Raw genomic sequence first — 254746 nt, 5'->3', positions numbered from 1 at the left:
CCTTCAAATATACATTTAGGGAAGGACATGATTGTTCAGGATCATTTAAAAGGTCTGCTGGACTCAGACTGGTAATACTGTCCTTTGCAAAGAACAGAGATATCAGCATTCTTTTAAACTAGAGCAAGTAAAGGTTAGCTTCAAAATGTACAGGATTTTGCATAAGCTGAGAGCAGTTCAGTGGAGTACAGACACTAATGCCACTGCTCCAGTCTCTGCAGCCAGAGAAACAATAGGGCTAGAAACTGGCAGTGTGTGATCGAGGGAAATCTCATACACAGTGATCAAAGTCACAGGGAGAATTAAATGAAGCTGCCTGCACACCTGCTCAAAACTCATTTGACACCAAATCTTAAATAGCTCTCCAGCCATCAGTACAATACTTTAGAGACAGTAAGCTTCCCATCACACCTATCCAAGAACTCACACACAACCAGCCTCCCCTCATCTCTAAACAGTTCCCTTATTTATGCCAAATTTAGCTGAACACTATTTATCCTTAGGCATGTCCTTAAATTATATAATAAAAAAAAGGAGAGAAAAAAGATGTGTGATCTACACATTTTTACAGGATTAACATAATCATTGAAAAGCTTTAGGTCCTTCCCTTACCAGTGATTTCTCCAAATCTCTCAGCTTATTAGTGGACATATGCTACCTAATGGCCCCAGTTGGGATTGCAGCTGGAACCACAGAGTTTCTGCTGCATACCGACAGCTGGAGTTTGGATTTTGGTTTTCTAATCAGTAATTTCCCACCATCCATAGCCCCACAACCTCTTACTTTCTTGCTCATGAATATTGGCAGGATTTGAGCCTGTCTGGGAAGCTGGAGGAAAGAAGAATTTGCTCATCTAAGGAAAAGTCTCCTGTGGCACATGTGGGCAGGGAAACTTCAGGCTGTGGTAGTGAGCAGTGCAGCAGCGCTGGGTGAGCAGGACTGGCCTGAGGTCAGCCAAGTGTGACTTGCAAAAGCCTTAGGGTAGCCTCAGTTACCTCAGGGTAACTTCACCCGACACACTACAGTCACTGTATCCTGCTTTGGAGTGAAATATTCTTGCCTCCCTAAGTATCTTAATATTAAAATCTAAAGACCTAAAAAAGCCAGAAAGCTTTGAATTTACAAGGGAAAGAAAATCCTTATTAAGTTGACACCAGCAGAGATTCTGCTTGCACAGGGCAAAAATTGGACTCTCTACTTCTGTATTCCCTTGAGTGGCTGCCAGACCTTCTCACAACTGGTACTAAACAAAACAACAGAGCAAAATGAAAGTTTGGGAAAATTATAAAGTAACATCAGGGTCTCTTCATTCCAACAAGTGAGAAAGAATTCTAATTAAAGTAATTTTTTCTTCTTGCTATTAATACAAAATGTGAGCAGGGCTCTTGAGAGGTCATGTCCCAGCCAGCCCTTACAGGAGGATATGATTAAGGCACAAACAGAAAACAGCAGCCTCAGTCACCACATCACTAAGGTGATGTGGATGAATCATCTCCCATTTCTGCTGCACATTCTCCCAGGTAAACACAGACAATGGCACTCACCTTTGTAAGGGAAGTTTATGATCAGCAATATGGAGGCATTAAACTGAAAATAATGAACCATTTCTCTGCACAGAGAACAGGATTAGAAACAAAGAAATTCTCCTAGATGCTCAATATTTTCAATTAAGAAATATCAATGCTTTTCCCGTTGGAAGGTGCATAAAGGTTGACGTGGGGAAACACAAAATTAAGCCTCAGTGACATGTGCCCTTCCCTTTTCCAAAGATACATAATCCAAAATCTCCAAAAAGGGGATTTGAAAATTTTCAAGACTTCTAATACACAACATCTCCCTGTTTTTGTGAGACTCCTAGTGTGTATACAAATATCACTGTTCGGGGTCTAAAATTAAAAGCAATTTAATTCAGAAGTAAAACTGGAAGATTTCTTGTTTCAAATGTTTCTCTGTATGAAGAAACAACTTCCTCCCTCATAACTCCATTTCCAGCACTTTTGCTTCTGTCTATAACTGTGTAAAGACATTTTAAAGCTTTAATTAATTTTGCAATTCCATATAGCTTTCCTTAATTGCTCATATCAAACATCTATTTCATGTTTTTAAAAGATTTATAAAACAATTCTGTGCTGTCAGGAAGACAAAGTTCAGATTATTAATTGCACGTAAACTCCCTGTGCTAATGTATTTCCTGTCATTTACTTCTGGCAGGAAACTAATTTAAAAAGGCATAACATTCATACAGTAGTTCAGTGTTTGCCTTCATGGTACATTTTCTTGCTGTTCCCTCAGCCAAGCTACAGAATTCATCAAGTTCCCCAGCTTGGAGGGGTTTCTCACCCCCAGATGCCACCCTGAGTGCTCCCTGTCACGGCTCAATGGTAAGAGCAGCAGCACAGAAGACAACTGAGGCTGTCTGTCAGCTTGACTGATGTTCTTTGCATCTTCCCCAAACACAAATCCGCATGGCCAAACTAACAAGCTTGCAGTGTACTGCCTTGTACTTCCATTAATAGCTGTGTGATTAATTGATTACAACCCATTATATTAGAACAAACGCAGCTAGGAATTCTGCTCAAAGAAAATGAATCAGGATTGGGCTGCAGGCCAAGTTTAGCAAGGATTTTCAGCAGTTCATAAATTCTTAAGGTGAATGAAATGGAAGAAAAAAACTAAAACAGTTTCAAGGAAGTCTGAGATACAGGGATTCAACAGCAGGACTCAGTACTATGAGCCTAAATAAATACATACCTTTGGCAGTCCATGGAAAACAAGGCAGCCTAATTCTGCAGTCCTTGTTCAGCACTTGCAGCCATTGTGCCAGAGGCAGTGACCAATTTCCCATCACCTCTTCATATAGGGTACAAACGCTCACAGGAGTTCTTGTTACACGAGATTCCAGAACTTTATTTATGGCTCATGGGGCTTGATAGCCCTGTTCCCTTTCCCAGAAGTATTTCTTTCAGACCAGACCCTCTGAAAGACCAGCTTTGAACTGGGATAGGGGAAGCCACAAACATAACTACTGATAAGACATTTAAACACTAAATCCTTTTGCTCTAAGTCTCATGTGGAGATGTGTGGTTAGGTGGAGAAACTCCACAAATTCTCAAAGAGGGATTAAAAGGTAGCATGTTGCACTGAAGATTTTCACACAGATTCACTACCTTCCATTGACAATTTCAGTCTACATTTTTTGGGAACTGAAAATCTATGTTCAAGTATTTTGTACCGAATATAAATGGGAATATTTATGCATGTTCATTCTAGGTGAAAGCATACAAATTACGTACAGGACTCTTGCCAGAAATCTGAGTCAGAGAAGTAATATGATGTCTTTTAAATAAAGTACATATGCTTCATAAGCCTTTCATCTTTGTGGATTGTCACAAGTGTCTTTCTGTCTACAACACTGAAATGGGGAATTCTTGGGCCTTCTAAAATGTAAGCAGGAAGAAGTAGCCTATTGCTTTTCCCCTACAACTTCACAGGACTGCAGTACCTGGCTAAAGTCCAGACCAAAGATGCATTTCTCAAGGTCAGTTTTTAAGCCCTCCCAGCTTTCAAGGTAGGATGAGGCAGAGTTCAGCTATTCCAGTCAATACTGATGGTATTATGTGGACACCAGTACCAACATTTTTTCACAGTGAATAGTACCTTTGATTCTGAAATGCCAGACAAGGTGTGTACACAGTACAGACATAGCCAGCACAGGTCCTGACAAGTTTTATATTTGTTCTTCTGTTTTCTGAGTTGCAGTATATCCTTGATATGTTGCAACATACCAAGAAAGTCCATGTCAGTTTCTTGTAAATTTTGAAGCACCCACATCTTTACCATACAAAATACATGACGAGGCCAATCCTGCCCAATTTGCTTTCTAAAGTCATAATGTGTGAATCCCTGGCTATGATGTTACATGCATGAGTAAAGAGAGACTAGAAGTAGGCTACCAGGCCTGCTCAGCCCTCACCAAAGCTGACAGAAGCACTTTAATCTACAAAAAAGGAAGCCTGAAATAAATTTTTCCTCTATGTTTGACCTACAGACCTGTATATATATAGGAGACCATATCTTGCACCAGTGGAGCATTTTGTACATACTGCAAGAAGAAATGTAACAAACCTGTCTCTCTGACTGGTGCATGTGTAAAAAATCTCCATCAGATTGTACTCAGGCTTTCTTCCAATACAGGACTCTAGGAATTAGCAATTCCTGCCTACTGGAGCTACTTATTTACTCCTAAATACTTGGGTTCATTTTTGGGGGGAAGTATTCTGAAAGCCTTAATGGCCAGTTTCATAGCAAGAGTCAGCCTTGGGAATAAGCAAAAAAAAGGAAGACAAAATATAAATTCAAGGCACCTCTATATTTAGTACCACCAGATACAAAGAAAATCAGGAGAATTATTTTTTGACAAATTAGATGGTGTGGTCAGACTAATTCCTAGTAACTGAGACGTTGGCCACCACTGATCGAAAAGCATGCCCCTAATTTAGTTGTTAAATTTATTGTATCTTAAATGTATCTTTCAGTGATTACTGGCATTATGCTATAAAGGTTCTACACAAAGGAGAGTTCAAGTCATATTAAACTTCGAATTTTAGCATAGTGTCTTAACACTGGAAGATATAATGACTCCTGAGGAAAACTAAACCCTCACAAAGTAACCCATATCCCCAGTGGGTTCTGCTGGGGTACCTTCATAGTGCTTTGTATTTAATAGCACTGGTACTTGTTGGGGTCAGCACAAACGATCAAATGCCTGTGCTTGAAAGGGAACATCATTATGACTTTGTGGTGTTGTCAAGTCAAAAAGCCAGACAGAGAGACTGCTGACAGCAGAAACTTGTCACAGAAAGCAAGCAACAAAGATCATCATTTTCTGACAAAAGTAGCTACATATGTTGTACTTCCTATGTTTATTTTGTGGCATGACTGATTGAGACCATAATAAAAAGCATTGTCATGGAATATTAAAATGATAATTGATCTTTAAAGTGGCTCTATGTATTCACAGTACAAGTATTAAGGATGAGCAAAAACCATTTGTCAAACTATCAGACTGAATTTTGATGAAGTGCTTGGTAGAAAGCATTCTTTTAGGAGGAGATTGGGAAGCCCAGCTATAACATATGAAACCCCACATTCTGCAGATAGACTCGAGTTACCTATAGTACACTGAGATTTTGTATTGCTAGTTATTTTGAACCACTATAGAGCAAATTAACTAATTCTCTGTGTATTATTGCAGCTAGACTCCTAGAATATAGCTTAGGTCACTCCTGCACAAATCTTCAAGGATGGTGTTCAGATCCAAGTGGCCATTATTCAGTGCTGATAATCAAACTAATTAATTTCTATTTAATCTCATTTAATCTAATGATTTACAATTAATTCCCAGATTAAACTCTAAATGTGTTATTGATATCAAAACCAAAACAGTTTTAATGTTACCTTTTCCCCTGGGCCAGATTTAAAAGTGAAACTTCATGTAAGTTTCTTCTGCTGAGAACAATACATCAAAATGCAATAATGAAGATGTCTTTTGTGGCCAAACTTAGAGCTGAATTGTATAGCTACCCGCATGAAAAGAAAAAAATCAAGCTACAACTACCATATATATATATTTAATCTAGATCACTCTTATCATTTACTCTGCCAATGTTTTGTTCCAGAATACACCTATACATTTTCATTGGTTACATACTGTAAGCCCCATGCTAAGCATATGCATCAACTCCAATTATTTGCATTGTTTTGTCAAAATGTCTTTAGGTTTCACATTTGGGCATTTCCCACTTTGCTTCTCTTCCAAAAACATCACAACCATCTTTTGGAAGCTTCTGTTGGACATGTTGTTCTGTTGACTTGCTGGTCATTGCCTGAACAGCTCGTTTGCAATTTTCTCAAGTTCATTTTAGCAGAGCACCTACAGTTATTAAAATCCGTATTTTTCAATCTTCATATGCCTGCTTTAGTCTACTGCTCCAGCATCTGTATTGTAACAAGAAACTCTCCTTAAAGTGTTCCTTGAAGATATAGGATATCCTCACAACTAGAATATATGGGCTTAACTCTATCCTTTCCTACAACTTCCATAACGTTCAGTAATTTGGTACCTGCACTGGTGACACTGTGGCAGCACAGGAATTCCTGTACTGTGTATGAGATCCAGAGATGCCAGCTCCAATCCCAGCAGCAACAGAACTGTACTAACACACTGCTGTTTGTGAGCTAATTATGCTTGCATTTCAGAAGATTAATTAGTTTGGGCAGAGCTCTATGCTAAGTTCAGTATCTTTGCACAGTCGCACACTCCATGGATATTTTTTTCCATTCTCCACCTTCCCACACATTTGTCTCAATTAGACACTACATACTGATAGGTTTACCTGTGGTCAAAATTTCCATATGGTAAAGAATTTTGTTCCAAGATACACTACTACTCTAGAAAGAAACAGAAGTAACAAAAATTATAAAAATCCCACTGTTTGCAAGAGGTCCAAATCATAATTTCTGTTCAGAATCAGTAAGAGTTAATGTTCAAGTTTGACCTGCCTAAGAAAGCATTAAAAACCAGCAGTTATGGCAGAAATTATATAAAACTAGTATGTAGTTTTCTAAAAGTATTAATTTACTGGCACTAATGATGTTGTGTATTATCCCATCTGCCACAGAAAGTAGAGATAAGCTGTGATGAAGACTCACTCAGGTTTGTTACAGAATATAAATGTGATGACTACTCTACCTGAAATTATTCAAAATCTCAGCATTGGTTAGAATGAAGTAAAATGTCAGTGAATACAGAAAAAAGAAACACATACATTGAGCAGCCATGGAAGTATTTATCCCCTGCCTGCACACATCCTTAGGTATCCATTCTGAATGCACTTATCTTGCCAAATCAGTTATTAAATGTAAGGTAATGCATATTCTATATATTTTTCTGCGTTTGAAATCTGATTTCATAAATGTCTACAACTTTCACACAGGATTTTTTTGGCCTAGTTTACTTTTTCTCCTTTCAACCAGTAAAGCTTGTTCTAAGAAAACAGGGAATTCAACCGAAGAAAGAAGAGACCCAAAGCCAAAATCAGTTACTTTCATATTTGTTGCAAAAGTGATTGAGTCAGCAACCAAAACCAAAAACTATCAGTCAACTTCTGCTTGAAAGTTACCAACCAAATGACACACAGAGACTTGAATTTTGGGACAACCTGCAGTAAAGTTCTCTTCAGTGTAACACAAGTGCAAACAAGCACTGTTCTACCAGCTCCCCTTCTCAGGGGTACAACAGGGAATCTCAAAATAGGTGAGGTTGAGAAAACAGTAACAAGTTTCTTTACTTAAATTACTTTTGGGCTGAAATTAAACAGAAATAGGGACAACTGAGAATACGGATTTTCATGTTTTTTAGATAGAGTCAACTGCAATTTCTCTCACACACAGCTTAAGCTGTTGACATATAACAAAAAGTAATTTTGACTGCTGCCAAATGTTGCCTTCACATAGATGTACTACTCAGATTTCACTAAATCTCCATCATAATTTAAAATGCTGCTCTGTAACATTTTATTGCACTCAAATATGAATAGTGCAGTATAGCAATTTTTAAAAATTATCTTGAATACTCTACAAATTAAGTCAAATGAACAACATTAATTTTAATTTAAACACATTTGATAGCAGTTCACATTAGAGAGGACTGCAGAAGATCATCACATGGTTAAATGGTTCAGTCTTTTTACTTCTAAACTGTAGGGTTCTTATTCTTCTTATTATTATCTTATTAATTTTATATAATGCATCATGAATGATTCATGGGCATTTCTACTTCATCAGTAGCTATTATTATTGTTCTTGCTAATATTTACATTTAATAGACAGAACGCATTTAGGATTTTCTTGGTAGTTATCCCAAGAAGGTTGCAATTGATGAACCAATGTAAAATATTTGTTTCCATGTAACTTCTGCACTCAAAAAAATGAAAGAATATTTTTGGAAGTGAAATTCAAAATAAAAGTCATCACTTTTTAATTAAACAGCCATAACATCTAAATTAATATAGTTTTATCCATCCCACTAAAGTAATTTCAATTGCTGAATGTTTCATCACTACGTGCTTGTAATGACAACGTCAAAATGTGTTAAGGAAATGTCATTGCAAACAAAGTTGCTGCTCAGAATTAGTTAGCTAAGCATCATACCAGTGTTCCCTCAGAGCTAAAGTGGACTTCTGGTAATGTTGCATCACCTGCAAGGAGAAGAATTTCCTTCTTGATGGACAGAGTTTCCTTCTACAAGTCCAACCCTTTCCTTCCACATGTCCAATTAACTAAATATATTGAAACTAAAAGAAAAGAATGAAAGGAAGATTCCCCTCTACTATACTTTTTAAATCTTTTTACAGCCTTAAAAATCTGCTACTTATGAAACGCTAAAGGGTGCAGTGTTTAGGAATTTTCTTTTTAATTTACAAATAATATTACCTTTGATAAAGCCATTCTTAGATTCAAAACATTTTTTCCTTCCTGCACTGAAAGGAGATTCTCTTGCAAAGCAAAATGCCTACCACTAATTGAATCCAATTAGAACATGACAATAAACTGTTGCATAAGAAGTAGGGATGCAGAATTTCATTACAACCTATAATCTGAACAATTGTATTCTCATCTATACAACTACTTAAACGTAGGAAGACAGTGCATATTTGGTTAGCAAAATGCAGTGCTTAATTTAACATAAAGGCTGACTTACAGTTGAAAGAATTTTTATAATTACTAATCAAACTGAATTAGACTCTTTTCTGGAAAGCAATTAAAGGAAAAAAATACAAGACAAGGTTAAAAACAAGTCAGAATGTATGTCCCTACTTTGTGTCCATCCACCTACATGCAGCTTAAAATCTCAGCAAACTGGGAACTTGCCTAAAGTTTTCAGAGTGACTAAATGTGCAAGACAGCAGAAGCCAAGCGTGCCTCAGCACAGCTGAGCTCCACTGGTGCTGGGAACAGAACCACATGGTTTATGTTTCACATTTGGTTTTGGTTATTCAAATAACATGCATTACACCTGCATCAGTTCACAATAAGTTTATTTCATGTGAAGAAAAGCTTTGCCATTAATGAAAAATTTCAGTAGAAAACAGTACCTCCTGCTTTCAATCTAGATTACTCAAAAGTAGAAGCTTGTATTAGTGAAAACTTCAGTAGAAACAAATCTGTAGGAAACGTTCTTGGCACATGAAGTAAAAGCTTTAAACACATTAAGTTTGAATAGAGTATTGACCGTGCAACCATGCTGGCAGAAAAGCCAGTTTTTAATGGCTGGTATTTGTCCCTCAAGACAATAACATGGAAGACACATAAACCTGCTTACATAACGTTAATTGTATATAAATATGTTGTTGCCATAATTGACAGTCTCTATTCAGGCCAACCATTTAGTTTAGCAGTTCTAAATAAGTAATAGGCACTTTGCCTTTCTGATTTCCCCTTTCACCCATCAGCCAGTCTGAATCCATGCCAGGGATACTGTACACTGTTATCACCTACAAAAAGAGAAACACATTATTATAAACTTTGTTTGCAAGGAAGAGAGTTCACATCTATCTTCATGTGATTTCCAGTGTCTTGGAATCGAGATTAACCTGGTTAAACAGAGCATTTAATATGAGCATCCATGGAACATAGTCTAATGCTCATAAAAATTATTTCACTGGCCCATGGAAAAGAAGAGACAGTGTCATATTTTAAAGCACTTTGTTGAAATTTTATTCATTACTGTTTATTTTCTATTATGCTCTATCTTTAAATTTTGTGTATCCACCCTCAGCCTAAACAGGTAACCTAAAAGAAACTTCTGTGGAGTGCATGATAGAAAGACAGATGGTGGTGTGCTATATCTTCACAGAAAATCTGAGCCCACAGCTTCTATCTAAGTCACTCTAGATAAGAAAAAAGTCAAATAAAAATACTGAAGTAATGAATATTTTAAAACCCAAAAATTCTTATCTTTTTTTTTTATTTTCTTCTTCAGTATTAAGCTACATTTGCTTTACCAGGTGGAACTCTGTTCCAGCACTGTGCTTCATCATCTATCTCCATCTGCTTTGTATAGAATCTCTGACTTATGACTGCATCTGAACTGGAACAGGGATAAACACAGCACAACCTTCACCATCAAAGCAAGAAGTAGTTGTGTTTCCATATTCTTCCCAAATTCAACGTTTTGGATGACTAATCATATTGACAATAGTGCTAAAGGTGTGGTGAAAAGTAGGCAGCAGAACTGCATCTTGACTGCCTAGCAAATGTTCTTGCAAACTGAGATGGTGTCACAGATGTTGAGACTATTAGGATATGTAGGTACAGGACAATGCTCCAAGGGTATTATTGAAATTTAATTTTAAAAAATAAACTACACAGACTAAAATAAACTACACAGACTTTTTGAACTGGCTACTCACAAGCATTCCCATTTTACTTTCAAGTGATTCAGGAAATTCTTACCTCATCTGCAAGTAGAGATAATTCACTGCTGTTTGCAGCATCATAATCATAGAGAACTCTTGCTTTTCTGCTGCCACTTGATGACTTCAGTTCACTGAGGCCTGAAGTAACCATTGAATTGCTTACTGAAGGCAATGAAGCAGAGGCTGAGGCCAAGACTGAGGGAGAAGAAACACTCTGCACAGGAGTTGTGGAAGACTGATTGTTGTTAGAGAGGAAAGTAGATGGAAAGCTGTGAGAGAAAAAATAAAAAAAAGATTTCTCAGTTAATCTATTTTACATAGGGCATTATACATGCTCCCATGCCTAAATTAGCTTTCTTATTTTTATCAGCAGTAAATACCAGTAGACAGCAGTATGACAACAGCACTGAGAGTTGTATAGCATAAATAAAGATATTTGTTCCTGATAAGCAGCATAAATCAAATCAATATAATTTAAAATAAATACTGCCACCTTAAAAACGCTGGATATTTGTCTCTTGAAGGCAAAACTAAGAAAGCACTGTTGGTCAAACTTAATTCAGACTGTACTTTGATAAACATTTCTTTTGACAGCTCTGCCAGGAAAAGTAGCCTCCACCTCCTCCTGCTCATTCCTCAATTATGTGGTTACACAAAAGATTGTGCTGACGAACCAGATCAGGGAAATATAATACAACTTAAAACCACAGGCTCGCTCTGAAAGCAAGAAAAACCACACAACTACTCTTGTAATCTAAATCAGTTCATTGATTCAGCTAACTTCATGCTGTAAAACAAAAAATATTTTTTGCACTAAAAATGAACTTCTATCAACTTAAGCTCCTCATTTCTAGGTCAGGCTGCTACATGCTCTGTGCCAGCTGCAGTGCTTGCCAGACCCTGCCATGAAGTCAATTAAACTCATTAACCTGACTGAAAAAGAGGGGAAAAAAGTGTATAATCTCCTACTTAGTTAATGAGCTCAGTCACAAAAAACTGTTATGAGTGACAGAGCAGATACAAGGGAAAGCACAAAATAACATGACTGAAAAATAGAAGGAGCAAAAAGGGGAGCAAAGCAGCTTTTGGGGCAGTGGAGTAGGAAGAATGGAGCAGCAATGATGAGCTCTGAGAATGCCTCATGTCACTCTGCCCTACATTCTGGGATGCAGCTCCATGGCAGACCAAACTCATATTTAGCAGCTGATGTAACAATTTCTTGTGTCTTTGCTCCCTTACTTGGTTCTATCACCCATCTCGATTTTACCTTAAGAGTAGGTCAAGAGAGGTTTTAAAAAGTGGCAGAGCTGAGCAGTAAAAAAGGGCCAGCAACTAGGAGTCAGACTGAGTCATAATGACCTGGAACTTAGTTGCATTTCCTTCTATTCTTTTGACCACTAAATTCCTACATGAACTTCCCTCAGTCCTTCCATAGATGCTTTTTCATTAACATCTGGGATAAAGGCACATTGCCTCCCCCTCCTTTTTGCCTGCTCTTTTGATATAAGGAAGATCTATCTATACCACACATATGAACCCACCAGAAAACAGCTTCATATCATCCCTTCCCACCTCGCTGCCCAGTCAGATTCTTTCTGAAGGTGCAGTTCAGTGGCAACTCTACTCATGTAAATCCAGACCAGTATATTCCCATAACCATATCTGCAGCATTACTGGTGTTCATATGATCACAAGAGGAACAGTTTTAGTGAGCTGATGCAGGTAAAAACTAAACCCATCAATGCAGCAACTAACTTTTGGTTCATGTGGCAATAATGCAGCTCATATCTGTAACAGCTGCAGCAGTCCTGCACACAAGGTTCCAGGTTCACACTATAATTAACCTGGTAAATGCACAGTGCCACCGACCAGGGTGGACCCATTCCTATATCCCTTTTTTGCACAAATGTTCATTCTCTATCATTTGAGTCAGATCTAGCAATCTGCTGCTTTTGATTCAACAATCTGAACTAACCAAAAATCAGGAAGATTACTAACTTTCCATAAGAATAGCTTTTTAAACATGTTCACCTTGCAGTCACAATTGTATCTGACTGAAAGGAAAGAGCAGCAGTGTAACATGAAGGACACCACTAGCCCCTTGACAGTCAGACAAAATTGCATGGAAAAATTGGGAAGACTTTCAGGAAATTGTTCTGAATTTAGGTAGCAGCTTACTACTACTGTGCAAAGGAGGAAATCCCACTTCCCCCTCTGGTTTACCTTGACCCCACTTCATCATAAAGAGCTGGTTCAACTCACCAACAAGAGACTGCAACTCCACCAAATTTTTTTTTCCATTTGCTAGATTAGTTTTTCAAACAAGTTCATCATGCTCCCTGAACAAATCAAACAAGCAGAACAAAGGGAGCCAAAACCAGACCCCACGTTTCTGTAGGTATAACTCAGCTGTACCTCATCATGTATTTATTACTTGATTAGCTGGCATTCAACCAGAGTGATTTAATTTTAAATGACAATCAGCTGTTTCTCAATATTGCTAAATGACCGTTTAATATACTGCTAAACCTGTTCTCAGTTAACACAGTCATTACCTGTAAGCCATTCTGCTCAGTTCAAAGGGTCACTGGTTTGTATAGTCAGTGGAACAGAAAGCCAAAACTTTATAATCACTCTGTCAATCAGTGGGGCATTAAGTCTCACTCCTTTTGCAAAGCCATATGTAAGGCATTTTACTGTAAGCCTTCAGCTATACAGAGGTTGTCTGTTTCAGGGTTTTTTATTTTGAATGCTTGAGTAACAGGAATTGCACGGCTTGTAGAGTAAGATACTAGTAATAGGTAACCTGAAAAAAAATTTATGCCACAGCTTACATTTGTCTATCAGGGAAGCTGAGAAACTTCAGAGCAAAAGCAGTTATCAGGAAGAAAAAAAGCAGCCAGAGCACCAGAATATTTGAAACAGATTTGTTTAGTTCATTCTGAGGAACTGAAAATAAGAAAAAAGGGAGATTTGATTCAAAGAATCAATCCAGCCTCACAGGAGGGCAAGGCAGTACAGAGATAAGCAGCTGGTGCTGCCTTGAAGAGAAACATCCATAAAAACATGTCTATTTATATAAAGAGAATTGAGTACAAGTTTTTCCCCACCTTCCTTACAGCTGCCTCTGGAGTGTACATCAGGAAGATCAGTGCTCAGCTTTGGAACCAGGAAGGGGTTTATCCCCTAGGTTCTGACCCAGGTAAAACATAATATGCATCTCCTCTGAGAACCAGGTTTCCATTTCAAGTAACAAACTGAACTCACTTAGAGGCTGAATGCCTCTGGTGCATCAACAACCTCAGAAGGAAACTCAGTCCTTCACAGTTCTTGGCTTTTATATGAGAATATGGCACAATGTCACTCTTAGAAGTGTGAAAAGTTGTGTAACTCAGCACTATGTGTTAACCAACACAGCACTGGCTGTGTTTGTTTTTGACAAACAAAATCTAGCTGAGCTGCCCAAGTTGTTTATTTGGTCTGTTCATGCCTGCATAACCTCAGGAGCACAGAACAAACCCAACCCATCTGCTTGTTTAATGCAAGGGCTACACACCACATCCCTATAAATGGAGACACTTCCTAAGCAAGGAGCACAACCTGAGACCCTGTCCCAGTGCTCCCTCTTATACTTCAGTGGGATTTCCTTGCACAAGGAAGGAAAAACACACCCAAGATTTAATACCATAACTATTTTAATCCACGTAGGCAGAGAAACTTCATTTCACTCTTAGAGACATTTAGAATTTTACAAAGCTTCCATGCTTTTTTGGTCTTCTACCAGTCATAGTAATTTTATTAAAAAACTAATCAGATCGCAGCCACATAAAGATACATCCTCCTGTCTTCCTAAAGGCACTATTTTTTCAAATAGACTTTTTAAAATACCTGGTAGCAGTTTACACAAATTTTAAACAAAATCAGCAGTTCTTGAACAAGCTATACATTCTAAAACATTTTAAAGAGGAGTATGTTCTTCCTTAGCATAAGGGTATTATGTTTAAGGCTGTTTGATAAATATGCTAGGATAAGAGTACACATTTTTAAAATATCCTCTCAAAATAGTTATGTAAATATATTTCATTTAATTGCTTATTTAAAAGTTGCTTTTCCTTAATACTGTAAATGTTTGATTTCAAGCTTTCAATACCACAACTTGTATTTATGTGCTACCACATTTTATAGTTGAATATCTGGAATGTATACGAGATTGGGATGTAACTTTAAAGATGTAGCTTTTTTTTAAAATTGAAGTTTCAAATACTTTAAACTACAATTTAGTAGTTTAAAGTCTTTTTCAAGACTAAAAAAAGGTCTTTAAACTATACATTTAAACAAACTGAGGAAATCAAATGCCACAGGAAGTTGCAAGTCAGGAAAAGGATAAGACTCAAGAACACTTGTTTTTACTTCCTTGTCAGAGAAAACATAAACAGAGAGCCCTCAGAGACAGTTACCTAGAACAGACACTACAGTAAACTAAGTACAGACAATTCTCCAGTGCGTGCACTCATGTAAATTACACGACCTGTGTAACTCTAAGAAAGGGTAATTTGTGAAGAATTAAAATTGAGAAACTTAATGAAGTGTAAGAATGTAAATCTCTCTACATTCCCACCAATCACCCAAAAAGAATTAAGAGCACAAACTAATATCAGTTTCTTCTCTTGCTTTAAAAATGCTACCCATGAAACAGTAAAACAAGACAAACTTGTTCATTCTACTGTTTGTGCTCTGGATAATAGATAGGATGAAGTAGATTCTCCCCTATACAGTATCTATGCTGGCAACTCAGTTAAGAGTTGAGAACAGGGTTCCATCAGAAAAATCAGATATGATCTGTAGCAAATTAAGAGGCAACAGGAATGTATAGGAAGTATAAAAACTTTTCCCACATTGCACAGTGGTTTAGTAGCATGAAGCATAAGACAAGTGAATAATTACAAATAAATCTCTAGAAATTCCTTTCTGCCACATTAAATGAGGTTACCAAGAGCTCACCTTCCTCAATTACACAATATATAAAATCTCAGTAGATCAACTCTCAAAAAGCATTAGTGCTGTGTGTAGGCTTAGGGAAGTAGGTTTAATAATTACATATTAATTACCTGAGAATAGACACATTTTCTTTCAGTCTGGCATGCCTGTGTGTTCACCATTGTTATATCTGTGTAAGTTTTCCTACTATTCATAAGCATTTATCAAAAACCTGAGCTTTTTCCTGACATTTATACAGTATTACCTTCCAAGTTGTTTCTGGAGATCCAACATATATTGGTAGCATTGTGCATAATAGGTCATCTGAGCTTCAACAAAGTCATTCAGACAGCGGAGATGATGTGCCTGTAACACAGCAAAGAATTCCAGTGTTTAGTCTAAAAGGGCACCATGCTGCATTACAAAGAGTAGGCACCTCCTCAGGTGCCAATGCCAATACTGGCACTTAAGGATAAACACCAGATAGGCATAGTGCCTGGATTTACCAAGTAAACAGGATAAAACATCACAAAAATTAACATACTTGAATAAACGTTTTTCTGGTTTCAACACTCAATTGATCTGATAAATAGCAAGCTGGGTATAAAGAATGAAAATGAAAGCTCTTGCATTCTAAAGGTTAATGGGAAATTAAATATTAAATAAGAATTTTAAAATTGAATATTAAATTAGAATTAAAAATTAGAATTAAAAAAAAAAACAAAAAACCACCCACAAACCCAAAACAAACAAACAAAAAAACCCAACCCTTGAGGTTTGATACTTTAATGCACTGAAGTGAAATCTCATAGACCAGAATTCCCAAGCAGTTCACTGCAGCTATTTTTAGAAGGTGCCCAGGTATTGGCTTCCCCCCTCAACACTTTTTGGGTACTCACATGTGTGCTGCTGATTCCTTCCAGCAGCAGCCTGGTAATCTCTGCTTGACGGTCAAATTCACTCTGAGTAATTCGCACTTCCTGCTCAGACTAGAAAAAAGATGCACATCAGGTACTGGTGCAGTGCTCTGTGCTACACCTGCCCACTGCTGCAGTCCCACTTGATGCAGAACTGCTCATGCACGTGCATGAATCACAAGCTAGGTGTTTGAAATGGGCTTTGTCTTTGCAAGTCTTTACTAGGCAAAAACAGTGATTGCATTCTGGGTTCAGAAATGTCGAGGTCCTGTGTACACAGCAAGCAGCTTTATTATCAGACACTTACTACATATGCAAAAGAAAGGCATTTCTTTGCCAGCAGTATCACCCCACCTCTCCCAGTAACAAACCAAGTGTTCACTGGCACAACCACGTCGGCACCAGAGGTTTGGTCAACGTACCAGTGGCAGCCAAGAATTATGTAATTTTTTCTATACATTAACTTCACAGGTTATTTCTATGATGAAACAATTCAGGGTAAATCTCATGTTATTTTTGCCAGGTAACTGCACAGCAATCAGCTGTACATAAATCTCTGATGTGATGTTTTACCAGAATGTCTTATAATTTAATGTCTTATACTGGCCACCAAACTACTATAACTATTTCTGGAGCTTGTAATCAAGGAGTCTTTGAAAATAACTAAGTCTGAACTATGCAAAATGTTCTAACACTTTGTGTTACAGTTTGAGTAAAACCTATTAAAATGATATAATACAAGTTTCATATTTCAATAATTCAAATTTATTCCCTGTTACATATAGTTCTCGACAATTTTTAAGTAAGTTATCAGTGTCACGCTAGTTTTAAATTACTTCAATCTAGCACAGACAAAATTACTTTAGCATACTTTTTTGTGGGGGGAAAGAAAAAAGGACACTAAACACACATATACAGAATATGTGCTCTAAGATTCATTGTTCCAAGACAGAATGTCCCCAGCCTGGAAACTCGATTAACTCGCCTCAATGCTTATATTCATTTAGTGCCTTGTTTCTAAAAACAAACCTAAGGGCAAAAATCTACATTAAGTCCAAGATGCAGCAAGAACTATTCTCAACAAAGAAGGAAATATATTTTCAGGAAAATTAATGAGGTGATACCAGTAAAGCACTGGTTTCAAAAGCATTCTGTTCTTGCATTCAGCTAATGTTAATCAGTATGAAAAGTCATATGGAGTCTCAGAAAACAGCACAGAAGAATGATTTTCTAAGAAATATTTTTCCATCTGAAGTCACTGCAGCTGCAAGGGCTTACACAGTAATTAAACAGTGAAGAAGTACCTAGAGAGAACTGTGTGCTTCTTACTCAAAACTGAGATAGCAAGTTTGTATCAAGTTTCAAACTAATTAGGTCTTCAAAGCTCGTTGAGGAAAGAATCTTTGCTTGGAATTTTCTGATTAAATTTGAATTAGTATCAGTGAAATCCATCTGTCAGTCTTTGAGAGAAATGTAAGAACAAACAGATGGAAAAAGCTAATCAGATAGCCAAGAGGGGAAGAAAAGCAACACCTTAATTTTCTTTTAAAAAAACCATCAAAGTAATAAGTAAATCATTTATCTGGAGAGAAATATTTTTGTCTCTTGCTTCTCTGAAGTCAGCAGTTGCTAATGTGCTTCCGTCTCCCTGTCAGGTAAGTAAATACAAGAGAATAGGAACTTACAAGAAAGGGACATATCCATCAGAATGATTATATTTGTTGCAACAACATTCTAGCAAATAATCTACTTTCTGTAAGAAAAGTAGGTAATGTGGTAACACATTAACTTAGCCAGTACAGAGTGACTTAAAATATATTTACAAAAGCCCAATGCAGTGGTTTTATAGAGATTATAGAGACAGAGATTTTATAGAGATAGAGATGATGTCTTTAATCAGTTTTGCCCATTCCTGTTTTCAGTACTGCTAGATGAACAGTAGCAGGACAGCATATCTATTCTACATCTTGTGGTAAAAGTGAAAACCAGGTGACTTTTAATCTGGGAAGTTTATGGCCTGATCACCTTTGTTTCTGAACAGAGTGAAGAGCTTAGAAATGCAAGACTAGACTTCCCAGCTGCTGCTGTATTGTGTTTTTAGGACCATTAAAAGACCTCACTAGGTATGTCTCATGAAGATCCCTCAAAATGGCACTTGCTCTGCAGCTACAGAATATGATCCCCAGGTCTTGAATCTGAGTATTCATATGTAAATAATCTCCCCAGATTTCACAGGAGTACAGGACCTCTTAGACGTACTGTGCAATCCTGTAGTGAAGGGACAACACCTATGAAAACATATGAAATAAAATCACCCTCTTAATGTTGTTTTACTAGACATGCTTTCAGTAAAACACTGGTAGTGGATACATAGCTGCACCTGGTATTTAATATTCCTTCTGAAATGCAGAGTTAGAGGAAGATAAACTGAGGAAAGTTTGTCATTGCCACCATGCACATCCTTCATTCTAACTCAAAAAAAAAAACCTTTAATTGAGCCACAGGTGACTGGATCGTCTGAAACCTTTGCTGGGAAGCTTATATTTAATTTGAATACATTTATGAATCTCCTCCTCCAACTCTCATACACAGAGGACAGATTGCCTTTAGAAACATGGATGGATTACCGGGCCACTGGCTGTACATAATGTTTCATTTCTTCTCAATAGTCTCTGCTATTTATATACTAAATAAAAAAAGGGTATTATAATAAATTATTTAATTCAACAGAGCTAAAGTTTTTTGTCTTTTTTATGCTATAATTAAGCACTCTGTAGTATTTCTTCTTTCCAAGACACAATCTGTTGAATTTCTCTATCCTTAAAATTGCTTGTCCTTGTCTCTGAAAAGCAAATAGCTTTAAGATTAGTTTTCATCACAGCAGTATTCTTTCCCTGACATTTTTTCCCCAGTACAGGACCAGCAGACAGGTTTCCTACTTGCAAATGTTACTTTACTTAATTAATTAAATAATTCTCAAACTTTGGGATCAAAGTTGACCTCACCTTCCTTTCACAGTTAACCCTCCTTTTACTTTAAATGCCTCCTTCCCTCTGAACTCACACTCATCCTCACCTGTGTGCACCATAACTCAAAGAAAGCTGGAAGAGCAACTCCCACAACTCCCAAGATTTCACTTGAAGCTGCATATTCCATCTTCTCCCTACACCTCCCACAGCTGCCTAGCTAGTTCCCATTAAAAACCACAGTCCAAAGACCCTACTCTCCTTCTATTGACATACTTTCAATTACTCCTCCTCTGCAGAAATCCACTAAGAAATCCCTCCTTCCCTGTTAGCACACCCCCTCAGAGCCAGTGAGCCTAAGAACAGCCCTTCTCAAGGCACCACAGCAGCTACTGCCTAATATTCCATTAGCTCCTCTGAGTTTGTCCCTGGGCAAGGGATGGCATGACAGACAAGGCTGCAACACCCATCCCAAGGCTAATACTAAGCTTACAAACTAGCTTCCAGGGCAGGTGCAGTTTTCAGATGTGCCTATCCCCTAACTTAAGCTGCTGAAGATCTAGTGACACTGGAGAGAAAGGTGAAGTATTCCATATTCTGGGTAAAACTTGAAAAATCAGTTTTCAGGAGAGTTTAGATTACTAGATGCAAATATTTCTGAAAATTTTCAAATAAACAAGTTCTTAACAGGATAGCATAGCAGTAAATTTTGAGAGAAGTCCTGCAGTTGTCTATTGTATCCATGAGAATCATATAGTAGTGGTACTAAGTGACAGCCAGAAATAGTTTACTATAAAACAAGCCCAAGGCATTGTTTCACCACTGAAACCTGAAAGACCCTGGAGGGGCCCAGTGCACTCTGATGTAAGGCATCAGGCTGCATCAGACTGAAATCAACAACATGTAATATCCTTTATTACAGTAGACCAGCACAAGTTATGATTTCAGAATTCTGAAATTTTAAAGTTGTTTACTTACTTTTGTCACTTCCTCAGCCCATATCTAGTCAGCATTAAAAGTGGGGGAGGAAAAAATAAAAACACACAAACTTAGACATTGGTGGTACTCTATTACAGTAATCACACTTCGGCTTTTAAGTACTTTCCTGTCCTCAGAACTTCACAGGGATTTGAGGAGTGCTACAAGTCAGCTGCCCAGAGCCCTTCATATACAATGAATCTATTATGAAAATGGATAGCATTACATCTATGAAACAAGTTAGATACTGAAGAGAGTGTGACTTGTAGAACTCATATATTACAAGAATCTACTTAAAACAAGCTATTACAACTCAAGATATAACTACTTTAAAAATGGCACGAATCAGACAAACTAAATTACCTTAGGAGGAATTTAAGTCACCTTAATGTGTTATGATAATGGAAAACTATGGAAAGCTATTCTCATTTTTACACTGAGACACATGAATGCTTTCTCTTGCTAATTTCATTACCAGTTTTCTATTTCACAAGCACTTTGACTGAAACCTAAATTTAATTAAAAATGCTACAGAGGTATCTCAAATTGAGTATTAGAGTAGTAGCAAGCAGCACAGCAAAATTATAGAACTGCAAGGGAATTAGTCTAAAAGTTAATTACTTCAGCTTGCTCTTTCAATTCCCTCTTGCAATGTGGCTCTTCTTTAACCTTCATCTCCTGACATTTTAAGATGATGACACAATCAGGAGTAGGAAGAAATGTGTAAAAAGGTTGCAGGAGCAAACTGTAATAAACAAGTTTATTTGCTCCTTTTTAAATCTGATTACAGCTGAACAATCTGAAACACTAAATTGAGATGAGACCCAATATGCTGTGCAGATCCAAACCCCAACCAGAACAGGCTGGGCAGAACAGTCTATGCTGCACATAACAAATCAATCCCTTCCACTATCACAACTACGGTGCTAAAACCAGCTGCACTGGGGAGTCCTTGCAACAAGTTTAGGATACATTCTAACTCTATGTTCAGCCATTAACTTCTATGACATTTTTCAGTTGCAGTTCTTTGTAACACATTGCTTGAAAGGTATAATTTCTACATAGTTCTGGCTACTTCACATAATTCATGTACTCATACTAAAAAGATAGGAAAAGTCAATCATTCCTCCAACAGCTGAAAATAATTTCAGAAGTGAAAAATTAACTCCTTTGTATTCTAAGTTTACATTCATAGAATCACAGATATTAGAATACAATACTGTGTATTTCAAATTATCAGAAATAATCTGATAAAAATAACATTCAATGCTGTACTGACATAAGTGTATTTAGTGCATTACACCAATCCATTTTAGAATGGAAACATCTGAAACAAGATCAAAATGAGCTGGATAGCAAGAGGAAACATTTGACAGGAAAATGAATGAACACAGGAGGCCAACAAACCTTTAGCCATTTTACATGCAGCAAGTTGAGCATGTAAGAGACATTTACCATAATGTTATTCTCTTCAGGCTGAGAGGTGTTTAGTTGCTTAAGTGTATAGATAAAAAAACAAAAGCAAGTTACAACACTGTGAATATAGCAGGTAAATAGATTATCAGCACAAAGCACTGCAAGTTTAAGCTAAGTAAGACTGTGAATACAGATAAATAAAACAGTTTCGATTTTGATTTTAAACACTGAACTAAGCTGTTCCAGTTGTACAGTAAGCACAGAATAAGTAATTTTCAAGTTATTTTCCCAGTTACAAAAATATGTAATAACATGCAGATAAATTTAGTGCTTTAACCTATCACAGAAAATAGTAAAGCATAAAAATTTGCATCGTAGCTCAGTATACTTCACTAACCTATCAGTCCAGCCCTGTTTGTTAGATTTCTTCCTTTATAAATAAGGGACCCAGTAGAATGTGACCCATTTGCATCACACCTACATCCAGGTTAGTTTTCACTTCTATATTGCAAAGGATAAAGAAGAGCAGCAATTTTGATATTTCTGCTGGCAATCTGATACTTCTTAAACAAGCACATTGATGTCTAAATGCAATTAAAATTAAAGTATAGGCAAAATAGCGAAGAGGTTTAGAGTTTCATGCTCTTCCAGCACTAAATTATGTGCATAAAATTGCATAATTGCTAGATGAATACTCAGGATCAAGTAGTTGCAGCAGCAATTGGCACCAAGCTCTGAAAGATTGCCTTGGTGATGGAATTAAAACTTCAGTGTAACAATGCATACATATATATAAATATATATAAAATTTTAATACCAGGCTCAAGGGGAACAACTCCTTATGGTCTTTTCATTGCTTTAGAAACTAAGGTACATACATACCTGCTACCACATCAGAAATGAAGCTAATAATAAAATCTTTTTTTTTAACTTAACTCTGAACAAAGCCAAGCAAAGGAATAGTTTACTATCCAATGCTGCTCCATCAATTGCTTCTAAACTGCACTACTTGCTGATCAAAACCCTTCCCTGCTCTCCATTTTCAGTCTTACAAATGAAGAAAGCCTGACAAATAGAGAAGTGACTCTTTTTGCATAGAATTTACATAAGAGCAAATGCATGCCTAAACTTAAAAATACAGATGGTTTAAATACAGAGGGACAGTGTGTATGACATGGACTGACACACAAGAGCAGATCTGTCAAGTAGAGATTATGTTTTTAGATGGACCATGATCCCAAATATGCAACACACTTCAAAGTTCAAGATGATGTCTCTCAGATCTTTCAGGTAAAACACCCATTTAGAAAAACCAGCAAAATCTGACAGTCCTTCTTCTGCCCCTCCATCATGTACACCGTCCCTGTGCATTTAAATTGTCTGGATTTCTTAATTTGCATGACCCTTACTGCATTAACCCTTATAGCAGAAATCACTTCACTGTCCATCATTAACTGCTGAGCCTTTAGGAATGCAGTCAGAAGATAGCTATGAAAATACTGTAAATATACACTGATGAAACTACACACAGTCAACAGTTCATTTCTTCCCTTAGAGCATTTTAAGAGTTTAAAAAGCAGTAACTTTTTTTTCAATTTAATCTCCTCGAATAAGCATTTTTTGAGGGAATCAGAATGGTTAAGTCATGTGAGTTGAAGAGTCTCACCTCTGGTGGTGTAAAGCAGTACATAAACAGAAGCCACAAATATTTTTGACATAAGGAAATTAAGTATAGATAGGTTCATCAGTTGAAAGCAATTATACACACACGTCAACATCTGCAGAGATTCAAGTATTTGTATTTACACCCATATTGGCATGTTGTATCAATTAATTTTTGACAGTATAGACTTATCTACTATAAAACAAGAAGAGAATAACTAAGTCCAACTTGATGGAATATTTAAAAGTAGAAGACTAACACCTTGATCAGTAACTCACTTCTGTTTCCTTGTGTTCCACTAAGGCATTTCTTACAAAAGTACCTGGAAAAACAACCAGGGTAAGAAGCTAGGACTGGAAACATAACCAAGCAGTCAAGTTGATAAATATGTATCAATAAGTCTGAAAGTTATGGACCAACTAAAAAAACCCCTCTACTTACTGCAGCTCGAGCTTCTGCAACTTTTGCCTTCTTCAGTCTGGTTTTTGCAGCATCCAAATCCAGTCTTTTATTTTGTAACAGTTTACGTTCTTTCTGAAAGTGAGTTAGGTTAGTTTGTGAGAACAGGTACACACAATCACAAGCAAAAGACTGTCTACTTGGAAATGCTTTTAATGAAGTATCACGTAAAAAAAAGTTCTTCAGTTGAGGAGAGAGGCAGAATTAGATACTCATCATTCTCACACAGTTTATACTCAATATGCACACTTCTCATGGAACAATAGTTACCAAACAAGCGTTTTCATCATTATTTTGTTTTTATCTTGGCAAAAAACAGAAAATATTCCAAAGGCACAAATTTCACTTGAATTTTTCTATGTTACCTTGCGGGAAGTAATAATGCACCATTATCTACTACTAAAGACTGACAGTAACAATTGGTGTGAAATTCTGAAAAATGTAAAATTCCACTTACAGTAATAGTTTTATAGTCTCCTTCAATAAAGTTTCTTAGGGGAGTGAGAAAGTTTATAGCAGAAGTTTGAATTAGCTCTCTGTCTGCTGCCCCAATTCGCTTTTGTGTTTCTCCACATTTAATGAGTGCATTTCCTGCAAGGGAAAAATATATTAATCATATTTTTCATGCAGGAGGTTAACAAAGCAGGTTGCTACAGTCAGGAAAGTTTAGGCCAGCAGTATGAAAAATAATCCAATGCCATGAAAAGGGCCTTCAAAAGAAAGAAAAATAATGTGCAAGAAACTAAACACCCCCCCCCCCGAAAAAACACTCCAAATCGAAAACCACCAAAAAACTCAACATAAAAACAAATAAAAGCCCCACACCAAAATAACCAACCACACAAACAACAATCCAAACTATTTTTATTATGAAAAATCACAGGTCAAGGTAAGATTTCAATGAGACCACATTGTAGAAATGGCACTAATTATGGCAACTCCATAGTGAACAGTTATTTCAGAACTGGATATCACACCTATTTTAATCCAACAACTTCCTCTCCTATACAACATTCTTAAGACAGGAGTAATTGGTAGCAAGGAAAAAGCTTATTAAGATATTGGCAAAGAATGTGCTTTTCCTTGCCCCCATCTACTCAAACTTCTAAATATGCATTTATACATTAACTGAGCAATACTTTGAAATCTAGTTGCAAGTAATGAAACTGAAGTTAGTGTATCAAAAGGAATTTTAATAGCCTGACACTGCTTAGTTAGAAAGGACACTAAGTGTTCAGAGAACCAAGACCTGATGACACCACGTGAAATCCTAACTGTGTATCTATGTGCAAATATTTTTTCTTAATTGCCTGAATTCAAAAAATTCTGCAACTCAAGGGACAGTGTGCCTATAAGTACAACTCTGTTGAATGCTAGAAAGCAAGACTTGAGGCTGATGATCAGAAGGAAGGCCACAGATACATAAAATCATGTGGGTGTAAACAAAGGAACAAAGCTTGCTATTATTGATTATGGCATAAGAATTTTTTGAAACATTTACTTTCATTTAATGGGATTTTCCTTTTTTGAAAAGGAACATCATTATTTACAGACACAAGGAACTCATTCTTCACAGAACAAGTTTTCCCCTCCCCACAGTAATTTTGAAGAAAGACTTGAAGAGAGTGAACTATCAGACTTTGTATACCATAATATGTACAGACACCTGCATTTTTCAGTTGTTTAAATTAAATTAACAGCTGAATTTGTATCAGCAACTTTAAGAGTTGTAGAGAACAACAGAATTAGACTTTTAAATTAACAGCAGTGTAAAAATATTAGAGGCAATATCCCCAACCATCCTGTTATAGGTATATGCTTACTAGAGAAGGAATAACATTTAGACTGTGTTCCACACTACCACCCTTATCAAAACATTATATATAAAGAAAAGTAGGAATACTGTACAGTTAGAGAAGTTTCTTACTACAGAAGTCAATTTCAGGTAACATTTTCACTCCAAAAAACTAATAAAATCAATAAATACTACCAAATGTGCAGATGTGTTCCTTTAACAGGGGCATTAAATTCCAAAAGTAGTTGCTCTGGTAAGGTAATTATCCATCCATGAAGATGGATACCATTTTCAACCACAAGTTCATTTCTAGATTTAGACAGAAACCTCCTCATTGATCTCCTAATGCTCAGCTATACAGTTATACAGCAAGTCAATTCATACTGATATAAATGTCATTAAACTGTTTTATCTAGAGGAAGACAAGAAATGTATTTTTATATTGTTAAAAAAGCCTATATCTATGGGTTTTTTTACTTCTTACCATAGGCTGTTCCTGGGCCAAATTCATTCCCAGCATCAATCATGTACTGGCCTAGTAACTCTGGGTTATTCATGCGACTTGGTGCTTTGCGGTCCAGCTTCTCATAGACAAATTCTTCTATTCTGGCATCTAAAAATGTTTATTCGAAATAATTACTGTCATTCAAAGCACAGGTTAGAGAAACAAACAAAAAAGAAAAAGGAACACATAAAAGGAATTTCAAAATCCAGCCATTAAATTCAACATTAAGTGAACAATGTTAAGCTGGAGATCCTGTTCTTGAAAACTGACCATGGTCCATGTTTGCCGGGCCATGTTCAAGTGTTTCCTAGAGCCATCTGGGAAAGTGAAAATTTATACTTTTCTTCTCCATTAGCATAGTTATACAGCTTTTCAGAATTTTGATCAGAAGTCTTCGCAATAAGAGCAATAACAGAACCCTTCTCCTTAATAACCAGTCTTTTGTTATGATGAAAATTTTTCACTACAATTAGTAGTAGAAACTAAGTTTGACAACTACTTTAAGTTCCCTATTAAGATATTCTGAAATTTTTATTGCCCCACAAATTATATCCTCTTTCCCGTGCCCCATGCTCCCTTGAAATACTCTGAAAGAAACCATTAAAAGTAATTAGAAAGTGTTTCATTTCATGTTTCCCTATTTTCTTAGTCTGAGCAATAAAATTATCAGAAAAACTTGTCAAGACTATGTGAGCATTACTACCCATCTATCATAATAACAAGACACAGGGAGCTTTTAGGTGGAAAGGCCTCACATACCTAAAAAGGGACTCTGTAATTGAAAAAGCAAACTCCCCAGATACAATACCCAATTTCTCTGACTGATTGCTTTCATTTCCCACCTAGCTGGCTTTATTTATACAGTCAGTATGAACTCATTTCAGTCTACAATAGTAGACACAACTACAAAGAAGCTTTCCAGTGAACAAACCTGCCATTTTAATTCTTCTTGTTAATTAGACAACTTTCAACAGCAGTGGATTAAATAACTACTCTCTCGTGAAGGTCACAAAAATTAATTTAAGACAGACAATGATGAGTACTAGTGCATTCCCAGGCAACAAGAGCGAACCAAAAATAATCAAAGGTGATTTGTTTTCTTTACTCAAGCCATAATATTTATTTATTACTAAATCACAAAAGAATGGAAAGTAATCTGAAATTATTGGACTATTACATGGATGTGATGTGTAGGTACAATTATGAATGAAATTGAAAGTGATTTTTCCTCCCCCAGACAGGGTCACTCCATTAACAACTACCAAAAGCAGCTCTCTGCAGCATGTGATCCTTTTCCCAAGTAGGCCAGCTAACAGCTGAAGTTACATTCACAAAGATCACTGCTCAATGCTGAGTATTTTTAGCCATCAGAAAATGGACTGGTGAGCAGAACTGAGACACTACCATATATCACCCTTCTACTGAAACTTCTTTATACACTTCCACTAGCCTTCAGTCAGCTTCGAATATTGCTGCCTCAATATCCAAAGCTTACAAGTTTCTGAAAAAGTCCACGAGATACTACAAATACTAAATTGAATGAAAAAGACAGCTATTTCCTCTGGCCTTGACAAAAGCAGAAATTTGAGATAGAATATTCTGCAAGTTCTACTGCATCCTTCCCACGTGATTAGTTGGTTTATTTTTTAAATGCTGTTTTTACGGAACTAAAAGATGCAACACACTTCCAAAGTAATATTTCAAACATCTCTGTAATAAATAATTTATCCACTTGGCATTAGAGAAGTGTTAGCAGTATATGATTTACCTTTAATAATAAATCCCAGCTCAGTATGTCACTACAAGGAAAATATTTGTGTTTTCAGTGCAGAGGTAGTAGCAGTTTTATAAAATTATCATTTGAGCAAACCTAAAGGAGGTTTGGATTTTTTCAATGAAGTTGACCCACTTCACAGGTCCTGATTTAACATCTAGATCTATACACTAAATAAATTCTTATAGCTCCAAACCTTAGTACAACTGTAGGATGAGTCTGAAACTGATCTCCTCAACATTACTACTTGTAACAGCAATTTCAGAAACAAAAAAAATTAACACACCATAAAACTTCATTTCTTCTGCCCATTTTTTTTCTATTACTGTTACAGTAAGAGACTCAATAGTGATGAAATCATATTTGACACTTTTTTGTATTGCTTAAGTAGGGTGCTAATCCTTTAGTAATAGAATTGTTGAAGACAGGTGTTCTAGTTAATCTTGCCTCCTTCAAGCTGATTTATATTGTGCAGAGAGTTTAAATAATGAAATAGTAATGAAGTTTCTTGAGCCACTGTATTTACCCCATGAAAAATTTCATAATTCTTACAGCTATCCAAGATATCTGGAATTAGAATGGGAAATTCAATTAGACAGTAAACAATTCAAAAAAACAATCAACCTGAGACTCAGCAGAGTTTGGAACCAATACAACAGTTTAAAAAGCTGTGTATAAAGTTTTCCCCATTTGAAAGGTTCAGGAAGCACCAGCAATTGGCAGTGTCTCCAATTCTTACCAGCTCTTCAAAATGTGCTTTCCTTAACTGCAGCTTTCAAATTTTAAAACTGCTGTATTTAGTCATTACTTATGCAATAGCTATTGCAGTAAATATTTACATTGGCATATCTATTAATTCAAAGTTGGAAACAAAAACCTGAAGGGCTCCTTACTTGGATTTGGCTGCAATAATACTTCTGTTTGCTTCATTATTTTTTCTGTCCACAATTTAGTGCATTCTGCTTTGCTGAGAAGGTTCTCCAGATGAGCATCCAGTTCAGTCTTCTCTGCCTGACCAAGCTTTTCTTCTGTGAACTGCAAGTTAGTCAGGTTAAAAACATTCAGTTCATAGAAATAATTTTCCAGGACAAATTTAAAACAATCACTTACATTACTTTGAAGATGATGTTTTAGAAGATATAACCATTCCCAAGTCATCAGTAAAAATCTAAGGATAAATTTGAAAGCTACTCATTTCACCAACACATCCATACTATCAGGTAAAAAAAAAGGACAAGAGGATGTTAATCAGACAAGGATGCAAAAGACAATTTACAACATTATGAAGAAATCCTCTGCTAAACTTGGTACTGAGAATTCTCACATGAAGCATTTTGTCCAATTTTGCACAGTGTGCTTTAAAATATTAACCAAAATGAAAGTCCAGAGGTAATAACGAAAATTAAAAGATTGAGGTAATCTTGCATATTTTGTAATCGTTTGTCAATTATCCTCATGTAAAACCTGAAGACAGAACAGATTGCTATTGCAGCTACCTTGAATATATTGAAAAAAATATCCTGTCCTGTCCAGAGGAAACAGGACAAAAATAGGGAGTTTAAACTTCAGTAAGGAGATTTAAATTATAATTAGACATTAAAGCTTCTAACGACAAGGATTAAAAGCTAAAACTTTCTTGGGAAGTTGTAAAATATATATCTTTGGGGGTGGCGAATGTTTTGCTTTTTAGAATAAGACAAACCAGTGTTCGATGAACTCTTTAGATATCCTGTTCTGCCTCACAGAGACAGTAAGACGACCTTTGCTGTTCTCATCCAAGCTGTCATTTCAGTGACCATGAATTACAATACAACTTCATTTAGCTAAATAAATCCATCAGATAATTCATTCCACTTGATACAAAATTCATGCCAAGTCTTACTAATGCACAAGCAGTTCGTTTTTCAATCCCAGACAGGGAGAAGCTCCGCATTTCACATCAGGGAACCAAGCAAAGCCGGAAGTGAGGGCTTTGCCTGCCTCTCTTCAGAGCAGTAGTTCCTCCCAACAACAATGATCTCATCCCTTGACAGCCCGCTGCTCAAAGTCAGGCATTCTCGGGAGAATCTGGCTTACAATTAAGTTGCTAACAAATTTACCAATTAGGAAGTTAATGGGACTGGAAGCATTCTGACTGTCCAATTTCATTCTTAACAAGTTCTTTGGCGGCCGGTAAGAAACAAAATACAATAGAAGTAAATTGCATTGTCCAAGTTTGTTTTAATTTCCGTCACATGTAAATTAACCAACTTTGATAGTATGCACATCTTGATAAATGCTTCTGGCATTTGCAGTTCTACATAAAAGCAAACTGCAGTCATGAGAAAGTTCAGCTGCCATATAGAGAAGAAGGTAATTTATTCATGGGTGTACTACTACTGCTGTTTAAAAGGCTTTTAAAACTATGCCCAGTGGTCTCAAAAACCTTACAGACTCGTTACAATACAGTAAAGATAGGTTTGGAATAATTTTTTTACTAATTACAGATGAGAGTATTTGTATATAAAATTATTTCCTATTAATACATCCATAAATCCGCTCAGCAGGGTGAAGATTGCTTAGTGAAGACCACGATGTTAGATTTTATATACACAGTTAAATGAAATCACAAGGTCCCATCACAAGATTTTACAATGAAGGATGAAACTGTACCTCCTTTTTTTTTTTCCTTGTCCAACAAGAAAACAAAAAGTGGAGGCTGAAAAGGAAGAGTTGGTCTGGGAAGCAGACAGATGTGGAAGAAGCCAGGAGTAGTGGGGGAAGCATTGAAATACCTCCATCGCAAAGAGAAGCCACAATGACTGCTTTAAGTTCATTTAAATTTGAACAATATTTTTTGACGAGATTGCATTTTCAGAGATCTGCTGTGCTGCTGATCATTGGTTCTGCTTGAATATTGAGATTTAAGGCAACACATCAGACTGGATCAGACCAGATAACAATGCTTACCACATTCCAAACTTGACTGTGACCAAGTGAGAACTCGTAAGAAAACCGAAGTGGATTACTATATACTGCTTGGATGCCCATATCCATTCAGGAAATCTGTTCAAGTTTGATTGATTATATAAGGAAAGGAGACAAGCGCTAAAGAACAAAAGACAGCTATATGCCCTTACTGCGAAGAAAGGGGAAAACCGAATAGGAAACAACGGGCTATCAAACAAGCTTTAAAATGATACTAGGGTAAAACAAACCAAACAGCCTAAGCACACACATACAGGACTTTCATGTGTCACATCAAAGCTCGACTTTTACCGATCAGCAGCGATATGAATACGTTTCTACCAGCCAGTAAAACTCAGATGCTTATTTCAGGCGAGACACACCTTTGTCCTTTGCATGCACAAAGTCCGGCCGTGTCTCCCGGCAGCTGATGCCTGCGCACCTCGTGCCCCCAGTGCCGCCGCCTTCTCCCCTCTTTGCCCGTCTGACCTCGGGCTGTCTCACCCCCGCCAGCCCCCCGAGGCTGCTGTTTGCAGCCTGCCTGGCGAGCCGCCGAGCCTGCCGAGCCCGCGGCCGAAGGGGCCGGCTGAAGGAGACTTCCCGCAGCACCCATCGCCGCCCGGCCCGGTCCGGCCCATGCTCCGGCCTCGCTCCCGCCGGCACAGCCGGCCCTGGCGCTCCCTCCGAGCGGGGAGCCCGCGGCGGGCCCGGCCCCTCCCGGCCCCCGGGGCGGAGCCGAACACCCCGGCCAGCGCTCCGCGCCGGGCCCAGCGGCGGCGGCGGCCCAGCGGAGCCACCCGCGGCCTCCGCCCCGCCTGGGGCGTCTCCGCCGGGGGCCGCCCCGGCAGCTCCGTCCCGGCGAGGCCCCGGCGGGGCCGGGCGGTCCGTACCTGCACGGCGCGGCTCAGGAAGGTGCCCGCGTCAGCCGCCAGCTTCTTCACATTGAAATCCATGATGTTCATCTTGGGCGGGGGCGCTGACTCAGCCCGGGCACCCGCGGCGGCGGCGGCCGCTCCGGCCCGTCCCAGTGGGAGCCGCCGGGGGCGGTGCCGGGCCCGGCCCGGCCGCAGCGGATTGGCGGGGCCGTGGCGTCAGCCCAGGGCCCGGATCGGCCGGGTGAGCAGCACCGGCGGCCGCCCCGCCCCAGCCCTGCTCTGCTCTGCTCTGGCCCCGCTCCACCCCGGCCCCGCTCCGCCGTGGCCGCCTTCCTCCGCAGGCCCGCTCTGCCCCTCTCCTGCCCCGGCACGCCCAGCGCTGGCGTGAGGGAGCGGTGTGAGGGTACGGCGGGTGGGGTGGCAGAGTTGGCCGTGGTGCCCCGGCAGAATTTTCATCCCGGGCAGCCGAGGGCATTATCGGCAGCTTCAAGGCTGTGGTTGCTTTGGGGCAGGGTCAGCCCGCCCGCCAGCCCTGGCGAAGGAGACTCTGGGAGCCGGTGCGGCCTTTGCCGTACAGAGTCGCTGGCTGGGTGGGGGCTGAACCCCGGGCACGCCTGTCCGAGCCCCTGGCGTGGAAATCCCGGCGCTCCCAGGGACCGCGGTCCGGCCTGTCCCTTCCGACCCGGCTCTGGAGGACAAGTCCCGCCCCCGCTCCCTTTTCATGTGCCCTGAGTTTTGTAAGTCAAACCTTGTCTTCACAAAACATAATTTTCAGATAAACCTCAAAATGTAAACTGGGGATGAATTTTTAAAAGTTGTTCAGAAAAAAAAAAGCCTTTATTAAGAGATGTTTGGATAAACATCTACTGAGATGCAGCTAGGCATTAGCACCAAAACATCCCAAGAGAATTTTTGAAAACCTTGAGTACAGTAGCAAAACTCAATAGCAGTAATCAAGCAAATTAGGAGAAAATAGTCTCTCCTTTTAGTAATTTCTATTATTTTAACATCTCTCATCATGATTTCTGAATATTCAAGAAGAAAGGACCTATGACATGTCCAGGAATTAGAAACATTTACATTGTGGCAACATGGGCAACAACTTATCATAACCAGCAAATTATCCTGGTTGTTAGGTTAAGTAGTTTATTTCATAATCTAAATAATAAGTAATGTGTGGCTGAATTTGATAAAGTCAGAGGAAGTCCTATGGCATTATGACAAGAGGTGAATTCCAGAGAAGGGAAACAACTAACAATCGAAGCAATCTTGCTTACATGCTGGTCAGATTCCAGGAATTAAAACCAAAACAAAACCCAGGCTGTGTAAAGTTCCTATTGTACCTTTTATAAGAATCGGGCCTGAAAGCTATTGTGTGTATGTGTTTCCTTTTCTTGAATCAATTCACCTTTTCCAGCTTATATTGTCTTGTTTATGCATGGGTATAAGTGTTTGCATATAAAAGGTATATGGCAAGCTTGTTTCCATTTCCTAAAATTGGTGTTACTGGTATATAGAAGTCCCACTAGTCTCTCTTCCGAGGCCAGTACTATATATGGCCTCATGAAGGCTGATTACAGTCATGTAAGTGATGATTACATTAACTATGATATCAATTTAGCATATGTGAAAAGACATCAACATCAAAACTTTTACATTTGGATCTACAGATGCAATTATTTCACTTCATAACTTCCATTGGCACTGACTTCCAGCGGTTCATGTTGACGGATTTCCACAAAAAGAGATACCCAACAACTGAAAGCAGTGGTGCCTGAGCTTGTAGCAGAAGCACCACCTCAGCTGTGATATACCCCAGTAAAGCCCTGGCTGTGTAGTGTTTTCAGGCTGGAATGAACAGCCAGCAAGTAGGTCTAACTCTTCCCAAATCTGCTAGTTCTTCCCTGAAGCTTGCAGCCTACTGCTGCCCCTGACATGTGAGCCTTGCCTGCCAGAGAGGAAACTGCTGCTTTCTGTTACATTGTCTGACACCCTTGGTATTGCTTTTCCGTCAGAACATGGCTGGATGTAAGATGAACAAGACTCCCATCCTTTAAGCCCCTGTAGGTGAGAGTGATGCTGTATGCTTTGGAAAACCTACTTTTAGTTGCTGCTTTCCTGAGGAGCCCCAAACAAAGTGGTACTACTTCATTCTTAGGAGAATGCCTTAAGTAGCCAGTATTTCCACCACTAGCAGATGGGCTGCTTGGCATGTGTGGGGCACTGGATCTGCTGTTTCAGTTCTCACTTTTAACATCCTTCCCCTTTTTACAAGTGTTAAGCACTCAGAATGTGAGTGAGAGGGAGAAAATAACTCTTCAGCTAGTGATTACTTAATTTATTCAAGAGGAGGATCTGTTATACTGCGTGATTATATATTTAATATAAAACTCTAGTTCAGATGATTTTTCCCATTTTGTATTTAATGTATAAATAAATTCATTTTATGGATCACAACCTGGAATTCCATGCTTTCTAAATTCCACAGTATTCTATTACTCTTAAAACACTACTGAGCTTTTCCCTTTCTTGACATTCTCTTTCTTTGCGTGCTGTCGGCCTATTAGATACTGTTCAGGACAAACTCTGGAAATTTTTTTGGCATCCTAGAAAGTGTTAACAGCCTAATTTTGGAGGTTGCTGTTGCCATTTAAAAAAATTACCACATTCAGGTTGTCTGCTCTGCCCTTATTGGAAACTTTAATATCTGATTCTAGTAGAAAGTCAGGTCCCTCTCTATAACTACCCTTCACAGCCAAAAGCATTGTCAGGCATTTGGGTTTGGGATAAACTGATATATCTGGCTCAGGTAAGGAAAGCCATACCTCAGCACACAGGCTTAGTTACAAGCCAGATGCTGACACAGGGAATGCTGAAGGTGAATTCAAAGCATGCACAGTGTGTAGAGATACATACCAATGCATTCTGAGAAAATTATTTGCAAGGGCTGAGGAGCTGTGCTGGAGGAATAGTATCAAACAGTAGCTCTGAAGTGTGGGGTAGACAGCAGGGAAGGTCACTTGTAAGATGAGATTTGAAGAATTGTGTCAGGCTGAAAAAGAAATTAAAGCCTGCCATGTGCCCATTCTCTGAGAATTTAGAAGGGTGAGTGACCACTGTACCAGAAGGTATGGTGAACAACATAACTTTGCCTACTGTCTAATCTTCAACTTTTCTTGTTACATAACCCAAAAGAAGAAATAACCTTTCATAGCATTTTACTGCTGGATATAAATGGACTCTGAAACATCCCTTCCTGTGAGTAGAAATAGAATTCATGCAGAAAATTCATGCCAAACCAACCAGCCAACTAACCAACCAACCAACCAACCAACCAAAATTATGTTAATATAAAGGTTTATAGTATAATTAAAATAAAATATTTTTATGTAAAGAGTAATAGCTTATAACTAAAATGATTCTCAGTTGACTCCCAGTACTGCTTTCTGACAATATGGGAAGTAGTGTTTACACCAAAGGCTTTAGAGTCAAAGATTTGAAAAATACAATCCCAGAAATGTCTTTATAAGTCAGTTTATATCCTGTGAAAACACCATAAATGAAACAAACACACTGGTAGCACCTCTAATCCCAATAATGTAGTGTCCAGGTTGGAATTCATACCTGTTTAATTCTGTAATACACTGAGGGTCACATCTTTTGTCACTGTGTGTACATACACCATTTCTCTTCCCACTCATGATTATGTAACTGACGCATATATTTGCATAATATACTTTTTATTAATACTTAACATATTTATGTAATCATTTAATGCAGTTTAACAATGGGAAATTAAGTGTTCTGGCAAAGTCACAACTGGCACCAGTCACAACCCTGCAGAACTCCAGCTAAGATCTTGAAGAATAGTAGCAATCCTGGAACCAGATTTTCCAGATAAATGTGTGTAAATTTGATTTACCATTTATTGATGTATTGAAAAGACATATAAAAATGAGCAGAATATTTAATAATAATGAAAACTTGTTTTACTAAAATAGGTAAGGGCATTTATTTGTGTGTGAGTCTGTAGATTCTTTGCCAACATTAACAACTGTAAGCTTAGCTTGATAATAACCAGACAAAGATTATAAAATCAGTAGTGCCAGCTGCCTGGCCTGTGTACAATCAGGCCTTCATGAAAAATGTGGGGACTGGATTTGACAGAACCAGAAAGCAGCTGTTCTCAACAGCACACTTCCGCCCAGAAACTACAGTGCTGTGAGGGAGAATTAATGCTCCTTTTCACATTAGTGCGCCCTTCCAGTGGTCCTTGTGGCAGCTGTTGCTGTGCTTCCCCTAAACACTTGAACTGGAGTTGTACTAGGACTGCACGCAGCAACTGCCAAACATTCAGTAGTCAAAAGTCTTGATATTTCAGGGAACTGGACTAGGTATATCATATGTTGTTTCCATGGTCTTTGTCCTTTCCTGGAGCAGGAAGAATAATCATTTAGTCCCACACCCCAGCTGTCTTATCTTAGAAGTTGGCTGTCTTATACTTAGAGGAAGTGACCCCTGTGGAAATAGAAATAAACTTTTTGGGCTTCTTCCTTTTACTATGCAATGATAGTTTAATAACTGAAGGTATTTTTGCAGCTTTATCACTTCCCTAATAGTGACTGTGAAAAGGTAGTTTCATCATATGGTACTCCACAGTTTCTCCACATGTGGCATAGGAATAATTAAGCTTACCTTTTTCATGGAACATCATAAAGTCTATATAGGAAGCTGGAAGCTGAAATTATTTTAAGAGCATTGGGGAGACCATATTGAGAGCACAGCTTTTATGGTTTTGACATCAACTATCACATCTTTTCTTGCTAGCTTGAGCTGGCATGTAGCAGTTGTGTCAGCAACTGGGACTGCAGCCCATGTAGCTTTTGAAAATACATACATATGTACATGTAAACATAATAATGGAAATCAAAAGCCTTGCCCTGTCATTTTACACCTGCTTGTCAGAAAGCATGACAGAGCAAAATTTTTCTGTCTTTTGCAGAGGTGTTTGGGGAAGTGTTCAGTCCTGCATTACTTGAACTGACTTCTTCAGAGCTTTTGCTAAGGACAGAGCTCAGTGAACATGAGCTCCTAAAAACAAATCTTCCTCGTGCTACTACAGTAAGAGTCAGCCTTAATTAATAAATTCAACTTCTAACTATTAATATTTTATTGTACTTTTAAATATGCATTTATATCAGGGTCATAGCTTCTCAAAAAGAGATGCTGTGACAGATTTTTTGAACATTTGGAACACCTGGAAATGTAGTTGGAGCCCACTAGATGTCAGTGCCTCCATACATGAGACTACTGCAGCTCTGCTTGCTAGGCAGGTAGGACTGGGTGTCCTAGAGAATTGGTGAGCTGTCCTGGATCACAGGGATTGTCTATATAATGTCAGTTTTTTACATAACTCTAGGAAATAATTACAGGAACAATGCTGTAACAACCTGCTTATTCCAATTGTGTGATGTTGTTCCCATCGAAGAATTTGTATGCTGCAGAACTGTGTTATGGAATAAGAAGACTTATCAGGAGCAAATAAAAGGAGATATTTCTGATTGACAGGGCATTCACTGACCTAAAAGCAATTAGAGGGAACTGGTACCAGCAAATAATGCTTCATCTCTGACTCTTTTCTACAAAGGAGTCTTTCTCCTCTAAAATGCGCTAGCTATTCTGGCTTTGATATGAACTACAATTACAACATTGATTATTGCTTGGGAAAATGAAATTTTAGATATGAAAACACAGTACTCTGTCTCTGCCGTGTGTCCACTTCTGTGTAAGGCAGCAAGTGTCTAAGGATTGCTGGAGAAATTAAATCTGGTCAGTACTGCACCAAGCAGTGCATACAAGGATGGGGAAGGAACAGTGTATTAACAAGGTCACAGCAAATCTGCAGCTTTCGCAATAGCAGGCTATTGCCAAAATTAACCAATGAACAAAGAAACACACTGGAGTCATGAATATCTGACATGGAAGTGAAAGGCTCAATTATACCTTTAGAGCAGATGAAGTCATGAACTGTGACAAACACTTAGCAGTGCTCCTGTGGTATCTAAAGAAGCTTCTCTCAAGCACATCTCTTTTAATAAGGCCTGTAATTATGTCATTGTGGAACTGTGTGTTCTATTTCCTTTAATTATTTTCCACTCTGTGGATTGTGCCACTGTCATTAAAATGTGGTTTTGAGGACTGAAACTTGTAATCCATTCTTTGTTTAGGAGGTACAGAGTGCAATGCTAATTATCATGCTAATTAGCCCTCACTGCTGGACAGTGCTTGCGTTATTTTATAAACTTTGACCAGATTTTTAGAAAATTGCAAAACCTTATTTCTTTATTTTTAAAATAAGCCAATTTTATAGCAAGTTCTGAGCAGCTAAAATCAATAATTTTGTCTGAGGTGACTATGGGGTACCAAAGCCACAGCTCATAACTGTGGTACTGAAGCAAAAGTCTGACAGAAATGCTGAATTCTCAGTTTGAGGCTATGGGTCCTATAGAGAACAAAGCCTTAGGCCTTTTGAACATGCAAAGACAAAAACTCTTTTGGAATTCAGGTACAATCAGACACTCGCTCCAGAATGGATAATGAAGTGATTTCATGTCTACTTGAATTTAAAAGGCTGAAATTTAGCATTTCATTTTTTATTACCAGGCACACATGGCTAGGTAATATTTTCCAGAGTATATAAAGTGAGTAAATGCTCTCTGAAATTCCATTGCCAACAATAGAAGAAAATACACAATGGCATGTTTACAAAGGATGCCAAAGGACTTGTTTGATTTTTATTTTGATTATTTCTGTCAAGGTTTTTTTTAATGTAAGCTACTGACATTGCTATTACTCAGGATATTAAAAAGTAATATTTCTATCAGTATGATTTTTTTAAACAAAATGTGCAAGTTATAATTATGTATGAGTATATGTCTATACGCATATCTTCATATGCACCTGTACAAATGATTGTTTGTATCACATGATCACTCAGTTTTGCACAATTTATGATCTGAAAGTGATCTTTCCATACATCTGTTGCAGTGTCTCAGATATTCTGTGAATTGCCACCTCATCTGAATGTGGTTATTTAAAAATATGCGGCTTTTCTAAAGTGTTTAACAATGTATTGCCAAAACAGCGCCACATACGCATAGGTTACATGAATACCTAGTGTTTAACCTCAGGAAAAAAAAAAAATTAATGGTAACATCCAGAAAGAAATCATCTGGAGTATCTAAAGCTCCCCAGAGGTCTCCAGGTTTCTTGTCCGTCTGGGTCTGGCAGTATGGGCATGTCACAGGCGAGTGAGGGGCACGGCCGCTTCTCGAGGCATCCCAACCGCACGCCCCTCGTCTCACGGGGAAGGGGCGGTGCCGCCTCGCCGAGCCCGCGGGGGTCTCCGGCCCCAGGAGGGGGCACTGGGGACGCGGAGAGCGTCGGGCAAGGCCGGCCCTGCGAGGGCACCACGGCCTCCCCCCGCCGCCAGAGGGGCCGGCACGGCAGCGGCAGCGACAAAGGCAGCGACAGCGGCAACGGCAACCGCAGCGGCACCGGCAGCGACAGTGACAGCGACAGCGGCAACGGCAGCGACAACGGCAACAGCAACAGCGCGTTGCTCCGGCAACGGCTCCCGGCGGCGAGAAGCGGCGGATGCAGGTGGGGAGCAGCGGGAGAAGTGCTGAGGGGACAGTGCCCCACTGGAGCGGTTCTGGGGGAACAGTGCCCCATTGGAGCGGTGCTGGGGGGACAGTGCCCCACAGGAAAGGTGCTGGGGGGACAGTGCCCCACTGGAGCGGTGCTGGGGGGACAGTGCCCAACAGGAAAGGTGCTGAGGTGACAGTGCCCCACTGGAGCGGTGCTGAGGTGACAGTGCCCCACTGGAGCGGTGCTGAGGGAAGGAGCCCTCCCCAGGGGCGGGAGCCGCCGGCAGCGGGCGCAGGGGCCTTTGGTGAGGTGAGAGCCCGAGTGTCGGCCCGGGGCGAGCGCTGGCCTCGAGTGACCTGTGACCCTGAGCCTCCCCATCTGTGCTGGGGAGCGTGGAAGTGGGAAATAGCAGTTGTGAGCTTTACTTTGTGCTTCGAGTGTATTCAGTTTTCTGCTGTGGAAGGCTTTGCTTCCTGCGCACTGTATTTGTGAATTCAGTGCTAAGCAATTGCAAGTTATGAGTTCTTGTGGAAGATTTCTGGCACATTAGCTGTGTTACATCTCTGCTGTGACTGGCGTTTACTTAGTCCAGTCCAGTAGTTCCATTGTAGTGGGAACAACCTGGCATGTCAGTAATGTTTCAGTTACTGATTCATGGAACACCAATATATGTTAACATATACTGTCTTGTTATACAGCATTAAATCAAAATGTCATCATCATCACAATCATCCTTGTCTTTACCTGTACATGACTGTACTGCTCCTTCATTGGACTTTGATCTTCAGAAAAAGTTTATTCTTCTTCACACTGCTGAGGCAAGTTCATTCTGTTCCTGTTAGGCTTGATTTTTAAATTGTATTTATTTTGTTAACAAGATTAAAAATATACTTCCTAGTTATAGATGTGAAATAGGTGATATTTCAAGAAGTGGCTAAGTGAAAGTGCTGGACATATCAACATGAAACTATGGCTCAATTCTTATTCTTATTTGATCTTTTCTGCTTACATCGATTGGCTATGATAAATGAAGCATGATGTTTAATCTTCCAAGGTGCTGTTTTCACTAAAAGTAAATAAATTCAAGAACTTGGTTTTGGTTGTATATCCAGGAAAAACCTACAGATAATTGCACTGTGTTACACAAGTTGAGGTCTGCCAGGAAATCTAATCCTGCAATAAAAACAAGACACCCATATATAAAATAAAAAACATTAGATGTTTGACTGTACTTACTTGCCTTAAGACAACAATTGGAAACAGAGCAGTCTGCATTCTGATTCTATGAGTGATTATTTAAGATGGGAACTTCCAAATTTGTTATTCATTTTCTCAATTGTATGAAGGCAATATGGATATAAGAACTGAAACTCTTAGTCTGACAAATCCTTCTGATGGCGATGTACCTGGCACAGGCTGAGCACAGGGGAGATGGGTCCTGGTGGGTGGAGAAGGCAACACAATCCACTTCTGAAAAAATAATGAGTAGTCACTGGAGCATTGAGTGGTGCAAACAGATAACTTTGTGCTTGGTGAAGGCATCAATCATGCTGGAGCACCAGGGCAGAGGCAGGAGAGAGGTGTTTGGAGAAGGGCTGAGGGTGATAACAGATGGCTGGTGCCTGATAAGGAAGTGGGGAGAATGAGATGCATTTAGGTGGTAGGTGTGATATGGCTCTGGACTTGCCATGGCATGGGCAACATCATTTCCTTGAGTAGCCAGGTGAGAAGCTTTTCCAAACTGGGAAAAGAGGAAAACCATTGCTGCCTCCAAACTGGAAGAAGTCTGCTGTGAAAAACAGCAGCATTGGATTCCGGGCAGGTCTTGGCCTTCACCTTCACTGGAGGTAGTCTGCCTTTCCCTTGGGGATTAAGTGTGTTCTATGAGCAAACTGTTTGAGGATACATCCTGTGATATCACAGGCTTTGATCCTAAATTGAATCTTTAGGCTTTTAACCACCAACTAAGTAGCTTGTGAGTATGTGAGCTTTTCTAGTCACATGTACCAGGTTTGAAAATGTAGCGAAATATATGTAACCAATTAAAACCCATTGAAAAATACGTTATAATCAGAAGAAATTTTTAATGTTTCCTATGTTGCAGTTAAACAGTAAAATCATTGACACTTGGATGCAGGAGTTAAGTGAAACTGAAATTCAGAATACTGTAAGTAAATTAAAATTTGATTCTCTTTGTTCTATGCTGAATATCTGAAATTGACTGCCTTAAAGAGTCATACAATTTCCAATAAGAGTGGCAAAGTGGGAGTATTTGTGATTTACCATCACAAAATGGAATCTTAGTTTACATTTGAAATTTTCTTTTTTTTTTTTACATGAAGAATCTCAGGGAAAAAATACTTGAAAAGGACAAACAGATTAAAGAACTTTCGTCCATCCTTCAGTGTGAAAAAGTAAGTGACCAGTTCCACTAGAATGAGTATTTTCTTCTAACATACTAGATTCTTAATTAAAAAATTAAGAAATTTTGGGTAAAGCAATTGTTTCAAAGACCTGTGAATAAAGTAAAATCCTGAAAGGTGTTTCCTACAGAATTATCTTAAAACCATCAAAACTGTAATCAAAACAACTAAGGATACAGTTATCCTTAACAGTAATATCCTAAGGTGGCTTTTAAGTTTTCATTTACTGATTTCCAATATTCTGGGGAAAAAGTACTTACAAGGAAGAATATGGAGTAAGCTAAACAGACACTGTTCACAGCTGATTTTCATGACTCTTTTTAGGAAAGGTAGTACAGACAGCAGAGCTAATATCATCAAAGACTGGCAAGTCTGGCAAGAGCTCATTCACTCTTTGCATCAAAAGAAGGGGCTCAGTGCAAAAGCTAGTACTGGAAGGGAAGAATTGTTCTGTATAAGAGGACACTGTAAAAGTTTGAAATTTATTTTACTGGTGCTTTGGCAATCTGTGTTATAGACTGAATACCTCCAGTGCACTTTGTGTGTGTGTGATGCATTGGGGTTCAGCATTAGTGAGGGACTGTGTAGGCTCAGTTAAACCTTTAAGGGCACAGCAGTGTACTTTGATATTTGTAACTCCTTGCATGTTTTTAAGAGCCATAGTTCTTTAAGGTTTTTTTTTTGTTTAACCAGATGAACATGTCACTTGGATGCTGGGTAAACTTAACCAGCTGGTCATAATAGAGGAGCCTGTGAGGGCTCTTATCATGTCCTTGCCTTGAAGTGAAGGAGCACATTTTCATGGAAACGTCTTTTTGTTTGAGAATAGAAATGCTGAACAGAAAGCCTATAAAAATTCTGAAGACTCCAATGCCAGCAGACTTCAATGTTGATGGGATCTATGTGGCATACCATGCCCTGATAAGAGACTACCTAATGTTGAACAATTTAGGGTGCCTAGCATCTGAAAGCATAAATAATTTTCTATGCTATTGCCTTGTTCCGTCTTACATTAATTTCAATAAACGGCATTTTCATCAATACTTGACTGAATCTGCCTTTCTTGCGGGTATCTATAATGAACACTTCCACTGGTACATTCTTTTAGTCTCTTTCCATCTATACTGATGATTCTTTTCTACCTAATTACTTCTTACTTAGAATGAGCCAAAGGAATCAAGCTGAAAGAAATTTCATAGAATCATCTGACCTGAGTTCTGGTGATATAAGTTTCCTTACATATACCCCCAAATTACAGTTTGAATTAAATATATCAATAGTTCTAGTAGGAGATGTTGGTCTTTGGAATTTAATGGAGGTCAGTTCAGGTCTAAATAGTCAGAGCACATCTGATCAGTATGGCTTAGTGTTAGTCATCCTGCTAGCTGGATACCTTTGCTTAGCCTGGATGTCTGAGTCCATGCTTCCAGGCCTTATTCCTGCTACTTAAACTCTGATTAAATATGATGCAATAATTACACGTAAATTGTTTCAAGTTGGTGATTTCTGTTTAACATTAATACATTTTATAGAAAGTTACTGCTTGTGAATATACTTGTAGAGCATGTTTTATATTTTCCATGTTTGAGGACATTCAAATGTAAGTTAGAAACTACGGCATAGTAGAAAAAATACAGAGAGCATCATACAGCATAGTCCAATAAATTTGTGTTTGCTTCTTTTTTAGATCAACGTACAGAAAGGAGATAACCTGTCAAGATCAGTACAGGAAGTACAAGTTCACCTGCAGTGTCAAATTAAAAGAAAAGAAGCAGAAAATGATGAATTAAAAGTGAAAATACAGGTCAAAATATTTTTGTGTTTCAGTTTATTGGGGGAAAAAAAAGGCAAAGCCTTGCTGTGGCCTGTTTTGAAAACAAATTACTGCTAAAAGAAAAATCCAAACCAGTTAAAATTTTAAGTATTTATGTTTTGCAAGATCTACCTGACTACACTATTTTAATTGCAAGGTTGTTTAGGTTTTTTTTCTTCTTTTCTCACCTTATGCACACTTCTGGTGTAGCATAGTAGAACTTCAAAGTTCTGGTGAAGTAAAATGAAACATGCATAGAAGTGTTTGCACTCACTTAACTGCACTGCCTAGAAGACAGTCTCCATATGGTCAAGAGATAGGCAAGTGCCTATGGTGAGTTTCTGTTCTAAGACAACAGTGACAGCCACACCCTGTTTCTTCTTATTGTCTGTGAAGAATCGATAAGTCTCAATACCGACTGAGAGTGAAACACTTAAGACTAATGCCTAATCTCACTTTGTTTAAGGTAGGTTAAATTATTTCCATTTTCTGTTCTAAAAAGCACAAGTTATATTTGGGCATTTGAGTCAGTTACTGGCTGTAAAAAAGGCAAGGGGGAGGTCATGTGTGAAAGGCTGGAGCTGTATATGGCCTCAGAACACAGTATATGAAACTTGTCAAGAACATAGGCATGAATGAGAAAACATTGGCTAAAAACAATGTATTTCTAATTTCCAAACTTTTTTACTAGCATACGTCCCCTGCTAATTGAACCATTTGATTGTTACCCAACCTATATAAAGGCAATTTCAAATCACATGTCTATGTCTGCATAAATGTCTCAGGTTTTCGTCTGAATAAAAGTTGCTTTCTTGTTCTACCTGCTACAATTATAGAATTCCAACAACATTTTCATTAGATAAAATTACTTGATATACAGCTATATTGTCATTCGATCTCTATTTAAAAGTTTTGATCGCTGTCAGAAATTGCTGAAATAATTTGCTAGCTTAAATCCTGGAGATGATTTTGTTAATAACTAGACAAAAGCTTGCAAAAGTTTAGCATTACCCCTATGAAATTAGTTCTCAATTTGAATTTACCTCAGCCACTAATGCTCGAAGCACTTATTCGTAGTGTGATTCTGACCTCGTGTGGTTACAATCGGGAATAGCAGCTATTTACTTTGACCCCACTGTTAAGTCCATATATAGACTGAGATTTTCTGTTTGCTGTGTTTATTGAAGGTGTTTATCCACCCCCTCAAGTCACATCTTTGTTTATTAGGTAAGCATTTATATAGGAAAACTGCTTTTACATATTTAGGTGGTTTTTTTATAATTTCCTTTTTTTTGAAGTAGTACTTCTCCCTTTTGGTGAATCCCAGTACCCGAGGCCATCTTCACTTGGAAAACCACATACATTTTGCTTTGATTGTGTAAAAGTTTTGGGGCCATTAGCAGGACCTGTACTGAGAGATATCCCCTCATGCATAACATACGTATTTTATAGCAAGTGGCAATGAGTATCTTGAATAAGTCTGGCACATTCACATATTCAGTAAGTAACTAGTAGTATATAATGTAGTGTCAGACCTAGGCTAAAAGGAAGGAAACAAATGCATTAATCATTCCTACAAATATAATATTTATCACTGTACTAAGAAAGTTGACACTGCTGGCTTACCTACATTGCTAGAGTTTGGTGGAAGAATAGTAAAGAGACACGAACAGGATTTACACTTGTCTTTATGAAACTAATTGTCTATTGGTAGCTTGGTCATTTTTGATAAGTGTATCTGAGATTCTCCTTGAATCAAAGTCTGGTATTGCTCTTAATCAAATCATCATGTAGTGTTTTGAAGTTAGCTTCTTGCATGGAATGGGATCAGTCTTCATCAGAGTGATGTAAACACTTAGTCAGAAATAATAACAGCAATGGAAAAGATAATATAATGGCAGTTGGAGAGCCCAGTTCCCATCTTGGCTGCTTTGTACATGTTTTGTAGTATTATTAAATGCATTAAAATGCATTTCTGCTTCATTTTTTATAAAAAAAAACTTTCTTCACTAAACAAATCTGTGCTGTTAATAAAGTAGGGCCATTTTATGCACAGGAAAAATTCAGAGATCTTGCAAAAAAATAGTATATAGTCATCTAATCACAGACCATATCATAATACCTATACTAAAGAAGAGACCCCAGCCTTTCCTAGACTTCAGAATAGATTCCTGATTTAAAAAAACACAAATCCAAGATATTAACTTTCATAATAAAATTTCATATACAGTCATACAGCCTATCTCCAGACCTAATTGTGTGTGTGTCACTAGATTCAGAGCACATACCCTAATACATCGGTGCACATCACTGATCATTAAGGTGATATTCTTTACAGAAATAGTCTGATGAAACCATTTTATTTTCCTTCTCATAAATGGGTTTAACACCCATACCATGCTTTCTATGTGAAATTCTGCATTCATTTGCAAGAGCACACAGACATGGTTAGGTTGCTATCTATTCCACTACTCCTACCTGCTCCTGCACCTTCTCAGCCTCTTCTTTTCATCTTTGTCGCTGTTGCAGCTTTGTCGCTTTTCAACTTTCTCGTTGTATTTTTCTTGTCTGCTGTTGTACTTAGCTAGTTCCTTGTATCAACCACAAAATTCGAGATACCAAGATTATATGGAAACAAATTATAAATGTAACAGCTCTTCCTGATTATTTTATAGCATGAAATTATCTGTAAGGTCTAGAATTTGACGAGTTGATTTTAATTATGCTGCAGAGTCTAGAAAATAAACTAGCAGAGTGGAAACGTCAAATTGGTGAATACAAGCGCCAGAAGTTAGCCTTAAAGGAAGCAAATGAGCAAAAGAAGATTGCCCTGGAAAAAGCAATAAGGTCGCAGAAGCAAAGAGCCCAACATTTGGAAGAAGTCATGAAAGATGTAACCTCTAAAATAAGAGAACGTGTGAGTGATTATGCCGTGAGCAGTGTTCTGTTGTATTGTTTGAAACTGAACAACTGAAAGACTTTCACCTGTGGAAAATAGAAAAATTTTGATTTGTTTGATTACGCTGTGCTTGTATGTTGCTCAATTGTTAAGGAAAAGGTTGCTATAGGTGTCATGAAAGCTGTTACTATTAACTGCCTTTTTTTTTTGTTTAAGTTTAGTGATTGTCTTAAGTTATGAAATTGTACGTTTTAAGCTGTAGGAAGTAAGGGGAGTGTCATCAGCTTTTGGTTAAACCTCTCCTGGTCTTCCTGTTAGTCCTCCATGGATAAGCACTGACTAACTCAGAAATAGTGTACTGAGAATCCATGACTGACGTTTGAAGTGTTAGTTTTCTCTATTTATTATTATGTGATGTTTCATGTGGTTACTTAGCTTTCTGTTGCTAAGCTACTCGCTCTGAACGTTTTCAATATCCGAGCATAAAACTTCTTCCTTAATCCAAGTCGTTCCTTGGAATCTTGCTTTGACTATCAATGGTTTGTAATTGTTCAAAAAGGCCGGGTGCATCAGAACTGTGCTTATTGCCCTATTCAGATTTCCTAATAAGAATATGTTTTCATACTCTTAGATGTGCTGTAATCATTTTGGATATGTCAATATTAAAGATATATTTTTCCTCGTGTACCAGGAGATGATTAATAACGGTTTTGGTGTTTTTGGATCTTTGTGAGAAGACAGTAGTGGATCTTTAACTAAAATTAGCAGTACAGAAGGACAGCAACTACCTCCTGAACTTCTGATGTTTTGTAGTCACTTTTATTTTCTTCCTCGTTGAAAACCTGGTGTACTTTCAAGATAGCATGTATTGATTAATTATCTATACTCATTTAAGGGATTTTACCTAATGTTTCATTTCTTACCTAGCTAGTGTTTTTCATTCTTAAAATATTTTGATACAGTTTTATTTGTTTATTAATGGATGCAATTTATATGGAGTTATGATACATTGAAGACTTTTTTTTTGGTAAGAAAGGATTGTCATCCTAAATTTTGAAATGTTGTATTCTACAGTTGATATACAGCACTAGTGTTTAACTATGTCTCTGCCTTGAAAGTAAGTCTGTGCTTAGACTTTAATTTTTTAAAAATGTGGGTAATTTTGTTGATTTTATTTTGAGGTGAGAGAGAATACATATTGATTTGTACAAGGGAGAACCAGTAAAACTACTTTGCATTAAATAGCTCTTGTGTTTAGAAAAATTTGTAGAATTAAATTGCATTCTTCAGTGGCATTCTTTTGTTACATAATTTATAATTTCTGCAATCTCTAGGAAGTCAAACTGTGTGAGATGCTGTCAGCCTCTGATGTCTGGAAAAAACAGCACGATAGAATAGTTGAAGAAAAGACAATGTTACAAGTTCAAGTAGAAGATCTTGAGAAGTAAGTTAGACTGTTGATCTTTTTTGTTTATTAATTTCTGTAGTCATAGAGTGTTGATATTTAGTAGTGCAATACTCAGCGTTGACAATGTAAATGAGTTCATTAATATTTTAAAATTCTAAGCAGAGTTTGGAAGTTGGAAGTCCTCTCTTTTGCATTTCACTTCTTTAAAAGCTTTATTCCCCTTGCCAGTATGAAACGTTCTTTATCCTGCATACTTCTGATCAGCCTGAACTTGCTGGCAGCATCCACATAAGCACTTATTTAATAACTGATTCAGCAGCTTGAGTGTTAACCCTTGTGTTTACAGAATAGAAGAAGGTTCTCTGTCTTCTGGGCCCTACTTCGGAGTAGTAAGGACCAAATTATTTCAATTCCACTAGTCTCACCTCAGTAGAGGATAGAGAAAGGTTCATCTCAGATGCCTTTTTAACAGTTCAGTCATGTAAGGAAAAGCAGAACAAAACTATCCAACCTTGTTCAAACTACAAAATCAAATCTTAATGTACATGAAGGATACATTATTTTTTGGAGCAGACAATGACAAATATCCTTTTACCATTTCTGTTGGTAGAAATATGGGCTATAATTTAAGCCAGCAAAAGAAACTGTTAGATGCCTTTATTCTAGGTCTGAGGCAACATTTATTTGATTCATGCTCAAGTGTTTAACAGCTCACATTAAACTGGCTTGAATATTTTGATTTTGTGCCAGAAAATCTGGCATTTCCGAAAACACTTGCAGCAGATTGTAAAAATTAACCAGAGTGCAGGTAGATGACATCAGTCCAGAAATCTATCTAGCCCACTGTTGGTCCAGTGTATATAAGAAGGCATCTAAGAAAGATCAAATACTCATTCTGCTTCCAGCTCGTTTTTGCTGTTTTCATTTCAGCTGAAAATACAAGTCTTTGCTTGAAATGTGCCATTCCAACAAGGCTTGTTCTACTAAGCAGTGTGTGGCTGACTAAACAGCAAAACAAATTTTGTGAACTTTATAAACTAAAAAAAAGCGAAAAAGGCAGCATAGCATAATGTGTTGCTTTTAGTATTGGAAAGTAACTTTCCTAAAGTAGTTAAAGAGTGTTCTAAGTAGGACATTATGTGATATGCCTTATAAATTCAATATAATTGCATTTTGTACAGTGTACATCTGCACAGTTCTTTTGGAAGTATGATTTGGTGTTTTATAATTGAGCTAAGACCCCTTCCTTGGAGTAGAAACTCTCCTCTTACAGAGAGTTTACTGCAAAATATGAGTATATAATCCTTTCTTTGGTTGTGTAAATGCTTTCCCCCTTTTATATATATACACATACATATATATATACAATGAAGGAGAATGTGTTAAGGTTCAATTTATCTTTCATAGTGAGAGTTTTGGAAGCATTATGTATTATAGAGAACTTCTTGCCTGTCTAACAAGGCAGACCAAAGGCCTGATGGAAGACATGGAAAGAAGAGAGGAATGGAGAAGAAATTCACAAGAGGAAATTCTTGGGAAGCTAAATTCTGTTAACTCTGAAAATGAAAAGATTCATCTTGAAAACAAAAAATTAAAGGTGAGATTATAAATCATTATTGAATGGCTCTACATTTCTCATACATTAATGAAGTAACCACGTTAATTGTCTTTGGACCTTCTGTCTAGAGACCCCAGACCTGAAGAATAAAGTTTGCCATCCATTTATAATAGTAAGAACAAATGAGATATTGAAAATTTTCCAGTGGAAATTTTTGGCAAAGCTATGAACAGGGTTGTCTGATGATATATCTGCTTAATCAGAATGCTGTTTATTTTACTGTCAATAATTGCACAATTGCTTAAGTAGAAATTGTTCTTCTATGTTTATTAAACTTTCTTTCAAATTAAAGAAATGAGCTTACCTCAGTTATTAATTTCAATTTTGAAAGAGTTTACAGGTTTTGTATTGTATTTCTTGTCCAATATAAGTGTTCTCATAGCTGACAAATGAACTATAGACTATCATTTTTGTTTGACAGGAAAAATATTTACATCACTCTTCCTAGTGCCAGCAAGTCACTTGCTGGTAATATTATATCATAGAATATGTTATCTTGGTAACAGTCTTAAAATTTTTATATTTTCTCTTTTTGGTCAAGGCTTCCCTTGCTACATTGGAGAAAAGTAAAGTGTCTGTTGAATATGAGTTGCTACATCTGCAAGAAAAAGCAAAGCTGCAGGAAAACCTTGTAGAACAGCATAAAAATGAGGTGACTTACCATCTTTGAAATCTTCAAGTATGTTTTTTTAAGTTTGTAAGCTGTTTTGAGGAAAAGATAAAGGTTTTGTTTGTAATAAACCTGTTTTGCTGTCATGGGGATTGTAATAATTTTGTAATTTTGAGTATGAAAGAAGAAAGTGCTATTACAGACTATATCAAAGAATAGTCTCCACACTGTTACAAGTACTTACTGTCTGAACTGAATTGTGTGAAACTCACTTGAAGCTCATTGAAGCCAACAACTGCAAGCTTGCTTTGACAAGATTTGCTTCCTAAAAAGTGGGCTAGTGACCCAGTAAACTAGGTATTTTAAAAGTTTGAGTCTGGTATCTTCAGTGGATATACTGATGATATTTTGCTTTTACTTGGCCATATTTTATCTTCATATTCCTAAGAGCTTATTAGTATTCAAGTAAGTTCAAGAAATTAAAGTTCATTCAAGAAATATATATTAGGGCTAGGGTTAGGTTTAAGGTTATGAATACAGGGTTATATGAGTTCTTTTATTTCAGTAGGTAAATCCACATAGAAATACCAGTGAAACAAATAAACCAAACTTAAAATGGGCTTTTTATCAATTTATTTTTTGTATTTGCTTTATTCACATAGAAATTTTAGAACATTGATTCAAATATGTGTCTATTTCTGCTATAATATAAACACCATTTCACTGACATTCTTCACTTACTTATTTTTGAAACCATTGACAAGAGAAAAGAAAGACATGATACAAAATCTAGAGTAGAGCCAGAGAGCATTGTCTTTGGAATACTCATCACAACTAAAGTTGCTGCCAGCTCTAAGATGGTAGATGTGGCTCCAGGTAGCAGCCAGCCTTAAGCAGTGAGTGGAGTGAAATTCCCTAGCTCAGGGCTGTAGTGTCAGTGATTGTCGTTATGTGGGAAGAGAGGTGTGAGTCACGCTGGCTCCTTCTACAGCACAAGTGTAGCTCATTCTCCATTGTTGATAACACACTGCTGATATGACCATGCTCTTTACCTGGTAACCCTTTTGTACTTGCTGTGACAAGTAGGATAATGAAAATAAATAACTTCAAATAATGACAAACTTTGAGATGCTATTTAGAAGTCAAAGGTTTTCCTTTATGCTTCATACTAATGATTCTATCTTTTCTATATTTAAATGAAGGATCTTGGAAATGTATGTGAAAAATGTATGTTGTCCTAGGTACGAAAAAGACAAATTGCAGTAGAAGAATTGAAATCCAGATATGAAAAAGTCTTAAATGAAAACAAAAAATTAACAGAAAACAAACGCTTAGAAGCAGATAAGGTAAGACTTGCAGTAATGAAGAATGTTTCCAAAAAATTCTGTAGGATACAGATCTTTCTTACATTTTTGTGATTTTATTAGAAGTCAGAACGTACTGTCTCTTGGTTTTAAATTTCTGGGAGTTTTACTGACTGCTATCTAAAGCTGGTGTTTTTTGGATACTACACAATTGCAAACAATTGAGCAATGATTCCTAGTTCAATGACTAAGTAGTATGGCTAGTATTTTAGACTACCAGAATTCTTTTATCACTTTTGAAAATGTGATTTTATTGTTGATGATTTTGAAACTATCTTTTTGACAGAACAGTTGTGAAAGTTGTGTATGGAAGCAAACCTACCGTAAGTGCTTTTTTAAACAGTTAAAATTGAGACTCCATATAGAGACGAGTTATAAATTTTTCAGCAGATGGAGCTGAACACTGGAACACAGCACATTCTTAAGCATCAGAAAAGAACTTGTATCTTTGTCAGCATTTTATAAAATAGGTGATATGTAACTTGTATAGAATTTTAGCTTTATTACCTACATGAAAATCCATTAAGTATTATAACAATTAATTTATGGTTTTACACTTACATTTTTCTCCTGTGATGCTACTGTGCAGGTGAGGGACCAAATGGAGGCTGAGTTAAAGGAGTTAGAACATGTTTGTGGCTTGCTGAAAGCAGCTGAGGAAAACCAGCAAAAGCTTCTGTTCTGGGAAAGGATCTGTGTACAGAAATGCAAAACCCTTAGGGAGCTGGAGTTTCAGGTGGTTAGAACATGCTGATTTCTAAAGATAAATGAGAAAATTATGTGGAAAATTATCTGGGACATTTTTTACTATTGGCATGTGTGACAGTGGTGAGGGTTCCTTTGTTATTTTCTTCATAAATCAAAAACTTCTGTGGAAATAGTACAATGCAAATAAAACCGTTGCCAACTGTATTTATGTGAATTCATAATGTGGCAAGACTTGTAACTTTTAGAGTGAGTATATTCTTGATCTTTTTGAATATTTATGTCCTGAAATGTGTTGCAGAATTCTTCCCTGGAAATAAATGCAAGTCCAGATATTGTTTGTATCTAGTAGAATAATTTAATTCTACATTAGTTTTGCTTTTAACGGCTAATTCATAAACCATAAAATATTTAATCAGATAAATTATATTCTTGATGATGTATAACATATTAATTATTGCAATGTTTTAGTTGATTAAGTATTTTAAAAATATGCTTTAATAGGATAATTGCAATTTTTAGCTCTATTTAACACTAATGCTTGTATTTTCTCTAAAGTCTGAAAATGGATTTTCCTCCACTCTTTTCTTCTCTGATGTCAATTTTAATAGCAGGGTAGGTTTGGGCTTTTTGTCATTGTTTTTGCCTTTTTATTTTTAATGTGCTTTTAAGTTAGAACAGCACAAATGACAAAGGTTTTTAAGTTAGTTGGGTGGGAAAGGGGCTTAATCATCCTGCTGTGTCAGGAGGAAAACTACAGCTGAAGCACAGTGAGTCTCTGTGGTCCTATAACTTTATATAAAACTTTATATTAATTGCTCTTGATTTTTGATTCCTCCAGGAATGTTCATAAACTCTTAAATCTTAAAGTACTTAAGCAATAATTAATTTTGAGGTGCAAAATTTATATATATAAAATGATGTATGTAATTTTAATCTAACTATGTGTTTTCCTGAAAAAGTGCAGAAGACCCTCTTAAGTATAGCAAGATAATTGGGAATATAATCACTAGTCTGGTGGAACAGTAGTTAAATTTCAGCATTAAGTCTTGGTGATAGATGTCCTTTACCCTTGCCTCTACGACCAGAATTTAGGAAAATTAATTTTTGAACAATTGCTCCCTCTGCAGAAAACCTCTCCTGGGTTCAGCTGGACTAATTTCTGCTACTGCTAGTCTGCTACATGAGCAGCCTGTAATTCTGACAAACACAATCAGGCAGATCAGCTCAAGTTGCTGGATGGGACTGCTTGAGGTAGTCCAAGGAGTGGTGGTGGTCACCCCTTTGAATGATGGCACCCCCAGGCCATTGATGTGCCTGTTCATTGCTAACATGCTGTTGATGGGTGGTAGAAGGAGCAGTAATCTCCTTGCTACTGAGATTTGAAGGAAAACGTGTGACAGTTTAGCACTCTGGATGCTGGGCAGAAGACTGTCTTCTTGCTTCCTTCAGCTTCTGCTGCTGATATATCTCTTTTCATGAACTTGATTGTCTTTTTTGATATTCTCTTCTTTCTGAAATTCTTTGCCAGTGCTGCACTGTTTTTATGATAACAGTACGTATATGCAGTGTTATTTTTGTGCTTCCTGTGACTGTGGTGTAAGGGAGCCTTTTTTGCTGGTCAGGTAGACCTGACCAATTCCTAATACAAGGCTGCTTGAGCAGCACATGGAGTTTTTAAAGACTTTTTTACATAGCAGGTTTTCAGCCTTAAAGTGTTCACACAGAATTTTAGTCTCCAACTTTGGCTGTATTTTACTAATTTAAGATAATTATACAGGATACAATAATACAAGATAATGTTTACTTGATTATAATACAGCATTTGTCTGAAAAAGCATAGCATTTGTCTGAAATTACAGTTAAATTTTTTGATGGATTTTAATAGACAGGCTTACTTTACTTCAGTAAGATCCTGTGTAAAGTCTCTTCAACTAGAGAACGAGTTGTCATTTTCACAGGATAACCACAGTGTAACTTCTATGGGCAATCTTTGCTTAGAAGAAGAGATCTGTAACATTCAGAAGAAATATGAAGATCTTCAAAGGTAACTTGAAAAATCTGATTGAAATTAGTTGCTACACTTTTCTGCTACAGTGAATTATAATGCACTAATCTATTTTGCATAAAGGCAATTAAGAGAGATGGAATATCAGAATGAAGAACTTGCTTATCAGCTCAGAAAAGAAGATGAGAGTCTTCAGAGCAGTAAATTGCAGCTTGAAGAGAGAGTGGCAGAATATAATGCATTAACCACACAACTTGAATGTGCTTTGGAAGAAGGGAGAAAAATGGTATTCTCACAATCTTGTTTGCTACTCTCTATTTAAAAATAGCATTAAAAATGAGCTTGAGAAAAAATTATGTGACAAGACTATTTTGCACGTAGGGAGAAATATGAAAAAGTTACTGTGAATTTCTGCATGTTTTAAATATGGATGGAACAATTCAATTTCTTTGTCAAGTTTGGATCCTATGGAAATAAATAACAAGTTTCAATTAATCAACATTTTATTTTCTTTTTTTTGATAGACAAATCAAAATTCTTTAACCACCTTATATTAAATCCCACACATACAGCAAAAAGTTTCTGTACAAAAGCTTAGTCTTACCTTTTATTTTCTTTGTTATAAAAGCCCACAAGGATATTGGTGTGGAAATCCTCCTCTTTTTAGAGGAAGAGTTTGCATTCTTTCTATATTAAGCTGACTTTTGTCATTTTTAGAAATTATGGAAACAGTAAATCAAATTCAAGAGGAAATGTAGGAATTTAGATTGTCGTGAATTATATTAGTTTAATCAGAAAAAATGTATGAAGTTGTAATTTCAGATTAATAATGTAGAAATAACCATATGATTTTTCTCAATACTGCCTGAGGATACTTCTTTGGTTTTGAAAAAAGTAAAATTTTGACTTAACTTGAAAATAAGCTAAAAAGTGTTCCACTTATTAATTTTTTTTTTCCAAATTGAAACAGCTTTCAAATTTAGCCAGAATATTTTACAGGTCCGTTTAAGTCCTGGGCATGGGAAATAAGTATTAGATGAAAGAATAGGAAATAGAGGTATTAATGTTAAGAGATAAGAAAATAAATTGATTTGGGCTTTAAGAGTAAATATATATATATTATATCTATAATTTATACATATATGTTATATATGTATATATATAACATATATATCCTTTCTCTCTCATTACTTTCATAGGTAGCTGAAGAACAGGAAAAAATGTCATACAAAGAACAAGCCTTTCAGACCAAACTGCTACTTCTTGAAGCTGAAGTGAGAAAGAGGGAAGAAGAAAAAAAACAACTCCTCTGCTTATTTCACCATGTGAGTAAATAATGCTGTTAGTGGTTTAAGAAATCACTTACCATGTCACCATTTAAAAAAACAAGTTCCTTTTACTGAATACACACTATTAATACAGTTGATACACACTTTTCAGAACAGTAAATTAATTTAACTTGATAATATACTTTGTACATTGACATTTCCCATCAACCTAACAGATGTCCAGGCTAACCAAATCACTTGAATAGTATTGAGTTTACAGCTCTTAGTCAATACAGTGTTCACAGCAAGACAAAAAAAAATGAAGTTTTAATCTCCCTCAGATCAATTGTGTTCACGAAGCATATCTACATTTAATTAGATGCAGATCAATCTCATAATGATGTAGTAATATTTTTTTTCCTGAGTTAATGACAGTAATCTGAATTTACAATTTTTATAAATTATTGTAGGCTTTTTTGATTTTAAGTCTATCCAAACACATTCAGTTAGGTCCTTTCTGAACATAAATGAAAGCTTCAATATTTTGAGGCCTTTTTTAGCACCTTTGCTTTTGTGCAGCCTCTGAAAACTTTTAGAGGTAAATAAAGCTATAAAAATTAGGTACTTTGTGTCTTAGATTATTATTTAGATTGATTTATATTTTGCTTCTAATTTTCTATGCATTTCTCTTTTTTCATTAGAATGAAAAGCATCATGAAGTACATTTGAAAGAGCTGGAGAACAGCCTACAGAAGTCAGAGAACATGAACCAGAGCATCCAGAATTATGTACGGTTTTTGAAAGATGCATATATAACAATGTTTGGCTGAATTCTTTAATCTATTTTATAGCAAAGAAACTTGTTAAGATTGGGTTCCCAGTCTTGTTGGAGGCAAAGCCAACTTAGACTATTTTGACAGATTAAATTCTCTGATGCTAATTCTTCCCTAGGAAAACATCTGTTGTGGGCAGGAGAAGCAGGTGAGCCATTACTGTATATCCTACTGGCTGGTCACACGTGGGGAATGGAGCTGATATTCCTGCTATAAACCACTGTGTTATCCATGGCACAGCAAAGGCCGAGTGCATGACAGCAGCAGCAGGTGTGTATGTGTGGGGTATGCACACAAAATTGGTCTCTCAATGTCCTGGGCTGTAAAATCTTACCTGAGTCCTATTAGCCCATGGTAAATGCAGGTGATCACAGATTATCTTTCAATTCAGTGATATCTAATCTATTAAAACAGGCAAAAATTGGGATCATTAGGTTCTTTCCCCTTATTCCCCCTGAAGTTTAGCACCAATATAGCCCACACTGCTGCACTACATGGCAGAGTTGCCATCACAAGGCTCCATTTTCCTCTACATCTCATTATGCTCAGAAATATACTATAGTAATATTTTATAAATATAAGTAGGAAAATATTTTAGATACAGGCATAGTTTAAGCTCTGAATGTGCTGATATACCATGGTGACACATCTCCAGTGAGATATTTAAGTATTTGTCTGAGTTCAGGAGCTGCTGTTCAGTAAGATTGAATTGTGCCTCAGGTAAAACACATGTAAATATTCAGCTGATACAGGGCTAATATAAGAAACAATTCTGGATTTAGTTTCAGTTCTAAATTCTAATTAGTTTTGTAGATATATGCTATGACATGTTTTTTAAAAATAGTACATTCCGTTAAATTTATGTGTTTTACAATGTGTACTTAAATAATATATATTTTGACCAAAATCATAAGTTTGTTTAGGCATAGACAATAGCCATTCTATTTCATTGTTATTTATTAGTAATGTGTTGAATATGGACCTTTTTTTTTGCAAATGCTTATCCATCTTAACAAAACTGATGTGTGCTAATGATCTGCTTCTGTGCTCTTTTTAAAAATAAAATTGTCATTTATTCTGTATGACATGTTAGTAGCAAATATTTATTTTAAATCTGGGGGCTTTGCATTACACACACACACACACACACACACACACAAATATTTGGATCAATTTAGTTATGATTGTGCTACTTATAAAATATCAAAACCTTTTTGAAAGTCATCATGTATGAAAGAAAGAGTTCAGAAATAAATTGTTCAATCCAGTGCATGAGTGGTTTTCCAAAGCTCATATTAAAAAACTCTACTCTTTTCATTAGGACATGATGTACAAAGATGTACAGTAACTTGATTACAGCCTATTTTTTTACTATTCAGGAAATTAGATTTGGGGGTTTTTTGTGGGTTTTTGGGTTTTTTTTTTCCTTTTTAGTTTATTTTTGGGGTTTTTTTATGGTTCTCCATTACCTTTTTGTTTGGGTTTTTTTGTTAGTTAGTTAGTTAGTTAGTTAGTTAGTTAGTTAGTTAGTTAGTTAGGTTGGTTGGTTGGTTGGTTGGTTGGTTGGTTGGTTGGTTGGTTGGTTGGTTGGTTGGTTGGTTTTTTTGCATGGTAGAAATGAGGCTGATCATCACAAGGATAATTTGTTTTTATTCAGTTCCTTTTTGATCTGGTGTTATCATGTCTTCTGCATTTAAAAAATTAATTTGGGACTAGTTATTGTGGATTATTTCTTTATAATAAAGAAAATAATAAAACTTTGTCTAACTACTGAAGGATCTAGCATTTACTTGAGATTGCTGCCTGTATTTTTAGTAACTGTGTAATGTATAGCTAAATTAGTTCTTGCCTTGTTCATTTTGCAGTATAGAAATCTGTGTGTTGTGCCACAAAATTCTTGGATACAACTGTACTTGATTTGACTGCATTTTGGGATTCTACTACTTTTCTTTAAAGCAGTTTATTTTTATCATCTGCATCACGTAGCAAAGTGACACAGTTTTATAGTAAGAAATAGACTAATTATGCCTGCTTTTGGGGGTATTGTCATCTCTAGATAATTTTAGAAGCCTTTGGTAAGGATGGTGTTGCCAGCATCTTACCTCTCAGCCTTTTTGCCAATGTGATTTTGTCATTTCCAAAAAAAAAGAGCTAAATATACTGTGGCAGTTTTCAAGTACAGTCAGATGAAGTATCTTACTGCTCTAAATATGGACAGAAAAAGTATGAGACCCAAAGTTCCTGGTCCATACTGTGCTTGCTTTTGTGATTATATTTTTAGTCAGATACTGCTCTTTCACAGGGTCCTTAGCAAGCAGGAATGATTCTCTTCTGCTGTGCAGAAAGTCTTTGGCCAGGAAAGCAGTAAAACCCAGAGATTCTGTATAAAAGTTTGACCATGCTTTCAGTGATGAGCTCTTCCAGTAGAAAGAGATTTCTTGCTGGTTAAGAACAAAGCAGAGAAAGAAAAAAATATTAAATCCCTGTATTCCATATCCCAGTTTATTTAGATTTCCTAGTAAGAGCCTATTTTTACTGTAGGCTTACTAAGGTACACAGTCAAATGTACGTTGCATGTGTTGTACAATTTTTTGATTTTGAAAGGATTTTGTAGCAGTTTTTCACAGAAGCTGGCTCAGTATGATCCAAAGTATGTGAGAGAACCCATGTCTGAACTGATGCCAAATGTTCTTGTAAATCAATGCTACCTGCAGTGTTACGATTTCCCCCCATATCTATATATTGCTTTGTTTTCTACTCATGTTAATGAATTAATTTTTTTTCTCCTGTGGAGTTTTCCAGGCATGACTTAAGTGTGATTGCTATGGATCTGCTTTTAAATCAGTTTGTTCAGGCATTGATAGCTGGCTGAAGAGACACTCTGCCAGAAGGATAAGCACGATTAAAATGATGCTTCAGTTCTTGACTGGTCTGCACACAGAGAAGAGAGCCAGGAGTTAACGAGCTGTTAGGGTGGGGTGTGTTCAAACCCCCTCATCAGCAATGTGCTCCTGCTGGCCAGGCAGCCATCAGCTGGGCAGGACGAGTCGGGATCTGGGAAACAAATCCCTCTGCTGCTGGTAGCTTTCAAAACCACATTTAAAGATGACACCACGTTCAATCTACAGGTTGACCCTTTGTCAGTGTGGAATACACTGCTGCACACATTTCATAGTGGGACAGGATTTCAGAGTTATCATCAATGAAGTGATTTGAGGTTGTGACAGATTCACTTCCTAGCCAGTACATTTCCATATTTAATTATAATTTCATGGTTTTAATTAGGCTAAATTGTAAGCATGTAGAGTCCTGAAACTGGCAGATCTTAAAGAGCTGACCTGGATTCCTTACTCCCTACTGCAATCTTATATGCTTTAGATTTGTTAATGTGTGTGAATGCAGAATTTAAACCAAAGAGCATAAGTCTTAGGACTACCTGGGACCCTAGCCCTTTAATCCTGTGGGCCAAGTAGTTAATTAGTGGATTAAATTTGATAAAAGGTAATTTTCTGTTTTCTGTCTATGTCACAAAAGCTGCTATAAATTCTCCTGTTAGATGAAGTCTTTCCAGTAAGACCAGAGATACTTAATTATTTTGTACCAGACAAATCTCTCCCTAAGGGATATCTTTATAGAAAATACACAGCAATCACTGAGCTCCAAATGGATGAGTCCTCAGTGGAATGTGATGGGTTACCAGCCCAGCAATTCTTTTGAGAAATTCTTTTATCTATATAATAGCGAATGAATTCAACATTTGGGTATCTGGGAAAGTCTGGGGAGGGACTGCAGCTCAAAATGTCTTCTGCTAGAAACGTGTGCTGTATTCTGACTCAGAAACAGTCAGATTAGACTTTTTATGACAAAATCACTTTGTTGGTGATCTTCCTACAGGAGAAGAAACCTGGTTTTCTCCACTGATGAGCTGATTAGCAGTGTAACATCTGTTCGTAGCCCTTTCTGCTCTGGAGGGCTTGGAGCTGGCCAGCACAAACAGGGATCAAAGCAGAGCCCCATAGCAAAGGGTTGTGCAGCATGTAAAGTAGACACAATGATTTCACACAGATTTTTTTTTTTTTTTTGCTCTTCAGTGAAAGTTTCCTGTGGATCACTTTAAGGCTGACATAGCTCAAGAACGTATCTTGAGGCCAGAAAATTAAGAACATTGTGTTGATGTCCACCAACTGGGAATTTAAGCAGTCAAAACCATGAAATTATTGCAACCATGCAGTTCATGCAATTGGGTTCAGAATATTTTCCTGTCTTCTTCTGGCTGAACAGCAGTCATACAGCAGCTGTAACTAAGTAGTAAAGTTTCCAAAAGTTGAAGGTGGCATGTTTTATATTGCCATCCATATCTATCTGCACCCTTCACTCAGGATTTCTGGTGTAATGCTGTTGGCTTTCAACCTTTGAATAAGGCTGTTACAGCTACTAAGAGTCCGAAGGCAAATCGTCCTAGTGATAAGTATATCATTCCCCCTCAGACAAATCTAGTGCCTTAAAAAGCTGGGTTTATTTGGAACATTAATATAGTTTCCAGGAAGCAACTGACTTTTTTCTTTGAGTGTTTGACAAACCAGATCAAATACCTGATTAACATATTGTAATGCTTTCTTGGCATATCAATCTACTTAATTTTAGAGCAATAGGGAAAAGATCCTTTTATGTGTAGAGACTGCTGCAATCCTGCCTCCCTCTTGCAGCAGGCTAAACGTAGCATTTTGTTGGCTGTAAAACTGTACCTTCCAATTCACTGACAACATAAAAATTTCATGTGCCATTCTGCCTTTCAGTAGTGCTACTAAAAATTGAAACCAGGTCTTACTGGTTAAGTTTTGCATGCTTTTCATCCAGTTCAATCTTTCAAGCAGATCTTTGATAACATCTAATTTCTAGAGCAGCTGTTAAACATCCAACAACCATCTCCCAATCTCCCATCAACGTTTCAGGCATGTGGAGCCCTTGTTCATTATCATCGTGACCACATTCCTATTCTTAGCAAAGTTTCTCCTTTGCAGAGCAGCAGCCTACTCTGCTGTGGCAACAGTCCACTTACTAATTTACAACTCCACCCACTAAATGCCACTGTGAATTATAAACTACTGAAGTAAACCATGTATTTTTAACAGCCTCAATTTTACCATCATGGCTGTTCATAAAAGTCAAAGACGTTTTTGAAGTGCAAAAATGCTAAGTTGGCATTTCAGGTTGTTCTCAGGACGTTTGCTGTTCCTCCACAGTAAGATTTCCCTTCTTCTCTCTCCTTGAGAAAATCAGCATATTAATATGCTGCAAAACACAAACTGGTTTGTATCAACATTTCACTCTCTTTCTAGAGGAAAAAATCTGGAGAAATCTAAAGAAAGAGCCAAAATTAGGATCTTTCAAGTATTTGTGCAAATCCTTCATGATAGTGGAAAAAATATCCAGTTTTTTCCATTTCAAATAATTTCCTTCTTCTATTAAGTCTGGTTTTATTAAGACTGTGGTTCAGGATAAATTTCACATGGATATTTATGAACAGACAAGAATTGAGTTCAAGTTCTCTGAGTGTTCAAATATTGTTCTGACATTTACTGTCTCAGTTCCAATCCTTAGTAACTCAATGTGGTTCCAGTCAAGCATCAACATATTATGAAGCATATGTGATGCAGAACTAGACATTTATATGTTTCTTTGCATACTTGTATTTTATGGGAGATTTCCCCAAAGAGGAGCATTCAGAGGTGGCAGCTTTGTGGATTTCTCTTTCAGTGTGCATATATAATAATGGAGGGGAAATCTTGTCTTCTAGTGACATGCTTCTAATAGACCCATCATCCCAAGATCTAAACCAAAAAGAAGCTCAACAGAATGAAATAAATCCCTGAAACAGAAACAAAAATTCATGCCATCGTGTAGTGCAAGATATTTGAATTCTCCTGGGTACTGTTTGTTGATAGCATTCCTGGCATGGTTCAACTCATGAACTTAGTGTGTTTAAGCACTACTCCCATCTGTTAAGGACACTGGGGACAGTGGTACCAACTCCAGTTCCTAATTTTTATAAAATTATGCTTGCTAGGTTTTAGCTCTTTTGGCTTCGGTTTACCCAAGTTAATGTTTGGGAAAAGGGCAAATTTTATAAAACAAGCCTCCTTTCTTTTTAGCAGCCTAATAATTTCTCAGTTCTTAGCGTTATATCTGGCTTTAAATGGTGAATATCAAATCTTTATTTTTTCTTTGTCTTGCCACTGTATTTAATGAACTACAATTTTGTGTTAAAATAGGAACCTTTTGACAAACTCACATTACTTGGTCTAATTACTCTCCACAGTTGTTAAAGGACACATTGATGATGTGGTCGTGCTTTCTTAGAACATAATGGAAACTCTTGAAGTGGCTTCATTCCTTCAAAATTTTTCCAGGCAGAAAAAATCAGTTTTAAATAATTTTCTAAAACGTGTTTTGGAAGCCAGATCAGAGTTACATTAGAGTCACCTTTGCACACATTAGAGTCTAATACCTGAATATTCTATTCCAAGTGAAGACTAACATAGCCCCAAGATTTTTTGCTCAATTCTGTTTTGTTTTTGCTTTATATCTCACTATTGCCATCAGATGTGGAAGTTTCAGAAACTCTGGATAATGTACTTCACAGGCATTAGATGATTTTATAGTGAAGAGTTTGTTTCAAACAACCATTTCATTTTTCTCAAAAATGGCACATTTCAGTGACTGCTGCAATTTGGCCAATCAAGTATCAGAAACAAGGCAGTCATGCCAAAAATTCCTCAAGGTGAACTCATTCATTATTCTCTGGTGATAATTTTCCTCTTTGCCTCAACACAAGTAGCCCAGATCTTACATATAGACTACATCAGCAGCTGTCCCTGCACAATGTGTTCTTTATCAATCTCCTTACTTATTCAGGATCATCCTAAATTTTGAGGGTTTTCCTTTTTTTGTTTTTTCAAAACCTTATGTTTTAAAATCTTATTAGTCCCACAGAATCATTTACTTAAATATGGGAAAGGTGTACTTTAGTGTAACTATTACTTCTGGGATAAATATTGATTTATAGTAGTGAACTTCATACTTTATTTTGCATGTCAGACTTCACTTCCCCAAAGTATGAAGAGCTGCATCTAAGAACTGTACACTAAACATGGATAAATTATTTAGAGTTGTGTCCAGGGTTGCCAGGTTTGATTCCAGCTTTTGATGATTTGACATCTACTTTGATCTAGGATGATATAAATTGAGTACTTCCAACCAGAGATCAAAAAGAAGACTCACATACACTTGCAAAGTCGTGTGAAAGAACATGTGGATTACAGAAGTCCTTCTGAGGTGAATGTCCAACCAGGATGCTTTGAATGGATGGCTAGATGTGGATAGTTTTAGGTGCAATGTCTGACTGTGCTGTCAATTTGCTTCAAGACTAAGATTATTTCTTTTATGATAAATGAGGCTTCTGGTGGGGCATGTGAGATGTGATCAGACTTCCTGCATCATCCTACCATTTTTTGTATTTGATTAGCCATGCAGAAGCTTAAGTTCTTGAATCTAAAAATCTGGAATTAATTATCCTTGCTTAACATTTATCACACTGGAACAGATTAATCATCCTTTGAACTAGATTGTTTCCATACCAGTACATTACTCAAGATTAACTTGGCCTTATCAAAATGTTATTAAATTAAAAATCATAGGCCAATAATAGAGGTTTCTGGGTCACTACCCGTCCCAGGCATTTCCTTCAAAGCAATCAAATGCTATCAGTAAACTGCTGTGTTTATTCTGCCTCTGCAATGGCTTTTGATGGTGCTGCTCATGGAAGGTGCTCCCAGCCAGTGACACTGGAGAGTTTCCAGTGCTTAGAGATGGAAGCACACATGGTGGTGATTCCCAGCCCCACACTTGTAGAAGGAGTGTGCTGCATCAGAAATGTGCAGACATGTAATGAATCCCAGGCATGGACAGAAACTTCTAAAAAAAAGGGGGTTGTGAGCAAAGTGAGAGTGTGGATGTTTGTGGTTGCAGCCATTGTGCCCTCATGTCAAAATACACTCCTTTTGTCTGGCATGCCCACTATTCCTGGCTAAATGAAATCATACTCTCATACAGAAATATCTTAGAACGTTTGGTTTCATTCCTCAACCTACCCTCCCATCCTTCTTTAAAAACAATGTTTTGCACTATTCCATGAGAAAAGAAACTCAATGGGAACTTCAGTATCTTTGCTTGGAAGTTCTATGCCATTTCTTCCACACATCCTCAGACATTATCATTAGTTAAGCAGAAACAAAGACAAAAATAAGTTTTAATTCACACAATGTGTTATATTAAATGAGACAACTCCTACTCCTAGTCTCTATCTAAAACGTTTTTTGATATTATAATAGTTGCCTTTAAAGTCAGTGGACAAGGGTTTATTAAAACTCTATAGGGATTTTGCTAGTGACATCAATATGGCCAGGACTTTACCACATACTTTTCTACTCACTGTATGCAAAATAAAAATACTGTTTTCTGTACTGGAGACTTAATTTTATTCAGAACTGTAGAAACTTGTGTATCTGTTCAACCCAAACATATCCAGGGGTGTCACACCTTTTAACTCAGTGACCCTGTTCAGGGATCCTCAGCTTGCCCACTTCAAAATGTCTGTATTAAGTGCTCACAGAGCCCATGGGACAAAAAATATCCATGCATTAAGCCACTTAAATCTGTCCAGCATGAAAAATTTTACTCTGCATAATTCAATGTCTGAATTTGGCAATTCCAGTGACATATTGCACCACAAATTGTGTTTTTTAAATATGTCCTTAATAATGAGAAATTCATAGGGTAAGGCACCTGGTAACCATCTGACAATGTCAAGGCATTTGATATTAATTTTAGAGCTCTTACTGTTCCACTATGTAAAATTTAGTATTATAATCTTCATATTTAATTTGCATATGTATTGGCAAATATAAAATTTATATTTGGACTGCACACCTGTTTGAGGGTGACAATTGACTATGGCTGTATTTTTAAAATTACAACCAGGCTGGCTGTTCATATGAAAGCCACTCAGAAGAACATATTGCTGACAGCTGTTTTATTCTCTAGGTACTAAAACATTAAAAGAGGTTATATTTGGATTCCTTTAAACAAATAATCAGGGGGGTTGTAGTTCTTAACATAATCTTAAACTCTGTGAAACCAAATGATGAATTGGGGTTGACTCATTGGAGCATCTGCTCAAGAAAAAGGATGTTGAATAGCTTTTCAATTATATTGAACTCATTAGCTGAAACCCTTCTTACTGAGTATATTGATCTTATAAAGGAGAGGAGGTAATGATTTGAGCTGCTAAAAGTAGATGAAAATTGTACTCGTGATGAATATAAAAGTTTACATAAGGCACAAGAAAATCCCAGACACGTAGCCAATACCCTGGAAGAAATGACTCCCTTGTTATTCTACTTTATTGTTCTTAAATACTCACTGTACATCAGACTTTGCTCATTTGCCTCTATTTGCTTTGATACTATCTATGTTTCATGCATCAGACAAAAAACCCTTGTAAAGCTGTGCTTGCACTTAACAGACACTAATTTTAGCAAAATTACATCTAATGCAGCTTTCAGTGTTAGCAGCTCAAGCACATCCATCTCCTCTGTCTTTCCTACCAGGGCACCAAATTGAATAAAAGGGACGACAGTGTTGCAAAAAGACCAGAAAACTGTGTCCAGGAAAAGTGCTGAACTCATTTCCCTTATGAACTCTGTTTCACCCTTGAGAAACTGTCCTGCCCCACCAAAGACATGCTCTGTGCCCCAGGCACAGCCAGCCATGGTAAGCAAAAAACCCAAGCCTTTCTTCCTGCCTTGAGGATCAAAAAAAGCTGGAAGCATTTGAGCAACCCTTTGCTTTTCCTTGGCACAGGATATTTCGTCCTTGCATCATCAGTGGTGGTTGGGAAGTTTTTCTCAAGGAAGCACAGTTTACTTGAATCTGAAAAGCTTCTTTGCCATCCTCACAATTTCAAATAGACTTTCAGGGCTGGAGGGCTTGGAAACCAGAGAAAACCAGACAAAGTGGAAATATCTCTGTTCTCTTTTTCAGTACAAAGAGTTCATCGCAGTCAGTAAGGCCAAGAATCAGCCCTCAAAAATAAATACTAAGCACCTGGCTAAACTTAGAACCTTGGTTTCTTCCTTCCCACTCCCAAGAAAGCCCAAATTTTGAGGAATTTTTCATTTTCTAATCATAGGCTTGTGTTAGGTGTTCAGTGGACATGCAATGCACATACACAAGATTCTGTTTATACCTTGGAAAATATTGGTATCACTTTTCTTAAGAAAAGAAATTGTCATTCACTACAAGCTTGGAAAAGGTTTCTATGGCCTCTTCAGCTGCGTGCTTGCATCAGTAGGTCTCTTCAAAATTCACCTCTAGTCATCCAAAATCCGAAATACAACAGACTAAGAATGAAACTAAGTACCTATAGCTGCTTGTTTGTTAGTGTCATGCCCAAATGCTTTGTTAGCCATGATTTGCTCATTAAAGCTACTATCCATTCTAGACAGCCCTACAGTCTGCCTCATCCACAGATGTTTCTCTTACAGAAATACTTGCACAACCAGAATTATTTTAAGGGTGTTGATAGCCTGTATTCTCAGCAGGGATAATGAAAGCAACCAAGTTTACCATGGAAGTACAACAGCAAAATACCTTCAAGGGGAAGTGTTTGATTCAATCTCAGGAAAGCATTTATTATGTCTTTGACTTGCATACTTCTCATTTTTCTGCACAATAAGGTTTCACATCATCATGATATGGTGGTTTAGGGAGGAATATTCTTGGAGGTATTGTTTTAGTGCTAGCACTGGAAACAGGAGAGGGAATGAAAAAGCACACTATTATTTCTGTCTTTTATCTGATTTAACCCTCAAAGAGGGTTGTTTCTGTTCAGATTTCTAAACCACAGTTACTCTCCTATGGGTATCACAATTAAACTCTCTAGGCTGCTGTATCACAGCATCCAAATTATTGTTCCATATTATTAACTTGAGATGATAATGATAGCAAAATGGCCGTGACAAGACTTGCCTGTGAAAAGTTTGGAAGCTGTAACAAGGTCTCAAGATGAATGGAAAAACCCTGGTTATTTTCCATTCTGCATTACACTATATGTCAATACCTTTCCTACAGTAAGTAAAAGCTCATTCAGACTATATGTGATTTGTGTCGTATTCATTTATACCAGATGTTAATTTTAGAAAATTGTATGCTTAACATCAATGAGATTTCCTTTAACCATCACATGGAGTTATATATATATAATATACATACATATATATATATACATATATATATATGTTCAAAGCTCATTCACATTTTTTCCCTACATAAAATAAAGAAGATTGATGTGAAACAAATCCTCCCCAAAAAGTCCAGAGAATACAACTACATGAAAGAATTGCTGGAGAAGTAGGGTCTCCATTTAGGTATAATATTCAAAGCAGCACTCACATATGTGTTACATTTTTAAGAGCTTTTGCAAATTTCCTGCTACAAAGTGGCAGGCATTTTCAGCAGCACCCAGCTTTTAAAGATGTAAATGAGCAATGAAGAATATATTTTTACAAATGAAATATAGTCCTTTCTAATTCCTTGTTCTTTACTCATTTCTCTCAGGTCTCAGAGTTTGAGCAGTGTGGCAGCAGGACCCAGCCATGGACAGTTTCTGCACTCGAAGCAAGGGGCCCCAAGGGACCCCATCCCACCAGGTTCTGTTCCTTGCTTTGCTCTGAGTCCCCAGCTCCTCTCTGCAGGCAGGTTCTGCAGCCTGTCTGACTGGAAATACAGTCAATACCGGGTTTGGTGCTACTCCCCAGTAAGTAGAGGTACATCTTTGGTCTTTGAGCAATCAGCTGGGCACAGCTGTGTATTAAATGAAACCTTCATCTTTTCAAATTTCCCCAACATCTCGTTTATTTTGTTTCTAGCATTGCATAGTAAAATGCTGAATTTTGTTTTCCACTAGTAGTAATGGTGCTCCAAGGAAAGTCTAAACATTTTTGTGGCTGTGTATGATTACCATACTTGCTGTTTTTATTCACTCTTGCACTCTTATGGGATTATCATAACCACTAACTATATCTGACTGAATAATTGATATTTAATCCAATAAAGACAGTCAATGTCTGTGTCATGTTAGCTTTGAACTTCCATCAGTTTATGAAACATAATGAAGCATTTGTGATCTCATTCTGGTGGGGAAAATCTCCAGAGCAAAAGAAACCCTTTTGTGTTTCTTTCATTTTACTATTCACAGTGTTAATTCTATAGGCCGTGACCCACCAAAAGAAGATGCTTAATTAACAGTTAATAAGATGCTTTGATTTCAGTGAAATCATTAAACAACTTACTTCAAAGATGCCAGATGCATTATGTTTACAGACAAATTAGCACCCTTGATCTATTTTTAGTGAAGTTCCTCAAAAAATAAATGGACACTTTCAAGAGTGTGTAAAAGTATAGGCTAAAAGTAAAAGGAATAACAGTTATTAAGTTTGCTGCTGAACTGTGCTTTGAACCAAACACTCCATTTCACCAGAGAGTAAAGGTGCTCTTTCTTGCCTACTGATTATGGTCAGTGATATCTGAAATAAAGCAAAGCCATTCCAAACACTCTCCCATTTCATTCTGGTGAAGAAAGATGTGGATGAAACAGGTTCTGTACAAAAACATGATACAAAAATAGAAATGGCAGCTTCAGAAAAAGTGCAAGCAGAAATATCTAATGGAACATTGTAAATCTGGCCCCTGCAAGGGCCACTTCTTTACTTGCTGGATGACAAAGAATCATCAAGTAGAATGTAAAGACAATAGAACCTGTGTAGAAACTTTGGCCACTAAGTGGCATCAATCCAATGATCAACACTCCTCATGGGGGTAGTCTGAAAATCTTGTTAGAAAAATGGCAAAATATTTCCATGTTTGTTTGTTCTGAATTGTATGCCTAATTTACCCACTGACTTTTCAAATCTAATTGCTGCCCTGTTATTTCCCCCAGTGAACCAAAAGCTCAGCTTCTGTATTCACCTATGATTTTGAAAATATCCTACAGGATTATTATTAAAAATTCTGCTGGTGTAAAAACCCTCGGTTCCCCATTATTTTTCCTGCATGGATACCTCTTGATAATGCATTAATAATAGAAAGGATCAGCACAAGTATACCTCTGTCAGTAAAGGAAAAGCCTTTCTTCAGACACAAAAAGGATTTTTAAGTATTTGCTCTATTGTGGGAGTGAAATCTTATTCAGAAATGGAAGAAAATCAGTTCCTTGGTTAATCTGACATTATTTAATTTCAGATCTTTTTTTCCCTGTGCCTTTGTGGCTCACTCTCTGATTTGCCACTGTATGCCAAAGCATCAGCACTCAGTCCCTTCAAGAAGGCTCAGAAGAATGTAAAAGTCCTTCCATGGTGACTGACAGTTTCAGCCTTTCACTTCAGAGCAATCTTGGCCAGTTATGCTCATTCATGCACTACTTTTTTTGCTGCTGCAATTTCAGGAGGATTCATAAGATAAAGAATGCTGCTTTTTACTGAAAGACTCACTCCAGAGTGTCCCAGGCTATCTGCTGGAAACAGCCTCCAAAGGATGTTTTATCCCAGGATGAATACAGACTGTCATGAAAAAAACAATTATGTTCCATATTCCATGCGTGCTCCATTCTACCAGATCAGGTTTTGGTGGTTCAGGCTCATCAGTTGCAACTTTTCTCTAGTGCCAGAGTCCAGATCAAAATCTCAAGGGACGTGTTACTTGGTTACAGATTGCCCTGCAAGGATGATGCTACTGTAATGAAGTGGGAAGATGTGCAAGTTCCGTGTGCTCCACATCTAATAAAAATGTTTTGCAGGGAAAGCTCTAAGGAGAGAACATATGGCACAAATCGTACCATAAGCACTAAACAAATCTTAAACTGTAAACATCCTCTTGAGTTAGAGCTATTTAGCGAATTTCTGCTGTACTTAGGATAAGCCAATGGTAAATGTTATTTTACTAAGAGTTTGTCTTGCTTAGAAATTTTATTCAAGAAAAGTGACTCGGTTGCTGTGAGGGATTCCTTGGCAGTGGCACTTCTTGCACATCCTCACGTGCAGGAGGAGCAGCCTCAGTCCTGAAAGGCTGCAAGCAAATGGGTGGTTGTGTGACAGCTGAAGATACCTCAGCTCCAGCTGTGCTGGAAATAGTCAGCAGGAGCTCGTCTTCAAGAGGGAGCTGTATCTGTGAGTCAAATATGACTTTCTGTGGATGTGGATTATGTCCTCCTGTACAGAAGGACCTTTCTCAAATCTTTTAAGCTTTTGCCAATTAATTGCAAATCTTATTCCTAACATATGTGGAGCTCCCAGCTGGACTCAGTCAAATAAAGGTACTCTAAGAGTGTTTCTGGAGTACTTTTGTTTGATTAAGTCTATCCAATGGTAAGCAGAACTATTACCTGCACTGGGCATTATATCTAAATATATTCAATTTTCAGCAAAATTACTGTTAAAATTTACTATGCTTAGGGAACATTTTTCTGTGGAATCTTTGCTGGCCATTTGGTATTAGTAGCATCTCTATAATAAACAGCAGAAATGAGCTCCTGTTGATGTTCTTACTGGTTTGAAAAACTTAATTTTAAGTCTGAAGTACTTTTTTCCTTTTTTTAGCCATTATCTATTGTGAAAAAAATCTAGTGCTTGGAAATATATCTGTATGTAATGTTCTGGAAATAAAAGACACATGTTCCCTTGACAAAAAAATCTTTACAGCAGAAGGAATTCCTTAAGCATTTTGTACCCTGTAAAGAAAGAGAAAAATCTATGAAGTAGAGAAAAATAAGAGTTTTTAAAAAATTATCAAAATCTATTCATACTATTCATTAGTAATTACTGAGAGCAGAATGGTATATGAAATTACCGTGTGAGTCTTGTCAAGGCAAGACTGTGATGTCCTTTTCACTTGGATTAAATGGTTCATATGACTTCCATCTTCTGTATTCGACTTTTCAAATTTACTGGTACGTTAATTCTAGTAGGCTGAATCCCAAAGGGCACAGCCAGCAGTGAAATACGCCTTTGGGTATCATATTTAGTCAGGATGCTCTCAGATCCTCGGTGGTGAAATGTGGAAGGGGGGTCAGCCCTTGACCACGTCCAGCGGCTCCCCCAGGGCCCCATGAGTGGAACCACCAGCTGGTACCACCGTGCAAAAGCATCCTCAGCAGCAGCTGCAGATGTAAAGCCAGGCTCTGACACAGCTTTTCGCTGTCTGACAGGAGTTCATCCCCTCTCACGCACATCTGGTGTGGATTTATGTGCTCTAGAATGTGGAGAAATAAAAGCCGAACATATGGACTTAACCCATTTCACCTAAAGAGGTGAAAAGTGGGTGTTTGGATATTATCAGGTCTGTAGCTGGAAGTCACAAATAGCCGTGTAAAGCTCCGAGGCAGCCGGCTGGGAAGGCAGCCCCCAAGGGCAGCCAGCAGACACGGCAGACGCCAGACCCCGGGGTGGGCGGCACAGGGAGGAGGGTTTGCACAGTTATGGTTCACAGCATGTCTGGTGAAGTTGGGAACATCCCAGCATGGAATAATCTCGTGTTCTTTCAGCTCACAAGTGCAAAAAGATCCAGGAAAAAAAACTTGGGAAAAGCTTCTTATGCACAATGTGTGTTCCAGGCTATTCTGGGCACACACAGTGGCCTGTCAGTTCAGAAATATTCTCAGTAAATTATTAATTGAGTAACAATGTCACCTCTAGTGAGACAAACCTGAGTTATCAACCAATTGTCCTATTTTGGCCTCAGTTTAGCTAAGCAAACCCAGGACATGCTGCAAGACCTTGTTTTGCTGTCACTTAGCACAGTAAAGTGAACTATATTTAAGAGAGGCATTTTTTATTTTTGCAGGTCACAGAAAATCAAGTGTCATATATCATTTTGGAAGATACAGAGATGGTGCCCACTACTGGGTTTAGTTCTGAACATGCTTTGGAAGGTGCCATTTACAATGACCCACGTTCACCATTGGTACAGGGTCTCTCTGTGGTGAGGACAGGCACTGAGCTCATCTGCTTACACCAGTGTATTTATCAATCTCTCTAAATAGCTGGTTTACTATCAATGGTTGACTCTACTTTAAAAGATGCTTACAGGCAAATGGTTTTAGCACATAAATCACTCTAGTATAAAGGTGGATGTGCTTTACTCAGAGGTGGAGCTTGTGCCTTCTTTTCTTGCTTACTCATATTAACAGGAATGTGTATGCAAATTTTCTATCCCCCAGCATTTACAATAAATTGCTCTCAGGCACTTGAATTCCTTCCAGCTTCATTTAGAAGTTCAAAAGAAATGTAGATATATCTATTTTTCCCCCTTCAAAAAAAACTAGCTGGGGAAAGGGAAGCTGCTTGGGTAAAAGCTTTAACTCCATATTAACAATTTTTTGAGGGTGATGTGGTTTTGATGACACCTGTGCTCCCTCACCCTTTTGTATGTGGGTTGCTGTTCAATAAGCCAGAAAAACATAAATAATATAGATATAAAAAACATAAAACACAGACCAATGATTAAATACATGATGGCCTTCCATATGAGGCTCCAGCTGAGATGTATTTTCTCCAAATACAATGACTATCCCCAAACAATCACCTGGTGTCCCTATATATCCTCCAGGCCCAAGCAGCCCTCCTTTCTGTTGGGGGAGGCTAATGAGATGTTTTCTTGCAGAACTGCTGCTCTTTGGATGGGTGAGTGCTGGTTCTGGGGAGCTATTTTGGGTGTGTCTCTAAGGAAGGATGTGTAAGTAAGGCTGTTATAATGAGTTGTGGCAGGAGTGTCCTGCTTAGTATGGACAATGTATTGGAACAAAGTTGATTTGTTGTAGAATGAGGTTGGGGTTGTTTCTGTCTCTTTGGGGAGAAATGGATGTACTTCATCCTGCAGTTTTTAGTGGTTGGTTGAATGCAGTTGCTATTGCACAATGAATGGGGGCTTTGAACTTTAGTTGGTTCCTCTCTTTTCTTTCTATGATACTTATTTATAGATATGATAATATTGTTCTATGATACTTATATATGGATAGCTCAAAGCCTATTTCCATCAAACATTGCAAACTACATGTTTGAGAGCTGCATAGTACAGGCTTTTATGTAAAAGGGGAAGCTTTCCCAACTCTGATGCTCTCACTGGCCTTGTCAGCCAGCCTATACCTGCGTAAAGGAAGAAAATGTTAAATATCCAGAATTTCTACTTTGTCACTGAGTCAGCTTTGCCTGGTCTCTAAGTATCAAAAGGGCTGCACACATGATTTCTTTGTAGCTTCATTTAGGAACTGCTATGCAATGGAGTTTCACTAAAAAGCAGTGATGCAGGAGGGTGTTTGGAGCTGGCAGATGTGTGGGTGCTGAGCAGGGGTGCTGGGGGTCACTGCCCCACTGCTGCCCCTATAACTGCACACTGAGGAGCTGGACACTGCTCAGTAGCAACCCTGGGGGAACTGCAACCTTACAAATTCCTGTTCTGCCATGAAACACCAGGTAATTTGATGGTAATTTGTGTTGCAGTGAAAGTTTTTAGGCCAGTGATTTCTCTTTTCCCCCTCAAACTCCAGAATGAACTCAGGGAAGCCTTGTACACTTAAGCCTAGAACCCATCTGGGATGTCCTCACTGTAAGCTGCTGGGAAGCTGTGAATATGACATTTTAGCCATACAGAAGTTCCTGGTCACACTGTCTAAATTCAGGTGTTTCCTCCTGTCCCCCAATTCTTGCCAAGGGCATTTGGCTGAAAACATGCTCCAGGCAAAAAGTATGGTGATGCTCAGAGGGAAAGAATGTGTCACTTGTGTAATGGGGGCATTGCAGGTGCAAGGTTCCTTCATGATCTAGGGGCAGACACGTCCCCTCCTTCCTTCTATAATTGGTTTCCTCCTTGATTAGTGCTCTGTCTTACCACTTCTGCTTTGACGGCCCAATTTAGAGCAGGGCTACAAATTTGCATCCCAACAGCCAGCTCAATGTCCTTAATTATATGTGTCTTTTTATGTCTAAGGAAAATTTCAGGTTTGAAAATGGATGGAGAGAGAAAAGGTTTCTATCTTTATAGCACTGTGCATTCTTTCCTGTGTAGTATTTCCTGTAAAGACATCTGGGGCTGATTCTTGTTTATGGTAAAGCTGCTTTATATGAATGCAAAAGGGAATTCAAAGCCTGAGTGATGGTGTTTTCTACTAAAGCAATGCTGGAGGACTGGCAGAAATGGAAACCGTTCAGAGTACCAATGTCTGACTGAAATGTCCCTGTTCTGAGATACAGTCACTGGAGCCATGTCCATCCTCCCCAGCTGGGAGGCTTCTCATGAAAGTCCTGTTTATAATAGTGAAGGACATATACAGTTAATCCTGGTTTTGAGAAGCATAAAAGGAGAGAGCCTCCTCCAAAGCATAAACCAGTAGAAATTAATAACTTTAAAGTGTTTATTCATTGTCAATTACGATGTTTGCTATTACAAGCTTCCTATTGTATTTGGCCCTTTGAACAGTCTTTTACCATCAATGGTCACCAGCAACACACTGTTAATTTCCAGAATATTTGTAATATTTGCACATTCTGATAAGCTTCCTACAAAAAAGAGTTCAACCTTGTCTAGAATTAAGAGGAAACATGACAAAGCTTATACAGCTTTCCCCTTGTTTTTAGTGAATCAACCACAGTCTTTTCCATTTCCTCTTGTAAAACAAGGCTGGAAAAGTCATCAAGGAGATGCATTCATTCATTTCAAAAAGGTTGTTGAATCAGGATGGAAAATGAGATGGAAAATGAATTAATGCTGGTTTTTACTATGCAACATCTCGGGAGATGGCTCCTTTGCTTGGTCACCAGTTCAGTTCTGTCCCAATCCCAAGCCAGACATCAGTATTTAATATGCATTGTAGATATCAACTGTTTTTGTTGCATCGTTTAATACCCTTCTCTTATGGACTTAATATTCTAGAAAATTATGAAAAGTACCTGCTGGTAAATGAAAGTGCCAGATGTAAAGAATTTTTCTTTATTTATAAATGTTCTGTGAATAACAGCAATACTTCCATTATTCTTGTTGCGGTCAGTTGTTGGCTGAAGAAGTGTTACTGAGTAAGTCTGTCACATGTCTTGTTATTAGAGCAGCTGAAAAAAGCCAAAACCAAAATGAAGATGACTTTCAGGGAATTTAGCAGGTCTGGTTCTATTCTTCTCATTAGCGTAAATCCAGGATAGCATCATGAAAATTGGCACAGTTAGTGGAAAATGAATTTAAGTGAGGACAGAATTGATTGATTGTACATGAGAAATATAAGCAGCTGACCTGAGTAGTGACTGCATTTTCAATTACATTTGCCTCTGACTCTGCTGTCCAAAGGGAGCATTGTCCACTGAACCAGCCCTGCACACCTGTCTGCAGTGTCTGAGGTGTCTCTGTCCTCAGGACTGATTCTGCTGTAGAGCCTGTGTGCCATCTCCATTGCAGTGAGGTTTGAAACGAGCAGTAAAAATAGGCTCCAACACAGCTTCTTGGTGCCTGTGTTGGTCAGATCAAATGAAGAATGTGCTGGGGAAGATAAAGCAGTCTGCATTTCTTTTTCCCTGAGAAAGCACAGCATGTGGTTCTGGGTGAGAAACTCTCCTTCTGCATTAAGAGATTGATGTTCTAACATGCCCTAAATACATACAAGACTGCAACTTCCATGTCGAGCATGTATCTTCCTCCAGATTCAAAAGGGTTGAAGTCATTTGTATAAAGCTGTGGAGTCTGTAAACTAGACTTTCAAAGGTTTGAGGCAGGCATACTCTTAAACTTTCTTCACTTGTATGACAGGTCTATAAAAGGGTCAGAAAAATTATTCTAGTAGAGAGTAACATCCAATAATAGATTTAACTGTTCTCTAAAGCAGTCACATTTAACCATAATATCTATAAAATCTTGCCTTAGTACCTGAAAAGTCAGAAGGAAAAGTATCTTTGCAGTAAATATGCATACTTAGATGATCTGTGAGATGTTCCCAAAGAAGCTTTTTAAGTAGCATCTTTGTGCTATTTTCCCACCGTGGTTTCTTAGGGGGGCTTTTTCATATTCCTGTCATGGGCACACAAATATCTTGCCAAAATTTTGTGACTCTTCTTGTCCTGAAATGTGTTCTACTTTAGATGATGCTGTGTGTTGGTGTGGATGTTGATATTGGCATCTTTTGCTTCAGTCATGATGGCACAAAGGAAAGCAGTTGTCTGCTTGGTTTTATTGAGGTTGAATCCAAGATACAAGTGGAAAACACTGAACTCTCACTCTCCTCATGGGTCTTTGCTGTTTATTGTAAATATTTTACTTGAGACTGGTAGAGTTGAGATGTGTCCTTGTGAGATGCCTCTACGGAAAACAAGTTAAAATTTGTCTCTTTGAGGAGAATATCATAGACTGCAACATTTTCCTTATGTATTTGTATATTTAAAAACAGTAGGCTGCTTTTTGCAAGCAGAAATTCTATTGACAAGAGGATGTACTTGCTCAGCTTGATTAAATGTCAAGTAAAACAGGATGAGGAATTTCAGGCTTGGTGTTTACAAGGAACTGGAGCAACAGCTTACAGCATTTTTCTGTCAGTTAAGGATGCTGACATGCTGCATGCAATATGAAACAAAAGACTCGTGAATATATCATTTTTAGGCAAAAATGAAGGTTTCTTAACCACTCTTCTTGAAGACAAGACATGGAAAGTATGAGCTATGCTTCTGAATGTCATTCCAGAGCACGGCTTCACTTGCTCTACTGAGAGACTAATTCCCTGCAATGTACTTATTTGTAAGTACTTATTTTACTCCTTTACATACGAAACAGTATCCAACTTGTCTGGTGGAAAATTTCTAAATTATTTGCTATTCCTCTCACTGTGAATTCTTACTGTAGTACATTTAGGAATTCAAGGTAAATTAAAACTGAAAATTTGACAGAGGGAAGCAGACCAAAATAAAGCCCTGGTGTGAGATGCCATTACCTGCTGTTGGGAAAGCAATTCAAGACTTTCATACAGTTGGTGATAACATTTCATGAGGTAAATTACACTGTCAGAAAACAATATATAAGTAATTTAACAAATGTCAGAACATCTTGGAAAAAATTATAAAACCCACAACACATAAGTACAAGGGCAGGATAAAGCTATTTTATCATCTGTCATGAGAACCAGCAAATGGAGAGAGCTGTTTCTAACACTTTGAAAGCATTTTGTGCAGCTATAATCCAGCTGGCTGAACTGCTCTAAGTATGCACACTGGGGGAAGGGTGAGGTTTTTTTCCCCCCAATATGATGGGTGAAGAAAAAGTTGTAAAAACTATGTCCTAGTTCCCTTTGAGTTAGCTGTGGCATGCTTCAACCTCTGAATGACATTGTTGGGTTGCATGTTATGTTCAATAAATTTTAATATAATTATATTACCAAAAATTCTTTAAACTTTCTATTTTAAATTCCTATATGCAGTGCTATAACCTAGTGTTTGTTGATGAAACCTTATGACAGATGGGTATGCAAGAGTGGGAGAGGGGAAAAAATCACTATGGAAAATGTCCATGCTTATATACATCCAAGAGATAAAATATTGGTTTGGTTTGCCAAGGAAACCTTTGCTGATTATGCTGAAATTATTTGTGAGAGGTTATCAAGGCACTTCAATAATGCTATTGGCTGAGGACCACTTAAGTGACAAACAAAGCCACGTACAAGGCTCGGCTTTGTTCCTTGCTGTTGGGAGTGCAGCATTGTTTGGCTCCCTCATTACCCCCGTGTTCTTCCCCTTGCAGGGAACACAGGGCAGCTCAGCTGTCAATGAAAGCAGAACGTCAAACAAGGTGCCAAACACTCTGCAGCTTCACAGAGCACAAATGGAGAGGAAAAGAGCAGGAAAATGGACAAGGCACATGCACAAGTGTGCAGAGGAATGGGGTTTCCTGGGGTTCTTGGGACATGGCCCAAAGGCACAGTTAAATGGAAAAACGAAATACCTACCTGTTCCTGGTTTTGTTTTAAAATTGAGCAGGAATATCATCAAAGTATGCTGCTGTTTGCCAAACTTTTCATGCAGATGATAGCAAGCCTGTGCTGTGGACTCTAGTGTGGTGTTAGAAATGTCAATCCAAATAACTGACAACTAAAAAGGTCACTAACACAACAGGTATTGTTTGGGAGGATAATCTCTTCAGATTTTACATACTTACAGGCCAAAAATATTGCCCAATGTAATTTGAAGTGCCACCACTCATTGAGCTTTTTGAATTATACAATACTTGGAATTATACAGCAGATGAAAAGGAGCACTCTTGTGTTAAGCAACTTCATGCCACTATGATAGGGATTGTAAAGCTGCAAAGGGCCAGACTGCTATGATATATTTATCTGATCTTCTTGCTGGGGAGAATGGTTCCTGGAGGAGAGGAAGGCACTGAATGAGATAAAACAAACCTTGCATCCCATTGAGAGCACGGTGTTACTGACAGTGCCTGACTGAAGTGAGAATTCAGGGCAGAGACTGACAGCACAGCCAGCAGCTATCTCCAGCTGCCAGACTTGCTTCAAGCTCTCAATGTGCCTCTGCAAAAAGTGCATTTCTGAGAGTAAGAAGGGATCTCAATGGCCCAGGAAGCCATTCAGTTTGAGGTGATCACCATACGTTATAGCAGCCAAGGGCATCTGTTATGTTTTGTATGCATTTAAATCTCTGTTTAGAGGTTGCCAAGTGCTGCAGAAGGCTGGAGGATAACAGGATGATGCGTCCCTGAACTGGGTCCACTTCCTTCTTCACCCAGCTCCTCAGCCTGTGGCTAGAAAGTGTTACAGGCTCCTCTATCCTGCATTGAGACCCTTAGTAAAACAAAATGGTTTAAATTATTCCATTGAGGGTTGGTTCTGTATTCTGCTATTCTGGGAAACAAAAGGCTTAGTTAATATTTTAGGCTGTAGATGCTAAATCAAGGAGGTATGTGTATGGAGTGTGTTAAGTTCAGGGTTGCAGCTGTTTAATGGCCTGCAGTCACATATCACACCATGGGTACATGAAATTGTCTCTCAAACTGAAGACTGAATTCCTAAAGGTTCCCTTGTTACACATTACTTCTCCAAACAAGAGACAGCAATATAATGTGGTATTACCAAAGCAGATGCTTCATTCTGATACTACTGCTACTTAAAACATGCCAAGGACATCAGCTACAGCTCATCCAAAAGTTCCTTGTCTGAAATAAACATCGATCTGATGGAGTCCTCCATTACTTTTTAAAACATAACAGCAGGGGGCAAGGAGGGACAGGGTTTTTCACTAACAACTAGCTGCTTACACAATAGAAGTGAGGTATACTTTCAGTGCTTACTGTTCTTCTTTTTCTAAATAATTCTCCCCAGAAGCTGTGATTGAAATGGCAAAATTCTGAAGAATTCTAAGGCTTTTAAAGCTCTTATTTCAGAATACTTCAGTTTTCAGTAAACAGTCTGGAAAATGCATCCTGCATTGCACATTGTGCATAAGATTGCAGAAATGTATTTTTAGGGTCATGAGCTAAATTAACATCTGGCTCAATGGCTATTTCAGATGTATTACATGCACTTGGTCTGAATGTAACTCATTGCTTACTTTTTCCCCCCAGGTTATGCAGTGGCATTTATCCTATGTGCTTACAGCATGCAACCTATCCCTAACATAAATGTTGGATTTTCAATCATCTGGCATACTTGTAAGTTCTGTGCATTTTTTATTACTTTGCTTACAGCTAATTATTCTGGATAAAACACAGTCTATTTATATGCTTTGTAAACACTCCCTCTTCCAAATGCCTTGTGGTATCATTTTCTTCAGGGTCTTTATGGAAGACTCAAATGAGGGAAGCAGCTGAACTGGAAAGGCATAGGAAAGAATGGAAAATAAATCTCCTAACATCAACAAGGAAGCAACTGTCAGTCCTAGTAATTATTTCCCTGATAACTATTCTGTTAAATTTTTTACAGGTCTGGAGTATTATGTTACCTGCTGCTATGCAAAATGATGACTAGATCTTTTTTCTTGTCAGACTTCTAAGTGAAATAATGCTTCCAGAGATGGTGACCCTCATCATGTCCTTGGGCAATTTATCCCAATGCCTAGCCACTAACCACTCTCAGTGAAAAATTTTATTCTAATACCCAACCCGAGTTGCACCCCAGTGCAACTTCAGGCCATTTCCCCTTATCCTTTCACTTGGGACATAGGTTCCCCCAAGCCTCCTCTCCAGCTTAAACACCCCATCTTCCTTAGCTGCTCCTCATCATATCTGTGCTTCAGGCCCTTCCCCAGCCCCACTGCTCCTCTCTGAAAGACTCCAGCCCCTCGATATCTGTCGTGAAGTGAGGGACCCAAAACTGGACACTTTGGTGCCACTTGGATTCTTCCTGATGATGGTCTGACACAGGGATCAGGCTTCTAGTGCTCCTGCTGGCACCAGCATTTCCTCAAAAGTTTCATGAGGATAATAAAATGGTGTTCTTTTTGCATGTCTTCATTTCTTTGGATTAACACATCATCTCCAGTTCTATGTGTAGGACAAGAGTATGTTTGCCTGGCACTAGCTACTATGTGTAATTTCTTCCAGCAATCCATATGAAGCCCAAAAGTAAGTCTTACTCCTGAACTTGTTAAACTAAAGGTATTCAAAACCTTTTCCATCCTCAAGACGATGTCTTCTTTAAGAGGAGATAAAGAGCTGGTACTGACTGTCAGAGCCACTTGTGAAATGCTCTCCCTCCATGTCACAACATAAAACCCCTGGGTGAATTTGACAGTTACTGCCACTTTGCTAAAGTAACTTGGACCTCGTATAGATGATATTTGTGAAAATGAAAGTCATGTTCATATAAGAAGTGTCACTGAATATCCAGAGGGATTTGAGATTTTTATTGATTTATTGTTATTTTTGCTAAAAAGATTTAATGCCTTTTGATTGCCATTCTTTGTTCAGGAGTCTGCTTTAACAAAGAGTTGTTTAGGTTCATGAACACTCCAAAAGAACCGACCCAAATTTAACAGTAAATTACAAAAACCCCAAAACCCAGAACAAAAACAAACAAGCAAAAGCACTTGTAAAAATATTATTGATTAGAAAACTATTTCGTTAAGCCTGGGGTCACTGCAAGAATGGTGTAAATATTGTAAAAACGTTTAGTGGTAGTTTCCCAACTTAATGTGTCTTTAAACTATAGAAATAATTTCTGAGATGCAAAAATATTAACTTTGCTGAGAATTATTAATTTTTTTTCTAACAGGTAAATAAGAATGCTGTTACATTTGCATACATAACATTCAATCATTGCAAGTGTGCTATGAAAAGAGAATATTTATCTTTGGAAAAGGGCAGTCAGCTTACATGTGTTGGCTGACCACTTTAAAGCTGAACATCTGATAACCATAAATGCCGGTTTTCATATGCACATTCTATTGCCATAAGTACTCAAGATAAAAAGGCAATCTCCAAAAATATACAACAGAAAAATAATAAAGTGCATAATTTTTTTCCTCTTATTCTTTTTTAGAGATGTCTACATTTCAGTATGCATGAATGGCTGGATAGTTCAGAAAGCTTTAAGCAGCCTCAGTATTTTCTGAGGAGATGCAGAGAGTATACTGTGCCTGTGCTTGAGAATGGAGGCTGAGGTAAGGTTTCAAAGAAAACTGAAGTCTGGTGGTGCAGCAGATGGTTGTGCCAGCCTGGTGTCTCTTGCCTGGCCATTACAACCCACGCAGGTCAGGAGCCTTCCAAAGAGCAGCAGCTCAGCTGCATCCAGGGGAGATGCTGCAGGTATCCCCCCTACATTTCCTGGAGGTCTAAGGTGGAACACACATCTGGAGCACCAGAAGAAGGTTGGAGGCATGTGAAAAGTGATCCAAGACCCTGTAAGGACTCCAGTGTGCAATGTGAGGTTGCAAACAAAAATTAATGCCGGTTCTTCGACAAGTTCTGAACTTCTCAGCTTTGAAGAAGTTAATTCATTAAACTGTTGCATGTGTGTTTGGGTCAACATGGTGCAGTTACTCATCTGTTGTTCAGCTTTTGACTATGTCTAAGCCAACACTGGATAACTAAACAACCATGAGGTTTTTATGGCTCTCTGTAATAAGAATAATCCAGGCACATCTGGCTTAATTAAACTTTTTGATTCCCAGCAGAGAAAATAAGTCTCATCTCTCAGATGCATTCATATCTTTTTCTAATTTTTCATTTTTAAGTGAGTGTTTATAGGAGGATTTTATTCAGTTTCTTACGTGATGTGAGTGGGGAGGAGCAGGGGGAAGAGTTACCTGAAATAAATCTGTGCCTGGTGAAAGACTTAGTCCTGTACTTTCCTGCAACAGTAATTCTTCCTCACATACCAATTTTAAAAGACTGAGGAACACAATCAGAATTTCATCTCTAAAAATAAAGTGATGAAACAGCCTATTAAAAATACTATGCTATATTGGTGGTACAGCTGTAAGGGATTTATGAAAATTAATTATAATACTATTGTAAAAATATCAGCATTGAAGTTAGTGCCAGTGTATTTTGGTCTTGGACCCCACATCTTCATCTGTCTGGTATTTTCAGAAAAAGCAATTAACTTAAAATCTTTCTCTATAGAATTTTTTTCCTGCCCTTATACATGCCTGACTAAAATTCTTGATTTCAAAGTTAAATGTTCGTCATACAAAAATATCATGTTGTTATTGACATTTTGTATTTCTGGCTTTTTAAAATCCAGAGATTCCAAGAAACCAGACAACAATAAGTCACATTTTTTTCCTTTATTGGGAGTTTAAGTGTACTGAAGAAGTCTGATGATGATTTACGCATGTGAGAGACAACAGAAATGGCAAGTACTACAATTTCTGTTTTCATTGATAATGTTAATACCTGCCTGGAAACAGCCAGGAAACTCCTGTTTTTGTTGAATGTAATCAATAATTGTTGTCAGCTTTAAAATTACTCCATTGTTCCACATGATTTAGGTAGGCTGTATGTTAAAACTCAGGATATTTAAAAACCACTAGAGAGAATTGGTGGGAAGCTGGAGGAAACTTTCTGACACATCAGAGCAATCATTTATTGTTAATGGTTGAGGCAACTGGTGAAAGTGGTCAAATTATTTGTCTTGCAATTAATTTTCTTACTTCCAGAAGATAGAGTTCAAACTGTTCATGGTATGATGATATTCCTCTGTTTCAAAGTCTGATCAGGGGAAATGGACTTGTACCTGTCTCAAACAATCATATTTTGTATCATTTTGAAGGTCATGAACAGAAGTTTCACGGAATTTTTTGCTTTTATAATTGGTGAGAAAATTCTGATGAGATTTCTAATGTGGGAACAAGCCTTCTTATTCCAAGGCAGAAATTTAACATGGGGCTAGCCACCAAGCATCTCACCTCTCATCAGGTGAGAAGGCAGAGGTCCAAGGCTTCTGCAAACACCCCTTGCAGTTCCTGAAGCAAATACAGCAGAAGCAAGCTAACATATTGTACTTTTAATTACTGCAGAAGGAACACATACTGTTGGCTGCAGGGCAGCAGTGTGAGAACCCTTGCAGCCACAGGTCTGGAAGCAGAGATGATCAGGAAAGACTTTTCTAGGACTGATGAACTGCAGAATGAAGCATCTCCCACAGTTGCTGACAGAAGGAAGGGAATGTCAAAAAGCACTGGCCTAATGCAGGGCTCTCTGTGGCTTGGGAATGAAATAATTCTCAGATGACTGTGCTGGTTCTTCCAGATGTGTGAGCAATTTTTAGTGCTGATGAGATTTTGCTATCCAGCTAAGAGCATATGAGCGTAGCTGGTTTCAAATGGGCTCTGTTTTTATTTTGCAGAGAATGGTTTTCAGGAAATACCTGAAGATTGTAGCCTGCAGAAAGATGTCCTGTCGAGGTCTCAAAGGGCTTTTGACCCATCCTTCCAGTGTGAAATGATGCTACAGAGCACTACCAAAGAGCTGAAGTGTCCTTGGGTGCTATAAGCTTGTGGGTTTTTTTACCTTGGCCAACTACAGAATTTAGTCTTTTACAAAAGTAGTCTTTTATTTCCTTTTAGTGATGGATACAGCAAGAATTATACCATGACTAGGAAAACCAAGACCCTTTGGGGAAGGCTCCTGCTATGGACAGGAGGCTTTGGGGAGACATGCTGAGGAAGCCCTGATGCAGGGAACCCTGCCAAGGTTTCTGAACATCGATGGCAGGAGGTTGCAGCCACCATACTGGGGGGAAATGCTCCTTTAACACACCCACTGAGGCCTGTCTTGTTCTGTGTGTCTCTCAGCACAACCCAGTAGTGATGGAAGGAATCAGAGTCAGTTGTGTTTATGGACTTTGCCTACAAGGGATTTTTCAGTTCAATGAGTATCCCAGAAAACACCTCATGTCTCATGCATCTTCACGCCTCTAGGAGTGGGTGTCTCCACTTCCTGCCTGGATGGCAAAACACTCCATCGATGATGGGATAAAGATTAACCAAAAATGACAGTCACGGAGTTTTCTCTAACTCCTCTTGGTTTTAGTTTCACTGGTTGTTCTTGGGCTCCAGAGACCCTCTAACATGGAAATTTACTGTGCTTCTCTCTTGGCAGTTTGGTCTATTTGGTAATTAGAGTCTTCTCATTTGGTGAGCTGTTCCCATGGTCCCCTAGTTACACTCATGCTTGCTCTTGTACTTTGTGTTCCCTTATTACTTTCCTAATAACTGCTTCTGAGGCTCCTCTCTAATGGTTCTTGTGTGTTTGGCTAGGCTTCTCTGCATTCTTGGTGTGGCATACTATGTGCCATCACTGAAACAAGACGTCACAGCTTTTCAGGGGCTGTGTGTGTGGTTATTCCTCTAGCAGGCTTTGCTTCAGTTGCCTGTTTGAGCTCCCTCCATGTGAGTTTTTATTCTGCTTTGTGGTGGGTTTCTGCTATAGCAGTGACTTTCCAAAATGGATAATACCTGGCCTTGTAAACAATTGCAAGTATCTTGGCTTCAGTGAGACACCTTTCAGTTGGAGCTGCTGGAGTCTTGTGGTCTGGAGTCTCTACCCTGTCCTGTGGTTCGCTAAGGCTCTCTTCTGTTTCTTGCTCCTGGCCGAATATGTTTCCTTGTTTGCTTTAACTAAGTATCTTAAGGAATCTCACTAGTCTATATAATTATTTCTGGGTTGGCATTTTTTGTCAGTTCCTGACTCTATTATGCCATTTTTCTTGTTCTGTGAGCCAGGATCTCTGGTCCCCTGTACCCACAGCATCTCTCCCTTCCTCTCTCAGCTCCTTCCCATCGCAGGTTTTTGTGTCTGCAAGGCAGGAAAATCCTCTCCACTCTGAATGCTTCAGAATGTAAATTGATGCTAATTTTCTCTTTAGTTTCCTGGTTGGAAATTAGAAGGGATAAGATTAATTCAAATAGTCATCAACTGTGCTCTTTAAAGGCATTTCCAGATTTTTGGCATATTCAAAACTCTCTGAAGGTAACAGACATAACTAGAGAGAGAAGACAAATGCTGGTCATAATACTTTCTTCCATTTTCTACAAATAGGCAAGTCGAATGGTTTCAGATCTGGAGTCCTCCTTTCTTCAACTTTAGCCAATTGTTGTCAAAAACATGCTGTAATCCTTTCCATTTCTTGTACTTCTTAATCACATTTGATAACTTAGTAACTTTCTTTAACCAGAGCAATATGTTAAACTTTTTTTTGGCTGCTACAGAGAATTCTAAACAATTTTGCTGAACTAGGTTCCAGCAGTTCTGGTACGTAGCCTAACACCATATATTGTGGTGTGCAGAGAAAATCAGCTCTCCAAAAGGAACTCAATAGCAGCATGGACCTTTTGCCAAAAATTCCTAATTTTGGGACAGTACCAGGAAACTTGTGTGGGTCCCATTTTGCTCCTACTCAATTCAAAGGTAAAGCTCCCAGTTGCAGAGGGATAAAGTTCAGGCTCCAACACTCAGTCCTCGCATTCCCATTTCACACATTTTCCTTCAAATTCTTTTTTTCCCTTTATTTTTAGGGTCTGGCAAAACCCTTGTACTCTCCAGTACATTTTCTGGAAGGCAAATCACAGATAGGAACCATTTTCCTCATCTCTTACACTGTTAAAGAGCAGCTCCTGCTTTGTGCACCAAAGCACGGCTGGAACTCAGCAGCTCTAATCTGGAGTGACAGATGAGCAAGTCAGATCCTGAAAGGAGGAAAAAGCTGCTGGAAAAGGAGCAAACAAACAGAAGGAAATCTTGTAATCGTATCAGAAAGGCGAGGAGTGATATCTCGGAAGAATTAATTTTGTACTTCACTAATGCCCGAGTTTACTCTGCAAGATGATAAATTGGGGATAGGCTATGGACAAGCAGGAGATAGCAGATGTAGAAAGATGGGATCTTTGGACATTTACCACAGGAAATGAAACTTCCAGCATCACTGTGTTGCAATAAGTGCTAATAGGTTTGGAGCTTGACCACGTCTTAGGTGTGTGTAAGTATACAGACTGCTACATACAGCTCTGGAAATAAACACGTGTAATCTGATAGTTTTAAACATAGTCAGTTTTCTTATTAGACTGTAAGAACACTTGGAAGAAGCAAGTATAATAATAGCACTAACACTGATTTTTGCCATGAAGCTCAGAAGAGAAGCAGCTCTGCAGGGTCCTACTATGGAAGGAAAGCAACTGAGGTTGCTTCTCAAAAAACAGCAAAAGCTTCCAGGTAGAGGGGCACAGGGAAGGGGAGAAGGAGCATGCCTGGCACATTACTGACCCATTTGTGGATACATGGCTCAGAGATGCATGAGCTGTGTGCAGTGAGGCAATGGAAGGACACAGGTAGCCCTTCCCCTGGCCTGTGTCTCCCATGGCCACAGAACCTGTCCAAACAGCCTAAAGGCTGTGTTCAACCCAGCAGGGGCTGCAACATCGAAACAAGGAGCAAGTGCCAACAAGAAGTCAAGAGACCTTCTTTGTGAAATTAATTGGGTAGTTTTGAATATAGAAAACTGAACAACCAATGCTAGTTTTTAAACTTTATACTGTCCTAAGTAACCACATAATCAGGGTCAGCAAGCTTTATTTACACCCTGTGTGTGCAGCTGGCAAGAATCTCAAGTTGTGCCTTCTGCAAGTACAAATGCTACTAGAAGGGAGATCTGTGCACAAAACGTCCCCAGCCCATCTCAGGATGGATTTATCCAGGGTCACTTTCAGGGAAGAATTCTCTCCATACTATCCCTAATGCTGATGCTAAAAAGTTAAGGAAACAACTACTTGCCTACTTCATATAAGACACATTATTTAAGAGATTGATAGATTTCAGGGAAGGGCACCAAACCCAATCAGTAGTGCTTGTGTGGTAGCTCATTGTAATGCTGATAAACAAAACCTAATAAAATGTAACACTTCCATTGTTGGAAGCCATTAAAGTGTGATTTAAAACAGAAAAGCTGACAAATGTTTTATTGCACAAGTGCCCAATATCTGCCTGGGCAGGTACCACGTTCCCTTCAGTGAAAATGCACATTTTCACATTTTGCTGTCATTATGGCTAACATAAGATACATAGACAAGAAAGTAAAATGCCATCAGCTTTTACCATTGGCTTTTAAAAAGTGAAGTAAACAGAAAATCCCATCGTAGGTAGTCTATGAGAGTATACAAGTTCTGAATTATTTAAGATATTGAAAATTAATTTTAATTTGAAATCAAACACTATGCTGCATTGCCTGAAAATAACTTTTCTCCCTCTAAGTTTTGGTTCTTATCCTCAGTAAAATTCAGCATCATAGGTTTGCTCTTGGTTCCCTCAAAATTTCTCCCCCCATCTTTTTGACAGTTGACAGCTACCTGGATCACCCAGAGAAGTCCTTTTTGGTAAAGGGGGGCACCCTCAGTGACAACAATATACCATTTTTGTCTTTTGCACCCTTTCTTTTGGTTTTAGCACTTCCATTATTTTCTGCTGTTTGGGACTATCTTTGGTTTTATTTCATGACATCTTGCTTCAACTTATCTACAACTAGAAGGCAATTGCCTCATATCATGATGGTATTTGCATGATGTGAAATCTTCATTCTTGTAGCTCCCAGAAAGAGATAAATACCATAACCCTAACTCACATCAAATTTCTTCTGAACTCCATGGATGTTTTGCCGAAGCAAGGCTGCAGGACTCGACCACGTGTTTGCTGTACAGTACGTACTGCAAGGTCTGGTATTGTTTAACTCTACCATGTTTGTCTTTAGTGATGGTTTGCAGAAAAATTTCTTTTGGGATAAAGTTACAAAAAGGCTTTGTTGTGGGGACAAGGTAAGAACACTGGAAATTAAAGCTAAAAAATACCTTTGTCTCTCTAGGGAGACAGTGAAGGGTGTCATATTTCTTTGGCATTGTAATGCTACTAACTTACATCTGCTCCTCAAACATTTTTCAGAGGGAGGATTTCTAGACCCAACTGCAACTATCCTAGAGATACAAAACGTCCAGCGCACTCAGCTTTTTGTGCTTAGACCAACTTTCGCCGCCCGTCCTCAGATTTTAATTTAACTTGCAGCTTCCTGCCGAGCCTCCGCAGCTGCAGCCCAGCGGCAGCCGCAGGCTGTGCCGCACCGGGGGCATCACCTGTGCGGGCGCTGCCGCCGCACCTGGGCCCGGGCGGGGCCGGGCCGGGCGCTGCGCTCCGGCAGCGGAGCTCCAGGCTCGGCCCGGCTGTCCCGGTCCGGGCTGGCTCCGGGTGCGGGTCGGAACCCGGGAGCGGCGCGGGGCAGCGCGCACCACGCGGGGCCGCGGCCCGGCCCGCCCCGGGGGCCGCGTGTGCTGATGTAATCGCCGGGCAGCCGGCGCTGAAATCCAACACCGCGGCGGGCGGGAGCTCCGCGGTGCCGGGGCAGGCGGTGCAGCGCCGCTGCGCTGCGCTCCGCTCCGCGGGCAGCCCGGGGCGCCCCCGCCGCCCGGCCCCCGGGCCCCCCCGGCGCGCCGCCCCCGCGGGCCGTGCGCGGGCCGGGCCGCCCTCGGGCTTGCGCGGAGCTCGGCGGAGACCTCGGCGCCGGCGGGCTTTCATGGACAGGAGCTGACCCTGCGGCGGCGCGGCGCTCGGCTTTCCCTCGGATCTCCGCTGCCCGGGCCAATGCATACAAATGCATTTGGGAGCCGAGAGGACAAGGCGAGCACGCATCTCTCCCGCGGCACAAACGTAAGCGGCAGCCGGCGGGACGGGACGGGGCGCACCGCGCCGCCAGCCCTCCGCGGGGCCGGCAGGGATGGGGATGGGGCTCGGCTCCCACCGCGGGCAGTGGTCCCCAGTGTCTCCAGCCCTGCCTTCCCAGCGGCAGCCAGAACCCGCGGGGTCCCCGGTGCCCCCGGCGGACCGCACGGAGACCGCCTGTATCGCTGGCTGTTCCCGTCTCTCTCGTGCTCATCCCGCTGTCGTTCTGGATGTGCCCTGTCCCGTCCAGCACCCTGGTGTCGTCTCGCCCGAGCCCACACCAGTCAGCCTGGCTCTGGTCCCCGGGAGCCGGGACAGCCTGACCCGAGAGCCAGTGCTCCCCGATCCCAGGGGGATCCCAGTTCCGCAGTGCCCGCAGTAACCTGGCGGCTCCTTTGGTACCTAGCTAGCAAAACGCGGCAAACAAGCAAACACCAAACCTGTAGAATTTACGCTAAAGAACTACGGCTACTCTCTTAATACCGGAGACAGCCAGATGAGCTGCTCTGTATTCACATGTTTTTGTAATTGGCTGAGGTATTTCTGATGTATCCTCACCTGTGAGGCAAAGGTAAAGCTCTGCTCTCTACAGTTTACCTAAAAGCAGCCTCGGTAAAATGACTGTGAATTTGTGATGGTTTGTAACTATGTTAGAGAGGTTACTTGCATGTGTCTCTCTTTATAAACAGCTGGTTTTGTTCTGGCTGTGTCTTAAGTTTACTGAGCGTTGTGAGCGGGACAGAAGAATTTGTTAAGTGTTGTAGTGAGGATTATGCTGCTAAAGTGTGCTTGGTCTATAATCTGGGTGTACTCGAATGCTTGTGAGCAGTTAAGGGGCTGCCTGAAGGTGGCCTTCCCAGGAGATCTCTTTTTAATGGCTCTGTCTTTGGGACTTCTTCAGGAATTGTCTGAGTGCAATTTCAAAGAATGGTTTTGTTTGAAATTTGTAAAGGGGTATTGCTGATGGAGAAACATAAATTGCTTTACAGGAAAGAAGTGTACAGTAGCAGAGATGCAGTTTACTCAGGCTCAAAATCTGAGATAGCTTCAGAATATGTATCTATATGCTCCTGTAATGTTTGCCCAATTTACTTCTATAGAGAGTGAGCAACCTGGTCACTTGCCTGGATTAAGAAACCAGAATTCCTCACAAAAGGATCAAGTTTCCTTAGTGTATGTCAAACGAGTAAATCTCTTGCAACTTCAACCACCTTTTTGTTAAAATACAATTAGGTCAGGCCACTATAGGGTTGTCTCTGCAGGTTAAATAAATAAAACAGCTGCATGACTTCTAAGTGTCTCACTCCAATTCTTGACAGAATATTTAAAATATGAACAGCCTTGTGTCACCCTTGTTTTTTGCAAGCACCAAGTTGTGGTATGTTTGAAGAATGGTCAATAAAATATACAGAGACAAACCCTGTGAAAGAAGAGTACTTCACATGAGTAGGAATTCAAGCTGTATACTTTTGCCTTCTTACAGAAAAAAAAAGATGTATGCTATCTGGAGAACTAGTGTAAGCAATCCGAGATTTATTCATAAAACTGTTCTAAAATCACACATTTTCAATTTTTTTTTTTTTTTTTTTTAGAAATACTAATAGACTTGACTGTTCTTCTGGGTGCAGTAGTTTCTCATCTTAAGCCAGATGCTGTCCAAAGAATGGGCCACCAGGCAGGGAGTTTCCTTTCTCTGAACCTCAACCCTGTTGTAGAACCCTTCTTGGGCCATTTCTCCTCTACCTCTCACCTCATCTCATATTTCTCCTGTTTCCCATTCATTCAAATAGTGAAATTTGCAAAGGATTCAGGAGCTTCCCCCCTTGCTGGCTAATTGCATGGTGCCATCTGTGACCAAAGGGCATGTGAGTGTCACACCAGAGAGGTTTTGCAGGCTGTTGTGTCCCCTCAAACTGTGTTGCTAGTAGGTCTTTTAAAATTTGGGAAGCAACACTGGACCTGCTAGCTAATTTCATTATAGCAGCATAGAAAGTAATATTTCTTTTTATATCTTGAAAGATAAGATTTATAACATATTGAGGTCTTTGAGAGTTCCAGGGCATCTCTGTTCACAAGGTACTGTGATTTTTCTCAAGCTTGATGGACCCAAACTGTGCCATTCTCCTCAGCAGTCCCCAGACAGATCCAGTGAAGGAAGGCATGCAGGGCAGGTGCTGGTGTTTAAAGCATCATCCCTGAGGAGTGCAGGACTGAATACACCTGTGGCAGTCATACTGCAAACAGGTTTACATGTCTTTGCCAGCAGCCAGCTAGTGGTATTTCTTCATTTAAACTTGAGATTTAGGAAACTAATGTTCCATGGGTGGAATGAAGAGGATACTGCTGTGCACTGACCAAACCTGAGCTCTGTATGCTGCTGAGTAGTCTTTAGAAGGTGAAATTTTTCACTGTAGCTTGCCACAACTTGCTTTGAAGCTTATCAGTTTTCTCATTCATCTATCTCCCCTAATGCAAAAGAACATCATGGATAGTTGTTGTCCACTCTGTAGCAAGAAGCAAATGGCCACAAGATCTCAAAAATTATCAGAAAGATAAATTCAGGTTTTAGTGGTAGAATATCTTAATCACATCTGGTAGTGCCTTCATCCAAAATGATTCAATAGTGGCCCTCAGCATATGCTTGCATGTAAAATAGAACAGATGAAAAGGTAGGAGAAGGGGAGGAAGTTTAAGAGATAACCCTTGGCTCTGCCCTAAAGGCTAGGCATTGGAACAGCTTCAAATGTGATGTTAAATGGGGAAAAAATAGCCAGCATTTGGGTCAGCTGAAGTCTTCCATGCCACAATTCTGCATTTTTCTGTTGGAGTCCCAACATCTCCAAGAGCTGTGGACTCAGCTGAGACAAGGAGCCAAGCTCCATTCAGCTATGGCAGATGATGGGTCAAGCCACATACAGGTTGTGCAGCAGGGACTCTGATGTAATTCTTAGTGGCTGTGCTGGTGTGAGAGTGAAGACTGAGAACTGACTGTTCTGCAAATGTACAGAGTAATGATCTCAGCAAAGAGGGAGGGTTTGCATGGATTAGGTTGCACATGGTTTCATTCACAAAAAATTTTGTGAAAAAATATAGAAGGAAGTCTCACTTTTCTCAGGCATTAGAGGACCCCCAGCACTATGGTTGTCTCTGATCCCTGTTTTTTCTCTTAGTTGATAACTCATCTGTTCTTGACATTAGCTGCAGAGCACTGTGTAAGCCAGACATTTGTCTTTACTCCTCACTAAATGTTTCTGTATATCCAGTTACATCTGTGTAATTTACAGCCCTGGGAACATTTTGGATTTTCTTGCTTTCCTACAATGTTTGCTGGGAAGTGACAGAGGCAGGTACCTGACACACACAGCTTTGTACCTGGCTGGTGTAATAGAAGAGGCTGTTGTAATTATTAGCGGAGTCATATTTGAATTTTGGGCTCTGGGATTCTTTGGGCATCCTTATTTTGTAGCTAGCTAAAATGTTTTATGTGATTTTTAATGGCAAAGTCGTTTTGCACCTTGGAAATAATAAGGGTCAGATAAAGGGTTGTCCTGAGTTTTAGCTCATACTGTGCAATGCATGGACTTTCTTTCTGGCACAGCTGTCTCCTGTCACTGAGCTCTTCATTTGATCAAAAGGTGATGCATTGTGTGATGCATTGTGTGATGCAGAAACTTTGAACTTGAATGCTGGTCTTTAGAGCTCTGAAAAAATTGAAGTGAGTGTCCTGTAGTGGACGAGCTGTTTGGACAGCAGTCGGTGTTAGGGCTTTTTTAGGAGTGGCAGAACTGCTCCAGTAGAAACTTCGTGGCTGTAGCAGGAGAAAGCTTGAAGGGAGGAATAGCTAGGGACTGTAGTGGTGGTTAATTAAAGAACATGCCCCTACAAGCATGTTGGGATGTGTAAGGTGTAGTTTCCACCCTTCCCTCCCTCTGTGATCAGAGCTGAAGCACTGATGCATGTTTTTGAATCTCCTGTATGTTCTGTGCATTTTCTTCTCAAAGACATGATGTATCCACCATTTTACAGTGGCAACGACTATCATGCCTTGTTGTTCCTTAAATTATTTATTTGTTCTGTTTGCCAAAATTTAAGCTCTCACAATATACAAATCCACTTGATGAAACCAGGTTATTGCTCTGTGGTTTTCAGACACTTGGATGTTTCTGAAATCTTTGAATTCCAAACCCTTTAAAGAATTAGTAAGACTTTTCACTAAATACTGCTGTATGTATGTATGCATATATACTTTTATATATTTTTTTTTGTTTAAACCATATGTTCCTGTATAAAGTGGTAGTGTTTTCTTCCTACCTTTTTTTTTAATGTGAAAATCTGATTAATCTTAATTAGCTGTCAAAATTAGGTGACATGAGGTTATATGTGTTTAGTTTCAACTATGTTACTTTCAAATACACTTGATTGCACATACTCTAGGGCTCTCTGACCTGGTCCAGGAAACGTTTTTTAGTCACTCTAGCATTCTAGACTACGAAGAATCACTGAGATTACATACATTAAGCAAGAGGCTTGAGCTGGGTCTTGAGTGTGATTTGAGTAGTTAGTATCAGAACTATATTTCTGATATTTTTGAAATATTTCTTCTTGGAACTGAGTAGATAGAGATTACTCTAATTGTTACATGCATCTGTGCCTGGTTGTCCAATATTAACAGAAAATGTATTTCTCATTTATTAAAAGATTCAGTCACTGATAAGAGAGTGATTAGATGCTAATCTGGCTATTATGATAATTAAGAAACAGCAGACAATCTGTTCTTAATCACAGTAAAAATGTTGTCTGTACAACATTCTACACTTCTAAAGTGAGTTTTGAGCACATAATCTAGATCAATCTTATATATGTTTGTTGGAACATCTGAAACATCAGTGTGCTATCAACATTATTTTCATACTAAATCCAAAACACAACACTCCACCAGCTACTGAGAAGAAAATTGTCTCCCTGGCTGAAACCAGGGCAGTGAGCCTGTGATAGCTATCAGTGTCACACTTTGCTACCTGAGCATGGAGTTTTAAGTTGAAATGTGATGGGATTTTATTTTACTTTACAAAGAGCATGACTTGCTTGTAGCATGATAAAATTTTATAATACAAGAACAAAAGTTTGGCATTTTCACTTATGGGAGGATGATGTAATCTAGTGAGAAGACTGATAGGAGGTCCTAAAGTATCTAATGATGTCTACAGGAATTAACTTGTCATTTATTTTACGGTTTCTTTACGGTAACATTTTTTTCTTTCCGGGAAGAAATTTACTACATAGCAGCATTCATATTTGAAAGCTACTGCAAGAAAATATAAAGCAGATGCATTCATTTTATTAATAAAAACAGTGTAAAATATATGTGGGCATACACAACCTCGATCTTTGTGTAAGCGCCTTCTCAGTGTCAGTGGAAAGTTGTACAATGTGATGGCTTTGATTCAGGATTTGCTGAAGTCAGTGGTGTCCTGCCATTTGGATCTTGAAGCAGGTTTCTAATTCCTTGGAGTTCTGAAACTGTAGATGTTTTCTCACATGTTTTTTCCCTTTCTTTCCCTTTCAGGAAAGCTCTCCTTTTTATTGCAACATGTATAGCTGTGGGTGTTGCACAAGTACCCAAACAAGGTGAGAATGCTTTGTTTATAACAGGACATTTGTAATATGTTAGTAGATGAAAATAGTAAATGGCTGTTGTTATTTGTGACCTTAGGTTTAGTTCATTAATTCATATGACTTAAAGAAAATACCAATTACAGCATAATAAGAACTAAAGTTTAAAGCACCAGTTTGGAAGAGATGACCTTTCGAAAATTACTCAGATTTTCTGTCTATGAAATTGCTTACATATTTAAGCAAGCTCTTCATAAAAAAGAAGCCTTGTACAGTGAAAAGGCTTTGATTGTGTCTTCACTGCAAGTGGGTGTCCTTGGGGGTGGCAAGCTATGGCTGAGTTACCTTTGCACTTAAGCCAGGCAAACCACTGCGCATAATAAAGGCTGGCACAAAATGTGAAATTTGGTATTCATTTGGCTTTGCATTCAGATGCAGATGTTGTGAGGGAATAGGCCTGTCTTGTTTTTAGTTTCTTTTTTAATCTGCCAGCTGTTATAACAGCACCAGATGTGCAGCTTGCTCTGGAGATTGCTTTGGGAATGATAGTGTCCCATGGTGGAAGCTAATGTGCCATTTAGTCACTTCTTGTTTGCCATGAGAGTGGCAGCATCAGTTCTCCACCATGGTCCTTTGCTGTGCAGGTGAAGCATGAGGTAGGTCATCCTTGGCTGCTGAGTGTGTAACTGCAAATACTCATCTGAATACAAACAGATGGGTTGCGTGGTTAAGACAAGGCTCATTCCTGATAATGTTTTGCTAGAGCCCTTTGGGATATCTCAGCAGCCTCCCACCATTATTCTCACCAATGCTTTTTTCCTGCTTGTCATTCCCAGAGATTGGCAAAGCTTGGTTTTTCCTTCAGTCGTGGATTTTTTGTTTTGTTTCCCCCCTGTTGCCTTTGTAGTTTTGCCCTCCAGTGTTGCCCATGGCTTGCCTGGTAAGATTGGTTGTTGATTTTTCACATCCCGCTCAATGGGGGCCATATGCTTTTGTGATGATGGGATTTTCCTGGATTTTTATAATAGCTGAGCCAAGTTCTCACTGGAGGAGGGGCAGCACTGTTAGATGTGTGTGGCCTGCCCTGCTCCAGGCCTGCAGGGGTGGAAAGGGAAGAGGCATTTTTAGGGAGGCAGTTTGCAGTTTCCCGGTGTAGCGGGAGCGGGTGATGGATGCCACAGACAGCTGTGTGGTTACAATTTGAGTGTCTTCATCCCTCCAGCCCACCCTCCTCCTCTGCAAAGAAATAAACCTTTTCTCTCACTCCTCATGCCCCTCAGCCTGAGAATTGCTTTTCTACTGAGCCTTCAGGTGAGGACTGTGAAGGCTGCAGGACTGTGGGCCAGCAACACAGGAATGGGTGGAGGCTGAGTCTTACCTGCCTCTTGGCTGAGAATGCCTCTCTGCACAGAGCTTTGCAGAAATGGGCTAAAGCCTCCAGTCTAACATGCTTATATAGAATTAATTTTTATTTTGTTACCAGCAGATTAAGGAGTTTATTTTTTTACCATTATTGTTTTGTTGTTATTGTTATTATTGTTATTCAATAGCATTTCTAGATAGCCATATGAGAAGCCTTACTGAATGGAAACTCCTCTCCATCCTTGATGCACAAGTGCCATACATGACTTTATTTTCTTTAAATGCTTGCTTGAGATCAAAATGATGCATTTAACCTGGATGCAACTTTCTTCCCATGAGCGAATTTGATTCTTCTTGCACTTTATTTGCACAATGTGTAAACAAAGCTGGAAAAAGCAGTTCAGAGAAGGAAACCTCCTCAGGAAAAAAGAAAAAGAGCATTTCAGATATATCCTTCAGTTTTAGTACATAGGCTGCAGAGCTGCATTATTGCATTTGTGGTGCTCAGTGTTTGTCCAGGAACAGGATTGTGTGCCCATTAGGAACATGTTAGCACTCTGGTTTTTAAACTTTCTTGGCAGTTGCATTTTGGAAAAAAAGAATATTCTGCCAAACACAAAGATGCTAGCTAATTAACATGACTTCTCTCCTGAGCTGAGGAGAGAGCCTCTGGATGCTTTACCTGAGAAGATACATGTTGTTCAATTTGGTATGCTGCTATAAATCATGTTCAGTGAAGTGTATGTAAAGATACAGTCTCATTCCTCAGGAGCAGTACTTTGAGGACTCAAGGACATGCAGAATTAATGTGTCTTGCTGACTTTCCTATGCCAGTCATCTGATCTGGCATGTGGGAGAGCATTTGTTGCAGCCAGGTATCTCAATATATCAGGTGCAGATGCATCATCACCTAGAAAATGGACAATCTGATGAGTAACTACTCTTGGTTCTGGTGGAGCTGATGGATGAATGGCCCTTGTCTTTTCCCTTACCCACACTGGAAAAGGGAAAGGGAGAAATGTGTGCACTCAGATTGCTGAAACAGGGAGAGCATCTCAGAGATCCTGCCTTCAGAGCAGTTGTGAGTGTGGAGCAACGTGGGAAATAAGCAAGAGGGACTGAATGGAATATGTGTGTGAAACAGTCCAAGAATCAAATCCCTTCATCCCTCCCCAATTCCTTTGTAGGGTTATTTTTGTGCCACACAAGGGTCAGAAGGCTTTTTGCCAAAGCTGGTGTTAGGTTTTGCCTTCCCTCATGATGCAGTAAGGTTGTGAATTTTTAAAGATCTCCTAGAAGTGGAAAGAAAGCACTTGGCACCAAAAATCCAAAACAACCTTTCCTTCAAGAAGTTGAGCTGTTACAATTTGGGGAACTAATGGGTTGAATAAGCAGTAAGTGAAGACAGATGTTTTGCAGACATGGGTAAACAAAGAAAACTGACAACTGATAGGTAAAGCAAATAGTGGTTGTCATGCTGGGAGGAAGAATGAGAGCGTTGCCTGCTCCCAAAATCCTATGTGCTGCCAAGAGCTTCTGAAAGCCTTAAAATAAAATAAAAATGCATGTTGGACCAGAAGTGAAATGACTGGCCAAAAAAGTTTGGAACAGCCTTTGGCTTGACAGTGGGTTAACAGGCAGCAAGTCAGCAAGGAATAATTCCTTTATATTTACTTGTTTGATGTCATTTTTCACACAATATTTATTTTGTGTTTAGCTCTCTCAAGACCTGTCATTGCTTGCAGAAGTGTATTGCGGGATAGAAAAAGAATAGTCTTATTTTTCATCATGCTCACTGATGATTTTTTTAAAAATAACTTTTAAAGTTTTCAAATCAGAACTGCCAGAAGTTTGGCAATTTTGCTTGCAGCTTGCCATTCTGTAGTGATAGACTTGAATGTAATTTTTAAGCTGACTATTTTAAACCAGTTTAAGCTTTTTATTTTGTACTTGAATTTATACTTTGGATAGATCACATGCATTACTATTTTAAATAAAAATATGTAATTAAAAATTTTTAAAAATACAATTACTTGCCCAGTATTTCAGGTTAGGATGTGATATTTAGACACAACCTTAGGTTGGACTAGCAGCTGTTCTCCTTGTGCAGTCAGCTGGCCCAGGCAGTGCAGAAAAGCAGTGGAGCAGTGTATTGTGCCTTGGGGACTGTTTGCATGTGTGAGACTGCATTGCCCAGAGCTCAGCACTGTGTTTCTTCCCAGCTCCCCTTCCCAAGGGCAGTGCAAGCACAGCCTTCTCCTCCAGAGCTGCAGGCAGGACAGGGTCCTGGGAAAGTGTGGTGGTTCATTAGCAGATGCACTGTGCTTTAGAGCTCCACTATAACCTGACCTCTGTTATCAGCCTGACAGATAAAAATACAGCCATAGTGAATTAATTGCTCTGAGGCAAAACATCTTGAGAAATTGGCATACACAGGACTTTGTGCAGAAATATTCTCTCTCCATACCTCTGTCTGCACTGGCTGCTCGCCAGGATAATCTTGGCCCGTCCATGAATCTCCAACATGACTAGAAACACTACAAGGTGTGTAATTAATTTCCAAGATGTACAGTGTGTTCAGGTTGGTGCTTTTGGTTCCAATTTATAAATCACTCTCAAGGAAATCTCAGGCGCTTCTCATAATTTACCACTGAAACCAAGCCAACATCTGTCTATTCTTAAAGTTTGCTATGAATGCATTCAGTAAACAGACAAAGGGAAACTGGGAAAGGAGACCTTTTTTCCACTTAAAGCATAAACATTCATTTGTTTCAGCAGCTCTTTTAATATAGCAGCAGATCCTTAACTTTTCTTCTTTACTCTAAATTTTTGTTGTGCCATATAATAGTTTTATTTACTTAGTATAAGCATGTGCATTGCAAAAGTAGCCCCAGCCAAATGCTGCAGAAAGTGCCTGTGTCTGCCCAGCGAGGCTTATTTGATCAGTGCAATTATTAGATATTACAAATAGTTTTTAATATAGGTTTTCACTGAAGTTGTTCCAGTGAGGTGGAAACAGATGATATTGTATGCTGTGCAGTGCTGTTTATGAGAACTAGTCTTCTGTTTCTCCTTGTGAAAAAAAATCTGAAAATTTAGGTTAGGGGGACCTTGAACTCATCTGGTCCCAACTCCTGCTGAGGTCAGGGTCAATGTTGAAGGTTGTACAGGTTGCTGGATCCTGTGCTGCTGGTCTTTGAAAATCTCCAAGGATAGAGACTACCTAATGTCTCTGTCCCCCAACATTTAACCACTTTTGCAGTGAGAATTCTTTTTCTTTGCATGGAGCTGAAATTTCTTGTGCTGCAGCTTGTGCCTGTTCCTCCTCAGCTTTTCTCTGTTTCCCCTATGGCCTCAATTCAGATAATGCACAATTTTATTTAGATTCCACCAAACCTTCCTGTCTCCAGGCCAAGCAAATGTTGTTCCTTCAGCCTTTTCCCATGTTATATGTTTTAGTTCCTAATCTTCTCATTCTGTATTTCCATGATTGCATTTTGATTCAACATCTGCAGTATTCTGCACCTTTCACAAACAGGCAGACAGTTTTAGCAATCAATCAATGCCATAAATGTTACCTTAGTTTGAGATCCTACAGAAAGGCTCCTGGGGATGTGTGGTTTAGTTCCTGCTAAGGCCTTTGTAGTGTTTCAGCTGCATCATAAGGGATGTAACAGTGTGTTTATATTTGCCTGAAGGAAGTTGTCTGTGCCCTCCAACTTGCCCAAATCTGATTTAGGCAATAAGAAATAATTGGGTCACCTTCAACTCTTGATTTACTCAAAGACATCTTTGATTTCTTATCCCAGTACAGATATTATTTCAGTTTATCAGGATGATAGATAATTGTTTTTCTACCCATTAGGTGAAGATATTTAGCCAGGTAAAAGATGGAGACCCTGTATGGCCAGACTATGGAAAAGCTTAAAGGACACAGCTCACACTGACTGAGGAACTAGAGAATAAACCACTGCCCATTCTTCCCTGCAGAAAGATCTATCCAGATTTCTACATATCAAAGCCGAATCTATGGAATATCAATGAGTAGCACAGCTGGCTGCTCTGTCTCCTTAGTTCTCCTGCTGTGGAGTGCACTCTTAATTCAATGTCATGGTAGCTGCAGCCTTGTGCACTTCGAGGGGAGAGGTGAGCCAGAAGACAGGAGCACTGCACCTTGGGTCCTGACAATTCTCCTCTTTCCTTGCTCCTCACCACTTCCACTGCTCCAGAGTTCACCTTATCCATGGCCCTAACAAGTAAACTACATGGAGGGGAAGGAGATGTTACTGTGCTATAAATAGCTTGTCCCTTCTTATAAACAAAGCAACCCTTCCCTCACATGCTTTGATTTGAAATTTTCAGATAAAGAGGAACAGCATGGATTTATTGAAGAATTCTCTGCTCAAAGAGTAGACAGGATTAGTTAAATAAATAAGGAGCTAATGAAAGTGTATTCATTGATCACTGGAAAGTTTGAAGAGAGCAAATGAGGATTTTTCACTGTCATAAATGAATTAAACTACAATGGGCAGTTTGTGGGCCTTTCTGTGTGTTTAGTTCGGTTGTATTTTTTAAGATGGAAATTTTTCTCTGGCTTTAATTATTTGTTTGATTTATGTGAAAGATCAATGCCTTCCACTAGGGATTTGATGGCCTTACTGTGTGAAGTGTATATGCTCTGAGAGGTACAGATTCGTTAAAATGTTGTGTGTACATTTGTTTATATGGATCTGAATATATGAACTTGTAAATTAAATCAACAGTGTGCCTTTATTTCTTTTTACAGCAATAGATGTTCTTCATCAACTAGGCCTTGTGAAAGATGTCCAAGAGCCATCAGAGGCAGCAGTGCCCTCAACTTCCTCTCTGTTCCCTCGGGGTGTTCGTCTGACTGCGTCAGGAGTGGTGCTGAGTAATGATGCACACATTGAGTGCCCCGTCTCTCAAGTCATACCATCGAACCTAGGGCATCAGTTCACCTTATTGGTTGGGTTGTACTCTTACAGAGCCAGTAATGCTTTTCTGTTCAGTGTTAGGAGCAGAGGCAGACTGCAGTTTGGTGTCCAGCTGCTCCCGAGAAAGGTAGCGGTGTACACTGGAGGGAAGCAGCCCGTGTACTTTGATTATTGTGTTCATAATGAACAATGGCATTCATTTGCCATTGGCACTGGGGACAAGACTGTCTCGATGTTTGCTGAGTGTGGAAACAAGTACTACAGCAGTGAAGTGCTTTCTGAAGTGGAGACATTTGGTTCAGAGGGTGTATTTACCCTGGGAAGGATGAACTCTCACTCTGTCAGCTTTGAAGGAGTTATCTGTCAGCTCGATATCATTCCCTCTGCAGAAGCCTCTGCAAACTATTGTAAATATGTGAAACAGCAGTGTCGCCAGGCTGAGACCTATCGATCTCTGCGAGGGGCTCCACTTGGGTCAGATGGGCTGGATGTGTTTTCAAAGATGATCATTGATGAGGAAAACCAGGAAGATATATCAGCTTATAGATGGAAAGAATTGTCAAACGTGCCTATTGCCAACGGTGCTCAGATTCAGTTTCTACCAGACCGCTTTGAGTTAAGAAATGCCTCTGCATGGGAGTTTGCAGAGACCAAACCTCTGTTGCTGGAAGCTTGGCCTCAAACAGAACTCCAGGAGAACATCCATCTGGCTCTTCAGCAGCAGGAGATGAGCAGAAAAAGAAACATCACTAAAACTCCTGCAGGATCATATCCAAGTAGTTCAGCTAATACCACAGAAGATGCAGGCAGACATAGTGAGCCTTCTCTGATCCCCCCTGTAAAACAGAGTAAAACTAAGAGCAAGGGAATGGAAAAAGCAAAACAGCATTTAGATGAGCCAAGCAAAAAGCAGCAAATCCTCACCACAACCCTGTACAGTTTGCCTGCTGAGCTCCCTCTGGATAATCAACCACGTCTAGGGCAGGAAGGTGCACTTGATGCTGATGAGACTTATCATACAGAAAACAGTTATGAAAATGGTATTGATAATTATGCTTATGACTATGAAGATCTTGGCAAAATGTTTGAAAGGGGAAGTGTCAGAGGTCCAAAGGGGGAAACTGGACCTCCTGTAAGTTATCTTTATTACTCTTTTTACTATATTGTAGCAGCATACATTTAACAGAGCTTTGAAATAAACCTCTTCAAGCATGCCAAAGCTGTGACTGCAGTTTCTCCCAGCTGTATTGTACAAATGTTTATGTGCCTTAAATATGTCTCTTTCTCATGTAATTTTAGTGTAAGTGTCATATACTTTTATTTACTGGAAGAATATAAAGATATCCAAGATATTCATTCTGGTGAAGTGGTAGGCAACCCAGACTTCTTTAAAATTTGGAATGCAGCTGGGTGTTTGTAACCACTAATTACAGAGACTGCTCACTTAATAAAATTGCAGGCTAATTTAATGCTGTTCACAAATACAGTTTTCTTAGCTGAGCAATGCTGTCAAAATTTATAGCTGTAGAAACAGACCAGCTGCAGAATCTAGTCTGCAATCATTCATAATCTAAGGTTATGTGGTCAAGTAAACCTGCATGGAAAATAGTTTTTAGAACAGTCTTACAAGATTTTGAGGTATGTTTTAAATTCACAGGGTAATTGATTTTTGATACAATTGCAAATACACAATAGTATTTTTAATAGAAGCTTGTTTATCCTTTCTTATTGTGTGCACAAGGCTCATAAACTTTCTAAAACATAAAAATGTGCCCACATATATGAAGCTACAGACCAGAAAGAACATCAGTTCCTGCTTGGCCTGGGAAATATGATAGATCATGCTTTGTGCTTGTGTGAGATTTTGGTTAAAATTTTTAAACCATAGCATGAAGTAAATAATTTCACTTGCATTTTTTGTCTGTTTGTTTTTGGTTTTGTAAGTGTTCATCTGTGTGGTCATTACTGGAAGGCAATTTGATATGTGTTAAGCAGCTCCTAATATATATTTAAATATGCCCGTAAATTTATTGTGTCTATTCTTTTAGCACTGAAATATTTTTTTCTTTAACTAGTTAACAACTAAGAACCTATTCAAAATTTTAGCTTTTACTCTAAACAGGATCCAGGCACAAAGTAATTGCTATACAATTGAAAAATGTGTTAATGAGTAATTCACACTACTCCAAAAGTGCTCTTGCTTAATCTTTTTTGATTGTGAAGTCAGTCTTTTTTCTGTCTTTGTCCCTTATGATAGCTTTTATGGTGACATATCACTAAGCATATGTAGCTGTCATCAGCATGAGCTTAATTTCCATTTTTGGACCTTAGGATGTTTAGTAACTACTAATGGAAGGTTTTAATTTTAGCCTGTAGCTTGTTTGTTGTAATTTCAGTCAGTCACAGCCAAGAAAGTAAATCCATTCTTTTTTACATGTCACAGAAATGGCTGCTGATAAAGCTGATTGTTTGCATTAGTAAGAAACTCCAAGCAAATGCTCCAGGTTGTTTTTCTAGACACAGGCACTATGCATACAGTGGCAAAGATGACAGCTAATTTGAAGGGTTCAGAGGTGTCTGTGTTACCATCGTCAATGCCTGTCCTATAGACTGGGGATGCAGAAAGAAGTTTGTCTTGCTTAGGAATGCAGAATTCCCTGCTGTAGTCTGTAGGGAATATGGTGCATTTGTGCTGAGGTGTTTTGCTGGGTCAGGATTTAGATAACACGCCCAAGGTCTTAAAGATGTGTGGCAGAGGTGAGAAGTTAATCTGGACCTTTGTGGGCTTCAGGTTGGTCGAAGGGGCCAGCAGCCCCTGCTGGAACAGAGGCAAAGCTAAAACACTGCTCTGCCAGAGGGGCTGGCCCCAAAGGGACAGGAGGTCTCTGCATGAAACTAAGAATTGTGCTCTATGGGGATTGTGTGGCTCAGTATCTGCTACTGCTGTTGGCCTCAGACTTGAAGAGATGATCTTGGTTTGCTTTCTCAGTTTAGTCCTCCCATGTAGAGAAGATAAGAATTAATGCAGCCTTTATATGTGTGGCTCTAACACTTCAGTACATAAGCACTCACGGAGTCTTTGCAAGGTAGAGCCTAAAAAAGCAGCACTGAAGAACTTGAAAACTTCCCTTGCAGCAAAAAGTCCTGATGAGGCATGAAACCCCTTCTTTTTACTTCTTTTACTATGTTGTGGTTGGTTTGAATCTTCTTTCAAGGTTTGAACAGAGAAGTTAATGTTCGTTCTATTGGAATTGACAGGCAAGAACTAGCTTTTGTGGTTCTTAACTACTCGGCTTCTTTTAGCTTTTAATCATCTACCAGAACTGATTCTTGCCTTGTATAATTAGGCCTCTTATATTCCATGATCCCACAGCTGTGGAATTCACCCACCACTGCAAAGCAGGACTCCAGAATTCAGGCTTTCATTTATGGATAGGGTATAAAAAGGGAACAACTATTTCTTCAAAACTATTAAAAGCCTGATTAAAATTCTAGCAGTTGCAATGAGTAAAACCCCCCTAGAAAAATACGAAGTGAGTTTAAACTGAAATAGTAAGATTTCCTGAAACTCTTCTTTCAAGGGAATGCTACTCTGTTCATCTGATAGCCACTCCTTTTTGGGGTGCAGAAGGTGTTGGCAATCTGTAAAGAATACAAAAATAAGTGTGGTGTGTATTTTTAACTGTTTAACTTTCAAGCTGATCTTTTTCATTGCACAATCCTGAAGTAGTTTGCAATAACATGGTGCATAGTCCCACACTGGTAAAAGGAGAGGCTGATGTGAGCTGAAGAGCTGATTTATGTTACTTGCTGGTGGGTAATTGCATCTTCAGGCTTATCTCACAGGATGTGGCATTCCAAGAGAAACGAACTAGGAATTAGTTTCCTTTATTGGAAAAGCTTTCTGGGTTTTCAAGACACTTTGCCAGAAGGAGGAATTGTAGAAGACCAAATGGTGATGTTCCTTCTAGCTGGTAAAGAGAAGCAGTCTGGAATTGTTGTCAGGAGGAATGGGAAATGGCAAGCCCAGCAATAAGCAGAATTGAGTCCTGGATGAGATATGCTACTGCAATCACTGAGAGAGCAGTTCAGAGATCCCAAATGTATATTAAATGAACAGCAGTAGCTTCCCTTTCACACTTATTTCACTTATTTTTCTCTTAGCTAACCTTTCACAGTTCTGCTCTTTGCACTTTGCTTATTTCTCAGTTGAACAAAATTGCTTGTTGAGGCTCCCCCTAATCACAGGGGATATAATTGTCACTTAATCCCTTTCATGCATTTCCCTGCCCAGGCTGAGAAATCTCAGTATCTGATGATTCAGATAAAAAGTTTAGATTCCTGCAGGTTTATTTTTAGTAGCAAAAAGTATTGTTATTGTTAAAAATTCAAACATTAAATTTAATTCCCCTACAACTGCTGCAGTTTCCCAGTCTTCTGCACAACAATATTGAAAACCTTCAATCCATAACCCAAAGCCATATATATTTCTCTGATGTTGATGACATGGCTTTGACTGTTGTAGGAATTCTTGGCAAAGGGAGAATTCCACTACTGTAAAGAAAGGAGGGTAACCCTACAGAGGTGACTGCCTGCTCTAGGGCATTTGGAAGGAGAAGTGTGCAGCTTTTCTTGTTTCCAGTGAAATGCAAATGAAACAAGAATTAAAACAATAGGTGGACATTCAAATTTGGTAGGATCCTTGTTGCACAATAGTTAAATCAGTATCTGTATGAAGTGCTTAAAGAAGGTAAACAAAGCACTCCAGGGGCAAATAATAATTCTGAGTGACAGGATCGGAATTCCAGGTAATCTAAAACTGATGGGATTAAATGTAGTGCAGAAATTAAAAGTGCAAATAGATTATGGGGGAGTGACTGCTTTGACAGTCATCAGGATGATAGATTGGTATCATACTGCAGTAGAGGATAAATACATCTTTCTGTTGTGATGTTTGATGCATTAGGAGGAATGGTGAGCATCAGAGACAGGCTGCTTTTTCTACTGGTTTGGATATGATGAAGTTGCAGTTTGGGGGAGTGTCCTCAACTTTAGATGTGGAGCATTAAAAAGGATGTAGACAGATGGAAAGTATTGCAGATGATTGCAGTAATACAGATATAGTTATAGAAAATATGATTCTGAGCAAAGTTTAAAACAGAAGTGTTTTTAGTAATGAAAGTTAGGAAGGAATATAGTTATAGTTTTGCAAAGGGCTAGTCAATATAGATACTTTTTTGCTTCTTCACATAAAGTGTGGCAAGACAGAATAAAATTTTAGGTGGGATATAAGGAAAACATAGCTTATCAGAGTGATACCTGAACAATAGAACAAATTTTATTAGCAGTGTTAGAAGTGAAATTTCCTCATGGAGAGGTTTTAGAATGGGTTTGGAATCTGATAGTTCTGTTTATTTCACTGCTGCACTGCAGGTATTTTGGTGATGTGCAGAAAGTTTCATGGGTTCTTTGTTTTGCTGAAAGACTGCCTGCCTTCATATTTGATCAATCAGATGTTAAACTGGTATGTTTCTTTACTTACTCTTTTAAAAAAGAATAGTTTGAGCTGAGCTAAGTTTGAGTGGCTGAGATATAGGCAAGATCTTTTAAAGAGAAACTTCATAGCTGCTTCACAAGAGAAAGTTCAGTGGTTAGGATTTAGATATTAAATGGCATGAGAATCAACATGTGCCTGTACAGAAGTTTTAACTACTTAATGCAGAATTTATTGCTGTGCATCTGAAATCTTAGAGACTTGCTATATGTAAATGAAATTACTTCTGGGTAATAGGTCAAGTTTAAAACACATGTAACACAAGTAACACAGGGCTTCAGTGCCTAGGAAAACAGTGGAAGTTATTTTATGTCTAGGAAAGTTCCTTACATTTATTCCAGTAACCATTGGAAGGGCTGTGAAAATTTCTGGAAAAGTAGCATCTACTTTTATTATCTCAGGATTAAGCAATGATTATTTGGAATTTTATCTTCTTCGCTCAATACCTAAATGAAATTTTTACAATTCCTAAAGACAGTAAGTTGTAGTACCTTTCTTAGGGTACAAATTATCTGTTTTGAGCAAACTGGTTTTGTTAAACGATTTTAAGTTAGCATCTCTAATATTTATACAAAGTAACTTTTTTTGTTCTGTTTTGTTTGATAATGGTGGTTAAAGTGTCAAATGCTAAAAATCACATTAACATATCTAATTGCTTCAGGTTTGTTTAATTACTGTTTCCAGTAGTTGGAAGAAAAGCTATTCAAACAAATGACTTATTCCTTGGTTTAAGAGAGATTGGCTCACTCTCAGATGTTGATTTCTGTGGTTTACATGGATGCCTGAGAGGCTTAAGTAGCTTCCTAGCCAGTATAAAAATAGTCATACTGATTTGAAGTTGCAGTTGCTTTCCCAGATTGTAGAAATGCATAGGACAGGATAACGTGTAACTTGGGACAGCATGTCCAGGAGGATTTAAGTGTGCTCCACTGGAGTCCGCTCTCAGCAGAGGCGTTGCCCGAGTTGCAGGGAGAAGTCTCTGGTGGAGGCTAAAGGGTAACATCCTCTGGTTAAGGAGAGTCCTTTAATATTTTAATCAAACACCTGGATGGCTGGGGCTAGCTACTAATTATTGTGAACCAGAGACTCCATCTGCAACAGTTGACTATGTTTTAAAATGCTCTGGGAAAGAGTTATTAATTTCTGTCTGCCTAGTATATATTGTGCTACTTCTTGTAGGGGTTTCTGAGGGCTTGGTTGTGATTAGATTTTCCTTTTTTTATGGTTTACTTTTAGTATGAAAAGAGATAGTTACATTTGAATTACAGTAATCAAAGTAAGGGTGGGTTGGATTTGGGTGTTCATTCGTTTGTTTTCTGTTGCAAAGGAAGCAGATAGTGTTCAAAAAATTTAGAAGTCACATAGAGAAAAATGTTCTCACTGCCCTCATTCAATAAATCAGCAACAAAGATCAGGAATCTTAATGCTCTGTAAGATTTCTATTAGGAAAATGGTGAGCTATTAATGTATGTAATCAAATGGTTTAGCTATTAATGTATTTTTAAGGAAATGTCTGAAACAGGGATAGAGAAGAGCACAAATCACAAAAGAATGCACACTAGTTGCAACTATTTCACTTAACAAAAAATGTTTTCTTTTATAGTCCCAGGATAATTATCTAATCAAAAGGCATCTCCTAACTTACATTTTGAGAGGAGATATTAAAAACACATTGCTGCAGCAGGGCAGAGTAGGACCTCTCTGTGCCCTTTCAAGTGCATTTTTGAACCTGGACAGGAATGCCAGGTCAAGAGTTTTCCATGTGTCTCTTTGTTACATTTCTTGTGCTATTAAACATGGGGTCCTTCAACTTGAGAAAAATGAGGGTGTTAGCATTTATGTAAGCATAGTGAATAGAGAACATCCTATGCTAAAAGTGTGACATGTTATGGTTTGATCTAAAGACCAGAACTCTTACACAGATTTGTGTCTTCTAAATTGCACAGAGAGGGAAGTGCAGCTATGGGTTTCAGCGTGACTTAATGTAGCATGTATGGACATGCAGATATTCCCAACTGCATTTTAACTTCTACGTTTATTATGATTGATTTGAGAGAAAATAATTCATATTTTTAGTCATCAGAACAACAGTTTTCCCAGAACTGTGCATAAGTGACCTGTATTTTGGTCAAATTAATGTAATTAGTTTGATGATGTCTAAATTCCATAGACAGCACTGTCTTCTCTGCAGTGACATTACCTTTCTAATAAAAAAAAAAGTATCACATAAAACTGGAGGTTTTTAAAAATCCAGCTTTTGTCTTAATGAAATGTTGCTTGCTAATAAAACCTTCAGGGGTGTTTGTCTTTCTTTCCTTTCTCATTTCCCTTTTTTATCTCTTTCCTGTTTGCAAAACCTTCCTGTTGGTAATTTCAGCCACCATAATGGCCTTTCTGGTTTTCCTGGTTTTCTTTCAGCCAGGTTTCAGCCCTGTTGTTTGGTGGTGGGCAGTGTGGTACTCGGTGTTTTGCCTGGTGTCTCAGCTGAGAGGATGTCATACATACAGAGCAGAGGAGTGTGAGGAAGCCTGGGCTGAGCCCCAGAGCAGGTTGGACTCCTGCTCTCATGCACACACCTCTTGCATGAGGTCTGACTTCGCTGATGCCCATTTGCCTTGCAGAAGGTACATGGCTCCTGTCACAGCTGGGGCTTGCTGTGCAGGCATGGATGGGGCTGAACTCACCCTTGAGAACAGCCCATCCCTCTGTAGGACTCGAATTTGATGGGTGAAATAGAATATAAAGTAGAGCAGATTTTAGTTTAGAGCACTCATTTATATTTGAGTACAGTGAGGTAGATCCTGGGGTTTTGAATCTGAACAGCAGTCATTATACAGAAAAGGAAAGGTTTCATTGTTCAAAACAACTAGATATGCAGGGGCTGTTACACTATCTAATATGGTGACTAATAGTCTAATTCATTTGCAAAAGATACATTTGATGGTATACTAGCATCTTTAAAAGTTTGCATTATCTTTAAAGAGTGATATTCATTATATAGAAGGGCAAATGCGCTACCAGTTATTCTTAGCAGAAGCTTTTAATAGGAAACTGAACAGTAATTTGTCCATTTTTATTTTCTCTATTTTATATTTGTAATTTCTGTGAGGTGGTATCATTTTTTCACAGCTACTCCAACCTTTCTAAAGCGTTTGGCATGCCAGCAAGCTTATTGAAAAGGCTTAATTATTCTGTGCCCTTTGTTTAGAAATACATTGCATTTCTTTCTTCATTGGATCTTTTCTTCCTCTAGTACCAATGCATTTGAGTAAAAGTTACTATCTGGACTGTTAGCTCCAATTTCTCTGATACAGGATACTTTCTAAACAGAAATCTGATTGGAAGTCAGATCAAAAACATGCTTTCTTGTAGTTTTGGAATTGGTTTTCAAATTGAGGGAGTCAGCACGAGCACAGGGTTGTCAGTTAGCAAAACTGGTTTCATCTAGAGTTGTGATAGTGTCCTTGTGTCAGGTTTCAGCCTCAACTGCTTTGGTTTTCTGTCACCAGGGTCCTCCAGGTCCTCCAGGTTTACCTGGTCCTTCAGGGAAGAGAGGTCCTCGGGTGAGTAAAACAACTCTGCACTTCTGCACCTCTGGGCAGGTCACCAGTAATCAGACTGGAGTTTGCATGGTTTTGTTTTTCTCAGCTTTATTCATATGCTTAGTGATTATGAAAGTGCATGATTCTTAACATTTGGCAGGAAGGTTAAAGCAAGACAAACAAACACTTTCTCCTGCTGTGAGCTCCCAGCATAGTTAATTCCATTTATGGGTGCACACACTGAGCTTTATTATATTTGTACCTGGCTTTTGCTGCTCCCAGTATTAGCTTCTGGTTTTTCCATGCTGCTCCCATCTGCTGCAATCTAAGGTCACATTCATTTGTTTTTGGAGTGAGGGGCAGGGAGCAATGCAGGGCACAGCTTCTGAGGAGCAGGTGCAGGATACAAAATTAACCAGTGCACGACAGAGTGGGGGGAAAAAGTAATCCCAAAAATCTCTTTTAGTCTCTTAAGCTTCAGCAACTTGATCACAGGTTGATATCAGAGCGATTTGCTACAGAAATGAGCTACAGTAGGAATGATTTATTCTGTGTGAGTGGGTGCATCCCAGCAGGAGCAGGGACAGCAGCCTTGCCCTGTGCCTGGGGACAGAGCTGGGCTTTGTCACAGTGGCTGTGCCACTGCACAGATGAGTGATGAGGCAAAAGAGGGTGAATCTGAGTTTGTGCAATTGTACAAAAATCATTTGCTTGAGCAGTCCCTGAGGTGATGGTTGATCAGGGTGGGTTTTAGGGGAAGGGCAGCTGGAGGGGCTGGTGGAGCTTTTGTTGTGTGGCTGATTTCAGGCCATGGGAGCTGGGGGTGTCAATGGTTGTGGCTGGAGTGCCCTCATCAAGGCAGATGGAAAGTGGGAGATCAGGGAGTAGTTTATATTGGGGCTCAGCAGATGTGTGGGAGGAGTTTTGATTCGGCCTTTGAGGAACTTTTAAACCAGATGCTGCCCAATAGCCTATTGAAAGCCAGCACAGCACAGGATATTCTAAACTTGGCCTCATGGGTAGGAAGTGCACTGGTCAAAGAGGCCAAGAACTGATGCTCTAGAGCATTTTGGAGGCAAGGGAGTAGAAGAGACACACTTAAAAGTACAAAATGAAAAGCATTCCTTCAAATTCATCTCTTCATGACTTCTCAGATCTTTCTGTGTAAGAGCTGACAATTCTCACAACTCTACTTTTTTTATGTTGCACACAGCTTGTGGTAAGGATATGTCTCGCATCAGGGGCAGGATCTCACATAACCAAGTAGATCCTCACAATTGGGAAATTTTCTTTATTTTAGAGGAGGTGTTTATATGTTTAAGACCTTGCCTATTGGTGAGACTGCCCTTGCCCAGCTGCAGTTTGTTTGGGATTTTTTTTCTGAAGGTCTTTTTACAGGTATAGAGTACTTAAAAGCACACTCACTCTGTGTGAGTTCTCTGGATTAATTGTGTAGGATATGATTTCCAATGTGAAGGGACATCTTACAGCAAGGTGCCTGGAAAAGTATGAAAATGGCTGAGATCAATATTTACCAGTAGTTCTGAGTTTAAAATATATTTATATGGGCCAAGCAAGTCTATAAAACTATTTGATTTAAAAAAAGTTTTGAAATGTCAGTGTTCTTTACTTTGTACAATACTGATAAACTCAGGCAGGTGCAGCTAGTGATGATGTATGTTATGACACGAGTTTTGTGAGCCAAAAAGCCTGTGGAAACTTTGTTGATTCAAAGTTCATTTCCTCATCTAGCAGCTTGCCCTGTGACTTCTGTTTTCCTTCACACAAGCTGCCATTTGTGATCCTGAAATGTGACTCAAGGTGTCAAAGGGAAACAGCAGAGTGCGGAGCTGCCTTGCCTGGACCTTCATCAGAGTGTGTGTCCAAACCTGATCCTGACAGAGACCCACGTGTTTGGGACACTTGGGGCATGTGTCATTAATGGGTAGAGATTTCCATTGAAAGTTGATTTTGATCCCTAAAATTCTATGGTAAAGCAGCCCACGTCTGACTGTGTTTTCTAATTGTCTTGGCTTGTTCCAAGTTTCTTGATAATGAAGTTTCAGAATTAGTGATACCTAAAACTGCTCTGCTGCCTCATTCCATGAGAATACTTTTGCACTTGTGTATTCCAGTACTGTGCCCCAGGACAGTGACACTGCAGGCAGCAAAAGCAGGAGCCACTGCAGCACTGCAGCTATGTTGGCACTTTCTTTCTGTTTGTTTCCTTTCTCCTAAATCCCCGAGAGTGCCTCCAAAGTTGCCAGTGTGCAAATTAATCTCTCAAACAGCACATGGGATTAGCATTTCTGTGGAGTTATGTCAACATTGTCATTAGTGAGAGGCAGCACTTAAGGGATGCAGCTTCCAGTGTTACTGCAAGGTGAAATTGGTAAATGCAGCCTCGTGTGGCAGAAAGACAAACACTGAGTTTAGCTGTTGTTAGACCACTAGACATACAAGAAGGTTCAAAAATATTCTTTTTATACTTGATATTTGGATTTTGGAACAGTTTTGGAAGAATTTTGGCCTTAGTGAATTCAACAGAAGCTTCGTTGCCAGTTTATCAGGGATAGATTTTCGCCAGTTTGGTCACTCAGTACTTGGAAGATGAACAGCTGCTGACAGCCATTGCAACAAATATTGTCCCTAATGTGCAATTTTTCAAGGAGTGAAGATTGCTGAATGTGTTGCAGGAACAGACACTTATACTGGATAGTCTTGATAGCTTATTCTATTCCTGGAATAAGTTAAGTTGAATTATTTTAGTAACAATTCCATTTTCTATACTAGCTGTGGGAGAATCAGGAGAATCTGTGATTTTTTTTTTTTTTTAAAGAAGGTAGGATACATTGCTTTGAGACACCTTTTAAGTCACTAAGAACTCATCCACTTCCTTCCCTTTGCAGTGTATAGCTTTGTACCTCAGAATGTGATTTCACTGATTCTATTCCATACCTTCAAGTGTTGTAGCTGGAGAGCAACACTGCAGTGACTATGCCAAAAACCTTTAAGAATTACCTGGGAAGACAATAGAAACAGATTTGTAAAAGAAGGGGGTGCTCACCTTTACTTTTAAGTTTCAGGAAGACATGTATGTTTTATTTTTTGTGAATCCTTTGAAAATCCTAACCTGTGATTCTAAAAGCAGGAAAGATGCAGTAAAATTATTCTCTGCTAACCATTCGCATTTGTTCAGTGGTGTATTGAATAATCCCCTTTGTTGTTCTCCTTCATTTGTTTGGGTTTTTTTAATAGGGTGTTCCAGGACCACATGGTAACCCAGGTTTGCCAGGATTGCCAGGTCCCAAGGTGAGTTTACTTATCCATGGTGCCATGTAAATACAGGAACTTTTAAATGAATTTTTGGAAGCCCAAAAACTTCTATTATAGGATAGAAGTAATGCCTTCTTTTGTTTACAGGTGGAGACTGCTACCATAAATATATTTTAATTAAACGTAACAAATCAAATTGAACTTCATATCAAAACAAAATAGCAGATTGCTCAGTAGTATGAAAATCACCTGTGTGTGCAAAATGACGACTTGGAAATGGTTCTATTTGCAAGTAATCTGTACTTCCCAAAAGAGTTCCTATAAATCAGCTCAGCTTGATGCTGTAAACTACTGCTTTGCTTAAAAAAATTAAAAAGGAAAAATGTAGACTGGCAGTCCCTATCAATTGCTATTTTATTGTCTGTGTCTAACATTTGATATCGAAATGTTCTAATGTCTCAGACATTATTTGTTAATATGGTAGAATAATTTTCTGAAGTTTTATGGAAGTGATATTTAACGTCAAAGAAAAAATACAGGACTGAAAGCCCAAATAACACCTTCAATCTTGTGTAACATAGGCCCTTTAAATAGATTTGACAGATTTGTGCAGTTGCAGAATGCCTTCAACTCATATTTAGTTTGAACAATTTGATAGATCTGTTAGGAAAAAGGCAGCACCATGATTTGTTTAGTGTGATTCCTAATTGCAGGAATCTGACTTGTCATGACAGGTGCTAAAATCTGCTTGAGGACATAAAAAGAAATCTAATAAAGCTTTCAGTGCCAAGTGCTGTAAAACCAAATGATTCTGGGGTTTTTTGTGTGTTTTTTTTAAAATCTAGTTTTATGGGGACAGTTAAAGATTCATTATATTTTTATGCTGGCTATAATAGGATACATTGCTAGGAAAATAATTAATTGTAACCAATTGCTCCTAGACTTTGTTTCATAATTTATTTTCTCCCTCCACTGGATGATAATTTTGATCAGTTCTGTAGCTTTGTCCATGAGTTTAAGAATAGAAGGAATTGTACATATGTGTATGTACCTATATATATTTTATTTAAATATAAATAAATATATATTACTTGGTGCTTAGTGATATCTTTAATTTCTGTTTGATTATAAGTTATCCTTTCAATACAAGTGTATTCTGAAGTGGTTTTCTCTAAATAAAAATAAACCAGGTGCTCCTGAAGTTTTGGCTATGAGGATCCAGTTGACCACACTGGAACAAACACACTCTTATTTGACATTAAAACACGACAGATGACTTGCAAGAACTTTCTAGCAGTAAATGAAGGCAGAATTTTATTTTGTCTTTAAGATGCATGAATTTTTCCCTCCTATGCTGAAGGATCCTTTGTGCAGTTGATTCTGAAACATGGCACAGCATCAATATCCTTGAGCAGTGCCCAGCCCTGAGTGAGGACCAGCAGTTCCAACCAATATCCAATCCCTCAGCATCCAATTCCTGATAAACACCTGGGGGAGTTTTCAAAGTCATGTAAGGGTATCCATGAGGTTTGGCTTTATTCTTGGCTCTTTGAAAAATAGATTAGTTAAGAAAATGTGAATTTGTGGATTCTGGCACCGTGGGAAGGCTGAGCCTGAGGAAACCTGTACAGGGTTATGGTTGATGCAGTAATCCAGCCTGATAATCCTGCACATTGTTGGAGGAACAGGTGCTGTCCTGAGTGATGGAGACATGGCTGGAGCATCTGCTCCAATCCTGCTTGGATTACCAATAAATCTGCTTTTCAAAATTTTGTGACTTTACAAAATTTGGACAATGTTAATCTCATTTCATTGTGAACCTGCACTATTTTATTTTCGTCCTAGCTCTTTACTGAAAAAGTTATGAGAAAAATATCTATAATAGGAAGCACATTTACATTTTTTTCTCCTCTTGCTGTAACAGTTGAGAATACTTGTTTTAACATTTTTTATTAGAGATTCTCTCCCAATGGTATTACTGAGCTTAATTTCTCTCCAACAGGGCCCTAAAGGAGACCCAGGAGTCTCTCCAGGACGGGCAAAATGTGGAGAAAAGGTATTATTTTCTTAATTATAGAAAAATGTTTTGTCTGTCCCGTTCTTCTGTGAAGTCTTGTTTAATATTCAGACAAATTATAACAGTAAAATGCTTAGTATTTACTTTAACACTGGTATATTTTAGCAGTTAATTGTGTTAGACTGACCACTGTAGACACAGGTGACAAAATGAACATAAGGAAAATGAAAAAATATATTAAAAGTTGAAACTTAAATTATGTATTTAATTTAATTTATAAAAATAAAATGTAAGGACTTTCAGAGCAATGAAATTTGATTAGATTCACACTGATAAAGTAAAGATTCCAGTTTTCCTTAGTACCTTGCATTATTCCAGAAAGTTGTGTAAAACAGAATTTGGTGATGACAAGTGCACACATTACTGTGCATTGTTTTGTATTTAACTGCATTTAAAATGGACTCTTGATGCTAAAATTTGTCCTTTCTCTTCAGAGGCTTTTCCTGCTACTGCCTCCTAAACCACTTTAGCCAAACTAGTTGTTGCCTTCTCTGCCCAAAGTATTTGAGTATAAATATTCAAATATTCCATTCTTCATAGAAATTGTAGGTTTGAAAGCTTGTGATTGTTTCAATTTTAGATTGACACGAAAGTTTCATACACAGAAATTTGATAAGACTTAAAATGTTTTTGGATGTTTACATTCTAATGTGTTAGCCTATGCTCTATGTTTAAGAGTATCTTGCATTTATGCTGTTTTATTATGAGAATTTACTAGTAGATCAGTTGTGGAATATTTGTGCCAAGTAGGAGGCACTATTAGAGTCAAGGACTGCTCTCTGTTATGAAAAAACATTAGCAAATAACTATGGTTTACTAGCTGCTGATGTGTACATAACTTATTTTTTAGTGCATGCATGCTGTAAAACCCTAAAATTCACAAATATGTGTTGTCAAGGTTTAAGTGCTGCTGAGAAAAAATTCAGAAGTATTTGTTGATGCACTGATGAGAAATTGAAGTGCAGCTTCTATAGAAATAGCGTTATTTTAATCTAGCCAGCTTTTTGGCAATCAGATCATCGTGTGGTGAGCTGTACATGGCTGCTTGCCATGTTCTTTGGCATGAGCCCAAGCAGCCACAGAACAGTCTAAAGCCCACCTGTATGTATGACTATCCCTAAATACATGTAGACTGCACCTATAATCCAGAACTGTGGGAATGATATGCGTTTTTATAGTTCTCATTATTTTGCCTTCTTAATGTTTCCCGTCAAATCAAATTTGCTCGTTCTAATTAATGGACTTAAATTAACTTGGATGGTAACTCCCTTCCAGGATGCATTCCTTGACTTACTGGGTTTGAATTCAGGCACTAACCATGAAAGAGTGATTCACTCTTCACTGTCAGTCCTGAGCAAGAAGAAAAAGAACAGAAAAAAAACCTTCCCTCCTTCTCCATCTGCAACAACCATAAAAATTAGCATCTTTTTGCCGTGTCCCCAGCATCTGAGATGCTCTGATCCTTATTCCCATATACCATCATGTGGTTGTGAGGTTTATAGGACCTAAAGAGAACAGCAGTGTTCTCCCATAGCCTCTTTGTCCATGTGCACCTCTCACATTGTTTTTCACACAGATTCGATTTATTCTGTATTTTGCACAGTGCACACCATATGGTGACCTGGGTTTTGGTTGAGGATTGTTGGCATAACAATAAAACAAACAATACACAGTAGTATTTTTATATATTTATTAATTTGAGGTGGAAGCACTTGTTTCTGAGGAAAGAGTTGCCTCAAGAACTGTATGTCTTCTTCAGTCCTGTTTGTGTTGGCTGAAAGTCAGTGTTGTGAGGTTGTGAACTAATTCTGTTCCAGCCATGATTTGGCCATGTTGCAGGAGCAGACTTTGCACCCAGTGGTTGCAGTTAAGGAGGTGTTGCCTTTTCAATTTTCTTCCTCTAAAAAAGCCATGAAAATCAAACAACGTTAGCTAGTTCTCCATAGCAATGTCCAGGAGTGCAGAGAAGATATTGACTGCTACATGTTTATAAATCTGGGTCGTGTCCCGGTGAAATCCATATTGATTTTGGATGGTTTTCCTGTTTAGGGTGATCCAGGCCCCATGGGGTTTCCAGGCCCACCTGGGATCAAAGGCCAGAAGGTAAGATTCTGTTTCCATTTCCCTGTAAATCTTCCTGGCCCGAATCACTGCCCACCAGGTGATGTCTGATGGTCAGGAGGTGACAGAAGAACTTTAGGCTTGCTGTTGGTATTGTGCCCACTGTGCTAAACCTCCCCTTACAACTACAGTAAGTGAGATCATCATGGCAGGGTGTAAATCACAGCTGTTTAGGTTGGTGTTCTCCACAATGCACAGTGTGCCCCTGTTCAGAGAGAAGTGCTACGAGGGAAGGTAGGCTTTAATATGAGAAATTTCAGGTGCCATTTACTGCATTTAAGAAATATATCCAAATTATCACATTCCTATGTATACAGGAAAGCATAAGGCAGACATAGTTTTGGAAGAGAACATCAAGAGTGATGATCAATGTAGTTGTGCAGTAAACCAGCTACAAGAAAGGAACTGCAGAAGATCAAATACATCCTTCTTGCTTTGTACTCCAGCACTGCTGAGAAATTATTATATATTTATATTTATTAAAATGAAATATTAAAAAATTAGTTATATAATTACATTAAAGAATATATTGCTAGTTACTATAAAATTATCACATCTAATTATTGTATATAATAGAATTATATTATGATATAATGGGGTTTTTTTATACAATATATAGAATAAATAGCATACTTCCAATATTCTTTCTCATCCAGGTAAGAAGATTAAAAAAGTCTTACATATGAGTTAATGGTGTGTGTCCTTTTTTTTTTTTTTTTTTTTTAATCAAACTTTCCTTACATTAGTCTGGAGACCCCATGGAGCAGAAGGGCCCTTTCCCTCTCCCCTGAATGGCCCCTGACTGTGCAGAGGGAAGTGCCTGCCCCTGCAAGCCAGAGCTGCTGGGCTGGGCTGGGCTGGGCTGTCAGCCAAAGGACAGCCCTCCTGGGCAGGAGCTTGCCTGGGGCCATCACTGCAGTGCTGTGGGCTTACAGGTGCTCTGCAGTGGCACTGGAGTTTTACAAAGATTGGCTACAATTTTTGCTCTAGTTTATTCCCTATCTAAGATGTGTGTGGCAGTAAATCATTATAATCTGGGTCTATAAAATCCTGATAAAATTTGCTTACTGAAGTAGAGCACAGTAAGAAATGTGGAAGGAAAACTTTGTTTCAACCTTAATTTTGTCTTTACTTTGTCATCATGTAAGGGTAAGGCTGATAAGCAAATTTCAAAAGCAGCATACCTATGGTAGTATCAGCATTATGCTATTAAGTGTCAGCTTTATGCTACTAAGTATCTCCCAGTGCTGCTTCTATAGAATCCAATTTTTGTTGAGCAGAAGGAAACTCCTGTCCTGTGAGAGAAAATTGGTATTTCCACGCTTTGGGATATTTGGGCTGAGTTGCTAGGTGAAATCTTAGTTGTGGAATAAAGATCAGCTAACAAGAGAGAAGGGAACTATAAAGGAAAAATAAAACAAAGCCATTCTCTGATGACACATTTTTCCAAACTGCAGGCAGTGTGGTGACACTGTGGAGCTAAGTAAGCATTGTGAGGGCTGTGGCAACACGTGGGAGTCCCTTTATTTGCTACACTCACTTCTCTCTGTAGCTGATGGTTGTAGAATGCCACATTAGTCATGACACTTTACCTACTGGTTTTTACAGGTTACAGGAACTTCTTGGCACTCTAGTGGAGTTGCCAATGTTGTGCTAGATTTTGATTACAAATACCTAGAAGTTCTGGTAAAGCACAGTGGGTAGCAGTAAAATGGAAAGGCTCAGCCTAAATAGTCCCTGCTGTCATATACAGAGTGCTGTACACAGACTTCACTCAGTCTGGGTCCCACTGTGCTGCACATGGTAGAACTCAGACACTGAAACTTGCTACATTTTACTTGGCAGTAAATATTTTTTTTCTGTCACGCAGACTAAATTTTTCTTGTAACTTGCTGTGTTTTTGAAACGTGCTTGAAGTTTACAATTGGGAACTTCAAACCATTCTGTTCCACATTGAGCTTTTAAGTCAGAGAATTAATCTTTGTTAGAATTGGGAAGGTAATTAATTTTTCAAACTGCTGCATGTGATTTTGTATTCTTATTCTTAATTTTCATCTTAGCTCAGAGTAACCTGCATCTTAATTATATGAGTATGCTCAACAATACAAGCTCAGGCTAATAAAAAAGAATTTTAAGAGGATTAGCTAAATCACAGGGAAAGGAACCTGTGTGTGAAAACTGTCTCTTTGGAATGGTACTCATTTTAGCATGGTTTAGTTCCATTCCCAACTAGCACTGAGTGAGGTAGAATGAATTAAGGCCATGTTAACTCTGAATAAAAATGTAGACATACTATTCTAAAATATGAGTTCAGAGCAGTTTTCCTCTGACACAAGTAAAATGCTGTTATATAGAAATACACACAGCAGAAATCAGTCCTTCACCTCACTTTTTGTGTGCTTTCCTTTGAGTCTGTTCATACAGGTGTTCACCAGCTAAAATGACCCACTTTGAAAAAATTGTGGTAAACTTCTCTTTGAGCACTTTTGTGTATAGCTTTCTTTTTTTTCTAGTACAAAATTAAGAAACTACTGAGGGGTCTCTTCTAGCTACTTCAGCTGATTATATAAGTATAGAGATAAAATTCTGTAATGGATAGAATTAATGAGATAAAGGATTGGCTGAGACTGTAAAAAATTGTAGTTTCCTGAGGCATACTTCAGAAGCTAAAGAGGAGTTACTGGTTTATGCCAAAATTGTCATCAAGGAAAATAATTTTATCTTTTAGTTTGTATGTGATAATAAAATTAATTTCATGCAGCAGTGTTGTGATCACACAGAAGCTTATCCCAAACTTTGGAATACCTGATCTGCTGAAATCAGTTGCAGAATTTCTTTTTGTTACAGTGAATCTCTACTGACTGATGAGTATCATCAAGCTGCAAGGCAGACAGATGTTTAACATCAGCCAAGACACTCCTGCTGCTCAGTCAATGTCTTTGAGTCCAAGTTTATGATAGATTTCTATCCAGAATAATGATTGCTCTGCTCTTTTTTCTTTCAAGCTGTAGCTTTTGGACTTGTGTATTCCCAGTATCTCTTGCAAGGGATGTGGAGACCAGACACTTGGCTTGTGCATCAGTCATGCAACAGTCAAGCCTCCCTTCAAGGCCAGCTTGTCTGGATATGTTTAGTCCAGTGTAAAGATGTTCAGGAAGGTGGTTCCTCTTTCAAGTGTACTGATGGAGAAGGCAGACTCCAGCTCTGTTTTAATTCTTTTTCTCAAAGAGTTAAAATATGTTTGAAATGGTCGATGCACAGGGAGCAAAGTTCAAGAGTTTCATCTCTTCCTGTGGTTCCAGCACCACAGAGATTTCTGGAATGAGGCTATTCTTGCTACTAATAGTATAAGAGCCAAAACTTGTGCTGTATTAATTTTAAAGAAAGATGTTTTGTGTCCTGGAAGGTCTGTCTTTCTGAGTGTGTCCTAGAACAGTCTGGGATGACCCTTTACACTGAACTGCCTTGTTCAGAAAGGGCATTGTGACAAGGATTTGGAACAGAGAAATGCACAGTGCAGAATCCACGACAGCATCCCATGTATTAATTTGTTTAAAAGAGTACAAGTCTGAAACTGCCTTTAAGCATACTGATGTCTTTAAATTGTCTAAGCTGCCAAATTTTCTTACCTCTTTTCTCTAGCTCAGTTTTCATATGAGCTGCTGAATGTAAACCATACTAATTCTGCTGGCAGACAAGTCTGGGGTTTTTTTTCCCCTTTGATTAAGAGAGAATAGACTAGAAAAAGAAGGTCCCTTTTGTTTATATTTATCACAGATCTCTTTCTCTACCTGCAGGGTCTTAAGGGTTACCCAGGACTGCAAGGGCCACGGGGTGAGCAGGTAAGGGATGCAAGCACAGTGCACTGTACTCTGCAGATGAACAATTAGGATAGGAGAATGGATAATCCATTACAAGTGTTCAATATAAGCAACTGTATAAACTGCTTAAGGAAATATTGGACAGATTTTGAGCAAGATTTCAGATTGTGTGGAGATCAGTGTGGTAAAAAAGTCTAAATAAAATGGAAAAGACCAACTTGTTTTTCAACTACCAGACCAACTGGGAGGTTGTTGATGTAAAATTCTTACAAGAGGCACATTTCAAACCTCTACTGATTTAATGCATTTTACATCTCCTAGCATATAGGAAATGAAGTAGTTGTTCAGCACTTTTTTAAACTTCCATGCCAGTTCAGGAAGAAATCTGTATGTAATTTCAAAAGACATCCGATTGCTAATGTCTCTTGTTAGCATTTGTGAGGCTCCTAATGGCAGAGTAGATGGAAAGAGTCTCCTTTTGGATCACACTGGAAAGGAGATGGTGATGATAACTGATGGTAAACACCTGAAAGGGGATGAAAACTCAAGGACATCATTCATGAATTCCCTGAGTTTTATGCCCAAACCTTAACTGAATGAATGGTGGTTTTTATTATAATCTCACAGGAAGTTTTCTGTGATGATGTAGTCTACCAGTGAGATAACTAGTGGGGAAAAAAAATGTTGATTCTTAACATCAGAAGAAGAAGGTGAAGAGAATTGTATACAATCATGATTTATCCAGTGCTATATTGACCTGATTCTGGAAGAAACAAAAATTGGCTTTGTAAAGGGACACAAGGATTCTTTAATTAAAAGTTTAACATGTTTATTTAAAATACATCTAAAACCAGTGCAGTTACTTCATTTTAGGGACTAGCCCTCCTGAATTATTTTTGAATTATGGAAATAAGGCATGCACGGTTGTATTTCACAAAATCTTAGACACTTTCTAAAGGATATGTGACTGAAATTGGCAGAGTTACTTATGTACGATGAGTCAATTTTTGGGTGTTCTATGTAGCTTTCTTAAAAAGTAAATTTTCCACGTGCTTAAGCTGTGTCAAACGAGTAGATGTTAAAAGAGAAATGATAAAACAAACTCCAAAGCATGACATTAAACATGTTTATTTTCCTTTTCTCACTTCCTTTTCCACTTAGGGAATTCCAGGAATGGCTGGCAGTATTGGGGCAGTTGGTTACCCTGGCAGGCAGGTGCAGTAACTATACAAATGTCTTTGTGTTTTATTTTTTATTTTTCTCATTTATTCTTTCCAAAAATACCATATCTAACTCTTTTGAAACTACTAATTGTAAAAATGTATTTGTTTCAATCCTGTCGTTTTTCCTTGAAACAAACCTCTTTCTCTGGTAGTGGCCTGGAGGGAATGTTGGGTCTCATGGCTTTTAAATTTTGATGTGTTAGATGCAGTAATGCTGTTCCTTTCTGAAATATATAAATGGCATTACCAAAGCACTGAATGTCTGAATACTTCACTTCATAAACCTCATACTGAATACTTCATAAATCTCATGTGGTTCTGTGTGGTTCATCTTCTTTGCATTTCAAGTCCAGAAGCAGTAGGAAACTGCCTGTTCTTCCTGATTTTTTCACCAATATGTTTATTTCACTGCCGAAACTATTTCTTCAGTCCTTTAAGAGAGGGGAACATTAAAAGTTTGGTGTTTTTTCCCATTGGGGTGTTTTAAGAGAACCAATAAAGCCAGAAAGCAGCTTTCTTTAAACACAAGTACTTATATAAATATTGATTTACATATAAAGTAACAGATACCTCAGTGCAATAATAGAAATAAGATATAAATATTCAGCATTTTCCTCATGTAAAGGTATATGATCCAAATTGGCAACAATTGACTTTGTGGTTTTGTGCCTGCTTAAAGGGTGAATTTGACCAATACTTCAAGGTTTTGTTGGATTAAGTTTGTAATGGCTATATATTTTAAAGTTCCATTACAATATTTGATAGAGTAATGGATGATAACATTTTTTGTGTTGAATCACGTGAAATGTTTGGACCACATATGCAATTCTGGCATTAGCTTGAACATAATTGAAATGTGTCCAAATATAAAAGCTTATAAAAAAAATCCCGTGAAATTATGTCACTGTAATGCCTGGAAAAAAATTTTCTCCCAGAAGAAATAATTTTAATGTAATGGAAGTTTCAGTCATGATCTGTGTTTCAGCCCTGTGTTAGTGGGAGACCTTTCTGAGTATTGTCCCAGGGGACTATTTGATGACACCTTCTTCAATCTTAAAAATTTCAAGAATGTGTTGCCAGTTTACAATTAACAAGTGCTGTTGCAGTTATTTTACATAGAGCATATCTGGTTGTTTAAAATTAATTACAACTCCTGTCTTTTTCTAACAGGGCCTAGCTGGGCCAGAAGGTAACCCAGGTCCTAAAGGAATAAGAGTAAGTAAGCATCTTAAGCATTTTGATATGCATGTCTAATTTTACTCATACAGTAGGTGAGAAAGGGGGTGAGGAATTTAATTCAGCTGTGCTGGTTGTATACCTGCAGAACCACTCTGCTTTTATAAAACCTACAAATGAGAAAACACAGAGTTTCTGTCCAAATATGTGCAAGAGTTTATTTTTTTCTCATGGAGAGCAGCATGGAGCAGTTTTCCATTGCTGGCCTTCCTCTTACTTGCATGCAGGGGAGAGAAGAAAGCAATGCTGGGGGTGTGAGAGCTGAGAGGGTGTCTCAGACCTGAAGCATTATTTCCATAATGGAGATTGTCAAGAAGGGAGGCATTTCTGACATTTGCAATCTGTGACAGTTATAGAAGTAAATAAAGGGAAACAGTCTTGTCACATAAAAACCACAAAAGGGATCTTGAGATTTTAGAATTATTCAGTCATAGTTATTATATGTATCCTAGACTGAAGGTTCTTAATGCTCCACACATTCAAGTTTTGGTTTTGGTTATTCTTGGAAGCAAAATAGATTGATTTTTATTCCTGGCTGGTCTGGGGGTTTGTGTGTGTGTTTTATAGTGTTCTTTCTCTGTTTCTTGGTGGTTTGGGTTTTTTTGAGGGTTTGTTGGTTTTTGTTTTGGTTTGATTTTTTTGGATGGGTACTATGTAATTTTGTTTTCTTTAAATAGACACACAAAGCATGCTTACACATGCTTGTGCAGGAATAAATATTTCTTCAGACTGCCTCACCATCAAGGAGTAGGCACAGGTTTCCAGAAACTTGTATGTTGCTGGTTGGATCTAGGATTTGAAGGAGGCTTTTCCTGGGTGTTTTCAGGCCCTCAGCTCACATACAGGTTGCTCAGCCGTGTATTTTCTTCTCAAGTATCTATTAATATAATCTTATTGTGTTGGAAAAGTTGCTTTTGTCTTGTTTTTTTAGTGTAGTTACTAGAAGTCTTTACCTGCAGCAGCTTCTTAAACACATCTGGGGGTTTTGGAATTTTTTTTTTTAATGTCAGTTTTGATTACAGTGATGGGAAAAATTAGTTTGGCAGGATCAAGTGCCAACAGATATTGCACCCTCAGGGATTGTTTCTTTTATGTTTCTTCAGTTTATTTTTGTTCAGATTCTCATCTGCATTTTGACTTGTTCTCCCTTCAATAAACAAGACATAAGTGATCCCAGTCCCTTTCCTGAAAGTTACTGCTTCTCTGTTTACACAAAGCTAGAAATGGCCAATGTGTGAGTAATTTTAGGGAAAAACACCTTAAGGCCAAATCTCGTGTATGAATTCTAAAAGTAACTTCCAGTAAAAATGATGACACAGCCCTCTTGACACATACTCCTGTACCATGGAGGTGTATAGCAGCATGATATGAAGTATCTTTAGAGCTTCAGGTTTAAAATATTTCTGTAATCAAACTGTGCTCTGCTTCTCAGCTGTTCTAAGTACCTGGAGAAAGTGAATGTGCCTTTGTTTTCCTTACTCTCATTAGGTCTGGATGACAAGGTAGGCACCATCCTCCATAATTAAAAAAAAAAAGATCGACCCCCAGGAAATTAAATCATTGCAACTGGAGATACATGAAAGCAAGGAATTCTATTCTAGTAACTAATTTAATATTTTTGTTCCAATCAGTTTGAATCTGGTAGTGCAGAATCCATTCCTCCATACAACTCAGGAATGGTGGGAGAGAAATATGTTGTGACTGAACTATAAGAAAAACATTCTGCTTATATTAAGATAAACTTTTTTTTGTAAGAACTCTTACATATAGCAGTGATCACACAATATTATTGAAGATGAGAACTTCTTTTCTGGTGGAATTCATGAGTAAGGTTAACTTCAGAAAAAAAGTTTCTGATTTCATCTATTCTAATAAATATGTCTGATGCAACCTTGTCTTACTAGAACACTTTCTTAATGCTTCTTTATTAACTGATTCTGTACCCTTATAAAAGGAAATTGTTTTTGCTGTTGGTTGGAGAGTAAATCCTAGTCACATTTAAATTTCTAGAGCATCACCAGTAGTTTCAAATGAGCCTGAATTTAATTCCTGTGTCATGAACCCATAGCTGGCCAATACTCAGGAATAAGCAGCTTTGAAATTAAGCACTGTTCTTACATTTTTAGGGTTTCATTGGACCTCCAGGTGTGGCAGGACAACCAGGACCTGAAGGAGAAAGGGTAGGCCTAATGGAACATTAATGAAATGTTGATGTTTGTGTGGTAATGCGGTATATGTTAAAGTGGGGGGACATGTACAAGGTTTAATCGTTCATTTATATATTTTTTGGTTAAAAGCAAAAATGATTTGAAGAAAATAAGATGAATAGGTCATACCCAATTAGTCTAATCAATGAAATGCCTTGGTGCTAAAGTCAAATGGGGAGCAGCTGTAAGGATTTAGGGTCATTTTTTTTCTTCAGCAAAGTGGGAATGAATATTTTTCATTCAAGCAATTTTTTTTTACAATAATTAATATTTGTCTCTTGTTGGATGGTCTTTGCAGTAGAATCAGCCATGAAACTGTTAATCTCTATCACTTTGCTTGAGTTTTTCTTACTTCACTTGAGCAAAAAGGCTGTAAGGACCTGAACTGTGATGGACAGGGAAAAGGATGAGGCTCTTTTTCACAGTTGTTCTGATATTGTCACACTAAAGACAAGCCAAGTTTGTCTTTTTGCTATAGGAGACTGGCTCTATGATACTTTACTCAAATACTTTTTAATTTATTTTTTTCAATGGTGTTTCTCACACTGTTTTTTCAATCAATTCAATTTTAATTACTTGAATTTAAGTATTGAAGAAAAGAAAATCTACTCATGATGGGTTATTTCTTTCTCAGGGTATCCCAGGCCTCCGTGGAAAAAGAGGTCCTAAAGGGAGACAGGTAAAGATTCTAATACCTGTTACAATTCCTGCTGCCAATGTAAATCCACCTGGAATTAACTCAGTAGCTTTAATCAGCTGAAAAATGTTAGTTTTGCTTTTGTCCACAGATTACTTTCTATTGCTTTGAATTAGTAGTTTTCAGAACTGCAGATTCTGTGCAGGTTGCAAGTATTTGATGTTTTGAAGTGTGGAAGACTTATCACCATGAACTTTGTGGCAGGTTACTGATACCAGCTTTGAGGAGAGCAGGGTTAGAAGGTGGCAGAAATACACAAATGTGTTCAGTATAACTGGTGTTAGCACAAGGTGCAGATATCATGCAAGCTTCATAAGTCTGGTGTTGGTTTGGATGAGAATCAGCTTCTTCCAGTGTCTGATATTTCTGGACTGTAGTAAATTAAAGCTGTTCTCTACTTCACATATCTTTCTACAGCTGAGAATAAACTCAAATCTGCCAAGTATACATTATCAAGGTTTACATATTTCCTGTGGTGTGTCTTCAATGCCAAATGTTTTGTTTTCTGTTGCAGCCATATTATTTTAGGTCTTTGAAGCTATCCAGGAGTTTCCAGTTTTAACTTTCTTGTGGTTTGAGATTGGAAAACACCATAGGGTTCTCCAGCTGTGCAGACAGTTGTGCTCAGCAGTTCAGATGATTTTCATCTACCATGTTGAACAAATTTGTCCAGCAGTAGTATGATTATCATCATTTAGCCCTTGATGTATTCTGTGAAAGATGTAGGGGATTCTGTTTAGTTGTGTTTTGTTTTCCGTGTGATCTAACACCTGCCAAAAAAAGTCACTAGCCTACAAGAATTGCTTTGATATAAAGAAAGGCAAGGCAAAATTATATTAAGTCTACAGACTGCTCTTTGTGAAACTGCCATGAGACCATATTGTAGTTTGCATGTAATTTGGGTGAAATGCCACCTTTTGCATCTGATTTTGGGCAAGAGGGGCTCTGTGCCATCACTCCCTCGCAGAAGCTGGCAGTGTCTTGTGCCAGTGAGTCACATGCAGCATTTGAAAAGGAGGAGAACCTGGATGGGAATCCAAGGCTCGTGTTCAGTGTGAAATAGGAAGTGGAGGTGACAGCAGAGTGCACTGGAACAGTTTTGCCTTCTTCTGTCAGTCTCTGTGTCAAGTTTCACTGGCTTCTGCCTGCCAGTGTATGGTTTGTGTGCTATTTGTCCCAGTCCAGAGCAGTCTGTTGGTGCTGTGTGTGCTGTGGCAAGCACTTATATTCCACTTAGAGTAAGAACAGAGCTTCTGTCAGTGCCAGACTATGTTCTGTAAGGACTTTTATTAATAAATCTGTTCAGAGAGGATTCACATAGGTGATAGAGCACCAAAAGCACCTCTGCAGGATGTCTGTGATTACTTTCATTCAGTACTGATTTCTTTGTAACTCGTTATTTCCTCCATGCCAAGGTTCATTCCAATTCTTTCCTATGATCTATAAAGTACTTATTTGACTAAAGGCTACTGATGTGGAGACTGGCCAGGAGAGCAATCACATGGGAACCTGGCTTGAAGTACTTTGCTGGATCACAGGCTTAGAGAACAGAAATTATTTTAACCCCCAAAACAATGATAGCTGTGATGACAAATGTTTTTGGCATAGTGCCCTGGAGTTAACAATGCTTTGGGACAGGGCACTGTCACCAAAACAAATTTGGCATGGGAATTCTACAGTGCCTGAAGCCAGGGTCTGCACCCTTTGTTCTAGGGTTCAACTTTATTTTTTTGGACAAAACCATCCCTAATAGTACTTGAGAAAATAAAAACCCTGTCTGATTGGCAGAGATGTTTTTGAAAGAAATCAGATCTCAAGTATAATCTCATTTTTGGAAAGTAATTTTAAAGTATAGAAGTGGATCGTACAAGGGATTGTAAACATTTATAATTGACAAAATGCTGCTACTTAGTAGGTTTATTGTACAGTTGTTCATCTTTGTAACATTTCTGGCACATTTGAAATGGAACAAAATATTCAATTGCCTGAATCTATAGAGTGGGATTTTATTTTTTTAATTTTATATTTGGTTTGCATATAATATAATTTTAAGAAAATATTTCATGGTAGAAGTATATGTGTTTAGTCACTTTCTGTTGTACCATCATAATATGAAACTTGGCTAGTTCTGCAGTATTTTTTATGCATTTTCTGTCCTGTTAGCATGATGCATTTTGCTTTTATTTGGGGGAAGATTTTGACATAGTTAAAACCAGTTGTCAACGTGTCAGAAAAGACCTTGTAAATTTTACCAAGTATTCAGTAATCAAGTCCATTGTAACTATAAAAACAGTTCAGGTTCTGTTTTATATTAAAGTTATGAATAATCATCCTTTGTGGGCTTAATAATAATGCTGAATGATAATATTGATTTAATAAAACAGTTGTTGCACAGTAGTATTATTATATTGCTTCCAGTTTTATACTTCTGTGACTGTTCATTTTGCTTTCATTTTTCTACTTACTAAGATTTTTCCAGTGTCAGTTCAGAGACACATGCTGTTGAGAATGTGATTATAGTGACTGTGGGTGATCTGTCACTTCTGTAACTCTTGCTATGCTGGGGTTGTGCTGTATCATTTGTGATTCTGTTTGGTTGGTAAAACTGTCCCATTGCATCCTTCATTTCCCCTTTGAGGCATCATTTGTGAGTTTCATTAAAATATATGTGTGTGTTATGACAATTCTGCCTCTTTCAACATCTGCCAAAGGTGGGCAGTACAACCAAAATGTGCTGTTTAGGAAAGGGTCTTAAATTAATCTTTGGCTTCATTCTCTGAGTTGATAGCTTTTAACAACATAGTCACTCTCAAATATCCATTTTGCATATGTAAAATTTTACACTACATTTTCAGAGCTGGGAAAAAAAATGACCAGTGGTGTACAGCCTGGAGAATCTATTAAATCTATTTTATTAACCATTGCCTAAGAACCTCTACTTTTTAAATGATAAGGTGGCAAAAATATGAAGACCTGTATTGTCAGATCTTATGGCTACACATTCTTATTTGTGAGTTCTGTAATCAAGTGCTGAACAAAAAAATTCATTGTTGTGAGAGGAATTCCCGTGTTTAACTTTTCTGAGTTAACAGGAGAAAGCAGAAAAAATCTCCGCCTAAAATCAACCCAAAAGATGCTCCAGAAGGCTGTCTCAGCTTACTTCACATTATCATGCATGATGATGAGAATTAATACCTATTCAGTTGTTTCAAAGTATTTTGTCAGTGTGCATGCATATATATATATATGTATGCATAAAATGTGGCCTTAATTTTTATAAAAGCTTGGCTTGTTACTAAAGCCAAATATGGATTAAGCAGTGTTTAAACTGCTTTGATTTACGATTTTTCCATCTCCTTGATGCAGTTTTCCATTGTCTTCCTGACTGCTGTTCAGATACTCTTGGATGATGATGAATATCCCCCATTCCATTAAGGAAAACGCTGCTGTAGCCAGTCCTGGGCTGGGCAGCTCTGTGGATGCCCTCCTAAGTAGCTTAAAAAGGCCAAATGAATTTTACCTTTGACCTGCAGCAGGTTTGAACATGGTCTCACAGAGGTGAAGGGTTAATGCCTCAGAGTCCTGTTCCTCATACTCCTGGAGTGGTAAAAAGATACTGAAACACTGAAAAGACAAGGGCATTTCACATAAAAATTACTGTAAGGATGCAGTTTGCTTCTTTTTCCCATGGAGATGGATTAGTAATGCTCAGGTTCTTTGTGGCTGATCTCTTGAGGTCAGTGCATCTCTCTGTTATCTCAGTACTCTAATAATACTGTGACATTTTTCAATTCCAAGAAAAGTCTCTTTGGTTTGAGTGCCATATCTTGGATTTTTCCAGGTAGAATCCCTTTCCAGCTTTGTATTTTGCACATTTTCTGGTAAATTCTTATATAGACCTTACCCTGTGGTAAAAAAATTGTTTTGACTTCTCAGTAGACCTGCACTACTTCCCTTCTCTTAATTTCATACAGTAAATACATAACAATCATGAAAATATTTCATGGTACTGCTTCTAGCTAATAGCATGAGTTTCTGGTTAGTTACATGTGGGTCTTTCAGTAAAATAGTGAGATTTTGCCTAGCAATACTAAACTGATAAAAATTAATTTGAAAACTCCTCACACCACCCTTTGACCACCACTCCCCCTTTCCCCCTAAAAAACCCAAACAAAAAAATCAGATCACTTTTCCCCAGCAACTTATGTGCTTCTGCAGTGGGCAACATCTGAAAGAAGTAAAGCAATTTTCAAAACCCTAACAGGAAGGAAGGAAGATCAGAGCCAGTAAAGTGGGAGAATTCCGTTTCATTTTGGTTCTGAAGCAAGAAATGGAAATTCTGTTTTAAGCTTCAATGCTTGACTTGGCAAATCAGATTTCTTTCCTGTCCTGATAATCTAGTCTCTGAAGTCAAAACTCTCATAAAATAAATGAGACTTTACTATGCCTTGAGTTATTGTTTCAGTTTCTAGATGCAGACTAAGGCAAGTGTTCACATCATTTAAAAAGATGAAAAATTTGATTTCTAATGAATATGAGATCTCATACTGAGATGAGAGCCATTAATATTTGGGGATGAGTTAAGTAAAGGAGGACAGATGTTTTAGTGAATGGTGAAGCTAATAGAAAAAAAATTGAGTTAAAAATAAATAGAAAACAGGCTTCAAGACAACAATTCAAGTAATACTTGTTTAATATTGCTCTTAAAGTAATTCAGCTGTTGGCTTTTTCCATATGTTTTCATTGTGTATAGTTGTATCATTTTGGGTTTATGACTTCAGGAGACAAACAAATATCACTATTCTATTCATTTGAACTGTGCAGCTGAAACTTTCTGCTTTTCCCATTCCTCCATCACGCTCCCCGAATCTATTTATGATATCTTAATTCCCCAAACCTATAGGGATTTGGTGTTCAGACCTCCTTTCATGTCTTGAATAATGAAGAACAGGTATTTTCTATTCTGCTTTAGGGTTTTCCAGGTGACTTTGGAAATAGAGGCCCCCCTGGTCCAGATGGAAGTCCTGTAAGTATTGAATTGTATGTTAATTAACATGATAAAATTTGTAAAACTCAATATTAACTCCCCTTCAAAATTAAAGAGACTGTTGCCTCAAAAGAAATGTATTGAAGTCGACAGGAAAATTTTGGACTCTCAACTTTCCTATGGAAGCTACTAGGAAACCACTATAATAAGTATAAAAAAGAGGAAGAAAATATTCAGAAAGCTGCTGGAAGAACACATTTTCCACTGCTGCATGTGCTGACTGCCTGGAGAATCAGATCTCTCACTGTCCTCATTGCATTACTGATGAATGTTCTGTCTTCAAAACTTGCATTAGATATGACTTTGTGTTGTTTATTTAAACCATTATTCTAAGATCCCCTTAACAAAATAGGATTCTGCCTGAATGTAAAACCCCAGCTTTTTGTGTGCTTGTGCATTTGATAGCTGATTTCATCCTTTGAACTGGTACTGAACAGGATGATGGCAGCATGTCATTTGGAGCATTGTAATCAGTGTGATAACAGCTTTGTCCTTGGCAGTGTGAGCCCTTGCAGTGCTGTGCTCAGCCTGTGGCACAGGCACTTCCCAGGCTGCCCTCAAAGGAGCTTTGCTGTCTTGCTCTATTTGTAGGGAAACTCTGGCTGCAGGCTCCAAACTCAGGTTTCCTTTGGTGTCAGAAACCAGTGAAAGGCTTTGGGCAAGAGAAGAGAGCAGCAATAAGTGCTGGGTAAAAGAGCAGCTGATTTAAATCATCTTGCATTGTTGGATGTTCTTTTGGAAACCACTATGAGTTTGTGTCTAAAGATTTTTCTGATATGGAACAGAGTCATCAACTAGACAGAGTTTCTCTATTTTTTGAAAGTCTGCATTGACACCCATCTTAGAAACTTGTTTTAGAAAGCTTACATGAATTTTGCTGGTGGGTTGTCAATGTTTGGTATCAACATTTTGGAGCACAGGAAAAAAATTATTATGCATTTCTGGTCCCTAAGGCACAGCTTCCCTTGTTGGAATGTCAGGTGATATCAGTATGGTTTTCATCTTGAAAACCCACTGAGGGGTTGAGTGTCACCAACTGCTTTGCAAATTATATTAAAAGGTGAGTTCTGCCTTCCCCTCCTCGTACTCCCAAGTCTCTCTCCATTCCTGATAAAGCAGACATTGTCTTTCCACCAGATCTGCAGAACAGTACTTTAATAGAAACAAGCTCAGAAAGCCTGGATCTGAAATTACAGACTTGCACGTTACAAAGAAGCCTGTTCTACTGCAAGCATTTGCAAACAACTTCCATCTAATCTGCCAAGACAGCTGCTGATCTTACTGCCTCCTTTGACAGCAGCAGCCCCTCTCCTCCCCAAAGCTCTCCCTGCAGGGCTTGTTCAGGCAAGGGGCCAGTGCTGCAGCTGCAGGGGCTGCAGAGCTCATGGCACACTTAGAGGGCTCATGGCACACTTAGAGGGCTCATGGCACACTTAGAGGGCTCATGGCACACTTACAGAGCTAGTGGCACACTTAGAGAGCTCGTGGCACACTTAGAGGGCTCATGGCACACTTACAGAGCTCTCTGGGAGCTGGCACTGCAGACCTGGGGCTGCCTGGGATGCCTGTGGCAGTAGGAACTTGAAGGGAAGACTTTTCTTCCCGTGTGCTGACTTGACACTAATGACATTTGTCTCCACGCCTGATTTCTTCTGCTTAACTGACTAATGGCATCCTTCATTTCCACAACACCCTCTCAATTCTCTGAGGATGTCATTCCTCCTTGGAGGATGTTGCTGGAGCATTCACCTTCCCCTGTGGGTAGTTCAGAGCAGGTTGCAGAAGGTGTGTAGGCACCTGAGGAGGGAGGAGAGCACAAAGGTGTCCCCTGTGCCACGTCCAGCAGCCAAGCCGTTGGACACTCTCAGAATGGGCAGAGATTTGCTTGTATAAAACTTCCCCTTCCCTGTGGGTGCCAAGAGGCTGCAGTGGAGCCTCTGTGTGTGTTATCCACTGAGCCCAGGTCGCAGGTGCTGGGACAGCTTGCATGAGCCATGGTGACCTGCAGGGCTGCAATACCTGTTTCACGTGGGGCAAAGAGACTTAGCAGCTGTTTTCAGCAGTGTATTAACCTCTTCTGAGTTAAACTGTGCCAGAGGCAGTCGTGGAGTACCACTGAATTCTTAACTTCTGTATGGAGTGCAAATACCATAGTTTGTATCAAGAAATAATTTTTCATAAGGAGAGTATAGCCTTTAACTTGCAGAGGTCTTTCTACGAACTGAGATGGTGTTCTTACTTATTTTTCGAAGTAATCATAATAAATTTGTTTCTCACCCTCAAAAAAATGTTTTTTCTTCCTTCCACTTTAAGTATCATGGTAAAAAAAAATCTCATATTGCTACATTAACAGCAGAAACGTTCCCATGATGCAAATATTTGGTGATCTAATTCCACAATCCAGGGATTTCTCTGTACAGTGATAAGCTGTCACTCTTTGGAAACTCTGTAAAAATCAAAACTGGCTTGCTATGTAGATAATTTTTATCTTATCATTGGGATATTTTTTTAATTGTAAAATTCAGGTAATCTAAGATAAACTTTCTTTAAAGGGAATTGTTGGTGGTGTTGGTCCTCCTGGATTTCCAGGACTAAGAGTGAGTATACTTTTATTACGTACTTTAATATGGCTGCATTAGATCATTTGTCTTATGTGTTTGTGAAATAATAAACACAATTATGAAAATTCAAGGATTTAAACAGCTTTTGTTTTAGATAGCCATGATTTTAAATAATATCACTCTACAGCTGCTATCATGTTGGCAGCATGGAGCATTTCTATACTTGGGGTAGATTTGTATGCTTGTTTCTGATCCAGTGTGTTTGGGTTTTTTTCTTTGAAATGACCAAGTTTGCTAGTTTATAGCACTAAGGCCAGTGTGTAAGGTGCAATGGTCTCGAACATTGTAATGACAACAGTCCTCATTGGCTCCTGAATATGGCTACCAAATTCAAAACAGAATTAATTTCTAAGAAAAAATACTTTATCATGTTTACAATATCATAATAATTTTTAAATATATATAGAATAAGGCTGTGATGCTCACTGTGGAGTTGCACATTATCTGTATCTATCAGTTGTGCCAGAGAAGCTCTGTGGGTCCTGCAGAAGGTGGGAAAGACTTTCATTCTGAGTAGTCTTGCTTGCTTATTTTTTAAATTCATGTATTTACTCATAGAGGATCTCTGATTCTTGATCTTGTCTCAGTCATGTCTGGCTACACAGCCACATTCTTAACAAGGGAGGAATAGCAAGTGTTTACACTTGAAAGCCATGATTGTCTCCAGTGTTTGCTTTGTGGGTTTTTTTGATATCTACAGATCTGAAACATTCTTGATAAGTTTGTACTTTACACTGATGGTCATCTTACTTTTCCTTTGAAGCACAACAGTTGAGTTCAATTGTTACTCTTTCTAATTATATGTTCATAACAAAAAAAGTTAGTGTATGTCATCTCTTGCTGCCTGATTAGGATTGTTATGGCATTGCTATAGTGAAAACAAAAGCTGGGTCAAGAAACCTCTGTAGCTTCCAGCCTTCCTCATGCAAACATGATTTTCTGAGTTCTTGTCAGTTGGCACAGTCAGGCCAATTGATGCACTCAGGAGCCTGGAGCTTGCACTCTTGAGAATTTGCTTGGAATTGTGGTTTGCTTTTTTCTTTTACGTGACTGTTTTTGGAATTTAATCTCAAAGACTTTGATAAATTATACAAACGTACCTGAGGTTTTTAAAAAAGACTATTGTGTGTCACTTCCAAAAATATACTGTTACTGATTATTTTGACTAAAACTTAGCAGTTTAGCCCTACCTAGAGTTCATGAGCATAAACGTTTGTAGGATCAGAGCTGCATTTGTCTTCTTGCTGAGTTGCAGTCACTTACAGAGAGATTTTCAATAGTTTTCTTGAAACAGAGAAATAATTTTCAACAACCAGTCTAAAACTTTTGCCACTTATACATAGTTGGAATATAAACATAATGAGAGCTGTTTCTTGGGAAAAAAAAACAAACTTGGTGGCATGTTTAGATTTTGAACAGTAGGAAATTAACAATTGTTTAGTGTGAGCTCCATTTGAGTGTCCTTCTCTTGTTTATTTGTGGGACTCTCACATGGTTCCAGCAACATCACATTGGTTAGTCTGGCTTCCTCTTTCTCAGTCAGAGAATGGGAAGAGCTGTGCTTTGTTCTAGAGTTTCTTTACAAGGGACCACTACACCCTTCAGTCTGTAGCAGAATTTCCCCAAGGCCCTGGGGGAGTTCCAGGTGGCCCCAGCGTCCCCAGGCTGGTGCAGCTCTGCTCCTCTTTCTCCAAATGGCTCTGTGCTCCCTGGGCTCTGCTTCCTCTTGTCCAGGCAGATGCTAATGCTCATCCAAATCTGAGTAAAGAGCTACAGTCCTCAATGTTTGCTTTAAAATACTTAGTCAGCCATAACACATTATACTACTACAAGATGCAATATTCAACATGGGATTAAATATCTTTTTCTGGCAGAAACCAAGAGCATTAATTCAAGTAGCTTGTCCAGCCCAGCTGTGTGCAGTGTCAAGAGTTAGTTATATTTTTGTCTTTGTTCATGAGACCAATGGCAAAACGAGCAGCATCAGCAAGCTGAGGCCAGTGATTCCTTCCATCCATGAGTTTTTTCAATCTACAAAGCTGTTGCCCAGTTCAGAGTTCTGACTGAGTGAACAGTCAGTCTTTCAAGAGTTAGCAAGGCCATGAGTTTTAATAAGATGAAGAGTTTCAGAAAATTTATTGCTAAATACCCAAACTAGTTTTTATTTTTAATTTTAATTTTTTTCCTTTTAAAAACCCCACTTAATACTAGGGAATCATTTGTTTTCCTTTTCTGGTATTTTGTCTTTTTGCCTGGAAAGGGCAATTAGGTTTTAGTTTCACTTGTCACATAGACATGTTGGAAAAGGTGCTTTTTGTAGCTGCAGGTTTAATTGATCAGCAAGTTTTATCCAAAGTGATAAGTGTATGTTAACCTATAGCAAGGCTGTTGTAGGTGAAGAATGATTTAAAAGCCTGACAGATTGACTAATGCAATACTTTTTCAGTTTTATTCTTGTGTAGTTCCAGTTCTTTGTGGTTAATTAAGTAATTCAGTGTATCTGAAGGCTGTGACAGGTGTTTAATGAACCTGAATGTTGTAAAGCTGTTTTAGAATTTCTTCCCATTGCTGTTGTAAGCTAAATTTCCCAGCTCAGTATCCCTCTGTGATTTTCCAATCAATGCTATTGTTACCATAAATGTGCATTTAAACATTCAGTATCATGAATACATAAATGCCTTGCTCAACTAGAATATGTAGTGCAACTCAGAGACAGCAACATAAACAATTTACTTGATCAGCTAGCATGACAGACTGTATCATTGGAGCAGTCATGGAAAGCTAAAGCAATGTAGAGTGGCAATTTTGTTGGGAGCTCTACCAAGCTCCATTAAGACACCAATGATTGGTCCTGCTTTTCCTTCACTGAGCCATAAGTCTGATGGTGGCCACAGAGGAATGTGGTTGCTAGCATTGCAGAAAGAGAGTAATGAATGTGTGCTCAAGTGGAAATGCACAGATGTCCATGTCTTCTTTTCCATATTGCTCTCAGCAAGTGGCAAAATATTTCTTTATTCATATGTGTTGTTAAATTCTTTCATAGCCATAGAGATAACATAGATAACATTGCCTTTTGGGGTTTTTTCCCCCCAAGATTGAAGTCAATAGACTTCTCCCTTTGTAATACAGTTTTAACTATTCTACGTCAGGTCTTACATTTAGCTTATGCTTTTTCATTAATATTATTTCATTATATTATTACTGTGCCAGTCTTTAAAGATTCTAAAATTTTGTGATTCACTTTTTTATTTCCCCTGTCATAAAACTGCCTAAATAAACCCCAGGAAGAAGAGTTGTAGTAAGGACTCTGAAGGTACATTAGAAAAGGTTAGCTTGCCCTCGGAACATAGGTTTGATTCTGCACACTTGGTATTTGGAGTCACATCTCTTTTTCTTTTTTTTTTTCTTTATTTTAACTCGTAGAAGTCACTGATAGCTGAGAAATTGAGTAAAAGGACCATTTAAACGGCCCCTTTTAAGGCTCTACTTATCACAGAATAATTTCTTCAAGCCAAATTTGATGCCTACAGGGAAGTGCTGTTACATAACCCTAAGGACAGCAGCAATGGCCACTGAACGTGCAGTACAAAAGAAATCTGCCTTAATTTGCATTGCCTAATGCACTGTGATGTCTTGAATTTTTAATCTGGTGGAAAAGAGACAGGTTTTGTTTCTCATGTTTCTGCTGATGATGTTGGGAACTGCAAACATGGGGGACTTATGATACCCACATCTTTTTTTTTTTTCCCCTGAGAGATAAACTTAAAAAATATTTTGGTTTCTCTCTGTGGTGCAGAAAAATGACACATTCTGTTAGGAGTCTTTAAGTTACTCCATTTCACCAAATGCAGTCACCTTTCTTGCTGTTTGACAGGGAGACATTGGGCCAGCAGGACCAAGTGGACCATCAGGAATTCCAGGGCCCACGGTATGGAATTGAATCATCCCACAGCCAGGTGCCTACACTGCTTTCCAAATTATAGCCAAGCACTGGATTTATGTTTTCTTTATTTTTACAGGGTTTCCCGGGGAGTATGGGACAGTCTGGAATGAAAGGTGATAAGGTGATTTAAATATTTTCATTATCTTGGAGATTTATAGTTCTTTCAGGCACCCTTCATTAAAACTTGAGCATAATGTACTTAGCAAAGCCTTCCCTTTTTCCTTTTGATTTTTTTGTCTTCTGACTTTTATTTTTTAAAATTATGTCAGACTCATGATCTGAGTCTGACAAAAGTTTAGACGAACTTTTTTCTGAACAGAACACTAACTACTGAACATAATAATATTCAGGTCTGTGTCCATAATTTTTCCTGGAAGAGGTATTTCAATGCAAAGATCTGTGTTAACTTTAAACAGTGAATATTGAATTCATGTTTCTCATTCTCTATTTCTGAAAAATACCTCATTTTAAGCCACATACATATGTCTGTATAAAATTATATGTTGTTTAGGGTGAAAATGGCCTTGCAGGAGAGCCAGGAGATCAAGGGTACCCAGGAGACAAGGTAAGTTATAATTGCATTGTTTCACAAAATTATCCAATTTCAGCAACTTAATCTTAAGTGTCTAAAATGCAGCAGGTTGCATAAAAGTAGAATGAAGTAGTAAAACTTTCTGGATATCACTGAATTAATGTATTTTTAAGAAAATCTGTGCTAATGGAAAGTGTGAACAAAGACAAGTAAAGGGCACAGGCAGAATTTTGGAGCTGTGTATCTAGAGATGCATCAAACAAGGATTACAGTGTGATCTCAGCCTTTCTAAGGAGCTGTTGTAAAAGATATTTCTCCCCCTGACCCTTGAGGTTCATCTGCAGCTCACCTGGACCTGCTGTAGTTAGCAGCAGCCCTCGGTCTGGCATGCTTATTCACATCAGCAGACTGAGATAAATAAGGATCTTCTTTCCTGTTTGGCTAGTACATCAGAAGTCACTGAAATAGCACATCCTGTGAGAACTCTTTTGATGAAAGTTGAATGTTAGGAGATAGTTTTCAACCTGCAGAATTCTTTTGAAGCCTGTTTCAGGTGTCAAAATATAGAAATTTATTGCTTCCAACATATAACACAACAGTTCATTTTCATGTGTATTTAATAGCTTTCTTTTTTCAGGGTTCTCTTGGTTTACCAGGACCCCCAGGGATCAGAGGAAAACCAGGACCTCCAGTAAGTTTACACATCAAATGTTGCTCTCAGTATATCACTGTATGTTGTTGATACTTGATATTTTATACTACTGTTGATATTTGACACTTCTGTGTGATTGTTATGTTTACAGTGCATGTAATCCCTTAGAAGTGACCTAATTCAAAATGCACAAAGAATAAGGTCTAAGAAATAAGGCTTTTATTTCTAGTGACTGCTGTTAATGAGCAAGTCAAATCCTAAAATTTATTACAACGATCAGTATATGTGTCAAATTTTAATAGAGTGTTTAGGATATTAGATATTCTGTGGCAATCACTGTGTGGACATGTAGGTAATATTTGAAACAAATCCACTGAGAGCTTTGGGAACTTCCAGATGACCAGTTGGACTAGCTGGATTTAGAGGGAATGTGTGAGATCTCATTATTAATGGCCAGTCATTTCTCCCAGGGATGGGAGTAGTCATGAATTCCTGTTTTTATTGATTTTAGCAGTTTCAAAGGCATCTGTGCACTGCTGCCACTTCTGCTGGGTTTTTAAATATTGAGGCAGAAAAGGCATACTGCATAGGGTTACCTGGCTTTTCCTCACCTTTTCTTAGTGCTAATATCTGTCTCTTTTCAAAATATAATTAAAAGCTGCCAATACTCACTCCAGTGTCAATTTTCTTATGTGCAATCAAGCCAATAACTGGTAAACCTACATAGACCTCATGAATATCATGGGCTCTTAAATTCAATAACAGACACTTTCCTTGCCCCATAGAATTTCTAGTATAAGCAGTAATCCTGCAATAAACTTAGGCAAATTTGCTTAAGCTTAGATGGGAAAAATCATATTTTTTACTTTTAAAGGCACAAGAATTTTCATTTTAAGATAAGCATGTGAATCAGCCTATTCCTGAGAGAGTTGTGGATTTTAAGCACAAGATGAATGTGACCAACCTGGTGACTTATGTTAAATTAAGCTATGAGACCTCAGTCCTGCAAGTAATCGAAATTTAACTTTGTAGAATAGATTTCCAATGAAGTAATTCATGTTAAAAGTTAGAGAAATGTTTCCCAGGTCAGACCTTAACTTTGCTCAAGTGACATCTAGTTATGGTGGCAGAAAGCTTGTGAAAATGTGGAAGAACAGATATAACTTAGAGAAATATTTTGGCCCATTTTTACATGGGTTGAAATTTGTATATAATGGAGTTATCATTACATGTGGATAGGACCTAATTTTGTTATTAACCACAAAACTGCCATTTCTTTGTCTATGATTAGCTACTTGAAATATATAAGTAAGTGTATAAACCAATGTCTCTAACAGTTACTTTCTGGTCATTTAAATAACATGTAGTTTTTATTGTGAAAACAGGTATACAGGTATAACAGGTATATTTAAAGGAGTTTTTATATGGTTCCTCCCAAATCTCCCATTTTCCTCTGTCCTAAACTAATCAGAATTTTTTTGTGTGTGTGACTTGAAGAGATATGAAGAACTGGTTTTAATAGTGTCCAAAGTGAGGCAGGTATAAAATTTCCTATTTAGTGAAAAAGTAATCTCAACATTTCTTTTTGTTTATAAACGTTTTTAAAATCTTCATAACCATCTGTTGTTAAAATTAAATTATCATCAGAAATCTTAACTGTGGATTTTTTTTCAAGGGGAAAATTGGAGAACCTGGACCCCATGGACCATTGGGTCCTCAGGGACCTGAGGTAAGAAATTGCTTGCTAGCTGTAAATTGAATGTCAGTTCTAAATTATGAAAATAAGAGGTAAGTGGGTTTGCTTCATAAAAGACTGTTTTCTTAGTTGAATTAGGAAAATCTTTTTGTTCTGTATATTTGATGAATTCTTTCTCCTTCATGAGCTACAAAAGATTCCAGCTCATAATTTTTTCCTGCAAAATATTTATGTACAGGATCTTTGAATACAAAGTAGTTCTTTATTTGCTTATGTGATTACGATTTTTTGTCTCTTAAATCCTGTTGTTATGGGATACACCTGGAATGAGACTCGAGTGATTTCTCAGGAACACTTCCATTTGCAAATGCTGAAACATGTTTATAAATGTGAACTTCCATTTGCCAGGCCTGGTTGCATATTTACCACTTACAAGAAACACAAAGAATGAACACCAATTACCTGGGAAGCATTGCCAAGCAGTTGAATCTAGAAGTGAAGTTTCCTAGGAACTCCTTAGTGCTATGCAATTCTATACAGAAACTGTCAGTCTCCAAATTGTCCCATTTTAGTGCTTTTTTTGCATTTATACCACAGGCTTTAAGGAAAAATCCTGTGGTCTGTATCAGAAAGACATGTTTATACACAGACACGTGCATTTTCTGGAGAGATGAAAGCAGAAATTTTGGATTGTTCTTTCTAACCAGCCTCCTGCAATGAATGTATTTTGGGTTTTGTTTGGTTTGTGGTGGAGTTTGTTTGTTTGGGAGTTTTCCTTTTTTTAAAAAAAATGAGTGGAAGACATACTAGCAATGATCATTTTTCTGCCTTTACATGAGCATATCTCCTCAAACCAAGGCTCTGTGTTCCTACCCTTCTTATTAGGCAAAAGCCCTTGCTGAGAGAAAACTCATTGGAGAATAGCACTGTAGCAACACGAGGTGGTCTTGTCAGAATAATAAACCCCTCTGGTTTAGTCAAAAGGTGCAGAAGACACAAAGCCTGTGCATGTTGCCACAGCTGCCACCTTCTGTGGCTCAGGATTTCAGATTTTTGAGCCTCTTCACTGTTAACAAGAGTCCCTTGCATGGTCTCTTTGCCCAGCTTCCAGCAAGGCAGACCTGAGGCAGGTTAATCCCAAATTGTTGTCTCCAGGCCTGTATCCTGCTGCCTGTGCTCTTCATTGCTCCTTATTCCAGCACAGACCTGCTCCTCTTTTGTGTCTGGAAAAAAGATCATTGTTCTGGGCTGGTTACCCTCAGGGCAGGTATGGATGGGAATCTTTCTGTCTGAAAAACTCACCATTTCCCCTTGCTCAGGAGTGCAGAATTACTTCATCATTAGAAGGCAAATAAAGTGCATGATGCTAGATGATTAAAACTTGAGTGACCAGATACTTTTTTTTGAGTAATTGTCTGCAAAATGGCAGGTTTAAAACTGCAAAGCAATGTTTCTCTTAACTTCAATCATGCAAGACAGGTCCAAATAAAGTAAAATAGGTTTTTTCACCTTTTAACTTCATAAAAATATGGTCACCATATGGCAAAATAGAAACAGAAGGGATGTAGGATAGCTACTTACTGGGATTTTGGACAAATTGAAGATACTATAAGTTCTATAATAAAAGGAATTTAAAATAAGTAGCGTAAAACTGAAGAGTGTATGTTGCCCTCTTGTTACATTGTCTTATCAAAATAAGCTAGTTGTTCCCAGAAGTTATTTAGACACAACTGAATATATGAAGTATGAGCAAATAATGTAGATTTTTCCATAAGAAAAGCCTACTGTCATATGTCTGATCATGTCTCTTCCAAAACCAGACAGCTAGCAGGTCAGACAGGGCTGCTTCCCTTGTTCCTGTTTCATTACCTGAATGGTCAGACTTCCTGTGACCCCATGTAGAAAACATGCATTATATTGTATACTAAATGTTTCCTTGATTTTTCTGGAAATAGAAGGATATGATGAATTAGTGTCTTACAAGGGGAGTACTTTGAATTTGGTGTAGATGTGACAATCCATACTATATGCCTTCTATGAGAGATTTTATTTTAAAAAACCCCAAACCCAAACCTATATTGGATTTGTTGGACTTTGCTGTGAGCAGGAGGAACAAGGCTGTGTCTGCCCAGGCAGGACCTCTCAGACTCTACTTCCAGCTACTTCTCTCTTCTTTCTTTCAACATTTAAGAGAGTGGGATTTATAAATGTGCCCTGTACCCATTTGTTTTGGGTACATGTGAAATAAGAAACTGGGGATCCTTTGATCTTTCCAGTTACACATTTGAGTGTTTCATTTCCAGTGTAAAGAATGAGGACTTCTATCCCTGATTTTCTTCCCTTGTAAACTGCTGTAACTCGGGCACTACAGCAGCTGGAGTCTGTAATATCTCTGCACACAGCCGTGGGAGCAGGGCAGGCAGACTCGGATCATCCTCACGGGGTTTTGTGGTTTAAATGCAGATCACCAGGGAATTGCTTCCTAAATCTTTCCTCTGCAGCTGTGCAGCCAAGGTGCCCCAGGTCAGAGTTGAGATAAGCCATCCCCCTATGGGCAGGGTCCATTTGAGACCTGCAGTGCTGATGGCAGGAGCAGGCAGAGGCAGCGACAGAGCTCTCACTCTGCACAAGGGTTGGCTGCCAAGTGATTTTTTCAGTGCAGGAGTCCAGCAGAGTCGAGCCAAATTCTCTTCTGGGTATGTTCCTGCAGAGCCAGGGTCTGTCGTGTGCCTGAATGCCTGCTGCTCGCTGGATGTACTCAGTGAACACTTTATGGAGTGTATTCTTCATCACCTCACACATTGGGCTGCTTTATCATGCATCTGAAAATGAACCACCTAAATATGAAATTTCTGTAGAGCTTTGTTTTATTAGTATTACATCTGGAAAGTGCTGATCTGACTGTTTTAACCCACAGTGTCTCTGTTTACTGTGTACAATGAGGTATGCAGTGCTTGTTGTTTATGTGAATGAAATTAGGCAAGCCTTTAACAGGCTTCCACATGTATTCAGAATATTTTATAGTTAAATTTTGCTCTAGGAATTGCATTTAATTATTCCCCCAAAATGAAGGTGATAGTTCCCTTCAGATGTGTCTTCAGAGTGTTATAAATAGGTTTCATCAGAAGCAGAGAGAATTAGTCATTATCTTCAATGGAACATTTGTCATGTGTGCAGTATTTTGATCTGAAGTCATTAGCTTATTCCTTCAGGAAGGTACTTGCATGGGACTTAGCTGCTGTGCTTCATGCTCAAGGCATGAGACTTTACAAAAGAAAAAAAAGCATTCAAATAACAGTAAAGAGTCAAAAAGGCACACATTTTGTAAGTGAATCAGTGGCTGCTTTGAGGTGTTCATTTAACAAAATCTTTATTTTTGGTGCATGTTTCACATGCATTATCACATGATTTTTTGAGTTTTTGCAAACAATGCCAAGTGTGCAGTGATAATAGAGCTGTCTGTTTCAATATTGCATCAAATAACTTACATGCAAATGATTTGTAGGAAATATAGAAATAAAGATGATTTAAAGGCTGAATTAATTGCGTGTTCTGGCATATATCTGAGGAACTGCTGTTGTTGCAGATTTGCTTATACTCTCTACTTGCCTTTGCACAGAATCTTCATCCTGTCCTTTCCCAAACTTCTATGTCTGCATAATACATCCTTTCAGAAGAATAATAAACACTTATTGGAGAATTGTAGCTTTTTGCAGAAACCTTCCTTTTGTGATTTGATTATAATAATTAGTAATGAATCTCTAATAAGTTATCTTGTTGAAGTTCAGTAGCTACATCCAGTCAGTCTTGCTTCTGAAAATTTATTCTAAATTCTCATTGAAATGAATTGCAACCTGTGGTTGAATGAACTCCTATTGGAGCAGGGAAACCTGGAACTGAAGGAACTGCTGCAGTCCCTGGGTGGATTTTCCCTCCATGTGCCCTTCCACCAGTGCTTGTCCTGATCCCTTGGGCAGCCAAGGGCATGAAAATGGGTGGCCAGTGAAGCTGGCAAATGTCATGTGAAAACAGTTCAAAGTAGGATTCTGCAAATGTGAGAGAATTCCCATGGAAATGGAGTGTAATGTCTCAATATTTCTGATATTCTGCTTCCATATTAGCACTCACACAGAAAAACAAAAAAAGCAAAACCTTTGGCAGGATGCTCATCTCTGGGGTGCTGAGATATGCCCTAATATATACACCCTAACAATGGGTCATCTCTGCAATTTTTAAAACATTAAACATTATATAGATGAGAGCAATAAGTTAATTTTATATTTAAGTGTTCACTACAAAAAGCAACACTTCCACAGCAAGGTTAAAGCACATTTCTGTTAAGATAGTTGGCACTTCAGGTTTTGCTGATGCCACATTTCTTTTGACTGATGCCATATTTCTTTTCATTAAATGAAGTGGATTCTAAAGTGCTTTGCTGGCAAAAGATCACATCTGTAGCAAGATTTTGAAAATAATTTGTATCCTACCAGCTGCTGGGCTTCTGGCTGATGGAAATTAAGATTCTGCATTTCCTTAGAAGAAGTCTTAATACTGTGGGCTGTTTTGTTTTGAATAGTCTCTGCTGAAATCTACATTGCAGCTGGAAACTATATATTAATCTCCTGGCCTTTCACTTATGGAAGAATGCATTTTTAATCTGGAGTAACTTCCCAGGGAGCTGGCTGCTGAATAACTCATGGAAATTTAGGTATTGCTAGAGATATACTCCACTTCACTACAAGGAATCTGAATGGAAGCACCATTGCTGAGGTGTTTCAAGAGCTCCTTCCTTCAAGAGTCCATTCTTTTTCTGGAATTGTTTAAAGTGGCTGTTTGTGTCCTGGATTATTGCACTTATTTCATGGATTATTAATGTGAGAACATCTTAGAAGCAGTGTTCTAATGCTGCCGTAGCATCTGCCTTTTCTCCATTAATTCATCTTCTTAATTCATCTTCACAGAAAAAATAAAAAATTTTGAGGATTTAAAATTTTTAAATGCATTCTTTAGTGTTGATGTTCTCAGGCCAGTAATGCTCTTGTATCCTAAGACTTTGCCTGACATGAAAAGATTTCAAACTACCATATTTATTCTATCTGCAATGGTATTTCTCCACATCTACATCTCATGGTTCTTACTGAATTCCCTCTAAAAATAACTAACTAAATAAATAAATAAATAAAGTAGATCTATTCCTTTATAATCTTTCTAAATTAACATTTTTCTAGGCAGGTTGTTTTCTGGAATGTTCATTGCCAAGAGGAAGTTATCTGTGTCAGCATTTAGCACTTGTTCACACATTAGAAACAAAGATTTACAGATATATTAAACAACTCACCCCTTGGTAACTACTTAAGGTCTATAAATAAGTAAATTTAAAATTAAGAAAGGACAAGCTAAAAAATTCCAAGTAATTGACCTAACTCTTCAGTGTATTTCAGTAGGTATTGGTGGCCAGGATTACAAAAAAAAAACCAAACTCCTCTTTTGAGCTGCATAGAAATCAAGGGTGGTGCAAGTGAGTGGTTTAGGTGTGAGTCCCAGGGCCTTGGTCACATGTGAATAATATTCTCTGTGCCACCTAGAGGCATGTTGGAATTGTTACACAGCTCTGCTTGCAGTTGCTGCTTTATGGCAAAAGAAAGGGAAACAAACCACTGTGCTGCATGATGAAATGTTGAGTGCTGGAGTTGTTGCCCATCTTCTGAAGACTCAGACCATTTTTACTCTTTAGTGGCTTTCTTTTCGACTCATTAGCATCCGAGTGCTAAACCTGATTAATAAAAATTTCTTCTGTGTATGTGCTTTTTGTTTCCATTATTGGAACAAGTATGCACACATTTTAATCTGTAATGATTTTCTCTTAATGAAGAAGGAAACTTGTTTTTCCTGGTGTTAGACCGTGGGTTTGCTTTGATGTAGTAATAAATATTTTGCTCAGAGGAAGTGGCAGTTTTGCTGTTTTCAGGTGGTCAAACTTTAATGAAATGTGAAAGTTTATTAAAAAATCAAAATCAAATGCTATCTTGGCAGGGGACTGAATGAGCAGTGTGGTAACTAAAGGGTCAATTACCACCGTTTTATTTTATCCTAAAAATGTAAAGATCGTGTATCATCTCCAGATATTTATGAAATTTAACTCACTACTGTATTGCATAAAGGTTAGCTGCACCGTTTTTTTTCCCCTTAAAATATATTCATTTCTTCTAAAGCCATGTAGCTGTAGCTGAATTCCTGGGACACAGAGGCCTCCCCATGGTGTCCCAACTCAGTGCCCACTGGCCAGGTGGTTTGCAGTGATAATTTTAGTTGGTTCCTTTTCTGTGCAGATTTACTTTTTCTTTACTAACAGCTTCACCTATACTAGAGTCTGTTTCACAAACCTGCTGTGAATAATGCTGCATGCTGGTGTGACCTTCGGGTAGTGCCAGCCTGACCTGCATTATCACCTGCTGATTTGGAGGCAAAAAATTCTTATCCTTTTTCTTAATCTTGCAGTGATCCCGTCCTTAATGTGTGGCCACAGATTAAAGGGACTTCAGTTGCTCTCTAAACTTTATTTAAAAAATAGTTGAATTCCTAAGTGCAGGACCTGGTGCAGGCTGCTTTGTGGTGATTTTTTTGCCTTCAAACCAGTCCAATGGTCTAATTTCAAACATTGCTTAGTGGATAAAAAGTCTTATCCTAAGAGAAATTAAATCCATGCTGACATCTGCTAAATTGGGTTTAACAAAAACTGCCTAAAATCTGTCATTTATCCAAGTCCTTTCAAGGAAACATAATGGATTTTGACATTTTTTGGGATGGTAGAACAAATTTATTTCTTGTCTCTGTGATTCAGGTTTATTAAATGAATGAACAGAATCAAAACAAGTACATTGAAAACATTCCTACTCTGCAAATTATTTGTATGTATGATTTCTTTAGGGTTTTCCTGGAGATATTGGTGTACCTGGATTAAATGGCCCTCAAGGTCCTAAGGTAAGATTATATGAAAACCTATTAAAAATAACAGTAAATAGTGTTAATCTCTGAGGAAAAGGCTCTGAGAGATGAACACTGGCATTATGAGAAGATAATCTGTCAGAATGCAGGTACTTTGCCTCAGGTATTTATATGAGGAAGTTATTTGAATGTTTAATTCTGTCCACACAATTGTGAAAGTAATTACTGTGTTAGGTGGAAGCAGGTAATGGCAAAAAGTTTGAGAAAATGCTCTGTAGCTAGAAATATCATATGTTTCACCTGTGTTTAAATAGAATGCATGCCAAATGTATGCAGATCTTTGTATTACTCAGGTTCCACGTGTACTAAAAATTGGTTTTAACAATTTTTAAAAGAAATGGGAGTTGAAGATATGGAAAATGTGCAAAGTTCATGTGCCAGATAAAATAATAGATATAACAATAAAGTTTAAAATTTATCTCCAAAACTGCCAGAATAATTTAGCTTTTGCTCTTTAGTAGACTAAGATTTTAGACCCAAATTAGGCAATAATTCACATGGGTAGAGTTTTCAATGAAGTTTTGAATAAAAGCAGATATAGGAAATTTTTGTTGAATTGGAAATGGTAGAGACCAATACAAAAAGTGCAGGTGACTGAGAAATTAACCCAGAGGAAAATGATCGAATAATATCTAAAGATTGACTACTTGTTGAAAGGCAAATACCAGTGAAGTTCCTCACTCATCAGCCTTGGGACTATTCTGACATTGTGTTTTCTGTGGTAAATAGGCACAAGTGTGGCAGAATGAAATCTGTATATGAAACAACTTGAGCATCTTGAGATTATCTTAAAAATGTACTTTTTGCTAATTCATTCCATTTCAGTTACTTCAGACTGATTCATGCAAGGACTAAACCAATAAATCCTATTATAAACTTATTATAAACAAAGACATTGCCAGATCTCTCTGAAATAAAAGCACAATAATGCAGTTAGAAACTGAGTGAAATTGTAGAACACATGAGGCAAGATGTCTCATTAATGCCCCTGCTCAAAGTGTGAGAAGCCTTTATCTCTGTAGTATAGTACATTACTGGGCATTTTTGTCCCAGAAGGATTCCAACAAGTGAGCCTAGAGGCAGAGGTATTACTTGAATGGCTTTCTTTTGAGAGATAGTTTGTTTATTAGACCAAAATGAAGGACTTTTTTGACCTTTAAGTGAACCAGAGGGCAGAAACTGATGAGGCAAAAGAGCTGTGCAAAACCAACAATATCATTTACCTAAGATGCATTCATACAGGTTGTCTATGAATAAACAGAAATGGAAATCACATTTTCTATCAACAGAGTTGTGAAATTCTGTAGCAGGTTACTCAAGAAAACATAGGATGGGGAGCAGTAAATAGTTTAAAGATATGGTCTTATTTGTACCCAGAAGATTGTAACAATACCTCCATGCCAAAGGTGATCATTCTTAAGAACCTCTCAAATAATGCAGCTGCTGAAGCCAGAGCCAATATTTTCTGAATCTCTTATCATTCAACCATGTCAAGAGCCTTTTACTAAAATAGACATGAATCGACTAGGAAGGCTGATGGGGCAAATTGTGGAGAACTTAAAATGTGTTTCTAGAGGGTGTCCACCTTCAATTCTGATTGATTGCTAACTTGTTTATATGCACATATGCATAACGTGAGCAGCCTTGTATGAATGAGTTTGTCCAACCATTGCAGTGCAGTTGCTCTTGTATTTCTGAGTTACCAAGGTGTTGACAAAAAAAAAAACCCTGTGGTGATGAAAGACTCTGTCTAGGGTCTAAGGAAAATACCAGAAGAGAAATACAGCAATTCTTGAACTGCAGTTCAGTTTTAATTGTCCAAGGTTATACATGAATGACATAACAGATCTAATCCCTGCTGCTCAGTTTCTTCAGTGAGATCCTGTTATTACACATTAGATCTGAGGAGTTTTTGTTAGAATTCTGTTGATGTGTAATACACACGTTACTGATTTGTTGCCTTTTCACAGATTCCAGAGAAATAAATTAGTAAGAGGTGGACTACAAAGTTTGAGACTCCAAGTTCCTTTGTTACAGAAATTACACAACTGAGCCAGATTTGGTGCTCTCCAGCACATTTGGTATTAGAGACAAAAGGCTTAGACAGCCTGCCCTAGTCAGGGAGAACTGATGGCTTACATTTGAAAAGAGGGATTACCAAACTGGAAAAACTCTTATACTGCTCCCAGTACTGAGGGAGAAGGTCTGCATAACCTTGGAAATGTTTGGCTTTTGGAATTCCCAGCTGCCTTGAGTTGATTTGAGTTGAGTTGGAACTTTCCTCCAGCTTTTATTTTTAGAAAACTTTTCTCACTAAGCTGCTATTTTCCTCATGTTTTTGTTTATGCTTCCTCAGAAGCAATACCCATTTTAAAAGCCAAGAAAGCGGGGTAAACTTTAATTTTTAGCAGTTGGTGTGGGATAAATCTAACTCCTTGGAAGTTTAAGCTCTGTTGAGTGTGATCAGCTGTCTCTAAATGCCAGTAGAAGTTCTGGATTGGAAATTTTCTCCCAAATTAATGAAATAATCAGCAAATCTGATCTCTCTAAGTCAATGTTCAAAGGATTTATTATGTAATTTGGTCTACAGAACATTACTCAACTTGGAAACAATATTTTAGAAGGTGTTTGATCTCTATCCACCACTTATTAAAAAAACCAACAAAACATAGATATTTTTAAAAAGGGAATAAGAATGTTTTTAAGAAGTTCTGAAATAACTTTATTCCCTACATTATCCTTTGCAGGTATTTATGTTCTCTAACCAAGAAAAGTGAGAGGAAAAGATGGTCAGGATATGCTGATTACTACTGTAGTTTTTCCAGCAGTGTGTGCTGTACCATGGGAGAAGCTAAGAGCTTCCTTCACCTGTTAACTTATGTTTGTTTGTATAACACTTTTTAATAAAATGATTATTAGGGTTTCACCTCTTCTGGAAGGCATGGTCAACTAGGAAGGTATATATGTGAAATAGAGGACACCCCATTTGCTGACTCCTGTTTTATCCCAGACACTTTGGCACATGTGTAATGACTCCCTTCATTTTCTGTTTTTGCCTGAAACCCCAAGGAGGAGATAGAAATGTCATTTAGTATTAATATCCCATTTACAGTCTGGAACTCTTTTCTGGATTCAGTGAAGTGCAGTGGAAGGGTGTGTACAGTAGCAGTGCTGCTGCCATTTCCACTGTGCAGTTACATTGCCCTGAAATCCTTATCTCCTCATGGGCTTTGCTGTCAGAATAAAACAACAACGAGAAAATGTCATTGCTAACCATGGAAGAATATTGTTTATATAGAAAAAGCCCTCCTGTCCCTTCTGTGGAGTTTGTCAACCAGCACCACCCCAGTCCTTCCCAGATGGGCTCTTCAGTGAAACTCTCTCCCTTGAGATGGCTGCTCCATTTTTCTCTTCCATTTTACTTTGTCTGCTGAGTAAATTGTTACTGGACCAATGCCTGCACCAATGTCTAGACTTCAGCTTCATTAGTACACAGTTAATAAGGCTTACACTTTCCTACCATTGCTTTCTTCAGAGGATAATCATATCTCTCCTAAAGGGCCGTTTCTTTGTTCTTGTTGCTTTATCTGATATTATTAAGCTTAAGTTTCCCAGAACATTAATATGTTTGCACTTTTTTTTTTTGTATTATGCCAGGTCAAGTGCTTTTCCCAATTATCCCATTGTAATTGGGATGCCCAAGGCTTTTGATACACTGCTAGCTGCAAAGAGTTTTTAACAAAGTTTTGAAAATGTTGGTGTGAGCAGTCATGAAAACTCCGAGCTGGCAGAGCCTAAGGTGCTTTATCTCTGGATAGCTGATTATAATCCTGATAGAAAAGGGCTGAAAATCACAAGTAGTTTTGGACAAGCTAGTGGTCTAAATTCACTTTGTAGTTTCTCTCCCTTGCAATGTTGTCAACACATGTTATTCTAAAGACTACCCTAATGCAAGATCTGCACATTGATGATGCTTTAATCTTTATATTGTAGTGGGCTTTGCCTCTTCAAAAAGAGAAAAATTGTTCTAAAATGTTCAAATATTTTCTTATTTGCTTCTCACAACATAAAAAGAATAATGCTTCAGCTAGGTCTATGTAGAAGTTTTTATGTTGCTTGGTTTTCTGCATCTTTGCCTGGCTTTCTATGGGAAATAATATGAACGGTGGTAAGAGATCAGGTCTGCTACCTCAGTTTTGGGTTTTAGTCCAGGTTTGTAAGAGGAGAGAAATTAGAGCAGCATGATTGTCAGTTGATGCAAGTTCTCTCTGTGTTTGTTTGGATGTTTAGGGAGCTCTGGGTGACCGAGGGCTTCCAGGGCCACAGGGTCCCAAAGGAGTTGAGGTAAGATGAAAAAGTTACAAAATTAAGAGATTGTGTTTCAAAGTTGTGAGGGGTTAAGAGGATTAGACAATAATGGTTAGGTGTGTATGGTGTTGTCATGCAAAATTTGAAGTTTCTTTTGCATCTTGGCAAGTGTTTTAAAGAGTTTTTAGCAGCCTTATGGGGCTGTGCATCCATTATGTGGTTTATTTAAATTTGAGATAATATATGTCCAGAGCTGGATGTGGTTATTTTAGTTAACTGAGGAGATGGGAGGGAAGGGGTTTAGCAGTATGAAAATGGAAAATATACACCAATTTAATTACAGTGTCCTAGATACTCTTATGTAAACTCTCAGACCCCTATTAACTGAAAGGGGAGAAAGGCAGTTCTTCATCTTATAGATTGACTCATCAAGTATTCTTAATTCATCATCATAAAAATAAAAGCTTACATGTTGTGTACTAAAATAATTAACTTATAATAATTAAATTAATTATTAAATAAATTAATAATTAAAATTATTTAGTTGGTGATTCTGAAGATAGACCTCTAGACTTCTAAGTAGCTAAATGATGGGCTTCTATGACAGATACTGAGTGAGTAAAAGCTAACAGGGTAAAATGGTCTCTTCCCAGGTGTTTCTGTCAGACTCAACATGTGAAACTTAGGATGATATAATAAATACAAACAGTTATCTGCAGAATTTCTTTTTTAAAGCTAGACTTGTCATCAAGATGATTGAAGTTCTGATTTTCTTTAGGGAGAAGTAGGACCAGCTGGACCTATTGGAGGAGTTGGCCCAAGAGTAAGTATAAGTGATTTTGGTAGGGCAGGCTGTTTTTCAGTAGGAATACTGCTTTGAAATGTAAATTTACTGTGAGAAGTGACTGTGATCAAATGGCATCTCCTGAATGAATGTGTGTTTTTGCTCAGAACATGCTCAAAGTAGAGCTGGGAGGGGAAATGATTTTCAATACAAAGGGTTTGAAAGGAAAGCACTGCTGTAGTGCACAAAATATAATGATCCCCTGAGATACAGGAAACTGCCATGCACTCCCTAGAGACTAAACCAGCTGATATATCAAAATATATCAATTGGGGAAGAACCCAGCTCACAGGGAGAAATATAAAAGATGTATGCTTTCAGAAATCTACTAGAAACTTGGCAGATAATTACTAAAAATAATAAAGCTGGAATGTCACAATGCTGTTTATGCAGACATGTTTTAAAAGATAGAAGTTTAAAACTATTGTCCAATTTTTTTGTTAGTTATAAAAATACACAATTGTCTGAGAGTATTTCAGTGAACTTGAAGCTTATTTTTAGAAACTTTCTGTACTAAAATGGATACTAGGGATTACAGGAATGTCTCTAAGTTTATTGAATGCAATTTGATCTTCTGCCTTTACATGATTTGATTATGTGTGGTAATCACTGACTTGGCTTTCGTTCTGGATGACTTCCCATTTCTTGCATGAGTTTGAGAGTCTTTTCCACTGTTTTCTGCTTTTAGAGTGGATATATGCCTATGTCATTTTTCCTATTCAGTAGCTAGTCAAAGATGGGAATTTGCTTTCTGTTAAAAATTATATTAAAGTACTTATTTGCTTCATAGATTAGGTGTTAAGACAAACAAACGCATACCAAAGCAAAAAAAAAGGCAAAAAAATAGGCAAAAAAGCAAACACAAAACCCTCCCACAAAAGTCTCTTTGTTTTTCAGCTGAGGAAAACATGCAAAAAATTTAACAGAATTTCAAAACACTCTGTAACTTAGTTCAATATTGAGTTTAATCTGAGTTTCTGCTGAGAGCTTCATGGAAATTTTTATTTTGGCTGCATCATCCTTTGAGTCTCCTCCTTGGGCAGGGCTTCATGGCTGGACAGCAACTCCCATGTTGTGCTGTGGCAATTGGAACAGAAGATGCTGTAGTGAGTGACTCATGGGCAATGAGACACCTTCACATCCTCCACATCACCAGGCACGCACAGGCCACCATCAGCTGGTGTCAAAGTGACCCAAGAGGAAAAATTTCTGTATAACCTAGCAAACTGAAATATTTTCCATCTATTTTGGGTCAATTTGACCTAAATTATTTAGATTTTTATTTCTCTCAGTGGGAAATGTGCACACCATTGGCATGTCTCTGGTTTCTCTCTCACAGCGAGTTGTTGAGAGCAGAGTTTATGCATCTGAAGTGAGCCCCAGGGTTGCTGTGTCCAGACATTTTTAGCAGCTTGCTGGCTAACATCCCCTCCTGAAATGAGAGATAGGGGAAAAGGGAATTTTGCTTGATGGGAAGCTCTGCCTGCTTTTCCTCCTTGTCCAGGGGCCCACAGGCTCTCGCCTGGGTTCCATGGCTCCTCTTGGCTCCAGCTGCTGTGCAGCTCCAGGCCAGCTGCTCTGCACTCTACTCTCACCTCTGCTCCAATCTCTGCTGCCATCCCTGCTGCCATCCCTGCTCCCATCCCTGCTCATCCCTGGTGCTTCACTCCACATGTAACCCACACTGTGTGATTGTGTCAGCGAGAGTCACAACCCTGACTTAAATCTCACATGGTAACAGGACTGAGTCAATGAGCTGCTGAACACATCTCTCTTTTTAATTATGCTTCCTTAACTGCAGTTTGATGTTCATTTGATTTACATACCTTTGCTTCCATTTTCCACAAAAGGAGTTTTTGAAAGTGAATGTTCAATTTGAAAGTAAGCACTATCACAAGTGTGTGGTCACTCACTAATTAAACAGCCATGGGGCAGAGGAGGTCCTGAGAGGGACCTGGGGGAGTGTTCTGGCCACGCATGGCCCGGGGCACCCTCAGCTGTCAGCTCTGTCTTTAGCTGACACAGGTTTAACCTGTGTTCTGCAGCCTCCAGGAATGGGATTTCTTCATTCTCCCCATCAATCTGCTTCAGTTGTTTGCCTGGTTTACAGACCTCTTTTCTAATGTCTAAATGTTCTATCTGAAAGTCTTGACTGTTTTTTTTTCTTTTTACAACTTTGCTTCCTGCCCCACAGACTTTATTTGTGGACATGGTTAAATAGATTTGTCCTCTTTTCAGCCACAGTTACCTTCATTTTCTGGGGATTGTCTGAAGTAAGTACAGTATATTTTTAGGTGATACATTGTAAACCTTTCATTATTCTTATGAAACAATAATGAAAGGTTTCTAGTGCTTCTGGAATCCTCATCTCTTTTACAATTTCAGGTCAAAATATCCAATCCCTAGTTCAGGTTTAGGCATGTGCCAAGCTGGCAGCCATAAAATTTCACCTCATTTTTCTCCCTCCTCCCTCCCCTGCCCTTGTTTCTAACGTTTGCTTTTAAAAACATGAAAGAGACCAAAAACCCCTGGGACCCACCTGACCAGTGCTGCCATTAAAATAGATCATCTTCTGCTGGAACACAGTGACTATGAACCTGCACAGGGGCTCTCAGTCCCAGCTGAAAAAAGAATTTCCATGTGTCTAGAGCAACTGGAGACAAAACTGAGGATGTTCCTGTGTTTACTTAGGATATATCTCAGTTCCAAAGACCTCAGTCTGTTTCAGTTTTGGAAGAGGTGTTTGAGCTGAATTTGATCACATCATTTGATGTTTCATTCATTCCTTTCCAAACCTTCCCACCCATTCTATTCCAAAGTCAAATACTTACATTCTCTTAAATTAATCCTTCTACATAAAAAAAGCTAATTTTTTTTGGTGCTTGCTTATTTGTCCTGTGAAAATACAGAAGTTGCCATACTAAAGATGTGACTGTGTTTATTCAGTTTCCTCCCACTTAACCCTCTCTTTCAAAGGCTATCCAAATATTAACACTGGAGCTGTCAGTGTAGCTCAGCTCAGTCAATGCAAGCATTGGCACATTTTTTTTCCTGTATCTTCATTGCTGGAGAAGAAAATGCCTTTAAAAGAGTAGAGGTAGTTTAAACCAGAAAATAAAAATGAACTGTTACAAGTTGATTCCTTTCTGAGCTACACATATTAAACAGAAGCTGGAATTTAAGTAGTCGTAAGATGAGCAGTTTCTCCTGATTATAGTGGAAACTCCTGTTTATAGTGGAAAATGTTCTCAAATCTGCCCCAGACCCTCAGTGCAGTATTTTCTGGAAGTGCCTTCCTGTGGGCTGAAGGCGTGTGAGAAGCTTATGGAGGGACTGAAATAGAGTGATAGTGAGAGATATTTATATTAATGTATAAACACACCTGTACCTACCAGTTGAGAGGTGAAAGGAAGCACAGTTGGTTGCTGTTTCCTGAAGGAGAAGGGTAGAACTTTCAGTTAATATTTTAGGAAACAGACATTTCCTTTGGGATTACCCTGCCCTGGAAGAGTAATTTTCTCAGGGGTTTGCAAGCTGAAAAACAGCCATCCCTAGTTTAACCTTCTGTCAGTGGCTTTTCCTCCATGTGTAAATGTATTGTATTTCTGTTTCAAGCCAAATCCATGTGTTTCAGATTGCTTTACCAGTTAAATCCACTTGTTCCACTTTCTGATCACCTTCCATCTGTTCTCTGTCCTTTGCAGCTCGTACATAGCTGGGGAATGACAGCCAAGAAACCTTTACAAGCTGTAACTCCAGTTCAGTTCTCATAGACTTAAAATTATCAAGGTAGTTAATAGGGGCCACTAGTTTTCTTTTGATGAACTTCACTTAAAACATTTTTATGTTACAGTCTTGCTGTACAGAAAGACCTTAAGTTTCTTTACAACAAAGTAGTTAAACAGCATGTAGTGACCTGCAGAAACCCATCACTTGTTCTTTATTAAGCCTTGTGGAAAGATGTGACTTGCTTGATCTGGTTCTCTCAGAACTTCTCTTCGTGGTCTTTTCTCCCTGCATTCCTGGCTGTACCATATCTTAGTCCATTGGCAAAAACAAAAATATGTTCCTAAAGTGATTTTATTTGTTGGAACTTGTTGGGCAAAATGAAATGGCTCAGGCAGGAAAGAGAATGAGTGATAGAAAGGGATTAATATGAGAAGTCTGCTAAGACAATGCAATTTTAAGCCATATAGAGAATTTCTCAGATGCCCAGAAATTAACACACACATACTCTGAAACACGGGAACAGAGCAGCTGAAGCAAAAGAACCAATGAAAAAAATCTCTTTTCAAGTAACATTTTATTATCTGTTGCTTTAGTTGCTCTTTTCTCAAGACAGCTTATGTGGAATGGAAAACTCTTAATATGGACTCTGGCAATTCCAATTATTCAGTTTGCTGGAACAGCCATGGATAATTTCTTTTTAGCACAAATCTGCATGGTTTTGATACTGAATCATTAAAATGTTGAATTAATTTTCTTTCTCCAATTGTCAGCCTCCAGCAATCTCATCAGCAACTTGCTCAAGAGCCAGGTCCAGTCCCCTGGACATTTATTTGCTTTATAGGGCCTTTTCCTTAGAGCAGATGGGGAAAGTTTGATTAGGCAGAGCTGTGCTGTCCACATAGCAAATGGTCAGGCCATGTTTTATGTTGTAGAGGACGTAAAGTGGAGACATAATTAAGTTATAAACATCTAATTGAAAATTAAGGGGGAAAGCTGGTTTGTGTGCCTTTGTGAGTCTGTGTGAGTGACAGCAGAGGGAGGGATGCATGTTGGAAAATGCTTCAAAGATCCTCTCACTTTGTGGCCCCCTGCTCTGATTGATGCTGCTGGATTTCTTCTGGCTAACAGTGTTATTACCACAGTATCATAGCAACAAGATCTGCCAGCAGCAGAATGCTAGTGGAGAGAAATGGGGCTCAAAATCATCAATTTTCTGAATAAAGAGGAGACAGTGTTTGAGTTGATTTTGCCTGGTTGAGGAAGGTCGGTTATGACACCAGTCCCTGAAGTCTAAGCATCAGATTTTATTAGTGTTGTGTCCCTGTTCTGCTGGAATTAACCAGGAGAGAAGGCTGCCTTGCCTGTTTTTTCAAAGTGAAATTGAAGTGTATTTTAGTCTTGGATTGTCACAGTTTTACCTCAGTGTTAATTGCTGTAAGACTTAATACAAATTCTGTTTACTGTTCCAGTATTTGATGAAATATTCAACAGTGTATGTTCAGATAAAGATTTCTAAATACACTTCCTTAAAATTTTTGTATTGAATATTGCCAAACTGTACATTTTTAGTGCATGTATTTTGATAAATAGGTAAACTGGGATGAAATTATCTTTATGAAATAAAATATTTACAGTATTTTATTCTAATCCTTATTTTAGGGAAAGCCAGGGCAGAAAGGTTATGTAGGTGATTCTGGACCAGAAGGTTTAAAGGTAAGTGATGGTTTTATGTATGATAGATACAAATAGAATGTATTTGGAACAGTTATACACAGCTATTTACAGTGACATAGCAGTGAAAGGATATGAGCACACATGCTTCCAAAGAATATAAACTTGTATCAAATTGATAATTCTGCCTTCCTGCAAGATCCCGTTTTGAAAGAGGAGAAAATTGTGCAGCTCTAGGAGACAGAGATGTGTGAGCAAAGACTACACCTGCTAAAATGAAATCAAACAGCCTGGGAATGTGACCAGGGAGCAACAAGGGACTCAGGGCAGTTCCTGCACTGACAGGATTTTGGAAGTGTGAGTGGGGATGAGATGAAGTGCTGCAGCTCAAAAGAGGAGCTTGTGGCAGCAGGATTTCCCAGTGCTGATCTGCAATCTGCATCAACAGTACACAAATCACTGTTCATCACCTGTTAGATAACTGAGATTATAGTCACAGCCAGATAGTCAATAGTGCTTCTACACCCAGCTTCCACCTGTGAAATACACAACAAAATGTTCCAGTTTTGTAACCGTGTTATTTTGGAGAACAGGATTAATTCATACTTAATGATGGTTTCAAGATTTTGGGGGAAGAGGAGAAGTTTGTTAAAATGTCAATTTAAATGTCAATTTTCCTAATACTTAACAACAAAATTACAGTTATCAATAAAGTGCACAGGCAACATTTACCTTTGAGCAGTAGTGAAATAGTGAAGGTAATTTGCTGAAAGAAAGATTTAAATAAAAATAGGATAATTAATTTATAGTATTTGCTGACTTAATGTGTTTTGTGAGGTGGTTTTTTTGTAGGCAAATCCTGAATACATTAGGACATCATTTTATCAGATCAAAGTTAGCCACTGACAAAATTTGTTTTGGTTACTTAATTTTAGTTTTTAAGGTTTTAATTGGCAGATGTAATTTAGAAAATAAAGAGGTTCCTAGGAAAACAGAGGACTTTAATATACACATATGAAAGAAATTACTTTTCTAGTGAACTACATCATCTGTTTTCTACATTTAACAGGGAGAACAAGGAGACCAAGGAAACCTTGGAAAAACTGGTGAAGCAGTAAGCTTGAATTCTCTTTCTGGTTTAATTTTTAGTTCTGTTGTATTTGAGAGCAAATGAATAATTTGTTGCAGACATTGTCTGATGAAGTTCGCCTGTATTCTAAGCTGTAGTGTGTCAGTTATACCTTTGTAGTCTTTAAGATTCGTACTATTTAAAGAAATTTAAAGTGTTTTCCAAAATTAATTCTTCTTTTCTCCCAATACGTTGTGTGAATGTTGCAGGTGTTCTGGGGCTTTTCCAAGGCACGTCTGTGTAAGTGAACAAGGGATCCTTTTCCAGTTAAATCATTTGAGAGGCTCCATTTAGCCTGAGATGTATTTTGCAGGCTTGTTCTGTCTGTGCTCCATAAAATCTCAGAGCTCAAGGTGATCTTGTGGTGACACATAGTGCATCCATTTCTGCCTAGGCAGGATCTGTAATCTTTACATAATTTCTGACAAATATTTGTCGAACCAGTTATTAAAATCTTCAAGACCAGGGCTTCTCTATTTTGAAAAATGTTCTTCCAGTTGTGTAATCTGATTCCTTTCTGCTGGAAACAGCATTTTACATATGGTGGTTGTTATTCTGTGCCTCCTTCATTCTTTCTTTTCAGACTTAACAGTCCCAATTCAATTAGCTTGTCATGTTTTTGAGATAATTTAAGTCACATTCTAACTCCCCTGTAATCTGTTTCCAATTCATCCAAACATCTTTGACTCCAGCCTAAAACTGCTAAGAATACTGAGAGAAAGGAAACATTGCCTCTTACAATCTTGTATCTTGCATAGATGTGCTCACTTTTACAGCAGTGTGTTGTTACTCAGTTTGAGATCCACAGTCTCCTAGCCTTCATTTTTTAAAGGTCTTATCTCTCTCAGTTCTTCCACTGTAGGTACTTTTTTAGTTGATAATGGTCACTGAAACATACCACTTTGGAATTCCCTCTACCTGATTTCATCCCCTGCCCTTTTGTCTGGGATTTAGGAGCAAATGTGAGCTTGTTGGTCCATGCTTGAGTTACCCAAGTGTTATGTAGAACACAATTAGATTAATTTTATTTCTAGAGTTAACAGATGCTGAGGAGAGATACCACACACTGGTTTGGGCTTGGTGCTGTACTGCTCACACAAACTCTGCTCACCTTAGCTGATATTCAGAGTTAGCTCCCCATTGTCTGCAAAATACCAGGCAGATGTACCTGAGGCAGCTCATCAAATGGTTGGTTACTGCAGAAATCTCACAAACTGCTTGTTGGTCACATCCAGCTCCACTGTGCACTCTGGAGATTGTGCTCTGGGGAAGGGGACTGAGCAGCTGGACTCTGTCAGTTAAAAGTGTCTGCTGGCACAGGAACCAATAGTGCATGCAATGCTATAAGGTCCTCTTGAAAGCCATCCAGCACATCCCAAAGTGTAGCTTTTTCAGTCTGTCACATGTTAGGGAAAACTGATAGCATTTACTATGTTGTACAGTGCCACATGCACCAAAACCCTCAACAAAAGACAAAGATAGGTTCAATCTTAAGTCATTACATCAATAATAGTACATGAAACAGTCACAAAGCTAGTTGCTTAACCTCAACTTTCTGGATTTGACATATAATTTTTTTTTGCTCCTCAGTGAACTTGAATTCAGTGGACAAATTTTCCACAACTCAGGTATTTCGTATGAACATAATGTCTTTCACCAGTAAAAGAGCTCAATTCTATGTAGTAATTACTAGCTCAAATACATAATCATTGATGGTTCATTGCAGTGATGTTGAGTAAAAGAATCACACCAGCTGCCTAACTGCAGTCAGGGTCAAACTGCAAGAATTAAATAATATTTTCTATGCCAAACCAAGGGGATGTTGCAGCCCTGTTACAGTGTTATAAAGAAAGATAATTATGGCCCATCATTAATTATCATTTCCCACATGCAGTTTTTGGAGAATTTATATGTGATACAGGAAGGTACATGATACCTGAAAACCAAAATAGTTTCTAAGTTATTGATAAATATTCCTTATTTTTACCTGTGGATTGTAGAATATCAACTGATTTATGTGCATGTATCTAATCAAATTAGCTTCATAGGCCCTTGATCTGTTGTTACCTTTGCATTATCTGGCAGCAGAGGACTAGTGCCTATTTCATGATCTTTAGGGGGATAATTTTTTGTTGTCATTGAGGCCAGTGGTGAAACACCAAGAGCAGACACAAGCAACTCTTAGACCTTCCAAAACCCCTTTCCTTCACCTTATTCCTCACTGCAATCTGTAACAGTTAAACTTTTCCAAAGAGAATTGAGAAGTTTCTCGTGTGCATAAAATGCTTTTCCAGACATGAGTCCTGATGCAAAATATTCATTTCTGTATGCTTTGGATGCAGATTTTGCTCCCAGCTTCTCAACAGCTTCTGCTTGTAACAAGTAATCTCTCTTTCCCTTGGCGTGCACATCGAGTATGGACTTCTTAATTCTCAGATAAATCCACTCCCTGCTATTCAGTATTGGCTCTGGTGGCATGAGGACATCTCTGGAATCAAATATGCCACACACAAAACAAACAAACAAAAACAGAGAAAAGTTTGAAAAACAAAGTACAAGAGCAAAGTACATGTGCTACCAACCGCTGGGACAGATTTTGAGACGGAGTCAAAAAAAGCCATGGAGTAAAGCATCTGTCCTTAGTGATGCCTTGTGGAGTTTGTGTGCTACCAGGTGCTTGGTGGCACTTCATAAATACAAAGAGGAACTGTACAAATAGCAGTAAAAAATGTGCAACTCCTGTACAGGTTATTAATAGTAAAGGCAAAGGGAAAAAGAAGTTGCTAAAAAGTTGACAATAAGCCCAATGTCTAAAAAATTCTGTGTATTTCTGTGTATTTGGTTTCTTCCTTCTGCACCACAACCTCACCAGCTTCCCTTTTTGGCTTGTCTATGGTTTTGTGTTCATTCATTATCTCTATGGACAGACTTTTTCAAATTACAGGATATAACATCTTTTTAAGTCCATGGTTAAAGTATACTATAATACTGTTTTTTAGCAATGGGGAGTCCATCACAGCATTCCAGTTTTCCAAATGATAACCAGTGCATTTCCTGAATAAGGTGTCCAAAGGAGCAGTTTTGCAATAATAAGTCCTGAATAATAAATGCTGAATTTATAAATAGAAAATTATGCCATGAGCACATGTGCCTGTCTGCTATTGATACCAAACTGTTGTACCAATATTTTTCTTCTGTTTCTTTCAATTTTCTTGCTTCCCCTTGTATCGTTCATCTCCTGACATTCACTATAATGTCTGCCACTGCTGTTTGAGGTGCCAAAATAGTTATTCCTTTTCTGTAGCAGCTTTCTCAGGTCCTGCTTAGAAAAGTACAGATGGCAACCCTGCACAAGCAGGGAAATTTCAACAGCAGGAGATTGGACTATAATGCTTGTTTTTTCAGCCTAGTAAGGTGGAATATATGCTGAAATAGAGCTCTGTCAATAGGCTAGAAGCCACAGTATCCAACATTTCTTAGGTCACATGAAGCTGCTGATTCTTCAAAACACATTTCTGCCAAAATATTTCTGGATGCTTGTCTACTGTGGAAACAGAGTAGACTAAATTTATAAAATGTTTGCTGTGCTTGTAAGCTTAAATGACACACATTTAAGAGTAGATCAGGAATGTGCTTGAAGCCAGACTTCAGACACTATTCCTTAACCAAGTCCTACAACAAAAGCTGTTTTTCTGGCTACAGCATATGTTGTGTTTGTGTAGAGGGGAAGGGAGGCAGATGCAGGCTCTGCTTGGTGCAGCAGAGCCCTGAGCTGTGGTAGAATCCAGCAGCTGCTCCTTGCTGCAGGATATTTGGTTAAACTGCAGGACCATCAGGTCCAGGTGAAGAGGGAGTGGTTAAGATAGTGAGAAGCAAGTGAAGAGCAGACAGAGCAAATGTACACTGCTGATGAGACAAAACCTTTTGGAAGCTGTGCCAAAGGAAACAACCCCTTCAGCTACCGAGAAAATTCCCCTTACATTTTGGGGAAGGAAAATCTGACTTTGCTGACATGTGGAACTGGATTTTTTTATGCTTGGATAAGATGCTGTTCAGTGATGGAGAGAAAATATTTGAAACTGACTTCAAGCATCTCATACAAATGATCTGTTTGTTAAAATGTCAGGGATGATTTAAGAAAATGATTTATTAAATTATTCAGAAGTCATCTGAACTTCAAACAGTTGTTTTCAAGAATTGTTTTAGTATTTGATAATGCTATTGTTTATCCAGGCTGTGCCACTCTGAATGACTAAGTGCAAATTAATTCTTATTTTTCCTTGCCACCTCTGTTAAAGAAATTCAGCCTGTACAGTTCTGAATTAGAAATCCTTGACGTTTTTACACACATTGAGACAGAGCACAAGGGTAGAACTGTCAACTCTAGTATGTGCAACTGGTGTCAAAAGGCAGAGTTCATGAACACAAATCCTGGAAAAATAATCTTCAGAAATTACATGTCAGCAAATTTCTCTGGTTCCACATAGTTTTTGAAAAAACAGAAGGAAACCAAGCTGAAATAAGAAGTGTTTTGCCATGAAAAAATAACCTCAAAATGCAGCAAAGGAAAGCCAGTGATGTTCAGGCTGTCGATGGCAACTCCAGAGCAGACTGCAAATGGTCAGTGTGCAGGAGCCTGTGAATGGCAATAAAATACTGCAGGCAGGCCATGTGCCTTGTAGCTGAGCTGCTTTTGGGAAGAATTATCATAAAGCAATTACCACATCTTTCAGAGAGGTAAAAATTAACTGGATTAGGCACCATGGATGCATAATTCAGGGAGAATGGAAACTTCAATTCTTTCTGCTTGAAGAAAAGATTAAGTGAACTTTAACTGATGTGTTCAGGATGCTCAACAGAAGGAGTTGTTTGAATTATCCTGAAAAGTCTTGGCTTTAGGGATGCACAAAAGAGAATTCTAAACCATAGGCCAAAAGATAAGTCAATTGAGGAAAACCTTTTTTTTTTCAAAGTCTGGTGAATGCATGGGACATTGCCAAGGGCTTCCAAAGAAGGAACTGCTTCAGCTGCTTTCAAAAAGCATTTGGATAGAGATTATTTTAAGTTCTGTGGAGGACTTAACAGTGAATGGAAATAAAGATACTTGGTCTTATGTTGTGCTTCTTGTTTTTACCCAGTGTGACCTGACATACTGTAATTCCTGCTGAGAGGAGTGGAGGAGGAGGTTACAGTATCTAGAGGTTAGCTTTATCAAGTTCATGTTCATTTTTCTTGAAGGATTTTTTGGTAATGGTTCTCTTTTATTATTTGGTTTCAGCTAGAGGAATAGTACCTGCACATGGTATCTGCAGTTGAGTTTCCAGGGTTTTGTCAGTGAGAACATCCTGCCCCACTTTGTCAGGCAGCTTCCCTTAAATGCAAGGATTAATTAATTAATTAATAAGTAATTAATAATTAAATACCCTACTATACACTGCTGTTACTGGAAGTAAAATTTAACCTATTTACTTCCTCTTTAAATCTGTTATACATTAAGTGATTGATGCCAGTACCTTTTGCCTTTCAAATATATTCAAGTAGTAGAATTTTTGAGTCCTTCAAAGAATTGAGTGAATATCAGCTGCAAGGTACAAATATGGTGCATCTGCTCTTATTCACTTCCTCCATTGGCCCTAGCAAATCAGATTTTCACTCAGATTATCACCTCTTGTTGATTACCAAGTAACTTTCTCAGCAGACAGAAAATTAATAGAAAAATGTTATTGTGACAAGATAGTATTTTAAATTTATTATGTCATCTCATTAAATGAATGTTGAATAAAAATATTTGAGAATGCTGAACCATAAATTAAATAGCACTGGATTGGAAAATTGTCAATTATGTCAGAAAAACACATTTAAGTACAACCTGGCAGGTAACTGCTGCCATGGGAATGTTTGGAACCAGCTGTATATTAATTTCTCACTACCAGGTTTTTCAATGGATTACTCCATGCTTGGGTTTGCATTAAGTGTACAGTGTGTTTTCAATTATCCAACTACAGTCCAGTTTCTAACATGGAGCATATGTCCTGGCAAGACGTTTTTGTCTTTCTCAGGCCTGTGTTAGTTTTGAGATCTGGTATCTGATTCATTTTCCACAAAATGCTCCTGTCAAGAAGGTTTCTAAAATGCTGTTATTATGCTGTTATTGTCACTGGAGACTTTTACACAAGTCTTTGTAAATGAAAGTTGATGACTATTTTTTTAATAAGTTGCTGATTTCTTTTTAAAATCACTTCAGGATTTTTCCTTCACTTTTTCTGTTTTGTAATACATTCAATTTTATATTTGGAATCCACCACTGCTTCCCAGAGGATTGAAGGGATGCTGGAAGACACTGATTCAACAGATCTGCTTTGGACTATATTCATTTTCTTACATAAGATGGAGAGAGTTGAAACCTCAATCCAGTCCTAGTAGCTGGTCTTTATAACAAGCCAGTCCAAATCTGGGATTTTAAGAGCCACACGAGCTTACAGAAAGTCTGTAGGGAATGATGTAGGGAAAGCATCACCTTATGGCTAATATGTTGACAGAACAAGATGTTCTACTTTCTTTTCACTGAATGCTATTAATTGTTTGAAAATTCAAAATTATATTCCTAAGTAAGTTTTTTGGCTCTCCTGCCTGTGTGCATACCAGCCCTAGAATTTTCTCAGTCTCAGATACTTGACCTCTGTTTTGAATAGAGAGGTGGAAGAGCATCTGGATAACCTCTCATGAATTTCTTTCCCTTCAAAGCTTCTGAAGTCCCTGTTGCTTTTGGCATTTCACTGGCTTCACTTCTAGTCATCTTGACTATTGTTTTACTTTCCATAGATATCCAATTCCAGGTATGCCAAGGTTCTTTTTCCAACTTTTGTATCAACCTTTGTAGTGTTTTTGCTGTAAATTCTCTTAACTACTTTTGAGGAATAGCCAATCTATAAGAAACTTTCTATTTAATAGCCAGCTTTTGTCCTTGCTCTGGAGGGTGCCATTGGCTTGCCCTAATGTGCTAGGGAATACAACAGCACATTCTCAGTCACTGCTTCCAGTCATTCCTGCTCGTTCAGCCAGAGCAGAGTTGGGAAGACAATACTTCTGAATTGAAAAGAGAACTTGATCAGAGGCTGTACATTAAATGGTTCACTGCTGGGCCAAGGCACAGCTCCCCATCTTTCTGATCAGCATCTCCACTCCTGTAAACAGTGTGGCACTGGGTGGGAGATCAGGAGTGTCTCTGTGGAAAGAGAACAGGTCTGAGTTTCGCCTTGGCTCTAATTATGTCTTCTGTTCTTTCTAGAATCAGGGAATCAAAGTGATTAGTCTTTAGCATTTTGAAACTGTACCTCCACACCTCTTACCTTGATAAGCAAGAGTACAGGGTAATTCTTTGTCTCAAAGATTTCTGCCCGAGGTCTGCTGTTGGCTCTGGCTGGGAGCTCTTGCTCTCAGAGTTCAGCACAAAAGTCCCTCCTTGCTGCCAGTGACGTCTGGGCCATTGCCCCAGTGCCAATATCACCAGGACCCATCTTTGACTGCTGCCAGGGCAAGAGACATCTCAGTTCTGACATATAATACACAGGTTCCCACACATAATATATCAGTCCAGTGGCCACAGAGATGCCTGCTTATCTCTGAGGTTCCTTCTATGAAGTAAATTGTGCCAGTATTGTCAGCCTTAAAGGTAGCTGCATCACTGGCTCCTTGCCATGTGTTTAAACTGTGGGATTGCCAGCATAGCTAGCAGTCCAAGAGAACAAGTAATCATAAAATCTCTACTTACTTTGCACCTGTTCTGTTGAAGTACTTGAGGCTGAACTGTATTCAAATTATACAGATAAAAGCTGCATTTTTCTTTTTGAATGTAATGTCTTTTTTCCTTTAAATTGCACTTCAATGCCAGTGTAGTGCTACTAATGCTAGTTCCTTCCTACACATATAAAGATGGCAATGCCAATGTATGAATTGACTTAACTTTCTTTTTATTTTTTTTTGTTTTGTTTTGTTTCCTTTTTAAAGTGTTACAGACATTGTACAGTCATGTATTATATTATTATATGACTACTGGGAGTTTCCACATTTCTGCCATGTTCCAAGAGCAGTCATGCAATGTACTCTGGGCACTTAGTGCTTTTTCTTCAAGCTTAATGTGTCATGTTTTTCTCAGTTAGAACCTTGTGCTATAATTTCCTTTTCTTTTAGGTTTCATAATAAAGTGGGTATTGTAAACACTGGAAATAAGGTTTTTAAAAGTACTTCCTCTCATGTTTCCCATCCCATATGGTCGTACTTGTTCTATCCAGTGCAAATTTGTGAGAGAGCCTCAGGAGAGAATTATTTCATTTTTGAATGTTTGAAAGGCTCTGATCCTCTGACTTCAAAGGCATTAGGGGCTTCTACTTTTGAAGGGAAAATTCTGACAATGCCTGATCCAATATCATTTCTGTTTTGACTGCATTTTACTTTGTTCCACTGAATTTATTCCCTTTGAAATTTGTGGTTAGACTGTAGCACTAGTAGAGCAATTATCACCTTTATTTGTATGTTTGTAAAGCTTTCAGCAGTGCGAGGTTGAGCTCAGTGGCAGATCTAAGTTGCTGGGTGGTATTGTGGTGACATGACTGCAATTTCCCCTCTGGCAGCACTGTTTGCAGTTGGTGTGCTGGGATGCTGGGTCCTTCTGCCTGGACTGGGGGCCAAGTTAACTCCTGCACCCCTCACTTTCCCAGGGCTGCACTGAGACAGATTTGGGGTTCTTTCTCTGTGGTGGAGAAATGGGCCCTGCTCTGTTTGTGGAGAGCTGCTGACCGTGAGTTAGTATAGACATCATGCAAGTAAAAGTCTGATTTCTTTTTATACAGGGATCAGCTGGCTTGCCTGGAGAAGCTGGGCCATCTGGAAGCCTTGGTGAAAAGGTACAATAATGTTTCTGACTACTCAGCAGCTTTGAAAACCATTGGGGTGATAAAATACTGGTGAAGATCATTTACTCCCCCTACTATCAGAGCTAATGTTCCTGTAGCTATTTAAGAGCATGGGGATGTAATAACTGGTAATCCAAATGTTCTTATTTGAGGTATGTATCTGATATCCCTGAATTTACTTCACAGTTCATTTAGAGTTGACAGATCTGATACCTTTCTTATATCACTTAAATCTACTGCTATTGTTTCAGAGAAACTGGCATAAATTATACTTGTTTTATACAGTACTCACCGTTTTTTCACTACTACTACATAAGAAGACAAAAGTAGAAAGGTAAAACTTGGCTGTATACATTAACTGAATAAAAGACAAGACTGAGTTTTGTCTAGTGTGCAGTAGCAGTTGTGTTTGTGAAAGCAAATTCTGGCAGACTCAAGGTGACTAGAAAAGTATAAATAGCTTAACTGTATTTTACATGGTTTTATTTAGGTAAAGTATTTTAAAACTGAAAAACAGGAAACTATTACTGGACTGCATTTCAGCTTCAATTATGAGAAAAACATAATTGTTTGTCAGAATGATGCAGCACCATTTGTATTTCTTTCTTATAGGGCTGAATTGTTTAACCTAGACTGGTATCTGCTATTTAGACATTTTATTGAGAAAGTCTTAATCTATTATTAGGAATTCCTTTAAAATCTGATTTTAATTTATTTAATCTGTGAAAAGAAATACATCAGTGGAAAGCCCTGCTTTAGATTTAGACAAATCTCATATGGTTTTAGTCATAATATCATCTTAGAATTTCATGCCAAAGGATTCTTGTTCTCTATAATTACACTTGTCCCAACAAAGATTACCTTGTGATACTTCTGCTAGTTTAGCTAGGAGGTGAAAGGCAGTAAAAGACTAATGAAATTTATCATCAGCAAATGGAAGGAAGGAAGGAAGCTTCTTCATGGTGCAATAATTGTCACTACTGTGCTGTTTCTGTAGAATTTATTGTCTTCCTCTCTTATGGATTCAGTATTGCAAGGTAAACACGCCGTGTAGATTTACATTATAAGCGTGTTTCCAGCATAATTACAGTATGCAATATAAAATATAGTTGTTATTACTATGTCATGTGCATTATTTGTAATAAAAATGTAATCTTCTGAGGATAATCTCCAGCTAAGTCTGATATTTGGGCTGGATGTGACATGAATGAAAGGTGAAAAGTTGTGGAAGACCAGAAAGCAACCCTTCCTGCTTCCCCTACTCAAGTTGCTTCAGCAGCTGTTGAAGGGCTGGCCTTCCTTTTAGATCTGTGCTTTCCTAGCACATACTGAAGAAAAGAGGAAGAGAGAAACAAGATTTTCTTTTTTCTTTATTTGCTGTCCTGAATTTTATGGATTAAGGAACATACTATAAATATGATGCACCCAACTGAGAGAAAACAGATCTCCTAGCAGCAGTTCTCAGAGGCTGATGTAGTCAAACCTCTTGTTCAGTCTTCTAGGAAAAGACAGAGAAACTCAGTTTTATCATTTTTTTCAAAAAATGGATAGGCTTGTGGGAGTAAGGAATGCAGAAATTAAAAAAAAAAAAATTTAAAAGGGTCTCTGCCGTTTCTGAAGGGCAGTCTCTCAACCAATACTGTGATGCATTGCCAGGTATGTTCAGTGGACATGGAAAAAGGGGAAAAATATTCAATGTTCTTTTCTTTTTCTTCTTCATTTTTTTGTTGTTGAAGGGAGAGCGAGGCAGTCCAGGACCTGTAGGTCCTCCCGGAGAAAAAGGTGTCATGGTAAGTTACAAGTAATGTGGAATCCACGATTACGTTACTTATAAAGGCACTGTAGTCTCCAAAACAGTAATAAATTCTCGTCCTTCTGGCTGTGCAGACCTTATGGGAGAGTAGTGTTTATAATGCATAACTCCTACAAAGCTTAATTTTATAGCTTTGTCCCCTCTGTAGCAGTGATATTGCAAAGTGATCTGCTGAATGAAACAGCAGAGCAACTGCATTTTTGAGAAATGGCTCTAAGCAGCCTTAATAAATTAAAAGGAGGGAAAGTAAAATAACCCTTTCCTGTGTAAACTGAGGTAACCCAGATTATTCCAGTAGACAGACTAGTAACTAGCATCACTTCTAGCTCCACTGTCCAGCACTTCCCAAACAGCTCCTGGTGCCACTCTTGTGGGAGGGCTGGCTTCTGACAACTCCGCTTGTCCTAAAGCAGGACACACACTTCATGCAGCCCAGAGGTTCTGGAAGTGTGTTGGGGTGCAGAGGTGACAGACCATACACATGAGCCCATGGCCATGTTCTTGTTGAAGTTCTCTAGAAAACCTGCTCAAGGCTTGGTTGTGTGTTTGTTTGTGAGCACTGTGAAAGCTCCAGAGCGTACAGAGAGCACTTAAAGGTTTAACTGCAAGGAGTTCACAGGGGGTTAATGTGTAAGGTAGTAGGTACTGCACCCTGCTGCACCCTCCTGCACCCTGCTGCAGCCTGCTGCCTCTGGCACTGGCGTGGTTGGCAGGGCTGAAATCTCCATGGCATTACACAGAAACTGCAGATGTGGGCCCGGGCATGGTGCAGTGGGTGGTGCTCTGCCAGGGACAAGGTAATTATGTATTTGCAGTAATTACTCTTTAGGCATCCATCAGCAAGGAAGAGATCAAGTATCCTGAGGCTGCAGACCAGCTAAATGATCCGTGCAGAGCCAATGGCTTTTGAAGCTTTCTGTCCTTCATTAAATCCCTCTAATCTAGATTTACCTTCAACAGCTGCTTTTGATCCAGGAAAAAATTCTTATTAGGGAGATTAATAAACAAGGATTTGTTAATATAGTATCCAGCCTTATCAGCTACTTTTCTTGAACTGTTATTAATGCTTAATGCCATGGGTAAATCCACTGAAGTCATAGCAGAGAGAACCTTTCCCAGTAGAAGGCCATTGCAGTCCTCAGACAAGAATTGGTCTTGGCATTTGGTCTTGGCCAGGTCTGCCCACACCAGGATGTGTCCACTTTCTGCTCCCACTGTCACAGCCTTCTTGACATGAGTTTGAAATTCATTTAGAGCTCAGCATCTTTTGTTTCAGTACATCTCTACCAGCTGCTGCCTGTGTGTGGGAAAGCTTCCTAGGCTGCTTTAATGGTTACTAGGCTATATCCAATTAAGCATTTAATTTTTAAATAAAAATTAAACATTTTGTTTAACTTACCTCCAGTTCTTCAGGTAGTTAACTGGATTTATTACTGTTGCTATAATAACAATTTAGATAAAGCTGTTCTGTATTTTCTATGTTTATTTTAATTCTAGGGCTATCCAGGACCTCCAGGAGGCCCTGGACCTGTGGGGCCACAAGGATTACCTGTAGGTATAGGGGGGTGCTTTGGTTCGACATAAAATGAACTATTTTACAATTGTCTTTTTGCTTTGCTGAAGCTAAGAATGGTTTCTAGTTTGAACTGCAATCTATAAAACTGTCATTAAAATGTACCCATCCAGACAGAATCTGTTCACTTGCTCTTTGCCTGGATTATCTGTGAGAGACAGGAAAAGTAATTATATGATCTACTCATCCATTTAAAAGTCTCTCCATTGAGACAAGTAGGGAAATAGAATTTTTCAAGGGTGGTTAATAATTGCATAATATTTTAAAAATTCATTGGTGCCGAATATAGTTTAAATATATCCATTATGTGTTTAGTTTCATTGTTAATAAAAATAAATTCTATTCTAATCTGCTGTATATAATTGTTATAAGTTTTCTACCATGTGTTGTCAATACAGATAAAAACTGAACCTTTTATCAGAAAAATATTAGTGCTTTTTAAAGTAATCCTGCTGAAATACAAGTATCTTTTAAAAATTTTGGGGTAATAGACAGAAGTAATCTATCCAACAGTCACATCAGTATTTTGTAAGAACAATGTTACATAAAGTCTATTAATTAGATTTCTCTACATAAATTGTACAAACACGATTAATTGAATTGGAACTGTGAGTTAAAGTGATTGATTTGCGTTTCTTGCATTGGTTGTTGCTCAAGGTGCATAAGCTTTGTAATTTTCAGGAATCTGTATTTACAAGACAATGAATAATAAGTTTGTTTGACATGTAGGGACCTTCAGGGGCACGGGGACCATCAGGGCCACAGGGACCTAAGGGAAGAAGAGTAAGTACAATTGCTCCTTCATGTTACTTAGAGCAGAGAGTAATGTGTTGCAAATATGAATCTGAAATACAACCATTTACAGCTGCTCCCTTTGTCCTCTGGACCCAACTCATTTGTACTAAATTAGATCAATTATATTTGTATTCCCATGTAGGAAACAATATGAATCTTCATTTCTCCTCACAGTGAAATGGGTTTTGTCATTGTTTTCAGCTGAGAGCAAAACTAGAAGCAAGATGACCACTTGACTGTTTTCTGTACACATAAACATGCAAAAGTTGTCACTGTAGCTACTGCTGGACTATTTCAATGTTTTAAGGACTGTTTTCTTTGCCTGCATTTAGTTCTTTGGACCTACAATCAAAATCTGTCAAACACAGTTTTGAGGGAGGAAGAAGTGTAATCAGAAGATACTATGTGCTGCAGTCTTGAACCTTCACTTGTTATTTCCATTTCACTTTTATGAGGGAAATGGAAATCATTTTTTTACTATATATAAAGCACTCATCCAAAGCCCACATTAGTGAAGTGTCTCTCACCTTACCCACCAGTTTGACAGGATATCCAGGATTCCTAAGAGACAGTGGCTGGACCAGTGTTTCTTCACAGCTCCATTTATTCCTGATAAATATGTCTCTATGATTTTAGCAGCACATCATGGAATACAGTGCTTGTAACTAAAGATCACTCAAAAATAAAATATATCCCAAATATCCCAAGCTCTGTGAAAGTCCCATTTTGGACTTTCAAAAATTCCATTTTGGAATTGCAGTTTATGCCTCTGCCTCTATCCAGCATGATTGCCAATGTCTCAGAAAGAGAGTCTCAGAACAAACCCAGGTGCTCAGGCGCTGAGAACAAACTCCCATTGAAGCCACTGAGAATTTTGTCTGCTCTCAAGATCAAAATATCAGCCCAAAAGTGGAATGTCACATAAGGAAAATATCTGAAGTGCCCTGGAACCTGGGGTTTGTCATCAGTGAATTCAGAAAGAGAAGTGTCAGAGCCCTGAGCTTTGTGTGCAAGGGTTCAGAAAATGCATTCCATAGTCAGATACAGAAGTTAAATGGAAGCATATGGACATTTCCCTTCCTTGTGTATGGAAACAAGAATGTATCCTGTCTTCACAGCTGCAATCTGTGGGAAGTCTTAGAAGCACTGACCCTCTGCTTGTGCACTGTCACAGAATAGAATTCCTTCACTTCATAAATTCTGGACCTTTCAGCAATAGTTTTGCATCCCAGATTACCCAGCAGCTTACTTCTGTCTGAGAGTATGCAGCTGTGCAGTGTCCAGCACACCCAGCAGTTCTGGCCAGCTTAGGCAGGCTGTCTAGAAGTCTATGGAATATCTCACTCCTGGGGGATTTCAGGGAATATGCCACTGAACACAGCACTAGCACAGAGCTTCCTCAGCTCATGCTTGAGACTTGATGCCCTTGGCTAGAATCATTGGAAGGTTTATTACACTTTATTTTTTAGTGTTGATCTCGTGAAAACACAGAGGGAGAGCACCGTTCTGTGGATACTTCAATGGTAGAATGGCACTGAGGGTGAGAGTATCAATATGTAGGAGAAAGAATTTCTTTCCAGGACCAGAGGGAAGAAATGCATTAGTCTGGAAGCCTGGCAGTGTAAGCAGCCATGAAGTCATTGTTGCATGATCATTGATTGTCTTTGTTTGCTAATTAAATTACAATGTCAGAGACTGCTTTCAGTTCATACCATAATCTTGGACTAATACAACTGGAGCTCCTAGTTTGAGAGGAAGAGATTCTGTATCATTAGATTCATTTCAGAAGTGAGAACTAAGCAAAATTCCCATCAGGTGCTAAAATTCTTAGCATTTAATATTCTTCAGATTGGCATTTGGTGTTGTAAAGCTCAGAAGTAGTTTTTCTACTTTTACTTTGCTGGAATGCCGATCATGAAATTTTGACTTGAAAATGCAGATAAATGACAGAGTGGACTGCTGTAAATTTGGGGTCAGGCAGCAGCAAGTTATGTCTCTAACAGCCAGCAGGGTTGTCCTGGTTTAGTGGTGTCTGTACTGGCATGAAGAACCCCAGCTGCCTGAGGACATCTGTGCTTTGTTTTAATGAGTGATATCTTTTGTATTTCTCACAGCAGGGAGTATGGAACTTAGCAAATTGTGTACACCTGTGAAACAAGCATCCAGTGTGCTTGGTGGTGCATCAATAGCTGAATGTGTTTCTCTCTCTTAATTGTTCAAAGGAAGTGAGACTAAATTGATGTAGTTTTCTAATATCCTTCCATGTCAGCCAGCAAAAGAGAGAAGTAGCTATATATTGTGTTTGTGTTATTTTCACTCTTCTGGTATTTGGGAGACAGGGTGAGGAAGAATAAAAATAGTTAATTTGTGCTTTTTACCTTCTTAGATGAATTTTTCTCAGATAATCATCCTAGAGTTTTCAATGTAAAATGTTCCATTTTAGAAACAGAGCTGAACCCATGCCAAAGAAAAAAGTAGTAGCAATTGTTTGGCAGCCTCACTCCCCAGCTTTGTTGCAATCTAATTTAAATAACAGCAGGCAAATCAAGTATATCTCTCATTCTGTACTAGCTATAGTAAGAAATTGTACAATCCAATTCATCTGTGCCAATAAGGAGTCACACCATATTATTTATAGGAATGTTATTATGTGCTTTTGTCAGGATATTAAATTGCCTTTCCCTTGGATTCCTGCCCTTTGTTCTGTGGCTGGCTAAAGGAAGGCATGGCCCAGAGGATCCTGTTGCTTTCTCTTACTCTGTTTTCAATTCAAAGTTATACAGTAGAGGATTGGTGTTTTAAATGGAAGATTTTTTGGCTTAACTATTAGTGATCAGATCAGCTGTCATGGGCTGCCAAGGTGAACTCTATTGAAATGGAGATCTGTGTGAATGCCAGAAAGGTTTTGGTGTGTTGTGTGCATTACACAGACTAAGGATCTTGTACAGTCTCCTGTTTCTCAAACTGCAAGCTATGATCCTCTTTATGATTAAAGTTATGTCAGAAGTGTTGAAAGAATTTATCTGGTAATTTTTAATGATGGAAGATAAAACCTAGAAAGACATTTCCTTATTGCACAAATCTGTAAAAGGAAAACATGTCCTTTTCCTTCCTTGAATATTTCATCTTGAGATTCTATCCTCTGGTCAGCCCTTTGGAGAATGCAAAAAGAGAAATGACAGATCACATATTTTAAAAGTCTGAGAAAATCTTAAACTATCCTGCAGTTCCTTAACTTTACACTCTCAATTTCACCTTTCCTTGTGTTGCCATAGGTGGTTTCTCCATGGGTTTTCCTTGAGCTTCTGTCCCTTCTACCCCCACAGCTGAATGGTCTGTCCTCACTCCATCTCAGTTTCCTCTTGTCCCTTCTCCTCCTCTTCTTTGAGACTTTTCAGATCAGGGGACAATAAACTTGCTAAATCTGCCTCAAATTTTCATCACAGCCGATTTTGTGTGTGTTACAGATAGCAGTTACAGAAAAAATGAAGAGCAGTAACCTGAAAGTCATTTGATCAAGATGTTTAGCTTTCTTTTGAATTGTGCTATATAGTAATGCAATACCCAATTACATAATTTTAACATAATTCCCAATATAAATGTTTTTATAAAAGCCTCCTTCACCTTTGAAAACACCACTAGAGTTTTGTTTCTAATCTGTGAGCACATTGAAGCCACAGATTTTTTTCCATAGACTTCAGTATTGTTTGGTTTGGGACCTTTCGCATTGAGGGCCATGTGGCAGCTCAGTGTCATCTTCTGTAGCCTCTTTTCCTCTCTAGCCCAGAAAAGTGCCTGTAATTGCTCAGTCCTGGCTTACACCAAAACATAAACGGTGGCCAGACTAGCCCAAGGATTGTCTCACAAAACTGCAGAGTCCCAAACTGCAGAGTATCTTACACAGCTCTCCCTGCCTGCCCTTTCTCCTTTTCCTATGGTTTTGGTGTTCCTTTGTGCTGGCCAGGAGTAGCAGTGCTGAAATGATGGCAGATGAGTTCTCTTGGGATATTTCTGGCTTTGCCAAGGGTTGTAGTTATGTATCAGCTCACAGGAAACGCCAGTTCCTGAGAGGTTTTCATTTCAGGAGAAAAGCCTAAGTGATTCTGGATGCACACTGTTCCTGAGTTACCAGTCAGCCATTTTCACTTGTGCTCCAGAGAAAAGTGAATGGGTGCTCATCACATGTTCCAAGAGAGGTTTTGATATGGATCAGTAAGTCCAAGTCAGAGAGAACAAATTCCGGTGTGTTTTTTCTCAAAATATTCAAGAGAGATATGGAAGTCACAGATATTTTTTCAGGGAAAGTAAACTAAATTAACCCAGATGTGCTTTCAACAAAGTCATTTTACAAGCCCCTATTATCATCATTTAGAACAGTCTTACAACTGGAAATCAGTCATGGTTTGATGTCCTTCACTGTAAACCATGACCCAAGATGCAACAATTCAAAAATTCACTGTAGAAATGGAGATTATTTTCCTCTGGGCACTGCCATAGTAGTGTAACCCCCTCTGATGCCAGCCCAGCCCAAATGCCACCAGGAAAGTTGTTATGTCTCATCCTCCCGATACACCCTGCTGTAAAGAGCCAGCCTTGATACTTATCTAGATCTTTTTTTGAAGTGGTCATTAGTTTGAAGTTGTTATTAACTGGTTTTAATTTAATGTTCCATACCTAAACAGTCATGGTTTTTAAAATTATGGAAATAACCTCCTAAATCAGCATGGATAAAATATTCTTTTCTGTTTTGCTCATGACCTATTTAAGGATTTTTCATTTGCTTGTAAGCTAATGGATTTAGATTTCCACTCTTAAATAATAGAACTCTGAATGTTTTGGTAATAGGTATTTGCTATATTATGTTACAATAATATAACAGGTTATCTTTTTTCATCTATTGCTTACAAAATCTAATTTACTAAAACATTTTAGTCTAACAATAGAGCACAGTAGTTCACAATTATAAATAGCTTCTAATCTTGCCTCAAACTTGTTTACTAGTGGAAGAACTTTATCTGCTTTTTTAAGAGTCTTACAAGATTCAATTTTGCATATACATCTTATAATGTGCTCAAAAGCAAGCACTTTATATATACAGTGGCCATCTAAATGCCACTAAGTACATGTCTGTTGCATGAGTACAAGGTGGATGAAAAAAAGAGAAAATATCAGCCTGCCATCTGGGCCCAACAGAGACACTGAATGCTTTGTTTACATACTTTTCAAAAAAATCTTTCTTCTTAAATTCATAATTCAACAAACCAGAAATTTATTTTATTCTTTGAAGCTTTGTTTCACCCTTGAAACACAATGAAAATTGGTTTTCATGTTAACAAAATGTTTCCCCTCTCCTAAAGCTTATGTAACATCTCCTTAATGGCAACCAAAAATAATGCATAATTAGTATTCCAAATCACTTGTTCAATATGCAGGGGCCAAGAGGTCTCGATGGTCCTCCAGGAGAACTGGGAACAGAAGGTATTAAGGTGAGTGTTTGCATTGCTCAGTATTATATAAAACACTGAGGTAGACTATAGCAGATAAAAGAAAACAAACAAAAAACCCCCAGCCTATCATGGCAAAAGCCACAGAGCTCCCTTTAATCAAAGAGATTTATAAATTTCTGCCTTTGCAGGTACTTTGAGCACATCTAAGCCTGAATCTGCACTTTCTGCAGTTAGCCAGCATTTAAACTCATAGTAACTGTATGCAGCTTATCAAGCAAATGCATGTAGAATTTTCACATTGTTTGTTATTTATCAGGGAGAAAGAGGTGATCCAGGAAAGAAAGGAGTTCCTGGGCTCATTGTAAGTATTGGAGCCAGTCTTTGTAATAAGATTTAACACAATAACTCTGATTTCTGAGCTGTGTTTGGCAATTACTTGGAGCCAGCATTATCTTTTGATATTTCTCTTTAACCAGGGTAAAGCTGGCAACCCAGGAGAAAGAGGAGATCAGGGTGCACTTGTGAGTATGAAATTCACTAGTACTTCTACCAAAAAAAATCCAGAAAATCTCATACTTTGTTTGACGCTTGGGTGTGAGGAAGCTTATTTATTTCAGAGCAGCTGGAAAACTCTGACAGTTTGCATTTATTAGTACAAAGAACCAGGGACAGAAGTGCAGCTTTAAGGATGAAAGTCTTAGTGACAAAGAATAATAATTCTTTGATAGATTTTGGGGTAGGTGTGTGTTATCAATGTAGGGATAAATGTAGAAATGTGTTAAATGAATATCATGTATACTTCTTTTAGTTATGCTTCTTTTAGTGCTTTTTTGAATGGAAATCTAATGTGTTGTATTTGAGGCTTTTTTTACAAAGCAAGTGATCCTTCAGTCCAAATTGTACTGGATTTTCAACAAAGAGGGAAGCAGAAAAACAAAAACAAAGCAGTAATGGTGGTGAATTTGTTCTGCAGTTGAAACTCAAAATGTTGATTGTCACCATACTTCTCTTGCCTTTTCTGCTCAGATTTAGGAGCTTTTTGTGTCTCCCCTTTGACACAAGGGGTTTTCATTTCCTCTTCATTCACTAGAACTTTTAGATGTATTTATATACACAGAAATTAATGAAACAAAACCTCATTAGGCTGAAATGATGTGGAACAGCACATTTATTGCAAAGTGCAGGATACTACTGCAGCTACGGTTTCTAGAAGACATACAAGCAGCACATGGTTCTAAAGAGAGTTACAGGGAGCTGGTAAATGGTGGTTCAGCTGGTTCATGTGTGTGTAAAACAAACTAAGGGAGGATTTCTTCACGACTCCCTTATCTGCTGCAGAAGTCATGATATGTCAATGCATGTCAACCAGAAACAAAGGCTGCACATATTTCTTGGGTGTTTCTGTGTTAGTTACTGTGTGAGCAAAATCAAGAGAGGAAGTGGTGTTCTCAGAATATGAAAGAGCTTCTTTCCAATGGTTTTTGAATTTTTTTTTTAATCTTCCAGGGTTTGCTTGGGCCTCCAGGAACCACAGGAGACAGGGGACCAATGGGAGAGCCAGTAAGTTGATCCTTAAGCCTGCTTCAAAGATTTTCCATGTATTATACAAGCTCCCTGACAACTCAAGCTCCATTTTACTAAGATTCAGTATTGCCAGCTGTGGTTAGGTAGGAACTGTGGGGTGGTTGTTCCAAAACTGCAGAGCTGGAGTCTGTCTCCCTTGCCTGGTGTAACTTGTTCATGGGGAGACCTGTTAATCCTGTTAGGAAGCTCTGTAGTAAGGGGTGCACAACATAGGAGAGCATAACAGAACATGGACCACAATATCATGGGGCTTTACACCCCGTTGAGGTAGATATCTGTGTTATGTATTATGTAAATGTATGTGCCAATATTTCAGTGGTGGTTTTTAAGCAAATATTAGGATTGTTTTTCAGGAACACAGGGACCACATCTATTTGGCAAGTTAAATTTTCAAGAAGAGACTGTTGTGATTAACCTCAGACATTCCTCTGTGGGATGGATTCTTGTTACTATGTCAAAGCCACAGTCACTTTCATGTGGCTAATATTGTTACAGAAGATCACACAGAATCTGCAGCAAATATATGCAATGTACTGCAAGATATATCTGTGACAGGAATAGTATTGCAGCACCATCTTTAGGGGTAAATCAGATTATATAAATAAAGTGAAAATGCATGCAGCCTTAGTGGGATGTGGGAGAAGGCTCCCATTTTCTGATGCAGAAGTCTAATAGAGTTGTCAAAAATTGTATGTTTACATTGCTTCTGGAAAGTAATTTTGCACAGCAAATTGCACATAGTTAATTTAAATCTCAAAAATGAAGTGTTGATAAAACTTATATTGTTTTTAGTATTATTAGGGTTTAGTATTTTTTTACAATATTATTTCTACTAATCCATTAACTGACATGCTTACGGAAAGTAATTGCACATTTTATGGGCTAGAAAAACACCAACAAATTTTCTTTAGAATAGAATTGCATAATTAACTTAAGCTGGCAACCTGTAGGAATGGCAAAATATTTCACAGAAAATGTGTTTTTCCAATAGTTACCACTGTATTCCTGTTGCTTAATCTCTTTCATTTATTGTATATTATCTTCATGTTGCAATATCTGAGAGCTTACAATAAAAGGTTTAAATGTCAAATTCCTGCCTTTTTCTGGCCAAGTCTGAATTTTCATATCAATAGCATGCCTGTCTGCCTTACCTAATCTAAGTGGTCTATGCTTGAGCAGCCCACATTTCTGTTGTGCTCATCATCATAGAAACTACATATTCACTGTCAGAGGAAAAGCTTATCCTGGGAACAGTGTATCTTTTCTATCAAGTGCTTGAAAGAGTGAAATGGCTTCAGAAAATGGTCTGAGGAGCTAGAAAGAAGTGATAAAATGACAGAAGATGTTGTGCAATAAAATGCCTGGCTCTTTATTTAGCTGCCTATCCAAGCAGCTTGATTTCATCCTCTGTCAGCTGGCCACTATGTGAAAGCCAGCTGCTGAGGTTTTCTGGCCCTGACACTAGTTCTACACAGAGCAGAAAACCCTAATTGTTGGGGGGGGAGCAAAGAAATATAAGCAATTAGAACTATTTGTATTAACGGGATTGATCTAAATTACACTCAAACTTTTTCTGCTTGTCAGACATTTCAGTAAAATCGTTTGCAAGTTCCGTGATGTTAATGGTTAAAAGGAGTCCCCATACTGCTATAAATTTTTGGCTTCTGAAAGTCTTGGGAGAAAGATACGTCACTGATCCAGCAGCCTTATCTCCATGGAAATATGAAGAAAGAGTTGACTTGTGAAGCAAACTGAAGCTTTGTGACACTTGCCTAGTGGAATTTCATGGAGCTGCTGCAAATGAAAATCCATGCTTAGCTTAGGACAAAATGAATTCTCAAAGGGAAATAACTGCAGTTTTAGTTGTTCATATTTAAATGAAGATAAAAGGTCAAAAATATGCATCTGCCAGAGTTCTGTCAGTAATATGCAATTTACATTGTTGTTAGAAGGGAAGAAAATATTCATGTTGTCATTGCCAGGTCATCAGGAGGAGCAAAACCATATGCATAGTCTGTAAGAGGAAGTGAAACAAAATAGAGTAAATATTTGTTTAAAAAGCTTCTGTCATAAATAGAAGCAACATCTTTCTTTTACATGAGAATCATAGATCAAGAAAATGTTTTGAATTTAGAATGTGTTTAGACACAGATGAAATACCAAAGGGGTAAATAGATATGAACTTCCTTGAAGTTCCAAGGTTGGTTATAACCTACATTCATAGTGGCTATAGAATTAGCTGTAAGCTGTTCCAGGCAATTCCTGCTCTGGGAGCCCCCATCTCACATGTGCCACTTTGGGAAATGATCCCTGGGTGTTGCTTATTTAAGGCTTATAATGTATAATCATATATAAAGCCATGTAAGGTTTATAATAAAATGCTTATGGTATAGTTATTAATGTTATTAAGAAGGCTCCAGCCTCTAGCCTGTTATGCCTCAGTGACTGTTCTGTACAAATGCTGCTAAATCCATGGTGAAGTCGTTGTTTTCAGTTAATTCCATACCAGACTGTAGGCTTTTCCACAAAACAAACCAGACAGTCTAACAAATCTTAATTAAACAAAGTCTCAACTAGTCAAGAGAAGAGCTTAGTTCAGATAATAATTTATTTTTGATCTAAAAGAAAATACATCTGTGCTATTATTTGAGATCTGTTATTTCAGTGTGTCAAGGTTGGTGCTGTGTGCCATCATGAGACTTGGATACACTGTTGGATTCAGGAGGAAAGACAATGAAATACATTTCTTTATTCCAGTTGGAAGAGTTGTGAAGAGACAAATTAAACACTCTACAATGTAATTTAATGTTAATTGAATGATGCATCCAAAATTTTGTTTAATGCCAGGGTCCAAGAGGACAACCAGGAGATGCTGGCCCTATTGGAGAAACGGGTTTTGAGGTGAGATTTTAATCACTCATATAGTAATTACAAATACTCAAACAGCTGAGTAAGCCTGGACAATATGTTTGTAAAAATTATTCTTATTGCCTGCAGCTGATTTAAATATAATGGGCTACAGAAAGACTCTTACTTAAAACTGTTACCAAAAATGTCTGAAATAATTAGCTTGTTCTGTTGTAAGCACTGTCTCTGAGCATACAGTCATAACATTTCTCATAGAAGGTGAATGTTTAATTAAGCAAACAACTTTTTTTTTTATTTTGGAAAAACTGTTCTTGCAGTTAGGCAGTAAAACACCATTAATCATATGTTCTTTCAAATTGTACATAAAAGAAAGCAGCTGTAGACAGCCTTCTTCCTAACTTCTGCTTCTGTTTTTTGCTTTCTTTTTAATATTTCATTGAGAGAAATGTGACAGAATGTATTAGCCACATTTGTAATGAAGTACCTGAGGGATGAGCTCACTTAGAACAGTAGGGATTTGGCTTATTCAAAGAAACGCTCTTCCTCAGCCTCCCAAAATCCAGACTTCTCACTATTAAGAAAAGGCTCATATGTAAAGTTTACAGAAAGCATTCTGATACCATCAGCTCATTAAGGGCTGAGGCCTCCAGAAAGGGCTGAGTTCTCCAAAGGCTGTACCTTCTTGGCTCCAAGCCTAAACAGTTGTCAGTCAGATTTACAGAGGATAGATGCTGTCTCAGCAGTAATTTATGGTGAAAGGTGCAGGCTTAGTGGTACTGCTGAGTCTTCAATATGTTCCTGACCCACAGTGCATTTCCTGAACTCCTTCTATACCCCCCTTTCTTTTCTGTTTGGCTCTAGGAAGAACAAAGAACTATGTTGTCTTGATTTGATTTTCAGACCTTCGTCTTTCCCAGTGTCTCATGCCATTCTTCTGCTTCAGTTCGGGGTGTATTATTTAATTGTTGCAAAATTATTACTAGTGGTCATGTAACAGTAGCTCTTGTACCATGCAGGGACCTCCTGGCCCTGAAGGAGAACCTGGTCTGCAGGGGGAACCAGGCACAAAGGTAAATGTTGAGATTATTCTCTGTTAAGATGCTTATATTTTCAAATTTTCATAAAAGCAAATCAGAGAGACCTGATTCTTTAGCCAAGTAGACAGTGATACAGGAAAGGGACCATTAAAAAATACTGTTATTGTCATGACTCCATCAGCTGTAAACCCTGTCATTGTTATGAATATTGTCCTTTAAAATCCAGTGATTTTCCTTGTGATATCCCAGGGAGACGTTGGACCTGCTGGGAAGGCTGGAGAACCAGGTGACCAAGGTTTAAGGGTAAGCTGTCAATGCAAATCTTCTTCCACAACAGAAAAGTGTTTTATGAATGAAGTTCAGGTTAAGAAATCTTGATATATCAGAAGAGTCCAGTAAGAAGCTATTTTCTGATAGCTTCTTTTTTAAAGAAAAAGCAAAACAGTGTAATATTGTAGCAAGTTTAAAAGAGTATTGACTGGGGAAAGGCAGCTTGAGAGCTGCTCAGCAGAAAGGGACTTGGAGATGCTGGTGAACAGCATCTGAACATGTGCCCAGGTGGCCAGAAGGCCAATGGCCCCCTGGCCTGTGTCAGAAATAGTGTGGCCAGCAGGACCAGGGCCGTGAATTTTTCCCTGTACTTGGCACTGCTAAAGCTGCACCTTGAGCTTGAGTTCTGGGTCTCATTTCAAAAGAGACCTAAAGGTGCTGGAGCATGTCCAGAGAAGGGCAACAGAGCTGCTGAAGCACAGATTTTGTGAGAAGCAGCTGAGAGAGCAGGGGTTGTTTAACGTGAAGAAAAGGAGGCTCATTGCTCTCCACACCTACCTGAAAGGAGGCTGTAGTGAGGTGGGGGTCAGCCTCTACTGCCAGCTAACAAATGAGAGAATGAATGGCCTTAAGTCGTACCAGGAGAGGTTCAGATTGGATATTAGAAGTAAAATTTTCACTAAAAGAGTAATTAGGCATTGGAATAAGTTCCCATAGGAGGTGGTGGAGTCCCTGTCTCTTGAAGTGTTTGAGAGGCATCTGGGTGTGGCACTTGGGAATATGATTGTGGTGGTGCTGGGCTGACTGTTGGACTAGATGGTCTTGAAGCTTTCTTTCAACCTTGATGATTTTGTGTGATTCTGTGATTATGTTGTTGAAATGTTTCTGATGGTAAATGGCCCTACAGCAAGTCTGTAAACATACCAATATAGTAGTTATTGACATAAACATGGAAGTTTCAGGGCAGATTAGGTATATTTTTGAGGTTACTGTAATTACATGTTATATACTCTGAAACCAAACAAAATCTCAGTGCCACTGTCTAAATCTCCAGGGTTATATGGACATACTATTGCCTCATTTTTCTAATGCTGATCATCTTTTATATTTTCTTGCATTGGATATTCATAGGCTGTGACACTGAAGATAAATAAACTGTAACAGCAACATAAAAGTTGCCCAAAAGATAATAAACATGTATAAAACTGAGCATGAGTCAAGAGCTTTAGGCAATAACTTTGTTTTCAACTGTTTCTTTCTATAAGGGTGAACCAGGGCCTCCAGGAGAAGATGGTGTTCAAGGAAAAGATGGCCCAAAGGTACATTAAGTTTTTGTAGCAGATGTGAAGTACTCTTAGCCTAAGGACCCAAATTCTTTAACCTAGGTCAGCATCTGATCAACTGAGCCCTGTTGAGTGCACTTAATCTTAACATAGACATCCTGTAAAGTACAGGCTTTTCTGTACCTTTTATGTACATATCTACCTTGCAAGGGCTGCAAAGCTGAATGCCTTGACAAAGAAAAGCAGGCTTTACCTGAGTACAGCTTTGGTCTGTGGTGAATAAAGTGCTGGGGAAAGCAAGCCCAAGGCTGCTCTGCTCCCTGGATTGGATCAGTACTGTGCCAGGGACTGTGGCAGGTGCCAGGACAGGGGATGTCATAGAGAACAACCTCAGATACTTGGTGATGGATGAGGCAAAATGTGACTGTAGGAGTGTATGAATGAGATAGAAAGGGCTTTACCCTAACTTAGAGCCTGATCTGAATTTGCCTGGGAAGATTCACATCAGTTTCAGCATGCTTTTTTTCAAACTCAGAGACACAGAATTTCCTTTTCTTATGACAAGTAATTCTGTGGCAGCAGCTTGACTGAAGGATTTTTGGGGTTTCTTTTATTGTGTTTTAGGGAGACCCTGGAGACCAGGGACTTGTTGGAGAAGGTGGTGAAAAAGGAGAGATGGGATTACCAGGAGATTCTGGGCCCCCTGGTGAGCCTGGTATAATGGGAATTCCTGTAAGTGTTTTACAGTTAAAATGGACTTCTTGTTCGTTTGCTTTTAGTAAACAAAGCTGATTTTTTCTTCTTCCTTTATTTTTGATTTTTCTGGTTTTCTATGTAATTAGAGATGACCATATTTAAATAAGCTTGCAGTGTGGTTCAGGATTGGTAGAGAGAGGAGACAAATGCTTTTCCTACCTTCAGTATGTGACCCCTTGGCAAATAGTGATTCCTCACCACCTGTCATCCAGACACACGTGCCACAACACCTGGAGCCTGTCACTTCAGATCTCTCCTCTCCAAACAAAATGGCAGCAAGCATACACAGATCAAATAGTGGGCAAGCATTAGAATTCACATGCAACATTGTTAGATCAGTTTGCCTATTTGTTCTGGCATCACTCCTAGCAACTAAAATCCATCCACAAAATTGTAAGCAACTTCTTCCTGAGAACTAATTTTGGAGCACAGTTTCCAAAGCAAGTATTGTAGCTTTAAATCAGACCAACTTTCCTTACCAAAAATCATCATGTTCTCATTTGCAGTCCTCTGGCTGCCTTCTGTGTAGCTCTTATGTGATGGTGGGGTCTGACAAAACATTAGCTGCAAAGCCAGCTGTTCACGGCTGTGAGCACTGTCCACTCTGTCCTCTAAGCATCAGTGTTATATTCTGGATTCTTTGCAGTGAACTACTTTCCTAGGGAAAGAAAAAAGTGTTCTTTTGGTTGTTGGCACCCTTAGTGCTCTGCAGAACAAGGTTTGTTTCTTTGACTATTTTGACTTGGTAGTTTTGCAGAACACTGAAAGTTTCATACATTGAAATTATTGTAAAACAGCTCGACCCTGGCATGTCTATGTAATTATGCTTGTGTACAATAAACAACATCAGCAGTGCTTCTGTGCCTCAGTGAGACAGGCAGGTCTGGCAATTCGATTTTTGGGAGGATGTGGTTAGGGAGGGATTTTTCACGTTTTTGTTCTTCATGCTCCAAAGGCAGCTCTACAGCTGCCTTCTTCTCCACTCGTCCTCCCTGGCATCTAGGAGTGTACACACCACGGTTTTGGTCTGGCCTCCTTCTAGGGATGCAGACAGATCATAATATCCTAGTCTAAACATGGAAATAATTTTCCTATAGCCCATTGTCTGAGTGTTTCTTTGGAGGTGAGAGTAATATTAGATTTTCCTTAAATAGTAGCTTACGAAGCAACAAATAAGCTTCACAAATCTATAAAGTAATATTTTCTGTGTGTACAAGCTTTATTGGGGTTTTTTCTCCCCTGTTTGCAGTGCATTTCCATTACTTTGATAAATAATCCCTAATACTTGCCCACTTGTTTATGCCATAACTTGAGGCAGCCCTACTAACTTGCTTACAGACACAGTTAATGATATTTTTCTTCCCACCTCTCTGCTTTACAAAAGCCTACTTAGTTATGCAGTTTGGAGTACAGGTTTAACATGTTCCAGGCCCTTCTCAATCATTTCTTTTTCTCTCCCTAATAAATCTATAGGGTCCTGAAGGAACACCAGGAAATCCAGGCCAGAGGGGCCGTTCAGGAAAGAAGGTAGTATTTTTCATCTTCCCCACTTCCCTTCCTTTTATCTGAAACTCAAATTTACATTACAAAATTCCACTGAACCAAAACTATCCCTGTTTTGTGTCATGCTTCAAGCCAATTTTTTTTCTTGTTAGCCATAGCAATTAGAATTGTCAACATTCTGCAATCAATAACATTCAAGGTCTTAGGAAATTTAAATTTGTTTCAGGATGTGCTTTTGCAACTCAGAAGAGTTTCTGCTTTAAGCTTTGGCTAAAAGAAAACAAAAACATAATGGGAAGGCTTTAGCAGACTTTTTTATATTGCAGAGTTCTGGGCTCAGACATTCTAATAACTACAGTAAATAACATACAGTAAATATAATACCTAATAAATAATACTGTTACACATTTTGATTAAGCATAAACTGCATTTTGAAACTAAATGTCGATCTCTTATGATCTCTTATTATTTTTAATACAATAACACCAACAGGGGGAAAAGGGGCAGCTTGGCCCTCCTGGGGAAACTGGACCTGCTGGTGATTCTGGCCAGCCTGGAAAAACTGGTCCCAAAGGTGCAAGAGGAACTCGAGGTCCCGTGGTTAGTACAAAGCATGATTACTTCAGAGCTCAGAGGTCTTTCAGCATCAGAACGAGACCTGTTCACCTCACAAAACAGAAACCTGGGGCATGGATCTGGAAGGAACCATCTCAAGCTTTTGGTCATCTGACAATTAGGGGAACGGGATGGCAGAGCACACCATGGAATACTCATGTCCCACACTCCACACATAACCTCACTGCTGTGGGTGTTTATAAACCTTTCCAGTTCCAAGAACAAAAATCAAGGGATTTGCTATCACATTCAATAAGCCTTAGCCATGGATGAAACAAAGCATTTCAGATGAAGACTGCTACTCCAATCAAATAGGAATCTGATCCAAAGTTAACTGAATTAAGTCTATTCTATTGACTATTAGCTCCTTTCATAGTAAGCTCCCCAAGCTTGCTCCATACTGTGTGACAGATGCACAGACACATCCAGGCTCCACTCTAGAGAGGCAACGTGCCTGTCTCAGTCCAGTCTCGTGGCGACTGAATGCAGCAGTGTGATCCTGAGCACATGAAGTACAAAAGCAAAGTTTACTATATAATGGCCAACACTTTCAAGGAAGGAGTCAACTTTCTGAGGTGATCCATCCCCTGCTTCTCTTGGCATACTAGCACTTATAAAGAGAGTTCTTCCACATCTCTCAAAGCTCAGATCTTTTTATTTAATTATGCACAAAGATTCTAAGGTTAGGACTGAAAACACTGACCATTTTTTCCACAGAAGAATGAAAAGCCCAGTATTCTTTAATAAATGAAGTAACACCTACAAGATAGTTGCCTGTGGTGTCAAATGTCAATATTTCAAGATTTTTCCAAGTGCTTACTTTATAAAGTAGACATTGTTGTAGCACTTTGCAAAGAAGCTCCTTTCTTTCTCACTGATTACTGCATTTAACAGGGACACCTAGGAGGAATGGGACCCGAAGGAGAGCCAGGAATTCCAGGTTATGGGGTACGTTTTTTACTAAATTCAGGTACACATACATCCCAAAGTAAGTCTGTGGTACTCTAATTTCAAATATCTTAGGAATCTGTATCTAGAGTACACAAATATTTTCAGGAAAGCCAGATACTCACTGATGTTTATATGACGTGCTTGCCTACTCAGAAATGTTAGCCTTAAGCAAGGATGCCTGGTTTTTGTGAGTTCACTCACGGGGAGGTTTGACCACAAACTTTAAACTGTTGTTTATCCAATGTTTCTCACCCCTTCTGAACAAAGTTCCTCTGAAACTACCACAGCTATTCATTATAAAGAGAGCTCAGCAAACACCACCATCTCTGCTTGCTGTCTGGCCATGTAGTTTCCATTTCAGTAACAGAAACTGATTGAATGAGGTTATTCGAAGGACATAAAGATATTGTGGCTTTCACTGAAAAATAGCTGGGAAAATCATCATAGATGGATTGAGTCATCCTCTTACAGAGCAGTTTCTTTTCCAAACACAAAGACCCATCACTGACCCTAACTTTCAAGGAAGAACCAGCCCAGCTCCCATCACCTGCATAGTCCCATCAGAATATGTAATTTCCCAGTGTGCATAGAGCTTTTCCTGCACACAGCCCATTTTCTGCCATTGATTTTGTTGTCATAACATGATTTAGAATAATTTGCAAACAGGAGAAGAAATGTAGCAAGTAGCTGAAAGAAATTTTGGTATTAATTATTTTTTAAATTATTTGTTTTAAAATAATTTGTATTTGGTTTGTTTCTTTAGGGTCACCAGGGTCCTCCAGGGCCCTCAGGGCCCCCAGGCCCCAAAGGAGAAAAGGTATGAACATGGGTTTTACTGATCTGTTCTGTGAAATTATAAAGGGAGGAAATGTTACTGCACACCCACTGTTTTCCATAGCAAGCAGCTAAAGCCACCATTTGCAGTATTTGTTAGTATTGTCAAAGACTATGAAAAGAAATTCAAAGTGAGGAAATGGGACATTTGGAGATGGAGTCCCAAATCAGACTGTTAAAATGTTTGAGGTTTTAAAAGACAAGGTACCCATTGTACAGAACAGTCTATTGTATCAGACAGCATCACTGCCCTTAGCAAGCACTGCTGACAAAAATAATCAGTGCAGAACCAGCTAAATATTTACTTAACTCTGAGCCTGTGAGTACACCCACAGATTTGCCTGGAAGCCCAACTAGGATGGACAAATGTCTGTGGTTAATATAAAATGTTAGGGACAGGATGTGGCCTCAGTGCTGCTATTTTAGTGTGAAATTTACTGTTGTTCTCTCAAGTTTCAAATCCTGAAAACAGATTTGTATGCTCACTGTGTCCCCACGAAGGCAACACCATGGATTCATCTCCCAGAGATTGGATGGGAGCTGCCCTTGACACAGAGCTACAACAAGAGCGAGTTTGGCAATAAATACTGTGAATAGAATTCAGTGCTTGATGTTATAAATAGGTTTTGAAATGATTTAAGAAACAGTAACTGAAAACTAATTTGTTGAGAGCTAGGTGTCTAGATTGCCTGGTCACTTCTGAAAAACCACTTTGATGCACTGTAGAAGTCCTTAATCATATTTAAAATGTGATTCTCTTTGCATTACTGTTGCTAGGTATCATCTGGAATAGATAATCTTTTGTCTATTAACTTGGATGGCAGTTATTTCATATTTAAATTTTAATAGACTTCAGACTTAATGTTGGAGTCTTCTGTACTCTTGTTTTTCTTTATATTAAGTGTATTTCTCAAAATAGTGGAAGAAATTTTCTTTTTTTCCCTTGTCAAATATCCTGTTTATCCTTTTTTTCATTAAATAAAGACATAATTACATGGATATTGTTCAATTAATTTTTTTCCTTATAGCTGCCTTAGAGAATAAAGTGAATATTTAGCTTTTTTTAGGCCTTAATATCTTTGGGACATTTAGGTGAATGTTAAAATGGAGTTACCATATCCATTACATTAAACCATAAGCATCATATTCACTTCTAGCATCCATAGAATGTCTTCTCTGCTTTTTATTAGCATTTGAACTTATGTGCATGGTAAATGAGGTTGAACTTCCAAGCTAACTTTTTTTAATACTTATCTTTGATTTAGGGTTACCCAGGCGAAGACAATACAGTCCCTGGACTACCTGGGCCCATAGGTGAACCAGTAGGTCTTTCTTTCTCAAAAAAATTATATTAGTGCATCTCAAGACAAGAGCCAATGCATTTATTTCTGAAGCTTTATATCATTGTCTCAGAAATCAATACAAAAACATAGAATGATGGTCCCTTAATGAGTAATCTCTCTCTGAAAATGCTGTTATGTGCTCTTTCCTGCTTAAACATCTGTGCCCTCTATTTAATTACACTAATGCCATTAGTCTGTGTTTAAATCAGCACATTCTAGAAAATTTTAAAACTCTGTTTACCCTGAGTTATACTTAATTGCTTTACTAATCAAAAATGTTTTGTTTCATTATCACTGGAAACTAATTGGGCTGATTTAGAGAACTGCATTTTGTAACCATTTTTGTCCTGAATTCATATGTGGAGTGTATCTCTGCAGCATTTATGAACCTGTCAAAATTATTAGGACAAACTTCAAAATTAAAGCAGATTTTGAGTACAGCAAGTCATTTCAGAAAAGAATCCAGATTTTAATGGGATGTGTTACAGAAGCCATAAGAGAGCTTTCCTTGCTTGACTTGAAACGAGAGTAACTTCATTTATCCATTCAGATTTTAAATTCCTACATATATATATATATATATATATATATATATATATATATGTATTTATATAAGTATATATTTTATATATAAGTATAAATCTGAAGAAGTTCCACTGAGGTCAATCCTCCCTTCTGTTTCATTAAGCCCCATGTAATATTTATCTTTTAGCTTCTAATCTGCAGTTACAAAAAAATTTAGCCTGTGGCCACTGTCTGACTGCAATGCATTCTGTTTAGAAAAAAATCATGTTTATTCCTTTGGCCAAGCTAACCTTTATGTTTATATTCCTGAGTTCCCTCCCAGTGGTTAGTCTGTTTTGAGAGAAATCCCAGCTTTGTGTTCATATTTCACTGCAGCATTATATTCAGCTCAGCTGTTACATTTTGCTCTTTGGTTTGCTCTCTAGGGTCGAAGTGGTGAACGTGGAGATAGAGGAGAGCCTGGTGATGAGGGCTACAAGGTAATGAATACCTTTGGGGTTTTAGCCTTTGTATTTGAACATGGCATGCTATGCAGACGTGAGGAGTAATGCAGCAGAGGTGTCGTCTGCCCTCACAGGTGTGCAGAGATGCTCGTGCTGGTCCCTCCCTGCACTGATGCACTCTTGGAGCACTTTGGAGCATCTTTGCTATGGGGACATGGGAGCTGCAACTCCTCAGCTGGAGAAGGCTCCAGGGACCCTAGTGTGTGTAAATACCTGATGGGAGGAAATTAAGATAAAGTAGACAGGCTTGTCTCAGTAGTCTCCAGTGACAGGACAAAAGGCAAAGGGCAAAAACTGAAACACATGAAATTGCTTTTGAAATTACTTTTTTTACTGTGAGGATGACTGAACACCAGAACAGGTTGCCCATAGAGGTTATGGAGTCTCTATCTGTGGAAATGCTGAGAACTTGACTAGACATGATCCTGGACAGTCATATCTAGCTGGCCTTGCTTGAGAAAGAGGGTTCCATAAATGATCTCAAAATGTCACTTCTAACCTAAACAGTTCTGTGTTTCTGTAATATTGTATTACTTAACGTTTTTCTCTGAAATTTAAGCAATACTTACTGTAAATCAAATCCTAGAAATTATTCATTAATTTCACTCAGTCTTTCAGTACATAAAAAGTGGATGGTAGCTCATGCTTATCACTGATGCAGTTCACTGAAATACAAGAGAGACAGTCCTTGACATGGAATATTCAAGTTGCACAGTAATACAGACAGACATAGTAATAAATTAATGTACCAAATCTATGCTTACAGAAGTGCAGAAATGTTTTAAACAATATGTAATTCCCACTTGCAGCTTGGAGTAGAGAATGTAAAGAATAAAAGCTCTGTCGAGTTTGATCTTGGAGATCTGACCATACTTCATCTAGGTCATGTCAATGAGTCTGGGTCCACCCAGCACCTCCCAGGATGGGCTTTACAAGGAAGTCTGTAGCTCACTGGGCATGGCAGCCTGACTTACCTTTATTGCAATAATTTAATTTTTTCTCCTTCCCAGGGTCATATAGGTCTTCCAGGCCTTAGAGGACCTGTTGGACAACAAGGGCCTCCAGTAAGTGTTTCAAACAAGTGAGATTTCTCAATCGAATGTTGAAAACATATTTTCATTTGCATTCAAATGATTCTTTTCATTTATTTAATGTATGTTCTTTTCAAAGGGAGAGCCAGGTGAATTGGGAGAGCAAGGACCAAAAGGAGAAAGAGGTTCAGAAGTAAGTAGAAAAGAGTAAATCAAAACTGCATTTCAGTGGAATTTGTAGAGTTTTGTTGTTCACTGGCTGTGCTTGGAAAAGTGTTCCATAAGGCTAAAACTGAGTGTGTGGGTTTCCTTTTCATACCTGCAGGGACAAAAAAAGAAAAATATAAAATGGAAAATTGCGTAATGATCATGGTTAGTAAATATGTGTTATTTGATAGGTAAGTAGTTTTAGTTTGGAGTGATATCAAGCATTATGAGAGGCTGTTCTGGAATTTGAGTGATATTTAATTATCCCCTAAAGTGGAGTTTCTTGTGGCAAAGTAGCTCTGGAGGCCAACTGGGATTTTTCTTCTCTGTTCTGTAAATGAAGCCTCCTGGTACTGCACTGCACTGAATTTTCAGAGACTGAGAATAAGGAATTTGCTACAGAATACTAGAGCAATAATGACAGAGCAAGTCATGACAAAGTTCAAAGACCAAATCTTTCTCTTTGGAAATATTAGTTCATCTCAATAATGTGTTGAAAATTGCCAGAAGTGTTTGTGTTCTCCCATGGACTGAATGTCATTGGCTTTTGAGATTTCAAAAGATTTAGGCTAAAAGATTTCTTAAAATACCAATTACCATTGCAATTGAAATGAGGTATTTTGTCTGAGAAGTTCCATAAAGCAGCTCTTTTAGAGTTTCAAAATTTTGTAGGTAATTCCAAGAATCTGTAGTAGACTCCAACTGGGGAGTAACAGAAAGGAAATGTGATGTGGAGACATTGTGAGCATGTACTCTGGCTGTGAACTCAGATATCTGGCTTTTGACAAACTACTCACATCCCAGGACCCAGGAATCAGCAATCTCTAGAAGAAATGTTTTCTTTGTCTTGCAAATGCCTCTCAGATTAATATTGCCATTTACAAATGTGGAACCAATATCTGGCATGGAGTTACCTGTGAGAGTTTCAAGATTTCCACGAAAGTGTTAGCAGTGAAAACATTAATATAGTCTTAACTCCTGTGGCATTGCTGGTGCTGTTATAACAAGTCTTGCAAAGCTAATCCCATAAACTGCAATGCTGAATCATCTGGGTTTACTTTATGTGCATCCAGAAATCTTAATGAAAGCAATATAAAGTTATTAACATTAAGTTATTTGAATATACATAACCCAGTTCTGATTGGTGGACTTCTTTAAGCCATCCTTAACAAAAAAGGCATTAAATTAAGCAATAGAACAATATTTTGCTGGTTCTGTCATATTTGCATAATGATAAAACATTTACACTTATAATAACCTACACTTTTTCACTTTATTGCATGTTGTGTCATATTGCAGCATGGTAGTTATAGCATAACTTCTGCTTTAAGAAGTGTGTTTGAAATAATTAGTCTGGAAAATCTTGGAAATTTTTTCGACTTGTTCTATGCTAATGAGCATTTTTCTTGTCCCTGTTCTTCAGTGGTTGCATCTTTTAGAGTTAGGATAAAATGGATGCTATAAATCTTTATAATCTGTGCAGACTATCCTTTAACAAAGTTCTCTGAGAAGCTTTTGACCCATTCTGAGCTTTTCTTCCTTGGTGCATGACCTCCTGTGTCATAAGCCACTTACAAGAATGTTACCTGTCCAGTTTCTCTCAGTTTTCTAAGACTACCAATTTCTAGATCAGTTAAGATGGAAAAAAATCTGGTTCTAAGCAGATTTTATCTTTTGTGTAGCTCTTAGGTAAAAATGACTTTCCATGACTTCCCTTTTAAAAAGTACAGGAAATACTTTAAAAGTTTACTTCCTCACAGGGGGGTGGCTGATACAAGGGAAATTGCCAGATTCATGATGAAAAACATTTTATGCTTATTGTTGGAAAAGTTTTAAAAACTGGTTCACAACAGGGAAAAACATACATAATTCTGCCAAAAATGTATTTGCTTTTACTTGAAAAACTTTCTGCTGTCTCCTGAAATGTGAATAATCTGGTCCCAAGCCAGGCAATGTGAACATGGATACTAGAGGGGAACAATCCTCAGCTCTTCTTAGGGAATTGAATTTAAGACTTTTGTCAGTTGACAAATATTTGTAACTTCTAGGGGCCCACAGGGAAGAAAGGAGCAACAGGTCAAGCAGGCAAGGCTGGAATTCCTGTAAGTAACAAAATTCTAGACCCTATTTTCAGATTATAAAACAAAGAAAATACTAACTAATAAAACCAAAATTGAATCATGTCAGGGTTACCAGAATGCCTTGTGTTCACTCTAAAGAACCTTCTTATTATCCAGAAAGTGTGAAGGAACCCCTGTCATTTGTGAATATTAATAATTTTTGAAATTTTGTTAAATTATACCAATATTATATTCAGTCACTTGACATATGGAAGTGACATGCAACTAACACTAAGGTCCTTAGCACTTGTGAAGTTATTTAATTAGCTCATTTGTGGAGTCCATTTGGAAGTTCACATTATATTGCACAGAACTGTACTTGTGTTCACTTCTGACCCCATCAGTTCTTTGATCCAGTGCAGCCCACAGAAGCTTGGACCCATATGTCCATGATGGATACATGTGGTAAATGCCTTGAGGTTTGTTTGTTTCTCTTGCTTGCCCTGAGCTGAAAGTTTTAATGTTTTTTCTTGAGTTACTGTAGAGGAGCTGACTTGCACACCCTTCTCCCTGAGGGAGAAAACAGAGCAGGAAGCAGTAGGTGTTCTGTAAACATAATGAAGAACAAAATGCATCAAGGTTATTTTGGTCCCTTAATAAATAATGCCACTCAAGCACATATTGTAAATAACTTTTATTACCTCACATCAAAACATTGTCAGTAACTGGAGAAATGCAGCTGTTGCACAGAGCTTGTACCTGCTGGGCAGAGTGCAAGAGGAGCCTTTTGAAGACAAGCAACTGTGTGTCCTTTGTAAATACTCTGCATTTTCTTTTGGAGGACTGCAGGGATCATTCAGCAGACAAAGGGAAAGAAGGAAAGCAAGACATACAGAGAAATGAGAAGGCAGTAAAACTAGAACTTGAGGAAGTTTCAAAGCACATCCCAAATGAAGATACTTAAGCAACCAGAAGTTAGAAATAAGATTAGGATGGCACACTTCTTATATTCTATGTGGCTGGTGTTACAATACTTTTTCAGACAAAATGTGTTGTAGTTAGAACATTTTACATTTCTGAGAAATGGCATTTATAGAGAGATTAATGCAGAACTCCAAGCTTTTTAAGACAGTGTATGTCAGTCTAAAGGGAAATAATTGTAAGGAAAAAATCAGTGTTCTTCTGTTGGATGTGCCATGAGGTCTTTTTTGTGTAAGTATAGCAACAGTTACCACAAACTTATATTAAATTATAAATTTGTATTTTTGAACAGCATAAATTTGTGGAAGTCCAGTACTGAGCATTTAGTAAAATAAAGGCTGAAAAGGTATATGGTTAGGTTTTTTCCAAGAATAAATAGATGACTTTATCAGGTTTCCTCACTTCAGTTTAAGAATTGACACGCTCAGGCATCTTCCAGGCCTGGCACACAAAGGGGTCAGTCCCATGATTTCAGATGAAGCTGCTCAGATCCCGTGGCAGGGCAAGTCTAAGGTTTAACCAAACCAATAGAGCTCTAAACCAGACATCCTAACTCAGAGCTCCCTCTGCCACCATTCATATCCCTCGGTCTGCTGCTTTGCAGGGTTTGGGAAATGCTGTGACTGAAATCGTGTTATGGGAGAGTGAAGATGAAGAGAGCCAACAGTGCTATATTTGATTTGAATTTTTTTTCAAGGGGAAACCAGGGCCACCAGGGCAGAAAGGAGCAGTTGGGTACCCTGGACCAGAAGGCATTCCTGGGAATCCTGGCAAGACTGGGCTGTCAGGGGAGCCTGGCCCTAAGGTAAGTCGCTTTCCACATTCCCTCAATGTCATTTTGCATTACAGATTTTCCAGGGTTAAGGTACTTAAAAAGAAGAGACCATCCTCAGTTCTCCAAGTATCTTGAAAATTTTACCATTTTTTTTGTTTTCTTTCTCTTTTGCTCCTGATAATCCAAAGCCAAGATATAAAGTTAGCATAAGGAAGTGTGCTCTGAGAAGAGCTATTTCATTGGTATATGGTATACTGGTATATGACAGAAGTAGCTACAGCTAAAGTTGTTTCTTAGAGAGGCTGCACAATTCTGTTCCTGAAAATGAGCCTGAGACTATTTCCTCTTAGGGTCTGAGATAATCCTAAATTTTCTTTATTGACTTAGTGTTTGTAACCTGTGTCTGTCTACCTAAATAATTACAAAGCTTTGTCCAAAACCAGTGAAATAGAGTATTAGGTATGTGAGGTATCTAAGAGCATTCTTGGAAATGGGTTTTTTGTCTGACTGTTCTTTGCTGTGGGCCAAAGGTGGTGACCTGCTGCCTCTGGGAGCAGTGACACAGCTCTTAGATTAGTCCCTCCAGAGAGGGGGAGAATGATGGGAATGATTCCTGTTCCTTGAGTAGTTCTCATCATTGAAAGTCTGATCACTTTGATTTCCAGTATGAATTTCTCAGTTGTTCTACTCAGATGAGCCAGTAATTGTAATGAAAGGTTGCCAAGTTAGATTTGGCATTAGGAATTAGCCAAGATGCTGCATGAGGCACTGTTGTTTCAGGTATAAATTTCCAATCTGGTTGAACAAAGAGAAAATTAAACAAGTTACCCGTAGGGGGCAGGTGCACCCTACTCAAGCCTCTCCAGTCTCAGGTCATGAACCTCTGCCAAATTCTTAAAATTCTTTGGAGCTGGATTTAGGACAATCACCCCAAAGAATTTTTACATTTTTGCTTTTCCACTGAAGATGTCATACAATTATAGTAAAGACAACTCCATTACCCGATTACAGTTTGTAGTAAAGGGAGGCTTATAACTGATCTTTGCCACAATGAATAAAAAGAGCAGAACTTTTGCTATGTAAGTTTATCAGTCCATCAATCTATAAGCCACAGCACCCTATTCAAAAGCCCAGAAAAATCACATTTAATATAAAAATCATGTTTTATACAACCATTTTATTTCTATGAGTGCTTAACTGAATGTCATAGGAAATAAGGAAGATTTATATAGTCATATATTTCTATTAATTACATCACAGAAATATTAATTTGTATGGTAGCAGATTTCCATTTTGTATTTTTTAACATGTCAAAAGTAGCTTAACTCCATGTACTCCCTAACATGCTTTTTCATTTAAAATAGTTGCTTTTTTTTATAGGCTGATGTTTTCATGCATTTTCAGAACAAATGCTCTGATCTTTTTTCATCTAGTAATGTTATTGTGTGTAAATCTTTACAGAGTGTACACAGCCATACTAGTATTACTAGTATGCCTGATCCTTATAAATAAACATGTTGAATTTTGAATATTTCTTTGGGAAGGTAGTCTCATTCTATTCCACGTGGAGTTACTTCTTCTTGAAAAATGAATACTGTGTTACTTTTGGAATATTAGAAGAAATCCATATGATACTGCTGATCATTGTCTTTCTATATATTTTTATGTACTGTCATTGTGTGTCCATACCTACAGAAAGCTTTAAATGGTTTTGACTGATTTTATGTTACTTGCCTGTTTCAGCATACACTGAAAAGCATGCTTGGCTGTTCTGCTTGTAAACCATTCTTTTCAATTTGTTAAGGGCAATAAAGGAAACTCAGGCTTACCAGGTCTAGCAGGTTATCCTGGAGCTCGAGGTCCCAAGGGATTGCCAGGCATGCCAGGGCCCATGGGAGCACCTGGACTAAAGGTAGGGACACACATGGGATCTGGTTATTTGAGTACAGTTTTACTGATATTGCTTATTCCTCACACTGCATTTAGTGGCTGTGGAACCACCACACTGCTGTTAATCATGGGAGTAACAAACAGCAAGTCTTATTTGAAGGGTAAGATTACAAGTTGTGTTTACCACATTTCTATAAACTGTAATGGGGAAATAGAGATCTCATCCATCTGAATGCTATTCCCAACTCCAGAAGCCATCAAAACACTTTGTACTTATTTACTCCATCTTTAGGGTCAGATGTTTCCTGACTTTTATTTCTAAACTTCTGTACCTACTAGAACAGTTGGGATGATTTAAATATCTAAGCAATCTAGTAGCAGAGCATTACCATAACTTCAAGCCTAGTCCCAGGTTTGGGGGCTAATAAGTGTATCTGGGATGTCCATTTATCACGGGACTTAAATTGTTTTTTTCAGCCTTTTCAGTAAAAAAGAAATCTGTGCGTGCTCCATTTTTCAGGCAGATCCAGGTACCTGATATTGGCATATCCTCATATTAATTAGACTCATTTCAGTTTTAAAACAAGCAAACAATGAAACATTATAAATAATTTTCTTCACTTAAAATTGAATTTTTTATCTAAAATCATGATTTTTATCTAATCTCATTTTCATATTGAGATTTTATTGGTAAGCCATTCTTTAAAACCTTAAATTACTTGGAAACTGGAAATACTGTCTTTGTTATCATTTCATGAATATATTTTAGTATAAACTGTATTCATTATTTGCAGTGTTTTATTGCCAATGCCTCCAGTCTGAATTTTACTTCTTTGCCTAAACAATGATCTGTAGGAGGTAGTTCCTGCTTAGAAGTGCCTGCAATCTGAGAAAGGCAAGGAATAGATGAGTTGAGGGGAAACTGTTACCACATATAATACAGAACAAGTATTAATAATGCACATACTGACTCAAACCAGATAACACAAAGGTAAAACCTGGGGAAGAGCATAAGCACAAAGCATGATACCTGCATTTTCAGTCTTTATTGCACCTCAGTAACCTCCTGAGCTAGACATGTCTTCTGTGTATTTGATAGTCCTCGGAGGATTTCTCATGCAGGAACTTGTCTAGTTTCCATTTGAGTCAATGTAGACTTTTAGTCTGACAGCAGAGAGTTCAGCAAGTACACTGTGTCTTCCTCAGAGGATTATTTTTTAAATTTACTTTTAGCCTGTGTATGCTGTATTTAATTTTGTGAATTTTATGGCTTACAGTGGGAGATAGCATAATAGAATTGATCCAACATGTATGGTTTTATGTTTTCAATTCAAGGAGTAGTCAAGTCACATTTACATTTCAGTATATGTTTGATTATTTTCCTGAGGGAAATAAAATGAATAGAATAAGACTATTTCTTAAGGAAAAAGCATGTTCCACACTTCTGACAGGAAACCTGTGTTTACATCTCTACCTTCCATAATGTAATAAAAGATATATTTTCTTCTTATTGACAGGGTGAGAAAGGGCTTCTAGGTCATCCAGGAAAGCGAGGCAAAAGAGGCCTTCCAGGATCACAGGGTGACCAAGGAGCAGCAGGAGACACTGGACTGAAAGGACAGATTGTATGTAATCACAGTGGTTGATGCAAAACAAGTAGTCCAAGAGTTAGCAACGTGAACTAATGGTAAGGATGCCTGCTCCTCTTACAGGGAGAAGATGGAGATCAAGGTTTAATGGGGTTTCAAGGATTCCCAGGTCCAAAAGTATGTGCTCGTTCTTTTCTCTTGGATCATAAGCTATTTACAGAGTGAGAACATTATGAAAGCAAAGAATTAATCAGCTTTAACACTAATTTGTTCAAAATATCTCTGAACTGTTGGAACATGGTAGGCAGAACTGTGTGCTCCCTGTCTAAGGACAAACATTCTGGGTCAGTGCACTTGGTATTTTCACTGTTACTGCTCTTAGAAATGATCTTACTTTCACTGATTGCAAGAGTTTGAAACAAGCTGATAGCTCCTGTCCATGTTTGATTAAATTGTTCCTTTGCATTTTCAGGGTCCTGCAGGGGACATTGGCTTAGTTGGAATTCTGGGCCCCAAGGGTCCAACAGGCCAAGCTGTAAGTGTTTTATTACATGAAAGGGATTGTTAGGATGGTTTGCAAATGGCATCTGTTTTTAACTTAGAGGATAAACTTTTTTCTTAACAAGGCCACAAGCCTCTACCCAAATCTTTATGTCTGAGTCTAGATGCAACTCTGCTCTGGTTACACCATGCAGACAGACACACAAACAGAGATGGGCCCTTAATCTTGAAAGAAAAAAGCAAGCTCTGCTGACTAAGTGTGGATCTCCTAGTGTAATATTATGATTTTGTATTTCTTTGTCTATTGGAGTTGAACATTCTTGATGGCAATTCTGCTGATTGTGTAACTGTGTTCTTACAGCAAAAGACAACAGGGGTCAAACTCTGCCTGCAGTAAGACACAGTGGTGCTCAGGCATTATTGATTAATAGGTAGCCTTTTTTTAATGAACATTTTGTTTTTATCTAAAATGTTCCTAACCTTCATTAGCTCATTCTTCATGACATTCTGCTTTGCTACTCACCAAAAAATGTGGAAATATCGTTAGCATATTTTGCATCCAGTGTGGCATCAAGTGTGAAAGGTTGAAGCATGGGGGCCTTACTACAACATCTTCTCTCACTGCTGCCTTTGCCATCACAGAAATGAATTTGTTCAGTTAACCAGATGCAGCAGCTTTAGGGGACTGTTCTAAGAGCTACTCTATTTTTCTAAACATTCCTATATGAGATAAACACTGGACACAAGCAGTTTGCTCCAAGTGAAATGGAACTGAAAAGTGACATTTTAGCAGCACTTACTGGCAGCCTTACAAGAGTACTTGTGGGCAGTAATATAGCTCAAGTTGTAGCTCAGTAAATATGTGGTCTTTTGTAATCATAGTACTTAAGTTTCCACTGATTTTAGTGCATCAGTTTTCACATTAAAGAGTGTATGGTGACTTTCCAAGCGCAATTATTACAAATTAATAAAATACTTACCTTATTGATTCTGTTTTAAGGTGAACTCAATATTTAGAGAGTATCACCATGATCTTTTGGATATTTGACAGGTCTGTGTGCTGAGCAACTTTAAACCAGGACATGTCATGAGGATTTTCTTCATTTTGGAAACATGGTGAACTAATAAAGTCTTTGCTTGTTTACAGGGATATATTGGCCCTGTTGGTCAAGAAGGCATAGCAGGCCCAACTGGCAGGCCTGTAAGTTTCCCTTCACTTTTGCATAATGTATTTATTTCACTACCCTTTTGTTTAATCCTCTTGTTTTTCAACTAGCACCCTTCTTATTTTTCTGTTTGCAAATAGCAACGAACAGGACCTTCCTTGTTATACCATGCTGGTAAGTTAATGTATGTGACTCCAGCATCTGTAGTACAAACAAGAAAAAAATTACAGAAACCAGTGACAAAAAAGTCATTGCAATGGCCTTCTGCCTAAGTACAGCATGCAGAGGGCACATGACAGGGGCAGTGGGCAAGTCAAGGTATAAAATAGCACACAGTAATTACCACTTGGATATTCTTTCTCAGCCTTTGGTCTGAGATATATCTAGAGAGTATCCACACTCACTTTCAATATAGTTTATTTCTTGTGGGCTGAACTGTCCAGAGTGCCCTTCTAGACACTCTGGGAGTGTCCATGAGCCCTTGTAAGGCTGCTCCAGGTTCTGATGAGGTCCCTGTTACAACTCAAGCATCATTGTGGCCTCTGACAACTTTCAATGCATCCCAGGTTCCCTGCACTGGGGGAGCTCTGCCCTCATCCCTGTTTCCATTTCTGTCACACTCATGGTACCAGAGCCAGATTTGCTTTGCAAGAGAACCCTGTGGCTCCAGACCACCCAACCATGTAAGTCAGGTTTAGAAGCTCTTTTACCATGAAGGTTCCTCTGCCTGATCAAGAAGACTTGGAGTAAATGAAAATGTCTAAAAGTCAAAATAATCATAAAAATAGTAAATATACAATAAAAGTAATAAATGCAAATACTTACAAGTGAAATTGTTTACAAGTGAAGGGGAATGTCCCTTCTGTAATTCTTTCCACTTGCTGGAAAAATCAGTACTTTGTCTTGCTCCATTCTTTCCAATTGCACTGAGGAGAAAAACTTTACAGTTGTGTGCATTTGTATGAAGGTTTTTAATAGATTTCATATTGAATGTAAAAGTTTGCCATTATCATCAAGAAAGCATTTTAGTTGAAGATTACTTCTACGTGTTATGAAACACAGCCATCAAGATGCAAAATTCTTCCAGAGAAGAATTTTAAGATGGTTTCTCATCCTTGGGAACACAATTTAAGTACAAAACCTGACAAAAGTAGGGACAGAAAAATAGTGTCTAATCTCATTATGAGAGTAGAACTAATAACAAAATAAAAACATATATGTGGTGAATGGATTTCAGTGATGGACATTATTGAGTTTTGTTCTTCAAAGATGGTGAAGCACTGATGTGTTGAATGTGGATGAAATTGTGGAGAACACAGCTGATCGATGGATGACACAGTTAAAATTACTGAGATGAAACATACTTGCAAGCTGAAGAACACAGCTTTCCACACATAGGAATTACAAGACGTTTTCAACTAATTTCATTTTCTAGTAGTACAGGAAAATTAAACCCCCAGATCTGTAAATACTTCCACAGATGAGACTGGACTTTTCATGTGAGCAGTATAATTCTCTTGGGTATTAATCTGCTTATTTCAGTCCTAGGCAGCTAGAAAGCATATTGGATTAACACCTGCTCTTTCTTCCAGGGACCAAGAGGTGAAAAGGGCACGAGGGGTGAAATGGTAAGATGAAACAACTTTTGTGCTTTCATTCTTTTGGCTGTGTAAAATCTATTCCTGTGTTACTCTGAATGTGCTCATGCATGCTCTGAATGCCAAGCAGTTGGGTTGTGCTCCTGGAGAGCACTGCCCAAGAAGGCTGCTAGCCTGTGTTAGGAGTCTGACCTCCTTGTTCAAGTTGATTTATGCAGATATGCGCAGTGGGTGTGAGCTGCTGGGCTGGATGGACCCTGTCACACAGCACTCACATCCTCCAGATCTGTCCATGTTCAGAACTAAAGGGAAAACCTTGTGTCACATTTGTTGTCAAAGATCTAGTGCCCCACAGCGTGCAGATGTTCATAGATTTGTATCTTCTTGTCTGGAAAGGAATAGGCTCAGGAGAAGCCCAGACCTGCGGGTGGGTGTCCATGCAATGTATTCCATCTGTAGGAGCCACGGGCAGCACTGATGGGTTATGAATTTGCTGTAGGAGCCACGGGCAGCACTGATGGGTTATGAATTTGCTGTAGGAGCCACGGGCAGCACTGATGGGTTATGAATTTGCTGTAGGAACCGTGGGCAGCACTGATGGGTTATGAATTTTCTGACTTTCATTTTTCAGCAAGAGTCGTACATTTGTGAATGTTTGATTTAATATTAAATTTATGCTAGAGCCAGTAAAGTCTCTAATTATGGCTATGTGAAAAGTCATTAAGTTATCGTACCTACAACAAATATAAACACAAAGTTGATAACTATGATATTACCTTCTTTGACAGATGTATTATTAGTTCCTTTTCCAGTAACTAGCAGATGTTATTTTGTTCCTTTTTCTCTTACCCTGCCTTTCACCCCATCTCACTTAAAATTATTTAGTTTCACTTACTGTATTTTGCTTTTACCAATCACCTCCAAAAAAACCTCAAACTGCCTTATAAAAGTTTTGAAAAATAAATCTGAAATATTCAAAACATTTTGAAGAGCTAAAGCTTGGAATGAATCTTCTTGTCTGTGTCTTGGAGAACTCTCCTCTTTGATTCCAATGCTCTTGAGGCAATTGCTATCTCAGAATAAGAGGAAAACTAGTTTCTCGATTTGCTGTTATCCATCTTAGCTGTCTTTTTCTACTGCTTGTTCATAAGAATTGTTATGACAGCATAGAGCTAAAAATGCTGACACTTTAAAAAGAAATCCAAAAATAATGCTTTAAAAAGCATCCAAAATTATGAACAAGAAACATCTGTTTCCATTATTGGTGCCGTGTTTAAGAAGTTATTTCCTAAAGAAGTTCTTGAATTCATCAAGATGAGCTAATCTAGTAAGACTGTCTTCAGAAGAAGAATGTTTAATTTTAAATCATATACAGTGGCATTACTTTCCTCAAGAAAGGGATTTATTTCCAACTGCTTTCACATACAAAGGAGACCAATTTTTTTTCATCCAACTGTGTATTCTGAGCTTTAATTTATATCTTTAAAATTTATATTGGCATTCTTCCTAGAATCACATAGATTTTAACCTTTTTGTAGTCTATTTAGTTATGTTTTTTAGTCAGTCAGGGTTACAGAGTTCATTACTAGAAAGAAATGTCCTTTTATCCCCAGAGAAACATGGAATCTAAAATCTTCTTATTGAGGCCAGTGGTGATGCACACATTCTTTGTTAAAAATATTCTCTTCAAGAATTTAAAAATTCTTAGAAAACATGAATGTCCTTGGGATTGCTCGTGCTTTCAAAGTTAATCATATGTACTGTTGTATGTAAAATCAGGGCCTCTAGCATTAGTAAAAGATTGGGAATTTAGGCTTTGAACTTCTGTTCAATCAAATGCAGTGATTAAAGAATTAAAGAACACATGAAATTAACTGGTTTAGTCTCTGCTTTTGTTTTTATCAACTGGAATTACACTTTTCTCACTTAAATTCCAAAGCGACCAAAGGTTAAATTAAGTAGATTTGTAAAAGTAATCCGGTACATTCCAGTAAAACATATAGTAATTAACTTAGTTCATGAAAAGTGTAATTTAGCCTTATTTTCTGCTCTGCAACAGAAAGAAAGAACATTGGTAAAATCCCTACTCTGTGCAGTACCATTATATTTTAAAGATTTGTAAAGATAATTGCTATAGCTCTCTGAAGTTTTAATGCATTTAAGAAATGTGATATTCCACAAAGTTGTTCATAAATAGTATTCAGTATTTACCTCTTTTTTTTCCCATGGGTTTCACTGGCAAGGAGACAGTGGATCAAGACAAATGACATACCTGTTTTGCAAAATATCTTAAACTCAGTGGAACAATGCAGGTTTTTATTTTTAAAACATTCAGTTCTCTCTCAGAAACCACTATAAATTTGAACTGCTCTTGTCCCAAGACTTCTTGAGTCTTAAAATGGTGACACATGCCAGGAGCATGGAACATTAACTGAAGCGTTCAGTCATCTAAAAAATGTACTGGAATGTCTAAATCTCAGCATTCAGAACAAGGACATCTATTCATCCGAGCACAGTGGTTACTTAGGGACAAACTGTTGAAGACTTTGTACCTTTTCTTGATTTGGTATTTGCATAATCAAGTCCTGAACCAAGATAAACAAATATATCCTTACAATGTCAATTTTGTTTCTCATTATTGTTTTCCACGCTTTCTCTTTCATTTTATACTAAACACACTTGGCCAAGCATGATCAGACAGGCCAGTAACGCTTTCATATGAGACTGAAGGTATCCTGGAGCAGTCTAACAGCACCTGAGCACCTGAGCTGATTAATTAAATGTGGAGTCAGCCTTCCCAGCTGGCATACAACACTACAGCTCTGTGAAACCCAATAGATTTGCAACAGCTGAGGAACTATTCCAAAATAGTGAATGTAATCTGTGTAAATTCAGATCAGTTTTGTAATAGTGAATAACAACAATGTTTTATGCATATTTAATAGTAATAGGATTTTAAAAAATATTCGAGCTGGGCAATAATCAAACTCAGAAAAGTAGAGAAAGCTAGGTACTTGACACAGAACCCACAGGGATATATCCATATTAGTACTACATATGCTAAAATTACTACTTCTTTTATTTCCATTTTCCAACATTAATGATTAGCATCTTTTATAAAAATGTTAATCATTAAATATCTACCTAAAAGATGGCTTCCAGTCCCTTCTATAGGTATAAGTGGATGAAAAATAGAGTCAGGATGTATCAGTGGAAAAGCTCACAATTCTTACAATCCATGGACCTTTTCTTATTAAGGTCTTCTTGGTTAAGTGTCAGAAAATCATCTATCTAAACATCCAGAAATTGCTTCAGTTTTGAATTTCCTCTGTTCTCCAAAGAACACGTACAAGACATGGATCCTGCCTCAAAGCCATTTACAGTCCATCAACATAGCCTTGCACAGAGCTGGTGCTTGGAATTATATGATGGCCCCACTTTTCACATCCTTCATAATCCAGCACCTGATCCCCTGTGGCGTGGCCGGGGCAGGTGATGTGCAGACACACCTCAGTTGTGCAGCTGCCATTGTAACCCCTTGAGATGCATTCCCTGGCACTACCACATGCTCTGCCTTAGGACCTAAGAACTGATCAATTTGCAGCCTCAGTGACTTAGGTACATTGCTCCTGTCTGGTTTGAGATCCTTTTTTAAAAATACACATGAATGAATATTATATTGAATCTGGTCTTTCTTTAACCATTTCCAGCTGCCCTTGCTATTGGCAGCTTGAGCACAGCCCGAGTTCAGCAGTTGTAGCATGAAGTGACACTCACACAGATCTTGCTTGCTATGAAATCTCACAGCAGAAACACTTGTTATTACTATATCAAGTGATTTACAGCTTAATTCCTATTTGACTAGATCAGTTTCACAACATTTGTCAGTGTGACCACGTCACATCAGATTATTTCTCTTTTGGCAGAGATTTTGTACTGGCATGACCAGACTGACGTATGAGGGATTTTTCTGGAACAGCTTATTGTGCTCAAGTAATTGGTACAAGCAGCACTGACAAAAGAATGTTCTGCTTAAAGTGACTTAGCTGTGTTGAAAGGGTTTTAGTAATTTAAGGTGCAGATCTAGCCCATGCCTTTCATTCCTTCTTTTTTTCTCTCCTTAAGGGCATTGCCACCTATTCTTCTCCTTGTCACCATTTGTGCCATTGTTTGTTACAATAGCTCCTAGAAGCTTTGAGCAGATAGAGCTTGAAGATAAGAATCTAACAGAGACGCAAGTGTCACTGCATATTAATAAATGTCCACAGCCATTCCGGCTTAATGTGAATAGTTCATTACAGAAATAATAATTCAGATGGGTTTATTGTGTTGGAAAGGTCCATGTTCAATCCTAAGGCAGACAAAATCAGATTTACGTGCATTGTAGGCACTGTACACTAGGGAAAAGCAATTCCTTCTCCTCCTCTCCTCTGCAATCATCCTACACACTAAAATGATGCCACTTACAATAAGAAAATAAGGATATAACTTCTTGAATAAAAAGGAAGTCGGCAATATCACTGTAAAACAATGAACATAACATGTTCTGGCTGAAAAATGACAGTGCTGATAAATTAAACTGATAAAAGCCTGGCACATACTCATTTATTAAAGTGGATCAGTTCGTTTCTTGCAGTTAGTCATAACATTATTTGCAATGTGTTTGTGATTATTTACCCCTTCTAGTACTTATCTTGCCAGAATACATATAACACTGACACACTGTATAGCACATTATATATTAATACTTTCTCTGACTTTTAATGTTTCCTTCATATCAGAAGTAATTGGAGAAACAAGGAACCAAACAACATTATACACATTGGGACATTTTTATGGTTTAATAAATACATAAATGTAAACCCAGGGATTTTAATGTAGAACTGTTGTATTCTGTCTCCATTTCCTCTAGGGGCCTCAGGGAAGGCCGGGCCAGCCTGGACCACCTGTAAGTACATAAAAACCTGTGCTTGTATTTTTTCCATTTTGATTGCACTGTATAAAGATCTGAAGCTCCTAATATCTGTTTTTTCCCATTTTCCAGGGACCACCTGGACCGCCAGGACCAAGGGTAAATTCTGTAACAACCCTAACCTACAATATAGTGCTTTATTGAAAGTGAAAATAACAATATTCTCTTCAAATGTACTTCTTGTTCCACTGCTCAAATAATTTACCACCTGCACTTTTGTATATTCTTGTTCATTTTTTGATATACCTGCTTTTTAGAAACAAGTGGATCTCAATGCTGCTGTTCAGGCTTTGTTTGAGTCCAATGCTGCCTTGCAGATGGAGGTATATATTTAAATGTATTTACATTATCATTCAGGGAATGCAATTATTATTTTATTTTCTGAGGACATAACAGGGTTTCTTTTCAAAGACTTAGTTTAAATTAATAATGGACAGTGAGTAATTATAGAGTTTAATGAAACATGCTAGGATTTATAAGATATAGTTGAAATTAAGAGAAGCATCGAGACTTCTACCTTTTGTCATGATTGGTAGTAATGGAAATTTACTGACTATCACATATGGTGGACTGTATCTGTTCAGACACAGATAACAATAGTGGCATTTAGGATTTGATCCCAAAAAAATTGACATATGTGTGTCTGGCTGCATTGGTTGCAAGAAAATCCCATACATGGGTGAAGTCAAATAAATTTGCCTATATATTTTTAGGCTAAGCCTAAGAGTAGCTTTCACTATTTAAAACTGGAAACCTCTAAGTTTACTTTAAAAGTGCACCAATTTTTCCTTTTATTCCTTGTATCCGTATTTTTATGTCAATATATCATAATGACAAATTTGCATGACCTAAACCTGCCTTAACATCACTGCTCTTGACAGTTTTAATAAAATGTCCTAATTTGTTTATCGGGATTTGTTACCCTTGGGTTGTTTTACATGGCTGATTGCATTCACATAAACACTTTGATTCTGTCTGGTGTTCAATGGCCATTTGACATTTGACTCTTACTGCCTATACTGTTGTGACACTTCTTTGTGCTAACACGTTTGCTAATGGCCCTTGGCAGAAATACCAGAATACTGAAGTCACTTTACTAGATCACAGTACAGAGATATTCAAAACACTCCACTACCTTAGCAATTTACTGCACAGCATCAAGAACCCTCTTGGCACACGGGACAACCCAGCACGCATCTGCAGGGATTTGCTGAATTGTGAGCGTAAAGTGTCAGATGGTAAGTGCCACTTCCACACAAATACCTTCAAGAAGTGTTGCTTCCAAATGTTGCTTTCTACATTAAAATTCTGATTGGATAGATTTAATGGTTTCATTCTTTTTTATTGTATTCTCTTGCAGCGTGCCTGTCACAAATATATTTATTTCATCTTTAGGATAAAATGTCTGAATTTTAAAGGTGGAAGTATGCAGCTATCTAATATTATATAAATATTAGACAGATTATATCTGTCAGTGAACAGCTGTATCCTGAAAATTGGAAACTGAATGCAATTTTGTGATTTGAAGTTTTCCAAGTATTTATAGCTAATCTTGCAATGAATTTTGTGTGGATCAGATTCTAGATTCCTAATGAGAAAGTTGCATACCATACATTACCACTGTCAGATACACTGAGAGTCATTGTATCTCAGAAGTTCCTGAATCAATATTTCAAATAAAAAACCCTCCTATTTAAAGCTGTAATGTCAGTGTAATTATAGTCAGAAGTGGTTTATTATAGTAATTTTTCTCAGTGTCTCTTATAGGTGAAAACATTTTCCCCTTCCTTTTCTTTCATTTCCTTGTGAAGGTGTGGTGATACGTAATATTTGCCAAGAAGTATGAATATTTTAGCAAATTGCTTAGTAGTAATTATATTTTGGTTTTATTTTCTGTCTGGAAATATATACTAATAGGAAAATACTGGATTGACCCAAATATTGGATGTCCTTCTGATGCCATTGAAGTTTTTTGTAACTTCACTGCAGGTGGTCAGACATGTTTAACACCACTGTCTGTGACAAAGGTATGCATTGCTTCTAGAGACATTGTGTCTGTGCTTGAACTCTAAACAAATGCATGATTATTTATTTAACTCATTAAACAGAGTTATATTTCAGGGGGGCATTATTGTGCATCTTTGTGGAAGGACATGTTATATATTCTGGTACAGAAGTTACAGATTTTCTGGAGACAATATATGTTAGTAATTCTCACTGTGTTCATTTTCTCACCTATGCTGATAGAATTATTTTGTTTTGCTTTATACTTTCTCATACAAGGCATAAAAATAAGTCTGAAATACTTCTAAGCTACATTGGTATCTCATCATTCAGGGCACCTAAGTGTAGAGATGCTGAGGTTGTTACAATAGAAAGGATGAAAATTATTACTGCTTTCCAACACTTAGGCACTTTTAAATGCCATTAGGGAGGGACTAGCTTTCTGTACATCATTAGTTCATGTGCCTCTTTACATGTAGTTCTTGAACTCTTGGGAGTAGAACTTTGGGAAATTCTGTATATACACTGTAGTCATTGAAGAGCTTCAGAAATACTGCTGAAGTTCACATATGCATTCCTACATTTGGAAGGTCCCTGAATATGAAATAGTCTTAGAGAAATTCTTCTTGAATAATGAGTTATTATATTTTCTGTCTAAAATCAAAATATACTCATGAACTTTTGCATTTGTAATGGACTATCAGTATTGCCAGAACCTGTGGTCTAAGAAGACTAAACAGCAGAGTGATGTGGCTTCAGTTGAAACATTGCTGCTGATTATACCTTTGTTTGAAACACAAAAGTATTTGTTTAGTTTCCATATTTAAAAATACTGTTTTCTGACCAGCTGTGCTTCAGCAATGTTATAAGCATCAGCAAATGTTTATATTTAAGCTTTGAAAATGTCCTATGAGAGCTTCTGTTTATAGTAATGACTGTAATAGAACCTAACATCCCTGCTGAGGAATGCAAATCATGCTCTTTGGCATTAACCCCAATGTAGATAAACATGTATACATGCTCCTGTGCCTGGACACCACACTTCCATGTCCATGGCACTTTGTGTCGCTGGGGCAATTCAGCACAGTCCAGCTGTAAGTCTAACAATGCTCTTCTCTTGGAATTTAGCTGGAGTTCGGTGTTGGAAAAGTGCAGATGAACTTCCTTCATTTACTGAGCTCAGAAGCAACCCACAGCATCACAGTCCATTGTCTAAACACCCCGATGTGGGGATTAAGTAAAGCAGGTGGCCGGAAGACATCAGTTACCTTCAAAGGATGGAATGGTCAAATATTTAAAGCAAATACGCTACTTGAACCTAAAGTGCTCCTGGATGAATGCATGGTAAATACCTTTTAGGTCCACATTATTAAAGCCATGATAGAGGTACTGTTTAGACATTACTAACCTTCTGCATATAAATAATAATCATTTAGATTCACATCAGTTAAAGCTTGCTTCTTTACATAGCTCTGCATATGCCAGCCTTTAGATACTGAATTCACCATCTCTTCAAGGGTAGAAGCAATTGCAGTGATACAGGGGTGTCTGTACTTGCTATTTGCATTGTGTCTCGTGTTTTGACACTGTACAAAGACACTTCAGAAATAGGAGGTCCTCCAGGAAAATTTAGAAAGTTACCCTCAAAATGAAAATTCAGGCGTCAGAAATGGCATTTGCTAAATTACACAGTTTCTTTAGGAACTGCTGAGAGAAGAAATGGTGCTGTGCACTACTTCTCTTTCACTCTGTAAGCACTATTTTCATTTGTGTTTTGAAGCTCATCATTTATATGACTCATATGCTTCTCCTGTGCGTTTCAGATTGAAGATGGCAGCTGGCGTAAGACACAGTTCTTTTTTCACACTCAGGACACGAATCAGCTTCCAGTTGTTCAAGTTAATGCACTTCCTCACCTCAAACCAGGACAGCAGCACTTCATAGAAAGTGGCTCTGTATGCTTCCTTTAAGACTTCTGTCCTAGGTTTCTTGTTACATCAACATGGAGTAGCTGCACAGATTGAATACAAAAGTAATGATCCATTGCAGGCAAAATTACTAGGAAACTGAAGAATAATTTCATGTGGTGTTGGTTAAAGAACCTCAGGAAGAAAAAGACTTCCTCCTAAGGAGAAATGGCATTGAAAAATAAAAGAAAGAAAGAAAGAAAGAAAAGACTATAGCAATTTTCATAAAGTATTTAAAAATAAATTTCTTGGTGCTTTCTTGCATAATTTTCTGGAATGGAGTATCTGAACATGGAGTTTTTCAGGACATCAAGTGTTCTCTTTAACAGCACTGCACAAAAACCATCCTGAGGAAAGCTGGAGACATATGATACTAAGGAGCAAAACCTGCTAATGCTCCTAAATGTGCAATAGCTTTTATATGAAAAGTCATGAATCATGTCACAATACAGTACAATACGTCTTCTTTTCTTAAACATTGTTTTATTCCAGTCCTTCATGGACACACGCATCTGAACAGATGGCACACTACCTCTTTTGTGTTTCCTGTCCATGTTGCCTTGGTGCTCTTCATAACACAGGGTGCTTGTGGCCTTAGCAGAGATTATTTGAGTTTCTTTTTATCTTTCAGACTGTATGTGCTGGTTACATCAGGATATGTTTCTGTTGTAAAAGTACTTATTTTAAACCGTTGGTCACATACTTCACATAATGAAAACATTATTTATGTGGATTTCTTGTTTAAAATATTTTTGTGTACTATTTTGGAAATGGTGTATAAGACAGCATATTGTATATGATGCATATAGTCAGAACAGTTTGCGTTACAGCCATTGTAAAAATCATTGTAAGAAGAGCTACCTAAAGTAGTTTTGATCTTTAAATTCTGTATTTCAGTTAACATTGCTAATGCCAAAGCCATCTTAAGATGATATATTCTGTATATATTTTGTAACTTCTGAAGAAATCTACCAAGCGTGTCTTCTGAATGGCTACTGTTAAATTATAATCAGCATTTCATCCTCTTAGAAATGTCTTTGTTTTGAAAAATTTATTAAATCATTTTTGGGTTTTAAAATAAAGCCTAAAATGTTCATTGAAGTTTTTTTAGTAAAAAAGAACAGTTTTACCACTAGGAAAAGCATTCTTTATATTGATGTGCCTCTATCTATTATCAATTCAAAGTGTGCTCAGGAGTACACAGCAAGGTGATACTGGACTGTACTTAGGGAAGCCCAGGAGTGTTCAAACAACATGTCTGTCTTCATCTGCAGGAAAACAACCACCAAAGTATAATAAAATAAGCTTCCAAGCTATCTCTTTGTCTTTTACTATTCTGTTTCATATTGTAGAGGTCATTCTTAGAAATTATGAAAATCCTCTAGAAGGGCACTTTTCTTAGGTGGCAGTGCTTCTCTTGCCAAGGGGAAATGCATATGCTCTGTGCCATGGAATACTGCCAGAGGGACAACGTTTGCTTTTACAAAGTAATGTATATGAACATCTCATCTTACATTTTGTATCAAAGCATCATTTTTGACCATTTTGAGAAAAATCTGATAAAACGAAAAGCAAAGCAAGATTACGGAAGGATGAGAAAATGTCTCACTTTATGATTATGATTTGACATTTGGTCTTAGTTTGGCTTTGGAGGTGATGCTTTGGCAAATGCTTGGGGGTATTTTGTAAGATTATAATTTTTTAGAAAACGTCTGCTTCATGTATATTTTTATTCATCTCATTGCCCTATTTTGGGGAGTTCTTCATCTCAGAAACTACCTATTTTAAAAGCATGGAGTTTATAAAGCTGCTCGGATGTGAGTATGTGCATTTCCGTAGTTGAGGCAAAACCGCACATCCCACGCAGAGAGCGGGGACGGCGGCGGCAGCGGGACACGGACAGGTAAGGAGCGGTGTCCGGCGTCACCTGGCTGGGAGTGCCGCGCCGGGGGGCGGAAGGGTCCGATTGGCAGCGGCTTGGGGGACACCTTCTCTGTGCTCCGGAAAGCCTCCCTGGCTGGGACATCGGCCCCGGAGCCCCGCCAGTCCCGGAGCCCCGCTGGTCCCGGAGCCCCGCCAGTCCCGGAGCCCCGCTGGTCCCGCAGCCCCGCTGGTCCCGCCGCTCCCGGCCCGCCGGGTCCGGGGGGCCTCGTGTGGCTGCGCTGGGGCTCGCGGCCGGCAGGCGGCGCCGCCGCGCAGCACAGGCCGCGCATGCCCCGTGAGGCCCCGCGGCGCGGCCATGGCGGAGCTGGACGGGCCCGGCAGCGCCGGACGGGCGGCGGGCGGCGGGAAGATGTCCCTGCACAGGTACGGCACGGCGGCGGCAGCGGCCGCACGGTGTTCGGGAGCGCCTTCCTCGGGGCTGGCGAGTGGCCCTGTGCCCTGCTGGGGCTGCTCCCGTACGGATGAGGCCCGAGCGAGCGAGGGGCCGCGCGGGGGGCGGCTCGCTGGAGCGGTGATGGGCAGGGGGCACCGCGGACATCCTGCAGAGCAGGGAACGGGAATCCCTGTTCAGAGCAGTCCCCGCTGCTGGCTTGCAGTGTTTGAAACCCTTTTTTCCGGTTCTTAGGAAGATTTTTGTGCTGCTCATTCACAGAGCTCGTCATTGCTGGGCTTGTCCTTCAGGCCCTCGCTACCAGCAAGCAGCGAGCACGTGGTGGGGAGAGGAAGAGAGACGGGTTAGGCTGACATTTATCCCCTAGTAGTTGAAAATGGTGCGTTTGTGCTATTCTCGAAAACTACTGATGTGAGGGAAATTGTTGTTGTTTCTCTTTTCTGTTTGTCAGATTTAAAATAAGTGATTATTTCAGTTGACATATCAATGGGGGAGATTATTTCAGTTGACAATCAAGAATGGGAGAAACATCTGTTTTAATAGCCTAGGTAAAAATATATGGTCATATTTATAGAGGAATTTAATTTTTCACTGATACTTATTAGTTATATTGATAAGCCTTACACATTGTGCCTGAACGGTTCCCTGCCTTTGGAGTTTGCACTACTGACAGCCAGAAGTGGTTTGGCTTGTGACCATGTTGTCATGCTCTTTTTGTTCCAGTGAAAAAATGGGATGCATTGTTCAGGGTTTAGTGTGAATCCTTGAAATTTATTTTCCGTCTGCCTAAAACTGGGAGTGTTATAAGCCAGCATGGTATATTGCACATTGCAGGTGATGATAAAGGAGAAAAGCACTGATACAACCAGGCCACAAAGCATTAACTGATTAAGGCTATGTTTCTAGCTCTGCAGTTAGCATGTGGGTTTTTTTCTTTCAAGCATCTACAGTGTTTTAATGTGTGTATGTTTGGAGATACTTCCCATAGCTTGTGTTGTTTTGTCTGCCACCTTTCCTAATCCAGAGTGTTTGTATTTTTTCTTTCTCCTTTGAAGGTGCACTTACAATAGCTTTTCCTGAAAATACTCAGGAGTGGCCTAGTGCCTGGTTTTTGAGCAGGCACTCTCATAGGCCAGTTAGGTGCAAAAATGCTGCCTTACTGAGAAGTGTTTTTTACTTCTTTCAGGTGTGAAACCTGTAGCAAAGAAGAAGCTAAGTACAGATGTCCACGATGCATGAAATATTCGTGCAGGTATCTGTTATCTGAACTAAATAGTCTCGGTTATTTTCCCCATTCATGTGCTGAACATGTTAATTTTTTTTTTTTGTCGTTTCAGCCTGTTGTGTGTAAAGAAACATAAGCTTGCCCTGAGCTGTAATGGAGTCAGGGATAAAACAGCATTTGTCTCTGTAAATGAATTTACTGACTTGAACCTTCTGAGTGGTAAGAACATACCCTGTGTGTTCTAAAACTCCCTGTTTTTACTAGGCTGGCCCTACATTTTTCTTTGTTCTATTTAACCTGCAGATTATCGTTTCCTGGAAGACGTAGGAAGGACAGCTGACGCTGCTGCTCGACACTGTATTGTGCATAGTCCAGCAACTAAAAGACTGGTAAGATTTTGATTTTCCTTTTGCTCTGTTGGAGTTAGGGTTGGCTACCTTTGAATTCCAGCTGAGGCAGTGCCAACCCAGATTCCAGATCTGGTACCTCTTTTATGAAGGTATGAATGACCCTGAATTCTAGACCCAGAAATCAGAAGGAGTCTCTAGGTTTATGCAGCAATAGTATTGATGGCTACATTCAGTTGATTGGAAGAAAAGATCACTAACAATTCTTAAAATTTATGCATGACCATTCTTGCTGTTGGATAATAGATGTGTGTTAAGAAAGTCTGAATGTTTCCTTGTACCTCCACAACTTTAAATTTTTTAAGTACACACTTCTCAGGTGGATTTATTAATCACCTAAAAATTGTTATGTGGTTCCCTATATACCGAATGAAGACAGCTAGAGCTCTTCAAAGGCTAAATTTAAGCGAGAGTGATATAAAAGCCAGCCTCCTAAGGGAGAAGGACTTTTTGCTGAAGCTCTTTCAGCAGCCAAACACACTCCCCAAACTAAAAACAATGAATGAACAAACAAAACCCGAAAAAGCCCAACCAACTCTACTCCAAAATATTTTGACTTATTGATAAATCACAAGAAGGCATCAGGGCCATTTTGTTTTCTGGTCTTGTGAAGATATCTTGAAATATAGCCCTAAACTCAGGACTCACACTGATGACAGAATAAATTCAGAAGACTCCAGCTTCCTCTCTGGCTGGAGTCATATTCCATGTGTGTATTTAGCACCATGATGTGCTGAAACTGTGTGCTGAAGATGGTGAGATGCTGCATGGGTGGCAGTTTTAGGGGTGTGGTACTGGGATGTTAATGGGATGATGCTCTTTGCTACCTTCAAATCAGAATTTGGCAGTGGCTGGATGGTGCTTGTGTATCCATTCTCCCAATAGGGTTGTAGCCCAAAAAGCAACCTCGTACACCCACAATGATCACATTGTGACTTTCATGGTATGTTAAAGAGCTTCTGCTATGAGGAGGACATTGGCATGTTCTTTTTTAATGGTAGAAAACTTAAAAAAATGTTTCAGAGAGTTTCTAGGCTCACTTCATTTTTTTCATTCAGGATGTTTTTTTAAAAATTCAGAGTATTTCACTAAATATGGCCTTTTCTATAGTATTCTCATAATTTCTATCAGCTTTTCATTGTTCAATTTTCAGGACGTTTATATAGTCAGATTTTTTTTTATGTTTTTATTTTTTGCTAGTTATACTGCTTGAGAAACAAAGCTCGAGGGTGTAATATTGAGCTAAAAACACTGCCTGTTGGATTTACAAAAAGAAGAGAAAATTCTACCACCTTCAATTCCATGTGAGTCTTCAGTTGGTTACAGTCAGCAATATCTAATTTTCACTGAGCATGAGAATTTGCGTTCATACCAATATGCTTGCTTCAAAATCTGTTAGATGAACCTTTTTTTGGAAAAGCTGTTTAATATTTCATGCATTATGTTTTCATTTTCTTTGGGTTCTTTGACCTCAGTTTAACAGCTTACATAATTCATGCTTTATTTTGAAAAATGCTAACACTGAGTAAAACGGTAGGAGGAATCAGTGCTGTTGTGGTCTTTTAAGTAACACTTAGGTTTTTTGCTGGAAAAAGAAAATGTTTCTTTGGAGGTTTTATGATAGAGGATTGATGTAGAAAGCTTGCACAAATCCCTGTCTCTGAAAAGGCTGGCTTCAAATCTGAAGAGATCCTTCAGTACTTGAGTTGCATTCTGTGATGAGAGTTGCTATGCTAGAAAATGGGAATGTTTGATGCAGCACAGATTAGAGACAAGTGCAGACAGATACAAATTCAGGAAGAAGGCTAAGGAAAATTTAAATATATCTTCCTTTATCCAGTCTGTGTTTTTTCTCTGATATCCAGAGATTGTATTTTAAAGTATTTTCACAGTAAAAATGAAAGAACATACGAAGTATTTCATTGTGACAGGAATCAGGTCTGCAGTTCAACTCAGTGATATGCTGGGGTCAAATATAAATGCCTTCTGAGCTTCTCACAGCAGTGACATCCCTGATGGCTCACATCCCCCAGATGGCCCCTTTCCTTGTTTTGTTCATGGTCTCAGTTTGGTAGCAATTTCTGTTTTCAGGATGCATTTTCCCTGTGCTCCAGGAGCTGTGCACTCCACGGTGTCAGTCTCTGGCTGGCCACCAGAGGTCTGTCTCTGACAGAGTAATAACACACCTGGAAACTGCTCAACACACCCACCCGGATCGTTTAGGCTGGTTTTTTTAGGGAAAAACGTGGGGGGGGGGGATTTGGTTTTGCACGTTGAGTAGATTTTAGCAGAACTTTGGGCATCAAATAGGTGTAGAAGTGTAACCTTTTAAAGTTACATATTTTACCAGTTCTGTTAGAGAAAACCCAGACTGAACCAATGGAAAGAAAGGAAAACTGAGGCATTTTCTCCTCCCTCTGCCCTCAGTTTTATGGGTCTCCTCTTAGAACAGACCAGGTCTCCTCCAGACCTTGCCGAGGTTGTCTCCCTCTGTACTGACTTCCCTGTCTTTGGCTGCATGCTCTACTTATACAGATTCCTTCTACTAGTCTCATGCTGCAAAAGGTATCTCAGATTCAGAGCTGAGTTTTACTTTAGTGGGGAATTTCCTCAGTGATACAGATAAAACAACATAAACACACTTTAAAAGTACGGGGAAAGGAGCAGCCCTCAAGAGCAAGTGCAGGAAGCCCAGGAATGCTGGGATCAGTAGCTAAGAGGACAGGAGGGGCACAGACACAGGGAGGTTTGACACCTTTAGGAAGATCTTAGGCATGGTACAGTGTTGTACTGACAAGACGTTTGCCTTCCTGTACTGTTTTCTTTTTCCTCCTGAAAGCCTTTTTGGATACACACTGAAGTGTAGCTTGCATTGGGGACAAATTAAATTTTGAGCAGATTATGCTTTCATGTGTTTTTTGTAATTCTTGTTGTTTTAACAGAAGAAGTAAAAACTAAGAGAATGGGGCAAGGAAGGTGACTTCTTGGCAAATAGGCATGGAAATATTTCACAGGTTTTCTGGTAGACTGCCCTACTGATAGGTGTCATTCATAAAATCCTGGGGACCTTCTGCTGTTGCTGTGAAATGGTATCTTCTCTGGGACTTTTACATCCCACCAGAAAGGACTTGATAATATTCTCTGTCTTGAAGAACATAGAAAATCACTGTCCTTTTCGTGCAAATACTGTCCAAGTGTATGGAACATGCTCAGTGATTATTGCACACAGGATGTATTTCCTCTCTATTGCTGCTACTGTTATTCACACAGCAATGGGCTGTTTTAACTCAGTGATGCAGATGAAAAATTAATGTCTGGTTTTTGGAGTGTTGGGTTTTTTTCTGAATGTTTGGCTTAATTTTTTAATTGGCATGTTCTGCCTACTCTCTTCAAATGGGTTCTAAGGATCAGGTTTGGTCAAACCAGTGATTATCAGGCATTTAGCACCTGTGTCTTGGGACTTCATGACACCCATAACATTTTGTTGGATATCACATTGAAATGAGGTAAAGCTGTGCAAATAATTGTATATCCATTATGTGAGCTTAGCACCTGACAGTGCTCAGGGTCTGGTGTGTCACTCCCCCGTAGATGTGAGCCCCTTCTCATGTGGTCTGTAAATCGAGATTTGTAGACAGATTGCTCCAGAGGGTGGAGGCTGGAAGCTGTTCAACATCTGTGCGTGGAAAACTGAGAACAGGCTTCTCCCATGTTCTTTTGACACTCTCCCTTGTGAGCCAAGCTCTTGGGCAGTACAAGGCAGGAATGAGAGTAGGCCAAAACTAGGAAGTACAAGATGTATTCTTGTGTCATCTCCTGCCTGTGCCAGCGCTGGAGCACAGATCAGTGTTGTTTTGATGTGTTAACCACACTCTCCATTTCCTGGATTCCATGGGTTTGTTTGCTAAACCCAATGTTGTGAAAGCATATGTGTCAATGCTGGGCAGCACATGGATTAGACTTATGTGTAATATTGAATACCTAGGTTATGGAGGGTCATTTGAAAGTAGTGTTTGAGTCCAGAGTGTGAACTCATGGTGCATCTGACTTCTTATTAAATTATTTTTAAAGTGCTGCTTCACCCTACATTTCCTGTGGTGCCCTTATTTTCAGTCCAGCAAGAGTTTCCCACTGGATACATTCAGCCATAGAGTTGATGGGGTGAATTGCTGGGATAGGAGGCCTCTGGGAAAGGAGTGAAGGATGAGGCCAGGCTGAAACCAAGGGTGGGAGCAGCAACTGGGAATCTCCAGCCAGCTGACTGAATGAGAAGAGGGGAATGAGCTTGCAAGTCCGTGGCTCCTGTTCCCTGGCAGGAGATGCTGTAGTGAGACACTGGAATGGGGCAGTGCAGTTCCCTGAGCTCTGCAGCTTGTGCTGCCCTGCTCCAGCCCTCCCTGCTGCTTGCACTGTCACAGACATCTCCAGTCAGCTTCCTCCACACTCCATGCACAGCATACCTCACAGACAAAATCCTTTTTACCTCTCCTCCCCACCAAGAGGGGCCAGAGGACTACAAACCTCCCTTGCAGCAGGCATGCTTGCAGCCTGGGAGCATTTGGTCAGAGGGATATATATGGGAGAAGGAGGAAGTTTTTGCATTACCTCTCCTCTTCGATGTAATTATGAGAAAAAAATACAATGTGGAGATGTGGGATTAGCATAATTTAGGAGATCATTAGTGTTACAGTTTGAGGTACGCCTGGAAGTTCTAAAATGTCAGCTCTAATCCTCAGCTAGGTAGAGATAATTAACATTATTGTTTGAAGTGTTGATTTTGAGAATATAGCAAGGAATTTTCTGAGCTGGGTTTATTATTACACTGCTGGAGCTGTTAAACTTGAATTTAGTTGTTACTTAGTACATAGGTTTGCTTGATTTCTTGGACCCATGTAGAAGAAAGTTAAGCTGCTAAAGGAAGTTGAGGAAGGCAACATTATCCAAGACTATAGAAGCTGAATGCCCAGTTTCAATTAAACTTCATTTCATTCTGAGAGAGTAGTGGGTATTGTCAGATGAAAGGATAACTGGTCTATCATTAAACTTCATGTCCTTTTAATCACTCTTATGAATTCAAAATGAAAGAGATGGGAAATACTACAGTATTTGCACTTTGATGTAAGATATCCTATACACTAGTATCTTAAGAGTACTAGTTGCTAAATTGAAACAAAATTGTGAATGAATCACTATCTTTGACAGGCTGGCAATGAAATACTTCTGTAGAGCCAGAACTGCAGCTGATGTCTTAAGATGTGATTAATTTAGAATTTTTGTTAATAAATATTTTAGTTTGCATACATATATACATACACATTTACAAACACCTTCTAAACATGTTTAAAACTGTTTTATTCTAGACAAAACTGAGAGGAAATGCTCAGAAGAAGCATATAGGTAATAAGGTTAGGTAATAAAGTTAAGCTTTATGAGATATTTCATATATTTTTTAACAAATGTGTAAACATTAGACACTTCTAGAAATCTGCCAAGGCACTTAACAGGTATGTCCAAGTCCAGAGTCCTTTGTAGGTCAGTCCTCCTTTAATTCCCAGCAGCTGTACTGTCTACAATCACAGATTTTGGGCATTTTCTTAGGTACTGCTGTAACTGTAAAGGTGAAAATTTTTGCAGTTGTTCTGAGAGGCAGCTGGAGGAGACAGCCAATTTGTATATAGTGCTGTTGTCTTTGTAATATCAGAAGAAAACTGTTTCCATTGTTGCTGTGAAAAATTTTTAAATCATCTACATGTAGTTCTGGGAGAACTACAGTTGATGACAAAATAAGTTTTTTTAAGTTTTAGGAGAAATGAAAGGTAGATAGTTACTTTTTGTAGAACTGTAGTTCTGAAACAGCCTTTGCAATTCTGAATGTATTTTGCATCTACATCTCATGAAGGGAGAGAGGTGCTTGGCTTCCCTTTTCCTTCTCATCCATTTCCAAACTTCTGAAGCAGCCAGAATAGGAGATGAAATCAAGCAGTACAGGGATGGGCTGTGATGCTGCTTTTACTGACATCACTGATGTGTTTATGCTTCACCCAGATCTCTGCTGTTTGGTAGTTTTATAGTCAGTGCCTTGGTATCCAAAAAACCAGGGCAGTGTTGGAGGGGTGTTCCATGACAGCAGAGTGGCATGGAATGATTATGGAGTGAGCTGTTACTCAAATGCAGATGACTTATTCAATTAGGCATTTTCATTTAGAAAATGAACATACTACATGTCCCTTGTTTTTGAAGAAAATATGAAGTCAGTGAGATCTGGAGCCAGGATATCTAACTTTGATCAGAACTTGTTGTGAAGCAGCTTTGATAGCATCTACAGTCGACATTAAGTTCTCTAGGCACACATCAATGATGGTGAGGGATGCTTCAGTTCTGTAACAGGCACCCAGCTGGTTGTTTTTCAAGACTTCATTGTACAGTGAAGAGTATGAGGTTATTCCTGTTCCAGGCTTCTTTTTTTTCCTTGCCTACTTCTATCCTGTTCTTAAACTGTCTTGCCACTTTCTGCTTGCCATTTACTTCCAGGCAAGAGTACTTTGAAGAGAGACAGTCATTCATTGCCAGTGACGGTATTAGTTTGCTGAGAAAAAAATCAATATTTCTGTTTTTTCAAAGTGGAACTTTTTGATGAGAAATGAGCTTTTTAACTTCAGCTTCCCTGATTCACGGCACTTTCTGTGCACTATTCCATAGTCTAGATTGTGCCTGGAAGGGGGAGGGAGGGAGGGCGGAAGTCTGAGAAGAATCCTCTTAAGCTGATTTTACAGCTGCACTGATGAACTGAGTCTGCCTCAGTGAGCCCACAGGGAATCAGCCTTGCATGTGAAATGAGGATGTGCTGTGTGACAGCCGTTTGTACAGACATGTGATGAGTGTTCCTAGCAACAGGTAGCACATAGCTGTGAGTTCTTTTTGGAGCATTTATTTTTCAAGTGCCTGTGTTAGAGACAGTCCTTTGGGCTATGTGTTTCTATGAGCTGTGTCATGGTTTGTCTCTCTCATGCTTTGGCTGTCTTGATTTAAAGATCAAAGTGTCACTGAAAGGGTTGGTCACTTAGAATAGATAAACGTGGGCTTTTTGAAGAAAGTGTGGAAGATGGTGAGTTAAAAGAAAACATGCTAGTAAGGCTCATGTTAGTTAATAACATAGAACAAAACCCTCATCTGAACAGGCCTTATAAACATTTTAATAAATGTGCCATCATAAACAATTCCTTCAGCTAATGGTGGTGACCCTATTTCTGAGTCTAAAGCTTACTAACTTTCACTAGTCTCCCTGGAAAAGTGTTTTGAACTAACACCACTCCATGTTAATGGCAGATATTAACATGTCTGAGAGGAGTCACAAGCTTGTTAATCGCAAGGGAACTGAACTGGTTACATAACCCTATTGATATTTCAATTTGCTCTGTGTGTAGCATTGGTGCTTCCTTCAGCTGTCAAGATAAGAATTGCAAAACCTTGTTTTACTTACCTTCCAAAAAACTCCCAGAATTCCACTCAGTGGTTTTGAGTTATTTCAAAACATTTCGCAGTTTGGTAATTTCAGACTGTCATGCCAATAAGCAAAATAGCATAAAATTCACAGGCCCAAATACTATGCCAGCTTCTGGTTATGTATACACTATATGATTAATAATGTTTTCTGTGTTACACTCTAGCTCTGGTCATACAATCTTCTTACCTCTTCCAAATCTATGTTCTCTAATTCCACCTTCTCATTCAAGGCATTCTCATTCTCCACTTTAACAAACAGGAGCAGAGGGAAGGGAGGAATCACAAGGCATGCTGCACAACTCTGCTGAGGCACATGTTGCTTTGGGGACTCTGAGCTTCATTAATTTGTTTTATTCTAAATATTATTTTCTTGGAGCTGGGGGTTCCTGCTTGCTCTTTTTTTCGTAAATACTAACCAGTCTGATTTTACTTATACTCCAGAAAGTATAGTTCAGCTGTAAAGCTCACTTTTCTCCTAGGAACAACTAGGTAAGGCAACTACTTATTTGATAAGCTCACTTTATAAAAAATGCTTGCATTTAAAAATTGATATCACAGTTAATTGATCTTAGCAGCTATGTTTACTATTTTGCTGGTGGCTGCACATACACTCCTCTCTGCAGCGAGCTAGAACCTGCTGGATAATGTTTCATTTGCTTGATAAACAAATTAAACAACGTGTTGGAACAACACTGTGTTTGCTTTTTATTGTAGACCAGAATCTCTCCATAACTGAGGATGATTATCTTGGATGCAATGATTCATTTGTCTTAAATAATGGTTTTGAAAGTAATTTTTAAAAAAAGACACCATTAGATGTCCCTGTGCTTCACAGATGTTTAAGCTCTGATTTCTAAATCTTTGTTGTTTGTCATGAGTGTGGATTTCTGAACCAAAGCAAAAAGTCAGGAACCTACCTTTTAGATTGTGCTTTCTCTTAGGGAATTCTTTTAGAAAAGTTTCTGCAGATATTCTGCAAATGAGCAAAAAGGGAAGTAGAGACTGCCTGATCTAGCAGAGTGTTCTCTAGAATACTGCTCTTGAGCTATGCTTCAGTAGCTTCTGTTCTCAGGTATGCTAGCTGAAAAGGGAAGGTGGGTCTTAAAAATAACAACTAACATACAGAAGAAAGGAATGTGACATGGCTGTGTCTCTACCAGAAGTTTTATGATCTTTCTGTAAAATGTTTGTTCTTTCTAACTTCTCTTATCCATGTTATGCCAGAAGGCAACTTCCTTCCCTGGCCATGACACGTTTTCTATTGAGGCCATCATTGCTGGAAAAAGTTGAGTCCCCTGTGTTCTGTAGGACCCGGCCTCAGCTAGGACTGGCTATTATTGTTGCAGAGGTTTGTTAATCTGTCCTGGGTGATGTGCCAAAAAGCAATTTCCTTTTCTGAAATTAAAGGGCAGCTGGAATATACTCACTTTTAAAGTGTGAAATACTTGTTGATCAGTTAATTGGTGATACCTTATTATGTTTGTAAGGAACTGTTTTGCATCCCATGAGGACTTGAAATTTAGCAGGATGTGGAAGCATTACATCCTTCAAAGGACATAGCTTCTCTGCATGACCCTTTTACTCTTTGAAGCCATTCAAAATCTTAACCATGTGTTTTCTTCTGCACCCATGCTGTGGGTTACCAAGCTTTATGATAGAAAAAAAGTAGTAGTTGTTACCAACTAAGAATATGCATTTCTTTTTGTTTTCAGGGAGAACAAGTTCTACTGGCATTTGAAGCTCATATTTCCTCACTGTAATGCTGAATACACTTTAAAAGGGTACAGATCTTTAAAAAATATTTTTATAAAGTTTAAATTAAAAGTTGAACTGCAAAATATTTTGATCAGTTCTTACCAAGTTCTATTACACAAGGTAAATTTTCAGGTATTACGTTTAGTCTTAGCTAAAAGGGCATTTCAATCTAAAAAATATTGAAAGTTGTGTAGTCCTTTTCTCTCTAAAGCTAGCAGACTTTCCAAATCAGGCATAATGTTTGTTAGTCCTTTTCTCTTTGTAAATAGAGGGCTTACATATTCATAATAGTAGTACCCCTACACCTAACATACTCTCCTCTCATGGAGCAGATGTTCAGGGGCAGCACAATTTGCCACCTGTCCTCACCTGCACTCTGGAGCTGACCTTCATACAGAGTGAAATGGTTGCATTGTTTGCTTTGTAGTAAAGTCCACAAACACATTTTGAAAAACCAAAAAAATAAGCTTTTATTGACAAATGTTTCTCCTCTTTTCCTAGCCTGAAGGGAGATGAGAAGTGTGTCCTTGTCTGTTTCTAGGGCTGCAGAAACAGCATGTTTATTTTGCAGGGTTAGAAACTAGAGATAGATATCTGTTTACTCCTCATGCGTGCCTGTGAAATCCCCGTGCTGAAGTTGAGATAAAGCTGCCCATATCTGTGCAGTATTGATACACATTTATGATCCTCCCATAAACTACTCAGCTGTGCCACTGTAGCATGCTAATATACTGCTTCCTCCAGGTGACTCACAATAGATATTTGTGTACATGATGAGTGATGTCTCACATGCTTAATTTTTATCTTTGCTGAAAGGGTGCCTGATGATAAAACACTTGTTGATATCCTCAAGCCATACATTGATCCAGTGGAGTCAGATCCTGTCGTTTGTCAAAGGTGTGTGTTGAATAACTTTCCTGCCTAGTTGACCTAATGCACTAATAAAAGAGAATGGTTCTGAATACCTAAATTATCTAAATTAGCTGCACTGTCAGCTTGCAGAGCTGAGTTCCCAGTCAGCAGTACATCTTTAATTCCTCTGGTGAAAACCATCCTAACATTCACCAACCAACTAACCCTGGGCTACAACCACCAAACTTAAACCAGCAAAAGTTAAGAAACTGATTCGTGGCATAAAGACCAAATAAAGCAACTGAAATTCTGAAAAATGTAACCATAAGTAACCTCAGTGGAGGTGGCAGTAAACCTTCAGAATAATTAAAAAACAGGCTAATAATTACAACCCTAATTTATAGAAAACACCTATTATGTGACAAATTATTATTTTAATGAAAAAAATACATTATTTTGGCTTTGACATGCTTAAGATATCCATTTCGGCATGATTAAGATAGCCATTTCCTGTGGAAAAAAGTCATTGTACATAATTTCTGCATTTATGCTGCTTTTTTTTCAGATTAAAAATCTATACAGCATCTCCTCAATCAGATGTACGAATTTTAATGAAAATAGAAAACAGGAACCGAAACTCTGTCAGGTAAGGTGGTTCTTCAGTTTATGTGCTTAGTAATTAAAAATTACAAGAAGAATTAACACGTTTCTTAGTCCTTAATGTTACAGTTAGAGATTACACAATCTAATGGATTAAACTTCAGTGAGTAATTAGAAATGGTTATAAAAATGATTTGGCAAAAATGCCAATTCTTTGTCTTTTAATGTGTCAGCATTGACATTTCAGTGCAATTATTGAGTGAGTGTGCCCATACCTAAGCTATCCATGCCAATGTAACAGAACACAGGTTTCTGTTAAAATGCTAAGTAACTATTGACCCACAGAATTGCATACATCCATTTCTTTCTGGAAGTTCCTCTGTGGACATGTTAACCTCCCAGAGGGAGTTGAAGTGATAGTCAAGGAGAGTTATCTTTTTAAATCAGTGCAGCAAAAATTATGTGTTTATCACAATCCAGTCACTGCATTTAAAATTACCCATTTTTCTCAAAGCTCGTCACTCTTCATGTTACCATTTTTCTGGGTGTGGGCTTTTACGTCTTCAGAATTGAGACTTGTGCAGAATTGTTTTCTTTGTTTTCAGAACAGACAATAATCTTGGACTTCAAAATTAAACTTTAAAGAAATATTTTTTGCTAGTATAAATACCATTCTGAACACTCCACCCTGTTGTCATTGTTACTGAAAAGGATATGTATCAGCTTAGTATCATAATTTATGGTGGTTCACCAGTGAATCGAAGTTAGGCATCTGGAAGTACATTCTTGTCTTCGAATGTAACAAATGTAAATAATATGCTTCCCTAAAATATGATACATTATTTCTAAGGGGGGAAATAAGGGTATATTGTAAGAATTTTAGCTGTAACTTAGCTTCCAGTTTATGCTGGGGGTTTTTTTCCCAGTAATATTAAAAAATGTGTATTGTACTTTTCAATTCAAATTCAAGTGCAAACTCTTAATGATTTTGATTTATTTTTTCCTCTTTGCAATCAATATTTGAAATATGATTGTAACATTTGCCATCAGAATGCCAGCTAGAAATCTGTTGTGTTTAAGTGAATCTGAAAATACAGAGCCCTGGTTCTTACATACAGGGAGAAAACATGAAAGGCCTTGGACTGCCTAGTACCCCGTGTGTGAGTGTTATAAATGTGGGAATAGTGAGTTCTCATTTGTGGACATTGAAATTGTAAGGGACCAGCTGTTTCAGCTGAATATTCAGAAGTTTTTGGAGCCTGATGAGTTTCATCCCAGAGTATTGAAAGAGGTATTGGATGCTCTGTCAAGACTCCTCTTGATCATGTATTAAAGGCCTTGGGGTCTGAGGAGGTCCCTGCTGACTGGAGGTCATATTTTAACCTAGCAGGCAGCTAAACACATCTCAGGCACTCACACAACACCCCACATCCCCAGGGGAATGGGGAGGAGATTCAGAAAGAAAAAATTGAAATTCTTGTGTTGACATAAAGATAGTTTAATAGGACAAAAAAGGAAAGGATGAGAATAAACAAATAAAGGATGAGAATAAAAGAATACAGAAAACAAGTGATGTCCAGTGAAGTCTCTTGCCATCCACTGATCAGTGTCCAGTCAGTTCCCAAGCAGCAGCCCCCAGCCAGCTTTGCCTTTAATTTAATTTAATTTGCCTTTAATATTGACCGTGTGTGATCTGGTGTGGAATATCCCTTTGGCCAGTTGGGATCAGCTGTCCTTGCTGTGTCTTCTCCCACCTTCTTGTGCCTTCCAGCCTACCTGCTGGTGGGGTGGTGTGAGGAGCTGAAAAGACCTTGTCAGTATAAGCAGTGGTCCTTCACATTTCCTTTTTAAAGAAAGAAGGGAAGTTTGTTTTTTAACAGCTGTGTAGAAGGTTTTGGAAAGAAACCAGTTTAATATAGAAGTTGACTATCTCTTATGCTCGTCAGGGTTTTTTTGTTACTTAACCGTTTGCCTCTTCTGAAGTATCAATAGCATTTCCTTATGTCCCAGCTTTGAGCAGGAATTCTTTTTCATTAAATTAAATTAACCTAAATATTCTCAAGTCTGAGACTCATCTGCATTCCCAGAATCAGCCTATGTGGGTTGATAATGAGGTTGGAGTAATTGCTATTTATTCCATTTAGTGAATGTAAAATTTAAAGTACAGGAAAACCAGTAGAAAGTTAAAATAAAAGTGTATCTTGACTTGAGAACTGCAGTTCCTCACTTGGAAATTATATGGATCTCTTCATATAAGTTGGTGGCTTAGGCCCAGCTGGGGCAGTGCAGACAGGTCAAGGAAACAGAATACTGAAAAAAAATCTTCCTCTGAAAGGAAAGAACAAAGTTTGAAATGATGGGACTGCTATGTCAGCATAAAGTCAGTTCTGTCAACATAAGCTGTGTCTGTGCCAGCAGGCGCTCTCAGCACAGATGTTGTGACAAAGGCTCTGGGAGGGAATTCACATTTTTACAGTAGTTGCATTACAGTTAAGTAAGAGAGAAGTTGTTTTGGTTTCTTCTCCTTTTGGTTCTTCGCCCCTGAGTTAATTGGAGAGTATTGGTTTGTACTGCATGAATCAATACCTGGAATTGCAGTGGAAGTACTTGTGATTGAAACATGACCAGCTTGCTGCTTAGTGGTCTTCTCTCTGGATCAAAAACTGACTGGGGACAAGAGCTCTCTCACCTTTCTTTATCTATATTTCTATAACAGTGGGAAGTGTTAACTGCTGATTTGTGTAACCTTGACTCCCACTGTCAGCTCAGTGTAATTTCTCATCCTGTGCCTCCTCATTCTGCATGATTTTAGTATGTATGTTCCTGTCTGGCAAAATGCTCTTCCATCACTTTGTGGGCAGACTGAAGGAGTATGATTGGTGTAGGCTACTCATACTTGTAAGTCTGCATGAATGTTTTGTTATCTACAACTTCTGTGCCCACCAGAAAAATTTCTTCTCCACAAGCACTAGATTATAGAAAAGTTGTAAACATATGTTGTTATGTCAGATGTTGCTTTTAGGCTTAGCAGAACCTTTAGGAAAAACATTACTTTTCATGGTTACAATTTTGTATTATTGAGAAAGTGCAGTGGTGTTTCAGAGTATCTAAGCAGGATTATAAAATGTTAGTCTTCTGGTTTTAAGATAAGTAGAAGGATTTTAGTATTTCCTGCAATTGTTTACGAAACAGGAGTTTGCGGTTTAGTTTTGGCTATTTTCTGTGTTTCACAGCAAATCATCATTTTAGTTTGAAGGTCCTTTGTAGAATGCTTAAAATTTTTGGGTGTCTTTTTTTCTTTCTCTAGAAATACAAATTAGCCATTAAGTACTGATTTCTGCTTTCTCACAGGAATTCTGTAGAACTTCAGAAAGCCACTGGTGTGCAAATACCATGGGTAGCTACCAAAGACAGTCCTTGCTTTCTTCTTGCTATGTGTCTTTTACCATCAGTGATGACAGTTCTTAGAGAACTTTATGATAAGTTCTTATTTCTATCTTCTCTAAAACCAGCTTGTAAGATTTATTTTCAGTATGAATTGGTAGCACACCCCAGTTAATTGGAATAACCTAAAGCATAATGTCTCCTCATGTCTTCTCAGCTCTACCTGTCATCTCATGCTCTATAACTCTTAGTTACACTTGGTTTATCTTCTCATTTGCTACACTTTATGAGGAATCTTGCAAAGGAGGCTGCCAAGAAACAAGCGTTACATAACCCTTCTTCATTTAAAACCTTTTGGTTTTAAAGGAAGTTTGGAAGAAATCTGCATTTGAATGGGTCAAAATAGTTTTCCTTTTGGTACTGCTTGCTTTGATCACCTGTTATGCAATATTTAGTTAGTGTTGGTGTCCATTCTTTCCTTGGCTTTAACTGTTCCAAGAAGGGTTTAACTTCTGCCTCTTGGATCATTTTTATAGTCTACATATTTTCATAAAGTAGTATTTTCTTTCTTCAGAAAAAATTAATGTCCTGACTATCTTCAGACCTTTATTTGAGATGCCTTCAAAGTGACTTCATATGGTAAGAGCATTGCTTTTTCCAGTAAGGAAGGGAAAGGTGCAACAGCCAAATTACCCAGTGTGGTTTGAGAAATACACCTTTTCATTTTCCTGAGAATAGCCTTATCAGGTTTTGTGTAACAAACTAAACTGAAACAGCAACCAGCCCTTCCCAAAATCAAAGAGATCCTTGGTCTTTTTTATTAGTAAGTTAATAGTCAGAGTTAGGTTGTTTTGTAACTGCAGATACTTAATGAGAAATTAATTTACTCAGCCTTATCATATAAGATGATCCTATTTCTATAGGAGAAATAACTGCAACTTAAACTTATTTTTGGAGTAGATACTCTCAGAGACAAATAAATCTAAAGGAGGTTAAACCATACAAATTAAATAGATCTTTTACTGGGTTCAGTAACATCTTGCATGAATCTAGTTTAGATAATTGACACTTTAATTGCACGCATTGGATTTAATAGAATTAAAAAATAATCCTTTCTTAAACATCTGTGTTAGGTCTTTAGTATAGGAATGTTCTTTTTTGGTGTATTCAGAGTAGCATGTGAGTGTTGTTTCAGAATAAATTGTTGCAGAAAACTTTGTGGGGATTTGAAGGTCAGAGTAGGCACAGGCAGAATATTTAGGTGCCTGGAAAATACTGTCTGATTGGCTTTAAGAGCTTTGCAAAGGCCACTGCTTTCAGTCGAGCAAATCCATGAAGGAGCTGGAGTACAGAACTGCACCAGACTGTATCCTGTCACTTTCCTGTTGTAAAACTGCCACATCATACAGAGATGGATACAGAATCAGTTGTAGAATTGTTTTCTGTATCAGTAGTACTGGTGCAGCTCCTGCTGCAATTATTCAGAAAGCAGAAAATACCAAAAGGATTTTTGTGCCAGTTCCAACATCAAGGGACTTCTTAACTGTCTGTGGTGGCCCTGGCTGGGGCACATGAGAATAATGGCATGTTTGTCACTTCATTCTTGTGGACCACAGGGAAGAAAATCTGCTAAACAAGTATCAGAGGTTCTCCTCTACTAAATGCCATTATTTTATGGTGGTGAACACTTATTTTGCTTTAACTGATTGAATTCGGTTGCTTTCCAGAAGGCTGGAGGATGTTAGTAATTTTGGATCACTTCCCTGTCTCAAGATCAGCTGGCAGAAATGAGAGTTATTTCCTTGGATGACTTAGCTCTGTGCTCAAAGAGAATTTTCTTTAGTAGTCTATTGTTTTTAAATAACTGTGGGTTAGATCACATCAGTAGGTTGCAGTAGTCACAGTAATAGATTCAGGAAGGTGAAGCTTTTTGTTTTAGTATGCGCAAATAAGCCAACAGACTTTTGGAAAATTGTCCTGGAATTCAAAAAGTAGTAGAAATATAATGGAACCATATTTTTTTAATGTAGCATTTAGAGTATTTGTTTCCTTATCTGTAAAAATGTCTATCAGCTACTTGTTTTGTCAGTTACTTTAAGATTGTTTTTTAAACGTATTGAAATACGTTGAAGGTAGTCTCAAGTATTGATCTGTTAATGTTTTCCTTCGTTTTTCATGCTCTCTTCCTTGAGCACTTCCTTCTGCCTTATCATTTGTGAATAACTTCATTTAAAGCCAAGAAAACTTACAGTCTTTGCTTTCTGCTTTTCACACATAACTCAGTTTCTTTAAAAAGTCGCTGCTGTTAATGTGGTGCATGGATCAGTTCTTTTTATCATCATATTTTGACCTTTTTTCAAAAAATCTACTTCCTCTTGCAAAACGAGTGTGCTAGAATTAACACTTTTCAAGCATTATTTCCTCCTTTGCATTTTCTGCAAATGTTGAAAAGTGTTGTACTTTATTGATGATTCTCTAGCCTTACTTAGAAAGCAATTTCTTTTCACATTTGTATAGTAGACAATATGCATGAGACAGGAATTAAGGATACAAATCCTTGGCTAAACTGCTGGCCTTGGCATGAGTTGGAACAGACCCCAAGCTGGCTTTAACCTATGCCAGAAGATTGACAGTAGAATTCATTACTCCTCTGTAGCTTGCAGCAGCTGGCACAAAAGCAGCTCTGCCAGCTTTACAAAAGCAGGGAGCCAGCTTACAATAGTCATTCTTCACTGCACAACTGTAGTCAGGCACTGGTGACTTCGTGCTGTTCAAGGGGAAATAGAATTTAGTCTGTAGTCTGTGTCTTAAACACAGCACTCCTGTGCATTAATACTTGCTGTTTTTCCCCCGAGTGTTGGATTTTGGTTTGTGGGTTTTTTTAATTAATACTTCTTGCTTTTCTTACTGAATACTTCCTTACATTTTCCTACAGGTCGTTTCAGGCTTCCTAGTTTGTTACTGCAGCCGTTTCAGTGTCATTTTTCACATGCTCTTTATCTGAACATCAGTCTCTCTGCTGACAAAAGCAATGCAGAGGAGCTGATGCCAGGTTACACAGCTTTTACTGTAAAAAACAGTCACTTTCCTTCCTAGCTACATACATTCTTCATTGAAATCTCCTGTTGCACAACAGAGATGGAAAGCAAAAACCTACTCATTGCTGAGTATAGTAAGTGTGTATGGTCAGAATCTGTAGCATGCATAGCTAAATGTTTGTGATGTCTGACTACAATTACTTGACCTTTCAAAAGATTTTTGGGATGATTTCAAAAAAACCCAGAGTTTGTCCATCTTACTGTCTTGTGCAATCATTTTTTTCTTGAAAGGGATTCCTTTATGAACCAGTAGACGCCTGGTTTTTTTAAAGTAACAATCCAGTGTTTTGTAATCCATGCTGAATTCTTTTGGATGAACTGTTTTATAATTAATGGTATTGCATTAGGGTTTCTAGAGTATCCCAGCCAGAGAGTTGCTGACTGAGACATTTATTGCACTAAGATTTATTTGAAATCATAACCTCCACTCCAAAATTCTGCTGTCTATAGTGCAGCAAGTTAAATCCAGACAACTTGCAGAGGAGGAATATGTAAGTAAAGAGATGGAGGATGAGAGAGCAATTGAAGTGTTACAGTTGGCTTCAGCCAGTAGTTTGACCTGTCCAGTCATGTAGTGGTGTTCTATAAGCACCACAGGCAGATCTGAAGACCCTCAGACACTTCATGCTTTCAGAGTAGGTAGGCAGCCCCCAAATGCTAAACCAGAAAAACTGTACACAGTATCCTCTTTTCTCATCGTGTCTGGGTTTAAAGCATGGGAACAGCCTACCCAGCACATGCACAGGCAAATTTTCTTTCCTCTCTTAGAATGTCCAGCTAGAAAAGACTGTTCAAGAGCAAATCTTGCAGTTTGCTTCAGCCTGCCATTTCAACTGGAGAACAGTGGGGAACTCCTCTATGTGTGTGTTCCTATGTAACATATGTATGGTATGGAAAAAGTCTTCATGGAAGTTGGTCTGCTGTGTAGCACACACATATAAGGTAGCTTGAAGGCAGGAAAACAAGCTATGAAATTCCAGAAAATACTGTAGTTGGAGAAACCCTGTTGAATAATCTGTAGCCCCTTGGCTGAGGGAAGGAGCTGGTGAAAATGAACTGTAGAGCCAAAGTGATGTTCAAACAGTTCAAACTATTTGTCCTAATCCAGTATAGAATAAGAGTTGTGAGATCTCTTGAGGGGCTTAATTGAACTCTATGGGTTGCTATTAAAATATTTTTTTCTGAAGGAAAAAGTGGATTTGCTGCTGGTTTCTTGGAAGAAAAAAAACAATGATATGGTGACTTAAAGTTAGTATAGTTCTTTGATTTCAGGGAACAGAAGCATTTAAAGGCTGAAAAGGCTTCTAGAAGCAAAGATACAAACTCTGCCCTGGACAGTTGAAGTGATATGCTGACCTTGGAATCTGCAGCACTGTGAAGACATGGCAGCATAGCAGTCAGTGTTCTTAAAGAGACAGAGGAGAGGACAACTTCATGTTCTTGTCAGGAAGGAGAAAACCTGTTATTTCCTCCTGATCCTGCCAAAAGGGAATCCCTCTCTTTTTTTCTCTGTTTTGAGGGAAGTGAGCTTGGAGCTGATTGTTTCAATGTTGCCAAGTAGAGAATTGACCTTCCTGCTTGTTTCCCAAGAGAATAATTTGTTTTCTTTACTTGGTAGCTTTTCCTTTTCATTGTAAAGCATTGGTAGCCTGTTACACTAATGGAATGTTTATGGTATTGTGATTCTCATGAAAATAAATATAAAATTTGTGAATTTGTTTCCACCATTCAATCCAGAACATTAAAGGTATTTAGGCTCTCTCCATTTGAGCTAAATTGGGAAGTTGCTACTTGCCATTCAGAGATTCAAAATTAGAGAAGGATCAATTCTTCCTGAAGTGGTGGTTCATTAGATTAATCCAAGCATAATAAAGTATTGCAAATTTATAGTGACTGATTTCTCATCAGTTTTATATTTGTTTATTTTAGCAGTATACTGTTTGCTTACATTAATTGCCAAATGAGATTTGATGTATTAGTTTTCTGAACTTGATGTATTAAGTGTTTTTTATTGCATCCTTTGATACTCCTTGGTACAACTTGTACCTCTAAAATTATTTATGGTTAGGTTTAATGGGGCTGTGTATCAGTATGCTGTCATTAAAGTAGATTTATGACATTGGCTTTTTCCCTGTGACTGTGCCAGTATTATATTAGTGGTACAAGTTTCATATTTTGACTTCTCTGCATTTTTTGAGAACCATGCACAGCTTTTACTGGTTCTAAATATGCCACTGATACCTTTTCAGTTTTTGAATCTTAAGGCATTCATCTGCAATAGCCAGCTCTCTGTCTTATTAATCAGAACTTTTCCCTTGTGAAATTTCATATTCATGTTAAGTCTTCTGGCTAGCGTTAACTCAGGCTGTTTTGTTTCTTTATCCAAATCATATAGTGGCCTTATATGATTGTGGCTTACATTTTTTCATATGTCAGCACTATAATATTTAAGAAGTTGTAAACATTGAGCTTTTGAGCAGTTTGTGAAGCTGCCTGGCTTCACAAAGTAAGTAAATTCCCATGTGTGTAAAGAACTATTGCTGTGATGAACGTGAATTATAACATCTTTACTAGCAGCTGGATTTTTGTTCTTTTTTTTCATTATGTCTTATGAGATGGGGAAAGTATTTGCATTCTTGAAATTCAGTATCACTTTTATTTCTGTATTCTTTGCACCAAATTCTGCCAAATGCAAGAAACTGACATTTGCTGGTTTCACATTTTCCTTTTGTTTTGTTGTACTTTGTTTTATAACTAAAAGATGCAGAATGTTCTGTACTTCAGTTAATCTTTATCATTATTGTGATCCTGAATCCTTTTACCACATCACTCTTAAAGCTCAGTCCACTAAATTGTTGAAGCAGTTGCCTTATCTGCTTTTTGGGTTTTGCCATCAATTGGTATGTTTTTCCATTACTGCCATGAAACGACTTCTACTGTGCTTTTTTCCTTTGTGCAATTGCCTCATTCTCAAGAGGCTTAAACAAGGACAGCCTTTGTGCTTCTATGGTGACATACTTGTACTCTTACTTTGCTTCTCTCTCCTTTCCATTAACTGTTTTGCATATTTTCTAGGGTAGAAGTGAACAAACAATGAGGTTTTTTGGACTACTGTTGTATCAAATAATTTAGGTGACAGTTGTTGTTCCTACTATCATCACCTGGATATTACTTTCTTTTTCTTCCAGGATGTTTTAACTACCTGAAATATGTTTGTTGTAAGGAGAGTGGGGGGGGTTGTGAGTTGAGTTTTTCTTTCCCCCATTTTACACTTGACTTTTCAACAGTTCTAAGATTTCTCTAGTGGCAGAACCTCTTACAGCACATGAAGGAGAGGAGACCTTGGATTATTCCAGCCTGTGTTAATTGGTCATAGTTTGAGGATGGACTATGGCTGAAATAAGACAGGGAAAAGGAGCAGCTTCGTAGTTTTCTCATTAATTGGCTGTGCCTTTTTGTGCTCTGTGAATGTAGGTGTAGTTAGGAGACGGTGATGATGTCCAATATGCTTTCCTGCTGTGCTGGTAACTTTTCTTCCTGTACTTTTTTTAGTTGGTTCCTAGCAGGCTTGTGATCCAAATGGTTGATAAGGGAAGGTTTCTTGTCCTAATTTTATTTTTTGTTTTCCCAGAAAAAACACATTTTTTATAAAAGTGTTACATAAGATGGGGATTGGACTTGAAAAGAGTTTGGCCAGGCATCTGGTCTGTACTGTTATTGATTAAGTTATGCAGGTATCAGTAGTATGGAGGAGAGGTTAGTTAACATCTGTTGAAGCAAATTGTGGAGGTCCTACACCAGGAGAAGAAACGTAACCAAGAGTGGAAGGAGGAGCTAGCAGGTTTTAAGTACTTCTGTAAACTGTAGTATATTTTTTTCATATTAAAATATCAACTTGAACTAGGTTCCCATTCTCTTTCCTTAAAAGATTGTTCAGGCAGAGTATTCCTTCCTATTGTTTTGCTGTTGAGAAGTTAGTTATAAAGGAAGTGTTATGGCAAGTTGAGGGGGTTTGTTTATTTGTTTGTTTCTAAGATCTCTGCTGTTTTGCTTATTGAGTTTTCTAATTTTGTCATTCAATTTTTGGACTAATCAAATTCACTGGTTTAGGTTTTTTAGAATGTCAGAATTCTAGTGACAAAATTAAATACTGTACATTATTTCAATACATTGTATTTGCTTTCTGCCATGCAATTTTCCTTTCATACCTAATTCAAAAGAGCATTTCTCTACTTCCATGTTCACCAAATCATAACCACAAGAAGAGGTTATTCACCACTTAGGAATGAAAGTCCATCTGTTAGTTATTATCTTTGCTGTACTGCAGCACTTCAGAATGAGTGCTTGGGAGAGACTTTAAATGCTCTACCCAGTCTTTGCCCCCTTCTAGGCATATGCAGATACTTAGGAAATGCTACCCTCTTTGGTCTGGTGAAAAAAAATCCTTTTTTCTTCCCATATATTAGCATAAGCTTGGTTATGGATTTTCAGGACTAGGCCCAAAACAGATAGCGTGATTTATTGTATCTGAGTTATGCCAAGTAAATACCTCGATGTTTCCACTCAGTTCTAGGAAGAAAAGTCATCTTTGTGTAAAATATGTGCAAGCAGCTTAGTTGATCACTCTCACAGGGAAATCATGAATGTCGTTACACAAATCCACATTTTGGTAATATTTACAATTATTTAGATGGCTAAAACTTGTTTGTTCCCTTTTCAGTGTCTAGAAGACCAAACTAAAGAACTAACATGGCTACAATTTATCTTGAATTCCAGATTGCAGATTTTTTTATTATTATTATTAAATAATAGAGCGTTCCTGTAGATGACATTCAGGAAAACCTGATCAGCAGGGAATTTCCTGCTGTCTGAATTCATGGAGACAAGTTTCGCCACTGCGATGATAGCCACAGGCTCCATTTGAGGGGAACTTGTTGTGGTGCAGTGACCTAATGTGGCATTCCTGCCTGTGGGAGACAGATTAGGAGTCTGAATTGTTGAATTCCTGGAAGGTGGTGGAATAACTATAGATAGTGGAGCTAGCCTTAGCAGAAACTCACAGATGCTATCTGAAGTGCAGAGCCACATTAATTTCAGTATTTTGTGAAAGGTAGCAACTGTTCATAGAGCAAATATAACAGTTTATATGGGAACTGATGTGGAACTGTTGAATCTTGCTAAATTTTCTCAATTGTCACAATTTTTGTAGGCTTTTAAACTGCCTGCTAGCAGGCAAATTCTACTTAATTTTGGTTCTTCAAAAAGCAGTTATTGTTATTTCATTCCAGCTAAAATCAAAAGCGGTTGTCTGCTAAGATCATCTCTTTGTGGTCCTTATAAATGGAGTCATTTCTTATTAAGAAAAAAATCCAGTCGTATTTATTGCTTTGCAACATGGGCATAAAGCTTTGCTTGGGGCAAGAAAATAATCAGGAAAGTGTATTATTAGATGGTGGGTGTTGTTCAGGGAGGCTGAGGGAACATAAGGAAGAGAAAGAGAAAATATGTGGAAAGTAAATACCAGGAAGGAAAGAAAATGGAGAGGGAACATACAAAAAGAAGTCCTGCTGAATACAGGGATCAGGAAGCCATAGTGCAGACAATTTTCATTAATGGAACAGTGGGAGAAGGGAGAAAGCAGAGGGAGGGTTTAAAAGAAAGATGTAAATATGGATGTTAAGGCAATGGTTTTGTTGGCATGGTTAGATAGTTTGGAGCCAGGCTTATCTCAAATCCATCCTGGCATGAAGGAGCCCATTTAGGATGACAGCCTCAGTTAAGTTGGTTCCTGCAGGTGGTCCTGGAGCATGAAGGAGTCCAAGTGAAAGGTAGACTTACAGTGGTTGTTCTTCATTTCACTGGGTTGTCAGTTGAAGTGCACAGTGGAGGATGGGTTTGAAGACGGTTACAGCTCCTTATGGGTTCTTCTCATGCAGGCTATGCAATCCCAATGATACAAAACTAGTGGGTAAAAGTGGTGATAAAAGTGTATCTGGTAATAGCTGACTGTGATATTCTCCCTGTTCTGTGTCCTGCTTGCAGCTGCACTTGCATGGAAGGGCCTACCATGTAGTGTTACTCTGCATCCTCAGCTCATCCTGGTGAATAATCACTACAGGAAATTACAAGACTTGTAAAAAAAATGCCATTTCATTCCATTTTTCTCCAAACAGGTCTAGCCTTTTCATAAGTAAAAATTAGAAGTGTATGTATGTGTAGACTTCTGGTTGAACCCTACAGGGCAGTCTTCTTTTGCCCATAGGTCTCTATGGTTCATAGGTCTCTATTGTTCACTCTCTGACCCTCTCATGTATGACTTTTTTCTAGTTGTGGGATGAAATTAGAAAGATTTTTATCATGACCTGGTCTTTCTGAGATAACCTGAACAATCAGTCTTGCTCAGGAGCTGTTCTTCAGTAGACTTGGGAATTGATGTGACAAATAATAGTTTTCTTTTGAGATCTTTTAAGCATGCAGTCAAGGAAGAGCCTGACAGGTGGATTAGCAGAAAACCTCAACTTGCACTTGTGTATGAAGTAGAAGATGTGGTAGACTGAGGTCTTTTGGATAACATACACAGTAACAGACAAGTTTAAATAAGAGAAGCATTAAGCGCCTTTGTTGTGCTCTTCCTGAAATTTACAGCCCACATTATGGACTAAAAATGTAGATATTTTTCCTGTCACTGTCAACCAATAAAATTTACTTTCACAAAAAAAGATAAAGCTCTGACTCAGTGATCTAACACTTCAGTAATTTACTGTCATAAAATAGTTTCAAGTACAAATGTTTTATCTTATGCCAAGCTGGACGCTAAAGATGTTTTGTCTAAAATATGAGATAATGGAAAGTGTATTGTGGCATGTGAATTACTTTAGCCTCTTGGTGGTAAATGTTTGCTTAACTAGAAAGGAATGTGTTGAGATCCTTGCCAAAGGAAAGGTATTGCCATACTTTGCATTTAGAGTACTGTAAATAGAGGAGTAAATATGTTTCTGTTCACGTGTGTTAATCCACAACTTATGAATGCATTCATTCAGTAAGACATGTACTGTTATCCCTTTTAAAGGGTTTCAGTAAGAAGAGGTCATAATTACTTTGGCTTGAGAGAAACATGAAACCAAATATTTTCATGATGATTTGAAGTTGAATATGAGAGAATTTTTGCTCAAACTAAGTTTCCCTTAAATCCCAGGAACTCAGTTCCTGGTTTACCTCCAATATTCTTCTTGTGTGCTGACTCCCAGTGTACTGCTTTTCATCACATATTATTGTATATTATAAAGTATGTAATTTTCTTCACCTATCACATGTTTTGGCAAAATAAAACACAACTGTATAATATGTTAATGATCAGAGGAGGAAGAGCAGCTATGGGAAATACCCCATGTACTGCTTACAGTATATTTTGGTTCTGAACTTCATTTGCCCTTAGCTGATACAATAGCTTAGTGATAATTTAATAATGCTTCTTACAGAAAGAATTGCATAACTCAGATTGCAGCGTGATAATATTAGAGCATCATTTGGATGCCTCAGTTACAGCAAGTGAAAGCAACAAGGTCCCACTTTCAGAAGCTTTTGAAATACCCCTTCCTTTCCACAAAATCCCACATCCAGGTTTCTAGTTAAAGAGCTGGGAGAGAACATTACAGTTTGAGAGAGTAACTGTGGAGAGGATGCTCAGTTTACTTTTCATTACTGTGGTGTCATTTGTTATGTGCCTGGTTTCACTCTGGGCTGAAGAGGAGCCCTTTCCTGGGAAGGGGCTGCACATCCCAGTGCTGTGCCCTGGAGCACACATGTATGTGGGGATTCCTGCAGGGAGAGTCTCACTCCTGGTTCTGTGAGCAGAGATTTGCTCTGGCATAGCAGCAGGTGTTGTACTGTCTTTTAGAAATTATTGCTGCAGTGCTCCTGTATCAGAACAATGATATCTTTCCTATGAAAACAGAGCTCTGAGTGCTCCACTGTACTGTGCTTTAGTAGTAGTTCAGATAAGCTTTTTATTTCATCTTCCTAGGGCTTTACTGGTAATTCATAAGCAAACATGATAAATAAGGTACACTACTAACCAAGTAAATTCAACCCGTAGTGTTAAAGCCTGTAAGTAAAATATTAAATGTTATTTTTAATTTAGAACCAGATTTTGATAAATATATCAGTTTTGATAACCCTATGTCCTTATCTAATTTGCTAAAGATACTCATTAGGACATAATAAAACTTTTCAACCCTTCGAAAAAATTGACTTTCATTCTCCTTTTGCTTTTTAGGCTTAGATATTATAGAAAGGTTTGAAAAAATTATGTAGTTGGAGAATAAGACTGGATATGTAATTTGAATTATAAGGTAGTTCTTCTGGACATGGTATCACCTGAAAATCATATGAAATGCCAAAAAGCCTTTTACCTTTTTTTTTTTTTTCCCACAGCAAATGTACATTATACCCTTGCTAGCATTAAAATCCAAAGTAAACTTCCTGTTATTTTTAAGGTACAATGAACTGGATGCCAGTAGAAGCCTTCTGGACAATCTGAAAGGCAAAGTAATAATTGAGTATCCAACATTATTTGTGGTCTTGAAAACACTGAAGAATGACATGGTGGTCCTTGGCCAAGGTGAGCATGTATTTATTTCTTGTTATGTTATACTTGGATATTTTAGTTACATAAACAGTAGTTAAGGATATTGCCAGGAGTGAGCAATATGTCTTGTGTTTCCTTCTGAAGCTAAAAGATTGCTATAGAAAAAGCTTATATGAATGCTCTTGTCTTAAAACTGCTGGCTGGTGGCATACATCCATAAGCTGTATTGAATGTGTTTTTTCTAACTTTGTTTACTGGTGCTTTCCTGGGGTTTTTATATATTTTTAAGCCACTAAGTTGAAACAGACTTGTGCTAATTTTTTTTTTTTTTAAATGTAGCAAAGTTTGACAGAGTTGATTATTTCTGAAGAGTCAGACAGTCTGGGGATGATGAGTTTTAAGTAAACTTGATAACCATGTAAAGAAATCATTCTCCATTATTTTCTAGCATAGCTTCTAACATTGAAGAAATAATTTTGAGCTGTGAGGTAGTTATTAGAAATCATAATGACAAAGTCACTTTTTGGGTGGGTTAAAAGCATAGTGTTATCTTCTAAAAATTTCTTTGTTGAGGGAAAACTTTCATCTTGGAGTTAATTTGGAAGAGAATCCAGATCTAGCAGGTATTTGCTTTTAGTTTTTAAGTTAATTTCCATTTTTCTCCCCAGTATAAAGGCTTCATGTCCCAACATCTGTTTCTGAAGCTAAAAGATATTTCAGCTGTTGAAATAGGGAGTCACTTCTCATCTCCTAGTCCCTCGCCTAGTGACCTTAATTATCATATCCCATAATTTTCAGTGATGGGCCAATCTCTAATTCTTACAGATTTTTGCAGAAAAGCTTTGAGATATATTTGCAATTACTATTTCCCTGCAGCAGCTCAGTCATGGCTCTATATGTATGTCATTTGACTGCTGAAACATGGGACTGAGAATATTGTACCAGCAATTCTGGACCTCCATGGAGCTGTTCTGGCTAGATTACACTGAGTGATCCCTCTGAGAGCAGTCTGCACCCAAACATATGGCATGCAAAAATTCCTTGTGCTATGAACTGCAGGGGCTTCTGAGGGTGAGACAGCACGCCAGGGGATCACGGGACATCAGCTCTGAGTAACTGGGGCCTGTGATACACACCCTGTGCACATATAGATACTGCAGTATGTGAAGCTGGGTGCTTTTGAGTTTATCCATTATTTCTTTGTCTAGGAGCCTTTTCAGTAGTCAGCTGTGTGATTTAGAGGTCAGGAGGGAATTACAATTGATTGACTCGTGTTCTTAATCTGTATAGGGTTGTCATTGTCTTCTGAGCTAATAGGGAGGTTGTCCTTTTAAGGATGAAGAGTCAAGTGTTGATTGAAGAACGGTATTTTGAGGTCATGCTGCTGCAGCACCTACCTGACTGTAAAAGCAGAAGAGGAGGGGAAGAGAGAGCCAGTAATAGCAGGGAAGTGCCAACAGCTCTATCACAGGGCACTGTAAGTGTGTGTCTGGAGGACAGTAACCTTCCTCTGCTGCGGGAGTCATCTGCTGAGTAGTCATCCCTGCAGGGGTTCTGAGAGCACTAACAGCCATTTCAGGTTTTGAGAACCATTGATTTGTGTTGTTGTTTTAACTGTTTCTATAGATTCCATAAAAATTAATTTAATAGCTGCTTGCTAAGATGTCTTAGGTATGACATAGCAAAAGTTACAGCTAATGGAAAAAATACCATGATTTCCACAACAACTTTTATCATAACTTACTGTCAATCTTCTTGGTTAAGGTATTAATAATCAACTTCAGCCTTGACTTAGGTTGGGGACCTGTGTTCTTGGTATTTTTTCTGTTCAGAGTAGAAGCCTGTGATAGTAATTTTAGATTCTTTGAGGAAAATCACATTCACAACATGAATATAAAAGTTGGAGGTCTTTTTTGTTGCTGTTACTCTGCCTGAAGATAAAGTACCATTTTAGTTGTGTGTCACAATCGTTGTGTTTTTCTTTTGTATGTCATCTTTACAGAATTTAGGAGGAAAAAAAAGGTTTTAGTTTGCTTTAGCAGACTTTTGCTTGGCTTTAGCAGTTGCATTCAGATAATTACTAAGAGCCTTGCAAATCTTACGTTAACCTCCGGACTATACCAGGAGAAGTCTGTTGTAGTCAGAGAAGTATTTTAGCCCCTTCCCATCTCCCAAAAAGTGACCTTTCTGCTGCAGCATCTTCTGTATTTGTTGCAGTCCAGTTTATTTGCCATGTATAGCTTTCAGTATCAGTGCTCCTCCCAAGCCATCCATCCTGCTGATCCCATTGCCACCAGTGCTGCCTTTGCTCTCTGCCTCCTGGCACACCCAGAGGGACACTTGCTCTCCCTTTGCATTCCAGGCAAGCAGCTGCCACACCGATGAGTGGACATGTGGCAGGGTGTCTGCTGAGCATGAGGGCTCAGGCAGCCATAACCCTGCTGACCCTGTGTGCAAGGGACCCAGGCTAGAACAAGAAGCTAAGTCTTGCAGGAATTTAATTGCTAAAATACAGTTTCCTTCCTGAGCAATCTCAGATCTACCCCCTTCCCCAGGAAGAAGAGAGTCAAGTTTTCATAGTCACAGCAACAGGCACACACTGGGGCAAGATCACCATTGTCCCTGAGATTCAAGTAGTAACCCCCAAGGACTGGAGGACAGCTAGAGCTGGACACCTTCAAAGAGAAACTGTTAGGATTTAATGAGTATAAAGCCTATTTTTCCTATTCTTCCTTTCAGAAATGGCTGAAGTATTTTGGCTGAAACTTTCAACTACATAAGGAAAATAAAGATTGAGGAAGGAAACTGCCACTGAAAGACTTAAACTCAGAGTTTAAATTTTATGTTATAAGTAACCTGCAGACAGTTTTATGATGAGGACTGGGCAATCTTAATTTATAGGCAATGCTATCAGCACCATACAAATACGCTCTTATTTGGTGAAGACAATGTGTAATTCCTGTTAAATATTGCTGAAACAGACAGAAGTGAAGTCTGTCTGTTGAGCGTTGCTGTGAGTCAGAGGATTGCCACATTCCTTTATGTGAGGTTTTGATGCTTGACTTGCCTAACAGCAAAAACTACAGGTGCTCTGATTTCAACATACAAGGTCAGTCATGGCTGAAGATAGCAGGGGATTATAGAAGCTTTCACAGGCCTTACTTTGTGCATTACTCAGTACATATCTGGCATATAAATGTTAATTGATTATACACTAGATTTAATATAGACAAAATGTGACCTCTGATTTTTCTGGGTGAAATGCTTCTATTTTCTTGAACAAATTCCTTGGAAACTGTACAGGTGCACACTGTGTCCTATGTATTATCCATGTTTGCCAGCTGTAGAACTTATCTTGACCAGACAGTAGCTATACTTCATCAGCTCCCTTTTGGTAACATTCTCTTAATGAAACCTTTGATACTAAATGCTCAAAAACATCTTTAAATTCATAGGTCAAATACTGAAAATAACAATGAGAGCAGAGTGTGAATCATGGGCCTGCTTTACCATAGTTTATTTTTGTGCTGCTTGAGTGTCACCAACCAAGTGGCATTTGATGACATCAGCACAAGGTGACCAGGGTCAGTGCTTGTTAAAGAAGGATCTGTGGGGTGTGAGCTGAAGACCAGTTTTGGAGATGAGAGTTTCACTGTATGATCTCAGCAGAGCACAATAGCCGTGCCTTAAAGCACAAGTTATTGTTCACCTTGAACTTCACCAGCCTTAGCTTATGGACTTACATAGCTTATCACTGTCTTTGGGATGCTGGAAAATGTGGAAGAAGCACAAAGCTATATCAGTTTAATTTTCCATTTCCAGTTTCTCTGTAGTTCCACATCTAAATTGAAATGCTAAGAAAAGTGTAAATTATTTATAGTTTATTACAGTTATATGTCTGTGATATCCCAGAAAACAACATTTAAAACAAGCCAAAAGAATAATTTTAAATTCTCAGTAGATCTGGAGTTTTGTGGGGGATAAATACTCTGCTTTCCTACTTGACTGAAAGACCAAGATTTAAAAGGTAAAAGGAATTCTCAACATGTTTTGCTTTCTCCTTCAACAAGGAGGTCCTATCCAGGGCTTTATTCTATGTCGTGAAACTGTTTGTCTTATGAAATAGTTTTCCTAAAGAAAAGAGTGATTAAAAGGAAAAGAAGATACAAAACTCCTTCTGTTTGATGAGCAAACAACATTGCTGAAACTAATTGCTTGTTTGTTTTTTGTGTTCTATATCCTCAGATGGCAGTGAACCTGCAGAGAACTCCGACAGTGAAAGTTCATCCCTTTCCTCTGCAGAAGAAGGGGAGATTCGGGACAGTTCATGACAGTCCTTTGAGAGAGGAGGGTGGAATGAGCTTTTATTTTTTAATTATTTAATTAAATTTTTTTAATACAACTAAGTTCCTAGAGGTTTGGCTTAACTTCATTTACTAAAGGTAGCACTTTCAAAGTGCTTGACTAATTTTGGATTTAATACTGCATCTTTTGGGATGTAAATAAAAAGATGGGGCATTGTAGTTCCAGAAAAAAAAATCTAATTTAATTGCAGTCTTTAATTGCACCATTGTTTTTCCTTTTTCCCTAACCAGGTCAGTGCCAAATTTTTGGGTTTAAATATGTGATTAGATATTTGTATTTATATGTGGATTTGAGTCTAAATGCTTAAATTCACTGGAAAAAAAGTACGGTTATTTCATTAGATCAGTTTCCTTTTGCAGTATTTCTTTGTAAAACTGAGCTGCTGAAAATGGTCTTATGTTACTTTTGATCTTCTCTGCTGACATTTTAGATGCTTTTTTTTTTGTTCCTTATATGGTTGCATCTTCTTCCATGTGTTAATGGACAGGTCAGACTGTTTCAGGGTGGCACGTTGCAGTGTATTTAGTCTTCTCTCCAGATCTTCTAAATTACTATGAGTTTTTAAATCCATAGAAATGGATGCATAGACTGGCACTAATGCAAATAACACTGGACTTTTAAAGAATGGTTGTGTTAGGCATCTCATATTCCTAGTACCTACTGAAGTTAGGTATTGTAAATACTGGAATTTCAGCTAAATTTGGCTACTTAAATAAATCATAAAGGAAAAAAAATTCCTGTACTGTATTGTCTGCTGACAGTTGTTGACTTCTGAAGAGATTGCTAGGTCACAGACCGCTTATCCAAGTCTTCTGTGTCACCCGTGCCTGTGGGGTCTGTTGGAGGATGAGAACAGCAATGCCACAAATGGTACAAGCCAGGTGAGCCCCTCTCCCCACTGCACCAGGGCATTCTCAGGAATCAGCATCAGCCTTTGCTGTCGTTTTGCAAGGGTCTGGCCATGCCAGCATTTGTAAAGTCTTCAGGACATAATCACTCTCAACACCTCTCTGAGGTTGCTGCTGCCTTAGTTCCCAGGCTCTGTCTCCTGCTTGAGACAAGAACCTTTGTGTGTTGGTGGCCTGGGGTGTGTGCTAAATTGCCATCAAGGTGATATTTTAATCATAAGTGTTCTTCTGCCAGTGCTGATGTAGTAGGAAGAAACACAACAGAAAGCAGTGAAGGAACTTACAGAGGGCACAGGAGGCTATGGGAGGAGTTCAGGAGAGGGTTTAGGGTTCTGGACTCTCAGTCTGGGATTCAGGGCACCAGGCATGTTGCATGGAGGGGATTTTTGAGATGTTCAAAGTTTTAGAATGGGTTTCTTTCCCTTGTAAAGAAATTGGACTTAAAAAGTTGTTTGCCCTGACAGCTCAGTGCAGGTTTGGCCAGTGTCAGACCTTTGTAGTCACATACTGCTTTTTCTTCCAGTGGTATCATGTCTCCTTTCTCTTGTGTGTTTTGCAACCTCTGGTAAAACAGGAAAGTTTTTCTTCTTGCCTGGCAGTAGCCACCTGTGCTCTGTTTTCTTTCTTAGTCACTGTTGGTCCTCTGCCCACCTCTTGTTCGAATTTTTGGTTTTTTAACCCTTTTTCAAGGACCAGGATTCCTAGCTATAGGTGCTACTTTCATATTTTTTCAGTTCAGTGAAAGTGAGTAAGTTTTTCCTAATCAGTGATTGCTGCACACCGACTTGGTAGCCACAAATTACTTTAGACCAGTCTTGAACTCCTTCATAGTAATGCCAATAAAAAAAGCCGAATAGCAAAACTGCCACAGTTCATTTGCCAGAAAATGTTTCATCTGAACTGAAAGCATGGCATTTCTATTGGATTCAGAGCACGATGAAAATGAGTGCTGCAAATAGTAGTGTTGATCTGCATGTGTGTGATTAGTCTTTGGCTGAGGAGCACAGATTTGTGCTTTGCATTACTTTCCTGTGCTCTTGGGGCTTTTCATTAATTGTACGAGAAGGTTTGCCTGTGGGGGCTTTTTTCTTATATAAATCTACTTTAAGCTTCCTTGTGAGTCAAACACAACATAATTATTTTTAAATGAAGATGCTGTTAAATCTATCCAGAGTTACCTTAAAGAAGGCTTTAAAAAATGATTAAGGTGCATTCCTGTGGTGGTTACTAGAAGTGAAATTTCCCAGACAAAGCTGGGAATAATCTCCCAGAGTTCAGTCAAACTGAGAGTAAAAGGTAGCATTTGCCATTCATTCCTAGGTAACTGCTTACCTATTTTTACAGTTAACACTTGTTTGAACAGAAGTGAGTGGTCAAATACAAACCAAAATGCAATTCAAATATTTTATTGAGGTTTCCTAAGCTTTTTCAATTTTTCTTTATAATAAGAAATCAAAATGCTTCATATTAGTGGTAATTTTTTGTAATAACGAGATTACTGATTTAATCAAAGTTTATGCACTGTTGTGCTAGGCAGATGTTTTTTAACACTTTTGTAGGCAGTTAGAGAAAGTTCTTGATTTCTTTCTGAGCGACTTAACCTGAAACAGTCGCCTTGTAATAAACTGGGGAGAGAAAAAGCATCTATATTTTTTAAATTTCTGGTCAAGAACTAGAAATTTACGACATGGAGCTGAGGCTGCCTAGAAGACTTCAGTTCTGTCCATTTTGAAAACATACTATTGTAGTCTTATTACACACAGATCCCTACAGGACTCTGCCTTGATTCAGAACAGATCATGTCTGTGAATGAGAACTGTGTGATGTTGTTTTAATCTTCGTCATTCAACACCAGCTTGCATTGAGTGCTTGATTTTATGCCTACTATGCTTACTCATTTATTTTCCTCTATAAACCATTTGTCACAGAAGGAACAAGCTATTTCTGTGTAGTGTTGTTATAGTATTTCTTTTAATGTTTAGACTTTTCAGTGTGCTTGAGCTGGAGGACTATCAGCTTACAAAGAGTAAAGGCTCTTGTCTTGAATGAACACACTACTTAAAAAATTAAAAGCTTAATGATGTCATCCCTTTCACAAACTTTAAAGGACAAAAATGGAGCATAGCTAAACACACAGTAATAGCTGGGAGGTAGGACTGAGTCAGCCATGGGAGAGAACTTGGTTCTTTTCCTTTTTTGTATAACTTCCTGGGGGTATGAGGCATAATTAAGTTGTCATGGGTAAACAGCGTTGTACCCCCTGTCAGTGTAACAGCTCAGTTTTGAATGAACGCATTCGAATTCTAAGTTTTGCTGCATTTATCTTGGCATTAGGAATTGTTGATCCATAGAGGAAGAGAGGGTCATGCCACAGAATGTGTGGCTGGCACTGGTCCTTCAAGGCATACTGGACCAGTTTTTGTTACTCAATCAACAGTGCAGTTTTACTCTGCATTAGAGGAAAACTCAGTGCAGAACGTGGAGTCCAGTCTGAAGCAGTACATGGATTTCTAAGTTCATGGGGGTGCTGATAGCAAATCCCAGCTACGTGTTGTGTATCAGCATAGCCGGGATTCAGTCCCTGCCCTGCCAGATACGGCTGTTCTCTGTTGACATCTGTAGGAGCTGAGAATGTATAACACCGTGCAAGAGCAGACTTTTCAAGTGTAAATATACAGCTGTGATGATGTAACTTCAGGCCCTGTTTAGTCACAAACATTTCATTCTGCTTGAAGTCCCACACTCTTTTCCTGAAAACATTTATTCTTCTGCCTTCCAAAGGAAAAAATATCTTGAATTGATGTTTATGTTGTTGCTATGGCATTCAGTTAAACTGTATGCAGATGCAGGTTCTGTTAATAAGAGAAAAAGAAATGAACTGTGTACTTCAGTGAACAAAGATCACACTGTGTTTGTATTAAAATGTTGCTATGGCAGTGCATATGGTTTTATTCGCTGGAAATCTGTGGTGAAATGGAAAGAAGTCACATGTATGCAAGACAAGAAGTGGCAGCAAAAATAACTGAAAATAAATACTGAAACTGAAAGGAAAGTTAGAGATGACAAGTAAAAGAGAGATAGTTGTTCAGCTGTCTGTCTGTGATTTGATAACAGAAGTGTGTTCTCAGTGTGCCCCAGCAGGTCTCAGGGACCCACAGTACAGTGATTTTGTGCTAGTGATGGTTTTATTGTGAGAGCTTCTTTCCCTCAATGGTCCTGTGCATTGTAGCTTTTAGCTTTTTTGTTGTTGCTTTGGAAGCAAAGTTCCTCTGGCCTGGCCTGATTTTACCACTGCTAACTTTTCTTGCAGAAAAGCATTTTCAGGATATCTTACTATAGTTGGCTTTTTGGCAGGGAAAATCAATAGGGTGATAAAATACGGAAGGCCACTAGAGCTTTGCCTGCCTTTGGGGTAAGGTAAGGTCTTTGTGAACTCGTGATAGAAATTGTAGATTTAATTCCTTTGTATTTGATTGTCACAGTACTCCTTGTATTTATCTAATCTATTTGCTTGAGACTTTTTGCATCAGCTGCATCAGTTCAGCTGTTCGTGTGGTTGCATGACAAATTAGAATGAGATCAAAATAATCTGCCAGAGAAGGAAGAATAGAAATGAGAAGGGAGAGGGAGTCTTTTTTTATAAAATAAATTACTACACTACACAGGGAGCTGGCTGGTTCCTGCATCATTTCAGCTGGTGGAAAAACAAAAGTGTTTTTAAAATCACATTGCCACTTTCTTCCCATCATCCCTGTTCTGCCTCAAGGAGAAGGAAGAAACGACTGCAAAAGCTGCCTTTTCCTTTCCATCCCTTGGTTCCAGGTTCTCTGCTGAGTCTCTATGTAGCTCCAGAACTTGTCTCTTTTGCCAGGAGTGCAAATAGGGAGTAGAGCTGTGCTAAAGTGGCGTAAACATTAAGTCAGTGGGTGAGGTGTAGATACTAACAAAAAAGAATGGATGAGTAGTATTAAAAGCTTGCCAAGAATTCTCTATCACTTTCACACAGCCAGCAGGGACAGCCGTGTCCTGGGGACATCAGGGACAGTATTGCCAGCCAGGCAAGGGAGGGGATTGTCCCTCTGCACTGGGGCGGCCTTTCCTCGAGTGCTGGGGGCAGTTTTGGGCACCACAGTGTGAGAAAGACATTAAACTATTGGAGAGTGTCCAGAGGAGACCAGCAAAGGTGGTGAAGGGCCTTGAGGAAGCTGTGTGAGGAGGGGCTGGGGGCACTGGGTCTGTTCAGCCTGGAGGAGACTGAGGGCAGAGCTCTCTGCAGGTACAACTTCCTTGAGAGGGGAAGAGGAGCAGCAGGCACTGATCTCTGCTCTGTGGTGACAGTGACAGGACCTGAGGGAACGGCCTGAGGTTGTGTCAGGGGAGGTTTAGGTTGGATATCAGAAGTCTCTTCACCCAGAGGGTGTTTGGGCACAGGAACAGCTCCCCAGGGCAGTGATCACAGCACCAGCCTGGCAGAGTTCAAGACGTGTTTGGACAATGCTCTCTGGCACATGGTGTGACTCTTAGGGTTTCCTGCACAGGGCCCAGAGTTGGACTGGATGATCCTGTTGTGTCTTCCAGCTTGGCATTTCTGTGATTCTGTGATCTAAATTCTCAGTGGTATCTCTTTGTTGACCTTTTTTCCCAACCTCTACTTTCAGCTGTGCTTGGGCATCCATATTGATTTTAGCAGCATTGTTCCACTACAGCACAAATGTGCCTCTGTAGAGAAAAATGCACTTTCCTATTTCAAATCCCTAACAGACTGCTGGTTTTACAGCCATGACATCTTTATGTCTAATTTTGTCAAGTTAATAGACTAAGTAGGAGTTTGTTTGAGATGCTGAAGGAAATGAGTAGTTTCAGAGAAAATGATGTTTTTGACTTGGCTGGGGTACTGGGCTTCTTTTGATCTGGCATTCAGTGGTCTCAAAGCACTGCTGGGCTAGTACTGATTGTTTCACTCACTTAAATGGAGTCCCTTTGTTCTGATTGAAACTGCCATTTGTCAGGAGGTGAAGCAGTTAATGTGTCTGTCCTAGCTGGATTCCCATCTGGGCAAATGTGGTCACCTCACCTTTGAATTTCTTCTGACTAAAAAATGAAAACTTACAAAAACTTGTGTAATGTTTTCCTCCTGGATGGTTGTTACATTCCATCCCTTAAGTAGTTGTACTTCAAGACAGATGAAGTTGCTTATGTGAATGGTGCCTTGGGGTCTTTCAGGATCTTCTCCAATATAAATTGTGTACATAGAAGTCATAGCTGTGTAGTTTTATGGGGGAGCCATAGCACAGTGGATGCCATTTCAGTTTCTTGGTGTTCAGTCTTTACAGCATGATAGACAGATGCTTATTGTATCATTCTGTTAGTCGGAGTCTTTTTTTCTGCAGGATTTATATTTTCTAGACACCAAGTCTTATTGCAGTTCAATGCAGTTTAGTTGTCTATGCATTGGAGTGCATTTGTAGGTACTTTCAAAGCTAGCTTTATATTACTGTGACACTTCCCTGTTTCTGTGTGCTGTTTTATTTGTGGGTATGTAATATGCAGGAGGAAACTGTGAAGGTGAAAATGAGGACATGTCTACTTGAAACAAACTGGCTTGAGGCAGAGCAGCTGGTAAAACTATACAGCCTTTCCTTGCTGTGTGCTGAGCACTTGGAGCCCTGCATTGAAATAGTTTCACTGATTAAACAAGTGAGCTAAATTGTGCACATGCATTTCTGCAGGATCAGCTCAGAAAGGCAAGCATCTGGCAAGAGCAAGCCTCTGGTGTGACACATTTAACTGCTTCTGTGTGGGTAGGTAGGTTTGACTTCCAGCCATGAATGACTGCCCACTGCAAACTTTTTTGTCTCAGTCCTCAAGACATGTGAGGGA

General features: G+C 38.4%; 4 protein-coding genes across 20 annotated transcripts; 3 read left to right on the top strand and 1 right to left on the bottom strand.

Moving 5' to 3' along the window:
* Positions 1–9081: 9081 nt before the first annotated feature.
* On the bottom strand, positions 9082–31928 carry SH3GLB1 (SH3 domain containing GRB2 like, endophilin B1). Of its 5 annotated transcripts, none has more exons than XM_088169933.1 (11): positions 31765–31928; positions 28822–28963; positions 26134–26262; positions 24312–24445; positions 23837–23929; positions 21772–21810; positions 20317–20340; positions 16355–16444; positions 15721–15821; positions 10516–10747; positions 9082–9554 (listed from the first exon to the last, which is right to left on the bottom strand). In XM_088169933.1, the coding sequence occupies exons 1-11, from the start codon at positions 31834–31836 to the stop codon at positions 9447–9449; spliced, it is 1164 nt and encodes a 387-aa protein (XP_088026059.1). In that variant the 5' UTR covers positions 31837–31928; the 3' UTR covers positions 9082–9446. The 5 variants fall into 5 exon arrangements, with proteins under 5 accessions (XP_088026059.1, XP_088026058.1, XP_088026060.1 ...); XM_088169932.1 differs by having other exon boundaries at positions 21724–21810; positions 31765–31927; XM_088169934.1 differs by lacking the exon at positions 31765–31928 and adding an exon at positions 31258–31583 and having other exon boundaries at positions 21724–21810.
* Positions 31929–39275: 7347 nt separating this feature from the next.
* ODF2L (outer dense fiber of sperm tails 2 like) lies at positions 39276–57433 on the top strand. Of its 12 annotated transcripts, none has more exons than XM_088169921.1 (15): positions 39276–39411; positions 41504–41566; positions 41742–41813; positions 43510–43626; positions 46367–46552; positions 47869–47978; positions 49350–49539; positions 50102–50212; positions 51412–51516; positions 52124–52270; positions 52798–52854; positions 54201–54286; positions 54371–54533; positions 55447–55572; positions 56217–57433. In XM_088169921.1, the coding sequence occupies exons 1-15, from the start codon at positions 39406–39408 to the stop codon at positions 56343–56345; spliced, it is 1668 nt and encodes a 555-aa protein (XP_088026047.1). In that variant the 5' UTR covers positions 39276–39405; the 3' UTR covers positions 56346–57433. The 12 variants fall into 12 exon arrangements, with proteins under 12 accessions (XP_088026047.1, XP_088026048.1, XP_088026056.1 ...); XM_088169922.1 differs by lacking the exon at positions 39276–39411 and adding an exon at positions 39584–39708; XM_088169931.1 differs by lacking the exons at positions 39276–39411; positions 52798–52854 and adding an exon at positions 39761–40217 and having other exon boundaries at positions 49404–49539; positions 52124–52273; positions 54165–54286.
* Positions 57434–89463: 32030 nt separating this feature from the next.
* On the top strand, positions 89464–215163 carry COL24A1 (collagen type XXIV alpha 1 chain). Of its 2 annotated transcripts, XM_014883174.2 has the most exons (60): positions 89464–89621; positions 95200–95261; positions 101395–102695; positions 110627–110680; positions 113918–113971; positions 115938–115991; positions 118062–118115; positions 121931–121975; positions 123116–123169; positions 124348–124392; positions 126540–126593; positions 127255–127299; positions 132290–132343; positions 134917–134961; positions 138860–138913; positions 139005–139049; positions 139440–139493; positions 140098–140151; positions 141788–141841; positions 148736–148789; positions 153104–153157; positions 153900–153944; positions 159354–159407; positions 160435–160479; positions 169344–169397; positions 171143–171196; positions 172717–172770; positions 173522–173575; positions 179020–179073; positions 179351–179395; positions 179511–179555; positions 180541–180594; positions 183466–183519; positions 184503–184556; positions 184773–184826; positions 186059–186112; positions 186701–186808; positions 188306–188359; positions 188828–188935; positions 189845–189898; positions 190665–190718; positions 192001–192057; positions 193029–193082; positions 194117–194170; positions 194277–194330; positions 196393–196446; positions 198083–198190; positions 199965–200072; positions 201568–201675; positions 201763–201816; positions 202112–202174; positions 203288–203341; positions 204899–204934; positions 209817–209852; positions 209949–209975; positions 210134–210199; positions 210946–211114; positions 211794–211903; positions 213009–213224; positions 213704–215163. In XM_014883174.2, exons 1-60 carry the CDS (start codon positions 89566–89568, stop codon positions 213848–213850), a joined length of 5073 nt encoding a protein of 1690 aa, XP_014738660.2. In that variant the 5' UTR covers positions 89464–89565; the 3' UTR covers positions 213851–215163. The 2 variants fall into 2 exon arrangements, 1 of the variants encoding a protein (XP_014738660.2); XR_015805403.1 differs by lacking the exons at positions 210946–211114; positions 211794–211903; positions 213009–213224; positions 213704–215163 and adding an exon at positions 203447–203480.
* Positions 215164–216055: 892 nt separating this feature from the next.
* Positions 216056–248705, top strand: ZNHIT6 (zinc finger HIT-type containing 6). The gene is made up of 10 exons (XM_014883162.2): positions 216056–216154; positions 217369–217434; positions 217520–217626; positions 217711–217796; positions 219015–219118; positions 227030–227098; positions 227889–227969; positions 228490–228570; positions 243502–243626; positions 247839–248705. Exons 1-10 carry the CDS (start codon positions 216087–216089, stop codon positions 247922–247924), a joined length of 873 nt encoding a protein of 290 aa, XP_014738648.1. The 5' UTR covers positions 216056–216086; the 3' UTR covers positions 247925–248705.
* Positions 248706–254746: the final 6041 nt, after the last annotated feature.

Source organism: Sturnus vulgaris, chromosome 9 (assembly GCF_052056855.1).
Source record: "Sturnus vulgaris isolate bStuVul1 chromosome 9, bStuVul1.hap1, whole genome shotgun sequence".
Lineage (NCBI taxonomy): Eukaryota > Metazoa > Chordata > Aves > Passeriformes > Sturnidae > Sturnus > Sturnus vulgaris.
Note: the sequence above shows the minus strand (reverse complement) of the source record. Positions and strands in the feature narration are given on the sequence as shown.

Coding starts and splice junctions, on each gene's coding strand:
- COL24A1 (XM_014883174.2), top strand. CDS start 89,566: ATGCATTTGGGAGCCGAGAGGACAAGGCGAGCACGCATCTCTCCCGCG. Junction 210,200..210,945: donor ATGCTGCCTTGCAGATGGAG/GTATATATTTAA, acceptor GGCCCTTGGCAG/AAATACCAGAATACTGAAGT. Junction 213,225..213,703: donor TGCTCCTGGATGAATGCATG/GTAAATACCTTT, acceptor TGTGCGTTTCAG/ATTGAAGATGGCAGCTGGCG.
- SH3GLB1 (XM_088169932.1), bottom strand. CDS start 31,836: ATGAACATCATGGATTTCAATGTGAAGAAGCTGGCGGCTGACGCGGGC. Junction 24,446..26,133: donor TGGCCCAGGAACAGCCTATG/GTAAGAAGTAAA, acceptor TTTCCCTTGCAG/GAAATGCACTCATTAAATGT. Junction 21,811..23,836: donor TTGCAGAAGCTCGAGCTGCA/GTAAGTAGAGGG, acceptor TATACACTTAAG/CAACTAAACACCTCTCAGCC.
- ODF2L (XM_088169931.1), top strand. CDS start 40,110: ATGTCATCATCATCACAATCATCCTTGTCTTTACCTGTACATGACTGT. Junction 47,979..49,403: donor CAAGTAGAAGATCTTGAGAA/GTAAGTTAGACT, acceptor CTGTCTAACAAG/GCAGACCAAAGGCCTGATGG. Junction 54,287..54,370: donor AAATATGAAGATCTTCAAAG/GTAACTTGAAAA, acceptor TTTTGCATAAAG/GCAATTAAGAGAGATGGAAT.
- ZNHIT6 (XM_014883162.2), top strand. CDS start 216,087: ATGGCGGAGCTGGACGGGCCCGGCAGCGCCGGACGGGCGGCGGGCGGC. Junction 217,797..219,014: donor GTCCAGCAACTAAAAGACTG/GTAAGATTTTGA, acceptor ATTTTTTGCTAG/TTATACTGCTTGAGAAACAA. Junction 227,099..227,888: donor GCTGAATACACTTTAAAAGG/GTACAGATCTTT, acceptor CTTTGCTGAAAG/GGTGCCTGATGATAAAACAC.